General features: G+C 39.1%; 16 protein-coding genes and 1 long non-coding RNA gene across 28 annotated transcripts; 10 read left to right on the top strand and 7 right to left on the bottom strand.

The window, feature by feature from the left end:
• Positions 1-10,499: 10,499 nt before the first annotated feature.
• Positions 10,500-40,866, bottom strand: LOC126753099 (uncharacterized). The gene is made up of 4 exons (XR_007666087.1): positions 39,358-40,866; positions 26,417-26,471; positions 20,757-21,009; positions 10,500-10,932 (listed from the first exon to the last, which is right to left on the bottom strand). It is a non-coding gene; the product is annotated as an uncharacterized LOC126753099 (long non-coding RNA).
• Positions 40,867-65,816: 24,950 nt separating this feature from the next.
• On the top strand, positions 65,817-68,942 carry LOC126752127 (protein-glucosylgalactosylhydroxylysine glucosidase). Its single transcript, XM_050462704.1, has 12 exons — positions 65,817-65,977; positions 66,051-66,406; positions 66,501-66,794; positions 66,847-66,947; positions 67,005-67,288; positions 67,342-67,574; positions 67,644-67,731; positions 67,791-67,982; positions 68,053-68,221; positions 68,276-68,459; positions 68,521-68,661; positions 68,719-68,942. The coding sequence occupies exons 1-12, from the start codon at positions 65,889-65,891 to the stop codon at positions 68,757-68,759; spliced, it is 2,172 nt and encodes a 723-aa protein (XP_050318661.1). The 5' UTR covers positions 65,817-65,888; the 3' UTR covers positions 68,760-68,942.
• Positions 68,778-72,726, bottom strand: LOC126752126 (U4/U6.U5 tri-snRNP-associated protein 1). Its single transcript, XM_050462703.1, has 7 exons — positions 72,373-72,726; positions 71,097-71,992; positions 70,590-71,036; positions 70,442-70,536; positions 69,611-70,378; positions 69,318-69,543; positions 68,778-69,246 (listed from the first exon to the last, which is right to left on the bottom strand). Exons 1-7 carry the CDS (start codon positions 72,611-72,613, stop codon positions 69,094-69,096), a joined length of 2,826 nt encoding a protein of 941 aa, XP_050318660.1. The 5' UTR covers positions 72,614-72,726; the 3' UTR covers positions 68,778-69,093.
• Positions 72,727-72,795: 69 nt separating this feature from the next.
• LOC126752484 (uncharacterized) lies at positions 72,796-73,379 on the bottom strand. The gene is made up of 2 exons (XM_050463302.1): positions 73,291-73,379; positions 72,796-73,225 (listed from the first exon to the last, which is right to left on the bottom strand). Exons 1-2 carry the CDS (start codon positions 73,303-73,305, stop codon positions 72,950-72,952), a joined length of 291 nt encoding a protein of 96 aa, XP_050319259.1. The 5' UTR covers positions 73,306-73,379; the 3' UTR covers positions 72,796-72,949.
• A 13-nt stretch (positions 73,380-73,392) lies between these two features.
• Positions 73,393-74,394, top strand: LOC126752482 (augmin complex subunit dgt2). The gene is made up of 2 exons (XM_050463300.1): positions 73,393-73,750; positions 73,807-74,394. Exons 1-2 carry the CDS (start codon positions 73,504-73,506, stop codon positions 74,313-74,315), a joined length of 756 nt encoding a protein of 251 aa, XP_050319257.1. The 5' UTR covers positions 73,393-73,503; the 3' UTR covers positions 74,316-74,394.
• A 76-nt stretch (positions 74,395-74,470) lies between these two features.
• LOC126752481 (polycomb protein esc) lies at positions 74,471-76,259 on the top strand. Its single transcript, XM_050463299.1, has 3 exons — positions 74,471-74,889; positions 74,953-75,145; positions 75,202-76,259. Exons 1-3 carry the CDS (start codon positions 74,588-74,590, stop codon positions 76,093-76,095), a joined length of 1,389 nt encoding a protein of 462 aa, XP_050319256.1. The 5' UTR covers positions 74,471-74,587; the 3' UTR covers positions 76,096-76,259.
• Positions 76,197-77,039, bottom strand: LOC126752483 (probable RNA methyltransferase CG11342). Its single transcript, XM_050463301.1, has one exon. It carries the CDS (start codon positions 77,005-77,007, stop codon positions 76,291-76,293), a length of 717 nt encoding a protein of 238 aa, XP_050319258.1. The 5' UTR covers positions 77,008-77,039; the 3' UTR covers positions 76,197-76,290.
• Positions 77,040-77,403: 364 nt separating this feature from the next.
• On the top strand, positions 77,404-97,327 carry LOC126752286 (protein mothers against dpp). Of its 2 annotated transcripts, none has more exons than XM_050462990.1 (4): positions 77,404-77,857; positions 94,973-95,295; positions 95,387-96,083; positions 96,143-97,327. In XM_050462990.1, the coding sequence occupies exons 2-4, from the start codon at positions 95,008-95,010 to the stop codon at positions 96,547-96,549; spliced, it is 1,392 nt and encodes a 463-aa protein (XP_050318947.1). In that variant the 5' UTR covers positions 77,404-77,857; positions 94,973-95,007; the 3' UTR covers positions 96,550-97,327. The 2 variants fall into 2 exon arrangements, with proteins under 2 accessions (XP_050318947.1, XP_050318946.1); XM_050462989.1 differs by lacking the exon at positions 77,404-77,857 and adding an exon at positions 90,585-91,050.
• Positions 97,328-97,832: 505 nt separating this feature from the next.
• On the top strand, positions 97,833-98,546 carry LOC126753875 (NADH dehydrogenase [ubiquinone] 1 subunit C2). Its single transcript, XM_050465613.1, has 3 exons — positions 97,833-98,055; positions 98,141-98,284; positions 98,345-98,546. Exons 1-3 carry the CDS (start codon positions 97,899-97,901, stop codon positions 98,392-98,394), a joined length of 351 nt encoding a protein of 116 aa, XP_050321570.1. The 5' UTR covers positions 97,833-97,898; the 3' UTR covers positions 98,395-98,546.
• Positions 98,547-99,041: 495 nt separating this feature from the next.
• Positions 99,042-227,345, top strand: LOC126753873 (mucin-17). The gene is made up of 10 exons (XM_050465611.1): positions 99,042-99,825; positions 114,959-119,100; positions 150,435-150,538; positions 171,176-171,304; positions 183,842-183,973; positions 219,133-219,383; positions 219,456-219,740; positions 222,951-223,146; positions 223,205-223,907; positions 224,004-227,345. Exons 1-10 carry the CDS (start codon positions 99,817-99,819, stop codon positions 225,283-225,285), a joined length of 7,233 nt encoding a protein of 2,410 aa, XP_050321568.1. The 5' UTR covers positions 99,042-99,816; the 3' UTR covers positions 225,286-227,345.
• On the bottom strand, positions 171,435-174,184 carry LOC126753874 (beta-hexosaminidase subunit beta-like). Its single transcript, XM_050465612.1, has 8 exons — positions 173,832-174,184; positions 173,700-173,779; positions 173,446-173,629; positions 173,092-173,195; positions 172,666-172,984; positions 172,277-172,406; positions 171,996-172,197; positions 171,435-171,931 (listed from the first exon to the last, which is right to left on the bottom strand). The coding sequence occupies exons 1-8, from the start codon at positions 173,932-173,934 to the stop codon at positions 171,494-171,496; spliced, it is 1,560 nt and encodes a 519-aa protein (XP_050321569.1). The 5' UTR covers positions 173,935-174,184; the 3' UTR covers positions 171,435-171,493.
• Positions 227,346-228,563: 1,218 nt separating the features above from the next.
• On the top strand, positions 228,564-229,417 carry LOC126752995 (uncharacterized). Its single transcript, XM_050464090.1, has 2 exons — positions 228,564-228,775; positions 228,850-229,417. Exons 1-2 carry the CDS (start codon positions 228,745-228,747, stop codon positions 229,227-229,229), a joined length of 411 nt encoding a protein of 136 aa, XP_050320047.1. The 5' UTR covers positions 228,564-228,744; the 3' UTR covers positions 229,230-229,417.
• Positions 229,418-229,710: 293 nt separating this feature from the next.
• LOC126753257 (uncharacterized) lies at positions 229,711-230,462 on the top strand. Its single transcript, XM_050464528.1, has 2 exons — positions 229,711-229,837; positions 229,905-230,462. The coding sequence occupies exons 1-2, from the start codon at positions 229,807-229,809 to the stop codon at positions 230,159-230,161; spliced, it is 288 nt and encodes a 95-aa protein (XP_050320485.1). The 5' UTR covers positions 229,711-229,806; the 3' UTR covers positions 230,162-230,462.
• A 63-nt stretch (positions 230,463-230,525) lies between these two features.
• Positions 230,526-235,586, bottom strand: LOC126752752 (medium-chain acyl-CoA ligase ACSF2, mitochondrial-like). The gene is made up of 4 exons (XM_050463713.1): positions 235,161-235,586; positions 231,135-232,469; positions 230,928-231,069; positions 230,526-230,857 (listed from the first exon to the last, which is right to left on the bottom strand). Exons 1-4 carry the CDS (start codon positions 235,250-235,252, stop codon positions 230,621-230,623), a joined length of 1,806 nt encoding a protein of 601 aa, XP_050319670.1. The 5' UTR covers positions 235,253-235,586; the 3' UTR covers positions 230,526-230,620.
• Positions 235,587-236,083: 497 nt separating this feature from the next.
• LOC126752298 (medium-chain acyl-CoA ligase ACSF2, mitochondrial-like) lies at positions 236,084-238,834 on the bottom strand. The gene is made up of 4 exons (XM_050463008.1): positions 238,462-238,834; positions 236,873-238,207; positions 236,585-236,726; positions 236,084-236,470 (listed from the first exon to the last, which is right to left on the bottom strand). The coding sequence occupies exons 1-4, from the start codon at positions 238,554-238,556 to the stop codon at positions 236,231-236,233; spliced, it is 1,812 nt and encodes a 603-aa protein (XP_050318965.1). The 5' UTR covers positions 238,557-238,834; the 3' UTR covers positions 236,084-236,230.
• A 1-nt stretch (position 238,835) lies between these two features.
• Positions 238,836-242,054, top strand: LOC126752299 (medium-chain acyl-CoA ligase ACSF2, mitochondrial-like). The gene is made up of 5 exons (XM_050463009.1): positions 238,836-238,972; positions 239,093-240,087; positions 240,144-241,451; positions 241,518-241,659; positions 241,732-242,054. The coding sequence occupies exons 2-5, from the start codon at positions 239,978-239,980 to the stop codon at positions 241,963-241,965; spliced, it is 1,794 nt and encodes a 597-aa protein (XP_050318966.1). The 5' UTR covers positions 238,836-238,972; positions 239,093-239,977; the 3' UTR covers positions 241,966-242,054.
• A 1,784-nt stretch (positions 242,055-243,838) lies between these two features.
• Positions 243,839-273,110, top strand: LOC126752232 (serine/threonine-protein phosphatase 6 regulatory ankyrin repeat subunit A). Of its 11 annotated transcripts, XM_050462892.1 has the most exons (18): positions 243,839-244,783; positions 246,178-246,279; positions 253,249-253,350; positions 256,616-256,732; positions 259,881-259,973; positions 261,039-261,252; positions 261,362-261,657; positions 261,729-262,031; positions 262,096-263,523; positions 263,579-264,115; positions 264,187-264,393; positions 264,449-265,142; positions 265,498-265,596; positions 267,511-267,722; positions 269,852-269,980; positions 270,484-270,601; positions 271,066-271,301; positions 271,496-273,110. In XM_050462892.1, exons 1-18 carry the CDS (start codon positions 244,394-244,396, stop codon positions 271,499-271,501), a joined length of 5,283 nt encoding a protein of 1,760 aa, XP_050318849.1. In that variant the 5' UTR covers positions 243,839-244,393; the 3' UTR covers positions 271,502-273,110. The 11 variants fall into 11 exon arrangements, with proteins under 11 accessions (XP_050318849.1, XP_050318856.1, XP_050318848.1 ...); XM_050462899.1 differs by lacking the exon at positions 267,511-267,722 and adding an exon at positions 268,018-268,247 and having other exon boundaries at positions 270,484-270,592; positions 271,069-273,110; XM_050462891.1 differs by having other exon boundaries at positions 270,484-270,592; positions 271,069-273,110.
• Positions 273,111-284,574: the final 11,464 nt, after the last annotated feature.

The raw sequence follows: 284,574 nt of genomic DNA, 5'->3' as shown, positions 1-284,574 counted from the left end.
CTCTCCCAGTTTTTGCCAAGTCATCAGAGATAACTGTGGTCTAGCGTTGTCCTGATGGAGGACGAAGCCCTTTCTGTTGATAAGTTCTGGCCGTTTTTTCGATTGCTTGCTTCAATCTTATTATTTGTTGACAGCAAAATGTAGAATCAATCGTTCGACCAGGCTGGAGCAGCTCATAGTGAATGATTTCTTTCCAATCCCACCAAACACTCAACATAACCTTTCGAGGCGTCAATCCTGGTTTTGCGACCATTCGTTGAGCTTCACCACGCTTGGGCCATAATCTTTTTCGCACATTATTGTCGTATTTGATCCACTTTTCGCCTCCTGTTACCATTCGTTTCAGAAATGCTTCGATTTCATTTCATTTCAGCAAAGAATCGTCGATGTTAATTCGGTCCATTAAATTTTTCATAGACAATTCATGTGGGACCCAAACATCGAGCTTATTTTTGTAGCCAGCCTTTTTTAAATAGTTCAAAACCGTTTGATGATAAATGTTAAGTTCCTTAACGATGTCATGGCTGCTTATGTGACGTCCTGGTCAATCTCTTTCATAATTTCATCGACTTGTTCAACGATAGGTCGACCAGAGCGAGGTGCATCTTTCACATCGACATTTCCTGAACGGAAGCTAGCGAGCCATTGTTGTGTTACACGAAATGATACAACATCCTCTCATACCGATGGTATAGTGTGTTCGATTCGCTGGAAAGTAACGCTTGGCGAATCGAAGACGGTTCGTACCTCAAAGACATACGCACACCAAACACCCTTCAAAGGTGCGTTGCTGTAAACACTCCACAATGAGAATGTTAATGTTGTCACTAAGGCGCTGCAACATGTACAGTTACTGCAATATTTATGCCCAAATAAGTGGCGGTACTCCCGTCGCTGCAAGTTACAATGGGTTTCCGTTTGCCATTTTCAACACCTCATTAACTAAGAGATAGCTCATAAAGCGCCATAAATCTAGAAAAACTTTGCATGTTCTGCTCGCGCACCCGGCGGGGTAAACAGCAGCGGCTGCCAAAAGAATTCCGTACACACCAACGAAAAGCCGAATACCCACAGATGAACACCCACACACACACAGTTGCCTATATAACTGCACGAAATAGTTGGCCAGCACTAAATATGAGTATGAACAAAGTTGTTAACGCTCGTGCCAACAGCAAGCAGCAACGTGCTAGGGACAACGTTCCGATCTAATGCGCATGCGCAGCGTCTTTGGCCGCTAGAAAACGCTTTGGTATTTCCACTTGCATCATTATGGTTCATTGACCAAAACTAAGCAAAGAATTCGCTAATTTAAATAAAAAGCTACGCGATTATGGTGGTTCCGTTGAAGCTGCGCCGAAGGCATTCAGTGCAAATAACAGTAGCGATGACTGCGACCACGGCAAAAGAGCTTGTCCGGTTTTTGCCTTAGTACAACTAACTTTTTGCTTTTTCGGCATTCCTTACTTTCCGTGAGCTGTTGGTATAGTGTTTACTTTAAATTTTAAGAGGCTTCACAGTAATGAATGAATGGGTACTACAAGCGCTGCAAAACAAAGTATGCAAAGAAATGTCGATTTGAGACTCGTTTACGTCTCTGCTCTACAAAAGGAACTTTAGCTAGGACCTGGAAAACAGAAAAGAGAAGAATCAAAAATATATCTGCAGGTATTAATCAGGAATACGTCCATATTTGCTAGAGTTCATAATTTTATATAAAAAAATGTCCATGCTATAAGCTCTACCATCGCATCAAAAATCATATTTGAGAGCAAATATTTATGGGACCGTCGCAGAGGATCCGGAGGTAGGAACTTTGAACTACTGAAAAAAGATTAATTAGCAATATATAACATAGTCTTAAGATTCGTCAGTGGCTTAGGGTTCGATGAATGTTGAGCAGCTGACGTATTGTTGTCGGAAAACCACGTCAAGAGAACACAAAGACGGGTGGGCATTCACACCAATATATAATGTTTAAAGATTTTACAGCTAAATATATAGGTGTTAAGAAATCAAGAGGAAACCCCTTAATAGCCTTAACAGCCGGCAGCGTTAATCCGGATTAACTGTGCACTTAATCAGATCCAAATTTGTAGGTGACAGACGGCAGCTATGCGAGTCTGAAACTCTCGTAAACAGCTGATTGTCATTTTTATAATATTTTCAATGAAAATGGATAGAAGATAAACATTGCGGATTAATGCAGTTAATCCGGATTAACGCTGCCGTCTGTCAATGCTGTAAGTGAGCCCTTTCACACCACCAAACATATTACAAAAAATTACTCATTTGGCTATATTTTATTTTTGCTGATTATTTGTAATTCTCGTTGGCAAATTTCAGGCAGCTGCTTCTTTCACTTCCCGAGCTGTTACTATTTTCGCTGCTGTTGCAGTTCCGCAGATTTCGACAATTTCATGATTTTATTATTTTGGCCATATCATCGTGGGTACTTATGAAATTGCCAACGAATGTGATTTATTTTATTGTCTTAATTCCAACAAGTGGCAGATGACATCCAGACGAAGGCAAAGACCGAAAACGCCAGTAGTTTGAGGCTTCTACAGCTGCCGCGGCGCAACTAAGTCGAGCTGTCAGATGGGTGCATTATTGCCTAGATACGTCAATTTGCCTTTGTTGTTGTTTGCTCCAGCGTCTTCTCAACGTCTGTTTTTGCCATGGTCTTCTCCTGCTTTGACTTCATGCCGTTTTCTTGCTTTGGTTTTTGCAGCTTTTTCCGCTGTTTGGTCTAAGCTCGCAAGACCGCCGCGTAAGCATGTGGCATGTGGGGCTCCGCAAGTGTTCACAGTCCGTCTGTTGGCTTTCGCGTCACACAGACTGCTGTGTGAGTTTGCTGACTTCGCTGAGTTCGCTGCTTGATTTGCTTCACTTTTCTGGATGGAGGGGAGAATGCAAATTATGCAAATTGCACACTAAAAAGGTGGAAAATCGTGGCTGGGAACCCAGGCGAGTGAGTAGAGAATAATTCAGCCGGGTATGCCGCGTCACAGCAAAAACAAATACAATGCGAAGTGATGAGGAGCATGCGGTGCGACCTGACGCAACTGTCGGTACGTAGATAATTTGCACCAAGTGTGAGCTGTCAGTCAGTGTCGTCTCTGCGTGCTTCTAACGAAATCCTCACACATATTCATTTTTATGGCGCAGCCGCATACAATGTTGAGCAGTTGTAAATAATTTGCAGTTGACGCATGCTCCCAGCCTCAGCACCCGTCCGCGCTTCCACTTCCAAAGATCTGTTTATCGCAGTCAAAGCATTGTTTGTGTTTCGGAAGGGTGAATCAGAGAAAATAATTTATTTCATGGGAAATCCTTTGATACAATAATTACTTATGGCCACCCGGTAGAGAAATAAATTTAAATAAATAATATATGTATGCATTTGGCATATGAGAACTCGTACTAATAAAGGTTTATTCTTCTTCTAAACATTTGAAAGATTCGCTTGGAACCAGAACCGCTTTCGAATTCTTTCGAAAGCATTTTCAAGATCAATCCATACGATCCGAACTTCTCTTCCTTCCTCAACCTGTCTGTCAAATAAACCATGAAAAACAGATTCCGCCAAGTCCTATTACAAAATTGGAAACATTTGGAAAATTCCCAAGCGTGCTTGCAATGCAATTTGGGCATCCACAGGTCAGCCAACCCGGTGATTTACCCGACTTTATCTTGTTATGCCACTTATTTACCACTTTTGCGCAAGCTGTGCCGGCTGTGCGCCATCAATCGGCTATGCTCCACAAATTGCCGCAATGACATCGCCAGCACGTTTTCACAAACCAAACGAGACGAAACTGCTCCAAATCTTTGGCAGCCAAGTCGCCGCGTCCAGCATTCCAACGCAGCCAGCTTTGCGCCGCTTTGACTCACGCTTGTTTCCTACTCGGCGTGATCTCTATTGCTGTTTGTTTTTGTTACTTTTGTTGTTCTTGGCTGATTAAGGGTAATTTTCGAATTTTCTCGGCTCGAACGCTGCGGCACAAAGTTGAAATTCCTAATCAAAAGTACACGAAAATCTGCTGGGAAATCAGCCGCCATTTGCCCAGCATATTTGACAAAAATACACACATATACCACACATACATAGATACAACAAGATCTCAAGCGACACATCAACTTGCAACAGTTGTGGCAGCAGCTGATTTGCACGTCAGCGGCCGCCAACCGTGAAACTTATGCAAATTCGAGCCGGAATTTAAGTGCAAATATCAGCAACTTTAATTTAGTGCAGCAACACGAATTCCTGCCACAAAATGCGTGTGTGTGTGTCTGCATATGTACACCACTTGGCGCTTTTTCGAGCATTTTGGAACATATTTGCGAATATTTCAGTTTTTATTCCTCATTCTATTTGCCCATATTTGCGCACTTGCCATCCATTTGCACACGCGCTCATTTTTTACTGTTACATTATCGACACACACACACAAACACACATACACTTGCGTTCGGGTTGTAGCATGTACAAGAGGCGGTGGCGCGGTGGCACCATCACATGCCACATAATATTGCATGGCCGTGGTGCACGCGGCCCGGCCTTTTATGGCCAGTCCGCATAATGCAACTGTAGCAGAGGCATAACGTCGCTGCCACCACCTTACAGTTGCTCTGCTGTAATTGGTAAATTGCCTGCAAAAGGAGAGACCCACCAAAAAGTCCGAAATATCTAAAATATGCGCGAGTGTCGCCGCGAATGTGTGTCTATATTGTATGTGGAACTGTCAATGAGCGCAGGCGCATGCGCGAATATACCATACACACATATATATAAGTATGTACGAGTATGTATAAATTAGTGTACGTGTTCGGATTTGCGAATGTGGCATGCTGCGCTATTTTGTTGTGTATTTGCTTGTTGCATGCCAAAAGCCGAGTGATGGCAGCGCGTGCGCATGAATTATGGAAATTCGAGGCAGGTGTTCGAAGGCATATTTTCGAGAATATTTTGTTGACCAAGCGCATTTATTCGCGTACTTGGCTTAATGCCTGAGTGAATGGAAGTTGAAAGGTTTCACAGACGTGACAGAAATAGAATGGCCAAGAAAAGTATGTGGTTAGAGTTCAATATACTCACAGTTAGTCCAACAGGAAACCAATTTGAGAGATTTTTTATAGACAGCTCTCAAACGGGCATTTGACTTCATTCTGAGTTTCTTCAACGAAAAGTAGAAACTAAAGCCGCCCAACTGCTCTGTTAATTATAGTGAATTTCTGTAGATTGTTAGAAAGAACTGTTTTTGCCGATATCTGGCCCAAGAAAGACTGGCTGAACACAAGCCTCAATAATGTAAATTCTGCTTTTCGCAGATCTCAGACTGATTTGTTGCAAGAAAAGCGACACTCTCAAGTTAACAAATAAATTTTACATATTTTTCTCATGGAAGTGAAGTTGCATTGCACAAACAGTCAGCCAAGCATTGCAGGCAAAGCGAGTACCGAGTGCTGAGCGCATTTTCTGTGAAAATAGTTTTCACACCGCGCTTTTCGAGCAAACCCCAGCAAGTGCTTTGCACAACAACAACCTAGCGGCATATTTTCCATGCTAATGCAGCGGCTGCTGTGTTAAAGTGGGCAATAATTGCACTCACGCACACACACACACAACCGAATGCATGTAATTTTTTATTGATACCGTTTACACTTACTCATATCTACATACCGATCCGCCGTTGTACCGGAAAAGTACAGCAGGAAAGCGAAAAACCAACGCCTTCGAAGCGCTGAACAAAAACAACGCACACATACATACACAGTTGTAGGCATGCGCGTTCACAACATGGGAACGTTTTGCTAGGCGCCCCAACGCCAGTGAGTCGCTGCGATTGTAAGGCCGCCTCAAAGCGCGTCATTCCGCTGCCCAACCGCTCTAGCTTGGCGGACACTGAAAAAGTTAATTATCTTTTTTTCGCAGCTTCATCTATTATGCACTGCCTACTGACAGTTGTTCATGTAAAAAAAACAAAGAATCAAAGACAACACTTACAACAAGTGTACTAAAGTCCAAATTGAAGCTTCATTCACCAACTATCTTTTAGCCGCTCATCATTTTGCCTCAGTTGGTTCTTTCACTTTGCCATTATGTCTGCGTCTATTTCACTAATGTTGTTGTTGCGCGCTGCCGCTGTTAGTTTTAGTTAGCGTATTTTTGTCCGCCTGTTTCGGACTTCCTTTGTGCCTCTTTGTCTGCACTTAGCGAGACTCTTAGGCGGTTCATTGAACTGCTAATTGTAGCGTCGAGTGTGAAAGGTGATTTTTCAAGGCTTCGTAGGCCGTCGTCTATTCGCCTATTTTTCCGCTGCTTAGCCGCCATTTTAGTCGCTGAAGCGCAAACATTTCTAGAGCGTATAACTAAGCGCGCCGCGCGGCCTTGTGTTGGTGTGCGTATGTCTACTGTGCTGCTTATCGCTCCAGGGATCTTACAAGTCAGCCAGCCAGCCAACCAGCAAGTTAGAGTAGTAACTTATAATTGACGAAATGTGCGCTGCGCCGCTGTTCCTCCTAATTGTGCTAATTGAATTAAAACGAAAGACTTGAGCGCGCAACTCGTCTGTTCATTTCTCATTTTTAATGATTCCATTTGCGAATGTAATGTGAAAAATTAAGAAACATTATGCTTTTTATAGTTTTAGCTGGCAGCGCGTAGAACATGGTCGCTTCAATTAAGGCGTTAACTCCGAGATTTTGATAGTTTTGGCATATGCTTGCGATTGCTCTTAATACCACGGGCTTAGAATTATGACTCAACATTTTTTTTTTTTTCAGTGTAAACAATTAAGCGTTTGTGAGTAATCTGGTTTGAAGTAATCTGGTATTTCGAAAGTCGAGTACTCAGTTATTTTAATTATGTTTTAGACAAACTTCTTTATTAATATAGGGTAGTCGAAAAAGTCTTTTCGTCTTTTGTCAATAGATGTCGCTGCAGTTCTACACAAATCTTCAGTGCTACCAATCACATTGTGTCATGCCATTAAGCGTTGGAAAGGTGAGATTTTAAGCATCATTTAACCAAAAAAAATTAAATATACAATAAATAATGAAGAAAAAAAATATTTTCAAACACAGCTTGTCATTTTTTATTTTTCACACTTCAATATCCTCAATTTTGTGCACTAAAATTTCAATATTTCGTCGCTGGTTACGTCAAATGTTGCTTGCGACCCGACACCATAGATGCCACTAAGAGATCACGGGAATTATATACAAAAATCCCGTGAATTCTTCCAGTGCCATTAACTGTGCCGGGATTCAACTCGACAATCACACCTTTTTATTAAAAAAAATACTTCACACTGTCACTCACATATAAAACGAATTACTCACAGCGAATAAACAGCGTTTCGAGCGCTTAACACTAAGCACTAGCACCAGCCTAGCGCAATTTTTATTTTTATGATACGACTTTTATGCCTTGATATGCAGATGTATGCGTGTGTCCCACGATTCTACCGACAGCCACGGGCGCAAGAGCAAAAAACGCAAATTTTGCGGTCACCAACAACGCCATCGAGGAAGTTGATAATTTATATATGTGTTTAGCTTCTTTCCTCTTCTCGTTTTTTTAGTTCACTCCGCAGCGAATTTTCTTGAAGCGCGTGGGAAATAAAGACTTTGTATTATTGTAAGACTTACCTCTTGGGTCGCTTGTTATTTGCCTATGCGCTTGCATGTACTGTGCTGCTGCTGCTTCTTATTGATGATGAGAATTTTCGTCATTCACTTCCCATCTTTCGGTGGAAATAGTTGCATGTTCTGCGGTTGTTGACAGGGTGGTTGCGCTTTAGGGCGGCCATCTTCTCATGGCGGCGTTGTGTGAAGGTATTTTTCCCTTAAGAAATTTATGCAGAAGTACATAACTTAGATAAACGTCAGTGTAAAGCGGCTGAACATTCCTTTGTTATATTTGCGATATTTCTTATTATTTTATGAAGAAAATTCCCGCCCTAAGAGACTATTTAACGCACTGCAAATAACTGAAATTCCAAATATTATGAATACTCAAACTTAATTCACCTCGATGCCACAGCTTCGTGGTGTGCTTAAAGCATATGAAATGTTGTCCATATATGTATGCGGCGCGTAGCGCCACTCGAGGCGTTTTCAGCTTAATTAATAACTGCCACTCTTGCACTTATTTGGGGCAGCAACTTACAGCTCAAACAATATCTATATAAACGTGGCTGACATGCACGCGCACACCTACATACGCACACGCAGGCGCAACTTGCGTCCAATTGTGCGACGTCAAGAATTTTTGTTGACATAAATGCTTACAACCGCGGCGCGGCTGTTGTCACCAACTGTCGCCAACGCCACCAACAACACGCGCTGGCATTGCTACATACATCGGCCACACGGCAATTGTCTAAGGCGCCGCCGACCGCTATGCGCGCCGACTTGATCGACATCAAAGCAGCAGTGACAGCGACAGCGGCAGCAGCGCATCTTCGCTGTGTGCTGTGGTCGCAATGCCAGCGGTGTTCGCTGTTGGCTGGTGGCTGATGGCTGACGGCAGTGGTGCTCGATTGTGCCTGTGGCGCCATTGTAACACACCATTTATGGGCTTTGGTATTGCCATTGAAAGCGTCTGCAAAAGGTGACCGCAGCGTGTAGCCGAGTAGCAATAACACTAACGGCAGCATTGGCGGAAGGTAGGCAGATGCACCGTCGCCGCACTGTAGTTGCGCCATATTTGGTTGCACCTCAGCACCAATTTCATAAGACAGTGGGCGGATGGGTAGTAAACTCCTGTAGAAGGCAGACATATCGCCATTTATGTACCGTTCAAATTGGCTATTGCAAAACGTAGTAGCATAGGTGAAGTGGTAGTATTTGGTAGAATTATAAGTACTACGCTTCGAGGAGTAGTCGACTAAATTTTACACCGCTCTTGGTCCCCATAGTACCGACTTACTATTTACTTACTGCCTCCAATGTTTCTGTTAGGCTATCTGTAGTATTTTAACTGGTTCAATGTATGCTTTTTCAATTTTTCTTTTTTCTACTTTCAATGCTTAACTTTGTAAAAAATATCTCAGCTTAAGTTTTAGAACCTTTGTATCCTTTTTTCGTTTTTTTTAACTATTAAACCTTTTATTTAAAATATATTGGGTAGTCGAAAAAGTCTTTTCGTATTTTCGTATAAGTTGAAGTTCGCTTAGAAATACGAAAGAACTTTTTCGACTATCCAATATTTGACTGAACCCTAGATTTTCCTAATATTCACTCAAAAATGCAATTCTAAAAAAACTCTGAGTATCCTCTTACGTCTTGCTCGATACAATCATAAAGAGTAAAAGCAAAAAGGCAACTAAAAAATTGTCACGTGCCTTCTCAGAACTCCAGTCATAAGAAATACCACTCATTTCGCCGCAAATCCAACTTAAGCCATTTGCTTCCCCATAACTGTGCATAACTGCAAATTTGAGCTAAGCAAATAGCACAGACACACTCGCATGCGTGTGATTACCCCATTTAATGGTCAGTGTTATTGCAGATCATAAAAATTAGTAAAATTACAGCTTAAATTTTGAAATGACACTCTTAAAAGACGCCAGACAGACATGGCTATTTAATCCAACGCCTTGAACTGCTTTGGCTAAAGCGATGAGCGCGCAGAGCATGTTGCAGCGGCCACTAAAAGTGCCCCCTCCAAGCAAACGCTAATGATGTGCGGCGCTGTTGGCGCACTTAATCGCTAAAAGAACAACAACAGAAAAGACCACAATCGGAGTGCGAGTGCGAGCGCGCACGCAACTGGCCTCGACGCAACGAACGCGCTCAAGCCGTTGTTGACGGCCATGATGACACGCGCAATCGGCCGCTAGCAGGCCGTAGCCAGTAGCCAGAAATGGAGATGCGCGGCCGGCGGCAGGCAGCTTCGACTCATTTGCATAATTTTATGTTGTACAGTGGTGTCTGCTGTCAGAAATGTGTTTTTATTGCTTGTTGTTTATTCATTTGTTTATTGTCAAACACATGCACATTCACGCCGTCACTCCACCGCGCGCAGGTGCTGGGAATTTAGCGGCGGTCTGGGAAAATGCTGGGGCTATTAGCAAAGTGTATTGTGCCAACACTTGTATACGAGTCTGTTAGTTGCGCTGGGATTATTAACGTGAATTGTCGCTGGCTTTGTAACTGTCGTCATGACCAGCGACGGACTACTGTTGCGCATGCGCATGTACATCATTAGGCAAACACAAATTGCATGCATTTCGCTTGTTGAACTCTTGAACTTATTTCATGTAATAAATAAAACGAAATATATGAAATAAATATAAATAAATAAAAATAAAAAATATAAATAAATAAAAATAAAAAACATAAATCCGTAAGTTTGAAACTCTAAAAATTTATGAGTGCTAAATGGTTGACTTAATAATATAGCCATAACCTGTCGTATCAGTGTTGTTGCCTTACAAAATAATTTTAATTTTGTTATGAGTTCATTTCAAACTATATTTCTGCTTCGCATCCTCATGTTGCCTTTTAAATCTCAAAGCGACTAAACTCTTTTAACAACAACAAATTTAATTTTTTTGTTTAAAAATATATTTGCGTCCGTGTATTCGGCAGCTGTCCTTGTTTGGCAAATAATTTTATTTGTCGTCATCTTGCATCATTAACGATCGCGCATTTGCTGCTTGACACTTATTACTCGCCAGTTGTGACAGCCCAAATTTGCATTTTGATTGATGTTGGCTGGGCAACTGAGCGACTGTTTCGCTTTGTGTGGCAAATTATGCGTATGACTACACGAAGCTCACGAAACTGCCACTTCAATGGCCAATTAATGTCAGTCGATGGAGTCCGACGGTTTGGCATAAGCGGTGGAACAAGTTAGCATGCGTTTCGCCAAACAAATCGCTTCAATCGGGTACTTCGGTTTCTGGTAGCCGTCAGCTGCTGTATTTTATAAATTCAAACTTATTATTTATTATTTGAATTATGATAACCAACGAAGACACTAAAATTTATTAATATTAATTAATATTAAATTTTTGTGAATTCGCATTGTTAGAAAGCCATATGATAAACTAAAGATTAAGACACGAAGTCGGCCGCCGTCAAGTCGTAAGGATTACATATGCTTCGTAAAATGTTTCTAAAAACTAAGCGGAAAATTTTAGTTTGTCAATAAGTGAAAAAAATATAAAATCAAGGTTGATGCTTAAAACTACCGATAATAATCGATAAACAGTTCTTAAATGTTCATACTAAATAATATCGCTAATAATCGATAAATATTTTCTCAAAACTCGGGTTAAATATTATCACCAAACTACAAACATTTTTTGAAATTTGGCACTAAAAATATCGATAACAATCGATAAACACTTTTTTAAATGTTCACTAAAAACTATCGATAATAATCGATAAAAAATTTAAAATTTTCCTGACTTGCTCCAGCTTTTCTATAATTTTTAATATTAAAATTGACGCTAAATAATATCGATAATAGTCGATTAATACTTTTTTAAAAATTGGCAATAAATGTTATGGCCAATAAGCGACAAGCATTTTGTAAAACTTTACACTTAAAACTATCGATAATTATCGATAAAAAAATTAAATTTTTCTGACTTGCTCTAGCTTTTTCTATAATTTTTACAATAAAAAGTTTTTAATTTTAAAATTGACACTAAATACTAACGATAATAATCGATAAAAAACTAAATTTTCCTATTTTGTCCCAACTTTTTCGATAATTTCTACGAAGCTCATCTGGTGTCAATAGAAATTCAGATAACAACAGTTTCTGATCCATTCACCGTAAGAGATGAAATTTGCATTAAAACAAGCAGTTCCGTGTCTCAGTTCAAGAGAAAAGAGAAAAATGTATTTACCGCTTTATCGCATTTTACGAGTTTCTAAATGCTACTAAAATGATTCTGTCAAATATTTCGTCATCTAACCGTTAGCACGGATTCAGCTCAAAACAAGCAGATAGGATACAGTGTATGACTTTCAATCATGTGAATGCTAATTGCGCACATTCAACATTCATTTTCACGCACAAAGCACAAATATTTACGTCAATAAACACAAAAGTGTGATCAACTAACGCACAATCAGCTGAGCTCGCTCAGCAACAAACACAACGGCCATCAATAATACAAAATGTATGTAAATACACGAATTATAAGCCGATTTGTGTTGTACGCCAACCCGCTGTGCAGCAATAATTGCCAATAGTGGCTCGAAATTATAAGCCTATAGAAAGGCCTGGATTGCCTTTTCGCCTTTTCAACATCAAAGCAGCAGAACAAAGAATTTTTGGTGGAAAATTACTAACCAAAGCAGCACAAATTCAATGCACAATAGTCTGCGTCACGCACTTTTACTCGATTCCAATAAAGCCGATCGCAGCGAACGTGCTTTGTTTGCCAAGAAATCGTAATTGGCGCAATGCCTCATAAAGCCGTGTGATATAGTGTGTCAGCACGTTGCTGAACTTACAAACAAAGTGTGAACAATTAAAATGCGAACAATTTATGTGTTGCATATTAAATTTGTACACTTCAAAATTATTAATATCAAAAAAAAAATAATAAGTTGAAGTTTGCTTAGAAATACGAAAAGACTTTTTCGACTACGAAATATATATAAAATATAGTAGTTTCAGAATTGTTTGCTTGCTTCTTAAGGCTTTAAGAAGACTTTGCTTCTTAATAAGCTGATATTGGAAATTTTTTCTTTAAATTTTTATTATTATATTTGACACCTCAAGTCTCAAGAAGGCAGCAACTATCGGCTATGTGTAAATGGCAATGTAATCTTTTGAAGTTTTTTAACTATTTATGATGTAGATAAAATGAAGTAAGATAGGTTGATTGTGTTATTTTGGAATTACACAAAAAAAATTCTTAAAAATTTTGTACAAATATTCATCCAATAAAGCTCCCTTTGAAATTGAAGCCAGATAGCGCCAATATAACTTATTTGGACACAATTTTCGATTGCACTCAAATATTGATATTCAACACCTTCAGTACATCCCAATTTACATTATTATGTACTAAAACTTGTATAAACCTTTTTCCTTTTTCTTCACCTCATGACCTGCCCATACTTTATTACAACACATAAGAACTTAAAACTTAAAAATATTATTTCAATTCCAACCAAAAACCCGATTTTTAACAAAAAAATTTAAAACAAAATTGCAAATTTGCCAGCAGAATACAAGCGAGCTGCAATGCGGACCCATACTGACCCACATTTTCTAGTTAATTTTATGCGAACCTTTTGATCGGAGAGCGAGCATTTGGCGCATGAGGATCAGAAGGCGAGCACAACAACATGCAGGGAAGCGCTGCGCGCATACAAAGTAGTTTATGAGCTGGAGATGAAATAAAGAAAGCTCAACCTTAAGCAAGCCACGCACGTACGAGACACACACTCACACGCAGGCAAGCAGCGCACAGCTGGTACACGCTCGTATGTACATACATATGTCTTTAGCTGTGAATTTTAATGCAGACAGTAGCTGATTTAGCTGCACACACAAGCACACTGCAGGCAATTATCAATGAAATTTACAACTTGCAACAGCTGCAGCAGCCACCACCGCCGTCGCCGATTCCAACAATCGTACATTGTTGCAGTGTTGGCTTTGTGGCACAATGGTCTCGCAAGCCGGCAATGAGACTGCGCGCAATAACAATTGCAAATGCAATTAGATGGAAATATTGCACGCATGCAAGCGCCTTGTTGCAATCGATCCGCAACCCAAACTCATCAACATAATTCGCAGCAGCGCCGCGACTTATGAAAGCACAACATGTGAAATTGCGACATAACGAAAGCGGTGAATTCACCAGGTAATACATGTGATTGTCTATCGGTATCTATTAGCGTGTTGCATGTCGCCTTACTGGACATCTGCGTCTGACTCGTGCCACACGCGGCGTGTGTGTGTCTGCATGTGCGCGGTAAGCGGCAAGCGACAACGCCAAGCTCATTATTGTTATTATTAGTGCATGGCAGTGCAGCACTCAAGCACTCAGTTGCAGTTGCAACAACAGTTAGCCAACAAAATCTGCAATAGTCATAAAATACAACAGTAACTGGCAACAATAACAACACCAAACAGCAACGTCTACTGCGCAACAACACGCAGTTCGGCTGCTGGTCGTCTGCTTGGCGTCATGTTTCGCTAAAACGTGCCACAATGATGCGTGATCGCACTGCCGAGTGGCAGTGAAGATGTTTCGATTCACTGAAAGACAAAAAGTTCATTTGTTATGCGTAGCAACGCAATGCTTGTTGTAACAGTTGTGCTGAAAAAGATAGCAGCGATGTATGAAAGCTCTAGTGCAGTTGGAAAATGCACTTACACACACGCAGCGGCGGCTTGGGAGCTGTATTTTGGGGTTGAAGCGCTGCTTGCTACAGTACCGTTAACAAGGCGTACTCACAAAGAGATACTGGTTAAGTACCGTTAAAATATCAGTTAAGTGTTCGTTACAGTACCAGTTAAGTACCATTAGAATATCAGTTAAGTATTCGTTAAAATACCAGTTAAGTATTGGTTAAAATAACAGTAACAATCAGTAAAATACCAGTTAAGTATCATTAGCATTGATATATTTTATTTTTAATTTCGAAAACAAGCATCAAGAGTTATTCGCAGAGTGTTGAATTGAATGCCACAAAGGCATCTATGGATCTTTCTCTTAGCTCTACAAAGTAGCTCGCAAGAAATCACTAGAATTTTTTTTTCATAAAATTGTATAATTTCAACTCTTTTCTTCAAGCTGTGACGCATTCACAGTCTATTGTCGTAGATCCATAACAACCACACCAGTTGCAATCAAAAGCAATTAAATAAATGTAAAAAGCCAAATAATTATCCGAGAGCGTATAAAAGCAATTCCACCGAGTGAACGCATTGCAGGCACAATGAAAAGCTAGAAAGCTCAACTGTTGCTAGTGAAATAAATCGTGACTGATTTCAGTGCTTCATGACTTTCTCAATAACGCAAATAATTAAATAAAAAACCATGGAAAAACGTTCAAACTGAAACAGTTAAAAGTGAGTTGGACGGCTCACTGCGATTTGCTTTTGTTGTGAAAGCGCGCACTTTTCTAGTAAACACAAAATGTTTACAATTTTTATAAGGCATTCGCCTGAAAATCAGAAAACTTCAACACAGTCTAGGGTCAGTCTTCAGTTTGTTGCTGTCCAAACTAATTTGTGGTTACGAGCGGCCTGCACTTTGGCTTTGCATCGCACTGGACAAGTTGTTTTCCCTTTTGCCTGTTTGCCAAACAGACTGCAGCTATTATTGTTATTCTGGCTGTTGTTGTGCGGCAATTATGCCATCGCAATTACCTGCTGAGCAGCACAAGGTTCGCAGCGCATTTATATGCGCCAAGGCAAATTCTGCTGCAAAAACAAATGCTGGGCAAACTGAAAAAGCGAAAAAGTCAACAAAAACGTCTGTCCACTTTAACGCGCACACCCACAGCTAGACATTTAGCCAGTCGCTCAGACATTCGCCCACATGCACATTCGCCTATTTTCTCTTATATTTTCTTTATGCTTTTGTGTGCCACTAATAAAGCCAGGCGAACGAGTCGCCAACCAAACAAGCGCTTTTGCTATGGCGAAGAGCGTGTGATCTTCTGGGTGCTGTAAATTCCCATTTCGCTGTTCACTTTACCTAACGCTTGTTATAACAGAGAACTGTGTGCACATAAATATGTATGTGTGTGCCCTTACAATTAACCCAAGTTGTTTTAATGTGGCCTCGGCGCTGCTGCAAAGTAATTGAAAAATCATTAAACGCTCTTAGAAATGCCAGCTGCTGGTTAAAATATTTGTTTTAATCATTGTATATAGAAAGCGCACTTTTGAACCCTGCGCTGACTGTCATTTGCTGGGGTTTTCCGCGCATGCGCGAAACGAGTTTGTCGATTTAAGCTTCAGCTTTAGTTTTTATAATTAAAGCGTGAGCCTTTACTGCAATTTAATGACGTTTAATTGAGAAATCACGAAACTTTATGAGAAATCCATGAGAATAATGAATGGTTAAAGCTTTAACTAACATTATTTGCTTAGTTAAGGAAATTTCCGCGTCACTGTCTGCGACTGCATTGAGTTCACATGTGCTGCATTGTATTTTATATTCAATATTTCTTTTTGTTTTACTTTTCATGCACTTTTGCCTTAAACTTAATTTTTTAATAATTTCTCATGCAAACGGTTTCTCTCTTTTTCCAAGCTGTTGCAAGCACATTGTGCGGAGACATTAGACTTAAGCGCCAAACTCGCCGTCATTACACAAAACATTATCGCCGACTTTGTCATCGATTTGATGTCAAACGAGCGCGACCGTGAAATGACTGTCATATTTAAACGTAAAATTGCCACTTAAAAGTGGCAGCGTAATGGTCACTTGGCGCGATAAGAGAGCACACATTAGCCAATGCATACACACACACATACAACGCACACAGCGAAAACCGCCGTACAGCAACACAGTGCAGTTATACGAGCAATGACGGTGATTTTACCGCTAATTCAACTGCCTGCCGCTCTCTTTCTCCCATACATATGCACACATACGTGGTGGTGCTTTGCGCTGCAACCGTAGTTGGTCTCGTGTGGAAAACTCTTGCCACACTATCTCATTGGCTAATAAAAGCCAAACAAAGTAAATGCTAAGCGCGTAATAAACTGCACAGCCACAACTACACTGCCAAGTGCTTTGGCTTGAATTAATGGGTTGTTTCTCAGTCGTCTAACTGTAAATGAGCGTTGCTTTTACCAGCTCTTACAATATACAGTTCGAAAGCAAATGAAACGGTATTGTTTTGACGTTTTAACTCCACAACAATGACATTGCAATTCAAGCATATTTATTTTTATGAATTTCTTTTTTGTATAAAAGCTAAAGCCGAAGTCCAAAATCAATTCTACAGTGATTCCCAAACAGTTTAAAATTCTATAAATAACCTTTGCTTTGATTTTTTGAACAAATTTGTAAACAAAATTAGTTTTTTTATAATAAATTTTGATTTTTCACTTACACGCAGCTTTTAGCTGAAATATGAAATGGCGTTTCTAAAATAAAAACTATGAGAAACAATCAGTGGAATATGCCAAGAGCGCGGTGTACTAATTTGTTTGGCTTCTTTTAGAAAATAAATTAGATATGGCAATCGAAAACAGTTTGCTTTGCCGCGCAGATCATTAATCATCCGAAAGCAAGGCAATCAAACAACTGTACCGCGCGCACACAGCTGGAGTCGTGGCTTAGTGCTTAGAAAGTGCGCAAGAACGCGTACACACACACACGCACACATACCTACATGCTTATGCCAGCATTCTGCCGCCTAGAACGGCCCATTTGATGAAGCGCTCGCGTGAACCAACCAAAATGGCCAGGCAAAGTGGTTGACCAAAGTGGCTAAAATGGGCAGCTGGGCTTATAAGGTTAAACGCTTATTAGATCAGACCATTTAGGTGGCGTACAAAGCGGCAGCACGTCCCTGTACGCTAACGGTTAAATGCTAGAAAGTACGTTTCGTGATAAAAATGGCATGTAAATGTATTGGTTTTGAAGAAAGTACTGGCGAACTTTGGAGGCGAATATGTTGGTGTATGTATGTATGTATTATTGCGTGTATGTGTGTGTGTGCGAACACGTACTTTATCTGCGCGATAAATATCTACAGTGTACATTTCTACACGTGTTCATGTTTCTTATCTTTTTTTCATTTTTTCCCCTCCTGACTCACTGAATTTGCTTTTTAAGTCAACTTTGCAACGGTATTTGTCATTTGCAATATTATATACAGTTATTTTCTCTGCGCTGCTCCTCTGACGCATTAACTTTCATTCAAATTGCTTTGCAATTATCAGCAACACATATTTGCTTTTAAATTGCACTTGGCAAATGTAGAGCCATCGCGGAGATAAGAGCAAAAGGCAGCAACACGCTGAAAACGGTGCACATAATTAAAACTGTATTTTAATGGCACATTTGACAGATTGCAAAATTGTGAGAATTGTCTTAAAAGATAGGCGAAGTGTTTGCGGCCAAGCAAATGCCAGCAAAATGATTACAGTGTGTTAGAAAAGTAGCGTTCAATAGCAAAATAAAAATTGAAATTTTCACTTCACTTTGTATAATCAGTTCACTTTTTATCCGCTCCACCGATGGGACTATCACTTTTGCCTGTTTCTCCATATATTATATTTGTCGAGTGCACACCAATACAAGCGCAAATATATTGCTGTTTGTTTTTTGCTTTTGTTCGACTTTTCCTCTCCATTTATTATTTCCATTGCATGCGATTTAAATGAGAAAAATCTAAAATTACATTAAATTACCGGATGTAATTGTGGTGGTCGTGTCAGTCGAATGTGAACTAAGCAAACCAAAGTGACCAACACAAACCCAAACAGCCAGAGTCTAGTGTTGTTTTTTCATTTACTTTTTGCTTTGTTATTACAATTGCTATGTTGTTGTAATGGTGTTTTTTTACTGCCAGCTACCTGTTGTTGGCCCGTTGCTGTGCTCTGTGACGGATGCTTGATGAATCATTTTAGAAACCAGTTTATTTGTGCGCAGCAACGGCGGTGTATAGTGCGGCGCAGAGGTAAGGAGATATTTATGTAGATATATGGGTATGTATAAAGTCTGTGGATATGTAGAAGTATGTGTATCTACGAAAGTGTACATTTACTTGTCGTTATAAAGGTAAGAGTGTGAAAAAATGTTGAAGAATAAATATTCACACTGTTTACTGAGGAGAAAAATTATTATTTTATATAAGTAAACATTATTTTTATATTAAAATTTTGAATCACAATACTACTTAGGAATCTCATACTAAGATTTTTATTCAAGTGAATTCAAAAACAACACTATTAAGAGAATATAAATAAGTATTCACTAACAAAATTAAAAGACATATATGAAGAAATCCGAACGAAATGTACAACTAAGGTGGTGTTCTAATTTGAAAAAATCTATTATTTTTATAATACTATAGTTTAGATATCCGAAAATATCTCCCCTAAAGGATTTCTCAAATATCTAATTATTGCCGAAATAATAGCCATTTCAGTGTCATGGCAATCGAACCGATTTGAGCTGTGGTTCGTTCACTTTAATATCCCAAAATGTCTCAAGCTCTAATCAGCCGATTTATTTGAAATATGACATACATCTTCATATATAAAAAGTACGTGTCACGTTGTTTGTCCGCGATAGACTCCTAAACTACTGAACCGATTTTAGTAAAACCTAGCACACTTGATCCAGTTCGAACCAACTTAGAAGATAGGATAGTAAAAACAATTCATAAATGAAGAATATAGTAAAAGCTTTATTAAATGGACGCCCTATTTAGTAGACATATCCATTAACCACGCACATTGTTGATGTTTATTAATTATTATGAATATATTTTTTGAATATCTCTCTATCACATGAAAAAAATGGATATTAAAAATATCAAATGCCCTCTCAAAAACCTACTTTAAGACAAAGAGCTTTCACCAAAACAGGCAAAAAATATTGTTTCACCAAAAAATAATTATGGACAGATTGTTACCCAAAACTTGGTGGAGCATTAGTAAAACATTCGAAAATGACGAAAACACTAACAAATGCTGTAGTTGTGTCTCACCGATCAAAATATTAGCAGAAATACACCTAATAAGCTAGCGAACGTCTATTTCCATATCTGTTTATTTGTTGCCATCAATATACATATATAGTACATATGTATGTAGATATTTTTACCCTTGCCATCTGCTTATGGTTATTTATATGTTTGAATAATTTTGATTTATTGCTCCGTTGCCACTTTCTCTTTTATTCTCATTCATCGCTGACTGCAAATTACGATTAATTATTTTGGCTTCGTTTGTGGCGCTGATTTTGGTTTGAAAAATGTTATAATGAAACCGCATTTAGGACTTATTTAATGGTGTTTGAAGTAGTTGGATTTCTTGGAAAGAAGAAACGAGTACCTCACTCAGTTTTCTTAAATCTGTTCTACAGCTCTTCTTCACTCATTTGTGGTTGTAACCTTTTGTTTGCCGCGCCACTGCCATCACCATCAGCGCCAAACAATCAACCACAATAAGCATTTAAGCAACGCTTTGTCCGACAATTTATCACTCAATTACGATTTGGCTCGAAATATTTCTTTTGTGAAATTGCCTACAGCTCTTTCTAATAATAACTGTTAATGCCAAAGCTTTCCGCTGCATTGCATTATAAACTTTCATAAAGTACTTTTCCACCCGCGGCAACTTTATATAATCCAAGATTGATTATGGGCAATTAAGAAGAGTTATGCGGAGAAGACTCGCTGAAAGCCAAATTAGTGTTAATTAAAATTGTTCTTTAAGCAAGATTAATTATTTCAATTCCATAAATCAAAAATGAATTAAGAAGAGACGGAATTAATTGGTCAATCAATGGTAATCAAGCAAAATTTGCGAGAAATATTATTTCACTAAAATTGACTTATTATTTAACTAGATAAGTTAGTAAGCTCTGCAGCTTCATAAAGAGAAAGCTTGTATTCCTGAGCCCGACCATTACAAAAGTATTACTTGCAACTGGTCGAGCCGCCACATCCGCTACCACAACGCGGGCCACACTGAAGACCGGAAGTCAGCGTAGTGCGCATTGACATTAATCGAACTGTATTCACCACAAACTAGCACACAGTGACATGCGACAAACATACAAACTTACACGTTTCTGCTGCTCGCAGCAACATACGACTTCTCCTTTCGCTGCAGCTAATCACTCTGGTTGTCGTGTGTCGATTCTTACGACATGATAGACTAGCCGGCTGAGTCTGCAGTAACTAGAAGACCTCAGCAGCACGAGCAATGGACCGCAGTAATGAGCGGGGCTCTGATTCAACAGCAGCTGCCTCAAAATGCCGATGGCGCTTACAGCCAGGAATTCCATCCGTCAGTTGTCTCTAATCACTTGCGGCTGCCTGGAACACAAGAAGGAATATTTAGTTAGACAATAAGTAATATAAAGCGGTGGCAACAATGCTGGAGCTAGTTAAGAATTTACACAAAGGAAACAATATTTACTGCTCTCTTCCTGCTGCAGCAGAGACATAGACGAGCAAGTCCAAGCAATCGCTAATATGTTTGCAACAATTTACTGCCACACGCTAACAATTTACAGTTGCAATTGGCGGCTGCTGCCATTGCACTGGCAATGGCTTGGGTGGCAATGCAGAGACACCACCACCAAGCAGTGCACCATCCTACCAAAGAATCTTTGGCGCTTAATAAGGCCGTTAACAGGAGAATATATAGAACATGCCTGCTTGGAGTGAGGTTCATGAACCGAATCTTTAACAATTTTACAAGACTTTTCTAATGAAGCTGCCAATTGTATTCAGACGAGGAATAATAAGTTCATGCCAGCGTTAAAGTGAAGGGAAGAGCTTTGCAACAAATGAATTAAAGATAATAAATTATTAAAATGGTGAGTTGATATCGCAATTATACTTTCTATTCTCAAATTAATTTCTTTAAATTGCAGCAGGTAATTGAAAACTCTTTCTAAATTAACGTTTAGCCCTTCACAAGCCAGCGTGCAACCGGTACAAGGCGGTAGGCCCACTTTTAATTACGCGAAAACTCGAACGCATCAGCTAATATATATCCTGAGTCCATAGACTGCACGAAAATGTCTTTAGCAGCGAAATTAATAGCACACTTTGCCACCAATTAACGGCAGAAAAGCCCATGCGCCACCGAGCAAAATGTTACAAGACACCACTTAACCAATATGCAACGAGCCAACGAGCCAACGAAAGAGGCCAAACGATTAATTTGACAATTTATCACCGCGATTTGAGAAAAGGTGCTGCTGTTGCAAAAAAGAGTGCACCGAGCCATGCGCCGCGGCAACAATAACGAATGTTCTAATAAATCTTATTAAATGTACACGCCTCTGCAGTTTTGTGGGCAAGCAAAGTCATGTAGCGTCATTAATTTAACGAACAGCGACCGCGACGGCGTGAGCAAGCGAATGTGACAAGGAGCAGCCACAACCAGGCCGCTGGACAGCCGGACAGGCAGGCAGGCAGCAGCTGATTAAAACATCAGGAAGTCGCAAATGGTAGCAGCCGCGAATATGCATGCATATTATGCGAGTGTTTATGCAGGAGCTACTCGTAGCACGTTGCACGCATGCTCTTTGCTGCGTTGCGGTGTTGCACCTGTCACGCAGTCGGCGGATTTTCGATGCGACACAGTTGGACGGACAACGGCTACAATCTAATCGACGGGCGCTTTTCGGCATGCGCTTCGACGACACATTAAACGAGTCAACAAAACGATTACACGCATTCGCGCGGACGACATTTTATATCAGCCGATGCTCTGCGAACACTTAAAGGAGATCTCAGCGGCACTTGTTTCGTGTTTTGTTTAGCCAAGCTGCAGTTATTGTGCGTAGTTAATCAGTCGCCACTTTTCAGTTACTTTTTATTTTTTTCTGTTTGATGTTTGGGTTTGTCTTGCCATGAACAAATGCAACTTGATATTTGTAGAAAGGACGCTCAATTTTTAACTGACAATATCTATTGAAACATATGAAGAATTATTCAATGAGTGGCTATTCAAAATATCTGACCTTTTGAAGTCTTTGCTCCATACACAACACCACATTCCTTGATTTATTTTCACTCAAGGAAATCCGAATCCGAATCATATTGAAATTTCGTCGCCTTGACTGAAGCAACCGCTCCAGCAGGCAATGTGTAGTGTGGAAGCTACGCACATAAAGTAATCTATTTGTATGACACGACTCCGATTGCAAGCACGAACGAGCCCGTGGAAATGGCAAGCCGGCCAAGTCACTTGCTTGCCACTGCGCCGAGATAATAAATGCGTTTTGTCGCGACTTTTATGCGACACTTGCCACATACTTAGGATGCCCACCGCGAACAGAGCATATGCAAAATGTGTGCGTTTGCGCGCCGCATCATTCCGAAGCACATGTTGCTATGCAAGTTATTGCTGCTGATTGTGATATCTGCTGGGTATTTATGTGGCGATTTGCAATTAAATCTGAATTGAGTATTATTTACGCATTAATCGTTATTAGCTGTTGCAGTGCGTCGTCGCGCATGCGCATATCATGTTGTCATGTCTGTATTTAAATTGAGTTGGTCGGTGGGCTGCGGCGGCGACAACAGGTTTGCAGCAGCATCCAGTTGCCTGTATGCAACACATCAAAGTGCAGCGCATTTGTGCAACTGGTGGCGACTCTTGGCGATCGCACTGTCAACACACGATGATGAATTGCTTTGGAGGCGCATTGGTCAGTTGGTGCGCCAACAATGTGTGCAAATGCGTTTCGGTTTGGCAGTTGGCTGCTGCTGACAATGACTTTGATGGTAACAAGTGCGGCTCCTTGCGCGATATGTGGCAACACACATCGTTTAGTGGCACCGTGAGTGACGACAAGTGCATATTTTGTCATTGCGACTGTTGCTCTTCGTTGTGCGCGGTATACAGTTAGCTGGCGGCATGGTCGAGTAGTCGAAATGGGTGAGTGATTGCAGCCACGCGCTGTCTTCACAACTTCGGGGAATTCGTTGAATTCGTTGAATTTTCGCGCTTGCTGGCCACCTTGCCTCGATTGCGGTCTAAGGTATTGCATATAAAATGTACTAATAACTGTACAAAAAATACAGTAATATTTGTGCAAATAACTTCAGGGGGAGAGAGGGAAATACTTAATAAATTTCTTGCAGAAATAATGCTTTGTAAATATTAACTAACCATTTTAGTTTGTTATTGGGCAGTCGAAAAAGTATTTTCGTATTTTGTCAATCATTGAAATAATGTCTCTAGCGGAACTATGGCAAAAAGTGGTCGACCAAAATGGTATTTGTTCTTTTATTTATTAGTATAAATATAAAAAATAAGTTAAAATTTAATTAGAAATACGAAAAGACTTTTTCGACTAACCAATATACTTAGGTGCAGAACAAGCTTCACTTTTTGAAGCACTGTGCAGCCATTTATAGAATCATTTGTTAAAAAGCTCAGCTCAATTATTTGACCCGCGCTCATTTTTTATCTCTGAAGAGTAATAAACTTTTGCCGTTTTGGCTGAAGAGCAGACACATTTCAATGTATGAATAAGTATATATGTATGTATATGCACCGCCCATCCCACTTACAAAACTTAATGATTTGGCAGCACCTACACAAAAGTACTTTTGTAGCAATAATAGTAAATATTTACCCACTCAGCACTCCAACGAAAATTACAAGCAAACACTTCAAAGTCTGTTGAACTGTCAACCGAGCCAATCGCCCCACTCAGCAGTTCCTTAATTTTCGACCGACATTATTGTCATTTTCTGTATTTTGTCATACTCTGACTCACTGTAGTCAAAAAAAAACAGTCAAAAAAATTTGCGAAAAATATATTTTTTTACATAGATATATGTAGTAATGTGTCATAGTGTGGCAAGAGAATATATGTACTTTGCTAATATTTTAAGAGCGGGCATTGAAATTGTTAGCTTCTATTACTACTTACTGCATTACTTTCTATAATTTTTTTTCTTTACAGGTGCAGCGCCAAACAGGTGTTCATCCTCATTACTACACACAGCTGTCAGTGGCATTCAAGACAGCAATGCCGTAAATCTGCCAATGCGACACACATGCTTATGATGGATCGTGATTACATAGAGGCATAACTAACGTCAAATGGCTTGTCAGTCCGTCAGGCAAGCAGCCAACTAGCGCATAGTATCAGATTTCAATTATTGCCAGACGGCAGTAAGCTAGACACTTACCCACGTACACACACACATATGTGTAAAGGAAAAGGAGTTGATAATTTCTCACAATTGAAAATATGAGTGCAAATGAGTGAATATAAAGTTAAATAAGTGCAAATATATTCTATTATTAATAATTTAGTTTTAATCATTTTTAATTTAGATAAATTCAATTATTTTATTTGCATAAATGCTGCAGCTACTTTAAATACTTATAAGCACTTATCTTACTAATTATTCTACAAATTTCTACAAAGCACTGAAGGTGGCAAGCAAGTTGAGTGATATCTTGAAAGCGAGGTGCGCTATTTTTTTATTTTATTTTATTGCCACTGCTGCTTAGTTCCTTAATTTTTAATGAAACATTTGAATTTTATTGCGGTTAATTATTTGCTTAGCGCCGTATCGCTTCGCTTTTCGCAGACACAGCTCATTTACATGCGTATCTAAAGACACTTGCTGCGGCGCAGCGACCATTGTTGTGCCTGTAAATGTGATTTTGCAATTGCCAACTGGCTGTTCACACTAGAGCGCAGGCTCGCAGGTCTTTGGACAGATAAAGTTGCAATTGCAGACGCATTTGTTGCATTGCTGTCTGCAACCTGCCATTGTCTCCTACTTTGTTTGCGGTGTGATTTCGCAGTAAATTGATATGCAACTGTCTCGGGTGGTGTTTTTGATTTTACTAGCGCACAATAGTCTGCTGCTGGCACGTAGATGTTATGCTTGAGAAGTCGTCAAGTTCAGTTCACACGCTTTCACTAATATGCAGTCGCACTGATGCCGCGCTTGATGAGCATATGAGTTGGCACCAAAAAAAAAGAAGTTGTGAGAAGCATGCCAAGCATGTTACGGAAACTCTTACTGAAAGCCCTGCACAAACACAAGATTTCAAGATGTGAGAAAAACGAGACCTACGTGTTTCATTAATATTTCTAGCCTCAAAAAAAATAATTCTGGACAGCGCAATGCCTCGCTTGCAGTTGTAAGCGCTTTTTCATTTACCACCAACAGTTGCACGTGATTAATGACAACGAAAATACTGTAAATCGACGCTGTTTACTTCAAATAAATAATATCGATTATTTCGTGCAAACGATTCGGCTGCGTGTATCGTAAACATACTTCGTTATATTTGGTTATTTGGAACACAATTTGTAGCGCATGTCGGCGGTAGTCAGTCAACTCGTGCATGTGATTAATTTGTATGCCTAATTTTCTATGCGGCGCATTTTTTTATCAGTTCCACAAAATCTGGGACACACAAATCACATAAACACATCACCGCTCAGCGGACAGCCTGTCAGCGCCGCGCTGATTGTTTCAACTCGCGAGAGTCGCACGAATTGTCGCCGCGCGGCGGTGGATTTGCATAGAGCTATGGGTATTTTCACAACCACTCTGAACAGCTGATGGTTTATCTACAAAACTACGGCTACAGATATTTTTTTCTTTGCTGAAATCAATCTGATCTCTAAAATCATTAAAATCGAATGTTCGAATGCTAATACAATATATAACATGGAGCAGCAGTGTATATGGGAAATGGAAATTTGACGCGAATAAAATGACTCACCAATGGTGGACTGCAGGCAACGGTGGATGTTTGCTTTTTTCTCATACGTGCGGAACTATAAAAACAATAAAAAGCATTGAATTTAGTTAAATAGACGATAAATATGTGAATAATGCATAATTTGAAGGTTGTTTGGTAGGAAAAAGAGTTGTACCGTTAATTAAAAATTAACTTTTTTGTTTTTTTTGTGCATAAATCTAACTAGCTTTAACCAGTTGTACCACAGTTTGAATATATTTCGTAAACAGCAACGTATTTATTATTTTTTGTTTGTAAGAAGCTGCTCTGCTTGAACAAATCAGGTGAAGGTTTTTATATAAGAATTATAACTTATATATAGGTTACCCTTATGCAATTAGCCTCCTCTTAAAGTGTTTATCTTATTTCTATTCATCAATGCACCTATACAAAGAAAAAGATTTGGAGAAGACTACATCGTTCAAGTAAAAAGCTTAAGACAATCAAATAATAGATCTCAGAGGAGCTATAAACCCGGAATGCTAACCAATTTTTAAAGATTAATAAAAATGCAGACTCCAACAGTTTGCACACTGACTTAATTTTAGGTGGGATTATTCAATTTCGAAAATAGAGATTCTCTCAAGTTTTTCTTTCATTAAGTTCATTATTTTTGAAAAGAACATTTCAGGTGGGCTTCGATTAGAGCCTTGAAGTCACCGCTATATCGAACTGCCTGCAACATACTCTTACTCTAGCTCTCCCTAAAATCCAAATTCATACGCGACACGCCACTTCGTCGATATCCGAGAACCAGAAGTTGGAAACTTTCTTAGAAGTATCTGCGTCTAATGGAGCTAGAATTCGCTCAAGACGCACGCATGCGCACCAGTGAATCATCTACGCAAAAGTTGCTTAAACATATTAGTGTAAATTTGCAACACTCATACACACACACGCATACGTGTAGCTTCGTGCGTGTGCATTTGTGTAGCAAAGCCGAGCATTTGCGCTGCGGACGCGGCGTGTTGGCTACGTGGCGGTGCTATCATTATCCTTCATTATTATTTATTATCTTGTATTCGCTTGTTATTGCAGCTACCAACAACAAATGCGGCAACAACGGTGAAACAAAACGAAATGCGAGCCGCTTATGCCCCGACCGAACGGCTGGCCGTCGGCGCTTGGCTTTGCTTTTACAGCATTTCCATCTTCTTGCTATCGCTGTTGTTGCTCACAACAACATCACTGCAGTGCCCAACGGATGCTGCAGCTGTTCAGCATCTGTGCCGTGTTGGTGCTGTTCAGTATTGTCATTACACGCTTAAGCCGTGTTGTAACAGCCACTAATATGAAATTATCTTTTAGCAAACAGGTTCTCACCTGAAATTTAATAATTGTGCCAAGTTGTGTTGTCAAGGTACTCGTATGTTGGCCAAGTCCTCATTGCACCTCCTTCTACAGCTGCAGTGCGCGGTTGTGGTTTTCGATTTTTTGTTTTTTTTTTGGCGTGTCGGCGTTTTCGCTCAAACGCACCCTTCTGCGTTGCCTTTTTCAGCAAATTATGGCATTTCAAGCGTTTGCAGTTGCATTCCACCGACTACTTAATTCCAACTTTTTCCCCACTTTCGTACACATGTATTTACATGCACACGCACACTTCTATGTATGAATGCCATGCTGTAGCGCTTTTGGCATCAATTTGCTTATTTATTGTTGCTGCTGCGCTGATCGGTGTATTAAAATGCGCGTTCATCACAGGAGTGCAGCGGATGCAATTGCCATATTTGTCAGATTGTTTACATTCCTGCAATATTTCACCATCCACTTGGCCATGCCCGCTGCGCTGTGTTGCCGGTTTTGGCTGCGCTGACGCGGAAGACACGAGTGCGAGCCCTTTGTCGAGTATTCAATGGGCTTCTGATGCATGTCACCGTGTTGGAAAGCCGCACATGAGAGCTGAGTGAGTGACTGCTGATGATATTATTACAGGAAATTAAGATTTTCTCACTGATATCTGGCCACTTGTGAAATATTGGCAACTCTTTCTGTTTTTATATAACATTTTGACTTTCTACATACATTCTACAATTTAATGACACTGCCTGAGTACACTTAGAACTTCGCACTCCTAAGCTTAAGTGCGATTGCTAAGAGCAAGCGCTTGAAGCACGCATTAACTAGTCTTTACACACGCACACTCGTGAATTATTGTTATTGCTTTTATTTTTCACTAATGTGTGTTTATTAATTTTTGTTGTTGCTTGAGCACATGCAACTTTATTTCATGCCTTTTACTTTGACTAATTGCTTCAGTTAAACTGTCGACTCGGGTTTTAGTGCGCACACAAAGCTGAACTTTAGCACCGAGTCAGCCCATTACAGAGCAAAAACAAAATATGTATTGTCCGCATGTGTACATAAATACATACAGATAAAATGGCGGGTAACAAAAGCGCTGCGCACAAAACCGGCATTAGCAAAAAAGCGGCGACAGTGACGTCGGCGACAGAGCAGCTCGGCTCGGCAGACTAAATCGTAGCAGTTAGGGGACTGCGACTTTTACTTTGGCCAGCAGTGAGTGGCGGCTGGAGACGGCTGCCTTTGTTGTTGTGCGCACAGGCGATCGGTAATAAAGAAGCGCCAACGTCAACACTTTTATGATGGCTCCAAGTCACAGCGGTGACCACGATAATGGCGACAACAACAAAACGCGACTTAGAGCGACATCATAATCGGCAGACAGCTAAGTTGTCATTACCTACAGTATCTAGTATATATGTAGTAGCTACGTAAGGGCATATGTGTATGTGTGGACCTAGCGCGAGCACATCAAAGTCGTACTCAACTAGCCGCCTTAGCGTTTCTTTACAGCACTGTATTTGTTGTAATTGCAAGTATAGTACCAAGTGCGAACATATGTACAGGTATGTTGACTTGTCCGTCATGATCTGCCAGCTAGCGGCTAGAAGGTTATATCATCAGTCAGCACATTTCATACTCTCATTTAAGCCGAGCTTGAGCGCTTGTGCTCATGTACATTACATATTACAGCTACTTTTTGCCAGTGCTTCACTAATCTCTGCTTTTATTTCTGAGCGCAGTTCTTTGGTTGATGAAGATGAGTTGCTAGAATTTTTGAAAGCAGCGTTGATTGGCAACTGCAAGTAGGCAACTAAGCCGGCTTGAGTTGCCGGCCCAAGTTAATCTGATTTTGAGATTTCAATTTGTTTTGGGTCCAACAAAAACTTTTCAGCAATAACCAATAGAGTTAATGCTCGTATGCTTGTAAGTGTGTTGGCATTGTTGTAAAAATAAGCAGTTCGTTAGCAGCGACAGTAGCGCTTATGTTGTGCCAGATTTGAAGCTCAAAAGTGGGTTGATTCCTACCTCATTTTGATTTTGTATTAAATTGTTCGGCGCATTGTTTGTAGGCTTGGTAGGCATTGCCAGTGAATACTCGTTGGTATGTATAACAGTTCGTGACTTTGTCAAAAGCGAATCGTGCGCATCTGCCCAAAAATAAACGAAGCGCTGACAGCATTAATATAAACGTGTCAGCGATTTTTTGCGCTCGTAAGCAGTCAGTTAGCTTTACAGATATGAAATCGGGCATATACATATGAGTACAATTGATATGGATCGTGCTACGCTGTATAAGTATGTATGCAGTTCAACCAGTGCGCTGCTACAATGTAATTACTAAAGCTCAGCTATTGTTCGTTGGAAAGTTGTATGCGCTCTCTTAGAGCTCTCCTATAAAATTGCTATAATTTTTTAAATTTTTTACAATTACTTCTCAACAGCCAAGTAATTTTGGTATAAGGCTCAAAAGCGTTTCAAAAACTTACACCGAATCATAGAATGAGCATGAAGTCAGTTTACGAAAGTGTGTGACGCAAAAGTCGTTGAGCAAAGGGTTACGCGAAAAAAGCAGTGCAATTAAATTTAATAACATTTTTCTACAAACAACTCGTTGTTGTGATCAGACGATATTTACAAAAGCAGGCGTAATAAGTTTTGAGTAGTCTATTTGTGGAGCAATTTTTTTGAAAAACTTCTAGCAAAACTGAACTCACATTTAGAGGTGTATCAATCATTTAAGACAATTTTCAAAAATGCTTCCATCTATGCTGCTTTGACAAACGACTTTTTCATTATAAACAATTGAAAAATTTATATAATCCTTAGGGGATCCGGAGAGAGAGCTTTCACTGTATTCTTCATTTATAAATTGTTTTAACTATCCTATCTTCTAAGTTGGTTCGAACTGGACACAGTGTGCTAAATTTTACTAAAATCGGTTCAGTAGTTTAATAGTCCATCGCGGACACACAAGTGGCATGTACTTTATATATACATATATGTATAAAGATTTTTACTTCAATAACAATGTTCCGTCGTCGCCATAAACTAACCAAAACATTCGCCATAGAGTGTTTTTTAATTGAAGAAATAATTCGAAAGTCAGTGAAATCAATTAACTGGGATCAGTTAAGTGGGTACCACCGTGTGCGACGTAGAAGTTAAAGTGAAATGCCAAAAACACTGTGAAAACAAGGCGCACCCACGAATGAAATCGCAGCAACGAATTTCTGGTAATCGCTTCAAGCAGCTAACAGCGTACTGTTAAGATTCAAGCACACAGCTAGCCTTTGCTAATACCAATCGCTCTGGCGCACAAAAATCCTTACCGCTTCATAGTCAAAAACTGGTATGCCACAGTACACAGAAATATTTTTATGTGGGCGGCAATATTTTTCGTGTACTTTTCTTACTTTTGCTGCCAATAAGCTTGTTTATTCCGCTTTTCTGCGCCCCTTTTGGCGACGTGCCTCCTTTTATGGCAAACGCCACGCCAAAGCACTCGGAGCCAACGCGAGAAAAGCAAATACTATATATCCCCGCTACCCGCATGTGGACCGTACTGATATTTATGTGTACAGACATGTATGTACTCATATGCGTGGACAACATGACGTAGAGAAGTGCCCAGCTTGAAGCACATTTGGAAATTCTTTTTAGCAGAAATAATGTTTATTTTCTTAATTTTATAACGGTGCTTATGTTATCCGTACAATTAAAATTCACGCTTAGTGGTATGGTATCAGGATGGTATCTACTGGGAGCGGAGCTTGCAACGGAAAAAATCTTCCAACTCTGCATTGCGAAGCTTCTGTCGTCGCCGGCACCGAGCAAGCCATCTTTGAAGGCAGCACACACAAATAAGGACTACTCACTGCAGTCATTGACACGATCCGACACAATATTTACGTAAGCCTCGACATACTCGTAAATAATTGTCAACGCTTATTTGTATAGTTATGCGGGAATACCTTTTTAATAAGCTCTTTTATAGCGATTAACGCCGAGGCATTGACAGCCTAAATACAGAGTGGAGCGAAATTTCGTTATTAACCCAGAAAAGGTCCAGCACATTTCGATATGCGCTGCCACACAGCGCAGCCCGCGGCAGATTAGCAATGTGCTTAATTGTCGCTACACCACAATGGCTACTGTGTGCACCGCTCGTTGGCGATGGCGATGACGATGACGATATCCAGTTTTGGCGGCGGCACGCAGCCACAGCCAGTCCCAACACCAAATGACTGAAAAATTACAAATGTGCGCATTTAAAAACTCATTAAGCGCGACACATGGCATCGCGGCGACTCACAAGGTCCAGACAAGAACGATGACGATGGGCCGCTGGGAATCAGACGCGCAGTTTTAGCGCTGACTGCTCGGTGGCCGTAACTGTTCCTGCTTGAATGCTGCGTCTTTTTGGGTGTACGCATGCGCACAGGTGCAACAGATGTGTTATATGACTGACAGTGTGATGGACGTACGGACGGACATAGCGGACGGACGGACGTCTGGGCAAAAGACAACAACAAAAAGGGCAAATGAACTGCTGGTTGCTTTCGTACGTGAGCGGCGCAAAACACAAATTAAATTTGAGTATCTTCGGTTGCGGTAGAGTTTGGCAAAGCAGACATCGCGAGGCGCTGGGTTCTTAAGCGAAATGTCGAAAATAAACGCACAAAGCGAATTGCAGCCGTAACGAAAATGATGATGACAGCAAATGAAAGGTTCAAGCGAACGAAATGGGCAGTGCAAGTATGCAACAAACAACACACAATTACCCACACATGTTCAAATGTGCAACTGAGTGTTGTGTCAGCAATGGTACAACGTTGTAAGTTGGCCTGTTGCTGCTGCTTGCCATTTCGGCCGGAGCGTAACAGATGTGTTGCAGCCTTCTGCCAGCACGTTGCGCCGCCTTCACCCATATTGTTTGGTCCCTTGCGCAGAAAACTGGTTTTTGGTGTAGGAAGCATAAAAACTTGTGTTGCAAGATCGATTCTAGGAGATTTCACTTTTTACCCACACTTCGTTGGCATGCCACACACTCTTTTTTGTGGACGTTCAACTGCCCACTTGAGCGTGAGTGTGTGTATGTGTGCAGCGCATCAAGCGCACAGCACAACATGCCCATCATCATTGTCGTCAGTGATCATCGGCTTTGGTATTGCAGCAACGCAGTCACTGGCTGACAGACGGTTAAAGGTGCAGTCACAGACACAGCAGCTGCCACAACACAAAAACAACGACACACTTGGCTATACACACAGGTATCACAGGTATATGTGTGTATGTGCGTTCGTGGACCGTCGTCAGCAACCGTCGCCAATACATCAGACACATGGTCACATGGTCACATGGTCGTGCAACATTTACCACAGCAGTTGCAGTTGTCGTCAGTTGTTGCTGTTGCCTTAACTAACTGCTGCTGCTGCAGCTTCTCTTTTGGCATTTGGCTTATGCTTGTTTGTTGGTGCTTTTTTTTGTTTACTGCAATTGTTGTTGACTTTATCGTGCATTGTCAGTTGGCAATGCAACGGAAAACACATAAATTTCGCGCAATTGCAGCGTTCGGCTCTCGTTGCCTTGCCCACCGTTGTGACAAGTTGCACATTCTTTGCAGCCTTTTGCAGTTGTTGTTGTTGTTGTTGTTGTTGTCGTTGTCGCTGTGGTTGTGTGTAGTTGCAATCAATGTTGGCGATACGCGATTGGTATGTCATAAACATTGGCATTGATTTTTGATTTCCACTGAATGGCAATGTGACAGCGTGCCTCTAGGCGTATCACAGCCGAACGCGGCCAAAGACGCAGCAACAGTCGCCTGCTGCCGCAACACGCCAACTGAATTTTTACATACATATAACCAAATGCAAAGTATGTAATGAGAGTGATGCACTAGGCTGGAGCAGTTCGCCTTAGGAGCTTTAGAGGTTTCAACTGGAGGCCTAATTTAAAACCAACTTAAATTCAAAGCATAAAATTTATTATAAACAACGCCAAATATCGCCAAACAAAACTAAGATTCAACTCTTTGCTCCCTTCGCTTCTACACTGACTACTGATTCACTCAAATGTCATTAAATGCGACTGCGAACACACGTTAAAGCCCACAAGAGTCGTGGTTATGCAGCAAAAAAAAAGGTGGTTAACACAATGTTAGCTGCATGCAACATCACTTGCGACAAGCCAACAAGCAAATTAAGAATGAGCGAAAACAAATTAACCAAACACGCATCCTACAACTTGCCACACACACGCCAGACCTCACTCACGCGTGCAACATGTAGCACAAACAACGACTCGCACTTACATATATGCAGCATGCCACGCACATTATTAAGTGCCGACACCAATGTGCTAAAAGCAAATTAAACGCGAATGCAAAGCGTGCGGTGTGAGCCGCCAACTGATTTGCATTTGCTTTGGCTTTTCGATTTGCTTTTATTGAATATTGCTTGTTCGAATGTCAGCTTTAATTTGCCACTAAATATGGCAGGCATTAATGCGCAGCCAAAACATGTTTGCTCGCCGCCGCCGTGCGCATGTTGCAAGCCGCGCACGCGGTGTGTCTTCAGCATTTCTTAGTTGTGCGCCAGAACTACTGCCGGCTGATGGTGCGTGAAATGTGGACGCCACTTGTGCCACGCCGCACAGTAACAGCGCAACGCCGTTCGCAGGATTACCATTTGTTTGTGCGCTCTTTTGTTCCTCCTTGACGGCCGTTTAATTAGAGATAAACAGGCGATAAGCGATTAAAGGCTGCTACTATTCTCGTTGACTTGTGTCTATTCGGAATCTGAAGGAACTTGTTATTGTCTACTAAATTTATGAATAAATAAGAATAAAATTTTCGATATAAGTATATGCCATCAAAGGTTACTATTTTATCATTCAAAGTATGTGTTTTAGACATTAAATTGTGTTAAAAGCAAATTCCCTGAACTGCTAATGTTGTCCTAGGGTTCACACAAGATAAAAGAGTTTATTTTCTCATTCACTCGTCCGACTACATAAAATAAAGGTCATATTAACCCTGAAATATGTTTTTTATCCGCTTTTAAAACACTTTTGTCAAAGGCACTCTAGATTTAACTTACTCCCTTACAACTTCCGCCAAACTACCTTTCTGTGCGGCCAATATTAAATTTAAAATTTTTTTAATAAAATCTGACAAACACGTTTAGGGAACTGTAGTTAGAGAATATGATGAATACTAATAAAAAACAAGACACATATTCTCGGAAATTTCGTAAAGTAGAAATAGCAACTAAAGATCGTTGAGCAAAATTGATGTTAACAAGTGTAAACACAGGCAGACTGACCTCACTCGCTAAATTTATTTACGTCGCTTTCAGAAATTTTCATTCAAGAAATCCCCAAACTCATTTTTTAGGTAGCGTATTTAAAGAGTCACACTACAAAATGTGGCGGCTCGCGGCAGTAAAACACAAGGCAAAATGTAGATAACCGCCACTGTGGGTAACTAACTGTAGTCTAAGGCCAACCGAGCGACTATCAGCGCGAAGCCGAGTGAACTCCGTTCACTTTCAGTCAAGTTTTAATAGTTCATGAAATGAGGGCAAGCAAATCAGCCAAACCACCAGCCGGCTAACAGACAACGTGGGAACCTTTTGAAAAGCGCAAGCACTGCGATTTGTGGATTTTCAAATAAGTTTTAAAGTAAATGTCTTCGCATAGGCAAATACACACATTTTTATGTAAAGTATTAACTCAAACATGCGGCAAGCCGATGCATAAGAAGAGTTTTCAAAAACTATAATTTTCTTTTAGACATTTTTTTAAAATAGTCCATTAATAACTACAAAATCTCTCCACGGCTTATTGTTCATAAGCGAACTCCTCATGCCCGTTTGGAGTTGCTCACTCCACTAATAAGCCTACTGAATATCAACTTTTAAGGGCCACCGCTCGGCAGCTTAGTGCGCTGAAGGCTGTTGCTTGAACGGATGGATTGTCAATAGCTTGACATTTTGCTGCCACTTGTCAGTTGGACAGAAGTTATTGGCAGCTTCTCTTAGCGGTCAGCAGTCAGTGGCAGTAGTTGGCCGCAGGAAAGCCACACCATGTGGAAAGGTAACTCAATACACACGGCTGTGCGGGGCGGCAAAGGCTGCGCTACTGCACTACTGTCACTCTTGCGGCTGCCATTGAACTCTGCACCACTGGGTCCCACACGAACAACGTTACTTGCGTGGTGGGTATTGTGCTGCTTGCAACGGTGGCCATTTAACTTGGAATGAGTTGCAAATTGCAGTATTTATTTGTTGGCATTTGCCTACAACACTGGTAGTGGTAGCAGCAATACAACGGCAGCCGGACAAGCGAACGTGTATATCTGTATGTACGCTGTACGATAAAGAAGCGTCCATAAAATCTGAGCAGCAGCTGCCACATAAACTAGCGGATGTGGAATTTTGTAAGTTTCCTTCGAAACCGCTACTTACCGCTGCCGCTGTTGTTGCTGTTACCCCATACCGCCACAGCCCGCCACAATCCGCCACCGTCGTAGTCATTTGCCAGACACGCTGTTTTAAGTGCGGTACAACGTGCTGGTTTTTGTTGTACCGAAAGGTTGTACAGATTGGTTTTATGTTTTTTCGGGGCATACAAGCTCGTTTGTGCCACCGCTGTGCCCGCTTTCGGCCACTTAAACACTAAAGGCCATAACAATATAAGTAAAGTCCATTCTAAAGTTCAATTGGCGAGTTCAGTGTGCCTATAAACACTTGCAACATGCGACTGCGGCCAGGCTGGCATTCACACACACACACACATATACGTACGAACATTTCATGTATTTTGCTGTTGTTTCGGATTATCTCTGTTCAAGAACACGTCAAGTCTTAATTCCAGCGAATTGAAGTTCAGCTCGCTCGCAGCTTAAATCGAGCCGAGCGGAGTGTAGACCAGGCAGCGCAGAGCGGAGCGGATGCCCAGCGAAATCGTAGAATTACAAAAATCTCTACATTTTCACTTAAACCCCGCGCACTCGGAACATTTGACTTTTGCGGCTGCAAGCAATGTGTAGAAAAGATCAGCAGACAATAAAGCAACAAACAAGAGACGGAGCTCGCTGTATTACTTCACTTTAAGTACTCTTCTGCACACTATTAGGGCGGCAAAATACAAAACCAGTTGAAATGGAATTTTGTAATTGATATGGCATTTTTGCCAACCGCCAGACACCAGTGAGCGGCAAATAGCCACCAGCAAGCTGCCACCGTCTGTCTCGGACGCCTCAAATAACTCGGCCGCTTACATAGTTGGGGCGCTTTGCTGTTAGCCATGAGTGTGGGTACATATGTATGCCACTGTGTGTACGTGGAACTAAGTGCCATCAAACAAAGTGCAACATTCGCCACTTAATGGCGCTAGCGGAGCATTCGCATCGTTTTGCTTCGTTTTTTACAGAGCGTGCGCTTCAAGGCGAGAGAAAATCAATCATAGAAAATGTTCGGCCTAATGTTTAGACAACGGTTGTTAGTCTCGAACACAGGTACACGTGTGTATGTATACATGTGCCAAGCGAAGCAGTGAAATGAAGGCAAATAAATTAAAAGATATGAATATCTTATCATTCTCCAAACAGTTTTGTAAACTTGAGGTAAACTTCTGCTCGCTTTTACATATTTACTAAGGGAGGTGTACATATCGTCAAATAATAACTGATTCTAAATTCTTCATTTGCTGGTAAAAGTTGCTTGGTAAAAGTTATAATAAAAAATATTTTATTGTTCAAAATATTTGGTAGTCGAAAAAATCTTTTCGTATTTTGTGAATAGATGTCGTTACAGTCGTGTATCTCCAGTGCACACAATCACATTGTTTCATACCATCTAGCTTTGGAAAGGTGAGAATTTAAGCTTCATTTAACCAAAAAAATCTAAATTCAGGGAAGTTCAAAAAGAGGTTACGGCTGTTCAAAAATGAGTGAAAATAATGGAGAAATTCGCTATATTTTGAAATTTTTGTATAAAAAAGGGAAGAATGCTACGCAAGCCACCGATGAAATTTGTGAAGCTTACGGAGACGATACTGTATCAGTTCGTGTAGAATATCAATCGGAATCGGAAGAATGGCAAAAAGTGGCCGACCAATATTATTTACAAGTATTTATTATTATAAATATAAAAAAAAAATAGTTTAAATTTTATTAGAAATGCGAAAGATTTTTTCGACTACCCAATATATAATTTTTTTTTTTTTTAACATTCAAAAGTGGAGTTTAAAGAAATTAATAAATATTGTATTCCTCTGGCTGACCAACCGTCTATATATTTGTCTATGTCTATTTCCTAACACCTGGAAACTCTCGTCACGAACATTTGTTACAATTAATGATGTCACTCTCAGTTTGAAATGACGAATAGCCAATACGCAGACGCAAACACATTTATCAAATTACAAATCTCAACAACAGCAACAAAAGTTAGCAACAACAAAACACCGTGCCCAAAACGCTCGATAATTACACACCGTTCCTTGAACATGCCAAGACGCTCATACGCGCCTTTCTTTGGCGTTTTTAGAGCTCGGCCTTACTTATAAGGTTTCTGAAAATTGGTTCCTTACACACATGCACTTATAAAAAGGTGTAAGTATATTTTACTCTTCAGCGCTACAAAGCCATCCCGAAATAATAGCAACAAAGCGGCAAGATCATCGGCCGAGCACACAACAATTTTCTAAAAACCTTGTGAGCTATAATTTTGGTCTGCGCGTGAGCCTATTCGCTGCGAACATGTGTAGTTTTTGTTTTTTTTTTTGTTCGTTTTGACTCAGTTTTTAATCGTTTATTGACTTGTTTATCTGGACGAAGGCGGAAAAAATGTGCGAGTGTGCTTACGTTGTGCTACAAATTATTTTTAATGATGCTGCAAAAGAAGCGGGCACAAAACGCTTGAACCATACACACAGCTACACCAAATATATAGTACATATGTGAAGAAAAGTGGCGCGCACGCATGCGCAACAACAAATACATTGCGTGTTTTCGCTTTGCTGGCAAGCGCTGGCTGCCAGTGTGTTGCGTTCTCGGCATTGATCAAATTATTCAATTGTTGGCTATTTCTTAATTCCGCTGCTTTTTCGCATATACTATATGTATGTGTGTACATATTTATTTCTTATTGTTAACTGCTTTCGTCTTATTTTTAAATTTGCTACACTGTGCTTGACTTTTAATTGCTTTGCGCTAATGTTAAGCCTATTTCGAATTATATTTGTATTTCTGCTCATTTACTTAACTGTTTTTGTAGCTTTCAGCCGCTTATACAAAGACATATGTTAAATATTAATATTTTTCCATGCGAGAATTTCGCAAATTTCTGTCAATACTAATTTTTTGTAGCAAGTTTTTAATGAATTTAGGTTTAAAATTAAAATAAATTGTATAAAACATATAGAATATGCTAATATTAATTTATGGAGACTCAATAGAAAAACAAATAATTAAACAAAAAATAATAATTGACTCTTTTAGAAATCAAGCATAACCAACTCTACTCAAATGATGTATTTTTAATATTAAATATACATACTTTTCGCATAAAAATATAGAAAAAATTAAAAAAAATATAAAAAAAAATCCAACTCACCACAAAATATTTTCGCTGTGTCCAGAGCATCACACTTCAACGTCAACTTTTTCGGGCTGGAGGCTCAAGTTTCGCACCAGCTTCAGTCAAGGACGAAAATTGACAAGAACTGACAGCAGGCAGCAATAACTGACTGCAACAGAGCTACCAAAAACAAAAGAGTATAGCTTATCTTTTTTGTCAACTTTTTGACAGGAGTCAACTGACAGTTCTCGGTAGGCACACGGGAGCATATGCGCGTTTAACAGTAAGAGCTCATATTTCCAAAGCAGAGAAAATGAGCAATGCGTCTGTTGGTGGTAAGATTCAGCACTGCAATTTTTTGTAATTTCCATATTTTGCGCTAACGACGGTACTGTTAATGTATACATATGTAGCATGTCATCAAATGGTTGTATTTGTACAAAATATGCCCACGTGAAAGTAATTTTACTTCGACCAAATTGTTCTTCAACGGGAGCTCCTCTTCGAAATATTCGATTTGGCTACGTAACTGTTCAATTCATAACTGTTGACTTTCGGCTGTTGTCGCTTAATTCCAACGCAAATACCAACACAAAACAATGGTGTCGATTCGCGGCTTTTGACTGCCTGCCGCCAGTTCAGTTCATTTGCCGGCCCACTAAAATTCTGTTGACTTTGTGTTATTCTGGTCCGTGTACTAGTAGTCTGGCCTTTGGTGTTTACTCGAGGCTTTTTAACAGTTCGACAAACACTACAAAGCAACAAAACTTGAATCAGCTAATAAATTAGTACTGTTGTTGTTTGCTTTCATTGCTTTCATTGCCTCCATTCCAGCTCATCACAACTCAGGCGATCACATTTTTTTGGCTTCTCGAACTTCTTTCTTTTTGGTCTGCTTCCAATTCGCACCTGAGTGTTAACTAAGTGGCATTTTTCCAATGTTTTATTTTATTATGTTTTCAGTCTTTAGTGTTTTTTTTTTGCAGATATTTAAAGCACTGTTTGGTTGTATTTATTTATTTAGCACTGAAACTGCCTGAGTCTGGTTAGCAACACTGTTCGGTAAAATAAGCCGACACGATCATCTCAAATAGTCAGCCTCCAATGTTTAAAACATGCACAAAGTATACTGTTTGTAGTCATACTTGTTGGCTGAACAAACTTAGTAGACATCCGCTACGCTTGGCTAACAAGCGGACTTGTTGCTAGCTGTCGTTCAACTGATCGTAGCAGACGTGGCCAAAGCGACAGGTAACTACAGCGAGCGTCCCATCGAGGCGCACGAACTGCGCTCACTCCATTGATGTCATCGCCAGCGCTTACTCAGGCGCTCACTTATTGTACTACTGCACCGCTGTTCGGTACACGCTCGCGAGTATGCGTTCACTAAATTGCTAATCCGATCAGCGCACGAACGTTGTACACACTTATTGTTTTAGAAAACAGAATTGTGTTCCGAGTGGTTTGGTATGTAAATTTTATAGTCATATTATATGTAGTATAGTAAGTAGCAAACCGGCGACTTCAGCGCGCTGATCTTCACGAGCTGCAGCAAACCGATCCATTACGTTCGAATTTCGTTAAGCGACTTGTGCACATTCCCGGTGCACTCGGCCTTTTTGTAACCTTTTGTGACCATTGTGGTGTTGACAGTTATGTGCGCTCTTTTCGTGCTGTAAATCGATATGCCAGTGCAAAGCATCAGTCGAGCTGCTCTATCGCACGCACCTCGATAGTAATGGCACACAGGTTATGCTCTCTCCGGCGATAGTCGTGTATATAATAATTGTTTCACTTTTTCACCTGATGTGGTGTGCAGTCAAGCGTGCTGGAACACAGGTGTACTGCTGTATTATGTGGGTAATGAGTACTAGAACCGAACTGTGGCAGCGCCTAGTGTGATCTCTCTTCTACTAAAGTATTGTAGTCTTATTTCCGTTTTCAATTCGTTTCGAAGAGCGCACTTAGGCTGCTTTCTCACGCTCCAACTTGCGCTCTTTATTATTAGTTGCTGATACAATGCAAATGATCATTAACGCTTCTTCATTGTGAAATAATTTGTTGACCTCTTCCCGCTTTGAATGAAGAAACTTCCTCCTTCTATACTACAAACATATATATACATATATTGTATATTTTATTATAATTTGTTAACTTAACTGCGGTTCTTTTACATGTCTAGCACATAGTTAAATTATAATAGACACATATTTAGTACATATTTACTTATATAACATATATATATATGTATATAACAGATATATATATCCAGTTATATGTATATGTGTTCTTCTACAAACATATTTTCAACATCCCGCAATTAATAATCTCTGCTTTTTCTTTATTTACTTCTGTCTTAATAATTTTTTGGCTTTCAACCACGAATGCTCGTCGTTTACTTCCGTTTTATTGGGATTGGTAAGCATATATACATATGTGTGTATATTTGTAGAAAAAAAATTAGTCCATTATAATTAAAAACTGAGAAATTTTAGTGTTATAAATAAAATACCTATATATACTTAAGCTAGTACAAGTAAATGTCATGTTCTATCGAGTAAAGTTTACGGAAAAGTTTTTGATTCCTAAATGCCTAGAACAGCTTCAAACATTATGTGCGCATGCGCACCGATGTGCTCTATATCTCCAAAATTTTTAATAGATTTGAGAAACGAAATGAATAGAGACCATCCATCATGTATTCATATATACATACGTCAGGAATAGAAGGCACGCTTTTCGAATCTGTTCACACGACAGTCGGGTCTACGTAACTGGAGCGGACACGCCCAACGACCATTAAATCGAAAATATTCCTCCAAATTACTTACGAAATGTTTTCTGCCGCTACAACAACAACAAGGTATTTTGACTGAGACCCATAAGATATCATCAGAATTAAATTCTAACCGTCTCTGGTGCTAGAGAACCGAGCCCTGGACAATGTTCTAACTGCCATTTTCACAAATATTTAACTATGCCTTATTCTGCTCTTGAAGTTTACTTTCCCCCGTCAAAGCTTCCCTAAAAATTCTTCTTAATCATTCTCTCTGTAATATGGACCAGTTGCCAATATTTAGTAGAAAGGCAGACATTTCATTTGATTTACCATTTGATTTACTTATCAATTTTTTTGGGTAATATACCTTTTGAGGATCCCTGCGATACCCATACCCTTATGCAGAAAGACGTTGAGCGCAACCATCAGCTCCGTAGAAATAGAGATGGACCTCTGCGAGTCGTTCGATACCAGACGAGATTTTAGATTACTTCGTAGGCATTAACAACAGAGCATATTCCAGCATAGAAAAGGATGTGAAAGAATTTGGTCTTGTGGTGAATGAGTTCAAGAGAAAGTACCTGGAGTCCACTTCAAAGATTCCTCTTTATTGGAACATTCGAGAGAACTGTTCTTCGCAAGACCTTAGGAGCTCTCCGCGTGAGCGATGGATCCGTCAGCACATTATTTTCCAGAATAGAAAAAATGCGAAAGAAGTGTTAAACGAGGGAAAAATAAAGTACCTGGAGTTCACATATGTATAAAGATTCCTCGACTGTTTTTCGCAAGACCTTAGAAGTCGTCCATGTGAGCGATAAATATCGAAGGGGATAGAACCACGAACTGTATAAGCTCTAGTTAAGCACATAAAAATGCAACGAATGAGATCCATGTTGTTTGCATGAAAGATTATGCTCCAGTGAAAAGTTCTTTCTATTCGAGACCCATGGGTGGATAATGGAAGCAAGAGCGCCCTGACCTCAAAGGAAGGACCAAGTGCATAGCGATCTGTCTGCACTTGTTATAACATTTCTTGTGGTGTTGAATAAATAAGATATTCGAAATAATTGAAGTATCTTCAATTTTCATTCTAACATTTTAAGACCATCCTCAAAGCCGAAGGTTAGGGTCCGATTAAACCAGGTCCTTCCTAACTGTACCGAATTTTGTGGAAATGTTTAAGTTACGTCTCCATATGTTATAGTTTGGTGTTTGATAATCGCACCTCATTCTACAATATGCAACTAGCTGTGGCTTCGTTAGGAGGGAGCAAACTAAAACGTAATAATCTTATTTACAAAACTGTTTAATAATTAGATAAAAAAAAAGAAATTATGTTATATACCTATTATTCTAACCATATTGCATAAGGCTTTCATAGCATGCTGGCTGATGATACCAATAGCTTCAAGCTGAGGTGACACAATCGCCAGCGAAATGGAAATTTGGCAAACAACTTTGCGCATACAGCAGAAATCGACCACAATTAGGAAACTTCAAACCAAAATGTAGAACAATACAAAAAATATAATTGAATTGTAGTGAATATAATTACGAAATCGCACACAAATGCAAAAACGTCCGATGAAATAAAAATAGTGAAACGAATACGTAAATGATATAAAAATTGCGCAGAGTAATGATTCATTAATGGCGCCGTTGTTAAATTACCTCATACAATACAATTAAACAAATGTATATATATGTATGTGTATATATACATATATACAGCGGGCTTTCTGTACAATTCTGCTGAAAGTTCAAGATCAGCAAAAATATAATGGTTTTGCAGTGACACTCTTTGCTCGACACTCTAACACCCTGTCCGTTGAGAATAATAGCTCTTAGGCTAAAATAGGGGTTTTCAACCGGTGTTGAGGGGAACGCGTTATAAATAGAATATAAATTAAAAAAAAAAGAATTTTCTACGAACTTTAAAGTATCCTTCAATTTCCCAAATATTCCCAAAATACATACTATATATTAATATTTCAATATTTAAAATTTCTTTTCCTTCTAACCATTAAAGTGTGAAAAATGTAGTAATTGATAACCTCTTTCGCCCTGAACATACATACTCAGCTTTAAATAGAGCGCAGAGCGTGCGCTTATAGCTTTAAAAGAATATTGTAGAATGGAAAGTATAAATATTCGTCTATTTTATCCAGCAGTGCATACATACAAATATATTTTGCAATAAAGCAATTTGATAATGCACACCACAATGGCGATTACAAAATATATTTTTATTCTACGGAAGTTTATAAAACACAATTTTGTCTAAGCGGATTTTGTTAACGCTTCCGTTTCGTCCGTTTTTCCTCATGAGACCATCATGTATAATATAATATATACATTTCAGATCCCATGATTGGGAAATTATATTGTGACAGTTGCGTTGACTTTTGGCATTTCGAATTAATTAGAATTGTTTGTGTTGCAACAAATGTAACTCGTTTGATACATTTTTATACGAATCCACCTTTTATACTGTGAAATACCAGTAGCTTGTTTTATTCGCTGCGTCATTTCCTTATCAAGTCGGCAATTGCTAATAACAACAAGCTAATGCCACCTGTGACAAAATGTCACTGCGTCGAAAGAGACCTTTTTGAAAATTCCCTCACACGCAAGTCGACATGCAAACATTACAATCAGCAACCGCCACCACCACTACCTAATCCACCCGTATTCCTGTGCCAAGCCATGCCGGTCAAAACCTCCATACACAGCAATATGGTAAGAGCAAGCATAGGTGGCATAAAGCAGCAATCAATTGCACATGGAAAATAATTAATTACCCTCACTGTATTCGGGTTTGAACCCATTACAATTGTACGAATTTAATGCAAGTAAATGAAATGGAAAAGGGAAATGCTCACACACTCAAACGCATAAGAAGACACCTTGACTCGTATGTATTCATTAATTAGAATCTCCAGTAGGGTGATCTGGATAGGTCGAATTTCATTCGTGGGAAAAGAGCGACGTAAATAAATATATCTAAAAATATGAAAACGAAACACGAAAATTTCCTTCGATTTCTTCTTCTTCATCGGCGTAGATATAGCCACCGTTTACGCGGATATAGACTTCGATTTTCGCCTGAATACTAACAACTTTTAAAAAGAATGCAAATCTCTATATAACGCTTCACATCTGTTAAGAACTCTAATTCAATGTATCGAGGAATCATATATAGTATTTCTACAAACCAATCAGTCCATTGATCATCTTGACCAAATACCGTTGGAGTTATTAGAGCAAGAATGAAAAAGCTTCCACATACAAATATACTTTCTACAAATATATGTAGTTACATATTTTTAAAAGTATATAGTACGTATGCCGTCAAATACAATTTTCAACTGCTTATTTGTACAGAAAAGTATTAAAATTTTACAAAACTCTCGATGATAGCACGAACTCGAACTCGCTATGTCGCAAGCTGTGTGTGAAGCATCCAAACAACATCAATCGAACAGCAATGACAGTAGCATATACGCAGCTAACAAATTCGTTTACACCAACAAGTGCTGGTGGTAACACGCGCAGGTAGGTTTGCGACATTTGGCCGCACTGCCCGCCGCCACCGGCCGCCTTCGCCGGCAAAATGTTCCAGAACGTCGCAGCTGCGGCTGGCCGTGTCGATCAACAATACAATTACTCACGTCACCCCGTCACGGTTGGTTGATTCAGCGCACGTGAATATGCAACATCATCAACGAAAATAATCACCATCATCATTTTCATCAGCGACTACGCGAATGTTTAATACACTAGTGTTGGAACTAGTGCCCAAGTGACAAGAAAGTATATAAACAAAATGGAAATGTATACTCGAAAACGGTATTTTAAGATGCCGCTTAAACTTTTTCTTGAAAAGTTAAATTAACCCTTAAATTTTGTGCACTAGCAACACAATAATTTGAAATTTGGTTGACATCAAAGCCCTCAAACCGAATAAATACACAGTTTACTGTAATTGCTTTAATTAAAACGCCCTCAAACTTTGTGATATTTTTGTTTTGAAAAATTTCGTTCAAAATTTCAAAAGTTTTGTGAATCTTCGTGACCTTACCTTTACATAGATGCGTGTAATAAGGCAACAAACACGCTCAAAAAAGAGTTTTGTTATATTGGGTAGTCGAAAAAGTCTTTTCGTATTTCTAATCAAACTTCAACTTATTTTTTTATATTTATAATAATAAATAAACAAATATGTAACATTTTAGTCAAAATACGAAAAGACTTTTTCGACTACCCAATATAACTAATTTTTTCTTTTGAAAACGATCTTAAAAAGGCATATTTCTGAAAGGTCAACGGTCCTTTGGCATACTACGGTTATACAGTAAATTGTAAACTACCCAGCTTTAAGGCCCCTGATACGGGATACAAGTTACTGTCGAAGTAAGCATAAACAATGCACAATGATATAGCCGAATTATCACATAATAAAACTTTCCGCTGAAGATGTTTGCTGTTGATGTTTCATGTTTTCATGATAAAATTTTCCGAAAAGCAACGAGTTTGCACCAACGGCAAACTATGGCCAACTATGACTATCGATCCGCAATGGTGGCAACAGAAGCCATTTCGTATTGATGAATGCCATGGATTATCCAACTACTGAAGTATAAGTGTCATAGCCAAGTGTGCTAGTACGAGACTACCATACGGTTGGAAGTAGGTTCGAAGCCGCAATATACACATATTTAGCCTTTTTTTATATGGTTCTGGACTTAGTATTGTATTTCAAACAAAAAAACTACTACAGATGATAAAACTTCCACCGTTCAATTGTAGTTTGAACCCAAAGCGTCTTTAACTTTTAAAGATCATGTCTTGGAGTTTTGAAAGCTGATGTTGGATATGCGGCCAATTCCTGTCATTGTGTGAATAGCGCATTATTTTGCACAGAAAGCTGGCTTGAACCAGCAATACTCCTCAGAACGTTATCTTCAGTTGTGTTGGCAAATGGCGATGACTGTACGACGCCTGATTCAATGATGGTGGAAGACGTTATGGTTTCGCGATCTGATTTTCTGCTCCGCTGAATTTTGTGCATCGTGTTTCATCAAGCGATGAATTTACAGAATGAAATGATCAACAACGCAACCGTGGCAGTGGCAGTGGCACTAACTGTGGGGCGATGGCAGTTGCGATGGGTAAGGTGATGGTATGAGTTGATGGCGGCACGCGAACCTAGCTTTCAACTTTCGAACAAGGAGGTGGTGCAATCAGTGCGGCACCGTAGATATAGCAAAAAACAGCGGTTTATCTAACTAGTAATAAGTAAGCGCCGCTAGACTTCAGTCAACGGCTCGGTAAGATCGCAAAGAAGGCGTCCAGCGGCAAGTAAACTGCAACAGCGTTTTCTACCCAGCCCGTTTGTTGGCGTTGCGCTTCTGCTGCCTTTTGCCGGTACTGTACCATGCACCGAAAAAAAGGCCGAGCAACAGCCGGAAAGTAAGCGACTGTGGTTCGGTCGCAATTAGAAAGATTGTTAGCAGCAAAAACATCAAAATAGAGAAAAGATACAACAAAATTGCAAACGCAGCCCCATAAACCAACTGACTGTAAAGAAAACACATAAATTTGTGTTATTTGTAATGACCGCGTTGCGCATCAGGTGCTTTACCGCCTTATTGCGGTGGTTGCCAGCGTAGAGCGTATGTTCGCCTTGCGCGTGTGCTTGTCTGTTGCCACATTGCGCCAATTCGCCGGAAACGTCGAATAAAGCCAACACTTGGCAGTTGCAAACGGGAGTCTTGCAAGATTTCTTTTTGTTCAAAATTGAAATCTTTTTTCGTGATTTTTCTTTGTACGGCAGTTGGTAAGGGGGGTAGCTGAATCGCTATAAAGCAGTCAGCTAAGTCAGCGTAGAAGCGTGCCGAGTTGTTGTTTTGCATAAGTATGTACAGCACATACACTTACAAGTGCCAAAGAAACTAGTGCACATAGATAGCTTTAAAATATGAACCTAATAAATGCGAGCGAATGTTTTATGATTATTTCTTGTATTTGTTTTCGCTGTTGGGGGCGATCTTTATCGGAATCATCGAGGCATAAAGTATTATTCTGTGAATGACTGAACGGCTGTTGTTTGTCTCGAAGAGAGTCATCGGCTTTAATTGTCTTCTGACTGGTGGATCCACCCGGCAATTTTTCTATTAAATTTAATTTTAATTGCAACTTTTAATGTTTCATGATTTCAACTGGTATGAATGAACGGTGTTTTATCTACTTAAACGCACTTACTTATGTATGTATATGCATGCAACATGATAACGAAATGCCGTTATGTTTACTGTTATGCTGTCATTTACATACCACATTAACGCCATTGTAAAATTCACAGCACTTTTCCCTCGGTTATTAATATTGGCTAGTCAAAAAAGTCTTTTCATATTTTGTCAATATATCTCCAGTGCTACCAATCACATTGTGTCATACTATATAGTGTTAGAAAGGTAAGATTTCAAGCTTCATTTAAGCAATAAAAATTTAAATTTAGGGCAATTGAAAAAAATCTACAGCTGTTCAAAACTGAATGAAAATAATTCGAGAAATTTTGAAATGTTTGTATGAACCATTTAAAAAGATTGACCAGGCTACAAAGCAGCCATTCCATCGCTAAGAACTTTACATTCATCATCGAACGGTTGTGAACCATTTAAAAAGGGCTGGCTACAAAAAGAAGCTTGATGTTTGGGTAGCACATGGATTGTCTGTGAAAAATTTAATAAACGGAATTAACATCTGCCATTCTTTGCTGAAACGTAATGAAATCGAACCATTTCTAAAGCGAGTGGTAACAAGAGACGAAAAGTGGATCAAATACGACAATAAGGTGCGAAAAAAATCATGATCCAAGCGTGGTGAAGCTCTACAAATAGTCGTAAAGCCAGGATTGACGCCTCAAAATGTTATGTTGAGTGTTTGGTGGGATTGGAAAGGAATCATCCACTATTAGCTGCTCCAGCCTGGTCGAACGATTGACTCTACATTTTGCTGTCAACAAGCAATGATGTGATTGAAACAAGCAATCGTGTTCCAAAAAACACAAAACTTTGATGACTCGGCAGGCAAAAACTGAACAACAGAATCGGACTACCAGTTGTTTTGGACAATTCGCCTGTGAAAATTACTTGTCGCAGTTTTTCGCCGAGAAACCGGAAAAATAGCAAAAAGTGGTCGAAGAACATTAAAGTTCATTATGAATAAAGAAATAGGTTGAAATTTGATTACAAATACGAAAATACTTTTTCGACTACCTTAAAAGAGTTGTTTTCTATGATTTCAAGTTTACTTCAATTCGATTTTTTTAACGCATAAAATTCCAACATGTAAACACTTCTGCCATATAGCATCATGGGCTGAGTCTAAACCTCGGTAATAAAATTTAAGTCAAAATACCAACGTTTCTAACCGTATGTATGGATATCTTAAAGTCAGCTGCATGTAAAATCCATATTCGGTAATAATTTTCCGGTATCAAGCTTGTGCATTACTCGAATGGACACAGATTGTGCAATCCTAAAAGTATGCAATACCTCAATTGTAGTCTAGAGTTTTTGAATTGTCATAAAGCAGCGATTAATATTTTTACTAACCGTTTTTTATAAGTGATTTATTAACATTGCGACTGTTTGAAAAACGGAAAAAATGTATACCATTTTTATTGACGGTTTCCAATTAAATAAAAAGGTACAATTTAATTTGGGGATGTGGTAAGTTCCAGACATCGACAAGTCTATAAAGAAGACTGTAAAAAATTTCAGTAAAAAAGACATATTCGAGAAAATCCCGTTCAAAGTTTCAGTTGCGGCTGACCGGTTTGGTTGTCGGGTCAGCAAAATGACTCCATTTCCGAAAATAGTTTTAATTTTGAAAAATTCTCTTGTAGACATATTCTTTAATAGTTAAGCTTCAAAAAATAATTAAGGGGAGGCTTGACTATACGTGGTTCTTCGAATGAGCTCCAACTTCCATAACCAGAAGCAATTATCACCACGTTTAAATCCCCTAAGTGACTGCAGCTTTATTGGGAAAGTAAAGTGGTAGTTCGAAAATTGCTTCAAAGAATCGATATTTTCGTTTTGAAAAGTAAATCTAGTAGATATTATTTATGATATAATTTACCTACGAATTATAGACGAACATTCTGTCAATTCAACTCAGAATAGCTCCCAGAGGATGATTAGGTTTCCATTAAATTTTATTGTAACTGTGCTTCTATAAAAAGTATCTGCATAAATTTTTGAACAGAAAGAAGCTTGACAATCTTAATCTTCACATCATCTGTATGGAATGCAGCTACTAAATTTATTTTCTGAGGTCCTCTAAAACAACTATAAAGCAGTGTTTCTGCAGCACTATTTTTTATAAAATTTTCTTAAATATGTCTTATATTGCGCAATAAAATAATAGCTATAACTTAGGCGCATAGGCGCAGCTGCGGCACAAGAAAAAAATTCTGTGAATTACTCAAAGAAAGTATTCTGGGGAAATAGTTGCAATTAAAGAATTTCCAGTGCTGGAGTAGTTAAATAAACATTTGAAGTAACTGCAGCAGTAAATATGTGGCGATGCACTCACACACCTGAAGTGGGGCACTTGTAATTTACTTACCACAATTTAAGCCGCCACAGTACACTTTACGGTTAAGCGCAACCAATATGCGACGCGGCAAGTTAAATGCGCAGCGATTAAAATTATCGCAGATCTTGAAGAGCAGCCGCCTGGAACTCTGCACACTACAAAGCGAGATCTGGCAATAATATCATAAAATGAAATAAAAACAGAGGCAATAAAAAAGCATTGGCTATGCTGTGACAGCACCCAAAACCCATTGGCAACTGAACAGCCAAGTGGTTCGAGGAAGGAAGTGCGGCGCGAAGCGACAAACGAATTCCAGCAGGCGAATGAACGCCACCGCATGGCTGCGCATACTAGCCACCAGTGCGATCAGTGTTTTTTGGTGACTCTGTTGCTAATGCTAACGCCATTGTGCGAGTATTTGTTACTAAGTTTTTGTGTATTTCATTTTTTGTCAGTTAGGTCGTAAAATTATTGCCGGTCATAATGCGATACGCACTCGCACCATTATCGTTAGGCACATGAGCCAAAGGTGGCGGGTACTGAGGAGTGAGGGATGGAGTTAGGCAACATATCATCATAATCAGTAGAGTAAACGTAATTATATTTATAAGGAATTATAAGTGGCAGTTGGTATTAAAACTACCGACCACCGGGTACACGCACACACACACACACATGTAGGTATGTACATAGCTGGCCGAAAATTACCCGGCTTGTTGACAAACGGTGGCGGGGAAGACATTGAAATTGGAGCTGAAATCGTTGAGAGCCTCGGGGCAATTAAGAAATCCCTAATTGACGGGACTTTGCCGAAGCAGTACGCATATCTTTTGACAAAGCGTGCGCACACACATAGCTACATATGTACATAGTACTTGTGGTATCAAAGTTTCAGGTAATTTTCAAGTCACAGCGCGCAACCCAAAAGCAAATACTAGAATTTTGACAAAACATAGAGAAATAAAGTTAAGAAGACTTCATTTTGTAAAAGCAGAAACAACAATTGTGTTTTACTGCTAACTTTTTGCCAAGTGGCTGTGACTTTTTTGTCCACCAGTAGCTCATATTTACTTGCTGTTAACCACACGGCTTCTTAACTTGTTTACTTAGGCTTGTGTTGAGTCATTTGTTTAGCTGCTTTCGAAACTGACATTTTTTGCAAGCCATACTAACGCCCAAAAAACAGTCTACGCAACACCAACCGACTTTTGAGACGGTCTATATTTTGCGTACGGAAATAATTGTGCGTTGTGGTGTTCTCATCATTTTCCTTCGTTGCCGCACTGCTTTGTGTGCTTTTGGGTCTATATAAGGCGGCACAGCGCGTTGGCTGTTTGGACTCACGGTGGGAGGTCAATTGCATGTGAACCACAGTTGGTCAGCGGGCAGCGCACGGCTGACCCGAACGCCATTGCCGTCTGCATTTACACCGACCGCGGAAGTTGTTAAGTTATTTTTTTTTTTTTTTTGGTTTTAGTTTGTCCAAAACCCAACTGGAAATGTTTTCATGTCGGCGTCTTCCGAATCTTGCCTTTCTTAATTTGATATTTATATTAACTACAAAGTGGCTTTTACACACTCTTTTCTGCTTGTTTCTTTATCACGCGCTTTAGGAAGCAACAAACAAAAGTTTTGATTTTTTCTTGTTTTTGTTCCTTTGTTCAGCTGTTGTCTCTAGCGGCACCGGTGAAAGTTCATCAGTTGTCAAGTCGTAAATTATATCTGTAATTTTTATGAAAATTGTAGCAATTAGGAAATGAGTTGAAAGCTTTATGGTCTCTTTTGGGGTTTTTTTTGGTTTTAATGTCTGTGAATTTATGATTTTGAATAGGTTCTTAGAAAGATGCGTGTAATATAGACACTTTTTAGGACATAAATGCTACGAAAAGCATATAATTATAACAGTATTTCCTTAAATTATGTATTTTATGAAGTAGTGTGTTCTAACTCTGAAAGAATTAAATGCATTAGGCGCTTTTAGCTGTGCTGGGTGCTCGGTAAAGTTTCTTCTGCTTTTTGCGTTAATGGTCAAGCTATTTGTAGCCAAATCGGTTTTCTTCAACTGATGGTTTTATGTGATCTTCCTAACGTACAACGCTTCAGCAGCCTGTCTTTCAGTTTCATATTTTGTTGTTGCTTGAACAAGTCCTCTACACAACCACGCTTGAAAAATTTCGTCAATCATTTTTAATTTGTTATCAATTCTTTTGGGAAACCCTCCACTGGCACCACGTCTCAAGAGTCTCATACAATTCTTACGCCTCGCTGTCGCAGCTCAAGCTCACACGAAACTGGTTCAATTAATATTGCATAATTTACCTTATAAACTCATGGAAAACAAGCAAGTAAAACCGCCAACCTGAGCTTCCACGGCGCCTGCAACACCAACGCCGCCGCCACCACCACCGCCATCGCCAATAGCACCTGCGACAGAACGGCTTTCGCCTGTGCAACAAGTTCTAGCAATTGTTGCTGCAGAACCATAAAATATGATCGTGTTATGCTGAGCGACTTCCCATTTTGGCTGATTTTATTGCGCGCGATTCGATGCTCAATTAAAATGCAATAACAACTCAATTACCGACCGATGTGCATGCCGCACAGCAACCACCGCGCAAGAATCAAGATCGCTGAAGAAATGCTCAACGCACACATACACGCTTGGGATGACCATGCAACGCATGCTGCACTTGTCAAGCTTCAGCAGTGCTGTGGCAAGCAACATATGCATGTGCATTATGCGGCAGCAGTGCAACAAAATGGACATTCATCATTGAATAAATCAATTTCCGCTGCGACGGAAGACCACAGCAAACAAAACGATATCAATAATGATAGATGAAATGCACAACTAAAGGGAAACAAAGCTGTTGCACCAATGCATTGCTGTTTCATAGCGCGCTGGCTGCCGGTGCGCTGAAAGTGCGTGAACTCGTTTCGCCACCGTGGCATACTAGTGCCATCGATCGAACGCTCCAGCATAAGTGAATAAACTCACACCTAAGCAACGCTTAGGCTGAGAAACCTTAATATCGACGTATCTAATCGCGTTCATTTATTTTGCGCGGCCGCAGCTGCTGACAGCTGTGGTCAACGCTGCGATCACGTGGCCGTATATCATTATGGCAGCTTCCATTGAACGATTTTTTTAGTGTGCAAGTGGCATAAATATGAATGGTAGCAATGAGGCATAAATTGAATTGCAACAATTGCCAATAATGCAATGATAGTCAACACGAAGGTAAGCAGGCATTCCGAGTGGTGTTTTCGAAGCATGGCAGGAATCAAAAAAGTTCTATGCACTCTACGTCATTGCTGAATGGAATTCTCCACTGTGGTTGCTGACATAGAGCATGGAGGAATGTGGTACATTGTGACTAGCTCACGACGCCGCACCGTATAAGGATGCAACGCAGAATCATTGATGAAGTAGCATGCTTGTTTCCGATGAGCATCAATCAGAGCAAGCTGCCACAGGCTACAACGGAGGAAATCACTGCTCGCTGGGCAATTCAAGTGGTGTTGCAAGTGAAATTATTTTGCAGATCAATGGCGATCGCCAGCATGTAGATTAAATGTCGGTGAAGAATTCAGTTGCAAGCATACCAGCTAACACCAAACAGATGTGAACAATCAATCAGAGCTCCTGTGTGTATGACACAATAATTTTTACTTAACTAAAGCTGAGATCTTCCCAAGTAAGCCACCTGAGGAAGTCGCCGATCTTCGCTGGCGCGCACAGGATCTACGCTTTGCTGCGCTCATTTGCTCACATTCTGCACTAAATTAACCTCAACGTGCGTGTGCCGAGTGTCTTTTGTTTCCCCCATTTCATAAATTACATTAGCAAATCAAAACGAAAGAAGTATGTAGCTGATTTGTGGCAGATAGGAATAGAGGGTAAGGTAAATTATGCGCAGCTGTAATAGAAGAAATCGCAATTAAGAATTAACGTTGGCGTGTTCAGGCAGGTGTAATAATTGGCATTCGCCATAGAGCACTAATTGCGAAGATACAAAGTGCAGGGTTGCCATCTGTGCGCAAATTCAATATAATTTTTACTATTTTAGTTGTCAAACTATAGGTTACTTATAATAACTGCAAATATACATAAATTATTAAGTTTTTAAATTAGATAGTCGAAAAAGTCTTTTCGTATTTCTAATCAATCTTCAACTTATTGAGTAAGCAAACCATTGTCTTGCTACGCAAACTCATTCAGCATCGTCTCCGTAAACTTCACAAATTCATTGGTGGCTTGCATGGCATTATTCCCTTTTTTATAGGAAAATTTCAAAAAATAGCGAATTTCTTCATTATTTTCAGCTGTAACTTTTTTTCAACTCCCCCGAATTTATTTATTATTTGGCTAATTGAAGCTTAAAATCTCACCTTTCCAACACAATATGGTATGACACAATTTGATTGGTAGTACTGGAGATACACGACTGTAACGACATCTATTGACAAAATACGAAAAGACTTTTTCGACTATCCAATATATTATAATTTCACCAGGTCATATATTGTTTTTGAACCACCTTAAAGTGCTGTCTTTCCGCCGCTTTCTAGTGCCTAGGTTCCTTATTATAAAGCACTTGTTAACGCTATTGTTATTATTGTAATCAGCTTGCGCGGCACTGTGGCGGTGGTTGCGCATGCGCAAACACCATAATTCCCCCATTACAAACAAATTTCTTTTAAGTCGTCGCAAGCATGCGATATAGACGAGTTTGTTTATTCGCAACTCAAGCGGCGGCGTGCAATTCGAAGAGCTACAATTTTAGTTGAGATGCGTTTAGCTGGATAACGCGCTGCTTACATGAAAAATAACCAGATCAAATTCTGGAAAATTATTAGCGTAGAACAATAATGTCGTACGCTTGTTAAAGGGGAACAATGTAGAGCACGCAATGTATAATTTGGCCGGAGGTGCTTGCTTATGACTCTAAAACTGTAGTTTGCGACACCTAAGGGGCGCTTGCAACGCATTGGCATTCAGCACAAATTGACAAATTTAACAGTTATTCACATTTGTGCAGAACGTAACAGCCTTTTAGAGCCATAAGCCTGGCATGCAGAAGAATTTGTATGACTTTTTTACTTGCCAAACACTAAATTAAGTTTTTGTGTGAAATTCAAAAGACTTAAGACACGAACCCGCCTCGAGTTCATTCATAAAATCAATTGTTATGGAAGAATACATTCAATAAACTAGCAACAAATGTGTTTAACATACAACACTGTATTTAGTTGCCCATTCCATGTGTCATTTGCACACTTTGCGTTCGCGCACGCATAAATCATTCGGCGCAATCGCCCATCGCGGCCACCATCGCCGCACCCGAAGCGAAAGGAGCATCCATCGATAACAGCGAAACAGCAAGTGCCATCAACGCCAACTCGCAATCTCAATTGCAAACAGTAGTAACTTTATTACTCAATAGCCCCACACACATACACACACACACAGAACGTATGCGGCATTCACCTGTTGGCCTCAGCCTCAGCTTCAGTTTCAGCATCTGCATCAAGTGCACACTCATGGTAGCCGCTGCAGCTTCTTCTCGACATGCGCGGCGGTGGCAGTGTGTGGCTGTGCAGCGGAGCTTAGAAGCTTAGCGGCAAGTGGTCAGTCCGGCTGCATGAATGTGCCGTCGTCTGCGCTTGTGCACCCATGCCGTGTTTGTTTTGACAGATGCGACTGATGATGCACTTAATCGGGCTTTACTTGTGCGCACGCGCGTGCATATGTGCTTGGGCGCAGGCAATATTGCGCAAAGGGGCGTGATAATGGCACATTTGTTGCCGTTTAATGTGTGCGTAATAAATTTTATGCTCACATCTCAAGCGCTGTTTATTTTTATAAAATTGTATTGTTTTCTTAAACAGCCATAGAGATAGTGGTGGATAGCAGTGGGTTCATGCGGTCGGTTGAATTTTGGTAATATGAGCATGGGAGTATTTGCTAGGGTCTCAGAAGGGGTAAACAAAGATTTCGTTAGACGGTTAAAATGAGAATGAATTGGGTTGTTCAGAAGCGCAAGCGATGTACAAATCTGGTAGGATTGTCAGATATGTTGGGTAGTCGAAAAAGTCTTTTCGTATTTCTAATCAACTTTTTTTTATATTTATGGTAAAAAATAATGAACAAAAAAATAGCATTTTGGTCGACCACTTTTTGCCATTTTTCCGCTAGAGACTTTATTCCATCAGTTTAAATCGAAATTTCGAAATTTCCAGAACGGAAGCGAGCGAACCATTATTGTGCTACATGAACTAATACAACATCGTCTTCGTAAACTTCACAAATTTAGTCGTTGGCTTGCGTAGCATTCTTCCCCCTTTTGTACTAAAATTTTAAAATATATCGAATTTTTTCATAATTTTCACTCATTTTTGAACAGCTGTAACTTTTTTTCAACTTCACCGAATTTAATATTTTTTTGGGGTTAAATGAAGCTTCAAATCTCACCTTCCAACGCTATATGGTATAACACAATGTGATTGGTAACACTGGAGATATACGACTGCAACGGCATCTATTGACAAAACACGAAAAGTCTTTTTCGACTACCCAATATACAAGGTAACGTTAAGCTTCTATAGGCTTGAAGCAGCTCAGACTGTAACTTGAATGGATTATCGCACGCGTAAATAAAAATGCTTAAAACTCCATTTGAATTTCATCAGAAACTTACAAAATTAAATTAAACTTAATAAACATCATTTGTCTATTTTGTGGCACGAATTCGGTACGGAAGTAAAATAGCCATTTCGGTATAATAGACACCTGTCTGGGCATTTTCTCACGTTTAACGAATTTGTTCGTAATTGTTGGGACCGCAGTAATTAAACTGTTGCATGTAGTTTTACTGCCGCTCCATCCCTGCGGCCCATGCTGCGCTGACAGAATGTTTTTATTCTTTCTATGAAAATGAGCTGATAAGCGAATTAAAATAACAAACGGTGGCAGGCATTAACAATGAGTGGTGGCAGGCAAACGTTAACTTATCTAACGGCAACTAGTTTTCTCGGTTCTGTTGCTGCCGCTTTAGGTGCTAAACTTGCCTCATCATTGCCGTTCATTAGAGGCACAAAAATTAAGCACAAACATTTGCATTTTCACTGCTGCAACAACAAGATGGCATAGTCGATAATAGTTTCGCTTTGAATAATCTTCGCTGCCACCATTGCCATGCCAAGCTACTGCCTTGCAACGCGCTGCTACAGGTGTGTAAATTGAAAAGTGTGTTTTGTGTTTGGTCTGTGCCTTCTGGAGCGCAGCCGCGTTTGTCCGGCCCCTCGCCGTGCAGTCAACCCCTTTTGCAGCGCTTCGAGTTACCAGGAATAATATCCATAGATAAGGCCGACGCAGTGGCGGCTCAAACATTTTGAGTTGATGCATGAGTGCCTATGTCTGTGTGTCAGCTCATTAAGGCTGGCAGCTGAGGAGCTGGATAATTTTGCATAAAATAAGTAGGAAAACTATACAAGCGTGCAAATGTGCCGCTGCAATTCTGCCACATTGTGTGGTATATATTTTATGTATTTGTTAAGACATTTGCTGTCATGCTACCCAGCAAAGATTTCTACAAGACAACTGTCCAATTGGAGGATCGTTAATTAAATCAGTTGTTTGCCTTAAAATATTTGAAAATTCATGCAATTCGTTACTTTTCAAGACATTTTTATTATATAATATGTCTTAAAAATGCTTCACAATGAAGAATTTCAATTCTTCAGAAGACTGTGGTCCACTCTTGTGCCTCAGTCATTGACATATTCAATAATAACAAACGAGACTTTATAAACAGTGCAGTTAGCAAACAGCTTATAAAAGTAATTGGTGGTGATGCCAACCGAATGCTTTCTGGGACAAACTAAAATTATATGCTTTATAATTTAGAGTTTTGAAGACACAAACGAAATTGCGTATAAGTCTATATGAAATATCCCTTCTACAAGTCATCTACTTACACATGTCGACACAAGTAATTTATAAATTCCATGATTTTCCTACTTGCAAGTGCATATTAATGGAAATAGAGTGGCTAACTGCTGCAGGTGTCTAACAGGTGCGAGCAAGGCAAGCAAAGTAATGACTTTAATTTAAATTTGAATAAAGGATAATGAGGAAATTTACAATTGCACGGAATGAGCAGAAGAGCTTACAAAACTATTTGCCTAAACACACACACAGGTGCTGGACAAAACAAAGGGTGGAAATTCATTTCTTATTGCTGTTGTTGTGCCACCACCATACGAACATAGTCGATCGCTCAATCGTCGTCTTTGCAAATTGAAAACGAGGAATGTACGAAATCTACAAGTATACTACTATGAGCAAATGTTCATAATTTTAACATTCTTAGTTTATTCTTCAAAATCTATGTCGTCCCCCTCAAAGTAATCCCCCTTGGCACCAATTCACTTGTACCAAACTTTTTTTTCAATCTTAGTAACAGTTGTTAAAATCAGTTTCAGGAATAGCCTTCTATCAAAACAGACTTCCCCGGAGCGTTCGTTTGAGTATCCTGAGTAGCCAGAAGTCAGACGAAGCTAAGTCAGGTGAATACGGTGGTTACGGCTTCTTTAAATATTCCTTAGCAAAAAGAGTAAGGACAAGTTCATTGACGGGCGTTATCAGAGCATTGCCAAGATCACAAAAGGGCATTTATCGAAGTCAAAAGCAGTAGCGAATCCAGAGTAGAATTTTATATGGGAACTATATAAATTTGTCATTGATTTGAGAAATGTGTAACTGTAGGCCCACTGGAAATAATGTACAGGGTTTGTATGGAAAGTAATAGGACTGAGTCGATTTAAAAATCTATTGAACAAATTGTTACAGTTCTTTATAAACTTTCAAGATAGGCTCGTTCTGCGTCGATGCGGCGCTGCCAGCGCGATTTCCAAACATTAAAGGCGTCACGGAAGGCTTTCTCCGGAATAACCTTGAGAGCCGAGGTTATGCTACATGGATCCCCTCTGTCGTCTCAAAATGCTTGTCTTTCATCAGCCTTTCCAGGCAAGGAAACAAAAATAAGACCGGGGGTGCCACATCTGTGCTGTATGGCGGCTGCCGAGCGTTGGAATGCCGACCTTAGTTAGGTAGCTCTTCACAAGAAAAGCGGTGTGAGCCGGGGCGTTGTTGCAACTTCCAATCAGCTGCGACGTCTTGTCAGACCCGATTGACTCTTCGTTTGAGTATCTTGAGGACTTCCTCGCAAAATTTGCCGTTGACGGTTTGTTCAGGAGGAACAAATTCATGGTGGACGATGTCTTTGATGTCAAAAGATACAATCATCTGGTGTAACGAACGCTGCATTTTTGGCTGCCACCACTCGGAGACAACTGATTAGCCGCTCGTTCGTTAGCTAGGAACGCCCTCTACTGAATCCAGTCGGTACGCGCACGCTCCGAAGTACAGTCGCGGCGAAAGAAAATCATTCCTATTACATTCCGGACAAATAACAGTGTATCAATGTGCCTAATATAGATAAAATCGGGTGAAAACTTGGCCTAGACCCCATATAACTAAAATACCTTATCGACCTGAAAGTATTTCCCTCGCTTTGATCCTGGCAAGTTGAAAGAGTATAAAACCGTCGGTCACACCTGAACCTAGCTCTTCCTTACTTGTTAACATACATATGTATGATCTCTACTGATATTAAAAATTGTACAACGTTTCAAGGTGCAACTTGACCAACGTACATATTTACATTTGAGGTTACAATTATACATATAAAATATATTACTATAGATTTACAAACATATGTATATATATGTATGTGATGTACATAGATATAATACATATATACCTTATAAATAATATTGTCGCAAAAAGAGCAAAGTTTACCGTTAGTATAAAACAAGAGAAGCGTTCTGCCATAAAAAGCGCTAAAACTTGCGCTTTGACAGTAAATTACAAAGGCACACATACATATAAACAAGATATGAGTTTGCATCGCCAAGTTTTTTACCTCAGGAAATATGCACAAAAATACAACATTGACCGCAGAGATACATACATGTTTACATATATACATACAAATTAAATTATGAGAAAATGTTTCGGAAACACAGTCGCCCAAAAAAAGGTTCACACACTTTTCGTTCTCTCAATTAACTGTACAAAATAAACAAATAAACCACAAAACACGCAATTAAAATTATAGTTCAACAACATACATAAGTATGTATAACTATAGTAAATGCTTAAATGCATAGTTTATGTAACTTTACAAGAACTATAAGCCAATGTGTTCAGGGTTGAGTTAATTCTCACCCCCAAGCAATTACAAAATATGTTTTAAATATGCACGAAGGCATGTTTCTATGAAGTAACAGGTATTGAACTTATTCAGAGAGTTGAACAGAAAAGTACAAATGTGCCGAAAAATTGTCTGAAAGAGCGGATCATCGAAATGTGTGGGTCTGTAGGCAAATGCGAAACGGTCCGCATGCGCAAATCGCTTCAACGGAAACTCATTGGCAACGCTTCGCTGATTTTTTGCCTTCAACCCAGTTCGGCGCGTTCGTGGCCACACGGCGTATTATTGTTGTAAAGCGCGTGGTTGTACAACATTCGCTATTCCAATTTCATGTCAAAATCGGCGAAAAATATAAAAGAATGGTGCGGTAGCAATAGCGAATTCCAGCAGAGTCTAACCCCAAACAATTGCGAAATTTATACTTTTTTCGTGCAAATATTATTCATTTGTTGCCTTTTAGGCTCGGTAAATACTCGTATACCAGTTACGCTTCGCCACGCCACACAATCATGATAAGTTAATTTCTTCTTAAATATATAAAACTGTATAACTGAAAAAGATATAAAACGATGGCAACCCATCCGCGAGTGTGATGAATGTAGCCAAGTAGGGGGGGGGGGGGCGAACGAAGTGGTTAGCGGCGTAAAGGCAGAGTAAAGCACTGTCATTGTACTGCAATGCGCTAGGCAAGCGAACTTTTGCGCTTTTTACAATTATTACTGCTCCGATTTCAAAGTTAATTGTTGCGAGAGAGACCGAACGAATACTAGATACGTACCGGATTTTCAGCGAGAAGCTCGAGCAAAACATCGGTGCTTACATATGGATGATTTGTGAGTACATACAGACGACAACCCGTTGAAGTTTAGAACTTGGAGGCTTCTCTTCCGAATTGTTCCAAAAGATATGAGGACTACTCTGAACAGCTAATGAATTTAAAGCGATTGCTGTTAAAAAAGTTGTGTAAGGTGGAATCAAAGTCACCCAGACTTTAACATACAAAAGTTAGGTAGTTTTCATTCGGTAGTTTCAATTGCAGAAGTAAATAGAGAAAGTACCATCTTCTATTAGAGTGTACGCCGATGATATCATTGGCCTCAACAACCGCGCCGCTCTGCTTTCTCCGGACTAGATAAGGGAACAAAGGCAATGGGTCTGGTAGCGAACGAGGGCAAGACGAAATATCTCATGTAATCAAATAAAAAGTCGTCGCACTCGCGGCTAGGCTCCCACGTCCCTGTTGACAGTCACAACCTCGAAGTTGTAGATAATTTCGTCAATCATGGAACCAGTATTAACACCGACAACAATATTAGCCTCGAAATCCAACGCAGAATAACTCTTGCCAACAGCTGCTACTTCGGACTAAGTTGGTAATTGAGAAGAAAAGTCCTCTCTCGACGAACAAAAGCCAAACACTATAAATCACTCATTATTCCCCGTCCTGCTATATAGTGCAGAGGCATGGACGATGACAACATCTGATGAGTCGACGTTAAGAGTTTTCGAGAGAAAGGTTCTGCGGGAGATTTATGGTCCTTTGCGCATTGGCCACGGTGAATACCGTATTCGATGGAACGATGTATGAGATATATGACGACATTGACATAGTTCAGCGAATTAAGATTCAGCGGCTACACTGACTAAGTCATGTTGTCCGAATGGGCGAAAACACCCCAGCTCTGAAAGTATTCGACGCAGTACCCGCCAGGGGGAAGCAGAGGAAGAGCTCCACGCCGTTGAAAAGACCAGGTGGAGAAAGACCTGGCTTTGCTTAGATCTCCAATTGGCGCCAAGCAGCGAAAAGGAAGAACGCGCGCTGTTGTAAACTCGGCTATAACCGTGTAAACGTTGACTACGCCGATAAAGAAGAAGAAGCTTCAATTTGAAAATAGTATTTTGTTGCGATTTAAATATAGAAAAAGAAATAAAGATATGAGCCAGTAAAAGACAATTCGGCAGAACCAACACAATTGTGTTTTCGAGTTCGAAGCGGATACTTTCTACCGAGTAAGTGGATTCGCTCCACTTTCAAGGTAAATCTATAGAAATTTGCTTCCATTCTATAAGTGAGAATTAATGCGGCAAAACACCGATAAAGAGGTAAATCACCGCCACAGACGGTAGTCAGCGTTATCTCACGAACACGCACACTCTTTTTCATATCACAAGCAATTTTATGGGAAGACATTAGAGTAGAAAGGGTGTACCAGACTACATGCATAAATATGTACATATATATGATATAAAAAATATAATATAATTATGTGTGCGTGTGTTTGTGCAGTAGCTCAGTAGGGAGACATTAGAAAATTTCTCATATGGAAACACCTGAGCATGTAAGATTGCAGGAAATCTACTGTGGCGTAACATCATTAAAATTAATTCAACTCACCGCCTAGTGCATCGCCTTTTCTAGTCCAGTATACATATGCGTATGTGTGTGTGCGTGTGTGTGGTTGTTTGACTGGCACCCGGTTTCTTCGTAGATGTGTAGATAGGCCGGTTGATGGACAATCAGCAACACATAAGGCACACAATAGGGCCACGCAGCAGAAACAGAGTATACATGAGTGCTTATATACACACATATGTACATATTTGCTTCGCTACTTGCAAGGGGAACGGCTTGAATCAGCACCGGAACAATTGCTGGCCAAGTGAAGGGTCTCAACGCACGGTCAAGGTGGGATTTATGTTATTACACACTTGCTAATGATTTCTGGAGTACGTGCGGGTTAGCCTCCGTTGTGTGTATGTATGTACGTGCGGCATGTAAAATGTCTCAGTTTTTGGCTTACGCTTCGTATAAGAGTTAACACTGCGATTTGGTGTTGAATTATGCCTGCCAATCTTACTGAGGGCATAATTCAGATCTTCATAACTGCCACCAATATCTTTTCAGCGCATTCTTCTAAAATATTTATGTTATCTCAAACTTGTCGCCCTAGTGACTGTTGATAATGATAAGGATTCTTTAAATTTTTGATAAGCATTGGAGGCTTGCCACTTTCCATCATGTGCGTTTATTATTAGAGAGCTACTTTATGTTCCATTTCCCCTGAGCAGAACTTTGACAGGGCAAAAAAGCACTATATCGATTCATGGTATGTATGTATTAAATTCAAATGCATTTTTCTCTTTGTTTATGTACGAGTATTTGTGATTTACTTTATATATTCAAATGAGTTCTCGGGCACTCAACATGTATGGATGCAGAAACTTGTGATAATCTCTTAAATGAAATATTTAGCATATTACAAAGTAATATTCACGTTTCCATACATCTTATACATGCGAGAGCTGTCCGTTAAGTATATAATTTAGAAAAAAAGCGAAACTTAAAAAAGTAAGGAATAGCTAAGTTCGGGTGAGACCGAATATTTAATACCATTTGGAAAGAGCAAAGCCAGGGAAATACCTTAAAGCGGAAATCGTCAACCAGAGGGAAGGAATCCAAGCAATTAAATATACAGTTGAACTTCCCTAACTCGAATCTCCATAGTCCACAAAAAAACGTCGAGGTAGACAGACTTCGAGTTATGGAAGGAAATGTGTATGAAATTTCACTTTTATTGACAATTCTCGAGTTCAAGTTATGGGGAACTTCGAGTTATGGAATTCCAAGTGTACGTCATATATATATACATATGTATATAACTCATGCCCTGACCGACAGTACATGGGGAAAGAACAAAGAAACGTTCCACCACGCTCCACCAATATGAACGCCTGAATACAGTTAAACGCAGACGAGGGAGCTCCAGACCTGTCACTACATTTCGGACTACGACAGGATGCCTTTTGATATCTCCTATTGAACATCTGCATACTGCGACCCTTATGCTCCCAGCTAAGGAGTATAATGAACTTTTCTCCAAGCAGTTCCTACTGGGGTGCTTTCGCAGAAATCATCATGGCAGTCATCTGCTTGGAGAAAAACCGCCTCCTAGGAACATCAAGAGGTCATTCCTCAACTACGTCGACGACATCAGACAATATACCGACCAGGTTTCGGACGTAGCTCACTTCCGACAAGCACTGACTGCCATCCATCCATCCTGAGGAGCCATCAACATCTTCATCGACTCCCTTTCACAGAATGGCATACTTGGAGTCAAACCTCAATCCTTTGCAAGCGAAGAGCTTGAGTTTTCACGAGGAACGAGAGTGACCTTATGCAGCTTCGCTCTGGATACTGAAGCTGGATAAACTACTACCTATCCAGAATAGACCCTGACATATCCAATATATTCCCTGCGTACAATGAGTCACCGCATGACAATGGCCACCTCTTTGCATGCCTGGCCAACCCCACTCATTTGACACTCCTCTCCCTTTGGTCCAGCCGTTTTTTTCAAAAATTTCAGTGCCAAATTACAGTTCTATATCATATTTGAGTTTTGTTTTCATAGCGGTTTTATAAAAGCACAAGTACTCTATAGCTGCTTGTGCTTATATTCAGATTGACAAAAAGTTGAATTTTTCAAAGATGTCTCCTTATTCACCCAAGACTGAAGTGGGGTGATAATATGTAAACTCCTAAACATCGAGCATTTTTTGTGTTTGGCCTGTATATAATTTGGGTTTTTGATCGGATCAAAAATCGAATTTTGCTACGTACTGCAAATAGCGCACGACACGGCCGAACTCAGCTCTTCCTTAGCTCATTTATTTACAGACTTCTCACGACGAATAGAGGCAAGCTTTATCAGTTCCACTAATCGTACAAGTCCGTACGTATTGAAATATGCTAATAATGTACAAGTATGAAGATTACAAAAGCAATTTATTATAGATTAAGAAGTCGATGATTGATGCGAGGAAAACACTCAGTTTACCTCTGCAGCTCAACGAAATAATAACAACGCGACAGAAGTGAACTGCCACTGTTGCTAACAATGTATGCTGAAATCATTTTGGCGATTTTTACAAGCTTTTGTCTGTTGTTCTCGGCAGAAGTAAGCGAATATATAATAAAATCAGAGCGGTAAGTACTTAAATTTATTGAATTACTCGAAAAAGTCGATTTCCCATCATATTTTCGTTGTAATTATCGCCAGACTACCGCCTGACCTCAACTTTATGCCCACGCTGGGCAATGGACACATGGGCTATACTGTGTTTGGCGATGCCATCTTCATGAATGGTGTCTACAACGGCGAGGGAGGCAATAGTCGCCGTGCGCGTATCCCCAATTGGCTTAACTTAAGCGTAGCCACGATTAAGTACGAAGAATGGGAGCTCGCCATCATACCGGATATGTTCGAACTGCAACTGCAAGACGGTTATTTCCGCTGGCAGTTTGCCTATGAGGCGAATGAATTGAAGCTGAAATTAGAAGAACGCACATACCCGCACCGCTACTACAATCGCGCATTGATCTATGAACTTTTCGTGCACTGCACTGGGGCTATAGGTAAAAAGCGATGACGTCTGCTAATCACCTGACATGCAATGCACTTCCGCTTCTGATACATACATATTTGCTTTAATGCATGCTCTTCATTTAGATCCACTGCTAATCAAGTTGACCCGCAAGCCCGGTGGTGAAAGCGAAGCTTTTGACTTCTCACCATTAGACAGCACCAACGGTACAGTGAGATACAAGATGCTGCAAGGTGTAACCCGCCGATTAGAACACCGAAAGTTTCAAACCGAGCCACGTAAGATTTTCGTGGCATTCAGCGATGACTGGGAGAATGAGCATACCATCGAACTAAGTGCTGGCCAAGAAGAGCTTTATTACCGTTATGTGATTACGGCAGACGAAAGAGAGGAGATTGCACGACAGGAAATGGCTGAAGGTATATACATAAGTCTATCATCATAATAAAAGATAACGGTAATTATTTACAGTAATAAAACTTACTCCGGAGATACTTTTTCAAAGGCATGCCTTAGAGTGGAGAGCATTTTGGAGTGATTTTAATATACAGATTGACGGCAATTTGGAATTGGTGAGATATGAGAAATAGTTGTTAAATCATTGAAGCTTACATAAAAACATTTTTCAGTCGCATATAGTTAACGCCGGCATATTCTATTTGGCCAATTCCCTGCCCTCCTTAAACACAAGCCACCCGAATGGCGCATACTTTGGACTCAGCCCAACCGGCATAGGACGGGGTCAGCTCGACGCCGACTATGAAGGACACAATTTTTGGGATACAGAAATCTGGATGCTTCCAGCTATCACACAGTTCAGTACGCGCTGGGCAGAGGCGCTGCTGCAGTACCGATTTGAACATCTGCCCGGCGCACGATATAACGCAAAGCAAACTGGCTACCAAGGGGCACGGTAAATTAAATATTTTGGACAAAATTATCTATTTCTAATGCATTAATGCAAAGGTATCCCTGGGAGAGCGCCTACACTGGTACAGAAGTGACGAACCCTTGTTGTCCCGAGATTGCCGCCCAGGAAATCCACATCTCACCCGATATCGTATTGGCACTGCAGCACCACTATGCAGTAACACATTCCAAGGAGTGGTTATGCCGCGTTGCCTGGCCAATTGCGAAGGAAGTGGCCGAGTTCCTGGTTAGTCGTGTCAAAGATGACGGCCGAAAGTTTCATTTAGATGGTAAAACTTTCAAGTAACAGTAGAGCTGATCCGCAATTACACGCAATTTGTATATATTACCGTTTGTAGGTGTCATGGGTCCAGATGAAGACCACTCCAATGTCACCGACAATGTCTACACAAATGTAGTTGTTAAACAGTCTCTAGAGTTCACAAGGTACAGTTTCGAGTTGAACCTCAGACTATGTATAAACGTTAATGTTGCGATTTGAACAGTTTTGCGTGTTCCATGTGTGCTTTAGCCGACGGTCGGCCCGATGTTTGGTTAGATATCGCACGGCGCATGCAAATCTTATACGACGAAAAACTGGATTACCACCCGCAGCACTTGGGCTACAAGCGCGGTGAGATTGTGAAGCAGGCAGATGTCGTTCTACTGGGCTATCCCATACAGTATGCCATGTCCAAGTAAGAATCAAGCACCATTTTAAATAATAGTCTATAAACAGTGAAGAAATGAATATTTTATCATATCTAGTGTTACACGACGCAACGACCTGCTCAACTATGAGGCGGTGATCCGTGAGTCCGGACCGGCCATGTCATGGTCGATGTTTGCCATTAACTTTTTGGATGTCAAAGATATAGAAAAAGCTAGCTTATATTTCCAAAGGGGCTACAAGGATTATATACGGCCGGAGTTTAAGGTATGGTTGTCCACGCAAGGACTGTCATGTGAAGTTATGACTTTGTGTTTGTAGGTCTGGAGCGAGAACAAAAATGGCTTTCAGGGTTCAGCGAACTTTCTCACGGGCATTGGTGGTTTTCTGCAAACAATTATCAATGGCTACGGTGGCGTACGTGTGCAGTTGGATGGAAATCAGTCCGTAATGATAATTCAAAAAACTTACCTCCTGCCCACGAGCAAAGGCTTCACGATCAATGGTAAGCTTGGGATATATGAACTGCACTCCGTTGCTTGTGGATATTAATTCCTTTTATTTAGGCATTAAGTTTGCGCAATCAAGATTTTCGTTGAAAATTCGTACAAATGGAACAACAACATTAAGCTGTGTGGAAAAGGGCGACTTGAATATTGAGCTATTAGTCGACTCCCAGAAGTATGCAGTACATGAGCATTTCTCAAGTAAGTGGCAGACATCAATTTCAGAACAAAAACAAATATTTTTTGTTTTCATTTCAGTCGCCCTTACCGGAAGTACAGCTTCACTTCGCACGATTTAAACAGCAAATGCTTTTCCGTATTGTGTCTGGTTTCATGCATCTCAGATTTATTGTAGACATTTAGAAAAAATAGGTTATTCTACAATACTAGTTTATCTTGAACGACTATTTAATAAATGTTGTGAGCTGTGGGTCCTCTGCGCTTGGTGACCACTTTATAATTGTCCGTTTGGGCTATTGCAATTTTCGTTTTGGTATTGTATGGGAATGCAGACTGGTTACGACTGGTTAATTATATTGTGAAAGTTTAGGTTATCATAGGGCTACAATACTTAACGATACGAAGAGTTCAACCGCAAATTGCTTAAATAAAAAATTGTACATAGGAAGTATCCTATTTATATTTGGATATTGTGGCGCCAGTAACAGCAGCGGTTTGCTTGCCGCCGCTAAGCACCACGAACGGTGTCTTCGTTTCCTTTTGCTTCTGCTGCAGCATAGTGAGTGTGCCCAAAGGAGTGTCTGTAGAGCTCATCGTCTTCATCAACTTTAAATATAGAAAAGGTTTGTGATAAAATATTAAATTCTTACTTTGGCAGATTTGTGAGCGTTACTTACGCCTTCTTGTTCCATTTTCTTCAAACGTTTCTCGATTTTGTTCTTTCCCGGCCCCTTGCCATGGAATTTATGGGACAAATAACGGAAAGCTTCCTTCGAGTTGAGAATACGGCCATTGTCATCAATGTATTCCAACTTCACATTTGGTTTGAAAGTGTCTTTGTCTTTGAATTCCATAATAGGACCGGCGTGGAAACGATCACGTCGTCCAAACTTATCATCTTCCCTGAAATTTGCATAAATATATATTTTTATTGAAGTAAATTAAATCGTATGAAGTCTGGTTTACTTACACTGCCGATTTGTCTTCAATGGAATAATTCTTTGCTTGCAGATGTGCCATCTTTGAGTTGCTTGGCCTATTGTGCTCCTCCTTCTCTAAATAGCCCTTCGAAAGGGCTAAGCGCAAAGCGTTCGCCACACCAGCGCTAACGTCTGGCTCCTCATCCAAAATGGCAACTTCCTCCAAATTATCGCCCATATCTTCAAATTCCGCTGGCTGTACGACTTCATCTGGATTAACTGAATTCCACGTTCCATGATTAAGTTCCGGTTCATTGTGTCGATCGTTATATCGATCTTCGTTGCCGTCATTCGTTTCGAAGTCCATCATATCATTGGAGTCTTCGTCTCGATTGCCAGCCATGCCATAGGTGGGTATATCACCAAGGGTACGACAGAACTCAGCAGTAGCGTTGAGTACAATGTTGCCGTCTGCACCACGGATGCCACCCTCGCCGTCAGCACCATCAACAGGTTCTGTTTTGATCTCATCCTTGATGCTGTTTATATCGATTGGAAGTGATTTCTTAATTATATTCTCTTTTTGTTTTAGCTTTCGTGCTTTGGAAAGAATACGTTCAAGGTCATCGTCAGCTTCTTCCATCTTTACTTGTGAAACAGCATCTTTTGTGTCATCTATATCCATACTTTCTGCGTCCCGATTCCGATCTCTTCGGCTCCCTAAGTGCTGCTCCAATGGCTCATCAGTTAATGGAAGCAGGTCTTCGACTTTCAATTTTTTCCTTAGTTTCTTTACTTTTTTCTTCGGTTTCTTGAATCTAAAACGAAAGAGTAAACATATTAAGTGGGCGCATGGTTGAAATATATTTGTTTGTTTTTACTTTGTCAACTCAGCTTCGGAATATGTATCAGAAGCAAGTTCGATTCTAGCATCCTCCAAGGTTTCCAATCGCTTTCCTGCGAGTTTTGTTTTTATCTTAAAAGAAAATTGTCAATAAGAATTTGAGCATGATTAATTCGTGAGATTACCTCTAGCAATTTTCTACGATGCTCACGTTGTTCCTCTACGTTATCGCCTATGACAAATTCTTTCTTTTTCTTATTTCCGTCAATGTCCTCGTCGTATTTCTCCAATATTCCACGTTCAATTGGATTACCCAGCTCGTCATACTGTTCTTCGTATACGTTGTATCCGTAGCTTAGAGGATTTTGTTTCTTATTTTCAACATTTTTACGATACCGCTCTTCGTCAATCAAATTCACGTTTATCAGAGCATCTTCTTCCTCGTCCAAAACGTCTTTATCTTTCAGAGTCAGTATGACTGATTTACCTTCAGTGAACTCATCCATATCGTGTTCTACTCGTAAACCTTTGAGATGCTTATCATTGTAAGCCTTTCGACGTGCTGCCTCTTTTTCTTTTTCTACTAAATCGTTTACGCCAAATTCAGCATCCATTTCTTCAATCATTTTCGCCTAACAATGAAATCATATTTTAAAAAGAATGAAATGTTTACTTTGCGTTTTAATACAAACCCTCTTTTCAGCTTCCCTTTTTTCATCAATAACCCGACGGTTTCGTGATACCCATTTAGATACATCATCCGTTTCTTCGTCAGATTCACCTAATGTACGTATGCGTGCTAATTGCTCCTCCAAGAACCTTTTCTCCTTTCGTTGCTTCAGTTTCTCCCTCATTTTTTCTGCTTCGGCCTTTTCTTTTAAATTTGACGCAGGTTTATGCAAAAATTCCCCCCATTCGTCTTTATAAGAGGACAGTTCTTTTTCTCCCGGCTGAACCTTTTTGGCTTCCACAGCAGCTGCGGTTGAAGTAGCTGGCTTTGAGGGCCCACTATCTACTTCGAGAGGTTTCAGCCCTAACTTAGCGCGTAGTTTATTTGTTTCTTCGATGGAGAGACAATCGCCTGCGCCATTTTCAGGAATAGGTGAAGGGGATCTGGTTTCCCGAGTCTGCCGATCTTTTGATTTATCAATCACTTTCTCACGTTCTCGTTCCCGGTCGCGATCTCGATTACTTCTGTCATGTTCAAAACGTTGTTCTCGAGCTCGCTCACGGTCACGTTCTATCCTGTCACGCTCTTTTTCTCGTAGTTCTCGGTCTCTATCTCGAGCACGATCCCTTTCTCGATCTCGATCTCGTTCTCTTTCAATTCGTTCTCGTTCCATATCTTTTTCTTTACGGCGCTCCAATTCCCGTTCCCTTTCATAGCGGTCCCTTTCCTTTTCCCGCTCACGTTCACGAATCCAATCTTTATCCTTTTCCCTATCCTTTTGGCGTTCATGATCCTTTTCCCGTTCTATAATATGCTTTGACAACTGTGGCGGCGGTGGTGCTTCACATTCAATATCACTATCTTGTCCATAAGTTCTTAATGGGTTCTCATCAAGAGGTACCTCAACGCAATCAGAACCTAAAAATGAAAAAACACGCTATTAAATCATAAAAATTTTAATTTTGATAATCGCTTTGTACGATGATGTCAATTTCAAAAACGCTTTCAAATAGTGGCGAAATTTTTCATACATTTTCAATATCTGCCGCAAATCTGAAAAATAGTAAAAAGAAGAGAAAAACGCGATGATTTATCATAAACACGTAAATGATTGTGTAACTCTTGGAATAGTATAAAAATATAATTTACATTTCTTTACAACATGATTTAAATCGCTCTTTGAATTAATGTTTTATGCTATTCCAATAAAAGCGGCCAGGTCCAAATTGACGCCGCTTACACTGAGTTACACACTAAAATACTGTGTACAATATATCAGCGCACTACAGTGCACTTACTGTCATCTGAATCCGACTCTTCTAAAGCAATAACTTCTGTATGATGGCGACGTTCCTTTTCACGATCGTGGTCACGATCACGATGTTTTTTATGGCGATGCCGATCCTTGTGTTCCTTATGGCGTTTGTGCTTGTGGTGACGATGCGAAGATGAACTTTCCCCTTCATCAATTCCTTCAATGCTACGATGTTTGTATTTTTTGTCTTTTTTATGTTTTTTTCCACTTGAAGAAGATCCCATTTTTACTTATTTGCCAAAAATGCGCAAAATTTACAATTTATTCAACGAATACCCCGAAAATATTTTCCAGAAATCAGTAAACGTTTATGAATGTTAGTTTGACGTTTAAGAGAAACAACAAAATGTCAAAGTAGTGTATTCGCCGATAATATTATTGTGAATATAAAAAATTAAACACCTGATTTTTATTTTATATGGTTTATTTGGGTTTTCATTAGTGTATACATTATGAAATAGACTTTATTTAAAATAATCACTTTATAAAATTCTGATAACGTCAACAAAAGACTTACAACATAAATAGGTTTTAGTTTAAGAATCACTTTAAATGATATTTTAGTGTTTTTCTAAGCTAGCGGCTTGTTTCGCAAATGTTACCTTTAGTGCATTTAGACGCACTAATTCTTCCCGTAATTCTGTGTATTCCAAATATGATAAAGTTCCTTGAAGCAGCATAGCGCATTTAAGTTGTAGCACACGTGCTAGTTCTGTTTGTTTACGTTTTAAGGTGCTCACTTTTTTGGACACATCTTCCGATTCCTTGGCCGATTCTGATGATGACTTTGAATGCTTTTTAGATTTCTTATGTGATTTGTGAGTTTCTTCTTGTTTCTGTAAAAATATATTTGGATATTTTATTATTTTTATTTCAACTTAAGAATAATCAGTCTGCTTACCTTTGATTTGCCCATTTTCAGGATTCACAATAAACAATGTGCCGTCAACATTGATGAACTGTCAAAAGCTGAATAACAAAACTGCTTTACCTACACGGCGGTAACAACGGGAAATTCAAACAAGTCAAACGCGATCGTAAAGAATTTTATTTACCTCTGTTATTTCTTACAAATTATATAATAAAATAATTTAAATAAAATACTTCAGTCAACATGGCAGATGCAAATGAAACATTAAGTATCCTCAATGCTGAGGCACGTAGGCAAATGGAAACTAAACGAGACAATGAATTATGCAAGATCAGGAAATTACGTTTGATCCTGGATAACTTACAAAAAATAAGAATAAATAAATTGGATTTACCCGATAGTGGTGAACAAGTCGATTATACTTTAAAAGTACTTGACGTGAACGACTATTTGCATATGAATGTTGGAGGAGGAGACGACTATCTTCTAGGTAAAACTATTAATAAAATAGAATAATTTCTTCTAATAAATATTTTCCCTAAATAGGCTTGAAAACTCTACGAGAGTCTATAAATTTGACTTATACTGAAAGGAAAGCTATACGCGAAGAAATTGTATCCTTATTACGTTTAAATTTACAACCAATCATTGATTTTGGTAAAAAGTTGAAGGCAGAAGTGCCTGATGTATTTATCGAACTTGGTACGCCACCACCAGTTGGAAAATGTGCCTCCAAAAAGCTCTCTGGATTTAATCAAATAATTTCCTTGGAGTCCCAACATCGTTCTAATTTGCAGAAACTCGCAGAAGCTAGTAATCGTAAATGTGCTTATCTTAAAGCTGCAGCAGAGTTGAAAATGGGTCCATACTTGGCACATGAATTAGAGCTCTTACATGTCCAAGGAAGACTAACGCAAGAGAAATCCAATATTTTAAGAAACTACTTTACTAATGAATTGCTGGCACGAACAGAGCATTGCGCGAAAGCACTCAAAGAAGTTGAAAATTATATAGATATGGAGACAGAAAAAATTGCGGGAGCAGAGTCAAATTAGTGCATCTTCAAACTTTTTTTTATCCATATATAATATTAAGTGAAAAATATGTAATAAAAAGAAATAATGTATTTTTCTAGATGTATTTAGCATCCTTTAGTGGCAACACTTTATCCCACCCATATCACCGCACGCCTCTTACCCGGAAAACCGGCTTTCAGCTGTCATTATTTCATGAAGTTTGTATTTTTTTGTTTGTATTTTTCGACGCCAATTTTATTCTCACATAAATAGTTAATGCTCTAAAGCTGAAATAATATCTGAATTTCAAAATGGCCTCTGATGACATAAAGGAGAATTCCGAAGTTAAAGAATCTAGTAATGCTAATAGTGTAGAACCACCTCCGCCGCAGGACACGGAGTCGCCTCCTATAATCGATTTGGAACTCCCTTCAAATATTACCGCAAATTCTTTAGGGGAAAGCGAAGAATCTGACGAAGATAAAGATGAAACAGGAAGTGTAATAAGTACGGCGACGACTACTACATCGCGTAGTAAATCGCCCAATAACAGGAAGAATTCAAAACCACGAAAAAAGTCGAAAAAGACAGTAAAACCACTTTACAAATATATGTACGCATGTATAGAAAAACCATTACCTAGTTCAAAGATCCTAACTTCCTGTTTTTGTTAAAGTTGTCATCTGCGCGAGGATCACGGTCAACCCTTATTCGGTGCACAGTTTAATCAGCATCTTATTAAGGAGCAGGCAATTTTCGCATCAGTGGGAAAGGATCGTATATCAATTTATGAGTGTCCACGGGAAAACGAGCAAGGTGATAACAATGCAACTGGAATAAAGTTGCTCCAGTGCTATGCTGATCCTGATGTATATAAATATATTTATTATTAAGAAAGCTTATTAAACAATTTATTTTTCTGCAGCCCGACGAGAATTTTTATACATGCGCCTGGTCATACGATCCTGAGAACGGCGATCCAATACTTGCAGCCGCTGGGTATCGAGGAGTTATACGCATTTTCAATCCATCGAAACATATTTGCACTAAGCACTACATTGGTCATGGGCATGCAATAAACGAATTAAAATTTCATCCCAAACTGCCTCAGTTTCTATTATCGGGCAGTAAGGATCACTCGCTTCGGTTGTGGAACATTCAAACAGATGTATGTGTGGCTATATTTGGAGGTGTTGAAGGACATCGCGATGAAGTTCTTTCATTGGATTTTGATTTACGTGGCGATCGCATTATGTCTAGTGGTATGGATCACTCATTGAAATTGTGGCGCCTTGATAAGCCTTCGATTAGGGATGCTATTGAAAATAGTTGCACATTTAATATCAGTAAAAACGCATCACCGTTTCCAACAATTAAAGAGCATTTCCCTGATTTTTCTACACGAGATATTCATCGGAATTATGTAGACTGTGTCCAATGGTTTGGAGACTTTGTTCTTTCCAAGTCATGCGAGAATTCTATTGTATGTTGGAAGCCTGGCAAACTTGAACATACCGATGTTAAAGCTCAGGATTCTACAACAACAATTATACATCACTTTGACTATAAGGAATGTGAAATATGGTTTGTTCGTTTTGCTTTCAATTTTTGGCAGAAAGTTTTAGCTCTGGGTAATCAGCAGGGCAAAACTTATGTTTGGGAATTAGATAATTCAGACCCAAATTTAACGAAATGTAGCACATTGGTACATCCTAAGTGCACAAATGCTATTAGACAGGCGTCGTTCTCCAAAGATGGATCCATTTTGATATGTGTTTGTGATGATGGCACCATTTGGCGATGGGATCGTTCAAATTAACTTTTCATTCAAATCTCAGCAAAACATTTTTCACTAAATACATATGTATGTTAGATATAATCATACAAAATCTGTGAAGAGCATATTTTTACCCTTATGAATGTCAATGTAATTCTTATTTATTTTTATAAAAAAGTAAATCTATATAAATTATACATTTCAAAGATGTTTGGAAATCATTTTGGAACAACCGGGTCACCGATAAAAGCAAATACGCCTCTGCCATCGAGTGGGTAAACATTCAAACACTTTTTTTCTTCCCAAACTACTTTCTAAGAAAACTTGTATGCATTCTTCTACATTTGTACGCCACTGCAGCGCTTTATAAAGGGGAAATTCATCACCAGCTCTTTTCATTCGTCGTAACGCGGTTTGATAACATTTCCATGGTTGTGGTTCAACAACAAGTAAATCAGCCATGTCACAAACTTTCTCTAGAAACAGTTTTAAACCGTCATCGCCATGGTTCAAATGAATCCACATAGTTACAGAAAAACTACAAACCACGTCAAAAGTTGTACGACTCCATTTGTGCAAATATTCGTTAATTTTACGAGACTCATTTGAATCCATAACATCCAGATGTTCATAACTCACATTTAACGGAAACTCATTGCCAGTTTTAGCTCGCTTCACTAAATCTGAATCGATGTCAACACCTAGTATTTGTATATTACGCTCATGTGTTGTACCAACGCATTCATTTAAAAATGTATACAACAGCTGAGTCAGGTTTCCAGCATTGCAACCAATATCGAGAACCAAGTAGGGCTCACCAGATTGGGGATTCTCAATCGCAATCCACACATCGCGTGGTAATAATTTTAATCGTTGTCCCGCGTTGTTGAAATTATAGTAATTTATAAAGTTTCCATATTGCACAGCTCCAGGATCATTATTTCGGTATTCCATTATTAGTTGTGTATAAATGTACTTTTGTTTATACAGCTGTTTGAAATGACATTTATATAAACATATGTATGTATGTATACTAGCTATATGTACATTCACAGTATGTTTACATTTTGTTAACACTAAAGTAAGAATAATTTGAATGGTTTAAAATAAAATAAATGGGTTTGAAAATAAATGACGCAAAGATCACATTATAAATTAGAAACGGTTATAAAATAAGGGAGAATCTTTAATATTTTGCTTATTTTATTAAATTCAAGTACAACTGTCTTACCGACTGCATTTTATGGTCATATGAAGCTCTCTGTAATTTCGCTGGGTTGCTGAATAGCCGACGCGTCGTTGTAGCCGTCATTTTGACTGTCAGATTTTAAGCATCCACTATCTCTTTCTCACACATTACTTAAAACATAAATTATGCAAAGTGTAATCTTCAACAGCAATGTAAAAATAAATTTGTACCGTCGGTGACCGTTGTACAGTGAAATTATTGCCATTTCGATATCAGTTTTTCATTGTTAAAAGTGAAAACGGTGAAAAGTTCTTTGTTTTTGTAGCAAAAATTTAGATTTTTACGAAAATGAATGGCTGGAATTAGTAAAAGTGACTGACGTGTAGTGAAGTACATACATACTTTACCTACATATATGAAATCTGTTTAGTGGTGTTCTTTGGGGTCGTGTTCGTTGACCGTCGTCCGTCATTTTCGTTTGTCGTGTCGCATTCGTGTCGTTTGTCGTTGCATTTCCTGATAAACAATAGAAATTTGTGAAATTATTGAAATTGCAGTGCGATTTCTTATTAAAAGGCTATTGAATACCAAAAGCAACAAAAATCTATTGAACAAGTGAGTACGAATTTGATATCAAAATTTTCACTGCACACATTCGTCTAAACATTAAAAAATCTTGTGCATAAAAGTAGGGATTAATTGTTGCCTTTGAGATACTTCCTTATACTCATTAATTTATGCGTATCGGGAGCTTCCCCAAGAAATTATGATTCTTATGCCTATGTCATGTATGTGTATACATATGTATATTTGTACTGCTTGTATAATAGCAAAACAAATTTGTATTGCTTAGTTTGCGAAGATGTTGCCCCACAGAAGGTTGAACAGATTTCCAGATACTTGTTTACATATACATGTGCACTTGTACCTATTTGACACGTGTGTGTGGTTAATTGTGTATACGGGAGATTTGTTGTCTAAACTAGAGAATTGAGGCATATGTATGTACAAACATGAATGCAAGATTTCCTTTACAACAGAAAGCTACAAAGTGGATAAGAGAACGGCACCTGGAACTGCTAGATCTCTGAAAATAGCGATAAGTTCAATATAATGGTTTAAAGTCGAATATGTAAATGACTATGAAATAATAATATTTACTTAAATTTTTTTTATTAAACAATTTAAATGGATTTTGTAATTAATAAATTATAGAATTAATGTTGAATTCATAAATACTAAACATTATTTCAGTCTTTTGAAGTGTACGTTATACCTATGTAGTTGAGACCGCTGTAAATTTAAAAACACTTGAAAGCATGGAGCGTACTATTTTTAGACCGTCAAAAACCGGCATCCAAATGTTTATCAATTAAATTCATTGTTTGTTAATGAATAATGCCGATTTCTGTAGAAATTCACATTAATTGACTCTCATACACACCTATCAGTTTCAACGGGTGAGTGAGTCATGTAATAAAACACCCTACGTTCTATATACATACACTATCTGGAGCTGCGATTCCTTCAACCTCTCATTGAGTTAATTCTGAAATGATTAATAAAATAAACATTTATACGTAGTTGAATAATAAATAATTAGTTGCTTTAGGTTTGTTGAATGTTAATACCTACATAGGAACATACAATCCGTATACAATTACATACAGTATCGGACAAAACATTTGCAACTATAGCGAAGTCCTAGATTTTTTTTCTCACAATGCCATTTTTCCTTCGAATTGCTTTTTGTTTCCTGTTTTTAAATTTACAGCATTGAAGTTACATCTTTTGCAATGTGTACCGCGATCATTTTTTTTATTTTGCCGGTTATATTTGAAAACAATTTAAGATGTATGGACAATCCGCCGCGACAAAACAATTGCAACTCTGTTTTCTTCGTTTCTTTTCTCTTTTGTCCGTTTCTTTTTCTAACGGTATTGAGTTTGAATTGCTTATAATATTTGCTGAGCATAATTTCTGCGCTGAATTTTTTTGCGAAAACACGTTTTTATTTTAAATTGTTTACAAAAAAAGTAATGGCTCCAAATAAATTCGGTGAAGCACTGCGAGCACGTGTTATTGATGATAACAACAGAACTTATCAAAAATAAATTTCTGTAAAGTACAAAATTCACAAGTCATCAATCACAAAAATAATTTCGAACTTTATTCGAAACAAAACTGTCGCAATAGTGCATCGCGGAGGCCGACCAAGAAAAACTGGTGAAAAAACTGACAGATCAGTTGGTAAAAAATATCCATTGAAAAACGCTCCGCAATTGGTAAAGGAGCTTAGGTTACTAATCTGCTCAAGAACGGTCGCTCGTCGCCTGAATAACGCTTATTTATCTAGTTATCGACCAGGGGAGAAACCCCTTATTAGCAAATGTAACCAACTAAAACGATTGCAGTTCGCTAAAAATCATATACTTACATATGTACATATGTAAGTACATAGAATTACCGATAACCAAGTGGGAAAACTGTTCTTTTTACTGAAACATAGCTGCGATGTTATGGTCTGGGGATGCTTTTCTGCTTCTGGTTTGGGCCGCTTCACAGTATTAATGGTACCATGGATCGGTACGTTTACAGATACATTATGGAATCCGTAATGTTGCCACATGCTGAATGGGAAATGCACCTTAAGTGGGTTTTCCTACAGGACAACGAACCGAAACATACGGCAAATGTCCTAAAATCATGGTTCCAGAGGAATAAAGTGGATGTAATGGAGTGTGGAGTCTCCAGACCTTAATCCAATAAAAAATTTATGGGAAATTAAAAAAGAATGAGTTGATCGCAGTAATGTGGCAAATACTGATCAATTTTTTTAAAGAGCACTGGAGGCTTCTGGTGCACTGACGTGCAATCCTATAGTATACTGCTTTTAGATCTTTACTTTTAACCGTATGGGTGTGTGAATATCAATTCGGAATTACACCATAATGGTACACTGCCGAAACTTCATTATCTTTTCACAAAAATTCTTAAATAAAAAATATTAAAATCAGAATAAATTTTTACCCAATACATGCATTGGTTCTTGATTAGCTTACTGCTGCATACATAATTTAAAATTTGGTTATATGGGAAGTTATCGTGTTTGTAGTCCGATTTCGTTTGTTTTCGCAGTGGAGCATAAGAATGTCAATGCCTGCCGAGTAGGTTCTGAGTTGTAGGTTAACCAAATGTGGATCTTGCCCCACCCATTGTCAAATTTTAAACCCGACTCCTATCAAGTCCTCTTGTATAATCCTACTATTAAAATTTAATATATCTGGCGTATTTATTTATTTTTTTGCATTGGTATTTTACTCTATATCTAATTCGATTTTTTTTTTGGTGATACAAACAACCGTTAGGTAAACAAAACTATTATACTCTGTAGCAATATTTTGCAAGAGTAAAAAAATTCTAGTCAAAACTATTAAAACTATGGTAAATATGTTTGTATGTACTTTTATTTATGTATGTATGTATGTATGTATGTATGTATGTATGTATGTATGTACATATGTATGTGTGTATAAGTGCTTGCAAGTGTAGTTTTGTTAGATCCTCCTTTAACTTATTTTGATGCTAAATGCTGTGGGTAGATTCTCATCACACTTACATACTTATGTATTGATTTCTAGCATGAATATAGCAATTGACCTCTACGTAAATGACATATTATTAAAGTTGCATGGAGGCCAACGACATGTGGATGTTCTGCCGAGACAACAGCGAAGAGTGTACTTGCCCTAGATTCTCATTTTAATGTACATACACAGCCACAGATATGTACGTGATGCTAGTTTATAGGTCAACCTTTTCAAAATCTTTTGTGGAGTTCATTGAAGTTTATTAGCAAAATTTTACGAACAATTTGCCCTTTTTGTCCACATTGTTTTATTTTTCATATTATCTATGCTTATTGAGTATTTAGATAAAATTGGATAATTATAAAGAAATCTGACTTTATCACAAAGTAATTTTGTATTTGTAAATTTTTACTTGTTTGATGGTTGAATTGGTTATTTAAATTAGTGTGTAGAGCAATCATCTAATTCAGATACAAAGAACAATTTGAGAAGTTATAACCCCATTTATATAGAAGGACTTTGTTATCAAGCAGTACTCAAAAGAGTTTCTTAATTCTGTTCAGCAATGAAAAGCAAGGCTTAAACTTGCATCATATTATCTATGTACATACATATATAGTGGACAGCAGCTCAATTCCCAAACAAAGTGTCTTCGATTTAATGGTTACAATGGCCATAAATATGATGGGAATGCACCGCGCGAACGCGTCACAATGCAGTCGTTCATGGCACATCTTGCTGTCTTGCCGCAATGCACTGAATACGGTAAATGGATAGGCGCCTTCCGTTTGCACCACAGCAGTGTATGGCGGCATCAGGAGCGCTGCATAAAATGGCAAATTTTCCGAGAATTTTTACCTAAACACAACTCTTTCAGGTTAGATGGCTGTTGGAAAGCGACATTGGCAGACATAATTGAAAACAACACTTCGTACAAGTTAACAATAAAGCGTACAATCGACCGTGTCAGAGCCGTGATATGTGAGGGCTACATCGGCTTCCATTTAATCCGATGAACATTGCTAATTACAAAATAATTGTCGCGAAAATAGCTCTTACAGTCCATACACGTACATCTGTGTAGTGTATATTTTTAAATGCCCTGTAGGAAAATGCATTAGTTTGAAAATTGTACCGTTCAATAGCGCCGGCGTATGACTTCATGTTCTTTTATAACTTCTTCTACTTCTTTATTGGCGCAGAAAGCGCTTATCCGGTTATAACCGAGTTTACAACAGCGCGCCAGTCATTCTTCCTTTACCTATTGGAGACTCCAAGTGTTGCCAGGTCCTTCTATACCTGGCCTTTCCAACGGAGTAAAGGTCTTCCTCTTCCTCTGGTTCCCCCGTCGGCTACTGCGTCGAATACTCTCAAAGCTGAGTGTTTTCATCCATTCGGACGACATGACTTAGCCAGCGTAGCCGCCGTCTCTTAATTCGGTGTTGTCGTTGGAAATCGTGCTGGCAGCGCTGCATCGACGCAGAAGGAGCCTATTTTAAAAGTTTTTAAAGAATTGTGACGATTGGTTCAATAAATTTTTTTAATTCGACTCAGTACTACTACTTTCCGGACAAACCCTGTACGTTAATGTCGTCGAATATCTCGTACAGTTCATCGTTCCATCGACTGCGGTATTCGCCGTTGCCAACATATAAAGGACCATAAATCTTCCGAGAACCTTTCTCTCGAAAACTCCTAACGCCGACTCTCAGATGTTGTTGTAGGCAGAATTGTGCCGAGTTGATAGTCCTTGGCCGGATAAAATCCCGCGTCCTTTCCGGTTACGTAGACCCGTCTGTCGTGGGAGCGGCTCAGATGTTTTCTGCCTCTGGACCTTATAGCAGGACGGGGATGATGAGTGGCCTATAGAATTTGGTATTTCTTCGTCGAGAGAGGACTTTATCTGTCAATTATCTACTCAGTCCGAAGCAGCACCTGTCGACAAGAGTTCTTTTTTATATAAACCATTATTGAGTTCTTCGATCGATCCGACCTAGTAGGAAATAGTAAAATATTAACCAGTCCACAATATGAAAACAAGTAGCAGAGGATTGGTATCGAAATTCTTACAACACCTAGTACTTGTCCGGGGTTTATATACATACATATATATATACTATATGATCGATTTGGGAAACCTCGACTTTTCGCCCATACCCGTTTTATTTTCGAAATCCTGTGACGGTATTCTAAAGCCTCTTTTAGGCTATGGTGGACTCATTCCAATTTCGGAAAGATGCTAGAAACTTGGCTGACAAATTCTCATTTTCCTGCAGGGAGCACTGCTTAGTATATTTGTGAGAGTAGTAGGCACAGAAGATGATTTATACCAATTTGAGGACTGTGACTGTGCGCAATTTATACAGTTTGTTTATCGCACATAAGTACAAATGTGTGTAAGCATGTTTGAAACTCACAATGATAACATTGCATGGTGACATTAAGGCAAACGGTGGCTAAGGCAAGACAGCGCGAGATTCTTCAAATGCGGAGCAACACACAGAGAACAAGCTGTAGAGTTGTTGTGAGTAGCCAGTGACAAATGCTAACACCGTAGACCGCGTCAAGAGCACAACTAGATATGGAACTACGTGCACATGTACTTATCCACCTATGTACATAGCGGTGTTTGTGCCTTCCAAGCGTTTGCTTCAATGTAAGACAGTAGTCACAGAAATCTTGATCGTCCAGCTAACTGGAAAATTTTCAATGCTCACGCGCAAGCGCAAAAACTAGACAGACAGATAGGTAGATGGAAAACCAGCAGGTTATGTCTGGTTCTTCCTTCGTTGGCCACTGGCAGGAGTCACACTTTGTGTGCGTGAAGATTTATTAGATTTTAAATGCAATAATTATAACTTTATTGCGCGAAGGTACTCGCTTCGAATACCAGATAAGTTGCAATGCAAGCCAAATACTCGGATCACCGCCTTGGGTGGCAGTGGCTAGCCATTTGGAGGTGTTGAATACGGAATATGAAAACTAGTTATATGTCAAGAGACGTTTGCACTTACATATGTACATATTTATGTATGCGATACGTACGTACATAAGTACAGCTCAGTAGACTTAAAAAATATAGTGTTTTTTAATATAGGTTTTATTGGTAAAAAATAATTATTATGTTACGTTGACTTCTAACAATGGTTAGTGTTAAGAGAAGATTTTACTGCATTACTGTTTTGAGTGGTATTGCAGCATTAATGACAAAAATGATTAGCGTGATGGGCTAAATCGATTTAGCAAGGTCCCTCTCTCTGTATGTCTGTATATACGCGACAAGTCCGTAAGTTTTTTTTAGATATCGATATGAAATTTTGCATATGTGCTTTTCATCCTAAGAAGCTGCTGATTTGTCGGAACGGCCGATATCGGACGACTATAGCATATACATAGCTGCCATACAAACCGACCGATCAAACTCACGTCCTTGTATGGAAAACATTTTTATTTGACAAATTTAAATACGAAATTTTGCAAAAATTATTGTCAAAGGCAACGCTACAATTTCTTTATAATGACATAAAATTGTCCTTCAAACTAATCGATCAAAATCAAGATACAAATATTTTTTCCCCTCTAATGCTATTAAAAATGAACGTGTAATGGGAAGCATAGCTTCGGTGCAGCCGAAGTTACTGTTTTTTTCTTGTTATATACATAGTTGTTTCAGCTTTCAATTATTTGACCCATCTAACGAACGTACGAATAGTTTCGGCTAGTACACCTGCATATACTTAGTTTAACTTCATTAAATTACAGCAATTTTCGCCTCACACCCCATCAGCTTCAGATACTACACACGAGCACGCAAATAGCAATTGCAATCGCATTCGTGCCACAATTTGAAAACCAACCAACTTAACTTACAACTTGCAACACATTGCATTTTTGCTAATACATGATTTATACGCGCCATACTTTGTAGCTTTGCTTGCTTGTCCCTTTGCAACCGACCTCTTGGCTGTTCCGTCCTGCCTCTTGCAACCATATGTACACATATGTACATATGTATGTGTGCTTTTAGATGCTTGTTTGGCCCCATGCATGCATCGTATAAAAATATGCTAAACAACATTAATTATTATTATGTGCGCGTTGCCATCGGTGGTGCAAAGTGAAACGAATAGGGGCGCTAAGATCATTCGAATCGATTACAATCTAAATTTACTATATTCGTATGTTGCTGATATGGGCAAAGGCATTTATGGCAGCAAAAAATTATAGAAATTAAAGGAAAAGCATTATTAAAAAATCGAAATGTGGTTGTTGTTTCGAATGTTTTGTTTTAGCCAGTGCTTTGCCTTTATTCATATATTGTACATTTGCTGCAATACAAATGTTTGCGTGTCTGTACGTACTTCTCTAATTTTTTAACCAATGTCTTTTGGGGTTTCGGTGTGATCGCAACACATTGAGTGGTTGTATACATGCGAAGAACACTTGTCCTCATATTAGTTATATCGAATTCGCATAGAGTCAGATTATTGTACGTGCTACATGTGCTATTGGTTCAGTTAATGTTGGGCACACGCCAGTCTGTACAGTGGGCCCATAGTGCAACAATCTCGCCTTGGAATACAAACTTTACAGAAACGGCTTATGGAATTACATATATTTATATGTACAGTGTTTGTCCGGAAAATAATAGGACTGAGGATTTATTAAACCAATCGTTGAAATGCTTTAAAAAATTTCAAAATAGGCTCTTTCTGCGTCGATGCAGCGCTGGCAGCGCGATTTCCAAGCGTTGGGGGCGTGACGGAAGGCATTCTCCGGAATAGCCTTGAGAGCGGAGTATGCTCCCCTTTCATCGACCTTTTCAGGCAAGAAAACAAAAAAGTCCGGGGGGGTCACATCTGGGCTGCAGGGCGGCTGCGAAAGCGTTGGGATGTCGGCCTTGGTTAGGCATATGTTCTCAAGAAAGGCGATGTGAGCCGGGGCGTTGTCGTGGTGCAACTTCCAATCGGCTGCTAGGTCTTGTCGGACCCTTTCGTTTGAGTCTCTTGAGGACTTCCACGTAAAACTTGGCGTTAACGGTTTGTCCACAAGAGATTTGCTCATTCTTCTGGTCTTCATCAGCGACCTTTTCCCGGCCCTTCAAAAGGGTCTGGTGTCACCAAAACATACCACTTCTTGCTAAAGCAACATCTTGGTAAGCGTGCTTTATCATATCAAACGGCTCTGTAGCAGATTTACCGAGTTTCACACAGAATTTAATCGCGTAACTCTGGTGTAACGAACGCTGCATTTTCGGCTTGCACCACTCACAGAAACACGTCGCGCGAAAATGTTTGTCCTGATTCTCCAAGTGCTCGGAGACAACTAACTCCGAAGCTCCGAAGCACAGTCGCGGCGGAAGAAAATCAGTCCTATTGCTTTCCGCACTAACCCTGTATATTTAATTTATATACTATGTATATTTTTGACTGCGAAAATGCGCTTGGAAACACAATCTTCCATGCAACTAAAATTTTTACGAAATTTTAATAATTTAAAAGAAAATAATTAATTATTATCTTTGCGCCATTCGTTGCCAATTGCTCCACTGCCCATTTGAATACCAGTATAAACATTTACATACATGTTATTGTTGTTGTTGTTGTATTTCAACAGGCGGCGCCTAACTCCAACTTCCAATTACAAATGCAATTTTACCATGTCTGTTGTTGGCTATTTCTGTTAACATATTCATTTGTGTTGTTTTTGTTTTTGTTTTTGTATTTTTTATGTGTGTTCATTTTGTTGTTGTTGTTGGTGTTGCCGTATTGGCGTTAAGCTGTTGGCGCTGATGACTCGTACGTGCCACATTGACGATTGTAGCTGTTGTTGTTGACATGCAAATTAAAATAATATGCAAAATAGCAGTGCTTACGAACTGAAGAAAAATTAAAAATTGAAAAAATTCGAACCACAAAACCACCAGAACGTCAGACCCTTTCGCACAACAAATAACACCAGCTTACCGAAGAGCGACTAGTGACTTGCGACGCTACAATATCACAATTTTAAATCAAACCAATCATTCAAGACTTCGTCCTCCCTCAACAAAGTAGGAAGCCTCCATTTTTTCAAAACAATGCACAGTAAGATGTCTAACATGGAATACCCTTCTTCGCGAAAGTTTATGACGCTGCTGCCGCGTTGATTTGTGGCGTGATTTGACCATAAGTATAGATAGTTTTGACATTTTTTCTATGCTTGCTTTCTGGCCATAACAAACATATTCAAGTTAGTGATTAGTCTCTTTTTTATTCACTTACGGCAATAAGATGTGTCTACCAAAACCTCTAACGCCTACTCCTATCAATACACCACAGAACATTAATCTCTCAATTTCTATCCAATTGCTGTAGTCATTCGAGCGCTGGTTAAGTTTGCGAGCAACTTTGCAGTATATTTGCATCTGAAAGCTTTGCCCACAACACCCACTATCGAGCAACGCGCCAGTTAGCGTGTCACCCACATACTTACAAACATACATCTGCTCTAATTTCGCGAAATCTGCATCTATGCCATGCCTCATGATAATTTTTAAGTGCAACATTAGCGTCAACTTGTGCGCTTTGTAATGTGACTGTACTTGCATGTGTCATGGCATACATACATACATATGTACATGCAAGAGCATCGAGTCCTAAATCTTCGATGAGCTTGACGTTGCAGCTCTCGCTGCATTTATCGCTTCCTTGGCAATTCGATACTGTTGACATTTATTTTCGGTTTGCGTAAATTTATCTGCAGCGTTCCACTTCACAAAGGTGCAAAGTACAATTATCGCCTGCCTGCGAAAATTGCGAGCAATCATTCATGCAACATCTACTCCATACGGATCACACAGTACTCCAAAATCATCCATAATGAATAAAAGGACTAAATACTGCATCCAGTATGTGCCCTAAGTGTTTTTCTCTGGAACTTCCTATAGAATAGGATTTAATTGAGGTTTGCACCGCGACCTAAGATCTATTGTGTCTTTAAGGGCCCAACACTCTGAAGAATTCCACGAACTTGCTGGGCGTTAGTGAGGTAATGTGATCCCTATCCACATATGTGGACCCAAGGCCAATGTGCGTACGTGTACGATTGCGTGTAATAAGAATCAGGTGCTCAGAACCGCCAATCTGCACAAGATGTCCATATTGAACAAGTGATTTTGCCCAGTATAGAGTGCGACTAGTAGAAGAAATTTGTCTCTGGGGAGGTTAATCATATTTGTAATCTTTTCTAAGTGGTAAATTCCCATTAGCAGCTTTGAATGATGAATGCCTGTCCATCATTCTAGAAGCCGCAGCGAGTTTGTCAGCCAGCTCTTTGACTGTTCACTTTTCCTATATGCTCCTTCACTAATAGCGATTAAATCTCATATGCTGAGATAGCTTTTACCGCCGCCTGTCTTTGTAGTTGTTGTCGTTGTAACGGTTAACTAGTCCGCTTTAGGAAGGCAAGCTTCAGATAAGTTCATGTAACTGGTCATCCAACGGAAGGCCCAGGGCAATAGGGAGATGATTGTCAAATGTGGAGGGGGTTAGCTGGGCATGCAAAGAGGTGGTTAAAGTCATGCGGCGACTCGTATGCTAGACATATGTTTGATATGTCAGGGTCGATTCTGGATTAGTAGGAGCTATGGTATCCAGAACGAAGCTGCGCAAGGGTCACTCTCGCGACAACCGGAGCTCGTCGTCTTCATTGGGTGGTGGTTTGACTCCAAGTACGCTGTTCAGTGAGAGGGAGTCGGTGAAAGTGTTAATGGCTCCACCTTGAATGGCGGTCTGGGCTTGTCTGTAGTTTATTAGTGGCCAGCGACAGATTGGGGACCTTGGTGAGTTAGCTTACTCCCGTCGAGCCCAGGTGCTTTAGTCATCATCTGGCCAATGGGTTTAGAGGATTTTGCTTTGTTAATGACACTCCGCACCTCCTCATCGGCGAAAGTAAGTGGTGCGCAGTCTTTTGCCATTTTTGCGCAGCCGTCGGGTAACACATTGATTGGCTTTGTCTACCGAATGGTGTAGTGTGAATTGCGGCTAAAATAACTCATGTATTTCTTCGGGTTCGAAGAGACATGGTCATTGAATTGAATTTCCACTCGGTCATCATGTCTCTTCGGGTTAAACAAAGCCTTGACTACTGTCTAGGTCGCCTGTAAGCAAGCCTGTAAGTTGTAGAAGCGATTCGCAGGTTGGGATAGTTCTATTGGAGATTAATCCTTGAACACCGACTTATAGAAAAGACCTCTGCATGTAATATGCTCGGAAACCATTCCATGGGTATGGAGAGCCTTTAGATGTTATCGAGCTATCATCCATTGAATTGAGCTGCCCCTCAGTAGTAAGTCAAGCGTCGAGTCGCTCCAGCCAGCAATACTGCCGAGGCTAACATAAAACTTCTTTGTGAAGTTTACCCTTCTTCCGATACTTCACTCTTACAATTTTATTTTATTAAAAATCTCTTTAAAATTCCGCTATAAAATATTATCTAACACTGTTGTGGTACTTAATTAGTTTATGTAAATTACATTACTTAAACGTATTTCAAAGGTACTGAGAACAATTCACTTTATTCATGGGTGGTAAATTGCTATTCCACGAATTAACAGATTTGTATTTATATATGTATCCAACAACAGTTGTATTAAGACATGAACGTATATGCGTCTACAGGGTGCACCATCTTTTATATCGGCACTTCAACATTGCATAATTTTAGAAAAAAAGGGAAAAGATCCTTTCGAAATCGAAGGATGTTGGCTCGGAGCATTGGACCATTGAAAATCGCCCAAGGTGGTGAGTTCAGATTCCTGTGAAGAGAACAAATACAATAAAATATCGAATACCGACATAAAAGATGGCACATCCCACTACAGTCGCGTGTGCGTAGTCGGAGCAGATCCGGGTTTTTTTTTTTCTGACAAGGATCTGCACAAACGACAGCATTCCAGAAATATTTGGACAATATTTTCTGGCGCTCCAACAACGACAATTTGGCGCACCCTGTGCATATTTATTGTCAATTCGCTTTCATTTGCTCAAGCGTTTTGGTTGTTTGTTTTTCGCAAGCGCTACTCCTTTTTCATGTTTTCCATAACTCTTTGGCTCTCTTAATTGGTCGCATTTCCGCGAGGCACTCGGCACTCTTTACCGTTGCGACTTACCTGCCTTGCACTCTGCGTCGCCAATCGATTGAGAGATCTCACACTGTTTAGGCTTTCCTATCAGTGCAGCTATTTGTTTACTTATGATGGGGTCTTTTAATACAAACATGCACACACACCTATTTTCATGGCTGTTGTTGATATTGTTGCCTTTATTATTCGTGTTATTGCGGTTGTTGTGCTTGTTTGTTTTTCTGTGGATGTTTTTTGTTTTTTTTTATTATTCTGCTGTTACCACCGCTCTTTAGCGCTGGCATTGTTACTTATGGTCTTGCGCTACACTCTTGCTAAGTTTTGTAGTTGCATTTGCTGTAATTGCTGTTATTTTTCTTGGGGCTAATATCTGCTCGTGCATGCATATGTATTACATTAGTTGTTGTTGGTGTTATTGTTTGTTCTGTCGCTTGGTGCATTTGGTGGTGCTCCCGTTTAAAGAACTGAGTAGACGCACGGTAAAATTATCTATTGAAAGAAAGAAAAACGGTGCCATAAAATAGCGAATATACAGCTGAGCGGTATAATAGCGCCGTGCGAGCAATCAGCGCCGTCGTCGAGTGGAGGCAGTGCGCGCCTAATCGACGCTGTTGCAGCGTATTGTGCAGCATTTGTTGATTTGTAATTCAAGTGACAAGACGTCACTCAGCTTGGCAGCAGGCAGACAAGCTAACAGGAAAGCAAACCAAAAGTCGCTAAGTCAAGTCAATCTGTCAGTCGGCGTTAGTCGAGGAAATAGTGGTGCGTTCGTACGCTTCGTCGCGATCATTCGTCGGAGGAGTCGACTGTATACAGCCACGTTTAACGACACTATTGTTGACATTTTCTTTACGCTTTCGTTACTCAGCTGAATTTATCTGCCTTACAAGCAGCGACGATTTCTTAAAAGTGTACCGCGCGTTATTCCTGTGATCGTTCGTGAAGTGCAAAACAAAAAACAATAAAAATAAAATAAAAGTTTTAAAAGCAAACACGCTGATCCTTCTATAAGCGATCGTCACCGTGTAATTTATCAATTTTTGTCTAATTTTAAGCATTTTGATCCGAACAATTGGTCGAAGTAACAATCATGTGTACGTTATTTACCATATTTATCACGTTTATTGCTAATACTTTTCCATTTTCTTCGGGTTTCCGTTTGCGCGCTCGTGCCCGTATGACTATAATTTACATAAGTATAAACCTGAGAGGAGTGTCAATAGTAAAACTGTACTTAGTTTGTCTCTGATACTATTGATCGGCTATAGATTTAGAATCACTAGAGCCCTTACAATATATACGAAAAGACTTTTTCGACTACCCAATATAATATAATTACTCTAAGGTGTTTGATCTTAGCAATGAAACCTTTGATTTCGGAGAACATTTATAATAATTGTGAACACTTTTGGAAAGATCAGTATCCGCACTAGTTATATTAGGATGTGTATATATCGTTGACTTGTGACACTTCAAGCTTACTTCAGGGTTTGTAGTATAGGCAATTTTTAGTGCAATATTAGTAATGTTTGGAGTCCACGATCTGATCCTCCTCAAGTCATCGGTTTGTTCATTTGTTTTGCCAGTGTTGTTTTTACTATCCGTTGAGCGGAAGTACGATAAGTTTTATACACTTTGATTTACACTTATTGCCGCATTTATGATTGATTAATAATGCGCATGCGTGCGTGAATTATAAATAGCGCACGTGCATTGCAATCCCTGCATCATGTTGAACACATGTGTGTATGTATGCTTACATATTTGTTAAAAATCAATACAAGGTGTGTTTGCGTGAGATTGGAAGTACCCGTATATCAGTCGTGATTTACTGATATCTATGAAGGTATATGTGAATATTTATTTATATTGGTTTGTGACACTATGACCAGCTTGTGGTTTCCATGATTTTTCACGCATATCCATCTGCACTTTACATACTTCATAAAGCTATAGACAAATAACGAGCACAAATTCACTTCAATAATTTAAATTGAATTCAGATTTTATATATTACAATTTTAAAAGGCCCTCTTTAGAAGAAAGCACTATTAATACGCAGAAAAATAGGGTAGTCGAAAAAGTCTTTTCGTATTTCTAATCAAACTTCAACTTATTTTTTTTTTATTTTAAATAAATTTTTTATCGACCACTTTTTGCCATTTTTCCGCTAGAGACATTATTCCATCAGTGTAAAACTTTTCTGGTTTCTCGGTGAAAAACTGCGACAAGTAATTTTGAAGCCAGCTTTACTCCATTAAGGGAGTTTTGCATTGACCGAAACAAATGTTAGTCCGATGGTGCAAGGTCAGGGCTATATGGTGGATGCATCAAAACTTTCCAGCCAAGTTCTCCCAGTTTTTGCCGAGTCATTAAGATGTGTGTGGTCTCATGGAAGACGAAGCCCTTTATGTTGATCAGTTCTGGTCGTTTTTTCGATTGCTTGCTTCAATCTCATCAGTTGTTGACAGTGTTTACAGTAAAATGTAGAATCAATCGTTCGACCAGGCTGGAGCAAATCATATTGGATGATTTCTTTCCAATACTATCAAACACTCAGCATACCCTTCGAGGCGTCAATCCTGGCTTTGCGACCATTTGTTGAGCTTCACCACGCTTAGAACATGATCTTTTTCGCACATTATTGTTGTTGCCTTTGATAGTTAATTTAACCGGATGTTACCCCCCTAAGCTTTCCTATTCTTTCTGAAGGAACTTCAATCGTTCATATGTATTTCCCACACTTGCACCGGATTTTGAGTGTTTCGAAACGTGTTAGCTCGTGGCTGTGTGAAAGAATTGGCGTATTCCAGTAGTCGATGGGAAACAGCAGGCGGCCACCTTGTGTTCGCTGTGGTATTAATTGCATAGCTGTAATAAATATAAATTATAGCTACTTAGAAATTTACAATTAATTCCTTGTGAAATGAGTAATTCTAACCAGATTGTAAATTAAAGTCCAGTAGCCGTAGCGCGTGATAATCAAAATTGCGCCTGCTGTGTTTCGCCCAGCTACTGTATAAATACTTGCTACTGATCGCGCAATGCGTAAGCCTATTAAATGCAAAATGCATTCATATATCAACGCGCACAGTCACACAAACAAATTAGCATACTTACACTACATTGGATCCACGATATCTTGCCACAAGCTAATCCTGTACCGAATTGCACTTGCCATCAGCAAATTCAACGCCACCCAATTTGCTAGAAAATTTACCGGCCACATCCCCACTTTGGCTCAGTGGCGATTAAATTAATATCTTGATTTATACGCAGCGCTTAATTGGATTTGAAAATGGATTGCTGCCTAGAGGCAGCAGCGTAAACAAGTGTGGTGACTATGTTGTAGCACACCACACAGTTATGTCAATGAATGTCACAGATTCTAAACAAAACGGGATAAACTAAAATGTACATTTTAGAATGTACCACCATTGCAGGTCTACAATTTTTCTGCGCTCCGAATTTGCTTACGCTTTGTCAACATTGTAGCACCTTCCTTGTTTAAACAACACTTGCCACGCTTGTGAGTGCCATATTTGGAAATGTAATTTAGTTTATGTAAATATGGTTATACAGTTGTAGCTACATACTTACATCCGATCGTGTTATTGACAAGCTTGACAATTGTCCACAAGTTTCTTGTGTGCTTGTCAATTAATTCAATTAATTCGTTTTGCATATGACACGAAGAAATCTACTCATTTGGCTTGGCGCACAAACGAAAAAAAAAACAAAACGAATATTAGTTAAACCGCGTATCCAAATAGTAGTTATAAAATTATGCTTGTTGCAAAAGTATTGTTTTTTTTTATGCATTTACCACAGTCAATTGAATTTTTCATCTGCATCACTGCAGGCGGCAATTTCACCGCAGCAACCAGTTGACATTGAAATGTCATAATTAAAATGAATTGTTACGTTGATAAGTGAGTTGTTGCTTTACTTACTGTCATCTATTAACAACAATGCAACAAGCAAGATCTGATTTCATTGCACTTTGCATACGGAATTCTAATAAGAGAGTTCGTGTGTTGGCGATATTTTACTGGTGTGCGGTCCAAGAAAAAGACTGAAAGCTCTCTTATGTGTGTGTATGTATGTTTAATATTCGATATACATTGCTTAAAATTACTTAAACAGATATCATAATATTACACTATACCTCTGGCAGTTCATTTCTTAATAATGAAACCTAATTTGGAATCCAGACCAGCTTCATTGCCTACAATACCTAATTTTATATATTATTATACTATGTATTATGTTTTTAGCCGCAGAGTGACACGTTGTGAGTACCACATATATAGTAAATATTTGATTAATATTCAAAGGGTCACTTTCGCCTTAGGTTAATTGCCGTTAAATAATTTATAACTAATTTGTCCTAAACTAATAATTTGCTGCATAAATAAACTCTAAAATAATCAGGTGCCAAGTACAGCAAGTTTTACTTAAATTTGTAAGCCTTATAAAGCTTGTATCGCTTCAAACTCCATTTTTAATTTAACTTATTACGCGTTGTCTGCTTTGGAACGCGTGTGCAACGGCATAAAGTTGTGTGCGCTAGAGCCGCCCACCGATCGTACACAACACACAAACAAATAAAAGAACGACGGATGTGTGTTCGGCAACTGCGCTTGGCCGTACGCCAAGATAGCCATCGATTATAGCGCTTTAAGTAGCGGGTGTATATACTCGTACCAATCAGGGAACCAACTTTTGTTACGGCATTTGCTTAATTGTTCGTTGTATGCATTTGGCTATCGGTTACTGTGCTTTTGCGCAGCCGCACATTATTGCTTATATGTTTTTAATTGGCTTAGCCGAAAACTCAAAACTGTTAGCTCCACCTACATATTACTCGATACCGCAAATTTTCCAATCCTGTTTCAAGACATTTGATAACATTACTATCAGTTGCCAATGTTATAGTGCTTAGGAAGTATTTTTTTTTAATTGTTTGTTTTGTTTACACATTTTTATTCCTAAATTTATTATGTTCATTTCCAGATTACCATCCCGTAAACAGTTATCCCGGCTATCCGATGAATCCGACAAACGGCATGGATACAGAAGATGTCGAGTCCACTTCCAGCAGCGCCATGTCCCGACTTGGCACACTCTTCTCATTCACATCGCCGGCAGTGAAGAAACTGTTGGGCTGGAAACAAGGCGACGAAGAAGAGAAATGGGCCGAAAAAGCGGTGGACAGTTTGGTGAAAAAGTTGAAAAAACGTAAGGGTGCTATTGAGGAGCTCGAACGTGCTCTATCCTGCCCTGGCCAGCCTTCGAAATGTGTTACAATCCCACGTTCTTTAGATGGTCGCTTACAGGTAAGTTTGGGCCGAAACTCCGCTTTTGTATTACGATTTTACATCTTTAACTCGAATATACATATATAAAATAAAAAAATTTCTTCGACAGGTCTCTCATCGGAAAGGACTTCCACATGTTATCTATTGTCGCGTTTGGCGATGGCCAGATTTGCAATCACACCACGAACTAAAACCACTTGATATTTGCCAGTACCCATTCAGCGCCAAGCAAAAAGAAGTTTGCATCAATCCTTATCACTATAAACGAGTTGAAAGTCCTGTACTGCCGCCGGTGTTGGTGCCACGCCATTCAGAGTTTGCGCCCGGTTTCTCAATGCTACATTTAAATCAGTCAATGTCTGAACCGCCAATTCCACCCAATATGAATTACTCTAATAATGGCTTCAACAATATGAGCCCCAACAGTCCGCCTTTAACATCAGCCGGTAGCCCTAGTACGGTCAACTCCAATCCTAACTCACCATATGGTAGTTTGGCAGGCACCCCACCGCCGGCATACAGCCCCTCGGAGGACGGCAATTCGAACAATCCTAATGATGGCACCCAACTGATCGATACACAGATGGGCGACGTGGCCCAGGTGAGCTACTCAGAGCCAGCATTTTGGGCTTCAATTGCTTATTACGAGCTCAATTGCCGTGTGGGTGAAGTATTCCACTGCAACAATAATTCAGTCATCGTCGACGGTTTCACAAATCCATCGAATAATTCAGATCGCTGCTGTCTAGGACAGTTAAGTAATGTAAATCGTAACAGTACCATAGAAAATACACGCCGTCACATAGGTATGTAACATGACAAAGTACATTGATGATTTTTACTAATCTCTATCATTGCCTAACAGGAAAAGGCGTTCACCTCTATTACGTTGCTGGAGAAGTATATGCTGAATGTCTATCCGACTCGGCAATATTTGTGCAATCTCGAAACTGCAATTATCACCATGGCTTCCATCCGAGTACTGTGTGCAAGATACCACCTGGCTGTTCTTTGAAAATTTTCAACAATCAGGAGTTTGCTCAACTTTTATCGCAATCCGTTAACAACGGTTTTGAAGCAGTTTATGAATTGACAAAGATGTGCACAATCCGAATGAGTTTCGTAAAAGGATGGGGAGCTGAATATCACAGACAGGATGTAACATCCACTCCTTGCTGGATAGAGATACATCTGCATGGACCATTGCAATGGCTTGACAAAGTATTGACACAAATGGGCTCGCCACACAACGCCATCAGTTCCGTATCATAAGAGCAAAATGATATGTTGTCATTTCTTAGTTTTCTATTATCATTACTTAGTTTTTTTTTTATTTGCTTTTGATTGATCTGCGCTGATTTTATCATTTCGTTTCTACTACTTGTTTACACATTTTATTTGAACGGTTTATATTGCCGTTTCACTATTACGGTATGAAGGAGAACTTAAGATAAATATAACGATATAATTGGCATCAACATAGTTTAGATATTAATGTTTTATTACTTTGATTTTTAAGCATCGTATACATATACCCCAAAAGTACATTTATACTATTTTTATAATATTACAAGAACAACTAATTTAGACAATTTTTCAAAAATATTTTGTTTGCAAATTGCAACAAGTAGGATATATCATTTTTGTGTAATAATAAAGTTTTATTATTTTAATTTTCATTCGTATTTGTGGTTTTATTTTAAGTTTACATTTATGATTTCAGAAGCAATCGATAGTTTTCATGAAATGTAAGTAAATTTATATAAGATGTAATAGTAAATTAATTGTGCAACCAGTAGAAAATATGAGTACATATGTAGGATTTAATTTAGTAATAGTGAATTAGTTAAACTTCAAATTATCTTAACGCTAATGTGCATGCTTAAGCGTATATATTCAAATGCAACACAACACTACTACAAAATGTGCTACATACATACTTAAGTGCTTTTGAAACATGCCTTTTACAAATGCAAATTATTGAACAGCTGATATAATACATATGTAAATAAGAGATCTTGGCCAATAAATGTAAACAGTTTAAATTGTATTACTATATAGTTTTCAAAATAAGCGCTGAACCGATCAAGTGGCAAAAAAGTTGCGAAATGCATTAAAGTTCATTACAATTTGCTACAAAGAAATAAATGCCTTCACATATACAATGTATTTACAAAGATATTTTAAATTTGCCATGTATTTTAGGCTATTTGAGCTACTTGCTTTGCGTTTTGCTACCTATATGTTGTTATATGATAAATAAATATAATGTATTGTAATTTCCATTGTAGTAATCAAATATATGCAAAATGATTATAATAATATTTCGAATAAAGTTTGGTGAATTTCCTGACTACAATAAAACCTACATACATAACTTTTCTACAATTTTTTTTAATTATGATAAAAATTAGGAGATTTTATAAATAGAAGTTTGGAGATAAATTTTTCAAATGTAACTTGCGCACACCTAAATTCCTCAGTGTGCAGCGGAGCGTTTTAATTTCATAGTGGCAACGTTAACAGCTGTTTGTCACTTTGACGTCTCTCTGACATCTACTGCAACTTGTGTATTTTGCCGTGCTTTGACTGGAGAATTCGCTAATTGTGAACATCAAAATATGTCGAACGTGATTGATCCTATAAAACTCCTCACGGATAAAGGCGAACGCCAACCAGCGTTCATGAACAGTATCTTCAATCCAGTAGTGTGTTCGGTACTTGGATTTGGTTGTGCCATTTTTTTGAACTTCGGTTTGAGAAAACCACCATTCTCGGGTATGTTTTATGTGACGTAACATTGTGGTACAATCAAATACATTTTTTTTTAGTAAATTTGCTATATTCATTGTTTATTTTTTAGGAATTCAGAATCATGTAGCCTTCGCGGCTATAGGTGGCGGTCTGGGCCTGTACTTTGACAATAAGAGGAACGAGCATCTTGCCAAACGCGATGCTGTACTGAGGCATTACATAGAATTGCACCCAGACGATTTTCCAGTAAAGGGTAATGAAACGGAAATGAAATAATTTTAAAATAAAGCTCATGACGTATTTTAACTTTTAGAGCGCAAGAAGTACGCTGACGTTTTGGAAGCATGGGTACCTATCAGATAAATATGCCGAATAGTGCGGGTGATCCCATTATAGATGCATCAAATCGAAATTGCTTTGTTCTGCTTAGAATATAATTGGCAAAATCCACGTTAGTTACTAATTCGACTATAGCAGATGCAATTTGAATAAAAACTGGGTTTAATACCAATAAACGGTTAATATTTATTTTATAGACTGAAAATTATAGAAAAACTTCTTGAATTAAATTCCATTGATAATTTTACCTTAGTTGGTAATGCAAGTAAGTATTATTACTCAAAGCATATACTATATATATGTATTTATATTTTTGTTTTTCCGATTAGTTGCATTAAATCAAATTAATACACTTTTGATATATAATTATGGGACCTTTAATTTTTCATTAATTAAAGCTACTCACAAGCAAATAGAGCAAGACGCAAAAGCATTATTCAGTTCAGATTGGGAAACCCTGGAAAACGAAGCATTTTGTTAAACGTGCTCTATTATGTAGGCCGAATAATTGTCAGTGACTACCTTTTTTCCGGAGTTTCATGCGCATGTCCAGAAATAAACCGTTATAAGAGTTCACCAGTTAATGATTTGTTGTTGTGGGGATGTTTTAATGTTCAAACGGCGACCATAAAGCAGACAGAGACAATCGGTGTTACTGTAGAAATTGCGAGCAGTCAGTTGAGTTTTAGATGTTGAACGGTGAAAATCAGAAGAACGGAAATTGTTTCTAAGTTACAAAAAACAAAAAAAAAAACAAAAAACATCAATAAAACAGAAATAATTACCAACAAAAAATAAAAAGTGAAGAAATAAAAAAAAAACAAAAATGTGCTTCGAATGATTCAGGGGTTTTAGGTTTGTGCTGTAACACTAGAACAAACAAAGATTCTTGCAATAACATACATTATAAATATGCTTTAATAAGTATTCTGCTTTAATATGAATTTAAAATAAAATCTTTCAAAATTTCAAAATATAGCGCGTTAAAAGATAATACAGTTATGAAAAAATAATAATGCCAAAATAAACGCCATAAGTTAAGAATTCAAAGAACCATAACGAAAAAAGTGATACTTTTTGGTGACTGCATGCCGATGCACTACCAGTTTCTCCATGCTTTTCAACTTTCACAGATTTTGCCTGCGTGTAACGGATATTCACGCAAAAGCAAGTCGATAAATAAACATACATATACCCGCAACAGTGATCGAGGGGACTCTCAAGGTTTTACATTGGTTGGTCAGTCATCCTAAAAGCCTTGTGTCCTATTATTTTGAACGAGTAGTAGCACGGCGCCAATGTAGAGCAAGCGTGCGAAATATTACGTTAGTGGCGTCTTATTTTGGTTAACTGCGCGTCAATGTTCCAGCTACAAAGTTGGGAGCAGTGAGCTGGGAAATCTTTTGACTATTAGCAAAACTCAATTATTCGCTTTTTGCTGTGATTATGGCCAAGGTAGGTTATAAAAATTAAAAAAAAAATTTAAAGAACATTTATAGAAAATATAAAGATTTAAACAGTAGTTCTAAAAAACATATGCTTGTATATGCATACATACATAGGTAACTCTGTATGTGTTTTTCAACAAATTGTATGTCTGTACATATTTACGATTGAGGTGAATATTAGTTATATTTTTACATTTGTACGCTTACATACTGGTATGTATGTATTTTATATTTGTATTTACATACATACATACTTATGCGTCTAAACACTTTCAGTTTGATTTATTGATTGCCGTCAAAATTGTAATAGCGAATGAGCTTCTACCTTCTACCTTCGTGTATTACTTTTAAATTATGTTTAGATATACTGCGAGTAACATACGCCTCTCTGAGTATTCCTTCCAAGTTCTCTGACATCTTGTGCAAGGACACCTATCTTTTTTTTATTTTATGTGGATAGATATTTGAGAACAAATGCTTTAGAACTGACTCTGTAGGTAACCTGGTAAACGATGTAATTTTGGCCAAAAGTAGTAGGTTGTCAAAAAAGTCTTGCGGCATTTTCGCTAGTTGGCGCTGAAAGCGCGTAGTTCTAGTTTTATTCGTCGCATCAGGTCATGCTATACCTTTTTGGAAAGCGCTAATCACGCGCTAACAGGTGTTTGATTGATTGTCGTTTCTTTTAAGTCGTTCGTGAGTTATAGCGTCGCAAACATGGAGCAAAATAAAGAGAAAATACCGGCATATTTTACAGTACTACTACGATAAAGGCAAAAATGCATCTCAAGCCGCCAATAAAACTTGTGCAGTTTATGGACCCGATACAGTTTCCATTTCCACCGCACAACGATGGTTTCAACGTTTTCGTTCTGGTGTAGAGGTGGTCAAAGATGCGCCACGCTCCGGAAGGCCTATCATCGAAAATTGCGATAAAATCGCTGAATTGGTCGAAAGAGACCGGCATAGTAGAAAAAAAAAATAAAAATAAAAAAATAAAATAAAAATAAATAAAATTCAATAAAAATACCGCAAGACTTTTTTGACAACCTATTATGAGTTTGAAATGAAAATTAGCTTCGCTTCTACAAATCAACAAGTTCTCTTGAAATATGCCCACAAAGAATACAGAATCTGCGATGGTGACTTGATGTTTCTCTTATAAAAATCTTAGTCATAAAATACAGTTATTCATTAAAAACAAGAATACTGAAATGTTAACAACAAAGCTTTTTCATCGTTCGGCTTGGCTTGGCTTGGCTTGTGAACTGTCTTTTCTTTGGAGTGCTGCCGATAATTTTTTTGGTATAATAATATAAATAAGAAAATTTCGAATAGCTTCAATTAGGTTAACATTTTCTCATGCGTAGACAGTTTTATAAATGTACTTACATATATAAAGCGAAAAGAAACCTAAGTCGCAAAGGTAACCGGCACAGTGTCCTGCACTTTGCTGACTGCTTTGGTGACTTTATGTCTGCAATGCACGAATACAAAGCAGAGTGCAAACAAGAAAACCTAAAGTAAATAAATTGAAATGCAAACACAAGCTGCTGAGCATATATATGAATATGTGTTATACATATACATATGTATGCATGCAGATAAATCGATATAAAAAACTTTTCGCTCTTGGCAATAGTGACCTGAGCCAAGACATATTGGAGTGTAGCATCTCGTCTTCAAATATATACATTTACTTGCTCTATATTAATGTGTTGCTGGTGTTTCTTTTTTGGCATTTATTCATTTTACTTTTTACAATAAGAAAATATGCATGATTTATTTATTTTTATCATATTAATGTGTTTACCACTGCTTTCCTATTCTTAATTTACAATCAAACTGTTTTTTTTTTTTTCAATTGACCACATTTTTAAGAACACTGTAAATATGCTTTAATTATGTTTTACATGTGCGTAATTAACTGTTTTGGGTACGACTTAATGCTTTCACCAAGCCTTCCAGCTTTCAATGTTCTTCATAAGAAAAATTTGGCGCTTGGGTCACTCATACGCATGGATTACCTCGGCGTGATTGCCTGCCTACTCGCAGTATATACATGTGTATATGTATGTACAGATGTTTGTATCTATGAATGTTGCATGTTAAGTAAGCAAATACTCATACATTGTTGTACTTCATTGTAGAGGTGGCCTTCCGTTTCCGTTGTCTTTGTGCGGCGAATTGTTGGCAAATATACATACATATGTTCGTTAAATAAACTTGTGGAGACACAGTGTTGCATTTTTATGCACATTTTGATGAACACTTGCAACATTGCGTCTCAGGACATTTTTTGAGCTACGAATCAAGTATTCTATACTGTAGCAAATGAAATTTTAGAAAAGTAAATATACAATATTTATATGGAGACTGCCGTCCTGGGTGAAAAAAATCAGCGGAGTTGAAATGACTTCTACGTCCGTAATATTTTCAGTTAGAAAGCAGTGAGCACAAATTAGAAATTACGTCATAAAATCATTTGACTTTTGCGATGCTTTTCCATGTGAAAAAGCCAACAAGAAAATGCTGCAAATTGACAACATTCGTGAGCCATAAAAATCGATGTCGAAAAGCAACTTAAGCGGGTTCGAAAAAAACTCAAAAAATTTAACTTCTATTATATCTAAGCAAAAATTGAATTCTGTGCGAATATTTGTCGCTGTGTGCAGTCAACTGCATGCACGAAAAACCGTTTACTGTGGCTTCGGCAGTAAGCGCTGGTGGTGCTGATGGGCGGGCCCACCAGCCAAGTATACTTGCATAACAATAGCCGCTGAATGCCTGGCCAAATTGAATTACATTGCTCGGTTAAGAGCTACAAGTACCTACCTACAAGTTGTTAGCATACAAAGTGTACCTATTGTATCAAATAAAGGTGGAGCGAACGATTTGGGCAGCTGGCATAGGCGAAGTGCACACAAGTGCACAGACAACACACAGTGGCATTGAGCACCAGGAGACAAGTTTGCGTTACTAGTTTTTTGTTTGATTTTTTATCTGCGGCGATCCGCCGGAAACTGTCATTGAAGCCATTGTGTTGCTATTGTATGCGAATTTCAGCGGTCAGTACGACTAGATAAGGACCATAAGGACCATACATATTATCAAACGTTCTGTTGCTGCTCGGTATAAGGGAGCATAAAAAATCAATAGCCCGCACTTTCGAAATTCTGTTTGCATTTAGCGATATTTCGAGTCATTGTGTAATTAAAAGGAAATTAGAATGTCAGCGACTGCCAGCTTTTTGAGTCAGAGTCGAGGGCATTGCACGCTTCAACAGCTTTTAACACTCACCACCACATAAGTATGTACATATGTAGGTATGCCGGTTGTGTTGGCTAAAATCAGGAGTCACATTACAGCAGGCGGCGAACTCTGCAATGCAACCCTTAGTAAAGTGAAATGGAAGTGAAATTAACTTGCTGGGAAAAGCAGTCGAATGTACAGTACAGCAAATGAGAGTCTAACAAAAGTACTTACTAACCCAATTTCTGTGTTGCACGCGATTTGAAAGCAAACAATAAGATCGCATACATATACTGTGGGGTTATTATTGTTCAGATATATGTATGTATGTATGTATTATATGTGTAAGCGCATGTGCTCATAATTTGCCTTTGCGGGTACACTGCAAAAGAAAACAATATTTCTACTTTTAAAAATATCCTACACTCAGCAGAAGGGAAAGCAAGGTAATTCTAAATTAACAATTTGGATTTTAGAGCTTTTAAAAGGGAACTTGAATTAATTTCTCAAAGGAAATGATTCTAAACTGGTAGAAGCCCTCTCGGATATGCTTAGGATTTCAAGTTTTCTTCTGTAAATAATATACTTGGGAACCACTATTCTTCTTCTTTAAGGCGTAGACATCGCTTATGCGGTTATTGCTGATTTTACAACAGCTCGCCAATCGTTCTTCCTTCCCGCTGTTTGGCGCTAATTGGATATTTCATGTGTAGCCAGGCCTTTCGCCACCTGGTCTTTCCAACGGAGAGGAGGTCTTTCTCTGCCTCCGCTTCCCCTGGCGGATAGTGCTTCGAATACTTTCAGAGCTGAAGCGTTTTCAGCCATTCGGAGAGCATGAACTAGCCAGCGTAGCTGTCTTTTAATTCGCTGAGCTTTGTCAATGCCGTCGTATAACTCAAACAGCTCATCGTTCCATCGAATGCGATATTCGCCGTTGCTAATGCGCAAAGGACTCGTACCGTCGACTCATCAGATGTGGTCAACGTTCATGCTTCTGCACTCTGACTTTGAGTTTGGTTCTTTGTTCATCGAGAGAGGACTTTACTCTTCTTTGTGTGTCGATCCTCTTTTCGCGGGTCCAAGATTTGGCGGATGGTGAATATCTAGTCAGTTATTGATTTTGGTCTGTTGACAGTAGGATTTAATCTTTTACACAATACGCTCGATAGAAAGAGGGAGCTATGTTTAGAAGTTCACGCAAGTGAGGAAAGTTCTCTGAGCGCAATTCATTTGGAAGTGGCCAGAAACGATTCTTTCCCATATGGCTCAAGCAGCTCATGACTTCCGGTCTTAGATAAGTATCTTTTCTCCCAAAATATTCATTTGAAGGCGAGCTAAAGTGAGAAGGCGAAACATGCCCTCCCCAGGGTTGGGCGCTGGTTTTGGGACTCGCCACGTCAAAAACCCTAGCAATGAAAAGAAGAACTACTATTACTTGTTTCATTTAAAAATGTGAAAGAAATATTATGAATTCTCCAAGTGTGGTCACAAGCGCGTTTAGTAACAAAAGCTAACTTAACTACCCGTGTGCTGACCATAAAAACATGAAACTTTAAGCTACAAAATTTGTACTAAACACAAACATTCGCTCCGACGGTGGTGACCCATCCAGCCACGTGCATTGCCACTGTAGCAAACGAGCGCAGGAAGCGAACGTGGCTGGTCGGTATTAGCCACTCGCTATATGAGCTCGTCCAAATATTTAAACTAAAGCAACGGTACAAAGAAAAGTAAAATTAAGCGAAAGGTGGACGCGTTAGAGACATGTGAATTGCATTCCAAGCCAGTTATGACTAACGAACGATTGCTGGTTGCATAAAGTCATATGTATGTTGTACATATGTGTATGTATTTAAGTACAGTTAGGAATAATTTTTTTATGTGCACGTGGTGCAACCCTTGTAATCTGTGCGACTGCCATGTGGTGGCATGACTTGGTAAGAACCGTTATTTAGTTTTGCTTTATGGTCGCCACAATTATTGGCTTTTCCTAAGCACGAAAGCGGATTTTCCAACAAAACATTAGCTTTATTTATAATAATAACGGTACATGCAAACATTTGCCTTTGCTTAAAGGAGAGGTGTGTTAGAGAGCTTACCTATTTACTAATGTATGTATATACTAATATTATATATGCCACAAATAACGGCATTTTCTATATTGATTGTTATTTAACTTTGACAGCTCCCTACTCCGTTTACATATTTTACACATTTTCTTTATTGATTTGTTTAAGTTTCGTTTTGTGTCTACGAACTTCTCAGTTTAACTTGTTAGTGTCGGCTTCCTCGGGAAATCATTATAACTTTTCTGAACCAGCCCTACTGTTGTTGTAATTGAGAGAGCCTGTTAGACAGTCAGCCAGAAAGCTAAAATAGGCGCTTTGTGTTATGCCTGAATGCAAAGGGTTCTTGTTCCCCGCCTATTTTTAATGAGGTTGCTTTTGCGTTGAGTGAGACTTAAGCGGAGTCGTTTTACACACTCTTCTGAATATTTATTTATACCCTTCATGTGAATTAAGTAAAAGTTCAATTTGATTCAATGAAAAAGTATAAGTAAATGTGTATTTCTTCAGAAATTTTACACCGAATTTGTGAACTTTTGACGCTGAGTTAAAATATTCTCAATTCTCAATTTGTGGTTATCTGACTGAAAATTATTATTCCAACTTATCCCAAATATATACCATATAGATAGATATATGTATATTCTATTACTATTATTCGACTTAAGCGTTCTTACTTCCAAACTTCCCATAAAATATATTCATTAGATTAGTTTTCGTTCATGAAAGGTATAAACCCTTCGATATAGCCGGTGCTGGCCATTTTTCATGTAAAATTTTTAATTTGTTTTTTGCCTATATGCAAACTATTCAAGCCTTTGAACCACCTTTTCATGTCTCGAATCACACGTACATTCGTTCTTACATACATACATATGCACAATTCACTGCCAAAGGGCAACTGTATGTGAAAAGAATCAAAAGGTGTTTGAGCGTATCAAACGGTGGCAACTCCGCTCCGTTTCAGCTAGAGAGGTCGGCGGAAAGTAGCACATGAGGGTACATTCAACTCAATGGGCGCCTTGTTAGGCAAAATATTGTAGGCAAATGAGCGAAAAAGCACAAAATGTTTGAAGTTTAGTGGAAAGTGGCAAGCCAGACGTGGAGGAGCTAAATTTCTAATTTATTTATTTTTTTAACTTTGAAATATCAGACATTTACAAATTTACATTTACATATTATATAATTTTGCGGTAAAAAACTATAACTAACTAACTATTTAAAACTCATATTATTTTAATGCCTTATTCCTAAAAGACTACGATATAGAGTACAAAAAAGTACCCGGAAATTGTAAATAAAAGGAAAATTATTTAATTATTCATCAATATTAGTTTTGTCGCCTTCAAAGCAATCCCCACCAGATGTAATACACTTATGCTAACGATCCAGTCTTCGAAGCAGTTTTCTTAAGCACTTTTTGGGATGGCCTTCAGCTCCTTCAGCTCCTTCCGCCAATTTTGTTTTATCTCTTCGATCCGATCCACTCCGATGATTGTTGACTTGCATGTCAAACTCATAAACCGATATCTCATCGGCAGTTATAATGCTCTCCATGAATGTGGGATTGGACACGGTACTCATTTTGAAATAAAATTCAGCTTTATCGGGACGAGTCGAGCAAGAACACGTGCATACCCAAAATATCCACCAAAATCTTTCGATTTATCTTTATAGATTTTATCTTTAACGATTTTCAAGCATCATATACTTCACTTTTTTAAATATTTTCATCAGTTGAAGAGACAGAAGGTCGTCCAGTACGAGGCATGTCTTCAACGATCTCTCGACCGTCTTTGAAGGCTTGTATCACTCGTAGGCTTGTGTTTTTGATAAAACTGAATCACTGTAAGCCTTTTCCAACATTCGCAACGATTCCGAGACGAAATTTAGTTAGAAATACAAACGCAACGCACTGAGGTGTACCGACTTAAGCAGCTGTTCTAAATAAACCGATGGACAGATCGAGATCACATTTGGTATAGTAAGGGAAAGGACAGTCCCACTAACTTAGCAAAATATTTTTGAAATATCATTTACCTAAGGAATTTAACTACAATTTCCGGGTGCTTTTTTGTCACAATGTACAAATGTACGTTTGTATAATTTTATGCCAGCCTTAAATTTTAAATCAAGCCGTTCAGTTGAGTTTTCTGTCATATGTTAGCTTTGTTGCTTGACTGATTTAGGGATATAAAATTTCCGTTAGACTTGCCAAGGACATGCACCATATGTATAGCGTTGCCGTGTTTACTTTTCGTATTTAGCAGTGGAATTGCAAACAAGCAGAAGGCCTTTGTAGTAGTGCGATTGCAAAGCGAAAAATATATGTTAAAAAGTAGCACTAAGTTACAGTTGTTGTTCTGGCTCAACGTCGTAGCTGAAAATTCACTTTCATAGCCAAACGTGTATTTGAATAAGCCAACTTTGAGACAGAGGTCGCACGCTCAGCTAAATCTGAGCTCGTCTCCAATGAAATGCAACACAGCACAATGCGGCTTTGGCATCAAAATTGAGACTCTGCATGTGAGGGGGTGAGAGCTTATGCAAAAAGGAGATTCCTGTATAGTATGCTTCCCGGTAGGAATTAATTATTGGGTAGTCGAAAAAGTCTTTTCGTATTTTGCCAATAGACGTCGTTGCAGTCGTAGATCTCCAGTGCTACCGATTAAACTGTGTCATACCCGAAGTGTTGAAAAGTTGAGATTTCAAGCTTCATTTAACCAAAAACAAATTAAATTCGGTGAAGCTGAAAAAAAGTTACAACGGTTCGAAAATCAGTGAAAATAATGAAGAAATTCGCCATATGTATTTTGAAAATTTTGTATAAAAAAGGGAAGAATACCACGCAAGCCACCAACGAAATTTGGGAAGTTTACGGAGCCGAAGCTTTGTCAGTTCGTGTAGCACAACAGTGGTTCGCTCGCTTCCGTTCTTGGAGATCAAATGCTTAAATTATTTTCAAAGCTACACTAGCTGTCCGCATACCTCCGCTCAAAAAGGCGTAGTGGGCACATACTTTCTCTTTCTTTGACTATATTAAGTTCACATGATTCAATTGCGAATCTTGCTTGGAATTAGATTTAATAATCCAAAATTTACCTAGCGGGCTGATAAATTGCCAAAGCAAGAGATAAAAATTTCAAAAGCGAACTCGCTCACTTTTCGTATTTATGTATACGTGAGACGGTGTGTGGTTGTTGTACGTTTGATGCTGAAAGGAAAACTGTAAAAACTAGGCTGCCATAAGTGTCATAGGGTGCAGAAGTGAGTCACTCATTTGCGATTAAAAAAAGAAGAAGAAGAAGAAGTGCAAATTCAGACGCAGAAAAAAGTCAATGTGCAGCGAGGTATTGCATTTTGCTGATTCATTTCGCGCTCTGAATGAACAGGGAAACTAAACTACAGTGTGGTGAATAGTTGCTAATTCGGCTCTTGTAAACACACGTTTGCAAAATTTTAAAATTTTTTCACAAAAATGTGAAAATTTGTTTTCTGCTTGATAAAATGTGAAAATTCGTATTCTGCTTAAACACCGAACTTTCATACGAGCTTTCACTCTGACGCTTTTATTGTGCGAATGTGTGAGTCAAGAAGTACACAAAGTGCATTTACGTCATTACCGCCTAAGTAGCATGCAAAATAGGTAAACAAGTGCAAACTTTCTATGTTACTAAGCGTTGCAGTGGCAACTGTTGGCAGCACATTTAATCCGCAACGCGTTTGGAAAAAATCGCGGAAATACCTTTATGACAGAAACCTTTATGACAGAAAACTGTAACCGACAGTAAAGTTTTATGGAAATAAATTATAACGGTTCATAGTAATTTTTTCTATTCGTCTCTATTTCGAATGCATTGTTAGTACAAGCTAAGTTAGTTTCTAATGCATTGTTATAAGTTACCTAACGTCAATATATGGCAATATTAGATTCAGTGCAAAAAATCAATATAAATGCTTTTACATGTGTTTCCTTACTCTCTAAATAGCATAGCTTTATTTTTAATCTAATTTCTAAATCTCATTGTAATCCCCAGCAGCATGCAAGTGGTGGAATTCGAAAAATTTCAGTGGAATTTGTGACTTCCTCTTTTGGTGACTTCGTACAAATGTATAAGCACACATGTACCGTAATACACACGGCTTTAAATAAAATTATGCAATTGCAATTTATGCTTCTGCAGCAGCGCGCAGCCATTTGTAGCTGTTGAGAGTAGCTTTAGTTGTTTGTTTTTGTTGATGCAAGCGCAGTGGAAATTTTCAAAGGATGTTCGCACCTTCCATGCGGAGAAAATATTTTATTTTTACTGCGCGAAGGGGTCTCTCCACCTGCTCAGCTTATGTATATGTACATATGTATATATAGGTTGTGTATAACTAAAAATATGTCGCGCATTTAAGTTGGCACGTGTGTTTGTGCAGCGCGTGCAGGAAATGTTGCGACATAAGCGGAAGGGGAGCGAGAAGTGTGTGGCAATGTTCAGTGCACTTTTAAGCGCTTGTAAACTCGCGTTTTAAATTGGCTTAAAGAGTGCATGAAAGCTTATGAATTTCCTTTGCTCTTGCGCTTGGCTGTGAGTGAGTTATTTTGTTTGGCTGTGGCAACAGTTTTTCTCATGCTTAGAGCAACATATTGTCAACAATTTGTATGAAGATGGTATTTCAAAAAGTGGTGAGGCAGGGGGCGTTAGTTTATATTCCTCTGATTATATATATATACATATTTCTATTATTCAGATCTTAAATACTATAAGTATGGTAGTCCAAAAAGTCTTTTCGTATTTTGTCAATAGAAGTCGTTGCAGTCGTATATCTCCAGTGCTACCAATCACATTCTGTCATACCATATAGTGTTAGAAAGGTGAGATTTAAAAAAAAATTATAAAAAAGGGTAGAATGCCATGCTGCCCAAAAATGAAATACCACGAACTCAGGTTTGATAAAACATTTTTTACCGAATTTCGTATTTAGTTTCGAAATTCCGACACTTTTGTCAGCTGTTGTCATTTCCGCCATTATTTTGTTACCACAAAAGTAACACATCTCGTTGTGGCACGTGTTGCAAACGTGCTCACACTAGATGCACACATTTTGAACTCGACTATTAGCTACATAGTTTGTGCGCCAGTAGGGCCGTATGTGGTTATTCATTGCCTTGTTTGCTGCCAAATGTCAGCGTGCGTGTGCGAACGCGACTCACACTGACTCAGTCACGAAATTCATTTTGTGCAACCGCACACGTTGCTTACACATAAACAAATACATGAAAAACTTTCATTGCAAAACTACTTGCATTTTAAAAATCCGTTCAAATCTGTTTATTTTCAATAACGTGCACCTTGGCGTATGAGCAACCATTTCGCTCTTCCATCCTGTGTGTCAAAATAACTCATACGCCCTGCTGGCGCATCATTGTCGCTTGGATATGCTGTGTGGTGTTGCGTATATACATAACAGATTCATCATTTATTTCCTGCTATAAATCAAAAGAAGCAGTTTGAAACTTTGCGTTCGCCAGTGATGAACTATTCAACATCGGTCCAACTCGCTACTCGGCAAAGCCTTCTGCGGCATCATGTGAAGTGCCAGTAACTCTCCGGTTATCACCCGTAAGGTCACGTACACACATACATATATGAAAGAGATTAAAGTCATACGCTCGTGTATTTTCAGGCAGCGCGCTGCTTAAAGTGCCCGCATGAATGATCACATGCTCAACAATCCCGAAGTGCACTTTTGACAGCTTTTGCATTTTTGGTCTGTCACAGCGCCATAGCAGAGTATGCATTTTGAATTATAACTTGTTTGCTTGATGAAAAGTGTGCCTGCTTCTGCTGAATTTCCAACCGTATTTATGTTACCGAGTTTTCTATCGCTACCTTGCGGTCATTTGTCAATGATTTTTCAGCGAAGTACGTTTGTTAGCGAATATCACTCATGTGAAGCCACAATTTAAAGACTCTGATTTATTTTATGAAACGTTGAATTTTCATTAATTAATGACATATTTTATATTTACTTTTTTAGATATTAAGAAAAAGTACGAAAGCTTTCCAAGTAAATTGTTTCAAGGCGGCGAATATACTACATATGTTTAGCTCCACCAAAGTACATTAGGTCGTACATAATTTAGATCATCCAGTTTCATGATGACCCGGTGAAAAATAGTAATCATCTGCGGTAAGGGAATAGCAAGCGCAATTTATAGTAGATCTCTGCAGAAAATATATGTATGTATGTTTCGCACACACAGCGGTTGGCTGATTCGCTGCTGCACTTGCAACTTTTCAATTTCGCTTCCGATTCCACTTCACTTACTTTAGAAATAATTTTCCGTGCATTTTCGGTACATTTATCAGCGCCGACGGGAAGTTTTTCATCAAATCGTTGTACTTACAAGAACAGCATTACAACAAGGGCAAGGAAAAATGTGTTAGGTAGAAGCGTCTATAGCTCAAGTCCTTACAGTTGTGTAGCCGTGCGGCGATTTGTGCCAACACAAATTGAAATTGCCGGAAAATGAGAAGAAGAGCGAAACAGAGAACAAATATTTGGAGGCCTGGAAGAAGCGTGCACTTAAATCGATTGGTTGCTGAATTTTCGATAAATTTATGTGGAAGCTTGCTGGTTTACCACGTTGGTGACCTCGTACAAATCGGCAAAGTACACGGAGGTTTGCTTGCGGCATGCTACTTGCCACAGTTCGATCAACTTCGTTAAAAGTATTTCACTGTGTTTGCTATGCGCACAAATTAATTTCTTTCCTTATGTACAACTTCTCATGAACTAGTTGTAGTTGTGTGTAAGTCTTTTTATGTGCGAATATCTGAAAAGGAAGTGTGGCGAATCGCCGCAGGATACATTAGCGAATGAACTGCTGCCCGTATTTGCTCATTACAACCTATTTATGTGGCAAGTTGCACAAATGTTTTGACAGCGAAGTACTACTTTAGAAGCTGTGGGTGGCGAATACTGTTACAAAAAAGGAAGAAACTAAAAACAAAGTTTTCTCAAGTTTCCTATTTTTGTTTTCTTTACTCAAAATTTTATAAATACAGTCTTGTATATAAATATGAGTATAAAGAAAAGAATAAAAAAACTAAAATTTTGTTAAAGATTTGACGAAAGGCGAGTAGCACTTAAACCCGCTGCTGCTGCGTTTTTCTAGCGATACATACAACAATTCAGCTGGAGAATTCATTCTTCAGCCCTTTTTTTTTGCTTTGACTTTTATGCTCGGCGGAATAGCTCAGTCTCGTGACTCTTTTCGATTTACAACCATGTTATATAAGTGTGTTTAAGTAATTTGTATGCTCTACAGTTTTGGTTTATTTTACGTTTAATAAGGGAATGCGAAGAGTAGGGTTAAGATGAAGTACAGGATTCGTACGGAAAGTAATATGACCGATTTTCTTCCGCAGCAAATGTACTTCGAAGCGTGCGCGCACCGGCTGGATTCGGTAGAAGGCGTTTCTAGTTAACGAACCAGCGGCTGGTCAGTTGTCTCCGAGCACCTGGAGAGTCAAGACAAACATTTTAGGGCGGCGTGTTTCTGTGAGTGATGCAAGCCGAAAATGCTTGCTTCGTTAGAACAGAGGTATGCGATTAAATTCTGTGTTCAACTCGGTAATTATGCGACAGAGACGTTAGATCAAGCAGGCTTACCCAGATGTTGCTTTAGCAAGAAGTGGTGTGTTTCTGTGGCATCAGACCTTTTGGGGGGCCGAGATGAGGTCGCTGATGAATGAGCTAATCCAAAGTGAAAACGATGATCATGATCTTTTTTGACATCAAAGACATTTTTTTTGTTTCCATGCTTGAAAAGGCCGTTGAAAGGCAAGCATTTTGAGACGACAGAGGGGATCCAAGCAGCATGCACCTCGCCTCTCAAGGCTATTCCGGAGAATGCCTTCCGTGACGCCTTCAATGCTTGGAAATCGCTCTAGCAGCGCTGCATCGACGCAGAAGGATCCTTTTTTGAAAGTTTTTTATGAATTGTAACGATTGGTTCATTAATTTTTTTTAAATTGACTCAGTTCTATCACTTTCCGGACAAACCCTGTATAAGTCTCTAAGCCAACTTTCCAACAAAACCAATATATTTACATTTTTAAACAGTTGTAAACTCTCTCTCTTACTAATGATTCAATTAGTATCAGACATATACAATTTTCTCATTTGTTAATAGTCGCAAGCCGAGCAACAACGCAAACTGCCGTGTGCTGGTTTATTAATGATTGCGAGTCCTTTATTTATAGCTATTATGCCATGAGCCACCAACAACGATTTGTTTACTATTTACTATTTCACATGCGTCTCTTTCAATCGATAATCAATAAATCAGCATATAAGAAAACAAAAAAAACAAAAGCTAGGCTGGCATCCTGCTCCACACAGCGCCTGCCCTGCTTACTCGACTTTGCCACACGTAAGACAGCGCACATACATACACACAAGTAAACTTATGCAAAAGTGTGTAAAAAACTCAGTTTCCAACAACTAGAAAAACAGCGAAATGCAAATCAATAATTCTGTACAGTTTCGAAGCGTTTATCGCTGAGTGCCAATCCGCCGGCAACGGCAGCAAGACGTGCAGTGGCATATAAAAGTATAATTTTCCCAATAAATAACGCTCACTTATATATATATATATATTTGTGCATGTATTTTCGTAGCAAAGAGGCGGACGTTATTTATAATTCTTCTGAGTTTGCCACACACTGCGAATCTGTCCTCCAAAGGCGGCTTTCACGGCTTTTATAAGTGCTGCTAAGAGTAGCTCAATATATCACTTTTTGGTTGTTGTTGTTGTTTTTTACGTATTTATATTTTGTGTAAAATGGTTGCTCTTCCCTCGTATTTACTTTATATTTGTGTTTGCTCATTTCAGCGCGTGCCTTTGCATGTAAATTATTAATAATATCCTGAGAGTAGAAATTTTGTTTGTGTGCGTGTGATTTCGGCGCTCAACTTTATTACTGCCGATGAATATTTGCCTTTTGTTCTATTTTTCCGGAATGCTGCTATTGACTTTACAGCGCGTTAACGACTCAAGTGGCATTTTGTTGTTTCGTCAATGCTCAGAGAGAAGTGCAAAATCAACAGTAATTTGAATACTAAAGAAGAAATAAATAAATATATAAGGGCATAAAGCATTTCATTTTACTTATTCATAACATCATCTGAAGAATTGTTAACATCGAAATTAATTTCAAAGAAATTTTTGAATAGTTCAATTTTCTTGAGGAGTTCCAAGTGGGCGAAGAGCACTTTACTTACATAATCATTAACAATTGTTTTCCTAATCATAGAGAAAGTTCGGACAGACTCTCCAAAATGGAAAATTAACTGAATTTATAATTATTAAAATTAATTTATGTTCAACTGTTTTAAGGCATCCCGTCAAACAATAAAATAAATAAGCATAAATACACTCGAGTCATTGAAAGATACAGAGGAGGAGAGCTACACACTGAATTCGTTATCACAGCCAAGAACAGTCGGTCAATGGCGCTGAATGTGGCTCTTTGCCATTGGCGAGTTTTTGGCTTTCGTCTTCTTGGCGCCAAATACCAGCGTTTTACTCTGAAAGTTATTTATTTTTCACTTACAAGTAGTTTGCTTTAAACGCTGAGCAAATTGGGTATGTAGTTAGGAAGTTGCAAATATGGCATAGGAACACGTTCTTGGAATTTTCCAAGAAAACTAAATATTTTATAAAAAATGTATATGCCATATAAATGCATATATCTATTTTAATATTTAATGAGAGCAACCATATTTCAGCAGTGTCTCAACAATCTTACTCTTTTCCTCAATTTACAGGATTCAACCTCGACGCGCATACCTCGCCTAGATGGCGGCTCACGCATCCCGCTACCGGGCAGCTTGCGACCGTCCAGCTCAACAGCACACAATGCCACTGGCTTGGCAGCACGTACATCGCAAATTCTTCAGCGTGCGTCTACAGTTGGATTTCCACAGAAACGTCCTTCGACATTGGCTGGTCTTAGACCGTCCATTGTGAGTGCGAATGCTTTGAAGCGTAGCGCTTCTGGTGATCACATCACCAATGCAGTGAACTTGGTTACCAAGAAAACCACCACAGCGCTTAAGAAATGGATTGGCAAGTCGGAGAAAATGGCGCCGCCTCCGCCAGTTCAGAAAACACACGTTGTGGCACAGTCTAAAAATACGAGAAAGCAAACGCCGCAAATAAAAGCGTCGATTCCAGTTGTGCCTGCTGAGACGGATTATTTCGCCACTCCGCGTCCGCTAACGCGATCCGATACGTTTGTACGCACCGACAGTCCCAACGACATAACACAATTCTCACCAAGTTTACTAACACAATCCACGCCTGCACCCCCCACAAATGGGTCGCTTACAACTACACGCATTATCCGTCCTCCGGATATTAACGAGACAACGAAATTGCTTAGCAACAATACCCGCCATGCTCTATATAACACCCAGAGTTTGGATAGTAGTCATGCCAATCCAGCAGCGCAATTTGGAGAGACGTTCGAGGCAGACATAAAGCGCCCAATGCAATATGATGAGACGACAAACGATGTGACCATTAGCCTTAATAACCAATACTCGCCGAATGCAACGCAAGCAATATTAAAGCCCAATCTTACGGCTACTTTCAATGCACCCGCTTTGCTTGGTCAAACTATGAATGTGGTCTCATCGTCGGAGACTTTTACGCATAAGTCTCAATTATTCTCAGGCGATACTGTTCTCTTCGACAACACTGCGTCTTTGGGTATAACGAAAATCATAGACTCAGCTGATGCCATCTCTCCAGTGACTAATGCTACTTACTCCAATCCGGACTCGTTGGATAATCTTCAACTGCTGGAAGATGTGTCTGCGCCGTCAGGTTTCTTAGAAATGGATCTAACTTTACAATCAGATGCTGCAAGTGAACACGAGAAGACACGTGATAATCTATTGGACTGTACAGTTTCTTCCGAGACCGATGAGTTGAATAGTACTTTGAAAGCGCTGGCGCCAGAAAAAGCTCATATGAAACTGCCACTTAATTCCACAGTGAATTCAGAACGATTACTTGATCTCACTAACGCACTGTCGCCGTCGAAACATATGATGAACTTGACTAAAGATTATCTGAACCCCTCATATGTGGGTTCACGAAATACGAGTCAACTGTTGTATATGACGCAACATCAATACACCGGCTCCGAACATAACACTCCAGAATACAATTCGGTAATGAAGTTCCAGGATCGTACGCATCTGCTTGCTTCACCTCAAATATCACTGAAAGGCGCTCAAAGTGATTCGGTGTTGCCCACATGTACGCCCGAAGATGAGTCTTTGAGCGTACCGATGAAAGTAGATGCGAATGCTTTGCTTGCTATGGGCGCGCGTATGGAGGATTTTTATTCAGCGCGAGACGGTAATCAACCCCAAATAATAGCCAGCGCATCTTCTCTGCAAGATGTCAACAATCCGGATGCTAAACAGAAATCTCGTTACTCATTTGGTTTGGACCTTACGGAGTCCACCCTTGATTGCTCAATAGACTTGGTAGATGTGTCACTTTCATCCAACGCTGCTGGCCATCCCACTGCCAACAGTTCCATGGCCTTGCACTCACAGTCGCCTTCATTGCAGACTCAACAGCAGCAGCAACAACTGCAGCCTTTGCGACGACAAACATCCTTCGAATTGGATGAAAGTTTGGGTATTTTGACCCCTGATCAAATGAAAGAATTTCTCGATTCCACAAACACTAACAATACTAACAACTTGGAATTGCCCCTGTCACATAATGGAAACAAAATGGCAATGCATCACATGCGAATTGATCAAACACCGTCACCGGAGGAGCTACCACTAGATCCTGTTGAGGTAAAGACTGATGTGACAGAACTTTTGTTGTCACAACAACATAATCAGTCGAATATTTGTGAATCCGCCTTAAGTCTGCAGCATCAACAACAGCTGCAACAGCGTCAACAACACTTACAACAACAACAATTGCAGTCCAGTTCCATCAGCACAGCTGAAACGATCTCCACGCATACAGATATCGACACATCTTCAAAAACATCGGATGCAATGACGAAATCGAATGTCTCGAAGATTTCGACCAGCTTCATCACAAGTGTTACTAGTGTCACCAGCTTGGATACGGGCTATCAAGGCGACGGCGAAATGTCACGTCCGGCTTCGCGCGGTGCTTGCGACCATTCGCCGTCCAATGGTCCTGCGGCACGTAAAGGCGGTCACGTTTCACGACAACCCAGTTTTAACCAACAACTTCAACAGCAACAAATGCCATTGGTGCGCCGACAAGATCCAATGACTGACTCTGACTTTTTTACAGAATCCGATGCAGATGACATATTTCATCGTGGTGATCGTCGCGCCCAAGTTATCGATGGACAGCTATATGGACCAATGCTCCAACCAGCGGCCTCCGTATTTATATCTGAAGATCCTGAAGATTCTTGTATGGAATCGTCGGGCATATTCACAGATGTTGAGAATCGGTGCGATGATGATTTGGCACAAATGCGGCGCCAAGATACGCAAGACGCAATAATGGACATGTCACCCGAGGGTGATGGCGATTCCACAGAAACAGTGAAGAGTAATCGGGAAGCTTGTAAAAATGCCATCAACAGCGAGCGCAATGCTAACAAAAGTGAAACCCTGGCTGGCGGCGATGTAACCGTAACAACAACGCTACGAAATGTTGCTGCCACAACACTCGGTCAAGGTCAGTTGAGTAGCAGCCAAACATCTTCAACAATACATAGCAGTATGAGTACCGATCGCCTCTCAGCAGCGACGCTCTCCAATCGCACTTCATACTGCAGTGTTGACGGCAACACCATGAACGCAGACTGCAAAAGCTTTTCCTCGCTGGAAGAAGCTTTTAATGAGAGCACTACAGCGCTGAACATCACCGATACCCTCAACAACACAGTACTGAGTCCAGCAAGTGCCGAGCACGCCAGACGATCACGCCTCTCCACAGCTGGAAACGACAGCGCTGGCGTCAACAGTCGTTCTGGCGATGAATGCTCGGCCAGCGTCGAAAGCCAACAGCACGAGTCAGTGCTGAATGTTACTCCACCGCGTAAACACGCGTCGCTAACTTCGCTCTCAACAGTCGCGGCTAACAACGCCACATTCTATGGTGCTAAAGTAGAGAACGTGGGAAATAAGTTCACGTACGGATTATCGGCCGCTCGTGGTTCCGCACTCATTGAAAGGGAAACGCATTCGGAAACGGGCACAGCTGGCACAAAAGCGGCTTGCGCCTCAACGTCATCTTCAACAACCTCGCTGTCTGTAGACAATCAAAGCAACATTAACAAAAACATACATCGGTCCGCATTAGAGGCCGCCGTTGCAGCTGCCGCAAAAGCCACAAACGCCGCGAGTGGCACAAACAAACGCACGCCGCGCACGACGAAATTCGCATCCGCGCGTAATTCGCCTAAACAACGCACATCAACCGGGTCGGTCGCGAGTGTATGTGATATTGGCGCGTCATCAGCATTAAATGTGCGCAAAAAGCAGACTCCCAATAAATGGGAAGCAGTGATGAGTAAAATTGAAAGCAACAAAGCGTTACCAAAAAAGAATTTGAAAGAAGTGAAATCAAAAGTGTCAACAATACTACGCCCCAGCAATGGGGTAGGTGCTACAGGTGATGCTGGCAGCAATGCCACAACAAATACAACAACGGCGTCGACGGGACGGTTCGGTGGAGTTCCGGGACGCGCGAGCGTCACCTCTACGCCGCTAATACGCCGTTCGCCAAGCTCAACCGCTGCGAGCGGCAGCTTGAGTCCGCGTACGAATGGCATGTCGCTGCCGCTGCGGCCAACAGATAACAGCACTCAACGCAGCAACACCGGCAGTCCAATAACGACGCAACAAGTGTCAAAGCGACTATTCCAGGGAATTGCAGCCAAACGGTAAGCCTAATAATATTAGTTTTGGCTACAAGCACACGCATACATACACACTGAATGTGCATATAAAATATGAAAATAAGTATTTAAGTGGTTTTCGCATTCCACAGCGCCTTATCTGGGTTACTTGATTGTCGGTTGAGTAGTGTTGCTAAAAGTCCGTCTACCAGACAACTATTTATTAAGAAACTATACACATTTGATATTTGCTTATCGCTTCTATCATCACGTCTTCCTTTTAAACAAGTGGCGTTTCCGTTATCTTGCCTAGTAGAAAAGCGCCCATATATCGATGTGGATGTTCGCGAGTAATTGCATTGCGAATACAAAGCGTCTGCCTTATTTCACGAAACTATGCCACTTTTATGGCTGAATTTTTGGTTGTTTTTTCTGTTAAATTTTTCAAATATTCCACGTTTCTGCTATCAAAGTTTTATCTTTAACACTTTGAAACAAATATTTATTCTTGTCACAATAATTTTGCCACTTGTTTAAATAGAATAAAATTTCATATCTGAAGTGACTTTATGAGAAATAAAAGCAAACAAAGGTCTCACTTCGAGTGTAACCGTTTCATTATTCTTCTTCTTCCTTACTGGCGTAGACACCGCTTACGCGATTATAGCCGAGTTAATAACAGCGCGCCAGTCGTTTCTTCTTTTCGCTACGTGGCGCCAATTGGATATTCTAAGCGAAGCCAGTCCTTCTCCACCTGGTCCTTCCAACGGAGTGGAGGTCTTCCTCTTCCTCTGCTTCCCACGGCGGGTACTGCGTCGAATACTTTCAGAGCTGGAGTGTTTTCATCCATTCGGACAACATGACCTAGCCAGCGTAGCCGCTGTCTTTTCATTCGCTGAACTATGTCAATGTCGTCGTATATCTCGTACAGCTCATCGTTCCATCGAATGCGATATTCGCCGTGGACAACGCGCAAAGGACCATAAGTCTTTCGCAGAACCTTTCTCTCGAAAACTCGTAACGTCGACTCATCAGTTTTTGTCATCGTCCAAGCCTCTGCACCATATAGCAGGATTTTATATTTATTATTATTGTTTCATATATATTTTAACTAAAAGTAGGGAGTATTGCATCCATTATTAACAATCACAGAAAAGAAGATAGTACATATACTATAAGAAATAGTTTCTTCCGGAATTACATGAAGATTTCTTATATATTGACCGATACATACCGCATATATAAAGTCAACCGGAAGTTCGAAAATTTTCAGAGTAGATATATAAGGGTTAGGGAAGTATTGACCCATTCTTGAAAACTATATTCCCATTTCGACAATTTTGGGCCTTAATCTGAAATTGATCAAGTAGTTCCTGAGATATGGGATTTCACCTAAAAGTGGGTGGCACCGCGCCCATTGTACTATTTTTACAGCGGCTCCCATAAAACCCTTCCCTTCCATCCTGGTTGTCCAATTTAATGCTTGCGGCTCATTTATTAGAGTCATCGCACTTTTAGTAATTTTTAACACAATCATTATATGTGGAGTGGGCGTGATTATTATCATTATTCCATTTTCCCAGTGTTCACTGAACAGACATTCATACGGATTTCAACTGGTCTCGTCACCCTGATCAGTTATATGTATGTACTAAACAAGTATAAATGCAAAAAAACGTAACATCACTTTTCAAAAGTTTGGTATTGGTTATAAAATGGTTATATAATGGTTATATATTGGTTATAGATTGGTTATATCTGACAGCGGAAGCTGACAATTTTTTGCTACATATACATATGTATCCTTTGATGTAGTTAACCGTAAGCAATAATAAGCTCAATTGATGATACGATTTTCGTATACAATGACACATGTTTACAACAAAACGCTGAACTAATTATGTATACGTGTGTACATATTTTTATAAGCAACAACTCGGCGCTGTTAAGACATGAAAGTTTTTAAACTTTAGACAACCTGCAGCGTCCGCCGACCGTTGACTGATCGCTGTAGCACTCTGTAGAGTGCCACAGGGAGTCAGACTGTGGCTCAAGTACAATTAAATAATTATTTGTGGCTTCCTACAATTACATTTGCTTCAATAATCAACTTTATTTTATACTTTCATTGCGATTGAAACGGATTCCACTGAGTTTAAGTGCACATTGATGATGTGCATGGGAAAACGACTTTGACTTAAAAGTGCATATTTCTATAAGTACAATATTGAATGTTGTAAGGCTAAGAAGAAACTAGCACCTGCCGTTGATACATCATTCCTAAGCCCATATATGTAACTATAACTGAAATACTTCAAATACTCATAAAACAGTTGGTCACTCATTGCATTCGTGTTCATTGCTCATAGAAGTGAACAATTCAATCGCCTTTGCCGTTAGTCGACTCTTATATTTACAATAAAATCGCTTGTAAATGCTGTAATCCTCGCACCGCACGAGTGCAGTCTTCCACGTCGAGATTTTTATGTGCCAAGCAGACGTTTCGGTTTCCACTTTTGCTGTAGTTCTTCATATTTCGTACCTACATACATAAATTTATATAAACAAGTAATAAATACGAGCTTACCTTTTAATTGTTTACGGCAACGAAAATGCCAAACCACAAAGAGTGTTGCATTCAAGCGCCAACAACTCGCATTGCTAGCGAGTCAAACAAAAAGAAAACAAAGCAGCAATAAAAACTCGCTCACTTCGCTATGAATGAATTCATATGCGGTAGATTGGAATAACAACAACAACAACTTGCACAAATATTGTATTAACACCGCAAGCAGCGACCAGCAACCAGCAACCAAGATGCCAACACAGATGAGCGGTGAGCAATTAGAACATTGCATGCGTGGCGTTTTGAGTCGCATAACTGCCTTTGCGTTGCATTCGGTTGCGTGTCGCCGAGACTTGACAGTTCTGTGACACTTGTCATAATAGTGTGTCGACACCACAAGCAACAAAGACATACAACAACACATGCAGCTTCATTGCTACGTTTAAGTTGACAATTTGAGTGACATATTGACTCCGTTTATGCCTCATAAAATACAGACCTACATATATACATATATTTTCGTATATGCATACAAACATATCTACATAATCTTCAATTAAATTTAATCAATTACCGGATGTATTTGTAGTTTAATATAGTATATTATTGCTATATACATATGTACATATATGTATTGCATATGGTATTGAGTTACAAGAAATTAATGTTAAAGTATTAAATATATACACAAAAAGCCCTTGGAAAAAGCGTTGAAATGAGTAGGCAATCTAAACTATTTCCATAAAACATACAAACTAGAAACTGAAACTGAGTTTTAAATATGCAAATTGTTTAATCCTATACACACTTCTATAAAAATCCTACCGTATAATTTCTGGTATTTTCTTGACTTAAAATTACTTAAACGTCGAATTCACATTGGCGAATTCGATTGGCGAATCGAAGGCAGCTATTACATTTTCAATTTGAATCGAGATAGGTGTTTTTATTGACCTTCCAAAGTATTAATTGGCGCTTACATTAATTTCGGTTTGCTTTTCCTCATATTTATGGCGTAACCATGCTGCTGACCGACTAATGGGTAGCCCCCAGCGGCCTTAAAATGGTTGATGAATTCAATAAAAAGCTTCCCCACGGCGAAAATCTCTCAGAGATTGACTGCCGAGCGTGGATGTTAAAGAAAATCTTTTTATATGTTCATTGGAATACGATTTTTATATAATATGTGTGCTTCGAGCAACATGGAAACCCTTTTTCGCAAGCAGGTTCGAACAATGGACTCCGAAACAGAAAATGAAAACGAGAAATGACGACTTGACCACAGAACGTTGTAAACTGTTCTAAAATAACATTAAACCGCAACATCCGTGTTTCATTTCCAAAACGAAGTTAACATACAAGCGTGTTCGTAGAAACCTCAAAAATATTAGTTACGAAGTTTCGTTTCCCCGAAATTGGTTGTTTACGAAACACTGTGTAATCGCTAAATTTAGTAATATTTGTTCGCAAAAAAGACGATAATTTGCTTCGTGAGCATGCCGAGCATAAATTTACATATTTACATCATTTATTTCATCAACAACTATGCACGAGGGGTAAACATAAGCGCCAATCGCTTAGAGCTAGTCTGTTCTAAACACGTACATACATATGTACAATACATACCTACATATATTAATGTATATATTTTTAAACATTTCTGTGTACATTTTACGCTAATATACATATTTACCATCTACACATATGTATGTGTGCACATGTCAAATGCTTCCACATATTGTTTACCTGATATTTCACAAGCCGTGTGCATAAATATACTAACATACATGTGTATTTATGTGCACAATAGCTTCGTAATATGCAAATGTATGCTTGTAGCTATAAAAGTAGCCGGTTCATTTCACTTAAGTGAAACTTCTTTTAAACTTCTCGTTGACCTTGCCGAAGTGCCAGCGGCAGATATTTACGAGTCTACGTAATGTATTGAACATATTGTGTTGCGGTTATGTACATATGTATGTTCTTATGATTTCCGACCGAACTTAGCATTTGTTGTCTTATTTTCTGCTCAAAATATATTTAATGTTCAGTTTTTAGGTTCTTTGCTGCCGACAAGTTCAATAAATATTTACACTTGCGGCTTAAGTGCTTGAATATGCTCGAATTCGTAAAATAGAATTTTTTTTATTCGTTTTTAGAAATTATCACATCGCAAACGTTCAGAACTGGTTTTAGTTATTCCAATGCGTTCTATCTCCCCCTAAACATTAATAAAAATATACACCTATGCTTGTAAATATGTATATATATATATACTATATTTGACGACATAAAGTGATGAAAATATTTTAAAATGTTTCTTATCTGCTATCAGCAAAACTACTCAAATGTTAAGAATTCCGAAACTTTCGGCAGACCTCGACCGTGTTTTTTTCAAAATTTATATGCCGAGCACCTGGAGAATATATTCAATCAATAAGTCACATTCATCGCCCATATAGTTTCATGTACATAAGTATGTTAGCGAGACATTCCATTAGTGTAGAATTTTTTATTTACACACGGGTTTGTAACTCGACATACATAAGTACATGGCTACACACACATTTGAGTGATTGAAGGGCGTTCGCTTAGTTTAACGAGTAAATTAAATTTGTTTTCATTGAATTTGTTTGGGAAAACTGCTGTGGTGTCGACAAGTGGCGAGTATATATACAAATATACACATATCTATATGTATTTAGTCAAAGTAACAACAACAAAAGCCGCAATCAAACAAGCAGCTAACCGAACAACGTGTTTGGGCGTTTTTCTCACACTCCCGCAAGCGTCAGCTGTGGTGCGGTGTGCTGAGGGGCGAGCTACAGTGGTGTGTGCAATTATGCATATATAAATATGAAAACGCACAAGCACACCTGTCATTACTCGCTGCTGACGTGCCACCGCCGCCGCTTACACGCACCCACACACCGCTCCGCTTGGCGCGCCAGCAATCGAAAAATATTAAAAAGCAAAACGATTTGTGTAGTAATAAAAATAAAAACGCGCTTTTGTTGTTTGCGGTAATTTTTGCAAGCATTGACATTTCGTTTGATTCACAAATGTGTGTGTGTGTGCGGGTGCATTGCCAGCGCACACCGGTCGTTTCTGGTGTTGCAACAAGGTAGCGTTTTTCATTTCACTTTCTGATTTACCGTTGTCTCTTTTTAATTCATTACTTAATGTTGATGTTGTTGTTGTTATTGCTCAATGCACGCGCTTGTCAATTGCGGCGACTAATTTCTCAAAACTTTTCATGCAAAAGATTAATCATGTGAACCCTGTGGGGCGGCATTGCCACTTCCCGCTCACCGCTTTGCAATACCATTACCAATACCATTCAATTACTTACATGCACTTTTGCAAACCGCTCCGCACTCTTCTGGCATTTCAATATCATGTTTTGCATTTATGATTACTTATTTGTTGTTGTTATTGTTATTCGTGGAAGCTGAGTTTTATTGCGGCAATTTACGACTGCATTTGACTTTGCCTTATTGCCTCGCTGATTTGTGCTCTTTGACATTTGGCGCGTTTGCTTTGTGCCGATTTGTTGTGATTTGCTATGTTTTGTTGTTGCACTCGTAAATGAGATAGTGATGTCTGAGGTATTTACATATTTTAAAGTGTCTTTGTGTATTGCTTACCATTTTTAGTTATTAAAAAATCGTTTTTTTATTTAATTATTGTGCTCAAAGGATGTGGGGAGAATGTGAGCGTAATTTAATCAAGAAATGATACAAGCTAGGCACACGAAATAAAACTTTAAACTATTTCGTAACTCGCACTTTTTTCCACTTCCACTTCTTTTTCTTTTTTTCTACTACTATTGTTTAAAATATTTAAGAGGAATACCTCATGGACCACGGGTAAAAAACAGCCTTTTTCAAAAAAATTTTCCTTATATAAAAAATGAAATATTTTATTAAGATTTTTTTGTGACAAACATACACTATTAACAAAAAAGTTCTGAAGTTTCTCTTTTTCGTTCAAGTCATGAAAATTGGTTGAGTAGTTCTCGAGAAATCTTGCCAACCGACTTAAAAAGCACAGTTTTGAGAAAAACCGTGTCTCCGGAACTATTACTCGGTTCACTTTAAAATTTAGGATAATATTCTAGAGGTATTTTCGAATTTAATGAGACAATACAAAAATTTTTTTGAAACTCGTAAACCCTTGTAACCCCTTAAGGCGGTATTTTAGTCTAGACTTTCAGGTGATTTTGGAACTACGGAATAGTTTTGAACATTTTTTTCACAAAATGGCGTCTACCAGAAACATTTTCTTTTGTAATACTTTTTTTACAGATTAAAATTTTTTAAAAATAGTAAATTTAAAAATAGAGGATATGCCTAGTTTCAGATATTGATAATTCTCTAAAAATTTCATTTAAGGCCGTTTAGTAGAACCGTGGGTATCGTTTTGAAAAGGACAGTTTCGAGAAAAGCGCGTTTAAAGTTTCAGTTCTGGCCAAACCATTTTGGACCTACTTATATCGCCGAAACATAATTTGAATTTTGAATCGATTTCTTCTACAATAGAATATCTTAAACTCGCTAGGTAGGTGCATATAGAAGAAAAGAGCTAAAAAAAGGTATGGATCGATGTTACTAATTGTGGAACAAGGCAATATGAGAACCATAAATAGTACTAAGTGCTTCCATTTACTAAATGTTTGGACTGTGTGTCTAAGGTAAAAGAAGGTGAAGGAATCCAAATATAATTCCAAGAGCAGTGGGCTTGGATGCAGTGCATTACGACACTGTATATTATAACCCTTTAACGAAAATGTTATAAAACCAGATAATGTCGCAATATGAAAAGCAATTATGCCGCGCCCTGGGAGTACTTATGTTAAATTATTTATAACCCATGTGAAACCATGAAAGCTAATGGACTTGTGCATATGCGCCTATATTTCTGCGTGTAAACAAGCGTTGTTACTTTTTGCTTGAAAATCACAGTGGCGATAATACATGTACGTCTGGCCATTAGTGGCTGGTGGCTGGCAATATGAGAATTGCCACACATTGGCCAACACCTTCCCGCAGCCTCGTTGGCGCGTCGGTGTGAATACGCGCCGAGCATGCTAACGAAACCGCGGGTGCTGGGTCTACTGCCACCATTCATCCATAAGCAATTTATGCCGTTTTGCATGCGTCCACACACACATAACCTCAAAACACACATATAAACTTAAAATACCAAATAAATTTGGCCCACTAATGCAGTGTGTTCGTCCGCTTGCCATCTTCACATGCGAAGTGAATATTGTGAGAGCTGAACGTCGGAAATTAAGGTTAATTTAAGGCGTTTATCAGTCAAGAGGCATGTGTGGCATATTCTGGCCGCCGTTCGCACCTCTGCAACAACACATTGCCGCCTTACGGCGTCATGGTCACACAATAATCACCACCTGCTCTGCCCCTAGGTAATACCTGCTCATATTGGGTCGAAAATATTTAACGCGGATATGGAAAATTTGCTTTGTTACTTGCGCGTTTATTTACTCGCTGTGGACTTTGCGGAGTCAATGGCGTCGGTGCGTAAAAAGTTGGCATAATTTCTAATGTTTACGGTAAACAGATAGCCCTCAATTACCAATGTGTGTGTGTGTGAGTGTATGTGCTTCATGGAATGCTTGGTATTAACTTTTTGTGTTGAAACTGAATATCAAAGCGTTTGTTTCCTGCGCGCCGCCACTCGATGATTATCGTTTCTGTCGGTTTGCTGTTTTCGCTTTGATTTTGTGCTGTTGTGTTGTTGTGTGCGCTTTTCGCAAAATGTGTGCGCGTCTGCCTAGCGGTTTGCGTAGACATTTGCGGCCAGACTGGGCGAGTCCATTTAAAGCGATTGACTTTGCATTTAAATTCAGTAAACATTTCCTTTTGCGCCTCGAAAACGCTAAACAGGTGGTTAATTGCTTGTTATTTCCATTTACTTACTCCAATTTCCCAGTTAGAGCTTGAATTATTATTATAGCATAGATTTTTCATGCGATTGTTTACAAACGTTTTGGGAAGCAAAAAGCTCAGGAATTTAGTTTTTATAATTATTTTTGCATTGTTTTCGCTGAAAGCCGAAAATAATATTTATTGTGCTATAACTACAACATGGAAAAAAGAGAAGTAATTAAAGTTCATTATTTTCCATTATTGTAAATATAATTGTGTGTATTTAACAATACAGCAATTATTTATTGTAATTGTCAGAAATTACATCCTCCAATTTTAACTAAATTCGAAATTCAAACAAATAAATTTACTTTCCAAAAATTTTTTTTCAAAATACATAAAAGCTGGTTGTGTCAATATATCGTCACCTAAAATGCAAAAAACGTAACGTAAACGTAAACGTTTTCAAAAGTATATAAGCGAAAAAACCAAATAATAGAAATCACAAATATTGAAACAAAGTTTGAGTTTTGGTTATAAAATGGTTAAGTATTGGTCATAAACTCATATTGAACCAAAATTAGAGTTATAAAATAGTTATATATTGGTTATTATATCTGAGAACAATTTCCAATTTTTTTATGATAGTTATTGAATTACTGCTTTCAATTATAAGATTTTTTATAATTTTTATCATGAAGCGGGTGTTCAAGTTTCGAAACATGAATTTCAGCTAATTTTTGAAATGCCTTAAAAAAGTAAGTTTATATTTTTTGTCATATTTTTATTAGTTATTTATTAAAATAAAAAGAATACAGAACAAAATAAAAACAGTTAAAAATAAAAAAAAATAGTAATTGATTGAAGAGTGAGACGATATTTATCTAGAATACAAAATATTTATCTAGAATATGAAAAGGTTGCAATGTCTGGTACAATGGAAATGTAGGAAAATATTCTTTCACGTTATTGCGACTGCCTGAACCAAAAAAAAAAATTTTGTACCACTTATTTTATTGTTTCTAAAATTTTAAAAATAGTAAAAACTAAAATTTGATAATGTGGATAGTTACAGACACAGATAGGTTCATAAAAAAGATTCTCGAAAAATGTCCGCAAATCGGTACAGTAAAATCAAAGAAATCGTGGTTATCGTTTGAAACTTTCAGTTTGGCTGCCGAGTCTGCAAATTACCTGTATATATTTCAACAAATAATTCGATTTTTCTACTTCTTATAAACAAATATCTACAATTTTGGTAGACCACTTTTTGCCGTTTTTCCCCTAGAGACCTTATTCCATCAGTGTAAAACTTTCATCAGTGTAAGTCGAAATTTCCAGAACGGAAGCGAGCGAACCATTGTTGTGCTACACGAACTGATACATCATCGTCTCCATAAAATTCACAAATTTCATTGGTGGCTTTCTACCCTTTTTTATACAAATATTTCAAAATATAGCGAATTTCTTCATTATTTGCACTCATTTTTGAACAGCCGTAACCTCTTTTTCCACTTCCCTGAAATTAGTTTCTTTTGGTTAAATCAAGCTTAAAGTCTCACCTTTCCAACGCTATATGGTATGACACAATGTGATTGGTAGCACTGGAGATATATGAGTGCAACGACATCTATTGACGAAATACGAAAATACTTTTTCGACTACCCAATATAAAAACTAAGATTTTTTTTTATTTCTAGACTAGAATATCCCCTTAATATACGTATTAATATATCTTATTAAACATACATACATATTAAACCGACGATGTATACCTCCATGTTTACCTTCGTTTTGTTATTAATTCACATGTTCGGAAAAAAGCTCGGCATACATAATTAATCACACGTTTAGTCACGATAATAAAATAAATTGCCATGCAAAAAAATTCTAAGCGTTCTAAGTAATTGCGTTTATAATTTGCATATTTGCACTTTCGCCAGCAACCGAGACTGCGAGCTCAATGCTTTTCAATTCAAAGTGCTAGAGTTCACAAAAGCCGCATATAATTTGCCAAAAGTATCAATTACGCATGATAAATACTTCTCAATTGACGCTTAACGCTTAATATATGTACATTATATACACTCATACATATGTACATAATTACGCAACAAAGAAGGCACAATAATAAGAAACAAGTAGCTGGAGGCTGGTATAATGAATGGTTGAAAGCTAATAGCCACTTCAAAGAATTTTGTTAAGCCGAAATAAAAATTGCCAAAATATTCAAAAAATAAGCCAAAGAAGCAGAATTGTGTGGGTTGTAAGCTTAAACGATTATAATCATAAATTTAAGCGGTTTAATAGCAGCTCCGAAAAAAAGAGGCTTCTAGTGAATACGAAAGGCTTTAATGCCGTGTTTTTCTGTGAAAAGACAAACTATTTTTCAAGAATTAAGCGTGTAACCAATTAATATGAGAGTACGACATGCAATTAGATCCCTAAAGAGTGTGTTTTGGGCTTAAATCCCTACTCACATAAACTCACTTACAATTAAAGTGGCATTGACAATGAAAGTTGTGGTGCTCAAGTTCATGGCCACAAGAAGAGGTGTCGATGCGTAAATTGGCGCATGTATATAGGTACTTAAGTACTAATACTTCCACAATTATACCTATGTTGAAATTATTTAATTATATGCCCCAAAAATAAGAGGAAAGCATTAACAACTGAAGACGTATTTTTTTGCTCGCTAATTGAAATCCCTTCAAATGTCTCGAACTGTAAGAACTTGTTTTGTCTAGGCTATGGGCATGAGCGTCCCTTCAAATGTCTCGAACTGTAAGAACTTGTTTTGTCTAGGCTATGGGCATGAGCGTTACTTCTAAGCTCTGACTTCGCGCTAATTTGCTTTTCACATACACGAGTTGGCCGCTAAGATTTAGCGCGAATTCCGGTCGGTGTTGAAATCTCTGTAAGCGCTTGGCCTAACATCGTTTAGCGCTGGCTCCGCCTATTGCGCGCCAGACAACCACAGAGGGGGAGTGAGAAATCGCCGGCATATTTTTGCTACAAAAAGAAATTTGTTTACCCGCTAAACTATTGCGTAGATTTGCTTAGTCGACGATCTCTTTACGAGCACACACCAGCTCTTGCGTCAAAAGTCGTGCTAAGAAATAAATGAAGCATCGTTCGGTATGAACATATGTAGGTGTGTTTTCTGCCTAGTGACTAGTGGGCTGTTCGAACGGCATGAAGTCGTTTGTCGAGTGTCTGTTTATTTGCATGAAACAATCGTTTTGCGATAATTTTTCAGTGATTAGGAACAAATGTAGGTTTCGGCTTTTATGTATAAATTTTCACATATGCAAATTAGCGCTATTTTTGTTGTAGATAGGGGTGGATCATTAGCGGAGCAACAAGCGTAACAAAGTGTGCTTATGACTAAGTAACGGATATTTACTTGAAATACTAAATATAAACGCTCAGTTTATGTCAATATTGGCAGAGTCACGTTCATATGTCACTGGGCAAGTTACGAAAAATTCAGTGAATGGCTTTGGATGGATGGTCTCAACTGGCTTGAGGCAGGATTTCACCAATACTCGAAGAGCTTGAGAAGTACCTGTAGCATGCAGTAATTTTTCAATGATCTAATTTGCCTGCAGAGTCTTTTAAGCAATGGTTTCGTGAGAGGTGTTCGACTACATTCATCACTAAGTGGACGGCTGACACTCTTTATACATCGCAATGTATTCTAATTTGTGTGGCATATGGTTTTTGGAAGCACTTCCATAATTGCTGTTGACGTACAATTTTGACGCCCCTTTTTGTTGTTGTTGTTCTCACAAACAAATTACTATTTACTCGCACTTTTTGATGACTCTGACTAATGTGCTTCGGCTTGCTGATGACATCGCTTAAATATTGAATTCACTTTGTCATATCTTTCAATACTTACGTCTATGCATGTGTTCGGGCGCACGAGGCGTAGCTACACTCATGTGCCGGCGGCCGTTTTCGTTTTTCAATAAAAATACTTGTTGCTACATACTTTTTATTTCTGCTTGCGGTTAAGCATTTTTATTTTGCGAAAAGTTTCTGATGTGCGCTGAGAGCTACGGTTATGCTCTGTTAACTGGTAGTCGTGTATTCTGCCTAAAATGAAAGCGATTCGCGCACAGATCGTACAGTTGCCTCACGCATATTTGACGCCAAATTACCTGAGGATGCACACACACACGTCGGCGAACACACAGCCATGCATATGCGTATATATCATCTGTTAAGTGGGAAGTCAGACAGTTACATGCGCCCAGAAGCAGAGTGATGTATGCAACGCGGCACGCACACATACATACATACATACGATAAATACACGCGTATTCATATATCATTTTGAAGTCGTGCTCGTTTCGCGCTGAATTTTGATTTTCAGCAAAATTTTCCATTTTTTGCGGTCGGCGCACACATAACAAAAACTGCAGTCGAAGGCGAAAACTGTGCGCCTTACTTGCACTGCTAACATACTGCTTGTTTACTACATATACTTACATCACTCAGCAGAGGCGTACGCAAAGGTGGGTTTTAGGGGTTCAAACCCTCCTGATGCTGTAAAGAATAAACGTTAAGTTTTTTGGGTCGTGTGCAAAGGGGGGTTTTAGGGGTTCAGATCCTCATGAAGTTGCAAAGAATAAATGCTAAGTTCAAGTAAAGATCTAGCGGTATAAAATAGCTGAATATTTCTATGCAATATTTTAAATTGATTTCAATCGCAGGTATTCTATTCTAGCGATGATTTTTTATCGACGTCGACACATAGTTCATTCGATGGCATATTGAGTATCTTTTGAGACGGTTACATGAGGGAAGGCAAACTCAGGGAACGGTCGTTCGAGACTTCATCAAACATTGTGTGAGTGCTAGGAGTTCGTCGGAGTCGCTAAAGAGTGTCAAAAGGCGTGTCTCGCATTGCATTCCTCGCCTCGTGTTGAACGAATTCCATGCTGTCGCTGATGGGCAACTGTTGCAAACTCTTACACTGACGAGATAAAGTAATTAGCCCTTTCTTTTTGGTTCGAATCGTACTTTGGTTGTTCTACAGCGAGATCAATGTTCTTACTTGGAGCATAGTCATTTTGATGGTGAGATGACGATATCCGTAAATCGTTGCAACTCTACTGGCTTTTTGCAGGCTGAAAAATTATTTGCAAAATGCGATTAGCGAAATCCTTGCCCTTTTCAATATCCAAAGAGATATTTATATTTCGAGCGAAGAACTTTGAACAGAAAATCCCTCTGAAATTTTTTCCTGCGTACGTCGCTGCCATTCAGTAAGATGTACATATGTATGTACATCAAGTGTTTGTTTTAACGGCTAAGCTGCAATTTTCACCTCAAAATCACACAAATTTGACGGCTTTTTTCGCTGGATTTGTGAAATATTCCCGCTAATTTAATTATTTTCAACGCATTAGCCATTTTTATTGTCGTTTGTATCAATTGTTTCGAAGAACCGCTATTGCACTAAGCGCTTACGGACATAATATTATATAAATCGACAAAGTCGGCAATTGGAAATGTCACAATTGCTATTCCATCAGTTCCATCAACTAATTGACAAACACTCCCTAATTAGTGAGCGTAATTACAAAGGAATGCCGAGCAATTGATGACATATGTAAATATGTATGTGTTGGAACTATTAATTTCAATTCTACAAATGTGTACCAGCAACAACAATGCAAATTTTATTAGACGATCGATAAATGAATTGGATATTTGTGTGATTAGTGATGGCACTAATGATGAATCTAATCTAAAGTCCGTTTGTAATACATTGAGCCCGAGGGATATGGGTGATTTCATGAAGTTTTTATAAATTGTCTTTCGTTGCCACTCATTACACACTTAATGACGGTCGGTCATACACTTCATTGAGTTGGTTATGACCTTTATTAACTGCAAGTAATAGACAGTTGAAATTATTAAAGTTTGTCGATTTGAGGCGGTACTATTATATTAAAAACCTAGATAAGTAACTCTAAAGGGAAAATCAAACGCCAAACTCTCAGTTGTAAATCAGACGTGTTTATACTTTTTGCTTACCGCGGACTTTGCACCGTGAACTGCGCATAATTGGGTCGGCACTGTTGCGGAGTCACTCATAATGAATTGCTTTTATGCTTTTGCCACAGCAAAGTTTTCGCGCAATTTACATTTTCTTACCGACGATCTACCACCGGATGAATCGTTTGCGCAAAACTTTAATTACAAGCGCTTAAGCTTTCCGGTCAACTCATTGCGGACGGCACTTGCAAGAAGTTGACTTGTTGTTTTTAGTCTTGAGTATCTGAGCTTTTTCTAAGAGTTTCTTTACTTTTGCTTTTTGCGAATTTATGATGCAAACACGGAAGGTACCGTTAAACCGTGTTTATTAAAGCTTCATCTTTTCAAGTAATAATATTTTCACAAATTAATTGCGAGTTACGACTTTCAGTTTTGCAATGCCAATTTTCGTTCCCCAAAATAAAATAAGATATGTCGAGCATAAGTATTCAATATTAGCGCTGTTAATCGTAATAAAAGGCAATTAATCAAATCCACTTCTACATCTAACATTTGCAAGTCAAACGTTCCGAGTCGATTGCATTTCAATCTTCTCACTTTCGGTGCTCTTTTTCCCCTTTGGGGTCAAAGCGACTGGAGCAAACTGCTGACCCGGTTAAAATCCATTATTAGCTCAATATGCCTCTGTACAAGCAATATGTTGCACATCTACTTGTATTAAACTAGCAGCAGTAACCATGTGCCCTTTTAAAGGCTTCTCCTCTATGAATACATGTGTACACTTGCTAAGGACAAAGGACGGCGCTGCACGACTAAGCGGTCCTATCGAGTCAAGTTTAATGGTGTGTGTGCGATATGTCTTTCGAAGGGCAAAGTGGTGGTACTTAATTAAAAATTGTCTTTGCCTTTGTCATCCGAACATGTGTATCCATTGCAGTGGCAAATCTTTTGCAAACATTGTGCTTTCTCATTGCCTTCGTTAAATAAGTTTCGCTTGTTACTGTTAGGTTAAGTTGCAGAGCCAATCAATTTAGAATTAACTTCAGCTTTATCGAAGACTTCTTATTAATTTTGTGGACATATAACACATGCGGTTCGATTTTCCCAGATCTCCATTGTGAAGTTGTCATTTTTACGCTTAATGCCATGGTGCAACAACCCGTTTCTTCGTGTCTACTGTGTCGCTGCTTTACAAAATTGTCACATTTTCATCGTCTTGAAGATTGTGAAAAATCAATTAATTTTTCTCACAGTTTTCTAGCAGCTACTTAGCTATGCTATTAAACTTATATACACTTGTCACATATGTATGTATGTTCGTTGAAAATGCGTTATATGCCGACCCTGTAGAAAACTACCGAAGCAACTAATGTTAAAGCGCTAGGCGACTTCGATTGCATCAAAGTTATACCAACCTTCACAGGTAAAAAATATTTATTTTGATCGGTCAGTTTGTATGGCAGCTAAGTGCTTTAGTGACTCGATATGATAAAATAGCCTTAGACAATAATCCATGCCAAATTTATTGAAGATATCTCGTCAAATGAAAAAATTTCCTATACAAGCACTTTATTCAGATCTTTCAGTTTGTATGGCAGCTATATGCTATAGTGATCCGATATCGATGGTTCCAACAAATAAGCACCATCTTGGGGAGAAAAGGACGGGTGCAAAATTTCAGCTCGATATCTCAAAAGCTGAGGGTTTAGTTTCACACTGCTGAGTTTTCTTGCAGGGTACGCAAGAGCATAAAGCATGAAAATGTATACAAATGTGAAGGTATTTGTGTGCTTGCGTTGCAGTCGGTTTCATCAGTCCAATAATGACAATAAATTATACTTTTTGTCAACGCATCCATCATTGCCGCCGCCGAGAGCAACGTTGTGGCTGCGTTTAGTAGGCACGCCGTGCTACTCCATCAACCGGGCCGGCTATGCGTCACGTGCAGTTTATGCAATTCACGCGCTCTTATTCCACACACAAATTTTGTACTCGGATTGTCAGCTGCTCCGTGCACCGCCCACTTCGGCGCTTTTCCGCACTTTTCACAACCGAAACTTATCCAACCGAATTTATTTGTATTTCTTCCCTTTTCATTCTTAAGTTGCTGGGATTTTCTCAACTTTATGGCTGTGTGTGTGCAATTTCGTAATCGTGCGCCCAGCTCGGCGACGGACTCGCACTCTCAGCAATTGTTCGACGGCTGGGCGCTCCGCATGCGGTGTTGCCTTTGCCACAGGCGATGCCGCAATGTGTCGCCGCTGTGTTTTGTGTGTGGAGCTGCTGCAGCGTGTTTCGTGAACTGTGCGTGTTGCGACAGAGTATTGTTCGCCTGTGAAAATCGTGCTTAAATTTGTTTTTCTTTTTTGTGGTTGCGCTAGGTTATTATTGTTAGAAACTTTTAATTGCTGCAACAAGCAAAAGGGCAACAAATCATTGATTATCTCATTTTCCAGCTTAATTTTTGTGCTGTTTGTGTTATGTTGTCTCAGCGATTCTATTTTATTTATTGGATATCTTTATATGTGTGTGTGGTAAATTAAAAGTTTTCGTTGCATTTGGTGCTGTTGTTGCTGTCATTTAAGTTGCGCTATTTTGTGTACTTAGCGAACAACCAGGTGAAGTTCAGAGTTCGTGCCATTCAAACAAGCAATTTGCTGTTTACATGTACATGCATGTGTGTGCGTGAGCAGCAAAGTTCGTCTCTATGGCGGCGGTGTCACACATGTGAGTGAAATTTTCTTTGTCGCATTTGTCAAAAGTCGGCTTTAACTGTTAAAGTTGATAAGCGCAATGCATTTGTTGTTGCATGTATCAAAACAGTGTTGAACAGCGGTGTTTGCGAGAAAAGCAATTAGCGCTTTGAGTCAACTTAAAGTGCTGTGTACCAAAAAACAAAAAAAAATAAAAATACATATTTATTCCAAAAATCTGGTGAAAACAGGAAATTTTAATTAAATTATTTTAATGTTTATCGGCTTTCAAGATAACGGCAACCATAAATATTTGTGTTAGATAAGATAGCTAAGGCTTCGAGAGAGAATTTATTATCATGATATTTTTTATTATTATTGGTAAAATACAGTTACATTTGAGCGTATCATTTAGAATAACCACTTGGATATATACTGGGATTCTCCGGAAAGTAAAAGGACTGAGTCGATTTAAACAAATTTATTGAATCAATCGTTACAATTCTTTAAAAACTTTCAAAATAGGCTCAATCTGCGTCGATGCAGCGCTGTCAGCGCGATTTCCAAGCATTGAAGGCGTCACGGAAGGCCTTCTCCGGAATAGCCTTGAGCATGCTGCTTGGATCTCAATATGCTTGGCTTTCACCGGCCTTTCAGACAAGGAAACAAAAAAGTCTGTGGGGCCACATCTGGGCTGTAGGATGGCTGCGGAAGCATTGGGATGCCAGCCTGGGTTAGGTAGCTGTTCACAAGAAAGGCGGTGAGAGCAGGGGTGTTGACGTGGTGCAACTTTCAATCGGCTGCGATGTCTTGTTTTAAATCTCCGCTGACAAATGCAAGTAGTTGTAAAGAAATATCGAACAATAATATTATTTGTGACCAACCTCAGTCTTATTAGGAACTCAAGTCCGGGGCGGGGTAAATCGAATTTTGGAAATACCTTCTGGCGGTTATCCAGAATACTTCGGCAGGCATTTTTAAATCACGAAGGGCACATCTAACATGAAAAACTTACTCAAGAAACCCTCAGCAATGCGAGAGCAGTTTGTAACTTGAAGCACCAAATGGTAAAGTCATGTCTTGTTGGTCACTAGTAAATAATGTTAAATAAATGAAATCTGCTTAATTTATTACGAAAATTTTCTGCATCTGGCCACCTTCGGCGTCTGAAGTGCACTGCCGCCACTAGTAGTCCAAATCGAAAAGATTGAAGCGATTCAAGAGCTAAAAATACTCCACGTCATTGTGTCCCGTATGATGCCCACAACTACACAAACACATAACGGCACACATGTACCTTTACGTTTGCGAGTAAATTTGTGGTTTATTTATTTGTTGTTTTTGCCCTCGCAACTGTGAAATCGGCGTGTGAAACAGCACAGCAACTTCCTTTCGTGAAAAATTAGTTCAAATTCTAAAATTAGTCGCTGCTGCAGCAGCCCGCAGCCAGCAACCAGCGGCTGCAAATGGATGTGTGTGGTGGGGTGGTGGGGCCAACCGAGCACAAATGTATGACGCAGCTTTTGCGCTTTCAGCAATGCTCAGCCGGCAGCAGCAAACCAGAGTTAAGTGCTGGGAAAACGTAAAGCAAAACTGCAAACACTTGTTGGCGATTTTAGCCACAGCATAGACAAATAAATCTATATATAGTCGGTGCACAACGTAGAACGAGAATTAGAAGAGCTTTTCAGTGATATCTTCACGTATGTATGTCGCTGCGATTTGTGCTTGAGCAAATGCTGCGCTCTTTGCATCCCACAGTACATTTTACATTGGGCCAGTGTTGTAAAAGAGCCAAATTAAATTTCGATATTCTCACATAATGATCTAGTAAATACTCCACCGACATAATCGCCTTGGTATTCTCAAAGCGCCCAAAGCTACTTGCGGCTTGTTGCAGCAACAGCAAATGCCGTGTTGCTGCCACACTGCGAAATGAAGAAGAACTGCGCGAAACGGAAGCAAATCAAAATGTATTTCAGCGCGCACCAGAAAACTCATGGCCATGGCGTGAACAAGTACAATCCATTTCAAGTAAAGCCATGGCATGAAAATGCATGCTCTTGCAAAAACAACAACTGCTTCACAACCGTAATGAGGGAGGTAGTGAAAATTGCTCGAGCACTCATCATAGACACGCTCGCGTACAGAACATGAATTCGCAATCAGAATCGGAATCATTAATGGCATAGCATTCAGGTTGTTGTTGGTGCGTCTGACGCTCCACATGCCGCCGCCGCCGCTACACTCGTTTCTGGCTGAGTACACCCATTGTTGATACGGGCACCAAGCAGCGGACTGGAACGGCGTAGCTTCGGAGCGGCGCGGCGCGGTAAAGTGATGTGCAAAAATTAAGCAAAAGTTGCTTTATTGATTTTGAGTGACGAAAATGTAGACAAAAAGTAATTATACATAATTATGAGATTGTCGCTGTTTGCATTTCTAATATTTTTCTACCATTTTGGTAATGGCACTCAACCAATTTGTGCCTAAAGTTGGAGAGTAGGCGGTAATTGAATTGAAAAGAATTAATGGACCAAGAAAGTAAATAATGTAAAATTTCTCCAAAGAAGACTTTAAGCGAATTAATTTTTGCATTAAGAAATTTGCATGGAAAGTTAGGCGTTTGGTGGCCACTACTCGTTGTCCGTCTCAGCGGTGTCTTCTGTTAAATATAGAAACTGGTTTCAAGTGTTCTCCAAGTCGGTGATGACTTAGCAGACAGAAATTGTTCTTTAGTCCTTGGTATCTAAATATTTATAATATGTGTTTAGTTCTGCTTTCTACAGACTGGATAAGGAAGCGAAGCAATCGGGTCTGGTAGTGGACGAGAGCAAGTCGTCGCACTCGCGACTTGGCTCCCACGTCATTGTTTACAGTCATAACTTCGAAGTCGTAGATAATTTCGTCTATCTTGGAACCAGCATTAACACCAACAACGAAGTCAGAATAATTCTTGCCAACAGGAACTTCGGACTGGGTAGGCAATTGAGAAGTAAAGTCCTCTCTCGACGAACAAATACCTAACTCTATAAGTCACATATTATTCGCGTCTTGTTATATGGAGCAGAGGCTTGGACGATGACAGCATCTAAGAGTCGGCGTTACGAATTTTAGAGAGGAAGGTTTTGCGGCAGATTTATGGTTCTTTGCGCATTGGCCACTGTGAATATGGAGGAAAACGCTCCAGCTCTGAAAGTATTCGATGCATTACCCATCGGAGAAAGCACAGGAAGAGGAAGAGGAAGACCTCTACCCCGTTGGAGAGATCAGGTGGAGAAGGACCTGGCTGAACTTCGAGTCTTGTAAACTCTGCGTAAGCGGTGTCTACGGTAATAAAGAACCAGAAGAGTTTATACTAGTATGTATATGAAATCGATGTGGTAGAAAAGTAGGGCTTTTAACACGGGACGACGTAATCAATACATAAGCTACAGTCTTCACACTGCCAGATCATTCGGTAGTACAACACTTTATGCCTCGGTGAACTAAAGAAACTAGATACAGAACTATTACTGATCGGCCTGATTGTAGTCGCCAAAAGCAATACATAAAACCACAACGGTAAATGGCACTAGTGCATGTATGTACCGAAGACTTTGCGCCTTCAAATAGTATGGACGCTGCAAATTCTGCGCCGCCATATTTGTTGTTGTAACACCTTATAAGTGAGGGAAAAATGTGTGCGGAAAAGTAGCAACCCGCTAGTCGAAGCCACATTAGCAGCCAGAGTAATTTCCCAAAGGGGACTTCATGCGTCCGCAGTAAGTCTCGTTGCCGGCGGTGGCGGCGTTAGGCCTACGTATCGACCCGCCATCAGCGGCTTCCACCGAGCAATGACAGCAAGTGTCTCACTTAGAAGGCTACATGTGTTTTGTATTCAGTGTTTTGGTTTATAACGGGCTTTGCAAAAACAGAATAAAAGCACAGAATCTGCGCAACACGAAGGTGCAGCGGCAGTGCTGCAAGTGCGGTGGTTACTGCTCGTTACTTCCAATAGTTGTTGTTGGTGCTGTGCTGTGCGGCTCATTAATAACTCATGCGTGAAATGCAGTGAAAAACATTGGCAGCAACATGTTGTACGAGCCGTGCATGTGGCAGCAACAAATGACTATTTATAATGTTGCAATTACGTCGGCAGTAAAACGTTTGTGCGTCGCAAGTGCAGGTGGAGAGGCACACATACACATTCACATGCGTTGTTATTTCACCAGCATACACACGGTGACAACAACAAGCACAGTAATGACAACAGCAAAAAATGCTATAATTACCGTAAAAGTAGGAGCTTTGAATGAGCGCCACTGGAGGGGCTATTGTGTCCAGGTGGGCACAAATCCAGCAGACTGTTACAGTTGCCGCACGAGTAGCAACAACAAAAAGCGTTATGTACTTACTTACTTGCACCATCAGTCCACAGTGCCAATCCGAGTGTCACTAATTCATTTAAATGGGCAAAATCTGTGGCCGCTCCAATCGCCGGTGGCTGGTGGCTGGTGGCTCATTTGTGCGCACACATTAAGTTGCTTGGCGAAATGCATAAAATGGGCGAAAAGGCAGTAACAGACGCAACGCAACAGTTGATGATAAAATCGACTGTCGAACAGGATGTTTGTGGAAAAATTGCACTATTTTCCAGTCATTTTGCGACTGTGATGTGAGAGGTTGTTCTTTCATAATTTTGGGCTGTTAAAATCGAAAATGATATCAAAAATTTTCTAACACGTAGGATTTTGTGTATTGTAGTCAAGCCACCTTTTATTAAAATGACAAAAATAGATGTACGTGATGGCAAATTTTTGAACTGAAACTCGTAATCAGGACACCTCAAATACCCCACAAATCGTTTAGCACATCAGTCGTAAAATTTTCTTTCAAATTTGTTGAGTAGTGTAATTTTGCTAATAAAAGATGTAAATAAACTCGTTCCTCTTTATACATTTGAATCCCTATTAGGGATATTTTACATACACTTACAAACATATTTTAGTTAGGGCTAAACACTAATTTTGTATCAGCTAAATTCATTAAAATGGGTCTCCTTTTATGTATGTGCCGAGCTGTGTTGTTGACATATACCAATTAGAACAAGCATTTTTGCAAATTAATTATTTCTGAGAATGAATTTACTGAATACTTTTGAAGATAGAGCTCCACACACGCAGAGGATTATAGCATTCAAAATATGGCTTGCATAAAATTATGAAAATTTCGGGTTTTATCCCATTTTATACATCTGTTTTGCACTTTACTTAAGCATGCCATGGAGACTGGCAAACAAAAACAACTCAGAAACTCATATATGTATATTAGAGGGGGTCGATTTATAAGAAACCAAATAATTGAAAAAAATCGCATATATGTTAGGGGTCTGAGGAGCGCTCTGATCAATTTTACCTACATGACTATGGGTTTACAACCGTTTTCAAGACAGCTCTTTTAAGGCGAAGTTTTTTAGGGATTACAAAAATTTGTTCGTCAGTTTTTGAGATATCTGAATGAAATTTAGGACGTAAACGCATTTTGATATTGATCATTTGGCGGAATCAGCAAGATCGAACAACTATACCAAATATCTACAATACAACCGATTTTCAGATTTTTAAACTTCGTCTTAATAATCGCGTGCTTGAAACTGGCTTAAGACCCATAGCCTCTTGGGCAAAGTTGTTCAGCATGATCCGCAGCACACTTCCGGCGTGTCTTTTTTATAGTTAAAAAATCGACCCGCTCTAATGTAATTGCATGTGTGTGCGTGTTTGCTTTGCAAATTCTATGTTATTAAAAGTGCGCATATTTTAATAAGCGCCGACAGACATTCTCAGCAGCACCAGCACATATTGTTTGTTTGTTTTTCACTGGGTTAATAGAACGTGCAACCGAAGTGGTTTACCCAGCGCCGGCAGGTGGAAGTGAAAATAACTGAAATGAAGGCGGTATTATAAAGGTGATTTCAAAGAAAGTTAATTTAATTACAAACTCTCGAGATTCGAAGAAGAAGCATGCAAATAATGACCAAGATGAACTGGGTACCTGGAGATTTTTAAGTGCATTCTAAACAAAAAATCAAGCTAAATCATAATAATAGTGGTTTTCAATTCGCCACATTGCTGCTTGTTTTATTAAAGCTCTATTCCCTGCTGAAAAAAAATTACATGTGAAAGCAACAACTAATTTACTCAGTCGGCTGCAATGCAAGGGAATGTGGTGCTACTTCGTTAAAGTAGCAGAGTCACTGTTATTCCAACCCCATTTGCTTTATGCAAGCAAGTTGCTTGTTCGATTGCCACTCTCCTCATGTAGACAAAACGTAGGCAGTTATCAATTGTAGAAAGTGCAGGCCTTATGCAGAAATTGTGGACAGAATTCGTTGTTGCTGTCGCTCCGAGTTGACGGTTGTGGCATTTCCGATTGCAATTAAACCGAATGGACATGTAATATTGACGAAGACTAGCATCGCTCCCTAAAGCTACACAGTGTCTACTTCTGTATACAAAAGCGTATGTAAATGCTGTGCCCTCCCATTGCAATTAATTTCTTGAATATGGAAAATTAAACAGTTTTACCTCGAACATCCAATGTGCGCAAAATAAAAGGAAGTTATGAGTGTGTTTGCAGAAATCTTCTGGCACCGTAAAGATTGCAAATTTTCTGCAGAAAATGTTTCAGATGCGGTTTTTACACCCAATTTGATTCGCTGATGGAAGATTTTTGAATATTTCATAAATTTAGAATCCTGTGCAACAAATTTAGAAAATAAAACAACAAGAACAACATATAAAAAAATTATTTATTAAGCACACAAACTGTTAAAACACGAAACATCAACTGGAATAATCAATTGCCTACATTCGTCTATGCATACTTATAAGCTATGTCAACTTATCAAGTCACAGGTCTGGTTTTCTTATTCTGCGCTTCTCGAAGTTCACCTTGGAAGATAATCTTACCAACCCAGTCGCCTGGGATGACATTATGGAAAATTGCGACCGCTTTATATATTCCCAAGGGTGGGTTGAGTGGAAAAAATTTGGTATCAAAATACAAGCCGCTCGCCATCAAGTGGCCCTAGGGAAAGGCAGCGCTTACGTATCGAATATCTGGTAATATCCAAATTATACGTACCGTATAGGGACAAGGATGAAGTACGTTTGTGGTATTTTTTAAAATTTTCTTTATGATTGAGATGTAAGACGAGCTTATTTTGTTGTCCATAATATCGCATACATCAGCTCGGATGTTTAACAAAAATGGCTGGAAATTATTGGCGTCGTTCTTTTTGAATAATTGCAAGTGGATCTGGAAATACAGTTGAGATCGTAAAGAGATTTGTAAAGAGATGCAGGTATTCTTGAGCTTACACTTAAATTTAGCGTGTTAACAACGTCAGCGTCCATATAAAGCAGCGATTTATCTCGATTCACCGGCTTCAATTTACAGCTAATGTTACTAATAAAGGGCTTTGCGCCAAAGCACTCGACAGTTAGTGTTTTAACAACTTGCAGACCGCTGGAGCACTAAAAGATAGATATTTGTAAGGATTTCACAAATGCAAATTTCATTCGGTCACCGATATGAGTAGCGAAACGGTTAGGAGTTTCAGAAAACAAACCGCGACAATGTCCGTCATTACGCCAGCAACTTTTGAGTAGAACTAAACATTTCAATATAAGTTTTATAAAAATCAATTCAAAAAACTTGTTTACCTATACTAAGCTACATAATTTTTCCATAATTGTTGTGTCTAATTAGTGTGACGAAAATTATCATTTGGAGTCAGATAATCGATTAACGGATTTTTAACTGCAGAAAGCAAAATCTAGTTATGAATTATTGAAAATATTATGCGAGAAAGATATGGGCCCAGTTTTCTAAAAATCAGCTGGTGGACATGTTTGATTGCCATCAATTAAAAATACTCGATTACATTGACAGAAATATTCGTTGAATTAAATTTATGTTTGTGAGATATTTATATGAAGAATTGTGATCTATTTCGAGGTTCCTTATTTTTTCAAAGAAAAAACACAGAAACTTCAAATTTTGTGGGAAATGTTCATTATCATTCGGAAGAACAATCTTTGGTATTTATATTTATATTTTGAAGATTATCTCTTTCAAATATTGGTCGCGGATACGTCTCAGATGTTTCATCTGTTGAGGCCAATTTTCGATGAGTCGTTCGAGCATTTCGACAGGTCCTGAATTAAATCGAGATCTTGAAGAAATATGGACCGATGATTTCAACGGCCCACAAATCACACCAAACCGTTTTTTTTTCTGTATAAAATGACAGCTCTTTAATCTCTTCAGGTTGCTCGGAAATGTGACGATTTCGCTGAACTAAATTTTGGTAGAAAGCCCATAAAGTGAAGCGATGTCGCTAGGAACGGTCGATTGGCTTCAGTTCTTGCACAAGTTGTATTTTGTACGCTTTCAATTTAAGATCTTTATGTAAAATGCGCCAAGTCGTTCCATACGTCAGTCTGTATTCGCGAACGGCTCCGATTCGACTCTATACTGTCGTCGTGTACACTCTCAGCTACAGCTGCTATATTTTCTTCACTGCATGCTGGACGTGGTCTATTCGGTCGAATATTTGCCAATAATGAATGCTGGGCCTCAAGATAGTTGATGGTGTTGCGAATAGTAAGCTCAATAGACCGATTATCTTGACCATAAATTGAGCAAAGCCCCCGAAACATATTCTTTACAGAACTTGAACTGTCGTAAGGAAGATGAACGACTTGTAAACATTGTTCAGGCTACCGAAAAAAGTACCTCTACTCGGATCATCCTTTTATTTATTTATTTATCGATTTACTATGCACCTTGATGATTACCATACCATTCCTCTTTTTGTTCTGCGTGCCTTTTGCCTGTTATTGTTTTTGGATAGAATTGTTGCCAGGCCACTAGAGATCAAGCCGATTTCCTACCGAAAAGCTTTACAGATTCTAAGATTAAACATATTTTTTTAGCTTTCTCTTTTTGGTTATTTTTGATTATTTCATTCTCTTTCTAAGTTTAGAGTCGATTTTGGGTGTCTAAACTATTCGCTCATGAGGGGCATACATATTTTGGCATCGAAAAATTCCACACAATTTTCTATCTCAATTAAATTAATAGGAATAGTGAGATAGATTTAGCTGTAAACATTCGAATATTAATATTCAATTTATATTATTGTTTTTACGATAAAGAGTTGAAGCACAAACGGCGCATGATTTCATTGGAAATGTTATTAGAATTATCATATTTTTGATTGGCTTTTAATTTAAATATGTCTGATATATGGTTTGAGTGCCTTATGCTCCATTTAGGTTTAAACAAATTTATTTTTAAATATTCATAAAATGTGAATTTTCCATATTAAATGTGTATTTGAAGTCAATATAATTGCAGTTGTTGCTGTCGGGACTTAGTGTAGATTTACGGTTTTCCGCCCATCTCCCTTTCAATGTCGTCATAATTTATATCCAATTTTGGCCGACAGAAAGCATAAAAATTGTAGAAATAATCGCTTGTGCAAAAACTGTTACTCAAATTGCCAGAGATGCCAACAATTAAAAATTGTTATGACATTGGAAAGCATTGCGACGACGATTGCCAGCAAAGATCAACGAACAGAGTGCACAAAAACAACAAAATCATAGAAAAATAACAACAACAGCAAGACAAATAAAATAAATTCTGCACATACAGTCACAACTGCACTGAAGTATATTTGTATGTATATATGTATGTTTGTAAAGAATAAGCAAACATACGCGTGCCACAAAAGGATGCAATGAAAAAACGCAAATAAAACTGCAATTGCTCTGCCAATTATTTTGCCTTTAGCAGCAATAAAACGGACAATTGTTATGTCGCAAATGTCTCACATTGACAACAGGCTCCAGGGGCTCTAGGGGCTAACGAGCGCAAGCATAAAATTGTCATGTAATCAGAAGTCATTGTCATTGCCAAAAGTTTAAGCCGCTAGTCATTGGTTTGCTATTTCAAAAATCCCCTTTTTTAATGCTAACTTATGCGACATTTACTGGTAATAAATTTTGTAAATATTTGCATCTTAAAGAGCCTCACTTTGAAATGAAGTCCTTGCGTGTTTTATAATATTTTTGGCTTATAAAATTACTCACAGACGAGTATCTACTACTTAAATACTGAAGATTACTTTTGATCACACCTAAAAATTTAAAATTTGCTTCAAACATAAATTCGCTTACACACACATTCGCATTAGCTCAAACGTGAGTGCACACATTGGCTACCTTACGCGCTTAGAGCTAATGGGAAAGTGACGCATTAAGTCAGCAACATTTCAAAATTCATACTCACAATCTCGGCAGCTGGTCTGGCAGCATTTCAATGTCGCATGTCGGTTTCACTTTTCACTTGAAGTTGTCACTTTCGATAATACATATGAACATTTCGTCATGAGCATACATGTAATTATGTTTCAATGTATATACATACCTATATGTAATGTATGTATGTATGCATTTAACTAGGCACACCTATGTCTTAGTTGTTTAGTTGAATTTACTCTTTGTGATTATAGTTCGAAATCCTTGTGACCCCCCACCGCTGAAGCAAAATTAATCAAAATGCTTACTAACCTCTTCTCACTTGGCCAAAGCCTTGACTGGCAAACTGTCCCACATCACTGATTGTGATGTTGATTTCCTTCATTTTTCTTTAATTAATGCTATGGCGTTTCGGACTTTGTCACCACCTGATAACACATCCTGATTTGTGGGGGCATTTTGATGTTTTCGTACAAATCTATAATTTTGTGAGAAATACTGGTTGTGCTTGCGTGTTTTTATTCATCAAAACATTTTATGAAATTATATATTCTCCATTTTGATCCCATACCTTTTGCCATCTTCCATGCAAGAGATTGATTCCCTGCAAAAAAAGTTCTGATCTTTGCGGGAAGAAATAAGAATCCAATTCCAATACACTTCAGAAATAATCGTGTTGTTGTCGGGCAAAAGCTCAAAATAAACGATTTGACATCTTGCGGTTTACATTGTCAACAACCCACTTATCGTTGCCAGTGACAATGCACTTCAAAAATGAATCACTTCTTTGTCGGTTGATGAGAAAATCAAAGTCGTTAAGACTAGGAAGCAAATTTCGTTCTGTAAGAATGTGAGTAACCGACATATGGGTTACTCTTCGAAATAAATTCTATGGTAGATGTTTCATGTGAACGGTCGCGTTAGACAAGTTTAATCTTTTTGCAATCTCTCGACATGTTATTCGACAAATTGAATTGACCAACGACGACGATGTGGATCGGCTTCGTGGGTTCTTCCTGCACATGGTGCATCCTCAAGATAGAAATTGCCGGAACGAAATTCTTCAAACCAGTTTTGCCATTGCCATCTTCTCCATACATATCACATAATTTTCGCTTTGCTTGAACTGCCTTTTTATCCCTTTGATAGTGAAACAGGAAAATATGCTGAAAATGTTGTTTTTAAATCAACACAAACTATTCCAAAAAGTTAAGAAATTTTTTATAAACAAGCCTTACTATATCAGCTGTTCAAATATATAACTTTAAAGCGGTTTAGTGTGAAGTTCGTTGCGAAAAATTAGCTGGTGCCATCAAACGAAATTACTTAGTGAACGACCCAAGATTTTTTTCGGAAATACACAAAGTTTTGTAGCTTTTTTTTAAGAAGCACCATGGCTACATGTCTAGGATAAATGCGCATAAATTTTAGAATGCCGTCAGATTACCAAAACTCGTGTTTTTCGGCTTGCTCTCCGATTTTAAACTTTTTTCTACCACCCTCTCATTATTAAGTACAGCATATATAGTATTAATATTGCAGGATACTCTATTAATTAGAATACATCTCTCTCTTTCTATCTCTCTCTATTTCTCTTCCTCCAACTTCACTCCTTTCTGCATTAATTAATAGACTGTAGTTAAAAAGTAAGTTGACACTCGCATTCCTGCAGGAAAAGGAGAAATTCAAACCCAGCAGCGCTGCAGTCTGCAGAAGAGACTGCAGAATTTCTACTCACACCCAAAACTCATCGAGGCAAATTTGCATTTCATTACTTATGCAAATTAAACTTGTTTACACCGGTGTTGCATGCCTCGAAACGTGCTTATGTGTGTGAGGAGTCTCTTGCAATGCAAGCTCTGCAAATAGTTATGTAACGAAATATGTGTGAGTACTTAACTCTAAATGTTTGTATGACGGCGTACCTCAGTTTACACTCTAATTTGCAGGTGTTTACGAGTTCACAATTAACACACATGCAACCGAAGTGAACGTTTACGAGATGTTAGTTTGCAAAGTCGTAGACGCCTGCATAAATTTTAGATTCGCAATTACCGACCCAAATGAAGCGAGAATAAAACCCTGACATTTTCACACCAAAAGCGAAAATGTGTGGCCCTTAAAAGAAAACGATTGCGGAAGCCGGAAGAAGGGTGTGATTGCTATTTTCCCAAAGCCACCGTGACTCTATTTTAAAGCGGCGGAGACTTTTCAATTTACACATGTTTGCGTTCATTTTATCCCGCTCAATTTGTTGCAACTTTAACTGTGTAATTGGGTTGTTGTAATTGCTCGAATTAATTAACTGACCACTCTTGCCGTTAGCAACACCTGTGGCTGCATTTACGCGTAATTTTGCGTTCTTGCAACAAATTGTGCATGCCATGGCCATTGCCGGAGCAGTGCAGGGCAACAACATGGCGCCGCGCAATATTGCCGCTAACGGTCAGGAAAATCGGAATTAACGGCGTGCAACGAAGGTGGTGTAGGAGACCGGAAGGCTTACCGTTAAACACCACGAATTCGAGTTTTACAAAATGTTGACTGCTTCCTTAATTGCTGTGGCTTTAATGCCGACTTCTGCCACATTAATTGCATACTTGCAGCAAAGCTGAAGCGAGGCAAAAATGCGCAAGCAAACATTTAACAAAAGCCGTCACGTTTTAATTATGTGCGCGGCCTTGCTACCTTTTTACTTTAGTCCCATTATGCAGCTCATAAATTTAATTGTGCCACAAGTTGTGGCGGCCTTTTGTTGCGCTCTGTGCTCAACGCAGGACTCTGTGTTAACTGCGAGCTTTATGGTTCTATTGATTAAGACGTGTAGTAAGCTAACAAAGTGACTCTATTGTAAAATATACTTTCGTGGTACTTGCCACATGTCATTAATGAGAGGTGCATGCAAGGAACCGTTAAGAAAAATCAACATCTTTCGTTGCATAAATATGCAATGCTGCCACCTGAACACAATTTTGCTACTTAATCACATTGTTACTCATTTGACTGCAACTCTTCTTAATATTTCATCCATTCTGATCCATATTATCCCCTAGATTGATAAACGAGGAATGTACTGCGACGTTGGGTCTATTGTGCTCTCATATAGTACATATGTATGTATATTATATTACCCCTTAACCCAATTACATTTTTCCCTATCCTTAACTCCTTAGTTGTTCCACCTTCACTATGAGCAAACCGAGATGTCAAGAAAAGTTGCTATTTTTATGAAAAATACACAAACAACTTTGCGGAAATGTTTATGAAAAAATGTTCTCGCAACATGTTTGCTTATAAATGGCACATAAATTTCCCCTCATTACTTCATTTAGTTGGTATTAAGTTGACTTAATGAATTGCAATTAATTAGCGAATCCATTATAACGGTGGAAATTGAATTAGTTTATGCACACATATTGCAGTTAAATTTCATTAATTAAACTATTTACTCAATTATGGTATACAACAGTTATGTGCATCCGCATGCATACAGAAAAAAGCCAGAACGTGCCATTTTCAACTGTTTTTTTTTTGTAAATATAGTTGAAATCGCGGATTTAATGTTTTGCAGTTGCGATTGAATGTGAAGTATAAAATAACTAGTCACGAACGACTACGTTGGCTGCACTCAGGTTTCATACACGTGCATATGCATAAACACACATACACACACACTCATATCATTAGCTAAACATAGTGTTGATGTAACAACGTGATCTAATGCTCAATCTCATGATCGAATCGCTGAAGTGATGCGCGCATCCGCAGCTCATTTACATATTTACATTGTATTTTTAATTAAATTATTGGTACTTAATGATAAATACATGGATATTAAATGAAAGTGTGATTTTTGTTGTTGACTCAAAGTTTATTTATACCTACTATTTGTTTCTTGTTGCAGTGGTCGATCGTACAGCAAAGACAGCCAGAAGAGCTCCCAAAGCGATCTGAGCATGGCAAGCGCTGGTGGCGGTTCGCCGAAGCTTTTGGCTAAAACTCCGTTGCGTGAGTATAACTTTATGTGCTACTATAACTGTGATTGTATATATTTATTTGAAGTGTCGATTTGACATATTCTATACAACTCAAGGCTTCCTAGACTTTGTACAAACGATAAAAATGGTAATTTTTGTTTTATTGTTTGCTCAATTTATATACATACATATATGTATGTAGAATATGAAAAGGTTAGCTTTAAGGAGCAGACCTACTGTGACAGCCTAAAGTCGATTTTTGGAAATTAAAAAAAAACTTTATATTTATTTATGTTTCAAGAATACGCAGTGAGATTTAAAAAAAAAAGAAAATATTTTTTGAATTAAATACGTTCTCCAAAGACGCTAAACAAAGGTCCTCAGCTGCTGTAGTCATTCCTGCCATCTCCTTCGATGAAATCTGAAAAAAAAAAATTTACCCAAATTTTGGTCTTTTTTTGGCCTACCAAAACTCGATTCTTCTATGTAGAATTATATACAGAATAGGCAAACAAAATTTTATTATAATTTATCTTCGAGTTATCAAATTCGAAAAATGGTGTTTCTAGAAATTGATTGCACTGGCCGGGTAACTGAAAGACCATTTGAGATATCGATTTGAAATTTTTGGTATGTTAACTATCTTTAAAGATACTTTTAAGACCGCATTACCGTTACAGCAGCGAATTTATATTCGGCTGGCGGAAATAACACTACTCAAAACTATCTGGCAAAATAATTGCGCTGCAACACAACAAAGCGGTACATGTACACATGCACCGTTACCAATTGAGTTTAAATAAAATCATAGTGTGCTTTTCGGCGTTCATTTTAATCGACCTTCTCATTTGGCTGTGTTTCAAAGCCGTTCCTTGCCTACTTCTAGGCGCCCTCAAATGAAACGCTTGCACGTGATCAATTTCGGCGAGATTAAGCAAGCGATTTATTATGTAATTATGGTTTAAAACCCAAAAAAATTTATGCAATTATTATTAATTGTCAAGTAGAGATTTTATATTTCATAAAATTTGCCTAAACAGTGCAGAAGAAATAGCAACATTTACATATGTATGTACATATGTATGTACTCCAATAGCTGCTTATGAATATTCATGCTCTTTGTTTATTAACCTAAATCTCTTTGGCAATTGGAAATTCTCTTAGGTGCCACTGATTCTTCTTGTGTGCTCGTGAGCTGCTCATAGGCAGGTGTGCGTACAAACATACGTACACACATACAATGTCACAGTCGCCAACAAACGGCATTGTTTTTTTGTTGTAAACAACAACGAAAAAAGTTAAAAAGAACGAAAATCATTCAACAAGAAGGGGAGGAGAAGAAACGTGATGTAAGCATTTGTCAAGAACAGCAGAACAACCGAACGATCGACTGACCGAGCGACCGTACGAACCACCGGTCAGGTAGCTCAACAACCGGCTTCAGCGCGGCCACTACACGATGTTGCAGCCGCAACTGAATAAGAAGCAACAACTACAAGATAATACCACAGTGTCTGTGTGTGTGGATGTGCGTGCACTGGGTTCCATTTGGTTTTGTTTGTCAGCGACTTCTTTGGCTCCGTTTTATTGTGTTTTGTTTATTATCTTGTTTTACTTATAAACATGCAAGCAAGTATGTTTTTGTTGTTTGCTGTTAGGTGGTTGTTTGTACTTGATATCTGAAAGATACACTCTGGCGCTGATATGCTGTTAAGTGATTCCACTGCCGCTCTTTCCCACATCATTCGCTTTGACTGTGTTATTCGTCGGTGTTTCGCCGAGTTTGCGACTTGCTGTTGTCGCTGCGCACGATTTCTCGCCAGTCTGTCGCGAGTATTCAACGAAACGAAGTGTTGTTGCTGGTTGCTGCTACGCTTGTTGCCGCTGCTTCAACGCAAATACAAATGGATCGGTCGGTCATCGGTCAAAATCATGTCGAATGAATCGATCGAGTTGCTAAAAAATATTTTATGTTTTGGTTCAAAGTGAAATTGCAAAAATGTAACGCGAAGCCGAAAGTGATCGTGTTTCTCATTTCGCAAGTTTTCAACGAAAGTCGAAATAAATTTTCGATATATTTTTTAAATCGACGACTTTATATAGTGGAAATGTCCATTTAAATAGATTATGGTAAAAAAATGGTAGGCTGTTCTTTAAAGTTTTCGAATTACAAGTGCTTTATCTAGAGATACCGCGTTGAATGGGTCTAAAATATTATCGGAATTCAAAAAATTTGACACTTTAAGACTTTTGTGAGTTTACGAGAAGTTCTTTATCGCGGCAGGATAATATGTAAACAACAACAACTGGTTCACTGTCACTGGAGAACTGCTCCGGAAACATGTGAAATACAGTATGTGATTTCAGAACACCTTCTGGTAGTGTCAACTGGTTAGCCAAGCAGTGTGAGCAACAGCTGCAAAGCGAAATTTAAAATCTTGTTATCTTCTATGAAACGATATGCTCCAAAATATGGCAATATTACTATAATATCGCTTACAGAACTACATATGTGCTCTCTGATTTCACTCACAACGTTTACGCGTGCTCACCTCCATTTCATGCATTTTGCATCTAATGAAGCACTTCATTATTTGCTTGTGAATTTCAGTGATTATTTGCTTTATTATTTACTCATCTACCTGTGTTTTTGCGCATTTACTTCGCATTTTTTCGAGGTTTTTTTTTGTTTTTTGCTACAAAGTCAAAACCTCACCGCAAAATGGCAGGTCGCCATTTGGGGCTCATTAAATTTCATCCAACGACTAGAAACCGAAACAACTCACTGCCGCAAGTCAACGCATTAAAGTACTTACTATCACATTGTATGCGAATCGAACTGACGCCGCGTCACAACACTGCTGGCATTTTAAGTCGGCTCGCACACGAATTCCGTTACATATAACACGTATATGGCTCACACACATACATAAGCACACATGCGAACTTATTTGCGCGCTTAGTGTTTTTGGGTTTGGCATTAAGCTCGCTTTTCTGAGACATTTGTTGGCGCTTTTCGCACTGAGTTGGCGAATTCTTTGGATTCCATTTACGCATTTGCAAAATTGTACGCGGCGCTGTTGCCAACCACTCGTCAAATAATTCTTACTGCTGTTGGCATTGTAGTGTTTTATATTTCGATTTTTTCTGGGCACGTTATTGGCATATTCAATTGGCAGTTTTTTGATGATGCGCGCGAATTGGATGACGTCATTGGACATTGATTTTATTTTTATTATTATACAGTTTTTTATTCAACATAGGTCCATGCAAGGCTGATATACTGAATATAGCGACCCACCAAATTTTCGATACCGTTTTTGGAGTACGATTTCCTTTGCTTCAAAATAGGCCTTAATTCTGGCGATTATCACTTCATTCGACAAACATTTCTTCCTATCGAGCATTCGTTTGAGGTCTGAGAACAAGAAGTAGTCGCTGGTGCAGATCTGGAGATTACGGTGAATGCGGAACCAATTAGAAGCCCAATTCATGGATAATTTCGCCATCGTTTTCTCTCACCTGTGACATGGTGAATTGTCTTAGTGAAACGGAAGGTCAGAAGTGAGCTCGCGCTGCACCAACTTTTCACAGATCTCTCTCATACCCAAATATTATGGCCATCCAAAATTATTTTGTGGACTGTTTGATGTTTTTTCTGTCACAGAGTGGAATATAATCCGACTATGTTTTACCTAGTATTCCTAATTGTGAAACCTCAACAGCGAAAACGGTCTCTTAAGGATGCCATCAGCTGCGCAACAGCTGTTTATCAAAACAATACATGAACGAATATCTAAGCGACATACAGAAAAATTCCGGCAGCTGCTGAAAATGTGTTCAAAAAGAAGCATTTGACTAATACACATACCTGCGTCTGCTCATTTTACCTGTTTTTCATGCTTGCCTTTTTCAAACGCTGCACTGCGCATGCTCAGCAGCTGCATTTGCAAATGAGCGGTTGATTACGTGTATTTACCATGTGTGAGTGTGTATGTATTGCAACAATTTGTTGCTTTTTAGGCTTTCTTAATTTATGCTTCTTGAGCAATTACTTATTTCCTTAAATTAGCATTAAAATATTACTGAGTGCCTCTGTTTGCTGGATTGGCGCCGCGCATACAAACCTCATATACAATTAGGGCTTCTGCCATGAAGCGTAGAGTGGCCTCAGCGGTGGCGAAGACTAAAGTGTTCACTTGTAAATAAAACTCAAGTGGCTATAAATTTAAATGAAAATTTCACTTTTTTTATGGCGTCACGAGCTACACTTTCCGCCCCTACCTGCCGCCAGCTGTTCTCTTGGCGTCACATTTTCATGCTTTCGACTTTTCTATTTGCCCGTCTTATGCAGCAACTTTCCGTTTTCACAGATTTTACGAGCGATCTTAAGTACCACAACTATTTACCTAAAGTCAGCCAAATCATAAAACCAACGTTTGAGCACCTCTGCGCTTTTTACGAGTTCAAGCTGTGTCCGGTGCCACTTGAGGAGTTCTTGAGCGTTGAAGTGACAGTTTATAGTTTTGTATTTTTTGGCAAACAGTTTTTTTTAAATAGTTATTCAGTAAAAAAATACAGAAATCATAATTTTATGAAACAGTTAAGATTACAACAACATCTGTGTTAGAATTTTGTAACTATTTACGCTTTATTAATACACCATTTTACGATATATGTATGTAAATGCGTACTTATACATGGAAATCCCGTCATAGTGTCCTAATTATGTTGCTATGTACTAATTTTTGTTTTGTTTTGTTTTATTTTTTTTTCTTTTAAATTATTTTCGAAACCCGCGAATTTTTCGTTTTAATTTCCATTTAAGTTAAGTTATTTACGGTCACGGTCGTGGTTGTGTTCAACATCGCTTCCACTTCCTGTGGCACTGTCACCGACCTTGTCTCGTGTTGTTGCTTCACAAGTGTAATGCATATGCCTGTGCGTTTGTATCATCCAAAAGCGAGCGCGTGTGTGTGTGCATGTGTTTGTGAAAAATTCGCTCTTTGCGAAATGCAATTATCACATTTAGCTAACCAGCATAGCATGGCCATGTTGAGCATGCGGTGGTCACCGTCGCGCAGCGCAACGCACATCGCGCTCACACACATGCGCACATTGCACCACCATACGCAACACGTAGTCAAGCGCAATCACTGCTCAGCGGTCGATTTCAGCTGGTGGCAATGTTGTCAACACCGGCATTGTCGCGATTGTTGTCTCTTTGCTGAGGTTTGTATGTGTCAAATCATTGCTGTTGCTCTTGTTGTTGTATTCATTCACCTGTGTATACATTGTAGTTTTAATACAAATAATTACTTAATACTTATATAGACATGTTTTTGCGGCACGTGCAACATAAATAGAGAAAAATCTCGCCTTTATTAACTGCTGTACCGTTATTGTTGTCTGTGTGACATAAAATTAATAGTTGACGCAAATGCGACGCAATTAAATGTCTAATTTAGCCTCATTCGCTGCATTTCAATGAATTAAATGGTCAATTATATCAACTAGCGTGTGTGTGTGTATGTGTGAGTTATGCAGGTGTAATGACGCAACACTAGGTGTGAGTGCAGTGAGAGCGGCAATGCGGAAAAAGAACAACTGGACTATGTACATCGTAGATGTACATATGTATGTATTTATTTTATTATTGGTTTTTGCTAGCTTTCCACTTTCATAAAAGTTTAAAGGGCAATTTAATATTGTATAATTTTTTTTTTTTTGATGAATGAAGCTTAAAATCTCACCTTTCCAACACTTATGGTATGACACAATGCGATTGGTAGCACTGGAGATATACGACTGCAACGACATCTATGTGCTGACAAAATACGAAAAGACTTTTTCGACTAGCAATTTGTATAGAAAGATTGCACTGAATTCTTGGAGAAAAAAATCTCCAAAAAATTATTGTAGATCTTGCTCCTTGAGAACTCCGAGTTCGATAGGAATTTTTGCCTAATCTCTCCTTTCTCCTTCAATGCATATATAGACGCCTACTCTACGCTAGCCAAGCAGCTCTCCATTTCATACTTTTTCCGATGCGCAATTATATTAGTTGAGAATGGAGTGATTGCACAAGCGTCTTCTGAAAGATATAATATACTTGAAGAGAGTCTTTTTTCTGTCGAAAATACTTTCAGAAGTTTCAGCGTGCCTTTTGAGAGGGGATTATGTCTACATAAGCTTTTTTTTATAATTTCAGAGCAGTAGCCTTTCGGTGCTAGCTAAGTATTAAACGATCTGCGCTAAATAAAAAAAAATTATGCTAATTTCAAAATTAAAATTCAAAATTTAAACAGCGTTGACTGCACTTATAAGATCATGAAAACATTCAAATTATACAACCAACACTTAAATATAGTTAGAAACTCATTTTTGTGGAATGCCTGACAATGGCAACTGCGCACATCTAGCCTCTTTCACTAAAAATTCAATACGCCACAATACTTTATTAATTTTGTGTCCATTGTGCGATGAAAGAACCACTGTGTGCAGCTTTGCCGTCTGGCAGTCTCTGAATAGACCTCGCATCACGGTCGAGCTACAGCTATGAATTTGAATAATAATTGTGTTAACGCAAATCATCGCCAGCATTGTTTCACTCCATAGTAATTTCCTACTTTCATTTCGTAAACCGCAAATCTTTCATGACCAACCATCATGTGGTCTCAATTTTAGAGACACCATAGGCAAGAATATGCAAACGCACATATACATACATATGTACTTACATATATCCGCAAGTGATACAACAAAGACCCGAGTATAGTATATACATACATATATTCATGCAGCCTCTCGCCTCTTTCACACATTCTGCCACATTTGACCGCAACATATGCCATTTGCTAAATTTCGACCAAATGACGAAGCAAAATTAGCAGTACTGAGCAAAGTACATGAAGCTGAGCTTGAACTTTGCGCACTCTTAGCTGTATTGTGATTTAAGCACGCTGTTAGTCATACAAACGCTAAAATGGGTCATTTCGGTTAGTAAAAAACAGTAATCTCCGAACAAATTTATACCAGGGAGATCGACACGAAGAAGGGCTTAAAAATGCTAAATTTTTAGGGGCACACTCTACCGTACTGTCAGACTTTCATCTACATAGGACACACACGTGAATTAGCCGAAGTATGCTTGTCGAAGCACGGAACCAACCAGGTCGCTGCTTAGGCATCCAAAAGAATGAAAAGAAAGCACCAGTTGTTAATCAATTATCTACACCTATGACCGTTAATTGTGTAAGTAAACAAGTGGCATGTGTAGGCTAAAGCGTAGTATTGTTGACTTCACCGCCGTGGTGAATTTGAAGAAATTTAGAACATCAAAGGGTAATTGACCTACGAAATCTGATGGACACATCAGCGCGGCTATCGGTTTAATGACCGTAATTGTTGTACTGAAGTAGTCGTGATGCTCGGAAATGATGAATTTTCGCAAAATTATTGTAATATCTCTTTCTACTGTTCCGTTGAATTAATTGAAATGAGTTGTAGTTTTTCAGTGCTATGAAATGAGTTGTCTGTTTCGCATGAAGAAATGCGAAAAGGCTAACTTAGCGAGCTGTTATTAAGGTGTATTTATTAGGCTTCTCATGGCTAACTACTGCGCAGTTCTCGCAATTCGTCACACCACCTTTCTTTAGCAATGGGCAAATCTTTTTGTACCTTGTAGCTTTTGTGAGCTCTTCCTGCTTAATGCCACCGAGCTGCTCTGCTGCTCTAACATGACATTACTGCGCAAACACCACTAAAGGCAAAAGCCGAGAATGTAGACACACAAATCTGCCGAATGTGTGGTGAGCGGAAGGTGGGTGCGAGAGGTTGTGGGTACACTTAGAATTATTTTAAAGGCGATTATGGAAGCAGAGAGCAAGATTTATTTTTGCGTTGAAAAAATGTGAGGTTAGAAGTACTCGAATATAACTCTTTTTATTTTTAGTTTGGATACTTTTTCCACTATTTTGTTTATCGTGTTGTATTCAATGGTAATTCATATAAGTTATCTTAAGATAACTGAGTGTTCTCATTGAAATATTACTGGTTTTATTGTAAGATTCATCGAAGTGTGTGCGAAGAGTTGTGCATATTTTTGTATCCAGGGTTCATCAAGGTTGCCACGAAGTTTATAACAACTTGAAGAGGTCGGAGACCCTATAAAATATATATATTGGTAGTCGAAAAAGTCTTTTCGTAATTCTAATCAAACTTCAACTTATTTTTTATATTTATAATGAACTTTAAATGAACCAAATATGTACCATTTTGGTAGACCACTTTTTGCCATTTTTCCGCTAGAAACATTATTCCATCAGTGTAAAACTTTTCTTGTTTCTCGGCGAAAAACTGCGACAGGTAATTTTGACAGGCTTCTCTTGAAACCAACTTTACTCCATTAAGGGAGTTTTGCATTGACCGAAATAAATGATAGTCTAATGGTGCAAGGTCAGGGATATATGGTGGATGCATTAAAACATCCCAGCCAAGCTCTCCCAGGTTTTGCCGAGTCATCAAAGATGTGTGTGGTCTAGCGTTGTCCTGATGGAAGACGAAGATCATTCTGTTATTCAGTTCTGGCCGTTTTTTCTATTGCTTGCTTCAATCTCATCAGTTCTTGGCAGTAAAATGTAGAATCAATCGTTCGACCAGGCTGGATCAAATCATAGTGGATGATTTCTTTCTAATCCAACAAAACACTCAGCATACGGTCCTGGTCAATCTTCTCCATAATTTCATCGACTTTTCCAACGATAGGTCAACCAGAGCGAGGTGCATCTTTCACATCGAAATTTTACGGAAGCGAGCAACTCATTGCTTAGCTACACGAACTGATACAGCATTCTTCCATTTTTTATACAAAAATTTCAAAATATCGCGAATTTCTTCATTATTTTCATCCATTTTTGAACAGCTGTAACTTTTGTTCAAATTCCCCGAATTAAATTTTCTTTTGGCTTAATATTTCACCTTTCCATTCGAACGCTATATGGTATGACACGGTGTGATTGGTAGCGCTGGAGATATACGACTGCAACGACATCTATTGACAAGATACGAAAAGATTTTTTCGACGACCCAATATTTATCGGGTCTATTCCTATTAAACTTCAAATAAGTTTTCAAGTGTACGCGCTGAACAGAGCAGCTAACCTATTTGGTCGCTTACAAGTCAAGTCGGCCTTATCCGCGGCGCAGTGGCAGTACAAAAGTGGCCGCGCGCAGTCGCTTGTTAATACATTACGCCATGCGGCAATTGAAAACAATAGAAGCACACACACACGCGCGCACAACGAAGCACGTCGTCACATATAATTTTGTGAAAATAAAACCGAGGAAATAAATAACTCAATGGAAAAATTTGCGAGAAAAATTAACGGCACAGAAAAAGTGAATTTCAACTACAGATTTTCACATGCAACCCAGCGAAGGTTTGTCGTGTGTTTGTGTATATGTGTGTATAAGACCTACACACACATGTGAGCGGTAAGAAAATTCGCGCAATTTTATTGTTTCTAGATAATGGAAAATGGTGGCGGGAACAGAGTTGCCTCATTTATGCCAGCATTTACAAGCTTTTGTGAGCGCGCGGTTGGCGGAGGCAGGTGCTGTCGCCGCGCACGACGCCGCTGCGGTGTGCAACTGCTTATGGTAAATCAACACCACTAATTGTGAGAATGAATGCAATGTGAAAATCGCAAAGGCACAAGATGACATGTGCAAAATAGCAACAACAAAAGAAACAAATGAAAAAGCAATGATAAAGCAAAGCAACACAATGCATGTGAACAAACGCGAATATACGCCTGTTCCAAGCGTCTTTTTGTGTCAAGCCACCATTTCTTGACGCGCTGCCTCAGCGCACCGGAAGTGCCCGGTAGCGCCGCAGCAGCCGCTGAAAGGCATTTCCGTGCGCGTTAATTTAATTTCCAATGTTAAATGGCGTTCGTGTAAATAAAGCTGTTGTTGGGAAATGTGAATTTAAACGCAAATGGCTTAACTTTTCGCCCTTTGCATATATTTTCATATATTTGGCGCGCTACTGCCTGTCGTAGATAAACCGTTACAACTAGTTAACACTTCTGAGTTAATAAATGGCAGCAGGCACTTTGCGCTCTTTTAAACGCTTGCACGCAATGACAGCGCACGTCACTCGCGAACACACTCGTGATTTCCCGTTATTAAGCAACAATGAGCCGCTTTGAACCCTCGCAAAATAGGCGGGCAACGCAAAAGTCCGGTTGGGTGTGTGGCTGGGTGCTGAAAAATCGATTAAAGCAACCGAGGCGACAAAGCCGCAAAACAAAAGCAGCAGAAAAACACACATTTCAAGCAACAACAACAACAGTTGCATTTATTTAGCGCGCAGAACAGCGGGAAAACTCAATAAAGTGTGAAATTTCCATTGGCAAATGTCATAATGAATTTAATACAACAATAATGCGCGCCTCATTACAATGCCATGCCATTACATAATTACGCTCATAAAGCACTCTTATCGCATGCAACAGCAGCAGCGAGTAGCGAATGCACAGAATATTTCCATTTAATTATAAAATATATCTGTTGCAATTTTCCTCGCTGCTCGCGCGCTCTCATGCGCATGTGTGTGTGTAAGATTAAAGTGCACTCAGCTCAGCTGGGATTATAGACTCGCACATAATTGAATTATTAATCAGCAATTCATTAAGGATTACATGACCACGCCGCAGTGGAGGGGCGAGTGGCTGTGTTTTGGCCATTGTGCGGAAGGTAGGATTTCATGACGCAACTGTATAGAATGGACTTCAGACTATTATGACAATTGTGCTGCAGGACAAACATAGAATGTTGCAAGTATAATATTATATATCCGCTTAAGCCGCCTCGGTAGTGCTTACAAATTATAGTGCGATAAGAAATGACGCTTGGCAAGGGAATATGTCAGCTGTATTACGCCAGTTCGTGCCTAAAGAATATTTGAAATGAGAGCGTAAATAGCTTAAGAGCGTCCTTTGCATATGCTATAACAGTATAAACTAGTATTGGTCATATATTTAATAGAATTTTTTTTATTTTTTGTTAGTTGGTGTGTAGGCGGTGCTTCCTGCGTTGGTCCTGTATTGAGCTAAGATATTCACCACAATAATAAATAGAGAATAGTTTTGTTTTACAATTATACAATATTAGATGATGAGCGATTTCCTATAATCAATGGAAATCGATTTTCGCTGATTTCTGGCAGCAATTTTATAAATTTTTTACTACTTTTCCCTCTGCTCCCATAAAGCGAATTCCGTCGAAAAAATAAGTTTCGAAGTTAATTTTAACACCTTTCTCTTAATAATTATCTAAAATAAAGTCTTCTTCATATCGAACTAACCCGAATTGAAAATAAAACTTTTATCAATAATAAAAGCGCCGTAAATCTTTCTATTAAGCTCGGTACAACGTTGGCTGATGTAACGTAATTGCCAAAATTTTAATTAGTTTAAGCCACAAAAACTATTTATGCGCCACTTCACTCGATACAAATGCTAGTTGATAGCTCGTCAAAACTTCATGTTCAATCAAATTATGTTTTGCAGAGTTTTTATGGCCAGATAATTAACGTCAATTACAGATTGGTTCAGAGCGACGAGCAAGCCACATATATTGGGTTATTCATTAGGTAATTTTGCTGATTTTATTGAAAATTTTTGCAGCCAACTTCACTTAACCGTTGCATCGGGTAGTCGAGAAAGTATTTTCGTATTTCTAATCAAACTTCAACTTATTTTCTTTATTTATACTAATAAATAAACAAATATATACCATTTAGGTCGAACACTTTTTGGCAGACATTATTTCATCAGTTTGCAAAATTTTCATCAGTGTAAATCGAAATTTCGAAATTTCCAGAACGGAAGCGAGCGAACCATTGTTGTGCTATACGAATTGATACAGCAATACCAACATATTCGTACAACTGATATGGGTGTTTGTAAAGAAAATGTCTTAAATTCTTCGAGTTTATGCTGTCTATTTAGTGGTATTTTGTTTTGAGCTTTTGCCCGACAATAACAAGACTTATTCTAATTGCAGTAAAAAAACGAAATTACTTAATGAACGACCCAATAATTAGAAACAACGTACAACAGATGCTGTCAACCTCGATTCCTGAGCGAAATATGCGAAAATAAATTAGATTTCAACTCAATGGATTCATTATCTGTCAGCAACGAGCGAGCGAGTTGTTGCACACTCTTTACATTTCGCATATGTGACTCGCTCGGACATGGCCACTTAATAATGCACCAACAAAAATATAAAAAAACAAATGCTTAGAAAATTATTGTTTTGACTGCCGAAGTGGCTCTTACAATGAATTGAAAATCATTAAAGTGGCCGTAAGCGTCATAACAAGAGTACAATAGTTTGGCAGAAAAACCATAAAAAATAGAAAATCGTAAAAGTTTAAAATAGTTTGCGCCGATTTCGTCGTTATTATTATTTTTCTCGCATTTGGCCAAATCAAAAAATGTAAAACAGCAGATGTGGCAAGATGCTAAAAGCCGACACACATTTGTGGCAGACGTCTGCTGCAGCCAGAGACAATAAAAACGCATTTGTGCAACGGTTTGCAAAATTTAGAACCGTTTGGCTTGCTATTCATTCTTCTGTGCAGTTTTACGCACTATTTGCTTATTAATATTTATGCATTGCACATTTGTGTATGTGTGTGTGTGCATGTATTTATTGTGTTTACGTAAATTTACTCATTAAATTCGAACACATTTGGCTGGCGGTGTGCATGTTCCCATTTAAACATCGCCATGGCTGCTCCGCTTTTGACGTCAATACATCAAAAGCCAAATAAAACAAAAACAAAAATCCATTAAACTTAAGGCAGCCGCTGAATGTGGCAGGCTCTGTGTTTGTATGCGCTAATTTTCCGCTGCCAAAAATAAATTTGCATTGCTAAAGCTATTGCTATTGCTCGCACAAGCCGACATTTTTGCATACTCATGCATTCATACAGACACCTACGTGTGTGTGTGTGTAAATGGTCGAATTGCGTGGTTGCGCCGAACGCACGCTGTGAAAAATGTGCGTGCCACGCAAGTCGCTCATTATTGCGTGCACTCATTTCAGTTTTATCGATAATTTCGATAAACATAATTATGTATGTCAAAGAAATATTTTATTTGCTTTTTCTCCTTTATACATTAGTAAGATAAATTGTTATTATGTAACACACCGACGAATCCTTGTTTAATTGTGGCATTCATTGTACGAAAGCGTGCGTTATCCAAATCTCTTTAAAGTCCTGTTAATTTCGCGGTATACAAACATGTTTAATATACTGTTGTATTGCATCTTAAATAATGACGATAAATGCTTCTCACTTGACAGCCCCTGAGTTTACTAATACAAAATACTAAATCTCTCTCTCTATGGTCTCCTCTTTGAACCACAATGTGCTTGTGATAAAGTTCATGAGTAGAAAAAGTTTTATCTGTGCAATCTCTGAAATATCGTCAAGATACCCTCGATCGAATGCCATTATTTTCCTATACAGAGCTTTGTTCTAACGGGTACCTAGTCTCCGCTAGGATGGTAAGAGTTAGCACAGTTGTCGTGGACGTCATCTAACCGAAGGCCCAAGAAACGTTCTGTTTCGACGAGGTCGGCCCAAAGGGAGAGGGGTGTTAGATGAGTGGGGCTGGTGGGGCATGCAAAGAGCGTCATTTGGAGACTCATTGCATGCAGGACATATGTTGGATATATCGGGGTCTATACTGGATAAGTAGGAGTTTAATCTGCTACAGTATCCAGACCGAAACTGCCCAAGGTTCACTCTCGTTTCGTTTCGTTTGACTCCGAGTACACCATTCACTGGAAGGGAGTCGGTGTTAATGGCTCCACTGTGAATGGCGGTCAGTCCTTGTCGGAAGTTTGTTGCATCCGAAGTCTGGTCGGCGTACTGTCTAATGTCCTCGACGTAATTGAGGAATGACTTCTTGAGGTTCCTAGGAGGCGGTTCCCCCCCAAGGAGGTGACTGCTGGGGTGATGTCTGCGAAAAAATCCCAGCAGGAACTGCCTGGAGAGGAGTTACATTCAGATTACAGATTTATCCTGAAATAGGATGTCAGATCCACCAAGAGATCAATGTCATTCCTTCACTATCTTTGAAGAAACCCAGAGAGACTTTAGAGCTTTTAAAGTCGCTTTGCTAACTGTATCTGCATACTTTTTGCCATAACAAGAAGAATTTCTTGAATCTTGCTTGGTAGACACTGCTTTTATCTGGTAGAAGGAAGTCTACTTTTATATCTAATTTTGCAGAAAAGTGATCACCAATCACTTGATTATCTAGTTAAGCCCCAACGGAGATGTTTTTGGTGCCTCTCCGCGATTTTGTGCATGCGCACTTTTCACAGATACTCGTACTTGTACTAAATATATGTACATATAAATATTCTCTTGCAGAAAAATAGCAAAAAGTGGTCGACCAAAATGTTACTTTTTTAGTTCATTATTGTTCATTATTAAAAACAAAAAAAAAATAATAAGTTGAAGGATTAGAAATACGAAAATACTTTTTCGACTACCAACATAACAAGCTGGATATAGTCATATAAAAACCCAGCTTGCCTATATTTTCATTTTGAAAAAGTCCACTTTGCCTTACACGCCGTTAGCAAATTTATTTATAGCAATATTCTCACATTCATCGCTTTCGAGTGCAATTTTCGAAGTTTCAATGTTGTCCCTCATCGCATTTAATGGCATAAGCACACACAAACATACACGTACATGCACAACTGTGCTTCATTACGCTTCATTTGGAATTGAATGTGTTGTTGTTGGCATAAATGCATTTTAGACTTTGTCTTTATTGTGAATTTCCGGTCATTTTCGCTGTTACTCGTTGACTCTTATTGTTTTTTATTGTCTTTGCTCTGTTCGCGTTTGAAAGTCGCAGTGGTAAGCAGCCGCGACTGTGTGCTGTGCTGCGGGACTATTGAAAATTCAATTTATTCGCATTCAAAGTGTTGCTGTTCTTCTTTGCAGCTAAATTTCGTTTATTCTGTGAAACGAATGGTTAGTTAAATGAAGGATTATCGGTTTGATCTACGAATTGTGTGATGTGAAGAAGCTTCATGCCGAATCTCTAGGTTGGTTACATTAAATTTGACCCAGTGTGACCTATCGTGTCATCACATATTCTAGCTTAAGGAAAATCATAAAAATATTACCTATCATATATACATATATACCTAAGTACATATCTTTAATTATAACCAAACAAGAGACCACCTCTCACCATCTCCCACCTATTTTGAAAAAGCTCCAAGTAAATGTGCATATTTTGTTAGCTTTACCTAAGGAGCTGCACTGCGGCATATTTTGAAATCCGCACAGCTAATGGAATATTCAGTAACTGTACTTTGCAATTCAATTATGTGAATTTTTAATGCACGAGCAGCTCGGCGACACTGGAGGTTGCTCGCTTCTCAAAACTCAGAAAATTCATAAATTAAATAACCGAGTTAATGTGTATATATGTACATATGTATATGCAGTACATATGTATGTTATGTACATTTTGTGTGAATTTTAGTGTGAAGATGTTTGCAGTTATTTAATTTTATGTGCGATAAAGTTACCTAACTTCCTGGCTGGCCAACGATACCCAATGATACCCAAAATAGTTTCCGCCTCTCTTGTCTCAAATGATTTATGAATTCAATTCATACATAAATCTTTTAATTTCTTGCATCCCCTCTGTCTTGCCCACTTTTTACGCCGACAGACCTGCAGCCTGCAGTTGGAGTGCGGCATATCAAATGTGCGCGCTTTCTTAAGTGGCTATAAATGTCAGCAAATCCCTTGACACTTAAACTAGCGGATTTCGAAGATATTTTCTTCCCATGCACCGTTAATTGTTCTACGAAATTTTCCGGAAAATTTTAGCGCGCGCCTACGAGCCTAAAGATCGACATATATCGGTACATACATATGTACATGCCTCATACCGGCAATCAGCTAATTTCGTCGCAAACACCTCGTTGGGCGTGTTGCATGTAGTCGCTACACATCAGAATGTCATTAGCGCCTGTCGATGCAACACTCGTTGCCAAATAGAGTGCCGCAGCTTCATTATCTTCAGTCGGTATTTTTAGATTTGAACGCAGCGCGTGCCGCAAGGCGGATGTCACCTTGAGCATCTAAAGCAGGAAATTCGTGGCTATTTTTAAAGAACTCTAAATAACTTGGCGATTGGAAAAAGTTATTTGAGGTTAGGTGTAAGCTTTTTTGGGTGCTCAATGGATATAAGTGTGTTTAATTGATTTCAAAAGAAAAATTCTTCAATAAATTGGAAAGCAACAACAAAAGTGATGAAAAGAAAGCACACAAATTATTTTTTTTTATATAAAATCGATTCTATTTTCCGATATATACAGCAAATATTCAAATATTGGTTTGTCGAAAAAGTCTTTTCGTAATTTGTCAATCACATTGTGTGGAAAGATGAGATTCCAAGCTTATTTATTAGTATAAATTGAATAAAATAAGTTGAAGTTTGATTAGAAATACGAAAATTCTTTTTCGACTACCCAATATATAAAGCAAATATTTATATATCCATCAATATGTTGATAGTTTTTGTAGCCAGGAATATCCCATCCAGTGTGCCACTTTTATTACCTTTAATGACAAAATCAGAACTTCTAGTGCCTTCATGGCCGCACGAGTTCTCAAAGTGCTCACGCGTGAAACGCTTTGCTCGCTGCAACGCCCAAGTTGTCACTTTTCATTTCGTGTTGGTTTTTTTGCAGCTTTATGCAACACCTGCCACGCGAATTCAAACGCACGCACCATTACACACACACACACACACATAAACGTGCGTGAGTTGGCGCTGTGGCGCTTGGCCCTCCATAATTTGCGCTCAGCACTTTTCACAGGCGAAATTGGGTCAGTCAAGCGGCCGGGTTGGCTGCCAATGATGCCGCAGCGGCTGCGGCTGTTGCTGCTCTAAAAATGTTGCATTGACAAGTTGCTGCTCCACTTTGTGGGCTAGAAATCTTGCTAATGCCATTCGTCACTTTTACTTTAAAGGTTGTTCCCGTATTGTTGTTTTTGTTGTTGTTGCGCTGGTTGTTGTCATTTGTCAGCGCTGTTGTAGCCCTGTAGACTTTGTTGCGTGAACGCTGAAGTGCTTTATTATTTATATTTTTATTTTAATGGCTTTGCAGTGTTTGCTTTGTGCCAAAAGGAAAATATTTTTTATTTCTCTAAAATAAACTGTCTTTGAGCCCTTCGAGTATTGTCTAGTTTTTCGGCTGGCTGGTCTTCTGTTGTCTGTGGTAATGTGAAGAGTTCACATGGGCATTGAGCAATTCGTCGTGAAGATGGCAAGGCGCGGGTGTGCAATGCAGTGATTTGTATTTTCGTTGGAAGCGCGCTTAATCTCCGAGAAAATATTATTCAAAAAACAACTGTGTGGGAAAATGAAAACATGAGACATAAATTTATTTTTTAATTCTTTTAGAAAGCAATATTTTATTGGTGTTGTTTTGTGTTTTTTTGGCTGTCATATAAACTTGGACTAATGGTTGAAGGCGGCATTCATCATTTCTAGTTTTTGGTTATTTATTTTGAAAGCTTTCAAAAGTTTTTGTGTTCCAAATATGATCACTGATATTCGTTTTCAATACTGGACAAAATTTGAACTTATACTCTGTCGAATCAATTCACGCGCTTTCTAAAGGTTAGGTCTAACTAAAATCATATGGGTTCAAGTATTTTCATATGCAACTCTTGCCCTGATTATCTTCGATGCATAGAGTTTTCAACTTGCATTTTTTAAGCAGCTGACACAGTAGTGAACTAACTTTTGTTTACGTGATCCTTTGTAAGATTCAAATAGCAAATTTTCCAATAACTGGAGGGGCATTCAAACTGCTTGGGCTGACAGTTTATGCATCAGTATGTCAGTCACGTGACCGCAATTATCAGCATCCTGCGACGATTCACTGAACTTCTCGCACACATTCGAAATTATTATGATCCAGTGTAGCTTTTTGTTGCTGTTGGCGCTTTTCCTTAAATTTTATTGTTTCCTTTTGTGACAGTAAAAATTAAAAAGAAACTCATGTGAAAATAGAAATCGCAAATAAATTGGAAGCAGCAAAACATAAACCAAAGTGAAGCCAAATTCAATAGTTTATTGCAAAAATAAGAAGAAAACAGAGAAAAAAATAGTTGTAAATAAAATAAAATAAGTTGGCGTTAGTTAGTGGCACATTGAACCTGCCAATGTCAGAATCATAAAAAAACGGCAAAAACAAAAAAGTGTATTAATAGTGAACAACACAAACGGTTGCTTTGAGAAAATGTAAACAAATCCAACGGCGCAAAGTGTAGTCAATGTCGATGTCGAGGCAACTACCTAGCGAGGCGGTGCCTGTGTTGGTGGTGTTATGAATGTGGCGCATGCGTGGCCGCGCGCTGTAAACGTTCGTTTGTAAGACTGGCATCTGTTTATGCATTTACCGACAAATGATTGGTGATTTTCCGAAATGGATTCGAAATTGCACGCTTGATTGCCGGCTGCCACCGCGAGTGCGCTGCGTCGATCCACGCGCTGAGCTGCGTTGAGTTGAGTCGCATTGCATTGTGCCAGTGAGTGTGTTGGCGGGCGCAAATCATCAAAGCCAACAGTCAACCGACAATCGACAAGCGGTTGCCGCGACAGTCGACAGCTGGCAACATCCGTCCGTTTAGCGGCAGTGCTCAGTGTAAATAAACATTTCCAGAGAAGCTGGCGAATGTCGTCGGCGGTGAATTTTCGCATTTGCACGACGGCAAGTAGTTAATGAAAAGCGTTTCGCTTCACTTGTATCGCTAATTGAAAGAAAGAAAGTGAATCGCAAATATACACGTAATCGCTCGTGGGTTTCGGCATTGCGCTTTGCACCATCATTATTTTTGCATTATTTTCGACAAGTGATCGTGTCCCAGCTGTGCCGTCGTAATGGGGGCGCATAGCTCAAAGGAAAAATTGTCGCGCTCATATTCGGAGCGCTACATTCACACACAAGTAATTGAGCGCGAACGCTTCGGCAGTTTCGGAAAGCGTGCGAAAGGTGAGTAATGAAGTGGCGTTTCGCAGTAAAAATAATTTTTTGCGCGAATGTTCATGTATACTATATATGGAATGGTGTAACGGTGCTTAAAATGCTCATAAGGATCTAAATAATTTGTACTATCAAAACTTCAAACCTTCTAAAAGCCTTTGCATTAATCGAAATGCTTCCAAAACAGTCTAAATTTGTTTGGTTTCCGCTTTAAATAGATTTTTTATGCAAAAATAATTAGACACTTTCAAGGTGTGGATGTGTTTCTATATTTATTGCTGGCTATGCAATCCCAGCTGCAAGGTATCATATATCTTTTGCAACCCATACCAAGGAAGAAACAAGAAAAACCGTTAACATAGCACCAAAGCTATAATACCCTTCACAAATATAAAATATCAGTTTCATGCCACAATTGGTAAAAATATCTCTTCAAATCAAACAGTTTACAATACAAATATTTGATTCAGATCGTTAATTTTTTATGGCAGCTATATGCAATAGATATCAATTACAATAACAGTTTCTTCAGATATTGAATTATTGGCTTAGGTAAATATATATTCCAAAATGAAGATATCTGGGGTGAAAAAAAAGTTTTCCAAATACAAGCATGATTCTCTGACCTTTGAGTTTGTATGGCAGCTATCGACTCAGCTGGTCCTGATCATTAGGTGATATATACAAATGTAGGTTGCAGCCTCTTGACGAGAAAAATAAGTGCACAAATTTTCACGTCGATACCTCAAAATTGAGAGGCTATTTCGAGTATATACATACACAACTCCGCCTCCCAAAAGTTGTTTTCATACAAAGTCTTGAATTTATAAAATCTACTAAGCATTGAGTTTTATCTGCAATTATGCCAAATATTTTTTCAAAAACAGCAAATAAACATGAAGGGCACGCTTTTCCATTGGTTTCGCTTTTGATATTTGAAACGAGAATTGCGCAGTGGAGAAGCATTTTCAACATCGTGCAACCAATTGTAATAGGAATGCAAAAACTCTTCAGCATCTGCATGATTTAATAGCCGCCAAGCGATATCACGTCACGTTACACCCGATAAACAACCGAAACTTAAGTAAGGGCACGTTTTCCGCGGTCATGCTCGTGGAAAGTATGCTCCATCGCTCACAAAGCTGCCTTCTCCGCTGCTTTACCGTGTTTATGTAGATGTAGTATAGTTTGTACATAAGTACTATATACTTATGCATAATTTTAGTTTGTAAGCCAGAGACAACTTCAATTAAATTCGTTTCCAAACTTTCTGTATTTCCTAAGTATTTCTACTGTTACCTCCAATGGCTTCCTGCTAATCTGAGGGAAATAATTTAACCTTATTTGAAGCGATTGAAAAACATCTGTTCTGAGCAGTATATTTTCAATGAAGCAAGGCAGGGAGTTCTTAAGGGTTGGAAGAAGTCACCATTTGCCCAAGTTTTCAGGATTTATAATCTTCCGCCTGAATCACATTCTTTCACATATTGTTAATCTTAGCGAAAAACACATTTTAATTGAATTGTTTTTTCATTTATTTTCTTTGCAGGAGCAGCCAAAAAGCGTGATGTACGCAACTTGAGTATATCACCGACGGATTTGGGACCGCCACCCAAAGCACAGCAGACTGCCAAAAGTACATCGACACGGCTCAAACCAACAACCATCTCTTTGACACGTAAGTTTTTTTTGTAACTAGTAAACTTATCAAAAATGTCAAAAAACTGTATTTTTATGTACATCACTCCCAACTACGATGATAGCCTCCACTCGAAGCTCAAACTAAACACACCAAAATCAACTTGAAATATATTTAACTCGTTTTATTTGAAATTTACTCTCCAAAGGCTCATCACTGCACTCGCCTCTAGCACATGCCGAAACCATTAGCTGGTCGCGCCTCAATACCCCGCCCGATCATGCGGCAGTTGTGCTCCTCCAAACGCAAGCGCGCTTTTTCAGCATCCAGCTGCTCAAGGGGAGACCACAAGCGCTCGGCCACCGCACTCACACGCGGAAACGTAGTTGGCAGCACATTATGCTCATTGATCCACTCACTCCACAAGCAGGCTTCGCCGCCAATTACGTGGGATTTTTGCGATTTATTGCCACTAAAGTTAGTCGGTTCGACATTATAGAACTTCTCCCAGTCGGCGCCAGTGTCTAGCACATACAGATACCACCCATCACTCCTAACGACATCGTGTCGCTTTTTCGTTAGTGCTGCCGCAGCGTTCTTGTAATCAAACCAAATTTGTGCGATTGTGCCACCCGGCCAATCCATATAGGAGTTTTCGATCATGGCCTGTAAAATAGTGCAAACATTTTCATTCATAAGACACTTTTTGATGTATATTTCTTTAGTTAACCTCCTGCCACACCATCTGCTTCCATCCCATTGCAGAAATGTTCGCGGAGAATCGCTCCAAATATAAATAGGGCAAGTCGCCATTGTCCAGCCCATGCGCTTTCAAGTAGGCCTGAATGTCGGCGTTTGATTCCCAGCAAGCCGAATCCACTTCATCGACGCCCAAGTGTAGGAACTTGTCGGGAAAGAGGCTCTTGATTTCACTGTAATTTATTGTAAGATTTTGACGAACAGATTATTAAAGACTTTATACTATAGAGATAGGCATTGTTTAACACAGACCTGAAAAATGTATAAAGAAAGTTAAAAGTGGATTCTTTGGTGGGGTTTAACGGCCCCAATTGCCCTTCGAATTCGCCCTCACATTTAGTTAACAGTTCGGGATGTGAAGCAGCCCATGAAGCGGTGTGCGCTGTAAAGAGATGATTGTTAAACATCTTTCTGCTGATCCTAACCTTAAATATATTAATTAACGATAAATAAATAGCACCTTTTAATAACAGTAATGTTATCAATGTAATCTTTATGAACTACTTCAATCGATTCCATTTTTCAATTTAGTTCAACTCTTTGTGCGTTCCTTAGTTCTCTTAATATACTGTTTACCCATACAATTAGCTTATATCACTCCTTTGCGCTTGTGGTAATTTCCACTTTCCTTTTTTCTGTACCTGGCGTATCGAATTCCGGCACCACCCGTATGCCTCGTGCGCGTGCAAACTCCATCACTTCCTTCACATCGGCCTTGGAATAGGTCAGTTCCGGCCGATAAGCGCCCTTTGCTGACAGCTCTGGAAAAACGCTTGAACTGTACGGGAACGCTGAGTCATCCGTCATGTGCCAGTGGAAGACGTTCAGCTTGTTGTAGGCCATCCCCTCGATGAGTTGCAATATTTTCGCTTTGCTCACAAAGTGTCTTGCCGAATCCAACATTAGGCCACGGTACTTGAAACGAGGCTGATCGTAAATTTCTGTGCTGCGCGTAAGTAGCTGTCAGTAGTGGCGCGTCGGGTTGCAAGAGGATACGGCGGTGCATGTAATTTATTTCATAACATTGTGTGGCATTAATGGTTTAAATTTGTCACTTGTTTACTCACCAGCCCATTTGGCATTGGCACCAACAGTTGCGAAAATGTCTCCAGACCACGTAGTATACCCCAAATGGAGTTGGCCCGCACTACGCCATCGCCGCGTACGTAATCTGAAGCGTGTGAAAATTCGAAAAAGTTATGCGAAAAGTAAAAAAAAGGCAGATTTTATAGAGTGGCAGTGAGATAAATTAAAAAGATAGGGCAGAACGAGTGCAAAAGATGGACGAGTTGCGATTAAGGCAACGCTCGTTCACTTAATTGTACTGTTTTGTGGCGCTTGTGGTTGAAGGACGTGCCTGCTGCCACCGTTGCTCCGCTGCCAACTCTATCCCTAACTATTTCAATTATTTATGCACTCACATGACTCATCCATGTCGAGATGTGGCAAGTCTTCGCAGGGCTGTGTCAGATTGACTCGGATTTGCTGGATGATGCCAAGTGTGGCGGTGGCAGGGGCGCGATTGTAGCCTTTCGCCGCAGCGGCAATAATGTTGGCATATCGTGTGAAGGCGCTTTGCAAGAGTGCACAGTTTTCGTTCACCGCCTTAAGTAAAAGCAAAAAGGAAATTAGAATTGTTTGACTGCAGAAGAAAGAAATTTTTATAGACACTCACGATAAATTGAAAATTCGAGCCATTCACCGCATAGTACTTGTTACTCTCCACTTGTTGGTAGGGCTTGGGCCAAATCTCACCTTCGGTTTGCATAATTAGTAATTTTTAATCATTGTGTACTCACTTTTTTACCTATTGTAGCTTTGAACTCTGGACCAAAGCTGCGGTATCCTCCATCGGCCTTCAATTTGCCGCAAAATGCGAAAAACACAATTAAATTAAGGAAACTGCGCATTTCGAGCGTATTTGCGAAAGTGCTCTGTATATTGTCAGCTCAAAAACTATACTGTCTTAATACTCGCTCAGTTGTGGTAATGTTAGAAACAATTAGACTGATAAGAGTACGGTGCTTTGTATACTTTATTAGGGAACCACACCTTAGCAAATTGACACAGCTGCGATTTTTTTTTGTATTTAATTGTAACCAGATAATTATACTTAAAAGAATTCTTAGTAGTTGTGTGCCCTGCTGGAAAAATTGAGGAGACGCTTTTATTTCTCTGGTACTTCGATTCTGAACTTGCGATAAGAGAATTTAGCTATGCGCCCACTGGTCAGTTTAGCTTTATTATATTAAATATATTTCCCTTTAAGGGAAAAATTTAAAAGAATTACCCTACAAAGGTCAGCTGATACAGTTTCTGTGATCAGAACATATTTCTCACAAGTACTTCACGTCTCAGGGATTGAGCCACACGCTTCATCGCGTTTAAAGAGAACTTTTAGAAACGACACCGCGGCAGTCGGGTCTAAGTAACCAGAACGGAGCCGGATTTTATGAATCCAGGGCTGTCAACTCGGCACAATTCTTCGAAATTAGTTCAGGAATGTTTTCTGTCGCTACAACAAGAACAGAACCTGTCTGTAAAGGTAGATTTATGTAGAGAGAAAAAAAATTCCTTTGCAAACATTTCGCTTAAAGTCTACGTATGATTTTATCTCCCTTTAAGTTCCTCTACGCGTTCATTTTCAACTTTAAATTTCGCCTTACTTCGGCTTATTTGAGATCACTAAAATATGGCGAAATGAATAGCTGACCATTGTCGTCGCTTTGTGAGTGGAAATACAATAAATTTCGCGATGTCTTCATCTCCAGCCTCTATTCCTATCCCATCCCCCACAGCCACTAGCAATAACATTTGGTTTTTTTCAAACTAAATTGAGTCAATTGGATCCCTCTCAGCAACTTCGAAGTGCAAAGTGCAGGTTTTCATTGTTATCATTAGTCCACTGCCCCATAGTCGTTACTCTTAACTTTTGCACCGAAGTAAGATCGTTTTATTAAGCCAAAGCTTGCTCGGAGCAAATTTTAGTTTTACATAATTCGCCTTCGGGAATCCGTTATGAATGCAATTGTTTGGCTTTTCATTTCCAAATTTTTTGCTTTACTTTGCACTGACTTCCTTGTCTCCAGCGGCTGATTTGCATTCACAGGTCAGTACGATTTTGCCCGAAAGAATAATAGAAATTTACAAAGAAAGTTGATTGTGTTCATTCAAATCATTGAAATGCAGCGTAATACAATTGTCCCGATTGGAATCTCCACTCAGTTGAAATGCTTGCAAAATGTGCGATATGTGCCGTATATGTACAATGGCATACTGACAGCATTTTACAGTTTTACATATGTACAACAAATATGTTTTCTTTTTCACTTAATTCTTCTCGTTTTCTTTCTTTTTCATTATTTTATTGAATAATTTTATACCCTAAGGCTGTATTGAAGCAAGAACTTTCGCTAGCGGTTCTTATATGAAACAAAGTTTTTGGAATGGAATCCCTTGGACCATGATCTTTTTCGCACATTATTGTCGTCTTAATCCACTTTTCGTCTCCTTTTACCATTCGCTTGAGAAATGGTTCGATTTCATTTCGTTTCAATAATTCGGTCCATTAAATTTTTCACAGACAATTCCTTTTTTAAATGGTTCAAAGCCGATTAATGATGAATGTTACGTTCCTTAGCGATGTCATGGCTGCTTATGTGATGGTACCGGTCAATCTTTTCCATAATTTCATCAACTTTTTCATCGATAGGTCGACCAGAGCGAGGCGCATTTTTCACATCGAAATTTCCAGAACGGAAGCGAGCGAACCATTGTTGTGCCACACGAACTGATACTGCATGGTCTCCGCAAAGTTCACATATTTCATGGCTGGCTGCATGGCATTCTTCCCTTTTTTATACAAAAATTCGAAAATATAGCGAATTTCTTAATTATTTTCACTCATTGCAGAACAGCTGTAACTTTTTTCCAACTTCCACGAATTTATTTTTTTTGTTATGTATATGAAGCTCACCTTTCCATCAATTTATGGTATGACACAATGTGATTGGTAGCACTGGAGACACACGACTGCAACATCTATTTACAAAATACGAAAAGATTTTTTCGACTACCCAATATATGTAGATATAGTCTTCAGCATCTTCTGCTTACTTTAGATATATATTTCCAAAAATATTCGGTTCCATCTGAATTCAGCGCTTTCTTACTTTTTCGTCTACACCCATACATATGCATTCAAATTGAATGGGTATGCGGTTAGTTTTATTCTTCTTCTTTTTGTGCTATTTTTATTTTGGTTTGTTTTTTTTTTTGTTTTATTTTTGTAAGCTTAATTGAATGTGCAATTTCGCGATGCGCCGCTTATGGGCGTACAAATATATACTCGTACATACACACATATTTCCTACCAGTGAGGCAATTTCGTGTGCGGAGTTATTTCAATTACGACTACAACTAACTGGTGCCATTAAGGCTGGTTGAGAATTAATTCTAACTATTCACTGTGCTCTCCTAATTAGAAGTGTTTACGATTGGAGTATACATATCGTCACCTAAAATGCAAATTAACGTAACATCACTTTTCATAAGTTTACTAGCGAAGGAAAAACGATAAAATAGAAACCACTCAAATATATATTCAAAATTTCAGTTTTGGTTACAAAATGGTTATATATTGCATATCATACACTCATTTTGAGAGAAAATTTGAGTTTTAGTTATAAAATGGTTATATATTGGTTATAATATCTGACAGCGATTTTCAATTTTTTTTATGATACGTTGTTTTGCATTTTAGGTAACGACATGCATATTCCAATCGTAAACACTTCTAATTAGGATCTTTAGTTTTTTATAGGTATAGGTAATTAAAAATAGAAAAATTTCAATTTCAACTTAAACTAAATCTCAAATAGTAACTGATACTTTCTAAGCCCTTTATTATTTGGTGGAATGTGGAATCATCACTGATGCTCTGAATCTAAGACCTTGAAGAAACGTGTGTTGGACGTTGGCATGTAACTAGTTACTGAGCAGACACCAGCAAATTTGCTTGCACTTGGCACGCTCACAGCCTTTTTTATTTTTCCTGTTTTCTGTGTTTTTTCCACGCTTCGTTAGCGAATCTCAGCAAGCGTTTCGGCCAAATTGATTTTTCATAAAAATCTGTGCAGCGCACAAACAACAGGCGAAATGCAAAAACGCAATCGACATCAGCGGCGCTTAAAAGCCTTCCACCATGACGCGCGAACAGTTTGCAACCCACACGCTGAGCCGGTTAAGCGTTCAGATATCTTGATTTGAAAATCTTAGCGCCATCTCTTGAACAGCGGTATCGCTTACAGCGCGCTATCTCAATACCTTAATTGCACTCAACACTTTGATTTGTTTGTGAGTTTATTGAAAGTCACACCACGCAATTGTCGCCCCGCTCAAATTGCCGCGCTGCGTCCATTCGGCGGACGGACACTTCATTAGCAAGACGTGACTTTCAGTCGGCCTACACGAACATTTTGTTTACCGCACTTGAAATCGCAGTCGCTATTGTTGTTGTTGTCATTGCGTTTGCGGCTATAATTATTTGTATTGGTATAGAGATGTCCATATATGTTGACGTGTAAGCGCTGAGTTGATGCTGCGTTTTGTTGTCGTTTCTGCACAATTCTTTTGCCTGCGCAACAAGAGCAACAAAGAACTTATTTGCTGCGAAGATTTGTTAACAAAATAAACAGAGAAATCCGCTGACGCTTAAACCGATTGTGGCCCACACACAAAAATCAGCATGAAATGCACTGGAAAAATAAATATTGGGTAGTCGAAAAAGTCTTTTCGTATTTTGTCAATAGATGTCGTGACAGTAGTATATCTCCAGTGCTACTAATCACATTACCAAAAAAAATTATATTCGGGAAAGCTGAAAAAAAGTGAACAGCTGTTCAAAGTTTTTTAAAAATACGAAAAGACTTTTTCGACTACCCAATATATCAAAAGCAATACAGTAATCTTCAATAACTAATGCGTTTTTACAATTATTTCGTTGAATATAGCGAAGATGATTGTTATTTTCCCAATAAAAAACAAGAAAAGCGTTAACTTGAGTTACACCGAAGCCAGAATAGCCTTCACAGGTCCCTTTTTTATGATATAAAAGAGTATAAAAAGATGTCTCTCTGGAGTTTATAAGCATGATATTTGCCAGAGTGGTCCGATATCAGTCGTTCCGACAAATAAGCAGCGTCTTGCTGAGAAAAAAATGTGTACAAAATTTCTGATATATCAAAAACGAAGGGACTAGTGCGCATATATACAGACGGACGTGACTAAATCAACTCAGCTCGTCATATATTTTTATAGGGTCTCCTCTGCGCGTTACAAACTTCGTAGGAAACTCAATATACCCTGTTCAGGGTATAAAAATATATCCCTTGAATAATCAATCATTGCTTGCCAAGACTTTGCCTATTCAAATAATACATTCATTCGATTATATAATACAAGGCCTATAAATAGCAAAATATCTTTTCAGAACTTTTTAGACAAGTAAATTATGTATTTTAATCTCAACGGTAATGCAGCTGCGCCTTCGTGTGCTCATATTACACCAAAGCTGTGTTAGATTCGTCGTGTTTTTCTTCCGTGTATCACTGAACAAGTTTTGGCCACGCTTCTAATCCGGCTCATTGGCTCTCAGTCGGCTTAAGCCTTTGTAATGGAAAACAAATTATATTGCTATAGGTGTGGGCTTAACACTTGCATGACCACAATACATGAAAAAGATCCAAATTTTATAGTTTGCTGACTGTTACTTCTAGACATAATTACATAAACAGCATATTATATATGAACGTAGTCGTGAAAGGGTTAAATTCGTATAACAAACTCATGAACGCTCCCATTTGTTTCCATCAGGTTGATTGCTGTGCGATTACAATACATACAAACGCATATATGTATGTATTTCATAATTAGGTAAGAACTTAAGTGCTCGAATGCTTGTTTAACATTAATGAGCGCATTATGCGCAAATTAATCAATCATAATGAATTATGTACGCCTTTTTTGGGGCTAAGAAATTGTAGTTGCCTCAAGTGAAAACGAGAACTGGCACACATGCGCATTTATACATACACATTTAGACTATACATACGTATGTACATATGTATGTACATATGTGTTTACTATTTTCAAACCACCAAGTACGGTAATTTACCTCAGGGTAGTTATTTCATTGCGCACCCATATTATCTGATTAAGTAGCACATCTAGATTTGTCGACTGCCACAGTTGCATAGCCACCAAAACAAATTTCACTAGCTCAGCGGTTTCTCTTGTTTTCTCCATAATTTCATAGTTTTTATTTACGCACATATGTTATTGGCGTACATACAAATAAACGTATCACGCACTAACTGCAAAAGCGTCACAAATCAAAAATTTCGAAATAAATTTTTGTTTAGTATATCAATTCGTAATTCACTTTTCTGGCTACTGAAGTAATTTCATTGTCATCACTATCATACTTAACTGTTAAATCACTGTTAGATTTGCTTCTTTGTCAATTGCGTTCTTGCCTGCTGAACATTTGCCGTTTTTCGAGTTATGACTCTTTTGTATAAAGTAATTTATATGTACGACGCTAATAACTTTATACTAAAGCTCTTGAGGTGTGCCATTATTTGGGTAAATAAACGTGCTTAACTAATTCTTAGACACTTGCGAAAGTGTTGCACAAACAAGGGAAGTCATAAATCATAGCAAGTCCACTTGGTGGCAAATCGCAAGCTCTTACGACTCAGTATCGCCTTTTAAGCACACACAATCGAGTGGGTTCAGCTAATTACGCCGTTAAATATTGTGCTGATGGTTCGCCTGAAAAGGAAGTTTGAAAGCTGATTTTTGAATTCCATGACCTTCCTTGTAAACTGAGCGACTTTGATAAATCGAAAGGGTTCTTTGCTTTTGAGAATAAAAATACGTTTGCTCTCAAAGATTTATCTGTTTTTAGTCATGAAAGACACGAAAGATGAATTTAAATGCAAATTTTTTCATGATTAATGAACTTCAAAACTTTCGTTATGCCAAAAAACTAAAATTTTGGATGGAGGAAGTTCCACAAATGGAATAAGAAATTTATCTAATATGTTTATGATTTTCTTAGTATATTCTTACAGATATACATATGTATGTATGTACATATGCATATATTTTTGAACTTTGTCATAGTCTTAAATATTTTTTTATGAATATGAATGTATATAAATATACATACATACATATATTTATTTATATGTTCATATGTAAGTGCATTTTTTTCTTAGAACAAAGGCGAAAACACAATCTTTTCTTTAATTTGCATTCATTAGCCAGCTTTTTGCGATTTTTTATTGCTCCGATGAGGTCATTTGATACCTTCATTTTGCGCGTTTGCGTTAATATCTTTGTTTTTACTTGTCCACCTATCACGACAGTGACAATGCCAAACAAATTCCTGACTTAATATATGGTCATGAAATTTACAAAAGTTTTATAAATAAACAAATGACTTAAACAAGAAATTAGTAATTTTCATATTCACATAAATACATTCATACAGATAGATAGCAATGCAAATGTATACAGTTATCTTAAAATAATTTGTTCCATTGCTAAAAACTCGAAATTTTTCGAAATATTTTTTTCCCTCTACTGCAAGGAGTAATGCACAAATAAAACTGAAATTTTCCTCGTTGAGTTCGGTTTTGATGCAAAATCGCAAGCCGTATATTTAATTATTTTATATATGTATACTCAGTATTTTACATTTTATGCCCTGTGGGCAAAAAATAGTTAGATTTTTTAATTTAAATTTTGCGCGAAATCCCATTCGTTAGACGATCAATATCAACTGATGTTCAAGACGTCAATGAAGTAAAGGTATTGGTGCTCCGATCGCCGATTAACAGTCAGAGATCCTAATGGCATCGTTGGAATATCGGAAGAACCAGTGAAAACCAATTTGAAAGATCATATGGGACTAAGAATGTGAGAGCTCGATTGGTTCGCGTTAACGTCGGTGAAATTATGCTTTCCCAATACCAAGATGTATGAAACGTATTATTATGGGCGATGAGTATAGGAACTTTGCGTACTACCCAGAAATAGACGATCAGTCGGCCGAATATCGTGGCAAAGGTGAGCCGAAGCCGAAAAAACTACGCCAAAGCAGGTCAAAAATCAGGTTTATGTGGACATAACCTCTTCGATTATCGAGGTGTGGGGCGCACCTAACTTCTTCCGACCCCCTAAAGTGTCAATAAGGATTATTATGGAGTATTATGCGTCGTTTGCGCGAAACTATTCGTAAAAAAAGGTCGGAATTGTCAATTCTTGGTTTTTGCACCACGATAATGTAACGTCGCGTACTGCAATGATTCTTCGTGATTTGTTCGCTAAATTTTCAACCAACCGTATTCGCCTGATTTAGCTTCGTGTGACTTCTGGCTATTCAGCAAACTCAAACGACCGCTTTGGGAAACCGTTTTGAGTCAATTGAAGACATTAAACGTGAACCGCTACGCGCAGTGAAGGCTATTCCGGAAATTGACTTTAACAACTGTTTCAAGGATTGGAAAAAACGTTGGCTCAAGTGTGTTGTGACCAAGGGGGATTACTTTGAAGGGGACGACAAAGATTCTGAAGAATTTTAAAATTATGAACAAAGTCTTATCAGTTTTTGCTTAAAGTAGTATAAAAAATTTCTTACAATTAACTTCATCAGCAGAACTGTTTGTTAGAAATTGATCTCTCTGCTCAGGTATTTTGCTTATAAAAAAGAAAATGTCGAAAGAATCCCATCACCCGTATTCTATGGAATATTCAAAGATGCTAATTAGCTGCATTGCTGTGTATTGTAGCTGAACAAAAAACCTGATCCAACAATCAGCAACGATCTGAGCGCACATAGCGTGCTGGAAAAAATAAACACATTACGAAAAATGCTCTTAAACTGCCACACATGCTCTCTTTGCTACTCTTTACCTTGAATTGGAGACAAAATTATCGTGAGTTTGTCTTAACACTTCTTCGCTTGCATTTTTTTGTGTCCGCTCTTGCATGCATTCTCCCTTCAGTTGTCTTTTACTCTGCTCTCTTCTTTCAACTTCATATTCAACGCAGTTCATTCATAATTATCGGTGTCTACTTTGTGCCCTTTGTTCTTAATGTTTTAAGCAATCGTTGCTTGTGTTTTTGTTTTGGTCTGCAATCAGGTGTTAATCGTGTGCTGCCGCTAAGTGTTGCATGTTGCACCGATTCGGCAGTGCATTGGGTTGCTTTTAATGCTCGTTGCATTTGAGTCGCACAAAACTTAAATATTTTAGTATTTATAAATATATGTTTATTTTCAAATATTCTAGATTCCACATTGGAAATCCAAATCGAGCGTTAGAACAATAACGGGTTTGGCAATAAAAATAACCAATTGTGTCGATCTGTTTGCATTTATGGCCTTACAGCGCTCCATTTGCGGCAACATTGTGCTGGAGGCCCGTAGCAAACACACATACATACAGACATATGAGTATGTGCGCACTTGGGCACGATGTGACTTCCACACGCTTCATCATTTCTTTATTGCACTGTAAAACTGAGGAAATAAGAAGAAAGGTAGTAAAAACTCGATTGCTTTCTCAGGTTGGACTTGCTCGTACACTCACTTCTTGGGCTTTATGCCGACTTCATGGCAGTTAATTGCCCAATTGACCCAACATTTTTACTTCGCGGTGATTAGCCGGTCAAGCCGCTGCGCCAGAACGCACCAATAAAAAATTTAAATGCGTTAGAAAGTAAAGGCGAGCGAGAAATTTAGAATTAACTACTCTCATGCATATACATAATATATATTTACATACTCATATATGTATATAAGTACAACTTTCCTTTTCTATCACTGTTATGGCAGAAATACAACACTGTAGAGTAAAAGTTTTGAAATGCGTTCAAAAACAGGTGTTTCGGCAACTGAAGTTTCGATGTGAAATTGAAAAAAATTCATCTTCGTTTAAATCAAAAACAAAAAAACGACAAAAAAAATAAACTTCACCTGCAACTCTTGCCAAAATAACTCTAAAAATTCTTTGTTTACTAGCTAAGTATTCGGACCACGAAGCAAATCGTAAATTTCTAGTGCGGCATTCTCGGGTTTCTGTTTTGATTTCGTTTTACCCTTTTGCCAACTAAAGTTTTATAAGAAGTATTCAAAAGCATAACTATAAACATACATTCATATGTACATATGTATGTGATGACGAAAGCGTTAGAGGCGTCGTGCAGCGGTCCGCAGCTCAATGAGAACTCGGTGAAAATAATCATTACAGCGGGCGACAGGAGCACAAAGAGCTCCTCAAATCTGCTGCATTGGCTGAGGCGAAGCGTGCGACGGGGACTGTTTGTGCGAAAACCCAAAAGTAAATAATTATTTGTATCTGTAAATGTGTATTAGCACGAACACGTGGTTTCGTGCGTAAGGTGACAAACAACTATGCCGCTACGAATAGCAACAACATGCAACAAAAGTGTGATTTGTGTTTAGGTTTTGTAAACATGTGTCTGCATTGAGTGTTGCTAGATTTTATCAACATGTTGACGCAACATGCACACTGCCTAAATGTATGCAACGTTTGTGTGCAAGTCGGTCTACTATTTTGTGTTCCATGAGATTCGACGATTTTCTAGTGTGTTTCTAAATTAAGAATTTTAAATAAAAAAAATAGTAAAAAAAATATTAAAATTTTCGGAATATAAACCTCTTAGACAACGAACAAGCCATTTTGTGTAAATTAATATTTATTTGAATTATTTTTTTTCTCATTTCAGAAAAACGGTATCCTTCACAAAGTGTTTCTGCCACACCTTCGACCACATCTACGGCAGTCAGCACGCCCACGGGAAGTGGTGGTGGAAATTTAAAAGTGAAAACTCCGCAAACAGTGAAAAAAATTGTTAAAGGTAAGAACACTTTGGTTACTCAGTATGAAAATTGCGAAATAGTTTAGTAAAATAAGGAATTTAAATATTAATTAAAAATTAAAAAAAATTTAGAATTAAAAATAATAATAATTTAAAATTAAAAAAAAATATTTTAAAATTAAAAAAAAATAATTTAAAAATTAAAAACAAATAACTTAATATTAAAAAAATTAATTTAAAATTAAAGAAAATTGAATTTTAAATAATTTTTTTTAATTAAATTTTGAATTATTTTTTTAATTAAAAAAAAAAGTAAATTTAAAATTAAAAACATTTAATTTAAAATTAAAAAAAATCAAATTCTAAATAAATTTGAAATTAATTAATTATTTAAAATTTACCTTTTTTTGTTATTTTAAATATTTTTTTTTTAATTTTAAAATTTTTGTTTTTTAATTTTAATTTTTTTTTTTAATTTAAACGTCCATATAAATTTGTTAACGAAATAATTGGCGAAAAACTCCCAAAAATGTTAATTGCTTGAAGCAAGCTGCTTGTGCAATCGAAATCAAATCGAATTGCCATTTTCCATGCAAACTTATTAAGGGAAAATTCATTCCTTTGGGCTAGTATTGTGCCTGTGTGCTTCATAAAGACACGCGTAATCGGCTTGCTAGGGACGGGCAGCGTTAATTTGACAAATGTTTTGACACATGTCAATTAATTGAGCAAAAGCGTGTATAAGTCGTATAAAATGAAAGGAAAATACGAAACAAATGAGGCAATTAAAATGAGAATGAAGACAACAAAAGTCAATTTGTACCCACCTGATTTGAACGCCTACTTCACTTCGGAACACCAACGAACGCAACGAATAAATCGAATTAAGCAAGACACGAAGAAAGGTTTTTATCAACCATTCATTTTTGTGTATTAAAAAGCCACGAAAGGTATTTATTAGCCCTCCAACGTTTTGTGGTCTCCATTGGCTTTCATATCTTGTATTCCCAAATCTAACTAATTTGCAGCAAAAGCGTGGAAATCATTTCAAAGCCATTTTCAACACAAAACACGCCGGACGTACATACCTACATATGATAGATAGATATAGATATACATATGTATGTAAATAAGAGTATTTATGCGTGTGTGTTAAGGTAACCCTTTTTGAGATTAGTGCAGTTAAAGTCGAAGACAAAATATATTAGATTGAAGATTTATGGCTAGAAATCTGAGAGACATGCAGGCGTAATGTGAAGATTTTATCATTTGTTGGACACCGATAAATGTGGGTCTGACGCAGTTACAACTTAATTGATGGGACACCTAAGTCAAACGCGCTGCTATCGCTCTTTTATGAGAGGGTTGTGAATGAAAGAAAATTTTGAATATTTGAATTCATTAGTACATACTTAAAGGTTTATTCCAAATGTGGAACACCAGCTTCATGTCAGCTGTAAATACACAAGAAAACAGGTTTCTCCTGCATAACTCTTTCATTGATTTGTGCTGGCATGCGTTGCACACACTTCATTACTTCATCCATTTACTTGAAGTTGGATGAATAAGTTAAAATAAACACCTGGAAAAATTGTGAGTTGCACAAAGGCACGCACACACTTACACTCATAAACCACAATTTGACAGTGTTGACAAAAAATGTGCGGTCGCTCCAAATAAAACATACAAAGCGCGTTGCCCGTGCCTTTTGGGGGCCAGCATGCCTTCTGGGCGAGCGTGACGTTGCTGCGGAGTTATTTACTTTTAATTTGCCGCAGTTTATGGAGCGCGTTTGAGGTAGCTTGTTTACTTGCCGAAAAACAGTTTATTGCTCTTGATTACCTCCGTTTGCTGCGAAATGTAAAAACCACAGTCACTAATACAGACACGCGTACGTGCATGTGCATTTTCGGTAGACAACAGAAAAGGTTAAAATAAAAGCGATTTAAAATTGTTTTTGTAAAAAAAAAACAGCAAACTGTATATACATACGTTGTACATATGTATGTATGCGTGTGGCCTGTAAACTAAAAGTGGAGCAGTTATGGCATATATATGTGTGTATGTGTGTGCATATCTCAAATTTGAGTAAAATAGCTTGAAAAACTTTGAATTATGCGTTTAGACTATTTTATTGTTATTTTTTATGCTTAAAGCTATTTAAAGCTACTGTAAAGCTTTGAGGTACCGTTAGTAATATTTAATATGCTTACTTAAAATACTAATGAACTCATTTCAGCATTTGGTGCCAAAAAATAATTATTAATTACATGACTTGATATACCATGATATGCTATGTCAATGTCTGAGACTCAAACCAAACATTTTGGGCATCTCTTATTTCTGCTTATCAAATTTAAAAACATACTTTATATGTACATATGTATATATGTATGATATATAAATTGCTTCTTAATTAGTTTTAATTTGTGTTAAAAAAATTATTGATGACCTTATCCATGCTTATGTACACATATGCAGACATAATTTTCGGATGCGCATAATTTTTAATTAGTGTAACGGCAAATTAAAGCTTATGGCAAACAGCTTTGGAGTTGTCGATTTGTCTTCGGCGGCATTTACACCATACACAGTGTGAATGAATTATTGCGGCTGAGCATTATACATACGTTATGGCACCTCAGCGCCGCCTCACACTCAAAAAAATTGTTGCATTGTTTCGTATATTGATTCGTGTTGGTATATTGATTGGTGATGCTTTCACTGATTTTTGTTTTGACAAGAAAATTTCATTGCTTATGCAATGCAATGATACAATTTTCACTGGAATACAGAATTGCAGACTTGAAGCCATTTATAAATGCTTTTGACGAGATTTGTGCTGAACGGGAGTGAGTACGTTGAGAGAGGAAGCTACTATTGATCATTTAGATACAAACAGCTTATGCGGAGAGAGTTGATCGGAGTTAAGGTCGATTGAAAAGTCCCCAGCCTTCCATAGTAAAACAAATTTTTTTAGCAAAATTCCTTTTTTTAGTCAACATAGTTCCCTTCAACGTTAATGTACTGATTATAACGACACTCCAATTTCCTGATATCATTTTTGTAGCGCGATTTGTCCATGGCCTCAAAATAGGCCTCAGTTACGGAGATCACCTCTTCATTCGAGGAAAATTTCTTCCCAGCGAGCATTCTTTGCAGATTTGTGAACAGGACATAGCCAATGGGGATGGATCTGGAGAATATGATGAACGCGGAAGCAATTCGAAATCCAATTCATGGATTTTCGCCATCGTTTTCACTGAATTGTGACACGGTGCATTGTCTGGGGGAAATATCTTTTTTCTTTTTCTTTGAATACGCCATTTTTTTTGGTGATTTCGTCCTTTAAACGGTCCAATAACGCTACGTGATTATCGCTGTTGATAGTCCATTCTATTTCAAGGTAGTCAATAAAAATTATTCCATGCGCATACCAAATTGCAGACGCCATAACCTTGCCAGCCGACTTTTGTTTTTTCCATGCTTTGAAGCGGGTTCATTGTATGCAGTCTCCTCGGATGACCGTCGATTCGACTTCGGAGTGAAATAATGAACCCATGTTTAACACATTGTCACATATGGATGCAAAAACTCGGGCTTATTACGCTTAAACGTTTCCAAACATTGCTCCGAATCAACAGCTCGTCGTTGTTTTTGGTCATAAGTGATGCGCGGCAGCCACTTTGCATAGAGCTTTCTTATACCCAAATATTCGTAATTGATCTGATGTACAAGTTCAGTTGATATCTTTGGAGTGCCTGCTATATCGAACAACTTCACTTTACCGTCATCCTAAACTATTTTGTGCATTTTTTTGATGTTGTTGTCGTTAACAACCTCTTTTGGACGTCCACTGCCTTCAGCGTCTTCGGTGCTCATTTCACCACGTCTAAACTTAGCATACAATCCTTGATGGAAGATTTGCCTGGGGCAGTGTCCGGTAACTCGTCATCAAGCCAAGTTTTTGCTTTAACTGTATTTAATTCTAGTAGCGCCGTCTATGAGTTAGGCCGGGGGCTTTTTAATTGATTAATATTAATATAAATGTAATGTATGTGATCTAATTACCGATCTCTGTTCTGTAAAGCTTTTTTGGGAATAAAATCATGTAATCCCCACATAAAAATCGGTGCGGTGTGACATAATGTCATGTGACACATGCTGACACACACAAAGTGCTCAATACAAAACCGTTCGCTTTCAAAGCGAGAGTAATGCTTTTGGCACCTCATCAACTCAACGACATCGCTTTTGCTAATTCACGTTCATGCAATCATTCGCATTTGCAAGCTATTGCAATGGAATGGCGAAATTATGTTGTGGATAAAAATCTGGTAATGCATGGCAACAGCCCGAAATGAAATTGTAACGGTTATCGCTTGGAAAAACACAAACCGTGTTATCGCTGCAAGTTGTAAAAATGGAAAACAAATGGAAAACAAGAAAATTTGTTCAACAAAATAGGCAGTTGTAGCGCCGTTATGTTATGTTATGGCAAGTTGCAAATTATGTTTTTATGGGCCTGTAGAGTTAATGACTTCACCAGCCGGCCGCAGCAGCGGCAGACGCCTCGAGTGCCACCAACTTGGCGCTCGTTACGGCTTTACGCACCTTAAACACTTTTACTTTTGCTGCAAAACAAAAATTTACAATTTTCGTTCGTTTTTTACCAAACTGTTGCAAGTACTTGTAAGGTTTTGTTTCGCTTTGCAAATTTCACTAGTTTTTTCACGCGTTGATTACAATGCGTAACTGCGGGAAGAGTGCTGCCCGCGGCTCTCCAATATTTATGCACGTCAGCGCCTGCGTTTGCCGCGGAAATTTCCTTTGGCGATTTCGAACACTTTGTTGCATTTCAAATCTGCGTAAAATGTTTTATTAAATAAGCGATTTACTCGAATTTAATTTCGAAATTGAATTTTACATTTTTACAAATGTTTTTTGTAGTTATGCATGCATTGAAAACACTTAAAAATTATGTTTATTGTGGTAATAAAACACCTATTTTCTGCTGGGTTTCGGTTATAACAAGCTTACTATCATCGAAATCGCTTGAGGAGATTGTAAAGTCACTGCTCTAAAACATATAAAAGCATATCTGAAATTGCAATAGGGCGTCCAATAACAATTTTAACTCTATCCATCAATTCTTCTTCGTTGTGGAATCGTCGCGGTGTTGGCCAGCCACCTCTTGGCACCAATTCGTCTCTGCTGATTCGCGCTTTTGTGTTAATGTCGGAGCGAAGTAATCGCAATAAAAATTACACAATTAGGCAGATGCCAAGCGATAAAAATGCGAATTTGGTTATCAATTTCTGCATTTGATTCGTCTTTCAAATCGAAATTTTCGAAATTTTTACACTATTCAAATGTAAATTAATATTTTTCACGTAAATCAGTCAAGCATTGCCACAATATCCATATTATTTTTTAGAAAACATGTGTTATAATGATTTCTACTATTAACTGTTTTCAGTGTAAAGCGCTTTCATGGGTTTCCTCGGGTAAAAAAAAGCCTTTTTCAACAATTTTTTTCTCATATAAAAAAATGAAATATTTTATTGGATTTTTTTATTATTACAAACATACAGTAATATCAAAAAAATTCTGAAATTTTGGAAAGAAAATATTTTAAACTCAGCCATGCGACGCCATTTCCGGCGACCCCTCGGAAAATAGATGCGCCCGCGTTGGCAGGATAGCTCCTTACAAGATCATCGAGTAAAAAAACGTATTTTTAGTTATAGTATTTATAGTTAAAACCTTATCTTAGAACGACGAAGGAAAAAATTTTTTGGATTTTTGGCAGAAATTTTTACAAAAAAAAAATATGAAAATTTCAGTGAAAAATTGTTTTCAAATAGTTGTAATCGAAAAAATCACTTTAGACCTGCTGTAAAATTTAAAAAGACAATAAAAAAACTCAATTTTTTGAAACCCGTAAACCTATGTAACACCAAAGGGAGAGACCTAGTGTGATAAGTTAAAAAATATCGATTCTTTGGGAATTAAAAAAAACTACTTTAACGATTGTTTTGAAGTTTCCAGTGTGTATTTATGCTTGTTTCGTGAAGACATAGTAAAATTTTGGAAAAAAACACAAATCAAATAGCTTTCGAGTTATATGAGATCTGTCACGGTGCTAAAAACGGTCGCAGAGATTCTGACCTTCTTCGTGGATGAACCCTAAAAATAAAATACAAGTTCTTGTTAAACTACAAGATATTATCCATATAAATCAAAGCTAATAAAAAAATAAAAAGAAATTATGAAATAGTGGCGTTTAAAAAAAACAGTTGAGTTTCAGTCCAAATTGTGTTCGTTTTAGGCCGGCCAAAATTCGAAAATCCAGAAAATCGATTGGTTCTTGTATGCAGAATTATATCAGAACAGGCTGAAAAAATGATGTTGCTCGGATTATTCCTCTTCTAGTTCTCACCGCAGATAATTCCAAAAATTTTGTTTCGAAAAACAAAAACGCGTTTAAAGACTAACTGATTCGGCTGTATATACTTAGGTACAAACCTTCAAAATGTGGCAAACAATCGATTTTTTCAAACTTTGTGTGCAATTAAAATCAAATATAATATTAAATAATATAGAAAACGAATTTAAGATGTCCATAAAGGAAAGTTGATCGAGATAGATGACACCTTAAAGACATATCGTTCATAGATAATTGGCTATGCGAAAGCTCTGAGCGATGTGGAACTCACTCTCCAGCTGTTCCACCACCTCTAGGCATATTGAAAAAATACAAAAATGGCATTTCTCTTTATAAAAATATTTGGTAAATGTATATACATACTAAGATGTATGTATAAATATAGGTGTAGATGTAAAGTGAACGCATATTTAAGGGCTTTAATTTGCAATTAAAACAATTATTGTTGCAATATTACAAATATTACTTACTTGCCGGGAGCATTTTAATTAAAAGTTAATTTAAATCAAAATATTGTGTTGAGCATAGATTAATTTTTGCCAACACATACATACATACCATATATGTATATGTATATTCTATGTTTACAAATATTTTAATTGCCTCTTGATATGAAATGCATATACCTTTGTACTCACATACATACTTGTGTAAGTATGTAAGCAGCAGAAGCCGAATTGCCTTCAAGCCAATATAATTAAAATGTATTTCCTATATTGTGGGCGCATACTCACATGCTATATTTACCGAAGAAAATACCGAGTATAATTGCACTTATTGTGAAAAAGCATTTGAGCGTAAATTTGCAGCTCCGAACAATGTTGGCGGGTGGTGAATTGCTGATTGCAAACACAATTTCATTCCAGCACACACTAGCACATACACAGAAACAGATATAAGCACAACATAAGTATTTGCATTTGCTAAGGCCTTCTTTCTAATAAATCAAAAATAATTTCGAAAACCTTTGGAGAAAAAATTTGGCTGCGATTGCCAACCTGCTGCTCGATAACACATTTCTCTGGGCGGCATTGTTTTATGGTCACAACTGATCATTATCTGCATGCTTACGGTATTTGTGTGCGGACCTATGTATTATTTGTCTGCTTGCCCAAAAAGGCATCGCGCTTCGTTTTAAACTCGGCCATTGTGCTACGTGTGGAAAATTTTAGTTGCTCTCAAATAGTTTTCGTAGTTTCTAACACAAATTCATTAGTTGTTGTTGTTCAGCAGTACTATAACAATAAGTTCTAATCGGAGCAGTGACTTCTTTCACGGATCGAACGTTCTACATAAATATTCAAGAATTTAGCTCTAGATAACGGCATTGTGCTGCTTCTTTAAACAGCAACGAAGACAATTTTTATCATATCAGTTACTGGACTGGACTGTTTTCTGATAAAATCCGAAAACATCGATCGAATTGAATAATAATGCTAAGTTCGAGAACACCCGAGTTTGAGAAACAGCACTGCGTCTCTCGGTAAGTTTTGAATGAGAAAATAAAATTAGTTTTGAAAAAAAAAAATATTGAGCTCTCATTAAACCCACACTGAACCCATCTCGGCGACAAATATTTTTCTTTTTTATTGTACCTGCATAGAAATTGGTTATCATCAGACAATGACACTTGTTAATAAGCGTGGGGTCTGCGGTAAAAGCGCCGCCAATGACAGGTAAAAAGCTCGAATTGTGCTGCGGTCATTAAATGTATGTATTGAGTTTTTATTAATTGGCCGCTTTGAGAAAGCGATTGTAAAAGTGTCACCAAGAAGTCACACAAAAGAGAAAGAAAGAAAATGAAGTGAGTGAAAACAGTTTATTAAGCAAAAAGCTAAAATATTATAAAGTCATGCACAGAAAGTACGAGCCGCCAGCGCTTGGCTTGCGAGGGATTTCGAAGAACTATTCAAAGTTATCGAGTGTTTTTATAACTGACACCAGATGACTTAGAACGCCTACGATGAGATGTACGAAGAAATAAGAATAATATACTCGTACTCGACATAATATGAAACGGTTTTTTTTTGGGTGGAGGCTTAGGAGCACTATAATGTAGCGTGTTTCAAAATACTTGTTGAAGTCTTAAGGTCTTTGGTATATATTTTTTGAAGATTATCTCTTTTCAATGTTAGCCTCAGCTACGTCTCAGGTGATCAATCCGTTGAATACTATTTCCGATGACTCGTTCGAGCACTTCGATAGGTAATTGGCGAATGACACACGTGACGTTTGGCACCAAGACCTGAATCGAAGCGGAATTGTCCGCATAGACTTTAGACTTTACATATCCCCACGTAAAAAAGTCTAACGGTGTGATATTATGCGATCTTATTGGCTAATCGACCAACCCAAAACGTGAAATTATGTGTGGGAAGTGACGCCGTCTTGTGGAAAATATCGCCGAGTCGGTTATCTTGGTGGTTGAATTACCATCGCCATTGACTGTTACGTTCTCATAGGCATAATTTTTGAAGAGATATGCACCAAAGATTCCACCGCCCACAAATCACACCAAACCGTTGTTTTTTTGGGATGAAATATGAGCTCTTGAGGTTGATCTATGTCCCAAAAGCAGCCATTTTGCATACCCATTGAGTCAGAAATGGGCCTCGTGGCTGAAAACCGTTTGGGAAATCTTCTAAGAACTTTTCAAGAGCTCATACGGCAAAGCGACGTCGCTTGAGAAGGTCGAGCTGCTTCAGTTTATGCACAAGCAATATTTTGTACGCTTTCGATTTAAGATCTCGAAGTAAAATGCACCAAGCCGTTCATACATCAGTCCGAGTTGCTGCGAACGGAATTCTATATACGTTGTTCAGCCTTAAGTCTTCCATGATGAAATGTCAAACAATACTGAACAAAAAAACATGGCAGCTTTTTACACGTCTTATCGGAAAAAGTGTGTTTACTTGGGTCACCCGTTTTTTATAAATTATCTTGTTCGACTGCGTTTTTCAGTTAGTTTAAGAATATATCAAATATTATCAAGCTTTGTTACTAAAAAATAACGAGATTGGCAAGCCTGTGTTGTAAGAGAGCAATCAGCTGACTCGTTTCTACGAAAAAAAATTTACATTCCGCGGATATGTCACGTTATGGACGGTAGAAGCCAACGGTAAAGGCGGTGGTGAGTGTTCACTCTCATTTATCTACATTGCGCCTTTATATACTTTTTGTTAGACAAGATTCTTAGTAGTTCACTTGATAGTCGTAAAATAATCGATTAGTTTTGCTAAGATTCCAAGCACCTTTTCTTTTATTATTTCATACAAACACACACAAAGCATTTACGCACTTATGTACTACGTACGCATGTTTATGTATGTATATTATATATATACTTAGCCACAAAGTACATACTTATTTGTAGCAACTTTGTGTTTTCTACTGCCATTTTCGTTTCGCTGGTGTTCGTGGCATGTAAGCGCAGTGTGTGCGAGTGTGTGGCGGTGCATTGAGCTATTCCATTTGCAGTTAGTTTGCCTTGTCAGCTAAAGTCGTGATCTAGCTGGTTAGTCGACTGTTCGACGACCGACTGACTTCCTGCCTGATTGAGCTGCGGTTGGCTTTTTAACTCACTCTCGACCATTCCGAGCAACACTGTTTACCGCTACGACTCATTACTGCGAGCACCGCTGCTAATTCCGAAGCAGCAGTGTGAATCGCCTTGTGCGCGCTGCGATTTTACAATGTAACAATAATGAAAAACTACAAGTTAAAACACTTTTGAACGCATTGCTCCGTCGTGGAGCGGCTCACCTCGCTTTGCTTACAACACCAGCTTGTGGCGTAGAGCGAGTGTGAACGCAAACGCGAACGCCATTCATAAGCTGCGAAGAGCTGAACGAAGCAGAGCTGGAAACCCTCATTGGCAATGGTAACACAGCGACGAACTCGGTCGTCAATCAGTCAGTCGGTAATTTGCGGCGCTATTGTGTAGTTCAATGTTGACAAGTTGCGGACGGTTTTCAAAAAAATTAAGAAAAGCAATTTGAAATTAAAGAATTCGCTGAAGAGACTTTAAGCCAAGTTACTAAAGTTTTTTGTTTTAACTAACGGTAAATACTACAGACTGTGACGTTTAGTAAAGTGCTTTAAGTGAAACACCATTCGTGCAGTGCTTTCAAATCGGTTGTATAACAGTTGACAGTTTGTGTGCCAGTGTAAATATTCAAAAAGGATACACATGGCCTGTCGTAGTGTGTAACCGTTCTTGCACAACAATGGCCTGCCTCAACTTTTCGCTCGCGAAACGCTCGTCCACCTGCTCTCTCATTGTGTCGCGCTCTCTCGCTGTGCACTGACAACCATCCCTAGTCAAGCAGCGCCCGCTCGTATGCTCGCAAGGATACAATGGCTGTGTATGCCGTCTGCTAGTCTATAAGCCACCCCCAAAGCAGGACTTTATGTACATAGGTGCGCATATACGCACATATAACGGCACACACACACATACGTAATTACTACATTTTCCAACAGTTCGCCGTTCGCCAAAATGGGCTTGAATGATTTCGTCGCATTATTCTACGGGTCGACACAGAACCTGCAGACGGTTACGGCAACAACGGCTGCTCCGGTGACATTAGCTGGTGGTGACCATCAGACGAACGGTGTTTCGGGTTTCGGTCTCGGTCTTGGTATCTTGCCGCATTCGGTGCAAATGTTGAAAAATCGTAAAAACGCAAAAACGCCGAAAATTAATTTAAGCGATTGTCCAAGTGATGTGAAGTACGCGAAAAATCTCAAATCAGCGCCACAGCTGTTGGCTGCGCTGACCGCGCCAGGTAAAAGCGCTGGCGCTGACGCTGGCGTTGGTAGTGAAAGCGTTGCCAGCTCGGGTGCTGGCAAGTCGACGTTGTCCGCAGCCTCGGCTGCGTCCATGCAGTCAGCGGCGCCGATGGTGACAGCGACGATGGGCTCCGCGACGGCCTACACCAGCGAATTGGATTTGTATCGAGCATCGGGCTTGCGTAAAAAGTCATCATTCATATGGAATTCATTTCGTATGCCCCGCAGCAAGAAAGGTGAGTCACGTGACGAACTGGTCAACTGATGCAGCGTGGCAGCATGGCATCAAGCCAGCAACTCAGCGCGCTGTTGCATGTATCCATGCAGATGTGCGAAAAATCAATGAACACTGAAGCTGTGCCATGTCGGATGCTCTTGCCGCTGACTGTCACCGCTCCAGTGCGTCATAGAAGACGTGCATGTGTGCGCGCACTTATGCTGCCACTTGTGGGGAATTGTTTCGTCAAAACTAAAATTAAAATTCACACGCTCGCTTGGTTTACGGCGTTGGCTTCAATTTTGGCAGCTTCTCTAGTTTTACGTTCGCGGTCATCGCTGTAGACAGCAGCTAATCTGCGCGCTATTCATCTTCGCTTCGTGGAATTAACAGCACTGAGCTATAAATGGCAAAAATATGGGTTTTTGTCTTCAGCATTGTTGCTATTATTGCGCAAAGCTTCTTTTTCCGCAATCTTTTGTTTTATTTTCGGTATATCAGTGGCAGCAATGACCCATTTTCGGCATGTTGTCTGCCCCAGCTCAAAAAAGAGTTCAACGCTGAGCTTCTTTGGTGAGATATGTATATCTACTATTTAGATGAATTGAAAAGCCCTGCCGATTTAATATTACTTCACTGGGGAAAGTGTGAGCAGCTTGTAGCTGTGATGTAAATTTGAATATGTGTGCGGCAGCAGTAAAGCGCCTAATTACTTCTACGACTCATATTGGCACCAGATGTTTTTTAGAAAACTTTCTGAAGTATTGTTTTGATAAGAAAATCTACTTTTATGGAGTATTTAAGCTTCTTCATAAAAAATATTTTGATCTCTTTATATAATTTTTACAAGAAAATTTCATTTTTAGTTTTGCGGTCGAGCTCCTCACTAACCTGTTTTTGCCGAATACGAGATTTTCAGAAAATTCTTTAATTAATTTTTAATACAAAAATACTCTCGGTTACACTAGTAAGTCTTACAGCGTATCCGCTTTAGGTATTCAATGTGTAAATAGCGCACCAAAATTATTGCTCAAGTGTCACAGTCGCACGAATCTGGCCACCTTAGTTCGCAGTACGTCTTTTAGCCAAAACGCAACGCTCGGTTCACACAACATGACCTAGAAACATTGCGAACCTTTTACACTGTAATAACTTTGTGTTGTTGTATTTGACATCCAACTCAATTTAAGCTGGGAAAAAGTCCAAAGTTCATTGTCGTGCGTTGTTCGGTAATATTTGAAACGAAGTGTAGCGAATGTTGCAAGATATTAAATTTGGATACTCATTTGTTTGTTCGTTTGGATACTTGAAAAGGGACTTGCTAAATCTTTGCAAAAGAAGGGGTGAATGCGCTCATTGCTCAACTTCTTATTGAATATGCACATACATAAACAACAACAATAACAATATTGCCACATTTTGACAATCGCTGAAATCGATTTGCCATCAAATGTTAGCTGCTCGTACTAAAGTCTGCATTTGGCAAATATTTTGCGTTGTTAAGTCTTTAGTATTCGTTTCTCGTGCTTGCCTTCCATTTATTCACACCAAATGTCAGACAATGCGCCGGTTGGGTCTTATTTGCATATCGCAAAGCTCTCAGCGTACATTTTCCAAAGGCAACAACAATATATATGTTAGTAATATGTATTTGTTTGGCCAAAACAATGTGGATTGCCTTTCATATTACGAGACTAGAGCACAAAAAGAAATAATAATCATTGGGCCCTATATAGGCCCTCTATATTACCTATATACTGTTTACAATGCGATAGATTTGAGCAACTACACACTAACTTCGAAGCTCCGTCCATGGTCAGGTGGACCGATTTAAACCTGTGAGCGGTCGCTCTTTAGAATTGAAAGTGTCACGCTGATCTAGCCCGGTAAGATCTATACATTTTTATATAAAATTGAACCAACTGTCTAAGCACTTCTGCCACTCTGGTTGAGGTGTCTCCAAAACAATAATTCTGAACATATCAACCGTCTCTTCAGATGTCAAAAAACGTTGACCTCTTAGTTCATTTTTTCCGTGCGGAAATAAAAAGAAGACATGTAGTGCCCAGTCAGGACTCCTCGGTGGATTACTCATCAATTTAATGTTTGAAGTGATCAACAGAGCTAGCATTATCGTTGTCAAGAGCGATCCCTATCAGGACGGTTGGTATTCCTGACTTCTTGAAAACCTTTTTTAGCGACTGACAAATTAAAATGGGATCCAACGAGTAAACTATTTTTCTACAATCAAATGTTCTTGCAATAGTGAAAGCATGCTGGTCCCACTAATGCCTATAGTTGTCTCAATCTCACGATAGATCACATGACGGTCTTGCAAAATCAGTTTGCGCACAGCATTAAAAGTTTCCTGAAAGACAATTGCTTTGAACGAGCTTCACGAAATTCTTCCCTGTATGATCTATGACCTCGATTGAGTTCACCACATCATCCATTATACCATCCATACCATCGATAAACACTGGCCTTTGATAGATCAAAAAATTGTTTTAAGTTCATAGATGCACTGTTGCTGAAGTAGTCCTCGTCGAACTAAATTAAAAAATATTAATCGAGTGAGATGAATATTTTTAGTTACTGTAAGCAACACAAGTACAGGTCGTATGTCAAAAAAAAAATGTCAAACTTTACCAGAAAGTTGTGAGTTTCCAGATTGCAACGCTAGGGTTGCCAAATCTCGAAATATAAAAGGCAACCCACATATGTTTGAATATGAATACGAAGCACTGGTAGCATTTGGTTCATTTGCCACTTCTCTTTGTGAACGTAAAGTTTCTTTTGCTTTATTTTATACTCGTGTGAATATCATTGCACCAAAAGCAGCAATAATTGCTATCATAAATTCGCTTTTATAATTTTCTTTTGGCACTTCCTCGCTTGGACGTCCGCATTTAGTCGTGGATACAATTGCTTAATAACTAGTAGACTACCAAGGTAAGTGTGGTTTTCCATATACATACACACGCAACACATGTACCATATGTATGTATGTTTTATAATTCGGCTAAATAGTTTCAAATAAAATAGCGTAAAATTTAGATGTGTTACAAAAAGAGTGAAGTGTTGCTAGTTTCTACTTTACAAAATAAGTTTTCTCGGTGCCAACGGATCGCTTGAAACAATATCGATTCTTCAAGGTATTAAATAATCTATATAGTTTTTCTTGGAATCAATTGCCACAGCATAAAACAAGCATATTCTACTTAAGGCTCCATAAAAATTCTATTTAGCTCAATTTTATATAAGTGAAAAAATAGATTAAAACAATTTTTTCCACACTCTCTCAAGAATTTCATCGCTAGTTGAGCTATTGTAAATTAAATATGTGCGATTACATACACATTAACATTTTGTTTTATTTGCTGGTTATGTTGAACAACAAACAACCAAATTATGTCAAGTTAACAGCGATTTCGTAATATACAGTCACTCAAGCCTGACTGCTTGCTTACATTTACTGTATGACAAATACAAATATAAAAATCTTCTTTACAAGGTATCACATATACATACCTATATACATACATATATAAATGTTTGCATATTATTATACATAGCAAAGTATAATAGTTAGCAGCAAAAACTTCATAGTTTCGCCACAGCAGAAAGCGAAGTACCGCGGAGAAATTACCGTTAATAACTTTCTTCTTCACTTTCGGCAGTTTTTTTGCAACTTTTTTGCGTATCTATGTGGTTCATCGGCGTTGCAGGTTCACCGTCACTAGAGTAAGCCCTAAACCACAGGCCAAAATTGGCACAAGCGGCTCTTTTGTTACTGCAAGACCCATCCCTCCAGCTTTATGGAGACAAATTATAATTTTGGTTGTGTAATATCTGCTAAGCTCAACATACAAGTATATGTACATCGGCACCTGAAATGCAGAACAACGTATCATCAAAAAAATCGAAATTGAGTTTTTTATTACTTACGATTCACTATTGCATAAAATTTTCAGCTGCCGCTGTCAGATATAAGCCATATATAACCAATATATAACCCATATATAACTAATATATAACCCATATATAACCAATATGTAACCATTATATAACCATTTTATAACAAAACTCATTTTTTTCAATATGAGTGGTTTCTATTATAACGTTTTTCCTTTGCCTGTAACCTTATGAAAAGTGATGTTACGTTATTTTGCATTTTAGGTGACGATAGGTGCATATGTATTTATGTATACATATGTACGTAGTGTACAAACACTGTATACTAGTTGCATGTTGTTAGTCTTATTGACGTTGGTATGCCTTACATACATATATAAATATGTATCTATATAAATGTACATACATATGTATATATTTATGTATTTTTTCAATGAATTTCTCTACTGTTGTGTGCCTTTGTTGTGACTTTTTTGCTGTTAACATTTAGCGCGCATGCGCTTCACTTATGTACAGGCAAACACTTTTGAAATTATTACAACAAAAGATTTAAATTCGTATCTCCACTCTTCGGCATAAAAAGTCGTCCTCGCGTTCTTTGTCGGAGTGGTTGAACATTAAGCTTAGTTATAGAGATATATATACAAACATATGTATGCCATGAGCACGTAGTCTTATTTCCTTGTTTCTAAGTAGTTGAGCCGGTCAGTCGGTAAACAATATATATAAGTACCAACAACACACTTAACGATTACGCAAAGATAAATATTGATAGAACAGCTTTTTCTCAATTAGCTGCCATATTGATTTATTTCACTCGCTGGTTGATACTGATATTCCGGTCTCCCGGTCTCTCCTAAAGTTCTAGTTCATACATTCATGACCGTTATCATTGTTATACCGAACCAAAGCTTAGCGAGGACTTTACTGGAAATGAATTCCTCGAACTGCAGACCACTTTAGTACCATATTTTTATAATTTTTTCTACTCTTTCCAAGTAGTGGATACCACGAGGTCTTCAATTACTGAAAGACCTGCTCAACTGCGCAACAAATTCGTTGTAAATACATGGGAAACAGTTGCAATATTGTAATTAAAACACAAATATTTTATGTTGGACGTTGCTGGGCGTGCTTTATTCGATATTTTCGGAAATCCTTGAAACTTTCCGTTTCATTTTGCGGCACATCTGCTGCATTGTTTTATCCCCATACCGCATAGTTGTTTAAGTATCTGTGTGCAGTTGCCATATCAGCTTATCTGTGGGGGTTTCCGCACTTCTGCCAAGTATGACTCATCACCAACCACCACAACCGCCCGTCCGGCAATGCCATGGCTGCGCCACCACCCCTAATAATTATGTTGTATTGCACACATACACGTCAGCACGTACTCGTATTGCGTATACGCTACGTACGCGCGATATGTGCATCTTACAGCAACAACAATAAAGAAAAAGCTGAACACTAAAACTTTCGTAATTTCTATATGCGGCGAGAGCAGTGCCTTATGCGAGACATTGGTGACACACTGACACTCATCGAGAGCCAAACAGAAATGTATGTGATTAACTGTTCTAACTACAGTGCTTACAAAACTATTGGCTTTCAATTATTTTGAATAAAACTGTTGCAAGTGAATACATTACTTAGAGATTACATTTAGAACGAGCAAATGATCAATTTGATGACATACTTCTGCGTGAATTTCTCAAGCTGTCTTCTTCAATGTCAATTTAGTTTGGCAAGCACAGCGCTTTACCGATTTTTTGCTCTTAAGTTGGTGCCAGAGTAGCCTGTGTCTTTGCCTATTTTACTTTGCCTCTGCCAATTAAAGCAGGAAACAAGCAACTCAAGTGGATTTCTGGTATTCATATTTCAAATATCTTTCTTTCTGCTTTCTGTTTACTGTTACTCAATTGAAGGCAAAAAGACAAATGATGGGCTTTTACAAGTTATATAAAAGCTAATAAGTTATAAAAAGTCTGATTTCCTAGTGTTAGCGTAGCGTTGCTCGTTCGCTGTGCTCCATCATTAGCTCAGTTTTAATTAAAGGTTTTAAATTTTTACGCGCTTCATTTTGCATCGATTTTTCTTTTTCCTACCACCACATGTATATGTGTGTGTGAATGGAGAACTTCCGTTTATTTCACTGCCTTTCCTATTATTTACGAATTTTGCTACGCCGGCAAAAAAGCTTTTCTTCCATCAAACACTTTCATTTCAGGAAAAGAAGTAAGATTTTGCGATTTCTTGCAACAAAAGTGAAAAAAACTAAAACTTTGCTTTAGGCTTTGAGTTTTCACTTTTGCTTTGTTTGTGAATTTTGTTGTTCATTACAGTTGGCATACTCTGCTTCGATACGCAAGCAATAACAAAGCTCGCGTACCTACATATGCATAAGGTTCAGTAAACTCACTTCACATTAGAGATGGGCAACTGCTGGTGTTTCATATTTTAGGCTGTACTTTTGCTGGCGAAATTTAGTTGGAGCTTGTTTGTAGCGCTGCAGAACAATATACATGTGCTGTTGTTGTGCTTATGTGTGTGTGTGTGGAAATGCTCAATAAGAAATTATAGTTTATTATGCTGTTAGTTGAAGCGTAAAGTACAACTTTTTGGTTGTTTCCTACTTCCAGGAAATATTGTAAACACTACTGGCTTTAGTTTGTTGTATTTGTTTGCTCGGAAGCAGTTGCAGTACAATTAAAACAACAAAAAATGGTATTTTTGATAGCACCGAAGCTATAATACCTTTTACAGGTGCATTTTTATAGCATTAAACGGTATAAAAATATCATTATTCTGATTTTGATTGGCCGGTTTATATGACAGCTATAATTGTCTGATCTGAATTTTTCCGCTAAATACATTATTCCATCAGTGTAAAACTTTTCTGGTTTCTCGGCGAAAAGCTGCGACAAGTAATTTCCACAGGCTTCTCTTGAAGCCAACTTTACTCTATTAAAGGAGTTCAGCATTGACCCAAACAAATGTTAGTCCGATGGCGCAAGGTCAGGGCTATATGGTGGATGCATCAAAACTTCCCAGCGAAGCTCTCCCAGCTTTTGCAGAGCCATCAAAGATGTGTGTGAGTGGTCTAGCGTTGTCCTGATGGAAGACAAAACCCTTTCGGTTGATCAGTTTTTTTCGATTGCTTGCTTCAATCTCATCTGTTGTTGACAGTAAAATATAGAGTCAATAGCTCGACCAGGCTGGAGCGGCTCATAGTAGATGATCCGTCTCCAATCCCACCAAACACTCAGCATAACCTGTCGAGGCGTCAACCATTTGTTGAGCTTCACCACTCTTGGACCATGATCTTTTTCGCAAATTGATCCAGACGAGGCGCATCTTTCACATCAAAATTTCCATAACGGATGCGAGCGAACCATTGTTGTGCTACACGAACTGATGCAGCATTGTCTCCGTAAATTTCACAAACTTCATTGGTGGCTTGCGTGGCTTCTTCTACGAAAAGACTTTTTCGACTACCAAATATATCTGATAGGGTCTCCGATGTTTTCTTTTGTGTGTTACAAAGATCGGTGGAACCTTAATACATTCGGGTTAGGTACCAGCTTTACCAATAAAAACATTATATTTTATATTTAGGTACTCTAAATCCAAATTCGATGCCAAAATGCCTAAGCTTTGAAAGGTGATCTTCAAATGCCTTGAAGAAAATCTTGATATTTTTAAACATAATTTTCCTATGCTATAACCATGAGGCGACATGCTGATTAAAATCAAACATATTCACACTCAAATAACTCTATTTTATTAGTTCAGGCTATAGAGTTACCTATTCGAATTAAAATCTTAATAAATGTAACTATAACACGCACTGGCTTTTTTTCTCTTATTTGCCATCATTCCAACCCAAACATATTCGCTGAAATTAATTAACACTAATTAATAATGTGCAAAGTGTAAACGCAACATTAATCAACGGTATTTTGGTGAGCAACAGGGTGTGACTGCAGCTTTATCTCACGCGCCTATGAAACTGTGGCAGATAAGCAGCAGTAAATCTAGCAACAACAACTGTGAACGAAATCATAATTTGAGAGAAAACAATAAATAAACAAATAATGCCAATGAAACAGATGAACAACAAAAACAATAAATAAGTATATAGACAATAGCGCACAGTATGAAATATGCAACAGCCTGTGTATATGTATGTGCAACCATTGTCTGAACAACATGCGGCATGCAGAAACTGAGCCAAAAGCTACCATTGCCATTGCTTGCTGTTGCTGTTGCTGCATCGGACTGTGTGTATGTGTTTGTGTGCTAGCTTACCCGATCGGCTACATTAATCACTCGGCGCTTTAACAAGCAACAAGTGATGTTGCCTCAGCTGCTACCGTTGCGAACAACAGTTGTGCGCAGACTTTGCGCCGCGCCTCAACGAACCACTTAATGCCAGCCAGCAACGGTTAAAGTAAGCGTACGCGGCTGCTGGACCGATTACTAGCCTAGTTGCAAGCAACTCCAACACCAACGCCACAATTGTTGGCAACGCCGCTCTGCCTGCAGCAAGCAGCGAACAGATCGGCAACATGCCATGGACCACGGGCGAAATGTGAAGCACTGAGTGTGCGTTTGTTTGTATAATTCCAAGTGGTTGTTGTGGTTGTAATATTTAATTTTTGCCTCCGCGGCAACAGCAGCATTTAAGCATCGATTATCGACATGATCAACGTGCAATAAAGCAAATACCGTTTAATTTATCGATACACTTGTAGTGCGAAAGCAACATAACTGCACATTGGATGTGTTGCATTTCGCACTTGCAAATATTTACAATGATGTGGTTGTTGTAGCCAATGGTCGTAGTCTGGCTTGTTGCTGGAAGCGTGCGAGGGGGCGTATGAGTAACACATGTGTTAGCTTTTTATGTATGAGCGCTGGTATTAAATGTGTTACTAAAGATCGTTCGCGGCTATTTCAACTGCCCCTGAGCATAATTGAGCATCGCTGCTGCTTCATAGTCGACTGCCTTTGGCTCAAATTTCATATTGCTTTTGTTTGTGTGTTTAGTTTATAGCAGCCGTTAGTTGTTCATTGTTCCGTGCGATTCTAATATGTGAGATATGGCAGTAAATAACCTGTTCTACATGGCGCATATGTACATACGTATATATAAATGTATTTGTATGTACATATGTATGAATATATGTGTAATTTGTGTCTTGAAGTAAGTAGCCTAATTGTCGCTCTGCTTCAAGCGTTATTGCGCATGCCCAACTTATAATTTAATTAAACTGCTTGCTGCACTAATCACTCCCTTTCACTGCCACTCGCTGCTGTGCCCGCCACACTACGTCACTCCGCACTCTCTCCCTCTCACTCCGTATCTCTACAGCTCGCTTGCTTGCAGGCTGTAAAGCGATCGCTAGTAGCTGCTGCATGCTTGTTCTTGACTACTCGGTGTTCTTTTCGTTTAGTAAACTATGCCAGCTTTAATTACTTAAGTAGCCATGCTTGGAACGCCTTACGCGGTAAAAAGTCCATAAACAAGTTTCTCGCTCAATTACAACGCTTTGCTCCGGCTTGTTGACACTTTGCTTGGTCAAGATCGTGATTAATGCAGCTGCTGCACTGGCTGTTTGCTCTTGCTCTGGCCTTTATTGATGGGCGCTCGTTTCATTTGCGCCTCTAACTTGCTTTTAATTAATGACACTACATGCGTTTGTGATGGCTCGGTGGGTTTGATTTATAGCGCTGCGTAATATTACCAATGACTTGAAGGTAATTAATACTGCTTTTAGGAATTGGAAGAGGAATAAAAATTGGAAAGCAATTGGAGAGCAACATTATCTCTTGCCGTATTTATTTTGTTGTATTTTAGCTTTCCATATAATTTCGAAAATTATTTGACACACTCTTATTTTAAATATATAATAATTCATAATGCGTAGTTTAAATTACACAATGATTAAATACCGTTGTGTGTTGTAATACAAGTATATCACCAATTAAGGTTACTTTACAAACATTTTGATAGATAAGTTATATGAGGACGCAGATTCGTGTAATTTTTAAAGTTCCTACAATTTCTTCACATATATTATCTCTGATTTCTTAATATATGTAGCTCATAAAGTTTACCTTTCATATCGCTTGAGATTAGAATGTAGATATACAGCAAGATTTAGTAATATGTTTAGCGACTTTTAAGCCAGAAAAGCATACAAATTATCTATTCATTAAAGTCTTACACACCTCACTTAAAACAGTTGAAGATTTCGTTTTTACATCGCGTTATTTGCTTTGTTTACTCTGAAGTTGCACTGCTTCTGCTTGTTTGGACAAAAATACTTAGGAAATTTGTAACACAACATAAACGCTTATCAACAGGCACATAACTGTATTTACAGTGGCTTTGTTCACTGATAATCAGCCTGTCGTGCTCTGATAGAGTCAGATATGTTTTTAGAAAGCAAGATACTCCGACAAAGGTTTCGTATAAACCGGAGATGCTGTTGCCGGTGACAGTAGAGGAAGAAGTGGCGCTTGGCGGGGGACGAAGTTGTGCCTAAATAAAACTAAAATAATAGCATACATGAATATAAATATATAGTATGATATTACTATAATAAAAAAACAGTTTTTATATAAATATTCGAACAACGGCTTGCTAAGTGCAAATCTTGAATTGAACTAAAGCGCAGAACATGGCTGCTATTACTCTGTTGCTGCTTAGTTGTAAGTGCATACATTATTATCTGCATTTATTTATATACATACATACATATACATATATATACATATACGGAATGTGTTTATATACAAAAATATTCACATCTGAAAGTTGGCATCAGTTTCTCTAACAAATCAATTAAGTTGACGCGAAAAAATTGGTGAATCATTTAATTAAAAAAACGTGAAATTGCGGCAGTTCCAAAAAGTATGTGCGAATATTTATTAAAAACAAGAAAACACGTTAACTCCGGTTGCAACGTTGCTATAATACCCTTCAGCAATACAAATGATATCTTATAAGATATCTTTTGATTGGCCATTTTGTATGGTAGCTATATACTATATTGGTCCGATCTGAATAATTTACTCGGAAATTATAGCAATGCCACGAAAAATAATCTGTGCCAAATTCTGCCAAGATACGTTTTCAAATAAAAAAGTTTTCCATACGAGGACTTCAAATGGATCGGTGAGTTTGTATGGCAGCTATGTGCTATATTGCTCCGATCTGAATAATTTCTTCGAATATTGCATTATTGCTTTCAGTAATAATTCTTACCAAATTTTATGAAGATGTCTCTTCAACTAAAAAAGTTTTCCATACAAAGACTTGAAATGGATGGGTCAGTTTATATGGCAACTATACGCGGTAGTGGTACTACATAGGCCGTTCTGACAAGTAAGTAGCTTCTTTGATAGAAAAATAGGTAACCAAATTTTCAAATCGATATCTCAATTATACAGACAGACAGAGAGATGGACCTTGCTAAATCGACTCAGCTCTTCTTGCTGAACATTTACATCTACATACATATACATATGTATGTATATTTATTAGAGTAAAGGGTCTAATAAGCTTCCTTTTAAGTGTTATAAACATCATAGCAAACTTAATCCACCCCGTTCAGGGTATAATAATTTGTTTCCTGGTTTTACTAGCTGCTTACATATATACATACATACATACATAAATACATTTATACATTTATACATAAGCGTAATTGTGTGCGCATAATTTGGTGTCAAAATCAAATTAATTGAGTTCGCTGTTCCCAGAAGAACTCTAACCCATTGTCTACGATTTTTATGACCTAAGCAGCTCCGCTTTCAAGCGTGAAAACATTTGCTCACACACACACACACATACAGCACATGTGACAGTACGCGCTTCAAGTGCGCATCACTTGTTCATCGGCACTCGCCCGCGTTGGCATCAGCGCTTGTGGACAACACCCACCACACGATCGCCTTGATCATCACCACTTTTGTGTATGTTTTTGTAGCTCGACAACAATAACAATCGTCCATTCATTTGTTCAGCGGAGAAATGCAATCGTCGTTGACCCATGGGCTTTGTCGATGTGTTGCTATTGGCGTTGATGTGTTAATTTTATTGCCGCTTTTCGGGGTGTTGGGCAAAACGCTAAAGCCTCCATAAATGACACACACACGCATCCACACAAGCGTCTGACGTCACCACAGTGCGCGCAGCGGGCGTGGTGAATACATAATACAGTAGCAAACGTAAACAATTGAGACAAAATAAATAATAATAAACATTCAAGCGACATTATACTCACGCTCCGACTCTGTAGAATTCGCCAGTCTTCGCAGGCTGCGCTGTGTTTGCCTCGTGGTTGTTTGCGATGACGCTAATTACGCTTTGCCACTGGCAGCGCTTATTCACCACTCATATTACTGTGCTCTGCTACTATTAGAGGTCAGTTTCTTTCTGACTTTACACTCAAGCACATACAAACATACTTTATTTATGCGCGTGTGTGTGCGGCTGTAATGCTGGCAGCATTAATGTGGAATTAAAAGCATACGCTATGAATGTTTATATTCTTTCGTTGTTATTTATAATTCGTGTGTGTTTTTTGTTGGAAAAGCTTATGCTCTCTTCCTCTTGTGGTGGGGTGGAATTCGATTTGAATATTTTTTGGCAACATTTCAGCAGCGATACAACAACGACAACAACAATAACATAGCAATAATAGCACTCAGAATGATCGTCACTTGCCGCAAGCGCTTTCGTTGGGCGGGGGGTGGCAGTGCTTGTTGCCGCTGTGGTGACCACATGAAGAAGCGCCGTTAAATTTGTGGGGAGAATGCTTCAGTTGTGGTGGCGATCGAATCGAGAAAGGGCGCGTTCATGTAACGGCGGTGTGAATGGGGTTGAAAATGTACAAACCGTGAAACAGACGAAATGGCTTCAGATTTGAGAAAGCGAAAGGCTATTATGATTGGAGGAATATGAAGTTCTTACAATTTTAAGTGAAATAAGTTACATAATGTGTAAAAAATGCGGGTTTTCAAAATAAAAAATTGATGAAAATTATAAAAAAGTTGGTTTTCAAAACTAAAAAGTCTATAAAAATTATAAAAATTATGAAAATTGAGCAAAAGTAACGCTTGCGGAACGGCAGTGCTAAGCAAAGAGAGAGTTACTATAATTTGTAGTAAAAATTTTCATAAATTATAAAAAATGTGGTTTCATTAAACATTTAAAACACAATAAAAAATGTCTCGGTAAAGTTTACTGACCAAATTAAGGTGTGTTTAGTTCTATGTACGCCAAGCAGCTAATTAAAAAATGCGAAAATGTCCGACGAGGCGGAATTTAGAGGTGACTTCATTGCATGCTTTTACTAAAATTTATTTTCAACGCTGCGCTGCCACACAATATGAAGCTAAACGTAAAAAAGTCTTGCTTTTGCTACTTTGGTTTCGTTCATAGAAAAAGGTTTTGTTTTGTTTCGTTGCTGGGTTTGCTTCATTACTAATCAAACAGCTTTCAATTGTTTATTGAAGGGATTCACTTTAAAAGTCAAGAAAAAAATTTCAAAATTTAATTTGCGAGTTTTCAGTATTCTCATCGAAACCATTAAGAAAAACTCCAGTGGAAGAGCGAAAAAGTGCAAAAACAACCAAAATATAATACGTTCACGAATAAAACGTAGCGCTTGCGTACAACAAAAACAACAAAAAGAAAAAATTACGAATTTCCAAATTGAAATCAAAAACGCGAACACAAATAAAACGGTGAACTAATGTGATAACTCAGGAAGAGCGCCACATGAAAGCATCAATGGAACGAAGTGACTGAAAAAAGAAGATGCAACCAGGCCAAAATTCGAGTAAACAACAGCAGCCACCAAAGCAACAACAGCACAGGCGACTACAACGCACATCCGGCCCAAACGTTTTCAGTCAAAGCCGTCATAGCACGGACCTCAACAGCAAATTAGCAGCCAATAAAGTGGTTGGCCGTGCGACTGGTGCCGGGGTGGGGCAGGGGGACGCGCTACGCAGCGTACAATTTCGCACCCAAATTTGCAACAACGTTAGCCACACTAAAAACAACACTAATGGCTTTCCGCGAGCAACAACTTCAAAGGCACAGGATGCATTTAGCGCTAATAGTGGCTGCCGCAGAGGCAGCGCGGCCGGGACAACGCAGTCACAGCAGTCTGCAGCGCAACCAAGCCAGCTGTCGTCCGAACGCTTGTCATGCTACGAGCTGAATTGCCGCATCAACTACGGTGACTTCCGTCAGGTGCAAGTCCAGTTTCATAGCTCGGATCAGCGCTGCTGTGCGTTTTCGTGGAAACGTAAATTCCGGCTTGGCGGCTTCTCCGCTAGGCGCCCGCGGCCACAGCAACCCTCGCGGTGGCAACGCAAACGCCACCAGCGGCGCAAGATGCAACAGCGTTGCGGTGTTTGGCTGTCGACATGTCAACGGCATACACGACACAACTCGCTGCGCTCATCCAACGAAACGCATTCGAATGGCGACGGAGCAGAAGCGGTGGTAGCTGAGGAAAATTATGCAAATGACTGTGGTGATGTGTCTGAAGACACTGCTGGAAGTGGCGAAAACGACAGTGCTAATAAGACGCTTGTTGTTGGCGACGATCAAATCAACGACAACGCTAACGACTCCATTAGTGTGGCTACTGACGCGCCATTACTTGTCGATTTCGGTGAAAGGGCCGTGGAGGTAACCGCTAAAAAATGCCGTAATACCGCGGATTACAGGCACGCAAGCACGAATTATGCGAATCGAAATCATAAAGCTGCCGCAGTTGATGTTGCTGGCGTTGATTTAATAGACTTCAGCAGCGAGGCTGAGCAGCCCACCATAAAGATATGTAGCGCCGATGCCGCGCTTGTCGACAATAAAAATGCCGTAACTTCAGCGGATATTGTTCAGATTGGCGATGGACAGTGCGCGGTACCTGACTTTAGTGGGGATACTTATGCTGATGCTGCTGGCGATAGCAATCAAATCGGCGGCGACGGTCGCTCGACTTTGTTGATTGCGGCGGAAGTGAGTGGCGATTTGTTGGTGGGCGATTGCAAAGGTGTCGATCCACCGCAGAAGAAAGTGAATCAAATCGTCTGCACTCTCAATGAAAATCAGAGTTGTGCGCGTGTTCAATTGACCGCAGAATGTGGTAGCGGTAAGTGTGCTTGTGTGTGAGTTCAACCCAATCGGTCATCGCACATATCTACAAGTGATATGTGCATTTGAATATGTATATAGCTGTGTGTATTAGCATAGCTTGGTGGCTGTGATTTGATTAGATTGGAAAGTGTATGCCAGTAATTTAATTCGATTGTTGTTGTACCTGTGTGCGTCTAATTTAATGTTGCCACGGCCGCGGCCAATCGCGCTTGATCTCTTGTTACTGCTCAAGAAATCAGTTTTGCGGCGTGCAAATGGCCCACAGCTTCAAATTACGGCATCAAATTACGTGAAAGTTCCGCTGTTTTTAATGTTGTTGCCATACAATTTATTCAAACCTTTTTAAGGCGAATATGCAACCACACAGGAAAAAGGTTTCTAATGCGGCTAATATTTATGTATGCATGAATATATGAATATATGTACATATGTACATATGTGTATGCTGGCTCTAATAATGGTGCTAGTGCTGTGTTTACTTTTAATGCTTATCAGTGCATGTTTTTGTTGTAGTTGAATTTTTTGTTTGGAATTTTGTTTTGCTTTTTGCTAATTTCGTCTGCTTAGTGCTGTTATTAACCTGCCTTTGTTAACCGTTAGTCTTTATCAGCGCTTGTTGTGACTAATATTGATAGCAGCGCCTTAAAAATGCTCACTTTGCGGAATTTATTTTATCATTTGTAAATTTTTATCTATTCTAATGTTTTAAGTTATTGATTACTGCTGTTTGCACTTTTGTGTTAAAACAAAGAAAGTTCGGAACGCATTTTATTAATGTTTATTGATGAGGACATCAGTTGTTGGTATTTCTAATACTTACTGCGTTACGAAAAAAATTCTTGAAGAGATATTGTGTTATTGTGCCTAAAGCTACAAATATAAGATAAAAAAAGATATATAGGGGTAGTCGAAAAAGTCTTTTCGTATTTCGAATCGAACTTTATGTTTTTTTGTATAATGAACTTTAATAGAAAAAATATGTACCCTTTTGGTCGACCACTTTTTGCTATTCTGCCAGAGACATTATTCCATCAGTGTAAAACTTTCCTGGTTTCTCGGCGAAAAACTGCGACAAGTAATTTTCACAGGCTTGTCTTGAAGCCAAATTTACTCCATCAAGGGAGTTCTGCATTGGCCGACACAACTGGTTGTCCGATGGTGCAAGGTCACGGCTATATGGTGAATGCATCAAAACTTCCCAACCGAGCGATCCCAGGTTTTGCCGAGTCATTAAAGATGTGTGTGGTCTAGCGTTGTTCAGATGGAAGACGAAGGCCTTTCTGTTGATCAGTTCTGACCGTTTTTTTGCGGATGCTTGCTTCAATCTCATCAGTTGTTGACAGCAAAATGTAGAATCAATCGTTCGACCAGGCTGGGGCAGCTCATAGTGGATGATTCCTTTCCAATCTCACCAAACCATTACCTTTCGAGGCGTCAATCCAGGCTTTGAGACCATTTGTTGAGCTTCACCACGCTTTGACGATGAGTTTTTTCGCACATTATTGTCGTATTTCATCTTATATTCGCCTCCTGTTACCATTCGCTTCAGAAATGGCTCGGTTTCATTAAATTTTTCACAGAAAACTCATGTGGTGCTCAAACATCGAGCTTCTTTTTGCAGCCAGCCTTTTTAAATGGTTCAAAACCATTTGATTATGAATGTTAATTTTCGTAGCGATGTGCTGGCTGCTTATTTGACGGTCCTGGTCAATCTTTTTTACAATTTCATCGAGTTTTTCAACGATAGGTCGACTAGGGCTATGTGCATCTTTCACATCGAAATTTCCAGAAGAGAAGCGAGTGAACCATTGTTGTGCTATACGAACTGATACATGGATACATGGATGATGGACAAATTTCATTGTTGGTTTGCTTGTCATTCTTCCCTTTTTTATACAAATATTTCAAAATATAGCGAATTTCTTCATTATTCACTCATCACTTTCCCGAATTTCTTTTTTTTTTGGTTAAATAAAGCTTAAACCTCACCTTTTCAATACTATATGATATGATACAATGTGATCGGTAGCACTGGAGATATACGATATACGACTGCAAGAAAAGAGGTTTTCGACTACCCAATATGCTTGTATATAAATGATCAGCATGATGAGCTGAGTTGCCATACAAACTGAACGATCAATGAATTTATAATGATCATGAATTTTTCTCGTTTTTTTTTTATTATTTTGTTGTTTTTATAAAGAAAAGTGGAAAAACTGCCGTCTTCTTATGATCGAACGTTTGAAATACTTAAATTAAATTATCTTTTTATAAGAAATCCACATCGATCTCATTTAATCAATCATAATTTCTTCAACTCAAAGTCGATTTCGTCTTTCAATGTCTCCTGCCATCAACGCGCATTTCACATACAAATAAACATTTACTCATTTCAAGAAAAAATAAGATAAAATAAAATTTAATATTCGTCCATTTAGAAGCGTGAGCCATCTGCCAGATGCTCTTCTTCTTCTTGAAACATACATGTACCTACATTTGTTTATGCGCATACATATGTACGCATGTGTGTATTATTTGGTTTTGCCTTCGCAGAACTTTAGAATGAATTTCTTTCGCATTTGCAAAAATACAAAAATACAAACTTTTGAATGGCAGCCAACGGACGTTTGCCAAGAAATATCCGATAAGACTTTTTGTTATTTTTATTCAAGAAATGTCAAGTGTACAATTCAAGCTTTCTTTGTTTACCCACCACACATATGCATATGCATATGTAGATGTGTGCTCGACGCTTTTCGACAAATATCTCTAACAGCTGCCCGGTGCAGCCATCTAAGCGTATTGGCCTTGAATTATGGTGTGAGAGCGCTTTTCGCTGGGCACGGACTCACCGCATAAATAAATGCGTGTCAAGTGCTTCAAACTTTTAACGTACATATGTATGTATATATGTACTTGTGTAATATAAAATATGCACAAGCTATGCATACATCAATTTCTCACTCATTGCAACATAACCTTCAATTTTCAATTTCACACTTTCGCTTCGAAGCAAATCATATCAAATCATCGCTCGCTTCCAAGTGATGGAGTCAATTTTGAATATTTTTATGCATGAATAGTTTACAAGTGGTTGATAGCATCTAAAATGGCCGATGATTGAAGCGTGCCGCTGGGCTTGGATATGTGAAATTAAGTCGTAACCGCTAACCCAAGACATCAATCGATCGCCATTAATCACCGCTGATCGCTGTGGTTATTGTTTCAGTTTGCGGAAAGCAGCGTACGCATTTATGAGGCCTTTTTGGCTCTTCGAGGTTCGTACGCATCGCTGAGTACGTGCTAGACGCTAGACCCGACGGCCACTAGTTTTGCCAAATCGAGGCGCTAGTCCGCATCCGGTCGATGATGGACGTGTTCGTGCGCACATTTCCAAACACCCGAAGTGGGGTTTGTGTGAAATGTGAAATTTATCGAAAATGTTTACAGGAAAATTGCTCGTTTCTTTTATGGCCTGTAAATTTTTATTTCGCCAGTAGGAATAAGATATTTACATTAAAAAGTGCGGTTATTTATGTTGTGGTTATATTCTGTGTTTTTTATATTTCAAAATGGCTTGAATTTATTGATTTGTTAGTTGTGGGTATGACATCAGCGTGAAGATAAGGTTAAAGTGCGACTATTCAACTCGTTTTTAGAAATTTTAATGAACCTTAAAGAAGTTTCTGGTACAATTTTTACTCGAGGGAAGTGTCAAAGGTACTTTCATATAAATTAACTCTCAAATCTGCCGTTGGAATAGTTGACAAAAATTAAAAAAAGCAAATAAATTGAAGTTTGATTAGAAATACGAAAAGACTTTTTCGACTACCCAATATTTCGTCGGACGTTAGAATACAACTCCGACAATGGTAAAACCCGGTCATGAACTCGGAGTCTAAAATATTTATAAATGTTTAGTGAAATGCATTTATTATTGCGTTTTAAACAACACACTTTCGTTCACCACCTTTAGCTGCCAATTGCGTTTGTGGAGCAACCTGTTGCAATGCTCTCACCAACGAGGCTAAATTTTGGTAAACGAAGCACGTACCAATCACACCGGCGATTAGTGAATTTAATGTCGTTGAATTAGACAAATTCAAAGTCGATTCGAACAACATGGCAGAAACGTGAGAAAGAAATCAAGTTCAAGTATAAGACCTCAATAGTTTGGGTTTCAGATGCAGTAACATTTTGTTGTTATTATTAATATTTCCATGAAATGTTTGTGAAAAGGAGCATTAGCTCGTAAAAAATGACGCAATCGCCTTGTAAAAACAATTCGCACGTTGCATAAATTGAAAATGTTGCACTAATTATGACACTTGTTTCTGATGCGCACCAGCCTATGCAAGCGCATTGTGGGCGTGCGACAGCGTTCACTGTAAGTGCGCGTTTGTGTGTGTGGACATTAGCTCTTCCCTCACATTTTCTGTTGCACAATTGCGCTTGCAATTTATTTTCAATTTTAATTGCTGGTTCATTTTTCATAATGAACAGCGTTGTTACCCCTCAACAAGCGGCAGCCTCGGTCAAATCGGCAAACAAATTAGTGGCGCTGTGCTGGCCATCGACCACCTCCAGCCGGTCAGCAATTCAGTTGACTGAAGGCAAGCAGCAACAATTGAAATAGACGCCAGCTGCCAGTCAATGCCTGAACATCGCGAAATTTTCCACTTAACTTGCGAGACTTTAGTGATTTGCGCCACTGTACACTTGCAGCCACAACAGAACAGTTTGCAATTGAGGCACACACATATATAGATGTACATATACAAAATATGACACATTAATGTATATGTGTGCGACAGTGTGTAAGGCAGAAATCCCGGCGCAATCTAATTTCATTTGAATTCCTAATTTGTTGCGATTTCTAAATCCACTTGAGTTCATCTAAATGCCACACATTTTTTATTAAAAAAAAAACTGAAATATTTATTAAAAATGCTGGCAGGATTGGCACATTTCTAGTGCCATTAAAGCCGCTTGTTTTCACTCAAAAATAGATTATACATAATTTCGGAAAATAATTGAATTTATTGCACAGTGTTTTTAATAACTTTTATCATTATGCAATCACGCAGCAATTGTAGATTTCCTTCATCTTGCGAGACCTCAGCGATTTTGAGTTCTGTATGCTGAATGAGTATCTTGCCTTCGAGTATTCCAAGGGAAAATTTGACTCAACTATTCAACAAATGTATGATAAAAGCTGAATGGTTTTGAAATTAAAATTTAGGCTGTGTATCAGTAGAAAGTACTTAAGGTTTATCCCTGATAGAAAGATTTAATGGAGCCCAACTATAGGGAAAAAGTTGAGACTCTCACAAAAGGTAGTGTTTTGGCTCTACGAAACCGTCAAGCATATAATGTTCCATGATGTATTCGTCTGGTGGAATGGAAGCTGGGTATATGAAGGGGCCGAACAAGGACACGCCGATATTATCTTCTCCTTCAACTGCATTCCTGAAAACTTGAATCACTGCGACGCAGAGTTGAGTCGTAGCGGCTTTTTCGACGAGAGTGATGAGGAGAGGGAGAAGTCGCTGCAGAAGAGACGCAGAGAGCTTTCTCACGGATGGTTCGATGCTAGAAGAAAAAAAGAGACATTGCGTACACTTAGCAGACGCTTTTTCATTCTCCATCCCTTGCAAGACAATCGGTAATCTCACCTTCGGTGAACCAGAAGACATATCCGAAACTGATATTAATCTCAACGAATTTGTGATAGGCTCAAAGAACTTTGTCGATCTGTAAGGGTCTTATGATCCTGTATATAGGAGTTTTTAAGTGGACACACAACGGACCGGCGTTCTAAGCTGTCTGAGTGAGTTCCCTCTTATGATCGACTTCTTAACCTAACCTAACCTAGAAAACGTTTTCTGTAAAAGGCAAAAGGACAGAGTTGTATATCCATTGGCGTCTTGCGTTCTAGCACTGGACCAATGGACATAGTGTACGCTTAGCAAGCGCTGGTTAATTGTCCTTTCTTTGCAAGACTGTGACTGAAAAATCGGTAATTCTACCTTCAGCAAATCAAAAGACTTGGCTGTAACAAATATTACTCAACTCAACGAATTTGTGATAAGCTCAAAGAGTTTTGTCAATCTGTAAGGGTCTTATGATTCAGTTTTTAGGTAGATAAACAACTGACCGGCGTTCTAAGCTGTCTATGTGAGATCCCTCTTAGGATCGACTTTTTATTCTAACATAACCTAAAACCCGTTAGTAAGTTAGCAAGTATTTACAGACATATAAATGGGTATATCGAATTCCGAGATTCTTACCTAATTTAAGCTTAAATGACTGGACTAAAGGGATCCGTAAAAATGACTAAAAGGAGACTTTCTGTACACATACATATGTATTTATACATAGGTATATTTTGAAAAAAAAAATACTGGAAACATTGAGATCTGTGCATTATAGATGAAAAATCATCAAGTGGGTAGTGTATCTTGATCCTGAAAGTTGGCGAAAATTCATAACTTCAGAAGTTAACTTCTTTTTTCTGGTCTCCTGAATTTTCACTGGCTGCAGTCCAATAAATTGGTTGCGATAACTGAAGAGTAGTGAGGAGCTGCACACTTCGAATGCTTGATTTTCATTTAACTTTAGTTTTGGTGGATTTTTTTGAGTTGTGTAAGTTTTTTTTCATTTTGCCTTTCGAAACGAGTGATCTCGATATGTTCGCTTTAAAGTGGTGCTGCGTTTGCCATTTTATGCCACTTCAATGACCTGTGGCCAGTATTTAATTAGCAGTAAAATTATTTTAACCAAATGCTCCTTAATGGTGCAAGTCAATGAATGGTGCAATGTGTGGTTGTGCGCGTACACGCATATATAGGTATATTACAACCTTGCAACATGCCATTTGTGAGTGCAATTACACCTGAATTCGCGTGCGTCAAATGCCAAAACGAGCTGCGGAATTTCATTGCAAAGTCAGTGCGACTCAAAAACTACGCACACAAACATGCAAACATATGCATTTACATATATGTAGATACGAGTTGGTGGGTAATGTACAAATCTGGCAACACGTTTTGCAGCAAAGATACGTTGAAAGCATTTATTTACGAGATACGCAATGCAACGGCATTTGCGCACGTAGGTACACATACATACAAACGCATATACATGTATGCATACCTAATGAGGCACATATGTATGTGTGCGGCTGTGCGGCACGTTGCGCAGCTCGTAAGTTCGCACCACAAAGCATATCATGCGTTGATATCACGTGCCACACGCCGCGCCTGCGTCGCTCGCACAAAGTCTCTCGCTGCACAGCTCCGGTTGGTCGGCGATCGCGAGCTTAATTCATCGCTGCCACAATCGTGCATATTAATCTATTTACTTTATCACAGTTATTAATCGGTGGATAAGTTGTTGACATTACTCCGGTGTGTGTTGCTTGTTCAGGTGCCCAGCCATAGTTTTCTTTTTAATTCTTGTTTATGATGAGGTTATGTTGACCTTGATGCAGATTCGATTTAACGAAATCACAAAGAAGCTGTAAATTAAGCTACCGTTTCGAGAACAGTTGCAGGCGTTGTCATTAAACGGTTACGGCGATTAATAATTCATGGCTTGGGTGTGTTAGTGCATTGTTTTCCGTTTAATCATTTTCGCGGAAACGCACGGAAGGTTGGGTCAACCTAACACAACCATAAAATGTGCTTACCTGTGTCGCTGGGCCTACGTGCCGCTGAGCAGCGATGATTTTCGTGCAACTAGTGGAAATGCCCTGCATTTCTTCCTCGCCATGCATGCGATTCCGGAATATTTATGAATTTTCCCATCTTAAAGAAGACTACATAGATTACGGGTTATTATGTCATTATCTGTTTGGAGATATTGTTATGTTTCTAGTGGTGAGCCATAAGAGTAAAGATCTCGTATTTAAAACACAATACTTTCAAATATATTTAGGAATTGACTTACGACAATGGGTTAGAGGTTAGGTCATAATAAAAAGCCGAAAATAATATTATAATAATAAATAATATTTTTTTTTTATTAAAGTCATGAAACTCCATGACAGTTAACGTCGAACTCTAGTGCCTAATTTTTATAATTGAATGGGTTGTTAGAAAAGGCTTTGCGCTTTGAACAACAACTTGTTGCTTGTAAAGGTGATGTGTTTCGCAGTCGAACATTTTCCGCAATTCATTGCCCTCTGCTTGTATTGTTTTACTTCGCATTTTCTCTATGCTTTTATGTTGTAATGTTGTAGTTCCATATCTGGGGCTAACCATAATTTTATGAAAATTGTAAAAATGTGTTGTCATTTGGGTTTGTTGGGACCGAAGCGTCTAACGAGCACCAAATAGAGACTCCGGCCCAAAGCAAATATTCAAAAGGCACAAGCTAACGCTGCAGACGCTTGACATTGCAGCAAGTGCCTCTATTTTGGCCAAAAATAATTTAATTAAATTTGAATTTTTAGAAAATACTTCCCCACCAATTTCCGGCAGTGACATTAGTTTGATGAAATAAGTTCGCTTTACTACAGATATCACAGTAAATAAGGATTTTTATACACCTTTTTTATATTCAAAATAAATCAGTTTAACTTACTGTCATTCCGACCGTCAATAAAACTCTTGGTTCCTTTCCTTCCTTTCTTGCAGATCAAAATCGTGTTATTGGCACGGCGGCTTCTAAAAATGTCAAGCACACGGATGCGCCGACGGAATTGCATGAGATCAACCACAATAACAACAATAGCATCACATCAACTATATCAAATGGTACAACAACAACAACACGCACAAATTCACAAACCACATCACCTATACTGGGGCATCATGGCAAGAAGACGGCGACAACGCCGGCCTCCGCTGCCACTGGTGTCACAGTCAGCGCCACGTTGCTGGAAAAAGTAAGTACCGACAACCTCCCGACTTCAAATGACTTCCAACAATTTACATTGTAAATTTATTTTCTGTCACAGAAAACACAGTCGAAATTTCTGCCGACGCGCGGCAAAGCGTTGCTACAAAAGTCACACCAACAACAACGCTCCGCCGAAGATACACCGGGTTCGGGTGCCGGAGCTGCGGAACGCTTGGATGCGTCGGAGTTGCAGCGTTTGAAATACTTGAATCGGCATTCGTGCAACGGTCGTCTGGACTATGAAGCGATCGAGCGGCACCTGGAGCAGACGGAACTGCAGGAAGAGCAGCGCAACAAAAGCATCGAGGTGCTGGGCGTATTGCTGCAGTACGCGGTGCACGATGTGAGTACATACCCTAACGCACAGACACACATACACACTTGCAAATTGAGGTATATTCGTTTGTGTCTTCGTCGTCTGTCTACACTTCATTGAATGCCTGAAAGTTCTTTGTATCTAAAAGGCACAAATTACACAAAATAACTGTTAATAGTGGGTGTGGTGTGTATTTAAAAAGTTATCCTTAATTTACGACTTTCAATGAATGAAGCGAGTCTGGTTGCCGTTTTGTAAATTATCCTTGGGATTTAGACACAGACGGAATGTGTAAAAAAGTTCGTGAATATCCCGTTAGTAGGCGTAAGGAGGTATAAATATGTGTTTGTTATACTATTTTTTTTAAGAAAAGAGCCGCTGTTGATCCCAGGTATAAGTGTATGGTAAGCGAAAGGCAAATGCAATTATTAAACGATGCTCACGGCCGCGCATCGTGTTGCTGGCGCCACACGAAATTAATGCAAATTAAAGCGCTCGCCGTTCATACATAAGTACATTTAAGTGGCCTTCTATGTCTACTACATATAACGGGATTCAAGTTTTAATTTAATTACCTTTATATGCATCCAGTCTAAACTTCTTCCACTAAATCGTATCTCCGAACATAACTGAGGATTCGCATGCAATTTTATATGTAAAATTGACTTATAAAAAGAATATTCACTATAAAGTACATACATGACTACTGATGTTGTCATCTAATACCATGCCCTTGACCTGAAGTTTGTGAACGTTTTTGCCGAGTGCCCAATAATGAAGAGAATTGAATATATGTATATTGGTAGTCGAAAAAATCTTTTCGTATTTCTAATCAAACGTCAACTATTTTTTATAAATTTAAAATGAACTTTAATGAACCAAATATGTACCCTTTTGATCGATCGCTTTTTGCCATTTTTCCGCTAGAGACATTATCCCATCAGTGTAACACTTTTCTGGTTTCTCGATGAAAAACTGCGACAAGTAATTTTCACAGGCTTCTCTTGAAACAAACTTTACTCCATTAAGGGAGTTCTACCTTGGCCGAAGCAAATGGTAATTCGATGGTGCAAGGTCAGCGCTGTATGGTGGATGCATCAAAACTTCCCAGCCGAGCGCTCCCAGTTTTTGCCGAGTCATCAAAGATGTGTCCTGATGGAAGACGATCTGGCCGTTTTTTTGATTGCTTGCTTCAATCTCATCAGTTGTTGACAGTAAAATGTAAAATCAATCGTTCGACCAAGCTGCAGCTGCGCATAGTGGATGATTTCTTTCCAATCGCATCAAACACTCAGCATAACCTTTCGAGGCGTCAATCCTGGCTTTTAGACCATTTGTTGAGCTTCACCACGCTTGGACCATGCTCTTTTTCGCACATTATTGTCGTATTTGATCCACTTTTCGTCTCCTTTTACCATTCGCTTAAGAAATGGTTCGATTTTATTTCGTTTCAGCAAAGAATCGCAGATATTAATTCGGTTCATTAAATTTTTCACAGACAATTCGGATAGTACCAGAACATCGAGCTTCTTTTTGTGGCCAGCCTTTTTTTTAAATGGTTCAAACCCGTTTGATGATGAATGTTAAGTTCGTAAGCGATGCCATGGCTGTTTATATAATGGTCCTGGTCAATTTTTTCCATAATTTCATCGACTTTTTCAACGATGGGCCGACCAGAGCGAGGTGCATCTTTCACATCGAAACAACAAAAATTTCAAAACATAGCGTATTTCTTCATTATTTTCACTCATTTTTGAACAGCTGTAACTTTTTTTCAACTAAATATTTGCTTTACAAGTACAAATATTTGAAAGCACATATGAGTTTAATGACCGTGTTTTCGCTAAGCACAGCTGGATAATTTCCAAATCACTAGGAAAACCCAAAATGTATGGGTCTTCAACAAATAGGTATTAATGGTTATTATGGATATTTAATCAGCTAAGAAGAAATATAAATACGTGCAACACAATGCCATCCAAATAATGTGTTATGCAACCGAGAATAATCCGATAATATTATGTATTTAGAGATATTTACTACACTGATTTTTCGATGAAGCATTGCTAGCAAATATTAACAACAAGATTTAGTTATTTCACGACCTTCTTGTGCAACATTAGTTTAGATCTGTCTTCATTCTTCTTTCAAATGCATGCATATGTACATACATACAAGTAAGTACATGTAATAGTAAATTTTCTTCACTAATAAGTGAGACAAGATTGCGACACCCAACAACAAACGTAAAGAACTGGAAAATATTCATAGTAAATAGCCACAAAGACCTGTATTCAATTTGAAAGCGAGATTTGTACTTTTCTGATAATAAGAAAAATAGAAAACTGTAAGGCGGACGAGCCTCGCGTTACAATTAAGAGCTCATACTTGGAGCGGTATTCTTAGTGATGTCTAGGCTCCTATTTTGCAGAGTATCAAGCGAAAAAAAATATTCGATTGTTTTTTGAGACACCCTAATACACATATAGCATAAATATGTACGCGGATCCTAAGTATATGTATATGTATTGACAGAAAAGGTTGAATACCTTTGGGCGAACCTGTCTTTTGTTTCGCGTTCCAACGTAATTAAGATACTTAAACAGCCATCTTTTGTTCTGGAATTCGGTTTACAGCCGAAAACCATAACTTAGCCGTCCTGGAAATACCTTTTCGTTTGAAATACATACCTACGTACGTGTGTATTTACCCAGAAATTTGCCTATACCGCGTTTTGTCTGTTAACCTGCTTGCCGAATGTCGATGCTTCATAGATAGCAAAGGCGTAGTAACTAGCTGAGGATGATTAAATCCCCCGCGTTCGCGATTACCTGCTGTGTCTGTAAGATTTGAGAGCGTCTGCATATAAAACTAAGAACCATTGTAAGAGCAGTCAGTATATGATGAAAAGTCGGAAGCGGCGGAAGAAAATTTGAATATTTTTTTAATTTCCCTAAAGATTGTGTGTGTTCTCAAACGATATCAGATTGAAATATCAAGATGTTTGGAAGAATGCTGGGTATTAAAAAGAAGAAAAAAACCATGGATCAATTTGAAATGTTTAGTAATAGGAAAAAGGGCAGACTTTGCTCCGAAGCTTTTTCAGACTATGACGACGAAATCACCAGTACAAAAATGGTGAGGCTCAGCTTTGTGGTTTATGTGTGTTGTGACCAGGAAATAGCAGAAAGTTAATCGATGTTCAATAATAATAAACTTTTTGTCCGTATATTTCAGTTGGATGCATTCGCCTGTCCTCGTGTAAAGGCTGAGAAGGAGAAGATACAAAATTATTTAAGCACAACGCTGAAGTTGCTGGATGAAGCAAAATCAAACTGTTCTCGCCTACAAGATCAGCTATGCGACAAGGAGGGTTATTATACTCAGCGCGAGGAAGACCTGCAGACTCTGCACCGCTGCGAAATGGAGAAGGGTAAGCAAAGTCGAACTTCAATTTAGAAACAATCACCAAAACGGTAGTTTTTTTACAGCACAAACAAGTCTCTCCGATTACCAAGCTTTTGCTCAAGAAAAATTTGCAGCACTCGAGTCACAACTGGAAGCACAAGCTGCGGAGCATAAGCGTACATTCGATTCGTATCGCTTAGAAATTGATAATAAACTCTCACAAAAGCAACAGCAACTCGAGGAAGCCGAACAACACGAACTCAAATTAAAAGAGCGTTTCAATTTATTGGCGATCTCCGAGCAAGAGTTGCGTGAAAAATTGACCAGCACGGAAAATGCCTACGCCGCACGTTTCCAGGCGGCCACAGAACGCGAGTATAACTTGAACGAGCGTGTGAAAGCGCTGACAAAGGAACTCAATGGGCTTAGAGCTTCCAATGAGAACCGGGAACGCGAGTTGCGTGACAAGTTAAATCTGTCGCAGGATGAGATTTCGGTTTTACGATCCTCCCAGCGCAGCTTTAACGAGAGCCTGGATCGCAGCAGCGGCATTAGTTCACCACGCAACTCCAGTATGTCGGAACTGGCGCGTCTGCAAAGTGAAGCGGATAGTTTGCATTGTGTGTTGGAGTTAAAACAGAAGGAGATTTCCAAGTTGACTAAACATAATGAAGAGCTAATGCGTGATGCTGAGGAACGCGGCGTCTTGCAGGGCAAAATATCTTTGCTTGAATCAAATAATGAGATGTTGAAGTCAGAGCTGGATATCAAGTCGGAGAAGGAGAAGTAAGTACTTGAGCACAATTACTTAAATGTGACATTTGAGTCGCACGAGTTTTCGTCATTTACTAAAATATGTATTTTTTTTCTTGATTTTCGTAGGGACTTTCTTCGTAAAATCAATGACATGCAGAAAGCTTATAACCACGAGATGGTCAAACGTAAACGTCTTAGCTACGATAATGAGCAATTGCAATGGCAGCTCAAACAACGCTCGGAACAGCTACATATTGTGGAAACAAAATTACACGAGCTCTCAGCTGTGGACTCGATGAATACAAGTAATCAGTCCAGTATTGGTTTACTAAATCGGTCTCAGCTAATGAACGGATCCTCGCTGATCAATATACCGATGGAAGATATCTCGCCACCGACATCACCCGTGGTTAAAGGTGTGATTGAGAAGCCGGATTCTGTTTCGTGGGTGCTTGAAATGGATGATGAAACACCCGAAGCCGCCGCGTCGAAGATGGTCAAGCGAGCCGGTTCATTCCGTTCGGTCGAGCGTAGTCCTTCGACGCGCCGTCAATTGTCCGCTTGCTCTAGCGCCATAAACACATCACTGAATAGTGTCGGTAGCGGTCCCACATATGGCAATGACAATATTAGTGTGGGTCCCAACCCATTATCGCAGTCGATGTCTGCCACTTCAGTGATAAGACAACATTCCAGCGATGGGCGACACGAGTTCAGCAATCGTTCGCACTCGCGCATACGCTCCAAATCAGTGAGTGTAAAGAGCACCGAACCGGCGCAGGCTGGCACTGGCGCTCTCAATACCGGATCGGTAGGCACAAAAAGTGGCAAAAGGCTAATGCGACAAAGTTCAAGTTCTACTGCTCGAAAGCAGCATCAGCTAGAGTTGATTAACTGGAAAGAACCGATCAGTTCGAGTTCACCACATGCCAATGCGATACGACCCCGAACATCAACAATGTGCTCAGAAGTCACAGAGGAGACAGTACCACACGAGACTTCGCTCTTTCAACGCACTTCAATAACCAGCGCACCTACGCGAAAGCTCATTACGTGCGACACATCAAAATTGAACTCGGGCGAGCGTTTAGACATTCAATCGTTACCCACACACGCATCTGTACATGATCTTAAAAAGAAATTTCATGAGATACAAGAATCTGCAGGCGAAGCTATGGTATCGGGCACCAACTCCGAGGACGAAGGTTGCTCAGCATCCTCCGATGAAATTGTTTGCTCAGTATCGACCTCATCAGCGACCACAGGCTCCACTTCATCGCTAAAGAACTCACATATGTCACTGGAAGAAGTGCTACTCTTGGATAAAATTCACAGTCTAAACGGCACACCGATGGAAGTTAGTTGGTCCGATGATCCAGAGGTTTTCACAAACGGCTCAACAGTATGACAAGACGAAGTAGAGGAATTAGAAGAACAAGATGAAGAAGACGATAGCTTCTGAACCGGCATGTGAATTTTTGAAGTTGGGGTTTAGCCGTTTACAGCCGAATTTCACCGGCAATCGACAACTAAAGGAGATGGAGGAAGTAAAATTAATTTATAAAGAGAAGTAAAGCAAAAACGAAATAAAAGCCGATAAGAGGTTAAACAAGTTGCGTCTATTTTACTGCTAATGTGCTCATATTTTACCAGCCGAAGGCAAGCGCCATTTGAAAGTTGGGCGAAACTTGAATACATTGGTGGTAGAAGAGCGCACGAAGTTTGGTTGAAAAGACTGGCCAATAGAATGTGTATTTGTATGTGTAGTGAAGTGGACTTTGGTCAGAGAGTAACGCGCTGAGCGCAGAATATATATGTATCTATAGTTAACCTTATTTTATTTTGTTTAAATGAAAAAGAGGAAATAATGTACCGTTACTGATTTATTTGTCATTTTCAATTCGTGTACAACAAAGAGCATAATAATAATGATGAAAATTCATAATTGCATTCTTAAGGATTATACAGATCCAGTCGGTGTTTTAGACAAAGAAACTCATTTTGGCATAAGAGTAAGAAGCTTTATGTAAGGAAAGAGAGTTTCCGCTTTGTTCTACGGCAAATGAAAGCTCAAAAGTTATTGTAACTGAATTATCGGTAGGGAGCTTTGTATTACAAGAAATAATTTTTGCTTACATCAAATTTGAATGGAAAATATTTTGAGTGCGAATACTATAACGGCACAGCATATGCATTTGTTATAAAAAAACGTTTTTGAACTTGCTTGAAACTATAATTTGAAGTTATTTAGACAAAAGTGGGGAGATGTGAAAATTTTTTCAGTAGCACTCCTAGGCTAGGCAGCGCCTTTAATGAGTAAACTAATTGCTGTGCGAACTGCTTTGCTGAGCACAGTTATTAGACTTGAGCATGGAATCAGAGGCCGTCTATTGCAGTCTTAATTAGCAACATTAGCGCCCGTAAATGAAGTCCACTAATGATACGAAACCTGAAGAATGAAATCTCTAACTATGTATGTGTGTTTGTAGCGAGAATGAGCTACCGGCTATTTGATGTGTTTCATGTGCGAGCACTTTCGTTGGCATTTTGTTGAAATTGTCCTTCGAAGGCAAGTGTCGCAGGCGGAAGAGTAAGAGAAATGTTTTAGCTTTAAAGAAATTGTTTAGTTTTTAATTTATTTCATGTTAATTGTATTTATTTAATTTTAATTAAAATGTGTACCTTAATATTAAGCTTACATTACTGTACGTTACTTACCTAACTGTAATTTTTAAGTTCGTTAGTTTGTTAGTTTGTTAGTCGGTGAATCAGTCAGTCAGTCAGCCAACTAGGTCGGTCAGTCAGTCAGTTTTGTCGCGTTCGGCTGAGCTGCTTTAAATTATGAATTATATCCAAGAATGTGCATTATAATTAAAAACAAAAACAAAAAAGAAAAAGAAAACTAAGAAAATAACTTATATTGATTGTTTATTTGTTTTATATAAATATGTATGTAGGCTTACTTGAATGCATGGATGAATAATTTAAGCAAATCTGTATGTGTTGGTATTTATTATACATATATGCTACTAAAATGATAATTGAAACCCCCGAAATCCCCAGAACCCCAAAATAAAGTAACTCACACTACACGGTTTACCCATTACCTTTAGACCTCCTTACAATATAATAAATACAGTTACATTGTACTCTATGTATGGAGCAAGCAAACTAGATGAAATTGTCACCGTTAAAAGAGAAATGAGAGAAATTACTCAAAATGCAGAATTATGAGAAAAATACAAGTAAATTAAATATTCACGTTGATTATAGTATGTATCTCGGTGGCATGAATTTCTTAGGATTGCATATATAAGCCCAGGATACGCCAACGCAGTGTATTTTCTAAAGAGCGGAATGTCTGATAAGCTTGAATAAAAATTGTAGTTTGGATTCGTTGAGCGGAAGGAAAATGCTGAAAACCCAATAAATATATCGAAATATATGAAATGGATTGTTTCAAATTAATATTTGTGTATTTATTTGTGAGTTGGTGATGATGATTTTACGAATCAGTTGTAATTTGAACTCATTTTCCACAGTACCATGAGGGCTACGTAAGCCAAACTTATCTGGATTCTCCCGAGCCATCAAGTGTCTCTTCTTCTCTTCTGGCGCTCCAGCGATAGATGTATTCATCTCCCGTGGGCTGGTCGACAACCAGAAATTGTACGACTGCGAGATGCTTTTGGCCCAAAGTTAACCGTGAGAGGTCCTCTGAACTATCATGAAAATTCACCCCCTCTTAACCATACGGCGATCTTGTAAAATTACATGGTTTGTTCAGAAAGTAGTAGGACTGATTATCTTCCACCGCGACCGTACTTCGGAGCGTGCGCGCTCCGACTGGATTCGGTAGAGCGCGTTCCCAGCTAACGAACGATCACCTGGAGAGTCAGGACAAACATTTTTGTGCGAAAGTGACTCCCAATTTTTGAATAAATTATTTACATGCGACGAGTCATGGATCTATGAGTATGATCCCGAGAGTTTTTTGTTTCCTAGCCTGAAAAGACTTATGAAAGGCAAGCATTTTGAGACGATGGAGGGGATCTAAGCAGCATGCACCTGGGCTCTCAAGGCTATTCCGGAGAATGCCTTCCGTGACGCCTGCAATGCTTGGAAATCGGGCTGGCAGCGCTCCATCGACGTAGAAGGAGCCTATTTTGAAAGTTTTTAATGAATTGTAATGATAGGTTCAATACTTTTTTTTTAATCGACTCAGTCCTATTACTTTCCGATGATGTCGTGTGCTTGCTCATCCATTTTGCGTCAGCTACGAAATCTTCGGAAACAACAATAGTTTTTAAACTTGTAAAAGAGTAAGAAAAACGTGTAGCTTGTAGTTATCATATTTAAGTAACTAATGACCCGATTTTATTTTTACTTGTAACTTATGAAACTGAGCTCATTATGCACATTCACGTCAAGAAATTACGAGCTTGGCGTCAAAATTAGAAGTTCGTTGATCTATATAAATATGTCTAACTGTGTATATAACTGTCGATTGTTTATAGACACATACTACTTTCAGTTAATAGAAAAAAATTATGGTTTCCATATCGTTCAACACCCGATGCCCAGATGGGTTAGCGCTCTCCTTTAAGTTTGCAATGCTTAAGAATTACAATAGAACGAAGCATAATGCAAGCTTTGAACACGTTTTACGGCTGATAACAATGGAAACAATAGGCCTACATAGATAAATAATAATAAAATAATAATTGGCAGCCACAAATGTAAGTATCTGGAGTAACAACTCGAACTAGAACAATTATGTGAGCAAAGCTACTCTATATAAGCACTGCTAACTAGCTCTTTTGGAGTTCAGTTAGTAAAGTTATCACATTGGTAGCACGACTTAGATATGGCTTCGCAGTTCGCTTCACGTCCTTTCGGTAAGTTATTTATATAAAGTGTTTATATACATAATGAGAGTAGTTTTTTAATTACGACAATTTTTCGTCCTCAGCGACATTTTTGCTGGCTTGCCTCTTGGGTGATTTCACATCATCATTTATTCTGCCAAATCTATTAAGCAGTATTCTCAGTGTAAATTTTTCACTCATGAGACCACCTTTCATTTCAATTGCTAGTAGTCGGCCAACGCCATCTTCGCCCACAGTTTATGTCATTTTACCACCTATTGACGGAGAGTCTGCGACTACGACTACGACTCAAGCTACTCCAACCATTCCTCTAGAAACGACGACAATCAGCGCTCCAGAATTATCACCTACGGTTGCTACTACGCCTGTGGTCGAGCCTCAACCTATCATGGCGAATGCCCCAGAACCTCCGGGCGGTGTAAATGGGGAGGCTGCCGAAAGCCCGCCTGCAAATGCACCATAAAAAACGAATCCACTTCCTGAAGCATAGTAGACAACAGACTTCGATACTTAGCAGCTAACACGTGTTATATATTTGGATATCGCAGACGTACTTAACATTTACAAATTAATCTTTGGTACATCAAAGCCACATAATTAAGTTAATAAACAATAAATTTCCCAAAAGTATTCAATATTTTTTAATTAATCATGAAAATATGTACCTATGTGTTTCAAGTCACCATAGTCGGAGTGTATTGAGTATGTTGGGGTGCGAAGGAACAGCATCGTGAATATAATACATGCTTGTATTCGAAACTCTTATTCGTTTTGAAAACTCCGGAGCCCAAACTATGTACTTGGTTGTTCCATAAGCGAAGCATCCAGAGTGCTCATCTCAAGAGCGTGCCTAAGCATAATTTGTCTACACTTATTTATATGACATTTAAAGAATACATAACAGCACACCCTGATAGATAAGAGTTTGTCATTACATTATGTTAAACTCATTAATATGCTAATTAATAGAGCGTCGTCTAGCAAGCATATAAATAACTCGAGCCTTATTTTGACTCCTATTGTTTTCACCATTTCGAAAAATGAACTTGAAACTGTTGCTTGCGGTAGTAGGTGAGTCTTCGTACTGGAGTTTAACTTCTCAAGATTAATATTTTTTTTTTTTTTTTCAAATATTTAGTTTTCCCCGTCTTCTTCTACGAATCCACTGCATTTGGTTGGGCTCTACTTAGAGGCTTAAAAGACATTTTTTGTGGCCCAATGGCGACAACAACAACGACAACAACTCCACCACAAATCTTCAATTTGACGCAAAACGCCACGGGCGCCTTGGGATTTATTGTGCGTGCTTTGTCCGATGCAAGCAGCGGATCTCCAGTGATATATGCACCCATTTTCAACTGGGCGCAAGTGCCGGCGAATGAGACGAGTTCTTGATAAGGCTATATAGTTTTTGCATTTTTGAAAGTAATTTTTTTAATGAAGTGTTAATTGCCTAATTGAGCCATATTTGTACACTTTCCTATTTTACAAACATTTTCATTATTTGTGTGGATAATTAAGGTCATGAGTTGAGGCTTGTTTAATTAAAATGATGATTCTTAGATAATTTTCATGGCTTATGTTTGCTCAGAGATCAGACCCTTACAGGTTTCCTCCACTCACCACTTTGTTTCATTTTTTCAATAACGCTGCTCAACAAATCTGAAGGAAAAACTTGCGACTGATTTGATAAGAGGTCTTTGGGGTATTTGGGACACCGGGTCACGAATTTGAGTTGAAAAAATTGCCAACACGTACATTTTTCGTGTTATTATAGTTAATTTATTAAACATTGTATAAAAACTATTCAATAATAAATGCATAATTTTTTAGAAATGATTATCCCCGCCGATTTCATTGTGTCATATGCTCTTTCTTATATATTTCGGCGAGTTTGAACTTCTGTATTTTGCCAGAAGTAGTCTTTGGGAAATCACTTACGGTTACCAAATAACGCGGTATTTTAAAGTGTGCCAGTTTTCCTTGGCAAAAATCTTTAATGTCTTGACGCGACATCTTCGGGAGGCCATCGTGCAAACGCACGAATGCGCATACTTCCTCACCCATTCTCTCACAAGGCACGCCAATCACCTGCAAGTAGTGAAAACATAAATTGACTTATGCGGGGAATGGTGGGCAAGGTGAAAGCACTTTCACATACATGAGTTTCGCAGATATCCGGGTGAGTGTTGAGAAAGTCTTCGATTTCCTTCGGAAATATGTTCTCTCCACCGCGTATGATCATCTCCTTCAGACGTCCTACAATGCGGCCGTATCCATCTGCTTGTAAAATGAATTGATCGCTGCGTTCGATACAAATTTTACATTTATTATGAATGCGCTTATGAGTAAAACACAGGTTACTCACCCAGTTCTGAGCCACTTATCTCTGCCGATGGTCTCTTTGGTTTTCTCTTCGTCGTCATAGTAACCCAGCATCGTCGCATATCCGCGCACGCACAGTTCACCACGCTCGCCGAATGCCACTGTTTTGCCCTGAGCGTCAATCACCTTAGCTTCGACGTGGTCTTGCAGGTGCCCGACAGTGTTTAAAATTTGTTCCATGCTATCATCGGGACGGGACTGAAAAATAACCGCCGTTGTCTCGGTCATACCGAACACCGTACGTACATGCTCTAAGCCTAAAACATTTTTAATGTCCAAAAATAGTTGCGGCGAACACGGTGCTCCACCAGTGATGGCCATTTTCGCAGTCTTCAGTGGCAGATTTAGTTCCCTTTGCTTCTTAATGAGATCAACATACATCGTGGGTGTACCATGGATAACGGTGCACTTTTCGTCAACAATGGCATGTAACGAGGCAGCAGGATTAAAGCTTGCTGCTGGTAATATCAAGGCACTTCCATGTGACATTGCGGCCATAATGGTGATAACCACACCATAAGCATGGAAGAGAGGAACCTGCACACAAATGCGCGAATTGTTGTCCAATTGATTACGATTGCCGATGTGTATGCCGTTGTTAACGAAGTTGTAATGCGAAATTACAGCCGCCTTGGGTTGGCCCGTAGTACCGGAGGTGAACTGGATATTGCATCCGCTATCTGGTACAATATGCCGCTGGAGTTTAGTGACATCAACTCTCTCTGCTGGGTTACTTAAATCGAGTAAATCGTCGAAAGTAAGTGCCCCTTTCAATTTATTGGGGCTGTCCACAACGACATACTTTAGATGAGGCAAGTTGGCACTCTTTATGCGGCCATCAACACTATCCGGTAATTCCGGACAAATACTTTTCATGATTTCATAGTAGTTTTGAGTCTTAAAGCTCTCCGGCATTATTATTGCTTTCACTTTGACCTTCTTCAGACAGTATTCAACTTCGGGCCCTTGAAAGGCGGGATTTATGCCTACCGACACCAAACCAGCGCGTGCTGCCCCGAACATTGCTACATACCAGTGAATATTGTTGGGCGCCCAAATCGCCACGTGATCGCCTTGCTGCAGACCGAGTTTCAATAAGCCGGCGGCAACACGATCGACGTCCTCAATGAGACTGCGGAATGTGTAGCGCTTTTGCTCGTGATACGAAACAATGGACTCCGCACTGCCATATTCGGCAACAACACGTTCCAATTCCTGACCAACACTGCGATATACCAAAGGATGCTTGCCAATATAATGCAAGTGCGCGGGGTGAAAGTGATGCTCCTTGACAGCCGCTTGAACCTGAGTAGATAAGCTGTGGGGAATACAAAGCACACGTGTATCACTTATTATCTCAACTACTCGACATAAGTACAACCCTCAAAAGAAAATATATGAGCTTGTAATAGAAATGTTGTAGAAATTTTATACTGTTTATTTTGAACCGAAAGGGCTATTTTATAGATTAGATCGACAAAAAGATAATAACGTATGAGTAAAAAAATATTGCTTTGATTAGATTGAAACGTTATTCCACTAAACCTCAAAAAACGAATCTTTTGATAGTAGTCATGCACCCTATCTTAAATCTTTTTAGTTGACTAATTAAACTAAGTGGTTCATCTCTCCGTGAAATGTTCGTTTGTGAAGCAATAGTGCACCAACCATGTCTAGAAACCCGATCACTGCTCGCGCTTCTACGTTCTTCACCATCGCTCGTTGTATAAGTGATTGCGGGTTAGAAGAGCAAAACAATTTGTCTCTCAATATGTATGAATGTCAACGTGAAAATGAACACAGAAATAGAAAAGTATTAATTAAATGCAAATTATGCATGTACGTATGTATGTAAGTATACGCGTGTGTGATTGTAAAAATTTTTTTTGTCTTATTGTCAGAGATACTTGTGCTTAAACAAAAATGTGGTTTCGAAGTTGATTTAACGCAGGTGCTCCAGGGACTAGTGGTTTTGAGAGTAGATATAAAAATGATTGTCTGAAGGTACTCCGTGGAGTACACAACTATAACGCTGAAATGGAGTGCATGGTCCTGCTCTAGAACAACGGATTGTTGTGTGGGCCCCCATTTATTTAATTAAATCTGGCTATGTTTGGAAATTCTCAAAGTAAAGTACTGTTTTATGGAGTTGTTCCTTTTTTGTTACGTTGTCCTCATCTAAATCACTTGAATATTCTGGCAATAAATAATTTCGCTGTCTGTCTATTAAGAGATAACGAACTCTCCCGCCGGTTTGCTTATCACTGAAATCATAAGTATCTGCTTGTAATTTGAGCAATAAAATGAGCTGTCTCATCTTTATTAATTTATTTTTAAAACATTATGTTTGTATGTGTGTATGTATGTGCACAGCGCCATGCGCCAAATATAAAAGCTAACACGAGTGGAAGATTACAATATTCAATCGTAAAATAACGGGTTTTATTTTGGTCAAGATACGACAGTTCAGATAAGTGGTTGTTTTGATATCGCTGTACGAAGAGAAGTGTGTCGCATGTAGGCATAGCGTGTGAATGAAGCAATCAAAGAGAGTACTCCCGAATTAATCCATAAAAAGTGCCAGACCGCAGTTACCGAATAAATACATATACAAATTCCTTTCAACTAAAAATGTCTTACCTACTTATCATCTTTATACCTTCTAGTGTAAATTTGTATTTTCACAGAATATTTTTAAACAAAATGGAAAATTTCTGTCCTTACAAAGAGGTGTACATAAATTGCCTTTTATATTTCGGGATTTTGCAGTTTTAGTGCCGCAATCTGGAAACTCACAACTTTATCTTAAAGCTTGACATTTTTGATGTTACATATATTCAGAAGACCGCTACTTGTATTGCTTGCAGTAACTTGAAATATGCATTTCGGCCAAAAAATAGAATTAAATCGCAAACATTTTCGAGCGATTACTTTTTACAACTATCCATTTTTGATGAAGTTTGATGAAGCTCCATCAAAGGCCAGAGTTTATCGATGGTACGGTGGATTCCAAGCGAGGTCATAAATGACTGAAGATGGATTTCGTGAAGGTCGTCCAAAATCGTTTCTTGTTCCGGAAACTATTGATGCTGTGCACACACTAATATTGCCAGATCGTCATCTGACCTATCATGAGATATAGCAACTATAGACATTAACTGCAAACAAAAATTTCTTTGAGTCCCAAACAATGTTAAAAACACATCGACAACTGGACAACTATACCACTAGAACAATGCAGAACAGTAAATTCTGAATCATTTTTTCGCCAGCTGTTTTTCAAGAAATCAGGAAACCCAACCGCCGAACTCAACTGAAACAACTGCATTTTAAAGCACGCAAAACATCAATTTGATGATGCATCTACGCATAGCCCTGACTTGGCACCGAATGACTTCTTTTTACAAAAAAAACCTTTTTTCCCACTTTTCGTATGTGCAATATACGCTGTGGTCTGAACTCAAACCAGACGTGTTTTCCATTTCTATTTCCAATGGCATTTGTTGAATTAATAGCCTTATTAATGAACCTAAAGTCTCCACCCGTCATGCCCTTACACATGTATATTATTCATATGCAACGAGGTGCTCGGCAATAATTACGAAAATGCACCTAAACTAACGCAGCAATAGAATTAACGGACTCAAGAACTCAAGTGCGGCAGATCCGGTTTTCCAAATGTGTGGAAAACCATTATTAAGATATGAATAGTAAATATTTTAAGCGAAAAATCAATTGCTCTGTAGTATTTACTCTACTGTTCAATCTAATTAGAAATACAATGTAGTATCACATTTGCAAAGGTAAATATGTTTGCCATAAAGTAAAAACATTTAGTAACCGCAATCAATTGAAAAAATAAACGCATAAGTCACAAAGTAGACGTTGAATTAATAATGCTCGCCGAGCTCAACGCTGCGTAATCGAGTTCGATTTCTAAAATTATTAAATCTTATAAAGTCTAAAGTGCAATGTCTTTGTGGCGGACCTTATATCCTCCAATACTTACCAACGCAATTGAAAGCGAGAAAGCTGGCCATTAGGCGCAAGGATGCGCTTGCTTACGAGCCGTGAGATCGCCTGCAGCTTCTTCTTGTACATCGCGCTTTTTTTTTCTATGAATTTATTAGTAATGATTTTTTTATAAATATACAAAGCTGCAACAATTTGCAGTGCAACTATTTTATAGAATTATCCAATTGTTCAGCTTATTTGCAGCAATCAAATGTATGCGTGCGTGTGTGAGAAAGTGATTTCCTACTTTTGATTAGCGTTAGATCGTTGCGATCTGTCACGCGTACGCACACGGTTTAGATAATTTCAAAGTCACAATTTGTTTCTAATTTCACCGTGTATAAGCTGGGGAGACGAGTTGAATGTGGTTATGCCAGCACGACGGCGCGAGTACGACTGAACGATCCGGAGCCTATCAATGCTGAATCGGACTGCCTGGTACTCGCACGCACGGTTTTTATTAATGCACATTCATCGGCAAATAAGTGTCCTATGTAGTGTTCTCGCTACACTAAAATGCTCGCTACCAAATTGAGAATTTAAACAAGACAAGTTTTTTCACTAAAAATTGTTCGAGGAGGGTTCAGATATACTTTTGCCTTAAGGCTGATTTCAAATGATTTCATAAATGTTTGTATAGCTCTTTATGCAAAACCATAAGCCTCTCGGATACGCCCTAAACCTTGTTCCTTGTTTCACATAAAATAATACAAATCTTACTACATTCATTTGGAACTAAATGGCAACCCTAGCTTGACTTAGTTTATCAACATAGATTGATACTTGCGGCTGCCCTACACTCAAACAGAGAGCGTTTTTGAATTGCTCTGTTGCGCTATCTCTGTTTTGGTTGATAAAAAACACTAAGACACTATAAATAACTGAATAGTGATAAGCCCAGCAGAAAAAAGAAAGATCTCAAAACCATTTCAGCTTTATTATTAAATAATTAAGTAATTTTTTTATTAATGTATGTGTGATTATACAATTTTGTTAAATAATTTTCTTCGTTTTTAGATGCATTTGGGTATTAGTATCAGTCTCTTCTAAATTTCTAGATATAAACTATTGCTTTTGTTTCTGCATTTCTTTGTAAGCCTCGGCGAGTTTGAACTTTTGTATTTTGCCCGAAGCAGTTCGAGGAAATTGATCTATCGGTATCATGTAACGAGGCACTTTAAAGTGTGCCAACTTTCCTTTGGCGAACTCCTTCACTTCATCGTGTGTAATGGTCTCAACGCCATCTTGCAACCGCACGAAGGCGCAACACTCTTCACCTAACCGTTCATCTGGCACGCCGATGACCTGGATAAACGAGAGAAGAGAGAAGAAAGAAGAGAGAGGGAGCGAGAAAAAGAGAGAGATTTGAGTAATTTTAACCTTGCTATGTAACACCTCTTAAAAATAATAATTATTTACATGCGCTTCAATGATTTTCGGATGTGAGTTGAGAAAGTCTTCAATTTCTTTGGGGAAAAGATTTTCTCCGCCGCGTATGATCATCTCCTTCAAGCGCCCAACAATACGTCCATAGCCGTCTGCTTGCAAAATGAATTGGTCACTGAAATATAGCGAAAACTAATGAGTTTTCAATTGTGTTCATACATTTCTTAGATCAACTTAATAACTCTTTCTAATGTCTTCATGCACTTCATTGGAATATCTGACATCTTATCTTATCATGCAGCCTAAAAAATTTCCACTTACCCGGTTTTTAGCCACTTGTCATTGCCAATGGTTTCTTTTGTTTTCTCCGCATCGTCATAGTATTCCAACATGGTGGCATAGCCGCGCACATAGAGCTCGCCTGGTTCGCCGAACTGAACTATGTGGCCTTCGGCATCGACAACTTTGGCTTCAATGTGTTCCAACAAATGCCCTACGGTGTTCAAAATGTGTTCAATTTTATCGCCCGCTCTGGACTGGAATATTACCGCTGTGGTTTCGGTCAAGCCATAAACGGTGCGCACATGATCCAGGCCCAAAACATTTTTAATATCTAAGAAAAGTTGAGGCGAACACGGTGCTCCCCCAGTGACGGCCATTTTCGCAGTCTCTAACGGAAGTTTTAGTTCTCGCTGTTTCTTGATTAGGTCAACGTACATGGTGGGTGTGCCATGTATAACGGTGCATTTCTCATTGACAATGGCATGTAACGAATCGGCTGGACTAAACCCGGCTGCCGGTAGCACCAAGGTGCTCCCATGTGTCATCGCAGACATTATAGTAATTACCACGCCATATACATGAAAAAGCGGAACTTGCACGCAGATGCGAGAGCTACCGTCGAATTGATTACGATCGCCGATGTGTATACCGTTATTAACGAAATTGTAATGTGATAGGACAGCGGCCTTCGGTTTTCCCGTGGTGCCAGAGGTGAACTGTATATTGCAACCACTGTCTGGCATAATATGATGTTGCAGTTGCTTGATAGCCTCACGCTCAGCTGGGTTGCTCAGATCGAGCAAATCGTCGAAAGTAAGTGCGCCTTTTAATTTGTTGGGGGTGTCAACAACGACATACTTTAGATGAGGCAAGTTGACACTCCTTATGCGGCCATCAACACTATCCGGTAATTCCGGACAAATACCTTTTATGATTTCATAGTAGTTTTGTGTCTTAAAGCTCTCCGGCATTATTATTGCTTTCACTTTGACCTTCTTCAGACAGTATTCAACTTCGGGCCCTTGAAAGGCGGGATTTATGCCTACCGACACCAAACCAGCGCGTGCTGCTCCCAACATTGTTAGATACCAGTGCATGTTGTTGGGCGCCCAAATACCCACATGATCTCCTTGCTGCAGACCAAGTTTCAAAAGGCCGGCGGCAACACGATCGACATCCTCAATGAGACTGCGGAATGTGTAGCGCTTTTGTTCGTGACACGAAACAATGGACTCCGTACTGCCATATTCGGCAACAGCACGTTCCAATTCCTGACCAACACTGCGATATACCAAAGGATGCTTGCCAATATAATGCAAGTGCGCGGGGTGAGAGTTGTGCCCTTTCACAACCGCTGGCGGTTCCGCAGATAAACTAAATGAAAATGGAAAAAAATTATCAATATAGATAAACACCTTTATAAGTTCGCTGGAGTAGATAGCGCTAACGATACTTTATTTGTTTGGCATTGAGTGTTATCAATCCCAACAATTGCCTTTATTTACACTTACTGTACAAACATATTAAATCTAACATTGTACTTTGTTGTTAACCGTCTGTTTTTAATGATCTTGAATATCTACATTCGTGTGCGTATACATGTAGTCGCTTTGCACACCTATACTCACCGGCGGAGCCAAACGAGAGAACGCTGCCTGCGCGATCTGCTGAGCACATTTTTATAGAAATGCTGAGTAAAGGCAAACCCTTTGCTGCTCATCATAGCTCACAGTTGTAATTGATTCAAGGTGAAGGTCGCTTCCGTGTTCTAAATCGACGCAGACCTCAAAGGCAGTTGCGTGTGAGCAAATACTTGTATGTCTTATTTTTTAAGCGACGAACCGATAAACATACAAGATGCGACACTCGGAAAGGCGATAAAACTTTATGACACGCAGTCTTCTATTGTATTAATAAGTTTAGTGGAATATTTTCTGTCTTTACCGACAGCACTCAAGTAAGACAGTCTGGGGCTTTGGTGTACACATTAGTGTGCCACCAACAGTCAGTGCACGACTAAATTGGTTTAATGCGACGAGCAAACCAGAGCGCAGCGAGCGCACAAATTGAGAGCGCCAGAGGTGCGTACTTGAATCATATGGACATGATTAGATTGCGTTAATGATTATTAAATATTAGGTGAGTGTGTGTGAAGAGTCCGGTCTATAGTTGTGTTTGAAAAATTAAATGTGTCGAGTAAAATTACGATTTTTTGCCGAATGTGCGAATTCTTTAATTTTCTCTCTCTCTCTCTCGCAGCCACTGTTAGTTATCACTATGGCTGTGATATTTTTTGGTTGCCTGTTACCGGTTATGCGACACTCCGAATAACTGTTCGGTAAAGCAAGTGGTTAAGATCACTATGAGATTCGGCTATGTTTTTAACAAATTCAGACCTATGTAAATTCGATTCAACCTCTGTAGATCTATACACAAGCATTCTATTTCCTTGGGGTTTAGTTTACCACACCAATGTATAAGTCATACCAATACCGTGTATCTCATACGTTGAGAGACGCTCTTAGAGGAGCCGAAGAATCAATTTTTCAGAATACCAAGCAAAAAAAGTATGCGTTTATGATCTTTCGGAAATATTAAAAAATTCGGATTGCTAGGACCATACCAAAAGCAGCTGCTTTAAAGGAGAGTATTTAGAATTTGACATACTTGAATAAGTTCAAATTCAAAATTGTATAATCTGAAGTAGGGCAGTCACTTGTATAACGTTTTTCTTAGTTTTCTTAGGTTTCACTCATTGGAGTCACGCACTGAAGCATTTTTTCGAAGGCAGAACGACAATCAGCGATTCAAATGGAAGCTTCTTTCTTTACGCTAGTTGAGCTGAGTGAGTGAGCGCTGACTGTAAAGTTATCATGCTTATGAGCGAGCGATAAGGTTGACATGAATGTTTGAGTGAAATCGTGCCAGTGCAGGTTGACCTCGCTACCATGGAGTCCATCAAATAGTACTCGACATCAGTTTCTCCAGTTTCAAAACAAACACCACGAGCTTTGACTCCGGATAGTTAGTCGCTCGCTCGGGCCACTTTCGTTTAAATCAGTACAGAAGCGCGCGCAGAACGGACAACACTTGTCGTGATAAGCTCTTTGTTTTCGTGCTGTTCTAGATACGAGGTGCATACAAATGCTATTAAATACGGGTATTTTCAGTGTCATAGCGCACTGCCGAAGAGCAAAAGTAAACTGTAATTTCACGAAATTCGCAGCTTATCAGACACAAGTAGATAAGCGAAGGTGATTACTGACCACTTTTTAACTTTGAAATGTGCTAAAAATTTATTCGCATTCAGTTATTCGGACTTAGCTTATTTTCATCAAACGGGCAAGGAGCCTTTGCAGTACAGCACCTTTGGAGCGCTGATTCAGGAAGCCGCTGCGAAGTATGGAGATCGCACTGCGCTCATTTCGTGCTATGAAAACAAGCGTTACACCTTTGCAGAGGTCATACATGAAGCCGGAAAGCTTGCGGTAAAACTTCAAGGACTCGGCATGCAACGACAGGATGTTGTGGGTCTCTGGATCACAAACAGCACACAATGGTACATTAGTTACTTGGCTGCACAGCTGGGCGGTTATATAACCGCTTGTATAAATCCGGCGCTACAGGCGCAGGAACTCGACTATGCGCTGAAGAAGGCCAAAGTTCATACGCTAATAACAACGGAACAGTGCGGCAAGCAGAATTTTTATAAGATTTTGAAAAGTTTACTTCCTACTGCCGGTGCAGCTGTGCCTCACGCGATTGATACTACTCAATTTCCGCATTTACGGCACGTCATCATAGCTGGCAAGTCCTCTTCGGGGGAGTTCACAAATTGGGCTGAATTGCTTTGTGAACCGTCTTCAACGGAAGTTAAACTTATAGACGAGTTAAATGAAAATGTTCGAAATATTAAGCCGGAAAACGCGAGTAGTATACAATTCACTTCAGGAACCACTGGTAAACCCAAGTTAGCGGTACTCAGTAACTTCAGTTTTCTCAATCAAGGATATTATTTCGGTAGGGCCTTGAAGTTGCATAACGGTCACAAGCATATATGTATGACATTACCTATGTTCCACGTTTTCGGTTTGAGTGTGGTGAACGCTGCCGTAAAGCATGGCGCTACATTAGTACTGCCCAGCCCAACGTTCGATAGTAAGGCGGCACTGGAAAGTATCGCCAACGAAGGTTGCCACCTCATATTGGGCACACCAACGATGTATGTGGGTATGCTAGAAGAGCAGATGGTTTCGAAGCATGCGACTAACACATTAGAGTTGGGCATTGTGGGTGGTGCGGCTTGTTCACCCGAGATCTACGCACAAACAAAGAAGATATTTAATTTAAAAGAATTCCTGGTCGGATATGGTATGTCGGAAGCATGTGCAGCATTCTTCACACAAGAGGGCACTGAGAGCGTGGAGGAAGCAAGCCAAACGATTGGACGCTTGTACGATCACGTTGAGGCAAAAGTGATCAACGATAAAGGTGAGGTGGTTAAATTCGGCGAGTTGGGGGAATTGTGCGTTCGTGGTTATGTGGTAATGACCGAATATCAAGACGATGCGGACAAAACGAAGGAAACACTAGATAAACATGGCTGGCTCAAGACAGGGTGAGTGTTGTGATTAACAAGAACAATTTGTTAAGTTTTATTTCCATATTTCGATTTGGTTTTAAGTGACAAATGTATACTACAATCCGACGGCGTGGCGCGTATTGCTGGTCGTAATAAAGATATGATAATTCGTGGTGGAGAAAACATATTCCCAAAGGAGATTGAAGATTTCCTAGACACACATGAGGATATCATAGAATCTCAGGTAAATTGAGACATTGACATAATATTGCTACTATGAACGCTCATCGCACTGTGGTTATCACGTGTTTTGCAGGTAGTTGGTGTACCCGACAAGCGTATGGGCGAGGAGATTTGCGCTTACATACGTTTGCGCTCTGGTGCGAACAAGCTTACACAAGAAGATGTGAAGAAATTTTGCCAGGGCAAAATAGCACACTTCAAAGTGCCGCGCTATGTTCGATGCGTGGAAGAGTATCCAAAGACAACCTCTGGAAAAATCAAAAAGTACGAATTGCAGGAGTGGTTTCAAAAGGAATCGGAGAGTTAAAGGGTTTTCATAATGAAACTTACATTCCAAAGTTATTGATTCATCTAAAGTTTATATAAAAAATAAAATTCTACAAAATTGTGCTCAAACTTCTTTATTTTATTTGTTTTTAATTTGAGAGATATAACTAACGGTACAAGTTTTTTATATAAAAAACATCAATATACATATATACTTGTATATAAAATCATTCACGAGTTTCCGTTGAAGCAACCAACTCGAAAACAATCTACAACTCAGAAATGCAAATCGGCAATTTTTCTTTCGTTTCTCCGTCACCTTGTGAACTTTCAAATTTTATAATTTCGGCGGTTGCATATTCTCAATTGTTGACACTCGCGCACAAGCGTTCTCCTTATAAACCGAAGCTAAATAAAATAAATCAATTGCAAATAAGATAATAGCACATAAACATACACAAACAAAGTGACAAGAGTAAAGCATACATATAAATAATAATATGTAGGTACATTGTGCTAAAATAGTACCCGGAAATTGTAAAGAAAACGCAAAATATTTAATATTTATTTTGTCGCCTTCAAAGCAATCCCCACCAGATATAAAAGACTTATGTCAACAATTTTTCCAGTCTTCGAAACATTTTTCATAAGCAGTTTTTGGGATGGCCTTCAGTTTGTTCGACTGAAACGAGTTCCATTCCAATGACTGTTGACTCCTTTGCATGTCAAACTGACGAACCCACGTCTCATCGGCAGTCGTTTTGCTCTCCATAAATGTGGGATCAGAGTTCGCACAATCACTCTTTTTGGAAAAAAAATCAGCTTTATCGGTACGAGTCAAGCAAGGGCACGTTTCATACCCAAAATATCCACAAAAATCATACGAACGGAGTCGTGAGACGATTTTCAAGCAACATATTCTTCTCTTTTCTATTATTTTCATCAGTTAAAGAGGTCGAAGATCGTCCAGAACGCGGTATGTCTTCAACGATCACTCGACCGTCTTTGAAGGCTTTGTACCAATCGTACCAATGTAAGCAGCTGCTGTAAACAAACCGGTTACCCGATCGCGTTCATATGTGGCATAGTAATTAAGGACAGTCCTAGCAACTTAACAAAATACATTTTGGTTTTGAAATATCATTTACCAAGGAATTTTAAACTACAATTTCCGGGTACTCGGCCACAATGTATGTTGTTTATATTCGATTGCAAGTTGAAAATTGTATGCAAGCTGTTATCTGCCTCCGCTAGCGCTTGTCTACATGTGAGTATACTATATACATACATGTATTTGTATGTGTATGTATGTGTACTTCAAGTGACATTTAAGGCGCTTTCATTCGGATCTTTAGATCTTGATCTTTGCGTGAAACACATCAGCACTAATCTGTTAGAATCTGAAAAGCCAAATTAATCGGCGCGTCTCAAAGGTCGCTTTTTATGTGCATTCCCATAGCCTATAAAAACTTAGCGAGAGTGTTGACTTAATTTAATTTATATGTAAGTGCTTTGGTTGTGCAAGCAAGGTAATTAACACTTGTGTACATGAGGGCTACTGAAGAGAACTAACAAATTGAGTGTGGCGCTATGCCAGAGCGACGTGGGCACTGCACGCTCCAAGTTTTTCTCATTTCGCGGCTTCGTCTCAACATATCAACGCATAATAAACAATCAACAAATGTAAACAAACAAATCTTGACGGCGTAGCGGCTGGCGAAATCAAACAAGTTGACGCGGCTGCAAACAAATGCAAGAAGCCAGCACTTCCATGGCGTCTTCCGTTACTGCGCAAGTATTCGTCATGTTGCTAAGGTAGCTTCCGGTCACATGGCTTAGGCGCTGGAAAGCCCGTTTGCCGAGGTTTACCTGAGGCAGGATTGAACGTGAAAAATCAGAAAGTCGGAGTCGCTCGTCGCAAACGGTTGGTTTTCAAAATTTCTCGCATGTAACTGGGCAAAGGATTAATATCAAATATACTTGTATGTGTGTATGTACATACATGCATGGTACATATGTATATATATATAATTATATACAAGCAGAAGTGTAGTGAAATGGCTTTAAGTGCAGTTATGTGACTCAAGTCATGAATTCAAATTATTTTAAGCAATTTTTTACATCTTTAAAGAGAAAAATAAGATAAATACAATAATCACTGCTAAAAAATAATAAAAAAATCATAACTATAAGTTGGGAGTACAATGAAAAGTTAAAGCCTGATTTCGTATAACAAAGGAATGGAAGTGGCTATTTGCTAGTTGTGATAAAAGTGAGAATTTTCGTTGTGTAATCGACCCAAAGTCAGTTCAAGTGCGCCCCAAAGCAGAAATTGCAAGAAACCCATACACAAATACAACAAAATCGTTTGCGTCTGTATGTGTTGGCAATGTGCAGCAAAATGTAGTGTTCACCAAAATGCAAATTGTCCGTGCTATTGATAAAACCGTTTAAATTTGCAATACACAATGTCACAACCGGGCAAACGTGGTGGGCGTGGCGGCGCTGGTGGCGGTATTGGCCGACGTACGCCTTCGAATGTTGCTGGCGCGGTCGGCGCGAACACGCCAGAAGAGTCGACCACTGCCAGTGAACGCGCCACACCGGCCAGTAAAGCCGACTCCGATCAGAAGGACGACAGCTCTAGCAATGGCGATAAGAAGGAGACTGAGGGCTTCCCAACACCGAAGCCGCCGAGCGCGGGCGCTTCAATACGCGACACCTCGAATAAGATACTCGCTTTGGCGATGAAGAGCGAATGGACACCCATCGAACAGGAACTGAAGAAACTTGAGAAATATGTGGCGAATGCTGGCGAAGACGGCAATCACATACCGCTGGCGGGCATACACGATCCGGTGAGTTTTTTTGGTATACATTTCCGCTGCTATAGGCGCTGTTGCGGGAACGAAGTACCCGAAAGTCACTTCGATGGCGTGGAGTATAGAGTACGCTGCCACGGCAATATTACCGTTACTTAGCGCTGTACTGCTGCTGGTAACAAGACATTAACTGTGCGATAGGTTTACCATTTTTATGACATAAAAAATGAATATTTAAGTTTCCCCTCTTCTGCAGTGTCAGCGCTGCCAGGAATTTTCGTAGAAAATATCAATGCATTCACTGAAAAGGGTTGTGTGGCAATAAATTTATTGACTATTGGTTGTTGTCGCTGACTAGTCGCTGTTGTTAGCGGCCATGTACAATGGAAATGGGGAACTCAAATGGTCGCTTATCACGTTAGCTTCGTAACCTGTTAAATGCTTTTCCAAAATTTGATTTTTGCATTGCTTTTAATACTAGTTTTTCCATCATGAAATGAGTTTTCAGTGTGAGTTTTTTGTACACACTTTTTCTGTAAAAGTTTCTCTATGTTGTTCTTTCATCTTCTTCTTTATTCTGTTTAAAGATAAGATACATTTTCTCGAACACACCTTTCAGATTTTCAGTGGACTTATTTCATTCGATAAAAATGAAAACCTATATAGTCGAAATCAGAGTAAAACTTCTGGTTTCTAGGTGAAAAACTGCGTCAAGTAATTTTAACTCATTAAAGGAGTTCTGCATTGTCAAAACAAGTGGTATTCCGATGGTGCAAGGTTAGGGCTATATGATGGATGCATCAAAACTTCCCAGCCAAGCGCTCCCAGTTTTTGCCTGCCGAGCCATCAAAGATGTGTGTGGTCTAGCGTTGTTCTAATGGAAAACGAAGCCCTTTCTGTTGATCAGTTCTGGCCGGTTTTTTCAATTGCTAGCTACAATCTCATCAGTTATTGAAAGTAAAGTGTAGAATCAATCGTTCCACTAGGCTGGAGCAGCTCATAGTGGATGATTCATTTCCAATCCCATCAAACACTCAGCATAACCATTCGAGGCGTCAATCCTGGTCTTACGACCATTTGTTGAGCTTCACCTCGCTTGGATCATGATCTTTTTCGCACATTGTTGTCACCATTCGCTTCAGAAATTATTCGATTTCATTTCGTTTCAGCAAAGAATCGCAGATATTAATTCGGTCTATTAAATTTTTAATGATAAATGTTAAGGTCCTTAGCGATATCATGGCTGCTTATGTGATGGTTCATTTCATCGACTTTTTCAACGATAGGTCGACCAGAGGGAAGTGCACAATGTGATTGGTAGCACTGGAGATATACGACTGCAACGACATCTATTGACAAAATACGAAAAGACTTTTGCGACTCCTCAGTATTAGTATTATTACTATATTAATATTCCAATTCTATTGCAGAACACTGGCATGACGCCGCTGATGTTTGCCACAAAGGACAACAAGACTTCGATTATGGACCGGATGATTGAGCTGGGCGCCGATGTCGGAGCAAGGAACAATGTAAGTAAATTTTGTTTGTAACTTAAAGTACAAATTCAACTTCAAGCGCTGCAAAAATAGTTGCCACAAAAACAAACTTCAAATCAAGGCCTACAAATGCTTCCTTGTAACCCTAAAAAAGTAAATAAAAAGAAAAGTAAAACAAAAAAAACACAAAGAAAGGTGAAATTGTGTCAAATCGATAGCGGCCGCATATATAAATCTTAAAGTGCGTACCGAAGCGCATAAATTAATTTGGCGAACTAAACGCGGTCGTCGGTCGCAACGCTTCCGCCAAGGCGCTCTCGCCGCCTATGCCCCTCGATGTACAAGCAAAGCGCCGGTGGTTTCTATGTACTTTTTGCTTTGCAGTCTACATAGTCTGGCTAATAAGATGGAAATAAGTAGTTCAACAAACTGCAAACACACAAATACTGCCTAAATATACACACACATTCAAATATATACTATGTGGGTTGTGAATGTGTGAGTGTAAGCCGCACGCAACATTTGTTGCAAACGTCACAGCGCGTTACGCACCGACGCCGAAGTAACTTGAAGGATTTTCCCTGATTTGTGCGTTCTTTGAGTGAGCTTTTGAGTCTCCCCGCGACCCGCAAAACGCTTAACGGCACATTTAGCATACACACATAATGAGGAAACTCACTGTTTGGATATATTTACTCGGAGATTTGCAGTTTAATACTCGCCGACGCACACACACACACACTCTTTTCGCAAGCATGTGCTCTGCAGCTAGTTTATTAATATTATTAATTGTGCGGATGCGTGCGTCGGCTGCTCAGCGCTTTTTATCAAGATGACCCAGAACCACGTGCATTTTGTTAGAGCTTTACATACAAACAATAACAATAACAATAACAAAAGTATTAATAACGCTAATGAAAATCGCTTCCAAATATGGATTTCACACAGCAGATATATAAGGGAATCACTAAACCCATCTGGAATACTTCAGCATTACTTGACTGAGGCTTTATTATTTGCCGCCTCTATAAGCTTTCCAATTGGAGACTCTTCAATAGCGAGTCCACGGGGAAAACCTTCTCAGCCAAACCAAAAAACAAAGTAAATGAAAAGAAAAGCAAAAAATCCTTGACCTAGATTCAGCTCCCAGTGACCAGAAGAATAAGAAATTACCGAAAATAAGTAAAAGTAAATAAAAAGCCGTTAAGCATGTGAACTATAAAAGTAGCGAGCGGCAATTTAGACGGCTTGAAGCAAGCACGAAGGCTACTAAAGTTGACCAACGGAACCGGGATGCCGCTATCAAAGCTTTTACGCGCTCACACTTACAAACAAGTGTACATTTGCAAAGCAGCGAGGGGAAGTAATAATAATTATGTCTAACACATTCTATCAAATGTTGCTTAACTTTGAGCAGAAAGTCCGAGAAATGGCAAGTCGCAGTTACATTTCAAAGCTGATATTTATGACTGAAACACTAAAGTCTCTACTTAAGCTTGGTAAAAAATTATCACTGAAGAAGGAAGTCAACTTTTAGTAGGTGCTGCGATATGCAAGAAAAACTTGGACTTCGTTGTTGTTGTTTTGTCAACATAAAATATACTCGAAGTAGCTGCAGTTCTTCTTCGTGTAAAAATCTTGGTTTCACTTTCATGTTTGCCACACACCTTCGTAACGGACTTAACCGCCATTTATCGAAGCTTTCCATTAATTTTTCGATCAACTTAACTTAAATTTACATACCATACATACAAATTTATGTATCACAGAACTGTTTTGGTTTTCATACCCCTCAAAAAATTATCACAAATATACTTTTGACCGATTGCGTGCACGTTCTTCTCTGCTGATGTTACAAAGTTGCCTGAATGTGATTACGTTTAATTGCATGTGTGTATGTTCGTGTGCTGAAATAGTTTCCAATACACTGGCGTATTATTTTCGCAATTTGATTGCCCACTCAAAAGGCGATTATAATTAATTATTATTACAGTAAGTAATAGGCAATTGCATTTAGTGTGCGACAAAAGTACAGAATAGCGGAGGTTCGAGACGCGAAAGGATTACATACAAAAACAAGAAAAACTGTTAACTTTAGTTGCACTGCAGCTAATACCCTACACAAATACAAAAGGTTCCTTTCTAGAACTTGATTTCGAAATTTCAGTTTGTATGGCAGCTGTATGATATAGGGATACAATCTGAACAATTTCTTCGGACATTGCGTGATCGCCTTAAAAAATAATTTATACCAAATTTCATGAATATATCTCTTCAGATGAAAAAGTGGTCCATACAAAGACTTGATTCCGATCGTTCAGTTTGTATGGCAGCTATATGCTATGGTGCTCCGATATCAACGATCCGACATATGAGCAGCTCCTTGGAGGATAAAAGACGGCTGCGAGCTTTCAGATCGATATCTCCAAAACTGAGAAACTAGTGCGCGTATATACAGACAGATAGAGAGACGGACATGGCTAAATCGACGCAGCTCTTTAAGCCTAATTTCTGTTAGGCAGCAAACAGCACTCTGCTAATATTCTTTATATTGCTGCTAACCCCACAAATAATTACCGTGTAATGGGCTATTTTAAGCCAAATTACAAATAATCGCAATGGGGTATACACAAATTAAGATATTTTTTACGTTTGTTGGGTTTGAAAACTTTTTTTTGGCATTACTATGTAAAACTCCGCCATTTAATTAACTGACTACTTGTAAATATGTAGAACGGGCTTGCCACTGGCACATATAAATGGTTGAATCATTGTGGAAGTGAGGTGGGTCCCATGCATTAATCAACAAGCTATAGAGCCAAGGGCGCCTCTGTGGCCTGTCATTGGAATTTTCGCTTACTCCTACTCCTCCTCACTTTGCTGCACTAACCTTAGCGTATAACACTCACTTAACGATTAAGATCTAACACCAAAAGTATCTTGAAGTCACGGCCCTTCCTTACATGAGAGAAGCGTAATTTTCTGCTTACCTTAGTGGGTGTGCTGCTGTGTGCTTCCACATATGAGTTTCCGCAACATTGACTTTGACGTGCAATATTAACACCAATTTTAATTACATATAACAAACACACTTACACGCACATCTAATATATTTATACACTACCACTAGTGCGCAAGTGAATTTCCGCACTTCATCAAAATATAAGCGACTCAACATTGCGCAGTGTTATTTATATTTTCGCCTGCTTTGTGTACTCATGTGCACACATACATATGTGTATGTGTACGCGCGTTTTGGCTTTGCAGGAACCGGAAGTCATAGAGTTTCATATCATTAGAACAACATTTGTCCTGCAACGCGTTGGCGACCACTGCCCACACCGCCAATGGAGATGGAGGCGGGAAACATACATGTGAGACCTCATTTCGGGGAGTGTTGTAACGTTTGGACTCTCTTTGGTTTGTGGTGGGAGTGGGGGCAATCGAGGTATTATTATTTGGGCAGTGCACTGCGCCAATTGTGCGAGTCATTCACGACTAAACTTAGGTGCTGACTTCAATTGCTGTAAAACACTATTTGTCAAAGTAATTTACGGCGCAGGCTGCGAAGGTTCCTCATTACCGTTCGTTTGCTGTGCTGAAATTGCTGACAGCTGTAGGGCGGGGAATGTGTTGTAGCATTTTTTAAGATATCATCACACGCTCCTTAAGTTTTGAGTCATTAATGTAATTTTCTCTGAGTCACACCTTGCAATTTGCAAAGAGCATAGAGTGCTTTTAATTAGAATATGGCATAAATTACTGGTCACTATGTTAATCATACGTAACGAAGAAGTGTGCATCTGATTATGTACATAATGATGAAAAGCATTTTTGGCAAGGTCTTTAATTAATGCCGCTGACTCAACACTTTTTCTTTCAAGGTCATCAAGTTTTAAATGAAAGAGGGAAGACATTTGTCATGGGACTTTCTTAAAATCTTGTCATATATTACTCTTTCTTTTCAACTATTTAAGGTTATGAGCGAAGATGTGTTTGTATCTATTTGAAAGCCGAAACTTTCTGTTAAAAATTATTACTAATATACTTGCTTGAAAACCTCGAAGAAGTTCAGTCAAAAGGAACAGAAATGTAAGGCATAAGGAAGGATTGCCTAATTTCATGCAAGGCTTCACTTATGTGATGTCCAACATCGCGATAATAATTTCTAAACACTTTGCCACACCGCAAGAATAACCAATGGGCGCTGCTATTATATTTCGTTCAAACCATTGTAAGACAAAACAAAAGACAAAAGTCTACTTTTGCTGCTAAATGTGTATATCTATATATGTACATATATACACGAATATGTCCTAACCTAAGTACAAAACAAATCGAAACAAATAAACGGAAGCGCGAAATTTTCCAGCATATTTCACAGAGCGCGGAAGTTTTGCTTTGCTTTAACCTACTTTCAAGCGAAGTGGTGTGAAGCGTTGAGGTTTCGGTAATAACTACTGATTGGAATAGGCATTGGGGCTTTCGGCAGTGGCTCTGTGAAGACATTGCATATGTATAAATAAGAAAGTACAGCATATGCCAGAATTATTGCGGTGAGTGTAGATACAGTTCATTGGCCTATAAGGAGCATGGCATCGAGTTATTGAAGCTTAATAATTTAGAACCCATATAATTGTAATAAGCAATTAAAAAAATATTAAACAAGGAGTTGTACTAACTTTACTTCTCTGGGTCTAAAGAATATGTGCGTACTCTGAAGATGTGGCGGTTTCGGTTAGAGGTAAATGCCCGAAGGAAAAAACTCGTTAATACCCCCGCAAACCGAGTAACGCATTGACTCTAGATGGAAAGGAATATGGAATATGGAAAGCAAACAAAAGGCAGGTGGTACATTTATTACTCGAGCTCTTAGAACAGCGCCAACTCAGGCTCTAAACGTCATTTTACATTTACTGCGAACAGTGTTGTTCTACATATAAGTAACTAGCAGCGAAATTAGCTCTTAGACTGAAGGAACCGTTCCCATTCTAAGATACTTCGAAAGTTCATGTTTCTACCCAAAACCACAGACTTTCGTAAAGTCCGTTTCCTAAAATTGCTTTCATTTCCATGAAAGGGTGGGCATCTAAGCAGATAGATCCCAATTTGTTAATCGAGTTGGAGGTGTGGTCTTTTCAGCAAAATTAGAGACCAATATCGTCTTCTGGTTACCAACCAGTGTAGTGTCTTCCAAGCGAAGATAACAGCAATTAAATAAAACCTTCCTAGTTCAGACCAAATGTCTGTTCACAACAAGGAATTGTATGTGTACCATATATATTTAGCCAAGCGGCTTCAATCTCTCTAAAGTTTCTTAGGGTTTTAAAAGAGACTGTTTACAATAAGGAATATACAAGTATATACAGATAATCAAGCGGCTTTGAAATCACCAAATCACCAAAATCTGTTAGGATTTCGAAGGAGTGCCTTGATCTCTTAATGGATCTAACATCACGATAAACTTGAAATGGGTTCCAGAACCCCTCATTCACAGTTAGCAGGAGTATTAGAAAACTCCGTAGCAGATAAACTACACAGAACAAGCGCCATCCTTCAATTAGACCCCGGAGAACAGAAAAATTATAGACCTTTGGCTTCTTGTAGTTATTTAATCGACAAACCTGTTATAAATATAGCGGAGTGTCGTTGGAGACAATCTATAACATGATTAATAAACAAGGAAATGTGGCATGAATAGAATATAGGCCGCACATTTCAAATATTAAAATTCAAAAGGAATGAGATAAGAACTCGAATAGGAGTGCTAACATGTCACTGTGTAATTGATCTGTCTAATTGGCAGACGAAACTAAAAACGCCACTAACTGGTTATTATAAAAGCTATAAGGAGATAGACCACCAACAATAATGTCATCGATGATGTCATGATGAGTCGACAATACGAGTTTTCGGAAGAAAGGTTCTGCAAAAGATGTATGGTTCTTTGCGCATTGGCAACGGCGAATATCGCATCGATGGACCGCTGAGCTGTAAGAGGCAGCAGCTTCGCTGGCTAGGTCATGTCGTCCGAATGGACGAAAACACTCTAGCTCTGAAGGTTTTCGGCGCAGTACTTGCCGGGGGCAGCAGAGGTAGATCTCCACTCCCTTGGAAGGAACAGGTGGAGAAGGACTTAGCTTCGCTTGGAATCTCCAATTGGCGCCACCTTGCGAAAAGGATAACCATCTTATGTATAGTAAAAGAACTGCAATCGGTTGATTAAACTTTTTGCACTGATATTCACAGAGGATGTAATAAAGTGGGTGAGTTTTAGTCACTGTGGTTTTACCATGGTCCTCCTAAAAGCCTGGATGCGTCGTTAGAGAACCATACTACCTCCCCCCTAAAATTAGCTAAAATGCATCGAACTAGTCCTGCTTCAAAACTAAAATATATGGCACTCATACATATGTCAGCGCTGCCAAGAAGAAAAAGAAATACGACCACACACGAAAGCTTTTCAAATTCTGCGAACTAAACTGTTTAAACGAAAAACTAGCTGGACATTAAGCACATGTGCTAAAGCAAAAACAAAAACACGGTTTGGAAGTCCATTAGTTTTCGTCATTACAACAGCTCCCCTAAATATCCGGTAGTAAATTTGCGAACAAAAGAAGTGAAAGAAAGTCAGGGTCAAATTTTATGCATTCGTTGCATGCCGCATGCCCCAAGCACTTTCTAAGCACTTGCATGTACGTATATGTGTGTGAGCGTTGCAAAGCGGTAAGAAATCACAAAGGTGTGTGCTTTTAGCCGTGCCAACAAGACGACCAATATAAACAAAGCTCAAATTATGGTTTATAAAGTGTGAATATTTCCTAAGTATGTGTGCTCTGAGGGCGTGGAAACTCATATGAGTAAAAATGCTGTTTCGTTGATCTAAAGTATACTTTCAATTAGCTAATCAAACGCCACATTTGTTCATATGTATTTAATGTCTTTAGGTCACAGTGATTGCTTTCACACCGCCTTCATTCATGCTTTCAATTCTCTTTGCAGGACAACTACAATGCCCTGCACATAGCGTCAATGTACTCGCGCGAGGATGTCGTCAAGTTGTTGCTGAATAAACGCGGCGTAGACCCGTACTCAACGGGTGGTGTAAGTATACCAAGTTATGAAGTAACACATTATTGACTCTAAGCATATTGTATACAACTGCAAGGCATTGCGCCAGATTTGCTTTCACTTGCATGCCCTTAAAGTCATATTTAGAGATGGAAATGTGTGAGTGTATAAGTAGAATTTAGGTGAACGTATGGGCAGGCATGACCATATTGGAAATTCCTGCATGCTCGAGTACGTAAAGGTCAAGTAGCATTGTTGCACATGCAGGTGGCACAAAGAAGTTAACAGCATGCATGCCCACCCTACACACACACCCACAAATATGCGACAAATATGCAGCCACACGAACTGCTCCTCACGCTCTCGTATGCCTTCTAATTCACATGTGGCGTGCAACTTTCACTTACTTGACCGTCGCTTGCCTTTGCCTAATTGCAGCAGCAATGACGAAGGTCGCCTAATTGTGATTGCCTAAGTATTGGCACGGCCTTTGCACTGGCAGCAAGAAAATGTGTGTAATTGATTAGTTTCTAATGCGCAAAGTCAGCAAGTTGTGGGCGCCTAAGTTATACATACATACATACATATATGTATATTTTCATTTATATTTTTGCATTATGTGAAGTGCATATAAGTTATTGAAGGCCTTCAACTCTTCGACATCAATATATAACTATAAAGTTCCACAAAACCTTAATTATCCCGGCTTATGACGCCTGCATTGCCGTCTATCAATAAAATCTGCTCGAATTTGCTCGATCTGGCCCAAATCGATAAGCATTCCGCCCCCTGCTAACAGCGCTTGTCACCAACCCTCTGTTATACACACAGAATTATTTATTTTTTTCGATAGTTTTACCTAAATTACCTTCCACGCCCACTATTACTTTGTTCCTCGCATATTTGTTGTAAGTAAAAATTGCAGAAAATAAACAAAATTTCAGTAACTAAGCAAAAATTTGTGGGCAACCACCACCGATTGTTAGAAAGCATTTATTTTAATGACTTTCGCATATACCATTGCACACACACACACGCATTGAACTATGGCAGTAATGCAGTGTCTGTTGCTTCAGAGCTTTGTTTTTGCTTTTGTTGTACTATTTTGGAAGTTATGTCGGTGGAATGCAACAGAATATCGGTTATATGTCAGCCAAAAATAGTAATGCGCTGTTTAGCCCCTTCAAGTGCCACTGCATTTCTGAATTCAGGAAATGGTAGCCCGGCAAGCATTTTATTGCAAAATTTTTATATCGGTTAACATTGTAACTTTATTTGATTTCAGTTTAGTATAGACTTAGTATACTTACTGGTAGAAAAGGTACATAAAGATACATTTACCACTTTAGATACCATTTAGAAGATTGTAAATTTTATAAGACGAAATTTCTACTCCCATCAATTAAATTTAGCAAGAATAAAAACTTAATTAAACCAAAGTTGAATATTGAAATTAGTTTCAATTCCAACAGGGCTTACAAAAATGTCAAATTATAAAACAGAGCTACAGTAGAAACTGATTTTATGGGGTAGTCGAAAAAATCTTTTCGTATTTGGTCATAGATGCCGTTGCAGGCGTATATTTCCAGTGCTACCAATCAATTTGTTGCTTAATGCTGGAAAGGTGAGATTTTAAGCTTCATTTAACCAAAAAAATTAAATTCGAGGATGTTAAAAAAAAGTTGTAGCTGTTCAAAAATGAGTGAAAATAATAAATAAATTCGCTATATTTTGAAATTTTTGTATAAAAAAGGGTAGAATGCCATGCAAACCACCAATGAAATCTGTGAAGTTTACGGAGACGTACAGTATCGTCTTATCAGTTTGTAGCACAACAATGGTTCGCTGGCTTGCGTTGTGGAAAATTCAATCTGAAAGAAGCACCTCGCTATGGTCGACCTATCGTTGAAAAAGTCGATAAAATTATGGAAAAGATTGACCAAGACCGTCACAAAAGCAGTCATGACATCACTAAGGAACATTCATCATTAAACGATTTTGAACCATTTAAAAGAGGCTGGCTACAAAACGAAGCTCGAAGTTTGGGTACCATATGAATTGGCTCAGAAAAATTGAATGAACCGAATGAACATCGGCGATTCTTTGCTTAAACGAAATGTTCTGGAAAAATTTAATACAACAATCATCGAATTAACATCGAGCTGATTCTTTGACCCTGAAACGATTGAAATCGAACACATTTTACTGTCAACGACTGATGAAATTGACAAAAAAGCAGAAGATCAACATAAGGGCTTCGTCTTCCATGAGGACAACGCTAGAGCACACAAAACTTTGATGACTCGGCAGGCAAAAACTGAGAGCGCCTGGCTGGGAAGTTTTGATGCCTTCAGCATATAGCCCTGATCTTGCACTATCGGACTACCAGTTGCTTTGGACAATGCAGAACTTCCTTAATGGAGTAAAGTTGGCTTCAAGAGAAGCCTATGAAAATCCCTTGTTGCACTTTTTCGCCGAGAAACCAGCAAAGTTTTGCACTGATGGAATAATGTCTGTAGAAGAAATGCCAAAAAGTGGTCGACCAAAATGAAGTTTGATTAGAAATACGAAAAGACTTTTTCGACTACCCAATATATACATGTACGCAGACCGTCTTCGCACAAGTTTACCACTTCTTAATATAAAATACTGCTTGCAGTAACTGAAAAGGGCCGCAATGAGTCCAATAAAGGCTTAAGTTAATTTCCTTTCAATCAAGTTTTCCTTCAGCTTCTCTTTCAACTAATCAGCTAAAAAGTATTTCTTTTTATTTTACTATGTTTTCAATTTTTTTTTTCCAAATTACTTTTAGTTGTCTGTTTATTTTGACAAAATTAGTGTTTTCTCATTCCCTGCAGGTTTAGTTGAGGTTTCACTGTACTTGAAATGAGTTACAGAAAATGCTTTTGAATGGCATGCCTAACTTTAGAACAACGTTTTGCTGCGATTTCCATTTGTTCCCCTTCCTGCGGCACTTTTTTGTTCTTCTTGTTTAATTTTCACACCCATAATCGAAGATTTTCAAATAAATTTGTAGGCACTTGAATTTATTGCCGCCAGTCGAGCAGTTACATTCGAGCCTGTCGAGTGGAGTGGTTGCAAAGATTGCTTATTTTTAGTTTCGGTTAGTAAAGTTTCAGCATTTTTATATTTATTACAAAAACGTGTTTTTACTAAAATTGAAAATAATTATAAAAATTAAATTGAAAACTTGTGGGTATTATTTCATTTAGACCAAGTCAGTATTGCTCAATTCTAATAAACGAATTTTATTTATTAATTTATTTTTTACTCGTAGTCCCGCACCCAAACCGCTGTGCATCTGGTCTCCAGCCGTCAAACGGGCACTGCGACGAACATATTGCGCGCTTTACTTGCAGCAGCTGGGAAGGAAATTCGCTTGAAAGTAGACGGGGTGAGTAAAAAAAATAAATATTGAAAAATCAAACATTTTTATAGTATTAGTATATGAATATGCCTTAAGTTTAGTAGCACAAAACTATGCCATAGCAGAAATATAATCTGGATGGAGGAACATATAATAATGCATGTACAATACTCTTAAATTTAGACTTCTATATTGTCACAAAAACTGCTCAAAACGCATGCATGGCGCAAATGCATACAAGCACAATTGGGGCGACAGTGCGTATGAGCGATACAAATAAATCCTTTCAATAGGGAAGCGCATTTTAGTTATGTCCTTTGTACATAGAAAAATGATAAACGTTTTGGGCGCCCACACTTTTCTAGACAACATATACTAAGTAAGTGCCACCAACTTCCCAATCCACCAACACTGAGCCAGTGTAGTCGTAGTCAACCGCCAGCCGTGCCACTTGGTGCCAACGTAAACAAAAGTGTAGTAAACGTGGCAGCAACGGAAATAACCAAGCTGGCAAGCAAGCAAACAACTAATAACAACAATAACAAAATCATAACAAATGCGCTAAAAGTAAGAATTTGGGCAACCTGACGTATTCTAAACGAAAGAGAGAATGTGAAACACAAAACCGAATTGTGAAAAGGAAATGGAGGGAGCTTTTGAAAGCCAAGCAACATAAAAATGCAAATCCATAAATAATTTTATTGCATATACGAAGCTAATGAATGTAGCACAGCGCACAGCTCATGCAACTCAACTGATGTGGAGAATCCGACGACGAAGGCGCAACCCGCGCACAACTCTTTCAGCAGCACCAAAAAAAGTCGAAACACAAGTGAGACAGTGACAAGATTCCAGGCATGGCAACTTGTAAGCGATTGCAATGCAATAAATTAAGATTCAAATGTGATTCATTGCAGACAGATTAGTGCAACACGGAAGAACACTAGAGTGCAATAAAATTGCAGTGCCACTCTGAGAATGTTTAGCTGCTATTCTTCACAAATTATATCTAGAATTCCTATAAATTAACATTTTTGTAGCTTGGAAAAACATAAGATTCATTTTTGGAACTTCGAAAAAAGTTTTCAATTTTCAATATAATAATTGATATTTCCTTTATACACATGCATGTATATAAAGCCGAAAACTGCAATACAAAATCTATAGAAATTCAGTAAATGCCAACATTTTGAACGCAACTGTATATTACCAACCATTACACTCACAACTGTGAACTACTTTTTGCTTTGCCGCCCAACCACTTAACGGTAAACTTGGCTCTGTTTTATATTATATGCATACATGTGTTATACACGTATGTATGTGTGTAGGTTTGTGTGGAGACTCTGTCCATTCTTCAAATATCTCCTTGGCACGCAAAAAGTTGTTGTTGTGTAAGTGAATACGAAAGTGTCTGCGGCAATAAGTTGGCGTCGGCGAAGTTTGTGAGTTGAACTCTTTATGAATGCAGCAAACTGCCAGGCCTCGCGACAAATGAGTTCAACTCAACACAGACCCACTTAACATACCTTACGTACTAACTACATTACGTGTAGATATGTATGTATATTGCACAGTTATACAAAGCAGACTGACGCTGACAATAGTAAACATGTTTGAAAAACTATTACAGTTTCCAAGTAACAATGGCATAAACACGCACCTTGCAACATTTCCGTAGACACCATTGTAATGCGTGGAAAATGCAGCATACTTTAAGGCGCAATTCAATTACGACAAAAACAAACGAGTCGAAGAATGCATTACTACGGAAATGCTAAACAAACGGCGTCTGAAAATCAATAAATGGCTCCTTCGCAGGGAGGATACGTGGTTAAATGTTTGTTGTTGGCATAAACAATAATAACTTTTGCATAAAAGAGTTTATTTGTGGTTGACAAGGCATTTTTGAGGAAAAAAACATCGAGTACAGAGATTTCTCAATATGATAAGTTAAGCTGTTACTTCTTTTAGTCACGGTTATTGAAAATAATATAACTTAATACGAGCACAGGTCAATTGAAATGTCCGCATCCTACCATTTCTTATTTTTTTATTCAAAATAGTTCCTTTCAAGGCTGATACGCTGATCATAGCGACTCTCCAACTTTTCGATACCATTTTTGTAGCACGATTTGTGCTTTGTTTCAAAATAGACCTCAGTTTCGGCGATCACCTCTTTTCGACGAAAAGTTCTGCCAGCGAGCATTCTTTTTGAATCCAAGAACAGCAAAAGTCGCCAGATCTGGACAATACGATGGATGTGGAAGCAATTCAAAGCGCAATTTATGAATTTTTGCCATCTTTTCACTGACTTGTGACAAGGTTTACATTATCTTGGTGAAAGGCACTTTTTTCTTCAAATACGTCCTTCAAATACTCCAATAGTGGCTACGTAAGGGTCACTGTTGATAGCTTTTCCTTTTTAAGTTAGTCAGTAAAAATTATTCCATGCGGATCCCACAATATAGACGTCACAAACTTGCCAGTCGACTGTTGCTTTTTTCAAAGCTTTGAAGCGGGTTCATCGAATGCAGACCCCTCGGATGACCGTCGATTGGACGTCGTAGTAAAATGATGGAGCCATGTTTCATCCATCGTCACATATCGACGAAAAAGCTCTGATTTATTACACTCGAACATCTCCAAACACTGTTCTGAATCATCAGGTTGCAAAGAAGTTTCTCATACCCAAATATTCGTGTTTGATATAATTTAAACGTCGTTCAGTTCATATCTTTGGCGTTTCTGCTTTCTCAAACAACTTCTCTTTACGGCCTTCCAAAATTATTTTTGGGACTTTTTTGATATTTCTGTCGGTAACAACCTCTTTTGGGGGTCCACTGCATCTACCGTCCTCGGTGCTCATTTCAGCACGTCTAAACTTAGCAAACCAATTCTCAATGGTTTATTTTCCTAGGGCAGTGTCCGAAAACTCGTCATAAAGCCAAGTGTATGAGTTAACTGTATTTTTCTCTTTTCAAAAACCAATATGTTATCTACATGCGAAATTCCTTTTTATCAATTTTTTCACATTATTAAAAGTTGCTTCACTCAAAATGATATAATTCATAAGCTGTCATATATATTATATTTAATCGCTTTTTGAAAGTTAGGGCTAACTATACCTACATACATATTTACCGATTTAATATTTATTTATATATTTTTGCAGAGAGGCAAAGTCCCGTTGCTGCTTGCGGTAGAGTCTGGTAATCAATCTATGGTTAGAGAGCTGCTCTCAGCTCAAACGTCGGATCAACTGAAGGTAAGGCATGAAACTTCCTAGCCAAAAAGCTGTAACGTATGTAAGTATGTATGTATAATACATTTTAGATATAACCTTGACTTGGCAAATTCTCTAAAAATTTATGGTTATGCTAATAAAGAAACTGGTTTTTGTAACAGTAAATAAAAACGTAACCGAATCGGCACACTTCCTACGAAAAAACTCGCACGCGTCGGTCTGCTATGCACCGTTATTTATTGCAAGCATGTTTGCACGCTTTTCGCGGCGGATCGTCCGGCCCACGTGTGCCAAGAAAGGCTATGCACGCAGCGCCAGTGACATTGACGGCCGTCGCCTGCCACAAACAAGAAGTGGCACGCGGTCGAGCCGTTTGATATGCAGTTGCAAACTCTGGCTGGCACTTTATTAAGTCGTTGCGCCAGCAAGTATGCACCGTTCAGACGGCAGCACTTCAACTTTATAAAAGCAGTTGGTGTTGCAAATTAAAATTTCCACTCACCTATGCGTTGACTAAATTGGCAGCGGCGTGCAGTGGGTCATGGCAGTTGGGCTGGCGGTCACAGCATTGCATTTGCGCGCAGTGAAATTATTGTTCATGCGAGGAATTCCCATGAACTAATTTTAAGCGAAACTTTTTTCACCGCCGATTCACTTTTCTCATGCGGTTACGAGTCACGCAAGCCGTCTTTGAAGACTCATGCGCTTCATTGGCTTCTTTCAAATTAAGCTGTGTGCTCACTGTTGGCCATGTGACACGGTGTCAAAATTTAATTTAATTAAACGTATTTAATAGAGCTCTTGGTTGATACTATATTCTTCGTTCTTTATCCACCACATATGTACGAGTTTCCGTTATTCACTTAAATGGCGAAAACTTAAAGCTCAGACTTCACCTTCACATTCAACTTGGCTGCAACGCAATTTGCATATAATTTACTAAAACGATGTCGGCAGCATAAGCCACCACCATATCGGCGATTTATTTATTTTTTTTTTTTGATTTTTCAATTTTCTAATTTTTGCATTTTTTTACTCTGGCTTATCACTGCCTGTAATCGAAAACCTGCCTTTCACTTTCTACAGGCAACAACGGCTAATGGAGACACGGCCTTACATTTGGCCGCCAGACGACGGGACGTCGATATGGTGCGTATACTCGTCGATTACGGCACCAATGTCGACACACAAAATGGCGAGGGTCAGACGCCGTTGCACATAGCGGCCGCTGAGGGCGACGAAGCTTTACTCAAGTACTTCTACGGCGTGCGCGCTTCTGCGTCCATTGCGGATAATCAAGGTGAGTATCTGCCTTTTCTTTCCCGCCATTATTCTACTCTACATACCTAACCTTAAATTTTGCCTTATTTTTGTGTTGTTGTGTGTTTGCGTTGTCTGCTGACGCGCAGATCGTACACCGATGCATTTAGCTGCTGAGAATGGCCATGCGCACATCATTGAAATTTTGGCGGACAAATTCAAGGCGAGCATCTTCGAACGCACAAAGGATGGCAGCACGCTGATGCATATCGCCTCGCTGAATGGCCATGCCGAGTGCGCGACGATGCTCTTCAAGAAGGGCGTCTATCTACACATGCCAAATAAGAATGGCGCGCGCAGCATTCACACCGCGGCCGCGTACGGCCACACCGGCATCATCAATACGCTCCTGCAGAAGGGCGAGAAAGTTGATGTCACGACGAATGTGGGTATCATTTGCTTATGTCAGCTAGTTATTGTTGAAAATATTTCTCACTGTACGAATTGCATTTGCAGGAGAACTACACTGCACTCCACATCGCCGTTGAGTCCGCGAAGCCGGCTGTCGTCGAGACATTGCTGGGCTTCGGCGCCGATGTCCATGTCCGTGGAGGTACAATGCACGAAACGCCGCTGCATATAGCTGCACGAGTTAAGGATGGCGATCGTTGTGCCTTAATGCTCCTTAAGTCCGGAGCTAGTCCCAATTTAACTACCGATGATGGCCTGACGCCGGTGCATGTAGCCGCGCGTAACGGCAATCTGGCAACGCTGATACAACTCCTCGAAGATGGTGGCGATCCACTATACAAATCCAATGTAAGTCCAATTTAAACCGCACCACAAGCGCATATAATCAAAAAATTTAATTGAACTCCCGCAGACTGGCGAAACATCGCTACATATGGCCTGCCGTTCCTGTCATCCCGAAATCGTACGTCATCTAATCGAGATGGTTAAGGAGAAACATGGCCCTGATAAAGCTACCACCTATATTAATTCAGTGAACGACGACGGCGCGACCGCACTACACTATACATGTCAAATCACCAAAGAGGAGGTAAAAATACCCGAGTCCGATAAGGAAATTGTTCGCATGTTACTCGAAAATGGTGCAGACGTAACTCTGCAAACGAAAAATGTTCTGGAGACTGCTTTCCATTATTGTGCCGTCGCTGGAAATAACGACGTTCTGATGGAGATGATTGCCCACATGAATCCCACTGACATACAGAAAGCCATGAATCGACAGACGTCGGTTGGCTGGACGCCGTTGCTAATCGCCTGTCACCGCGGGCACATGGAGCTGGTCAACAACCTTTTAGCGAATCATGCCAGAGTGGATGTGTTCGATATTGAGGGCCGTTCTGCCCTGCATTTGGCTGCCGAACGAGGGTATCTGCACGTGTGCGACGCTCTGCTTACCAACAAAGCGTTTATCAATTCGAAATCGCGTGTCGGTCGCACGGCGCTACATCTGGCAGCGATGAATGGCTTCACGCATCTCGTGAAGTTCCTCATCAAGGATCATAATGCCGTCATCGATATATTGACACTACGCAAGCAAACGCCTCTCCATCTAGCCGCAGCTAGTGGACAGATGGAGGTATGTCAGCTTCTACTTGAGCTCGGCGCTAATATAGATGCGACCGATGATCTGGGTCAAAAACCCATACATGTCGCTGCGCAGAACAACTACTCTGAAGTGGCCAAATTATTCCTACAACAACATCCATCGCTGGTGAATGCCACCAGTAAGGATGGAAACACCTGCGCACATATCGCTGCAATGCAGGGTTCGGTGAAGGTGATCGAGGAGCTAATGAAGTTCGATCGTTCTGGCGTGATATCGGCTAGAAACAAATTGACTGATGCCACACCGCTACAACTGGCGGCCGAGGGTGGACATGCGGACGTGGTGAAGGCGTTGGTGCGTGCGGGCGCCTCCTGCACGGATGAGAATAAAGCTGGTTTCACTGCGGTGCATTTAGCGGCACAGAACGGTCATGGCCAGGTATTGGATGCGTTGAAAAGTACCAATTCTTTGAGGATAACCAGCAAGAAATTGGGACTGACGCCGTTGCATGTGGCAGCCTACTACGGACAAGCGGACACCGTGCGCGAGCTATTGACGAGCGTGCCGGCGACAGTGAAATCGGAACCACCGACCGGACAAAGCCTCTTCGGGGAATTGGGGGCGGAATCTGGTATGACACCGTTACATTTGGCGGCATTCTCGGGAAATGAAAATGTGGTGCGACTGCTACTGAACTCGGCTGGAGTGCAAGTAGAGGCGGCAACGACAGAGAATGTGAGTTTTTGATATTTCTTCAAAAGTAACGCTTGAAATATATTTTATTCTGCAGGGTTATAATCCACTCCATTTGGCTTGCTTCGGTGGTCACATGTCAGTGGTTGGCTTACTTCTGAGTCGCTCAGCAGAACTCCTCCAATCGACGGATCGTCATGGCCGGACCGGTCTACACATCGCCTCCATGCACGGCCATATACAGATGGTGGAGATTCTGTTGGGTCAAGGCGCAGAGATAAATGCCACCGACAAAAATGGTTGGACGTCACTGCATTGTGCTGCCAAAGCCGGCCACTTGGAAGTTGTGAAATTACTATGTGAGGCAGGCGCCTCACCAAAGTCGGAGACGAACTACGGTTGTGCGGCAATATGGTTTGCCGCTTCCGAAGGCCACAACGATGTGCTGCGGTATCTGATGAACAAAGAACACGATACATACAGCCTGATGGAGGACAAACGGTTTGTGTACAACTTAATGGTTGTCTCCAAAAATCACAACAACAAACCGATACAAGAATTTGTGCTGGTCTCGCCCGCACCTGTCGATACCGCAGCAAAGTTATCCAATATCTATATAAACTTATCAACAAAGGTTGGTGCAACGGAGATAGAAATATATTCACAAAGTTTTGAACATATGATTTCATACAATCTTCCAAATAGGAAAAAGAACGCGCCAAAGACCTAGTAGCCGCCGGCAAACAATGCGAAGCAATGGCAACCGAGCTGCTGGCACTTGCTGCCGGTTCGGACTCGGCAGGCAAAATACTTCAAGCCACAGACCGGAGAAATGTGGAGTTCTTGGACGTGCTCATCGAAAACGAGCAAAAAGAAGTTATTGCACATACCGTAGTTCAGCGCTATCTGCAGGTAAGTGTGTCGAAAGTTCAAAGACCTAAACTGTTCATTTCTTAAATTAATGTAGGAACTCTGGAGGGGGTCACTAACATGGGCATCCTGGAAAATATTGCTACTCTTGGTGGCATTTATTGTATGCCCGCCTGTTTGGATTGGCTTCACCTTTCCGATGGGTCACAAATTCAACAAAGTGCCTATCATAAAGTTCATGTCCTATCTCACTTCACACATATACCTAATGATTCATCTAAGTATTGTGGGCATAACGCCCATATATCCGGTGCTACGACTAAGTTTGGTCCCCTACTGGTACGAAATTGGGCTACTTATTTGGTTGAGCGGCCTACTTTTGTTCGAGCTGACAAATCCATCAGACAAATCTGGATTGGGATCAATTAAACTGTTGGTGCTGCTACTGGGCATGGCCGGTGTGGGCGTACATGTGGCCGCGTTCGTCTTCGTCTCTAAACTATACTGGCCAACACTAATCTACTGTCGCAATCAATGTTTCGCTTTGGCCTTTCTATTGGCTTGCGTGCAAATATTGGACTTCCTTTCGTTTCATCATCTCTTCGGGCCGTGGGCCATCATCATTGGCGATCTGCTTAAGGATCTGGCACGCTTTCTGGCTGTGCTTGCGATTTTCGTCTTTGGCTTTTCCATGCATATTGTGGCACTAAATCAGTCATTCGCGAATCTAAAGCCGGAAGATTTGAGAGGCTTCGAAAAGCGCAATCGCAATCGAGGGTACTTCAGTGACGGTAAGTTTTTTGTACGTTGGTGTTTAGTGTTTGTAATTTCATGTGTTTTATAAAATAGATTTTCGGTTTTTTGTACAAAGAAAAGTGTCTTTGATGGACCGCCATTGGAGGCACTTTTCTCATTTATCTAATATTTATTGAAATCAAATTACTGTATGGATAAGTATCTATCTTGAAGGTAACACAAATCGTTGCTTTCAAGTTAAGAGTCTCAGTTATAGCTTGCATGCCGAACAATTACAGACCACTCGTATTAGATGCTCTTGCAGCATTACTGCAGCTGCTTAAAAGAAAACTTCTAAATGTGAACTCAAATGAATCTTTGTATTTCTCTTACAATTCGAAAACTGCACAGACGATATGCCGACACCGCGTCCTCCCCTCAGTCCCGCTGAGCGTTATGTCGATAGCCGAAGTTTATCGAGCGAATTTCGTCGCAAGCATAAAGATGATCGTAAGTTGAAGTTGATTTAGCTAATCGTCAAGATTATGTGCGGCGCTTCGGTGCCGTTCTTACTTAGTGGGTGTGTTTTGTTTGTTTTCCGCCTTCGATGTTGTGTCTACACTTTTGAATACCCACTTGGGAATGCTCTCTTGCGGCATCCACATAGCGCTGAGAATTCAAGCGATTCAATTTAAAGGGCATGTTAGCTTTGAGTGGTCATCACATCCCCATCCGTGCATCCTTGATGTTGTGTCTAAATGTTTGCTACGGTTTTACACATGAACTGTTTTTGATGGAATGCTTTTTCGATTTATTTGTTCTCATTCTGTTTCTTCTTCGTTCAATCCTATCCTTGAATTATTTAGCATGCTTACTAACTACTGCTTCACCAAATTGTTTTACTATACTTTAAAGTTATACTTATCCACTTTTACTAAATTTTTAGTTTTCTCTAATTTTAAAGCTGTTTGCACTGTTTTCGCCTATAAACTTTATAAAATTCACCTCACTAGGCACTTTTGTCCTTTTTCGTTTCTCTCAAAAAACTTTCAGAAGAAATAGAGATATATAGGGTATTTCCTTTGACTTCGGTTGGAGCGTAGGACTAAAAGAAATATATATACCATATCATATCCATACTATAAATTCGATTTTTAGAGTTTAGGAATAAAATTTCATGATTTTCTCTTTACTGTCACACTCGCCCATATTATCCGATGAATATTGTATTAATTGTAAAATTGTGATTTCTGTTAACTGAAACGTTTCTTCTGAAACGATGAAGCCATGTATAGAACGCAAGTGAGGAAAGTTCTCTGAACCCCATTCACTTGGGAGTGGCCAGAACTGATTATTTTACATATGGCTCAAGTAGCTCACGTCTTCCGCTCTTAGATCAATGAAAGAACTGAAACGTTTAGTATCATTAAAATGGTGGGAGATTATTTTCGACACGACAAAGTGATATCAGACCAGATCAGCAGTAGACACTAACCGAAACTGACCCGGATTTTTATCCAGTCAAGGCCTGTCAACTCAGCGACAGCCCTCGAAATAACTTCAGAAATGTTTTCTGCCTCTACGACAACAACAACAACAACAAGCACAATCTATCCTTAGAGCTTTTCATGATTCGATTGCGAGAACCTGCCGCAATTTCTTACCAACGATATCATTTCTCTTCCGATTTGAACGCTTAACATGACGAAGATGACTATCTTGAACTGTACCATGCAGGTCTTCATAATCCAAACGCATAATCACTCCAACTCTAAATATTTGGACTGATGAGAGTAAGGAATTTTCTGTAAAAATGCGCCAGTAAAAGAGACGACTAAAATATGCCAAGTTTTATCGAGGAGATTTTGCGATTTGATTTCCAAATTTCGTAAAAATTTTACGTTTGATTTCACGTTTGATTTCACGTCGGTACTTATTAGAGTGTCTGTATTAATTTGAGTTATTTTTCAGTGTTCGCATTCTTTTGCTTAATATGCCGTTATATTTTCGGTTACTTTGATTTTTTATTAGAAACAATACTAACCATATTCAAAAGACGCATGTTGATGTTTGTTTATCTTAACCTACAAAGGGGTTCCAACAGCTTCTGCACAAAGCAATGTCGATTTTAGTTTCTCGTACCTCAAAACTGTGTAGCTTTAAACGTGAGTGATGCACCAGCTCAAACCAAGTTAAGCGAAACGCTGCCACGCCTCACAGTCACTCGATGTCCAAATGCGTAAAATGCCGCTAATGTGTTGCCAATTATTTGTAAAATCCTAATGAAGCTCTACTAATTATGCTGCCTATTGGCGTTTATTTCGATTCCATTGCTATCCTATACATAACAACAACACAAATCTCCCAAAATCCAAAAACAAAAACTAAAAAAAATATGAAAAACTGCAAATCTAATAAAAAAAGGACCGATGACGCCATTTTTGGCTTTCGAGCGCCTCTTCTTCGCCGTATTTGGACAGACAACGACCGTGGACATCAATCCTATGCGCCATTTGCGCCCCGAATGGACCGAGGTCCTGTTCAAGTTCGTATTCGGCATCTATTTGCTTGTGTCTGTGGTTGTTCTTATTAATTTGCTCATTGCTATGATGTCGGATACTTATCAACGCATACAGGTTGGTATTGCATGCAACTTTTATTAACAAGAATTTTTTTGTGTTTCTTCTCTTCCTCCCTTCCACTTTACCATTACTTAAATAATACAAAATTATAATAATAACAATAAACACGTTGCGACTGTTGTGTGAAACGGAAAATGGCGTTCGACGAACATATATGGATACCGCCAATGCTGTGACCCACTGCTTGTCGGTGGTGATTTTGTTTTATTTATTTATATTTATTCTTTGTTTATACCCCATCGTGGGTCATATGTTATTGTTTTTGTTTCGGTATGGCGCTGGAATGTAGTGCGCATGCATCCGATTACCTCCTTTGAGTTGCTCTTCTTCGCCGTGTTCGGCCAGACGACAACCGAACAAACGCAGGTCGACAAGATACTGAACGTGGCCGAGCCCACTCAGCCGTACTGGGTGGAGTATCTGTTCAAAATCGTTTTCGGCATTTATATGCTGGTGTCGGTGGTTGTGCTAATCAACCTGTTGATTGCCATGATGTCTGACACCTATCAACGGATTCAGGTAGTATTCTTTTGCTTTGCCGACTAACGGTGCATACCATACTTAACGCCATACTATCTTTACTATATACATCAATACTTATGTGATTATGACTTTTTGTTTACCAATGCCTTGGTCTCGAGCCACTGAGAGAGTATGTAATTTATAGGGTTCAAAGGAGAGAAGCAAACAAATAGAGCAATCTCTTTTGCCGCGAGATGTGAAATATTTTAATTACGAAACTGTTTAGAGATATTGCGCAATATTTCGTAAGCTTCTTACAATTTGTCTTCAAATCATTAATGTACATATATAACTATAGCCTTACTACAAAAAATTACAAAAAAGTCGCAAACATATTTTTAAAAATAAAATGATTTTGATTTGAGCGATTTGCGCGTATGAAAGTTAAGTGCCAAATATTGAAAATATGCTACTTAAAGCTTCTACGGCCTAACTGCTTTCATAACTACCTAATGTAAATAAGCTTAGAGCGCCGCAGTGCTTGATGCCGTTTAGGGTTTAAGTTAAGCTTTCACCAAACTTAGAGTAAGTCCATCATTTGCCCAGACTTGCAACTTCCGTTCACGTAACCCGACGTTATGAGTGTTCGCAAGGCGATCTTAAAGATACAATCTATGCAACAACAGTTGTTTCTTTACGATAACAAACTGCTACTGTGAAATGCTTAGCTTTTCGAACTTTTGCTAAATGTGTACAAGCCAAACTAATTGCTAGCATACTAGAATACTAGAAGTTGAGAGTTGACTTCAAAATTGTGTTACATAATGCTTCTGTGTGTGCGCTTCGTCATACTAGAATACGGTAGACTAGAAATATGCTTACAAACAAGTGCCGAGCTTTTAGGCTTCTAATAGTTACAAAAACAAAGACTGCGCGCTTTCAGTGTGAGAATATGAATAGTTTTAGTGAGTTCATTTGTCAATGTGTTTGTGCTTTGTGTCTACATATTTGCATGTTCCGTTGCATGGCAATTAACTGATAATTTCATTTATTTATGAATTATTGTGAATTTCTAATATTGTTTAGCTTTCAATGAAAAGTGAAAGCTGTCGCTGCTTTGCATAAAATACTGCAAGCGCTTAAAGGAGCGTGCTTCGAAAGCTTTCACGTAAAAATTGAGGTCTTATTGCGTTGATATTATGGGTTCAAACGCGAAGGCAGCTGGTGGTAAGATCTCGATTTCTTCTCTACAAGCAAGTGATTGTAAGAAAGTTGAGAGCAAAACAGTATTAGAAATCGTTTTATATTATTTTAAAAGCTTTAAAGCCCACATATACATACATATATACATATCAATATATATATATATATGTCTAACAAATACTACAAACGTTCTTTTTCAGCATTAAAAATAAAAGAAAAATTTGTTTATTGAAATTAAAAGTGTTTAGTGCTTCGAAAATTAAACATTGCATATACTATGTTTATTTCTCCCATACACACATCTCATTGTACATACATATGCTGGAATGCAACCCTACATTCCAATCAACCTCATCACATCATAAATGCCTGCTCCTTGGATTGCGCTGTTTTTAAAACCAAAAACAAAAAACAAAAACACAAAAAATGTACAATAAAATTCGCTTTGAGAAATTCAGGCTCAATCCGATATTGAATGGAAATTTGGTCTGTCCAAGCTTATACGCAACATGCATCGCACAACAACTGCGCCATCGCCACTTAATTTAGTTACCACATGGTTTATGTGGATCGTCGAGAAGGTCAAGGTAATCTAGAAGCGTGTCTAACAGCTGCTCTGCGGGTCTATCCGCCACAACAGCCAATTCTGTAGTCTAAACACCAATTTTACCTAACTAACTTAACCAGTTGACCTTTTCCCCAACCCATTTAAAGCAAAATGGCAACAAACCACTTCTTAGTTATTTCTCTTTCCGTTTCCTTTTTCTTTTCGTTTGTTATGGCAAATCACAACTTACTCGTACACTGTCCTCGTACAGGCACCCTGTATTATGTCCTCTGCACACTTTTATACTGTACGCTTGGCACCCTGTTTGGCTCACCTATTGCTCGATGTTCGTGTACTTTGTCACTGCTCATACTCATATGTGTTTGTTATTGTTGTTGTTGTCTTTTGTCCTTAACTTAACCCACCAACAAACTCGCCTGGCAACTGCCACCAACGCCACCGCGATCATCAAACACCACAATTGCATAATAACGCGTACATACACGTTCTACATATATAATACACGCCAACGTCATCGCACAGGCGCGCATGAAGAAAAAGAAGCGTCCAAGTCTGGTACAGATGATGGGAATACGCCAGGCCAGCCCGCGCACGAAGGCTGGCGCCAAGTGGCTCTCGAAGATCAAGAAAGGTAGGAAATGTATGTGTCGCTGCAATGCTGCTTTCCAATTTTAGCCCACCAAATCGAGCGCCACGCCCACTTCACCAAACCAATCAGCAACAAACAACAACAAGCGATTGCGTTTGTGAAGTGTGCGTGCGCTCTGAGCGAGTTTAGCAGCTGCGCGTAGCGAAGTGAACCAATCGCGTCCAACAGCGCTGCTTAAAAGCACAAGTGGAGCTTATGGAAAGCTCACAAGGCATACAACTTGCGTATTGCTTAAACTAATATATATCTAATAGTAGTATAGTTCTATACTTAGGAGAGTGGAAAGCTTGATGCCTCTCCTACGAATTCACTGAGAATTGGCTCCCTAGCTTGCGCTAGCTCAAAATTTCGCAACTTCGCTACCAAAAATAAGCACAAAAACTCATTTTATTTTTCTAATCTCGCTTTTATGATACAACAACAATTGTGCAATTCAATAAATTTTGAATGGCCAGTAGACTCGGTGGCTCTATCCGTGGTACATCTCTCACCGCTCGGCTCGCAAACGAGCTTCACCGCCGCCAACCAGAACCGTATTGAGAATGTGGCCGACTGGGAGGCGATCGCCAAGAAGTACCGCGCACTCGTCGGCGACGAGGAGGGCGGCTCCATCAAGGACTCGGAAGCGGAGAGCGGCTCCGTCGAGGGCAGCGGTGGTGGCGGTACGGGCGCGCCACCGCCGCCGGCACAGGTGGGCAATAATGTTGCAGCAGCACCGCCACAAGACCAATTGCCGCACGTGTAGAGCGAGCTTTTCTCATACAAAAACTGCATTCATTGCGCATTTGAAGCACCAAACATGGCTACATACTCATACAGTAGAAAGTTGAAGCATCCAAGCTTATATTACAGTTACTAGCAAACTAATATGAAATTATATTACAGGTTTAAGTCAACAGGAAAAGTATGTTGTTATTGAAATACTTAAGTATGGGTGATTTTGATAAATTACGAAAAATTGTTAGGTTAAGGGTTAGCTAGTCGATTTAGTTAATAAAAATTATCACTAAACTAGCATTCCAGTCACGAGCTTCATATACTTGTAAAGAAATGTATATGTCTACCTTAGATAGTATAAATAATACTTAATTTATATTTATTATGAAATTGTAAGAAATCGCCTACCAAATGGCCAGAATAGAAAGAATAGAATAGAGTTAATGTTTGGAATAAACAACAAAGCAAAAAATGTTTTCCAGTCGTGACTAAGGTTAAATAAAGGCAGAGAGCTTTGAAATTTATTGTTTTAAAAGATTTTAGTCATATAATTTTAATTAAAAAAATAAGTTTAGTATTAAGCTAATATGGATATCTCATGTTCATTTTACGACACGCATAATAAATACATGAACCACAGTAAATTTACGAAATATGTAAATATGTAATCGTGTTTATGTACATTATGACGACATATGTACAGTTATAATTTAATCGAGTTCCTCATTTTTTTATACATCTCTTCAGAGTCCCCTTAGATACAAATAATTAACTTGCACTTACTAATCAATCACTCCATGAACATCGTCCTTGATTACATATTTCGATAGCCTGAACAGGGTATATCAAGTATACTATTTTGTCGCCCTCAAAGTAGACCACACAAAATGTAATACTTGTACATTTATGCCAACGATTTTTCCAGTCCTCGAAAAACTTTTCATAAGTACTTTTTGGGATGGCCTTCTGCCCCTTCAGCGAATTTTGTTTTATCTATTCGATCGACTGAAAACGGGTTCTAAGGAGCAGCAATCTCAGTTTAGGGAATAAAAAAAATCACTCGGAGTCAAATGCTCATGCGCGTTCTTGCTCGACTCGTTCCGATAAAGCCGATTTATTTTTCAAAAAGCGTACCGTAAACATGTCTCATTGGTCCGAAGACGCAATGAATACAATTGATCAACCACCGTATTCACCGTGAAAAAAATCGGGTAGAGTAAGCCCCCGTTTCATACCCAAAATATCTAACAAAACTATTCAAAAGGACTCGCGAGAGATGTCGATCTCTCTTGCCATTTCTTTAACACTTGTCTGACGATTTTCAAGAAACATTTTCTTCACTTTTTGGATATTTTTATCAGTTGAAATGGTCGAAGGTCGTCCAGAAGGAGGCATGTCTACAACGAGCTCTCGATTGATTTTGAAATGCCTTTAACCTGGGGAATTTAATTCTAATTTCTGGATGCTTTTTTGTCACAATGTAAATCATCAATAATATGAGTTGAGTCGATTAAGCCATATCCGTTTGCCGGTCCGTCTGGCTGACTGTATATATAATTAGTCCCTCAGTTTTTGAGATATCGCTCTGAAATTTTGCACACGTCCTTTTGTCGGCAAGAAGCTACACATTTGACAGTACTACCGGCATCGGACCATATAGGCGCCTTACACACTGAACTATCGGAAAAAAGTTCTTGCAAGAAAAACTTTTTTATGTGACGAGATATCTTCATGAAATTCAGTACAAAATATTGTCCGGGGCAACGCTACAATATTCGAAAAATGATTACAGATCGCCCTACTATAGCATATAGCTGTCTTACTGAACGATAAAAACTAAGTTGTAAGCAAGTGCAAGGGATATGTTGTATTTGTAAAGCGTATTATATCGCTTCGGTGCAGCCGAACTTAATAGTTTGTTTGAGCTAACCTTCAGACAGATCAATATACATTTTCACCTTCTCATAACAACCGTCCTTTTCGCTCGATATGGACTACAAAACTGCTTATCAGAATCAGTTTGCCACTTTAATAATTTCCTTTCCAGATTTAAATTTTTTATATATATTTTTTTTACGTTTTTAATAAGTTAGTATTTTAATAGGAAGTATATAAAAATTTAAAAAAATAACTCGACAAATTTTATAATTTCTAAGATTTATGCATGTTTTGTACTCATACATCCACATATCATATGCATACTCTATAGCAACTTATATATAGAAGTTACTTAGACAATTTAAAATAAGAAAATTAATATATTTCGTAAAATACATACAAATATTTGTAAGAGCATCAATGTGTAATTTTCAGCCACTACACTAGTCTACCAAAGTTCAGTTTTTGTATCAAATTAATTGTGTAACTGTTAATTAAAATAAAAAAAAATTACTCAAACAAGTGAAGAGTGTTTCGGTATAGAAGATATATGAATAGTTTTCATCAAACGCAGGCCACTGTGCCGATGCGAGCGACATCAAGCGGCACTTTTCTGAGACATCTACTGGCTGAGCAATGCGTTATGCTACGGTTCAGTGCTGCGTTCTAGCAACTGCACCGGTTGCCGCTAGAAGGCGCTGATAGCGAATCTTAGGGTTGGAAGAGAAATCAGTCCAAGCAACATATACGTATAACAGTTTGCTTTTATTTCTGTTGAGGTGGTATGTGAAGGAAATCCATGTGAAAAAGTGGAGAGTTGATCCAAAGGGTTTTGAAAAGCCAAAGCCTTGAGAGTGATGTTGCTTTGATTTCTTAATTACTGCAAACTGAGTGATTATGAATAGAAATATTGTTCACAAACAGAGGCTGTGCGCTGCATTCTTTATATTTCTAGGCCGGCCCGAACGAGTTGCTATAGTAGAATAACCATTGTTTCTAACGTAATCTTTCGTAGGCAATAGCCGCTCTTAATATGCCATTAACTATTCTGAGACTATTTGGATTGCACGGAAATTCCCACAGCAAAGAGTTCGATTAATCACCAATGCGGATATACATACATGTATGTATGTAACGGTTGATGCAGCGCAGTTTCTCCAGAATTGAGTGGCATCACGCATGGCTGTTTCCCAGCCATTCGCAGAATACTTAGATTCATCAGCGGAATGAGCAACGTTTTACGGTAAACTTGGAGATCAGTTGCAACGCACAACAGCAAATCAGCAGTTGTCCATCATTCATCAAATTTGTTGCACATACTTAACTCGCACAAGCACAGCACAACAGCAACAACAAGCGAAGCAATAAAATATGCCGACTGTGTGTGTTCGCGCAGCAGGTGACATCTCCAGATGATGCTTAACTTTGACGCTGATCCTCTACTGTTCGCGTGCTTGCTGTTGTAGTCGCTGTTGCATGCATGCAGTGTCAGTGCAACAGCGCGAAGTGGCAGCCACATACGCACAACCCTGATGTCCATATCGGAGGTGCTCTGGCTTTATTGTGTATTTTCGAATAATTTTGATTTGTTTTGATTAATGGCGAGCGACACAAACACTTAATTTGACAGAGGCGCAGGCGCCTGCACGCCACCAACTGTCCAACCATCCAGCAGCGGTGCTGACTGACTGCAACATGCTCAGTGTGAGCCATAACTCGCTGCTTACTGCGCACAGCCATCAGCTAAGAACCATCAGCAGCCATCACAATGTCCGGCTGACAAGCTGGTAGGCACTTCGAGCTCAACACTTCGCTGCCTCCAATCTCCCGGCATAGCCGTGAGACACATTTTGTGCGATCGTTTTGCTGGCGATTTGCTTGCTATTTGTTGTGACTGCGCAGTCGTCACCGCGCATACCGGCCGTGAGACGGATTCACACATGTATGGACACACATGGGAGCACGGCTTGACTGACTAGCGCATTACGTCTGTCTGTCCGACTGTCTGCATGTTTTCGGAAAACGATTTTTCCACTCATTTCGAAAGATTAATTGCCGTAATCATATCAACACACACGGTTGTTGTTTGCTCTGCTTGGCTGCACTGTATTTGCGTTCGCATTCGTTGAAGACCTGCTGCTGCCGGTAGGTGCTGGTGATCAATGGTCATCCGATCATGTGATCATGTGAAAGTGTACGTTCCGAGTATGGCGAATGCTTAATGTTGAGATGTGAGCAGCAAATGCAATCAAGATGCTAATTTGAGGAAGATTAATAATTTACTTGTAAGAGAAATCATCCACAAATGTAACTACACATGTCACTGCTTGAGAGTACAAGATTTCCCCTCTCGATTAGGACGCCAAATACCAGGAAAAGTCATGCAAGAAGTAAGACAATGTAACATTTACAATAATGAATTGACTAATTTGTAGATTGGATTCTCTCAACTAAAATTAAGTAACGAAGACGTCGAGGAATTTCAAAGATCTCATGGGGAATACATAAGAAGCTTCTTCATGGCGGTAGTATTCTAGGAGGTTTTCTATTTCTGGAAGCGACGATACAGAACCAATAGTGTCAGGAATACCAAATTGAGAAAGCTGACCGATAAACGCTTACGCAATATGTAACGGTTATAATATCTGTTGGAGAAATGATGAAAGCTTTTTGAAAATAAAAGCACGGGACTCAACTACAAAAGGCATCTGGAAGACATTTCGTCAGAGCGTCCATAAACCGCCATTTCTCTTCCATAGCGCAACAAATTAATATCAACCTCAGCCATACAAGTTAACTGTCTACTCGCGTGAAAAAGTCTGTGGCTAATTATTGCAACAAACTCGCTCGCCCAGTGCGGTTGTTGAAGGTAAATTATGTTGGCACATATTTTGGCATAATTGAATTTTAAACTCCGGCCCCAACCATAAATTCGTGTAAATCAAAAGCTCAAGCCAACGTCATAACCGTCAAATATGGCTCTTACCTCGAAGACAAGTTACGAGCACTTACGACCGAATGGGCTGGGTTGGAATGGGACGGAATGGCACGGCAATGGCAACGGCGCGCAAGATTAATTGAAATTTTATGAGCATCACTTTTTTTCGCGCGTAGACATAAACCATCAGCGGAGCCACCTTTTGCCAACCCTTGAGGTCATTCAAGGTGAAACACGGTTGCCATCACCGACACCATTGACACCAACATCGCAGCCACAGCCACACGCGCAAAGCTGCAACCGCGGACATAGCAAATTTACGCTGCCTCTTGTCATTGTTGGCGCAGCCGAGGCCGCGAGCCAATGGAAAAACACGTGAAAAATGGCAAACACATTAGACAAATGAACTGCCAGACGAAGGCGAGACGCGCTTTGGCTGACGGACGCACTATTCGACTAAATAGCATAAGCACACCCAGTAAACTTTGGAACTGCGTCCGCGAAGAACGAACGAACCCCGACCACTGACAAATGACTGATCTCACTGACGCGATCCTGCTGACGCGTCAAACACTAAGTAATAGACTGTGAAATTACTCGACTTTGTTGGTGTGCGCGTGTGGCTCACGCCATTCGCCTTGACACATTTAAGTTCCATTGAAGCCGACGAGATGGCTCGCGGCTTAGCACTTTCGCAAGCGTTCACGCTTTGAGCCGAACGTTGCCGTTGCCAGCCACCTTGGCGATGTGACGAAATGAGAAACTCTCCGCACGTGTGTGCCTGTGTGTGGTCCGCACTTACCGGTGCCAATTACGGCGTAAATGTGCCTACGATTTTTCACACAAATTTGACATTTGCAAATCTGCAGACGTCAGTGGGACGGCAAGTGGGCGGTACTGCGGGCAACTCAAGCTACGGGTCGGCTTCGGTGGCCACAACGACACAAAAGCGGCACACAAAAGTGAATCTCAAATTGATTTTTAATGTTGAAATTAACCCGAATTGCGAGCGTATGCACTTTCTGCAGTCGCGAGCTGCGGCCTTCGGGCCTGGGAACCGGCAGTTGTCGTTGCTGAAATTCATATTTTTCAAATTTGTGTTTTAAGTTCGTTTCGCAAGTTGCAGCTGCCTCGGGCGTAAATATTAACGAGCCGCTCAACTCTTGGACAAATGCCTGCGTGGCAGATATGAGACCGCAATTTGAAATTTAACACTTAAACTTGTTGATATTTGTCAGTGTCAAGTGTCAGCAGTAATTACAAACTCGAGAGGGTGGCGGCACTTGCTTGCTTCAGGATTAAGTTGGGGCTCCGCGTTGTCTTATTATGCAAAAATTCTGCTTGTAATTTGGTTCCATTCCAACTATCAACGAACGCGATTGCTTGTTCGAAAGCCTATCTGCCTCAATTCATATCCTTCACATGTCGGGAGCATATCCCTTTGCACTCACCCCTAAAGCAGATCAGCCGAGTGGATAAGCCGCCAGCAAATGTAACTGTATTAATACTTAAGGTCTCTAAAAATTGTGTCGGAATTTTTACTTATGCTTATATGACTGACTGTAAGCTCTTAGTTGTCCTTCCTTCACGCCTTTGGTACTCAGTCAGTACCCTTCAGTGTTGTAGTCCTCTGTGTGACTTCGTGGTTTGCTTTGCGAATTGTGCGATCTCATTTAAATTGGCTTAATGAGTTGACAATGCGTATCCTTTACACACGTCCCTCATATAAATATCTATGCGTCCGACTGTCCGCTGTTCAACTGGTTGCCTCGTCCACTCAATTCTGCATTTCCTGCCGCAGCTGCGCATAATTTTTTAACGCCAACAGCGTCACGAATGCATATTTATTTAAAATACACACATTCTTACAGAAATTCGCATAAATATTTGTACATTCGCGGCTCGCACACTTGAACTTGTCATAACCGCCTTCGCGCGCCGCGTCCTCGGCGTTGCATATTCGCACAATGTTAACGAGTGTCCTTTCAGCTTTGCATGCCACAGCGAGCAACGAGCGGCGAGCAGCGAGCACGCATCCTTCACGATAATTGCGTGCTCAGTTCAAAGCGATAACATTTCGCAGTCGACACAATTTCAGTTGTTGACGCTTAATTTAAATTGAAATTCCGCTGATAACTGCGGCCGGACTCCCTTCGAAGGTGAATATATGTATGTGTGTAGTTATCTGCATTTTATATAGACATTCGCATGAATTGTTTGTATTCCGGCGGTAAATGATTAATGTGGAAAGGTTTTACTCAATTAAGGTTATAATTGTGTTCGTCATGGTGATATGATGCCACATGAGGCCCGGGGTATTGGCTTACAGTCGTCATAAGGACATAGCTTGGTATCGCCAGGTATGTTTGCAGACTGAAAATTTACTAATTTGGCAGGAGTAGAGTTTGGAGGCGGCTACTAACACCCGACTCTGCGTTTCTGGCATCCAAAAGAATCTCAGAATGTCTCCCAACCGCCCGCAAGAGGTTCAAGATTAGTAGACTTATTATCTGGATAACCGGTCATATAAAAATTGATACAAATGAAAAGACAGACGAGCTGGTCCCGCTCGATAGAAGCTGGAGACACAAATGCGCTTAGCTGTTCCAGGAAATTCAGCTCTTTCTTCCCTAGAGAAACGTCTCAAGTCTTCGAACACGAGCAACGCAGGGTATACCACAAACTTACTATGGGGTGATGTTGATGGTGAACTGACCTGAACTGAAAGCTCATACGGCTTGACAAAAGCAAGCTTAGTAACATTGCAGGGGTCATCACAGAGCATCTACCCTTAAGATCCCTCGATAAAATGGGAAAAGTGGATGCGGCGGAATTCAGAAGATCCTTGGAGGACGATGAGACACTGGAACGTTATCTATGCGAATGCCCAGATTTCAGCGGTATAAGATAAGATATATTCCACAGCTCCCAATGCTCCAACCTAAGAGACATTGGGCAGCTCGAGCTGTGGATTTTTGCCAAACCCACTGAGTTACTGGATAAGGCTTAAATTGTTTACCACCCAGCGACACAATGGGCCTAATGATGGCCTATTCAACCAACAACCAGCCAACTATGTTATATTCAACAGATTTTCATCGCTTCGCGAATTCCATGCATTCCTTAGTGAGTCATCAAGTCTCGAGTAACAGTTATTCGCCACCATTTGCAGAAGCGCATACGATACTCGAAGCTGGTGCAAGGCGTGCGTGTTTCACTGTAATTTGTAAATGCAACGCAGAAATAAATGCAGCAAAGTGTACAAAAATGACAGGAATTATTGACATTGCCACATTGCGTGGCGTCATTAACTGTGTGGCCACAAGTGGCCTGCAGAGTTCATAAGAGCCTGTGCGTCCACAAATCCCTTCAAGTATAGACATTGCCTGGCTTAGATCTTAAGGCTCACCGTTTCTGGTCACACGAGATTTTCAATTAAAATTTGTATACTTTCGGAAATCAAGCGTAAATTCACACGCTGTCCACGATCTCTTGCCAACAAAAACTTTTCCTACACAAATATTGTTTTAACTGCGAAATCTCATTTTCAGCGGCTTGCGTTGCATTTACAAGGCTTACTCGATGCCGCATGGCTACTTTCCACACAAAGTGGCACCCACAAAAGCGCGCAGCAAAACAAATTGACGAAATTGTTCGCACCTGGCCGGTCATAATGTCCCCCTACTAGGTACTTAGCATTGCTGCTGATCGGCTGCTGTTGGCGGTGGCGGTGGCAGTGGCAACCGGTTGCTACTTTCACAGCTTCTACAGTGAGTGGTGTTGGTGTGGGCCGCAGTCGGCAACATGAATTTCCCAGTAATTTTCGCATACGTCACGGTCACATTTGTGCTACCATCACCCATCACCTGCTTGCCAGCGATCGTTAGGCGCTCATTTGGAGTGCTTGTCTTGCGTATCGAATGACCATTTGCCACCGCTTCGGCGGCTGGCGCTGCAGTTGTTGCCACCGTGGCCCACTCGCCGGCTACCTGTTGCACTGCAGGCTGGGAATCTGCGGACGTGATTATATTGCTCAACGAAATTAGGCATTTTCTTCGGCTTCGGCGCGAAATTCGAAAAAGCACAGATGCGGGCAGAGCTTCCAGCTTACCGTTAGAAATGCATTCGGCTAGTATTGCGCTGAGTGGTGTTGCATGTGTTTCAACTACTGGTGTGACTAATTAGATTGCGGGTGGCAATCATAGTTGGAATTTCTCACATCATAAATTGAAGATGTGTCGCTCTAGAGATTCCTTAAGTAAAATTAGAAATCCGAAAATCAAGGGGCTTTTCGAGCGATATTTAAAACGTGCGAATCTCGATCTCGCATACTCGTTTGCAACAGTAGACTCTTTTAATTCTACGGCAGCGGGCTCGTTAGTTTTTGTTTTCTTAGAGTTGCCATAAACCAATTATCCAGACAGCCATTCGGCTGCTTTCTTATTTGGTGGTATGCCACTCACAGCTCTTTCATTTTGTTAATGGATTTTATGACGAGTTGAAGATACTTTCAAATTAATCTAATTTAAGTAATAAACGTCGTTTTTTCAAAGGAGTACGACGTTTCCGAGTCATGTGCGCGTGTGTGTTCGTTTGTGCCGCGGGCGTTGGCAGTCGTCGGCTAAGTGCTGTATTATTTGCAACAAACATTGTGGCAACAGCTTGTCTGTGGTTTCGCTTCACAGGTTCTCACCACCTATATGAGCTTGCCACACAGTGCTCTGTATGGATTCCACGGCGGCACTCAAATTAATTATAAAGTCGGCAACTTGGCATTTCGCCGCCAAATGATCAGCAATGATAGCCACCGATAGCTAGAAACATTACGGGTTTGATTTCTTCATGGTTTGGGGCATATATCGAGAGAACTCGCGATCTAAAATCGAGTTGTACTATTTTATATAATTTTTTTAGTTTTTACTTCTTCAGGTAGTTCCGAACCAATACATTAGTTTATCTAGCCACCGTTGCCCATTAGGGGCCGTGCGTGATTACCATATACAAAAATTGCCTCTTAATTATTCCAATACAACCTTATCTAGTGTCTTCGAAGACACTTTTAACCTGAGAGATTTTGTCATTAAATCTGTCCGGTTATCGGAGGAGCTTAAAGGCTATGTGAGTTACTTACTACGTCAAGCCGATAACATAAATTCGTATATCCGCGATAAGCAGAGAGTATCCACCAAATATAATTTCTAAAGGCCTTCTGAACTTCAATGACAACTTTTCTTTAATAATATTTGATTTTATATATCCAAATATGGTTATGCCTACAGTGTCCATGAAAAGTAATAGGACTGATTTTCTTCCACCGCGACTGTTACTTCGGTAAGGTCTTTCCTAGCTAACGAACGAGCGACTAGTCAGTTGTCCCCGAGCACATGTAGAGTCAGGACAAACAGTGGTGCAAGCCAAAAATGTAGCGTTCGTTAGAGCAGAGGTACGCGATTAAATTCTGTGTGAAACTCGGTAAATCTGCGACAGAGACGTTTGATATGATCAAGCAGGTTTACCCAGATGTTGCTTTAGCAAGAAGTGGTGTGTTTCGGTGGCACCAGGCCTTTTTGGAGGGCCGGCGTCTTCTCGCCCAAAAAAGGGAAGAATGAGCGAATCGAAAGTGAAGACGATGCTCATTGTCTTTTTTGACATCATCGTTCACCATGAATTTGTTCCTCCTGGACAACCCGTCAACGCTAAGTTTTACGCGGAAGTCCTCAGAAGACTCAAACCAAGGGTCAATCGGGTCCACAAGAAATCGCAGCCTATTTGAAGTTGGACCACCGCAGCTACTATACAGCCCACATGTGACCAACGGGACTTTTTTGTTTTCCTGTCTGAGGCCGATGAAAGGGAGATCCAAGCAGCATGCACCTCGGCTCTCAAGGCTATTCCGGAGAATGCCTTCCGTGCCGCCGTCAATGCTTAGAAATCGGGCCTGCAGCGCTGCAATGACGCAGAAGGAGTCTATTTTGAAAGTTTTTAAGGAATTGTAACGATTGGTTCAATACATTTTTCTAAATCGACTCAGTCCTTTTACTTTCCGGACAAACCCTGTACATCTTACATATTAATTAGCAAATTCACATCAAATGCGTTTCGATTACAAGCAAAAGGTAATAGCGTTGCCAGATTATTTCATTACGTCCAAATAGTTTATAGCATTTCTTTTTTTATATGTGATAAGATATTCGTTCGCGCCCTTTGATCTTTGCTTTGGCCCGAAACTGGCTGCACTTGAGACCCAGGAACAACGTCACACTTTAGCTCCTAGTCCAATAGATTAATAGCAAAACTGCAGAAACAACAAATGCTAAAAGTAAATTGCTAATGAAACCACTTACAACAATTTCTTGAACCGTCCCTCACACCACGATTTGGCTGCGTTCTATGGCCTGTGTCAAAATACTCTCGCACACACACTCACACAGATACAGCAAAACACAGTTGAGCAAATACGTGTGCGATTAAATAATACGAAAGCTAAAAAAGCCGCAAACCATCAGCATATTCGCATGATCGTGCTGGCGTCTGCCAGCCATAATTCCTTTGATCTTGCAGCGCATTCGATCAAATCGATCAAAGCAATTTTTGTGGCCTCTTCTGCGCCGAGAGCCGAGCGCCGTTCAAGTGCTCAATGCGGCTAAGAAGGAAATACATATGTACAGCTATGCGGGTACAGCTATGTTGGCAAATACGAGTACATTTACACCAATTGCACTGATCAATCGAGTGATCGAAAGCGCAACAACAACGCCAACAATAGTAAGCCAAGTTGCAAACAAACATTCCGCATGAGTTGCTAGGCGTTGCAAAGTGGTTTTGCCGTTTTTGTTTCTGATTCTGTTGTTGTTGTTGTTGGCTGTTTAATTTTCTTATTGCCGGCTGCATGGCAAATTCTTAATAGTCACAGAATAATTTCTTCACACTCATCCGCACTCATTTGGCACTTTGCAATTTACCTGCTAGGACGCCGGCGCGTTCGGCCACAGCGCCGACCGAATACGTGACGTTCGTGGCCCATCGCTCAACGCGTTTACACTTCTCGCTCTACTCGTTTATCCACAAACGAGTTTGCCGAGGAGCGAACACAGGAGTGGTGCGGAGTGGAGTGTAGGATGCTTGCGTTTATTCCCTTTTTCATTAATCCGCCGTGCTGCTGCCGCAATCGTCCCTGCCGCAAAGGCGGTACGCATAGGCTGTGGCAGCATTGGCTGCTGCTGTGTCGGCGGTTTTGCTATAATTAAGGACCTGGGTGTAATTTGTACACCTATTTAGGATCGCGTTGATTACAGGCCGGCACATTATTGCGCTTGACACCTAAAGGGTCCAGAACGCAGCGGCAAATCCACCACCACAAACGCCAGCACCATCAACATCAACATTTAAGTGAGATTGTGCACCAGCCTCCTTGCTGCTGTTGCAATGAGGCGTTTGCGGCCGGCAGTCGGCAATTGGTCTGTCATGGATCCGCCATGGATCTGGTGCCAGTGCTGTTTGCTGGTTGCTGGTGCTGCCACGTTTCTAGTTTATTGGCGCAAAGGGTTGTGTGCAGCACGATTCGGTGTGCGAATGGGGCAGATCAGAAGTTCAGATTGGGCAGCCTCCGTGATATTATGATGCAGGCAGTGCGGCAGATAGCTCGCCAGCCGAAGGCACTAGCACCCAACCAACGAATGTTGCTTGCGTCCTGCCTGATGGCTGCTAGGCAGCTAGGCTGAGCGCTTAGTAGCGGATGAATGAGTTTGGGGTTCAGCGCATGGCGCGCGATCAACCGCTTAGCCATACAGTTGAAGTGGATTTATTAGCTGACGTGAGTATTTAGTGTTGACGGCGAAGTACAAAAGGATTTCCCTTCAACTCGCTGTGATTGAGGCGGATAATACTGTCGCTGTAGTTAGTAAAGGCTGGTTGGTCTCTCATGGTCTGGAGTGGCAGAGCAAGAGCAACAGGAAGAAGGGAAGTTATTAGAAACTGAAAGTTTAGAATCTTTTCTGCTGAGTAATTATGGAAACGCAAGGTGACTGCCGCTGCAAGTGTGTGCGTATAGTGTGTAGATGCTCCTCTCCTTGATTGAATTAATGCCTCAATGTCTGCCTGCCATAATACTTCTTCATATCAATTTTTAAGATACAGATGTCAGATGGCGGCGCACATACTGAAGGCAAGTTAAAACACCTGCTCACACAAACTTATAGCCGCGTATGGACATTTGTGGGTATGTGTGGTTAGTCGAAGAAGTCTTTTCGTATTTTGTCAATAGATGCCGTTCAAGTCGTATATCTTTAGGGCTACCAATCACATTGTGTCATACCATATACAAGTAGTGTTAGAAAGGTGAGATTTTAAGATTCATTTAACCAAAAAAAAATTTATTAGCGGAAGTTAAAATAAAGTTACAGCTATTCAAACATGAGTGAAAATTACGATG

Source organism: Bactrocera neohumeralis, chromosome 3 (assembly GCF_024586455.1).
Source record: "Bactrocera neohumeralis isolate Rockhampton chromosome 3, APGP_CSIRO_Bneo_wtdbg2-racon-allhic-juicebox.fasta_v2, whole genome shotgun sequence".
NCBI lineage: Eukaryota > Metazoa > Arthropoda > Insecta > Diptera > Tephritidae > Bactrocera > Bactrocera neohumeralis.
Note: the sequence above shows the minus strand (reverse complement) of the source record. Positions and strands in the feature narration are given on the sequence as shown.

Excerpts from the sequence above, each read along its gene's own strand:
- LOC126752481 (XM_050463299.1), top strand. The coding sequence starts at position 74,588 with ATGGCCTCTGATGACATAAAGGAGAATTCCGAAGTTAAAGAATCTAGT. Across the intron at positions 74,890-74,952 it reads AAACCACTTTACAAATATAT|TTGTCATCTGCGCGAGGATC; the intron begins GTACGCATGTAT and ends TTTTTGTTAAAG. Across the intron at positions 75,146-75,201 it reads AGTGCTATGCTGATCCTGAT|CCCGACGAGAATTTTTATAC; the intron begins GTATATAAATAT and ends ATTTTTCTGCAG.
- LOC126753257 (XM_050464528.1), top strand. The coding sequence starts at position 229,807 with ATGAACTTGAAACTGTTGCTTGCGGTAGTAG. Across the intron at positions 229,838-229,904 it reads ACTGTTGCTTGCGGTAGTAG|TTTTCCCCGTCTTCTTCTAC; the intron begins GTGAGTCTTCGT and ends TCAAATATTTAG.
- LOC126752995 (XM_050464090.1), top strand. The coding sequence starts at position 228,745 with ATGGCTTCGCAGTTCGCTTCACGTCCTTTCG. Across the intron at positions 228,776-228,849 it reads GTTCGCTTCACGTCCTTTCG|CGACATTTTTGCTGGCTTGC; the intron begins GTAAGTTATTTA and ends TTTCGTCCTCAG.
- LOC126752752 (XM_050463713.1), bottom strand. The coding sequence starts at position 235,252 with ATGTACAAGAAGAAGCTGCAGGCGATCTCACGGCTCGTAAGCAAGCGC. Across the intron at positions 231,070-231,134 it reads GATAAGTGGCTCAGAACTGG|CGATCAATTCATTTTACAAG; the intron begins GTGAGTAACCTG and ends TATCGAACGCAG. Across the intron at positions 230,858-230,927 it reads CGGATATCTGCGAAACTCAT|GTGATTGGCGTGCCTTGTGA; the intron begins GTATGTGAAAGT and ends CACTACTTGCAG.
- LOC126752482 (XM_050463300.1), top strand. The coding sequence starts at position 73,504 with ATGGCAGATGCAAATGAAACATTAAGTATCCTCAATGCTGAGGCACGT. Across the intron at positions 73,751-73,806 it reads AGGAGACGACTATCTTCTAG|GCTTGAAAACTCTACGAGAG; the intron begins GTAAAACTATTA and ends TTCCCTAAATAG.
- LOC126753875 (XM_050465613.1), top strand. The coding sequence starts at position 97,899 with ATGTCGAACGTGATTGATCCTATAAAACTCCTCACGGATAAAGGCGAA. Across the intron at positions 98,056-98,140 it reads GAGAAAACCACCATTCTCGG|GAATTCAGAATCATGTAGCC; the intron begins GTATGTTTTATG and ends TTTATTTTTTAG. Across the intron at positions 98,285-98,344 it reads AGACGATTTTCCAGTAAAGG|AGCGCAAGAAGTACGCTGAC; the intron begins GTAATGAAACGG and ends TTTAACTTTTAG.
- LOC126752127 (XM_050462704.1), top strand. The coding sequence starts at position 65,889 with ATGTATGCTGAAATCATTTTGGCGATTTTTACAAGCTTTTGTCTGTTG. Across the intron at positions 65,978-66,050 it reads TATATAATAAAATCAGAGCG|ACTACCGCCTGACCTCAACT; the intron begins GTAAGTACTTAA and ends AATTATCGCCAG. Across the intron at positions 68,662-68,718 it reads AGTACATGAGCATTTCTCAA|TCGCCCTTACCGGAAGTACA; the intron begins GTAAGTGGCAGA and ends TTTTCATTTCAG.
- LOC126752483 (XM_050463301.1), bottom strand. The coding sequence starts at position 77,007 with ATGGAATACCGAAATAATGATCCTGGAGCTGTGCAATATGGAAACTTT.
- LOC126752298 (XM_050463008.1), bottom strand. The coding sequence starts at position 238,556 with ATGATGAGCAGCAAAGGGTTTGCCTTTACTCAGCATTTCTATAAAAAT. Across the intron at positions 238,208-238,461 it reads TCTCTCGTTTGGCTCCGCCG|TTTATCTGCGGAACCGCCAG; the intron begins GTGAGTATAGGT and ends ATTTTCATTTAG. Across the intron at positions 236,471-236,584 it reads CGAAAATCATTGAAGCGCAT|GTCATCGGCGTGCCAGATGA; the intron begins GTAAATAATTAT and ends TCGTTTATCCAG.
- LOC126753873 (XM_050465611.1), top strand. Across the intron at positions 150,539-171,175 it reads TTTGGCTAAAACTCCGTTGC|GAGCAGCCAAAAAGCGTGAT; the intron begins GTGAGTATAACT and ends TTTTCTTTGCAG. Across the intron at positions 171,305-183,841 it reads AACAACCATCTCTTTGACAC|AAAAACGGTATCCTTCACAA; the intron begins GTAAGTTTTTTT and ends TTCTCATTTCAG.
- LOC126753874 (XM_050465612.1), bottom strand. The coding sequence starts at position 173,934 with ATGCGCAGTTTCCTTAATTTAATTGTGTTTTTCGCATTTTGCGGCAAA. Across the intron at positions 172,407-172,665 it reads GCCGGAATTCGATACGCCAG|CGCACACCGCTTCATGGGCT; the intron begins GTACAGAAAAAA and ends ATCTCTTTACAG. Across the intron at positions 172,198-172,276 it reads TTTCTTTATACATTTTTCAG|TGAAATCAAGAGCCTCTTTC; the intron begins GTCTGTGTTAAA and ends AATAAATTACAG.
- LOC126752299 (XM_050463009.1), top strand. The coding sequence starts at position 239,978 with ATGCTATTAAATACGGGTATTTTCAGTGTCATAGCGCACTGCCGAAGA. Across the intron at positions 240,088-240,143 it reads ACACAAGTAGATAAGCGAAG|TTATTCGGACTTAGCTTATT; the intron begins GTGATTACTGAC and ends ATTCGCATTCAG. Across the intron at positions 241,452-241,517 it reads CATGGCTGGCTCAAGACAGG|TGACAAATGTATACTACAAT; the intron begins GTGAGTGTTGTG and ends TTTGGTTTTAAG.
- LOC126752232 (XM_050462899.1), top strand. The coding sequence starts at position 244,394 with ATGTCACAACCGGGCAAACGTGGTGGGCGTGGCGGCGCTGGTGGCGGT. Across the intron at positions 261,658-261,728 it reads AAGTTGATGTCACGACGAAT|GAGAACTACACTGCACTCCA; the intron begins GTGGGTATCATT and ends TTGCATTTGCAG. Across the intron at positions 265,597-268,017 it reads TCGCAAGCATAAAGATGATC|TGCGCATGCATCCGATTACC; the intron begins GTAAGTTGAAGT and ends GCTGGAATGTAG.
- LOC126752126 (XM_050462703.1), bottom strand. The coding sequence starts at position 72,613 with ATGGGATCTTCTTCAAGTGGAAAAAAACATAAAAAAGACAAAAAATAC. Across the intron at positions 71,993-72,372 it reads AGAGTCGGATTCAGATGACA|GTTCTGATTGCGTTGAGGTA; the intron begins GTAAGTGCACTG and ends TTTCATTTTTAG. Across the intron at positions 69,247-69,317 it reads AGAAAATGGAACAAGAAGGC|TTGATGAAGACGATGAGCTC; the intron begins GTAAGTAACGCT and ends CTATATTTAAAG.
- LOC126752286 (XM_050462989.1), top strand. Across the intron at positions 95,296-95,386 it reads CTTTAGATGGTCGCTTACAG|GTCTCTCATCGGAAAGGACT; the intron begins GTAAGTTTGGGC and ends TTTCTTCGACAG. Across the intron at positions 96,084-96,142 it reads AAATACACGCCGTCACATAG|GAAAAGGCGTTCACCTCTAT; the intron begins GTATGTAACATG and ends ATTGCCTAACAG.